General features: G+C 49.4%; 68 protein-coding genes across 68 annotated transcripts; 33 read left to right on the top strand and 35 right to left on the bottom strand.

Moving 5' to 3' along the window:
• Positions 1 to 8,855: 8,855 nt before the first annotated feature.
• On the bottom strand, positions 8,856 to 9,986 carry N7539_000793 (casein kinase II subunit beta; the record flags this gene model as incomplete). The annotated part of the gene is made up of 1 exon (XM_056930397.1): positions 8,856 to 9,986. The coding sequence occupies one exon, from the start codon at positions 9,984 to 9,986 to the stop codon at positions 8,856 to 8,858; it is 1,131 nt and encodes a 376-aa protein (XP_056794690.1).
• Positions 9,987 to 10,903: 917 nt separating this feature from the next.
• N7539_000792 (transcription factor domain-containing protein) lies at positions 10,904 to 13,692 on the bottom strand (the record flags this gene model as incomplete). Its single annotated transcript, XM_056930396.1, has 6 exons — positions 10,904 to 11,875; positions 11,940 to 12,191; positions 12,264 to 12,996; positions 13,057 to 13,102; positions 13,231 to 13,307; positions 13,532 to 13,692. 6 exons carry the CDS (start codon positions 13,690 to 13,692, stop codon positions 10,904 to 10,906), a joined length of 2,241 nt encoding a protein of 746 aa, XP_056794689.1.
• A 765-nt stretch (positions 13,693 to 14,457) lies between these two features.
• On the bottom strand, positions 14,458 to 16,145 carry N7539_000791 (flavin-containing monooxygenase; the record flags this gene model as incomplete). The annotated part of the gene is made up of 2 exons (XM_056930395.1): positions 14,458 to 15,853; positions 15,928 to 16,145. 2 exons carry the CDS (start codon positions 16,143 to 16,145, stop codon positions 14,458 to 14,460), a joined length of 1,614 nt encoding a protein of 537 aa, XP_056794688.1.
• Positions 16,146 to 17,363: 1,218 nt separating this feature from the next.
• On the top strand, positions 17,364 to 18,428 carry N7539_000790 (putative JmjC domain protein; the record flags this gene model as incomplete). The annotated part of the gene is made up of 1 exon (XM_056930394.1): positions 17,364 to 18,428. One exon carries the CDS (start codon positions 17,364 to 17,366, stop codon positions 18,426 to 18,428), a length of 1,065 nt encoding a protein of 354 aa, XP_056794687.1.
• A 596-nt stretch (positions 18,429 to 19,024) lies between these two features.
• Positions 19,025 to 19,729, top strand: N7539_000789 (uncharacterized protein; the record flags this gene model as incomplete). Its single annotated transcript, XM_056930393.1, has 1 exon — positions 19,025 to 19,729. One exon carries the CDS (start codon positions 19,025 to 19,027, stop codon positions 19,727 to 19,729), a length of 705 nt encoding a protein of 234 aa, XP_056794686.1.
• A 232-nt stretch (positions 19,730 to 19,961) lies between these two features.
• N7539_000788 (putative general amino acid permease (Agp2)) lies at positions 19,962 to 22,760 on the bottom strand (the record flags this gene model as incomplete). The annotated part of the gene is made up of 6 exons (XM_056930392.1): positions 19,962 to 20,001; positions 20,095 to 20,471; positions 20,597 to 21,332; positions 21,410 to 21,632; positions 21,734 to 21,879; positions 22,420 to 22,760. 6 exons carry the CDS (start codon positions 22,758 to 22,760, stop codon positions 19,962 to 19,964), a joined length of 1,863 nt encoding a protein of 620 aa, XP_056794685.1.
• A 230-nt stretch (positions 22,761 to 22,990) lies between these two features.
• N7539_000787 (uncharacterized protein) lies at positions 22,991 to 23,355 on the bottom strand (the record flags this gene model as incomplete). Its single annotated transcript, XM_056930391.1, has 2 exons — positions 22,991 to 23,179; positions 23,242 to 23,355. 2 exons carry the CDS (start codon positions 23,353 to 23,355, stop codon positions 22,991 to 22,993), a joined length of 303 nt encoding a protein of 100 aa, XP_056794684.1.
• Positions 23,356 to 24,709: 1,354 nt separating this feature from the next.
• N7539_000786 (uncharacterized protein) lies at positions 24,710 to 24,963 on the top strand (the record flags this gene model as incomplete). Its single annotated transcript, XM_056930390.1, has 2 exons — positions 24,710 to 24,782; positions 24,839 to 24,963. 2 exons carry the CDS (start codon positions 24,710 to 24,712, stop codon positions 24,961 to 24,963), a joined length of 198 nt encoding a protein of 65 aa, XP_056794683.1.
• Positions 24,964 to 27,296: 2,333 nt separating this feature from the next.
• N7539_000785 (putative C2H2 finger domain protein) lies at positions 27,297 to 28,700 on the bottom strand (the record flags this gene model as incomplete). Its single annotated transcript, XM_056930389.1, has 2 exons — positions 27,297 to 28,512; positions 28,579 to 28,700. 2 exons carry the CDS (start codon positions 28,698 to 28,700, stop codon positions 27,297 to 27,299), a joined length of 1,338 nt encoding a protein of 445 aa, XP_056794682.1.
• A 474-nt stretch (positions 28,701 to 29,174) lies between these two features.
• N7539_000784 (HECT domain protein) lies at positions 29,175 to 33,445 on the top strand (the record flags this gene model as incomplete). The annotated part of the gene is made up of 3 exons (XM_056930388.1): positions 29,175 to 29,509; positions 29,605 to 33,259; positions 33,323 to 33,445. The coding sequence occupies 3 exons, from the start codon at positions 29,175 to 29,177 to the stop codon at positions 33,443 to 33,445; spliced, it is 4,113 nt and encodes a 1,370-aa protein (XP_056794681.1).
• A 734-nt stretch (positions 33,446 to 34,179) lies between these two features.
• Positions 34,180 to 35,315, top strand: N7539_000783 (uncharacterized protein; the record flags this gene model as incomplete). The annotated part of the gene is made up of 4 exons (XM_056930387.1): positions 34,180 to 34,215; positions 34,370 to 34,708; positions 34,782 to 34,941; positions 35,026 to 35,315. 4 exons carry the CDS (start codon positions 34,180 to 34,182, stop codon positions 35,313 to 35,315), a joined length of 825 nt encoding a protein of 274 aa, XP_056794680.1.
• Positions 35,316 to 36,170: 855 nt separating this feature from the next.
• Positions 36,171 to 37,604, top strand: N7539_000782 (uncharacterized protein; the record flags this gene model as incomplete). The annotated part of the gene is made up of 3 exons (XM_056930386.1): positions 36,171 to 36,176; positions 36,751 to 36,804; positions 37,401 to 37,604. The coding sequence occupies 3 exons, from the start codon at positions 36,171 to 36,173 to the stop codon at positions 37,602 to 37,604; spliced, it is 264 nt and encodes an 87-aa protein (XP_056794679.1).
• A 1,934-nt stretch (positions 37,605 to 39,538) lies between these two features.
• On the top strand, positions 39,539 to 41,377 carry N7539_000781 (uncharacterized protein; the record flags this gene model as incomplete). The annotated part of the gene is made up of 1 exon (XM_056930385.1): positions 39,539 to 41,377. One exon carries the CDS (start codon positions 39,539 to 39,541, stop codon positions 41,375 to 41,377), a length of 1,839 nt encoding a protein of 612 aa, XP_056794678.1.
• A 1,432-nt stretch (positions 41,378 to 42,809) lies between these two features.
• N7539_000780 (uncharacterized protein) lies at positions 42,810 to 44,776 on the bottom strand (the record flags this gene model as incomplete). The annotated part of the gene is made up of 3 exons (XM_056930384.1): positions 42,810 to 44,157; positions 44,204 to 44,450; positions 44,521 to 44,776. The coding sequence occupies 3 exons, from the start codon at positions 44,774 to 44,776 to the stop codon at positions 42,810 to 42,812; spliced, it is 1,851 nt and encodes a 616-aa protein (XP_056794677.1).
• A 3,643-nt stretch (positions 44,777 to 48,419) lies between these two features.
• N7539_000779 (Zn(II)2Cys6 transcription factor domain-containing protein) lies at positions 48,420 to 50,226 on the top strand (the record flags this gene model as incomplete). The annotated part of the gene is made up of 2 exons (XM_056930383.1): positions 48,420 to 48,476; positions 48,634 to 50,226. 2 exons carry the CDS (start codon positions 48,420 to 48,422, stop codon positions 50,224 to 50,226), a joined length of 1,650 nt encoding a protein of 549 aa, XP_056794676.1.
• Positions 50,227 to 50,659: 433 nt separating this feature from the next.
• On the bottom strand, positions 50,660 to 52,349 carry N7539_000778 (hydroxyacid-oxoacid transhydrogenase; the record flags this gene model as incomplete). The annotated part of the gene is made up of 2 exons (XM_056930382.1): positions 50,660 to 51,666; positions 51,869 to 52,349. 2 exons carry the CDS (start codon positions 52,347 to 52,349, stop codon positions 50,660 to 50,662), a joined length of 1,488 nt encoding a protein of 495 aa, XP_056794675.1.
• Positions 52,350 to 53,326: 977 nt separating this feature from the next.
• N7539_000777 (Bys1 family protein) lies at positions 53,327 to 53,953 on the bottom strand (the record flags this gene model as incomplete). The annotated part of the gene is made up of 1 exon (XM_056930381.1): positions 53,327 to 53,953. The coding sequence occupies one exon, from the start codon at positions 53,951 to 53,953 to the stop codon at positions 53,327 to 53,329; it is 627 nt and encodes a 208-aa protein (XP_056794674.1).
• Positions 53,954 to 55,806: 1,853 nt separating this feature from the next.
• On the bottom strand, positions 55,807 to 56,790 carry N7539_000776 (DNA repair protein RAD10; the record flags this gene model as incomplete). Its single annotated transcript, XM_056930380.1, has 1 exon — positions 55,807 to 56,790. The coding sequence occupies one exon, from the start codon at positions 56,788 to 56,790 to the stop codon at positions 55,807 to 55,809; it is 984 nt and encodes a 327-aa protein (XP_056794673.1).
• A 245-nt stretch (positions 56,791 to 57,035) lies between these two features.
• N7539_000775 (mRNA-binding ribosome biosynthesis protein NOP4) lies at positions 57,036 to 59,132 on the top strand (the record flags this gene model as incomplete). The annotated part of the gene is made up of 1 exon (XM_056930379.1): positions 57,036 to 59,132. One exon carries the CDS (start codon positions 57,036 to 57,038, stop codon positions 59,130 to 59,132), a length of 2,097 nt encoding a protein of 698 aa, XP_056794672.1.
• Positions 59,133 to 59,412: 280 nt separating this feature from the next.
• Positions 59,413 to 60,012, bottom strand: N7539_000774 (putative progesterone binding protein; the record flags this gene model as incomplete). The annotated part of the gene is made up of 3 exons (XM_056930378.1): positions 59,413 to 59,591; positions 59,663 to 59,758; positions 59,922 to 60,012. 3 exons carry the CDS (start codon positions 60,010 to 60,012, stop codon positions 59,413 to 59,415), a joined length of 366 nt encoding a protein of 121 aa, XP_056794671.1.
• A 2,147-nt stretch (positions 60,013 to 62,159) lies between these two features.
• Positions 62,160 to 64,477, bottom strand: N7539_000773 (putative DUF21 and CBS domain protein (Mam3); the record flags this gene model as incomplete). Its single annotated transcript, XM_056930377.1, has 2 exons — positions 62,160 to 63,252; positions 63,333 to 64,477. The coding sequence occupies 2 exons, from the start codon at positions 64,475 to 64,477 to the stop codon at positions 62,160 to 62,162; spliced, it is 2,238 nt and encodes a 745-aa protein (XP_056794670.1).
• Positions 64,478 to 66,208: 1,731 nt separating this feature from the next.
• N7539_000772 (uncharacterized protein) lies at positions 66,209 to 68,538 on the bottom strand (the record flags this gene model as incomplete). Its single annotated transcript, XM_056930376.1, has 2 exons — positions 66,209 to 68,120; positions 68,429 to 68,538. The coding sequence occupies 2 exons, from the start codon at positions 68,536 to 68,538 to the stop codon at positions 66,209 to 66,211; spliced, it is 2,022 nt and encodes a 673-aa protein (XP_056794669.1).
• Positions 68,539 to 70,745: 2,207 nt separating this feature from the next.
• N7539_000771 (2-oxoisovalerate dehydrogenase subunit beta) lies at positions 70,746 to 72,039 on the bottom strand (the record flags this gene model as incomplete). Its single annotated transcript, XM_056930375.1, has 3 exons — positions 70,746 to 70,783; positions 70,842 to 71,407; positions 71,480 to 72,039. The coding sequence occupies 3 exons, from the start codon at positions 72,037 to 72,039 to the stop codon at positions 70,746 to 70,748; spliced, it is 1,164 nt and encodes a 387-aa protein (XP_056794668.1).
• A 1,057-nt stretch (positions 72,040 to 73,096) lies between these two features.
• N7539_000770 (argininosuccinate synthase) lies at positions 73,097 to 74,878 on the top strand (the record flags this gene model as incomplete). Its single annotated transcript, XM_056930374.1, has 8 exons — positions 73,097 to 73,111; positions 73,251 to 73,293; positions 73,355 to 73,396; positions 73,466 to 73,630; positions 73,691 to 73,743; positions 73,812 to 74,300; positions 74,355 to 74,434; positions 74,515 to 74,878. 8 exons carry the CDS (start codon positions 73,097 to 73,099, stop codon positions 74,876 to 74,878), a joined length of 1,251 nt encoding a protein of 416 aa, XP_056794667.1.
• Positions 74,879 to 75,279: 401 nt separating this feature from the next.
• Positions 75,280 to 76,883, bottom strand: N7539_000769 (putative salicylate hydroxylase; the record flags this gene model as incomplete). Its single annotated transcript, XM_056930373.1, has 6 exons — positions 75,280 to 75,317; positions 75,384 to 75,712; positions 75,783 to 76,521; positions 76,596 to 76,653; positions 76,723 to 76,812; positions 76,881 to 76,883. 6 exons carry the CDS (start codon positions 76,881 to 76,883, stop codon positions 75,280 to 75,282), a joined length of 1,257 nt encoding a protein of 418 aa, XP_056794666.1.
• Positions 76,884 to 80,507: 3,624 nt separating this feature from the next.
• On the bottom strand, positions 80,508 to 82,087 carry N7539_000768 (uncharacterized protein; the record flags this gene model as incomplete). The annotated part of the gene is made up of 2 exons (XM_056930372.1): positions 80,508 to 81,908; positions 82,028 to 82,087. The coding sequence occupies 2 exons, from the start codon at positions 82,085 to 82,087 to the stop codon at positions 80,508 to 80,510; spliced, it is 1,461 nt and encodes a 486-aa protein (XP_056794665.1).
• A 1,778-nt stretch (positions 82,088 to 83,865) lies between these two features.
• N7539_000767 (uncharacterized protein) lies at positions 83,866 to 84,378 on the bottom strand (the record flags this gene model as incomplete). The annotated part of the gene is made up of 1 exon (XM_056930371.1): positions 83,866 to 84,378. One exon carries the CDS (start codon positions 84,376 to 84,378, stop codon positions 83,866 to 83,868), a length of 513 nt encoding a protein of 170 aa, XP_056794664.1.
• Positions 84,379 to 86,602: 2,224 nt separating this feature from the next.
• N7539_000766 (glutamine amidotransferase subunit DUG2) lies at positions 86,603 to 90,014 on the top strand (the record flags this gene model as incomplete). Its single annotated transcript, XM_056930370.1, has 6 exons — positions 86,603 to 86,827; positions 86,906 to 87,031; positions 87,098 to 87,229; positions 87,300 to 87,845; positions 87,908 to 88,094; positions 88,168 to 90,014. The coding sequence occupies 6 exons, from the start codon at positions 86,603 to 86,605 to the stop codon at positions 90,012 to 90,014; spliced, it is 3,063 nt and encodes a 1,020-aa protein (XP_056794663.1).
• A 641-nt stretch (positions 90,015 to 90,655) lies between these two features.
• N7539_000765 (putative protein kinase Scy1) lies at positions 90,656 to 93,454 on the bottom strand (the record flags this gene model as incomplete). The annotated part of the gene is made up of 3 exons (XM_056930369.1): positions 90,656 to 91,950; positions 92,015 to 93,239; positions 93,299 to 93,454. The coding sequence occupies 3 exons, from the start codon at positions 93,452 to 93,454 to the stop codon at positions 90,656 to 90,658; spliced, it is 2,676 nt and encodes an 891-aa protein (XP_056794662.1).
• An 835-nt stretch (positions 93,455 to 94,289) lies between these two features.
• On the top strand, positions 94,290 to 95,728 carry N7539_000764 (branched-chain amino acid aminotransferase, cytosolic; the record flags this gene model as incomplete). Its single annotated transcript, XM_056930368.1, has 4 exons — positions 94,290 to 94,527; positions 94,599 to 94,896; positions 94,957 to 95,655; positions 95,716 to 95,728. 4 exons carry the CDS (start codon positions 94,290 to 94,292, stop codon positions 95,726 to 95,728), a joined length of 1,248 nt encoding a protein of 415 aa, XP_056794661.1.
• Positions 95,729 to 96,285: 557 nt separating this feature from the next.
• Positions 96,286 to 98,742, top strand: N7539_000763 (dipeptidyl-peptidase III; the record flags this gene model as incomplete). Its single annotated transcript, XM_056930367.1, has 3 exons — positions 96,286 to 96,569; positions 96,683 to 97,562; positions 97,627 to 98,742. 3 exons carry the CDS (start codon positions 96,286 to 96,288, stop codon positions 98,740 to 98,742), a joined length of 2,280 nt encoding a protein of 759 aa, XP_056794660.1.
• Positions 98,743 to 99,813: 1,071 nt separating this feature from the next.
• On the top strand, positions 99,814 to 101,490 carry N7539_000762 (putative general stress response protein Whi2; the record flags this gene model as incomplete). Its single annotated transcript, XM_056930366.1, has 6 exons — positions 99,814 to 100,268; positions 100,292 to 100,354; positions 100,523 to 100,658; positions 100,726 to 101,075; positions 101,136 to 101,400; positions 101,470 to 101,490. Coding segments are annotated over 6 exons (1,290 nt in total), but the record flags the coding sequence as incomplete, so codon positions are not given.
• A 1,033-nt stretch (positions 101,491 to 102,523) lies between these two features.
• Positions 102,524 to 104,472, top strand: N7539_000761 (putative RSC complex subunit Sfh1; the record flags this gene model as incomplete). The annotated part of the gene is made up of 4 exons (XM_056930365.1): positions 102,524 to 102,861; positions 102,956 to 104,128; positions 104,193 to 104,277; positions 104,368 to 104,472. The coding sequence occupies 4 exons, from the start codon at positions 102,524 to 102,526 to the stop codon at positions 104,470 to 104,472; spliced, it is 1,701 nt and encodes a 566-aa protein (XP_056794658.1).
• A 1,582-nt stretch (positions 104,473 to 106,054) lies between these two features.
• Positions 106,055 to 107,280, bottom strand: pex20 (the record flags this gene model as incomplete). Its single annotated transcript, XM_056930364.1, has 3 exons — positions 106,055 to 106,225; positions 106,304 to 107,098; positions 107,167 to 107,280. 3 exons carry the CDS (start codon positions 107,278 to 107,280, stop codon positions 106,055 to 106,057), a joined length of 1,080 nt encoding a protein of 359 aa, XP_056794657.1.
• Positions 107,281 to 107,695: 415 nt separating this feature from the next.
• Positions 107,696 to 109,025, top strand: sec13 (GTPase-activating protein SEC13; the record flags this gene model as incomplete). The annotated part of the gene is made up of 6 exons (XM_056930363.1): positions 107,696 to 107,698; positions 107,767 to 107,811; positions 107,922 to 108,037; positions 108,106 to 108,136; positions 108,220 to 108,629; positions 108,701 to 109,025. The coding sequence occupies 6 exons, from the start codon at positions 107,696 to 107,698 to the stop codon at positions 109,023 to 109,025; spliced, it is 930 nt and encodes a 309-aa protein (XP_056794656.1).
• Positions 109,026 to 109,735: 710 nt separating this feature from the next.
• On the bottom strand, positions 109,736 to 111,380 carry N7539_000758 (uncharacterized protein; the record flags this gene model as incomplete). Its single annotated transcript, XM_056930362.1, has 4 exons — positions 109,736 to 110,143; positions 110,246 to 110,740; positions 110,835 to 111,251; positions 111,315 to 111,380. The coding sequence occupies 4 exons, from the start codon at positions 111,378 to 111,380 to the stop codon at positions 109,736 to 109,738; spliced, it is 1,386 nt and encodes a 461-aa protein (XP_056794655.1).
• Positions 111,381 to 111,716: 336 nt separating this feature from the next.
• Positions 111,717 to 113,532, bottom strand: N7539_000757 (putative MFS myo-inositol transporter; the record flags this gene model as incomplete). The annotated part of the gene is made up of 3 exons (XM_056930361.1): positions 111,717 to 112,857; positions 112,971 to 113,235; positions 113,286 to 113,532. The coding sequence occupies 3 exons, from the start codon at positions 113,530 to 113,532 to the stop codon at positions 111,717 to 111,719; spliced, it is 1,653 nt and encodes a 550-aa protein (XP_056794654.1).
• Positions 113,533 to 114,103: 571 nt separating this feature from the next.
• N7539_000756 (putative AAA family ATPase GCN20) lies at positions 114,104 to 116,724 on the bottom strand (the record flags this gene model as incomplete). Its single annotated transcript, XM_056930360.1, has 7 exons — positions 114,104 to 114,924; positions 114,986 to 115,072; positions 115,141 to 115,314; positions 115,377 to 115,680; positions 115,739 to 115,819; positions 115,880 to 116,605; positions 116,662 to 116,724. The coding sequence occupies 7 exons, from the start codon at positions 116,722 to 116,724 to the stop codon at positions 114,104 to 114,106; spliced, it is 2,256 nt and encodes a 751-aa protein (XP_056794653.1).
• Positions 116,725 to 124,020: 7,296 nt separating this feature from the next.
• On the top strand, positions 124,021 to 127,379 carry N7539_000755 (uncharacterized protein; the record flags this gene model as incomplete). Its single annotated transcript, XM_056930359.1, has 2 exons — positions 124,021 to 125,232; positions 125,286 to 127,379. The coding sequence occupies 2 exons, from the start codon at positions 124,021 to 124,023 to the stop codon at positions 127,377 to 127,379; spliced, it is 3,306 nt and encodes a 1,101-aa protein (XP_056794652.1).
• Positions 127,380 to 129,413: 2,034 nt separating this feature from the next.
• On the bottom strand, positions 129,414 to 131,430 carry N7539_000754 (MFS transporter; the record flags this gene model as incomplete). Its single annotated transcript, XM_056930358.1, has 3 exons — positions 129,414 to 129,584; positions 129,687 to 129,765; positions 129,875 to 131,430. 3 exons carry the CDS (start codon positions 131,428 to 131,430, stop codon positions 129,414 to 129,416), a joined length of 1,806 nt encoding a protein of 601 aa, XP_056794651.1.
• Positions 131,431 to 137,260: 5,830 nt separating this feature from the next.
• N7539_000753 (uncharacterized protein) lies at positions 137,261 to 137,461 on the top strand (the record flags this gene model as incomplete). The annotated part of the gene is made up of 1 exon (XM_056930357.1): positions 137,261 to 137,461. The coding sequence occupies one exon, from the start codon at positions 137,261 to 137,263 to the stop codon at positions 137,459 to 137,461; it is 201 nt and encodes a 66-aa protein (XP_056794650.1).
• Positions 137,462 to 138,460: 999 nt separating this feature from the next.
• Positions 138,461 to 140,792, top strand: N7539_000752 (uncharacterized protein; the record flags this gene model as incomplete). The annotated part of the gene is made up of 3 exons (XM_056930356.1): positions 138,461 to 138,708; positions 138,837 to 140,471; positions 140,549 to 140,792. The coding sequence occupies 3 exons, from the start codon at positions 138,461 to 138,463 to the stop codon at positions 140,790 to 140,792; spliced, it is 2,127 nt and encodes a 708-aa protein (XP_056794649.1).
• A 4,894-nt stretch (positions 140,793 to 145,686) lies between these two features.
• Positions 145,687 to 146,961, top strand: N7539_000751 (uncharacterized protein; the record flags this gene model as incomplete). Its single annotated transcript, XM_056930355.1, has 1 exon — positions 145,687 to 146,961. The coding sequence occupies one exon, from the start codon at positions 145,687 to 145,689 to the stop codon at positions 146,959 to 146,961; it is 1,275 nt and encodes a 424-aa protein (XP_056794648.1).
• Positions 146,962 to 153,680: 6,719 nt separating this feature from the next.
• Positions 153,681 to 157,326, top strand: phoC (uncharacterized protein; the record flags this gene model as incomplete). Its single annotated transcript, XM_056930354.1, has 6 exons — positions 153,681 to 153,836; positions 153,979 to 154,107; positions 154,171 to 154,251; positions 154,325 to 156,773; positions 156,870 to 157,039; positions 157,111 to 157,326. The coding sequence occupies 6 exons, from the start codon at positions 153,681 to 153,683 to the stop codon at positions 157,324 to 157,326; spliced, it is 3,201 nt and encodes a 1,066-aa protein (XP_056794647.1).
• A 1,600-nt stretch (positions 157,327 to 158,926) lies between these two features.
• Positions 158,927 to 159,752, bottom strand: N7539_000749 (uncharacterized protein; the record flags this gene model as incomplete). The annotated part of the gene is made up of 2 exons (XM_056930353.1): positions 158,927 to 159,078; positions 159,149 to 159,752. 2 exons carry the CDS (start codon positions 159,750 to 159,752, stop codon positions 158,927 to 158,929), a joined length of 756 nt encoding a protein of 251 aa, XP_056794646.1.
• A 1,264-nt stretch (positions 159,753 to 161,016) lies between these two features.
• Positions 161,017 to 161,997, top strand: N7539_000748 (mitochondrial 54S ribosomal protein uL3m; the record flags this gene model as incomplete). The annotated part of the gene is made up of 1 exon (XM_056930352.1): positions 161,017 to 161,997. The coding sequence occupies one exon, from the start codon at positions 161,017 to 161,019 to the stop codon at positions 161,995 to 161,997; it is 981 nt and encodes a 326-aa protein (XP_056794645.1).
• A 533-nt stretch (positions 161,998 to 162,530) lies between these two features.
• On the bottom strand, positions 162,531 to 163,207 carry N7539_000747 (cytochrome c oxidase assembly factor 1 family protein; the record flags this gene model as incomplete). The annotated part of the gene is made up of 2 exons (XM_056930351.1): positions 162,531 to 162,620; positions 162,695 to 163,207. 2 exons carry the CDS (start codon positions 163,205 to 163,207, stop codon positions 162,531 to 162,533), a joined length of 603 nt encoding a protein of 200 aa, XP_056794644.1.
• Positions 163,208 to 163,678: 471 nt separating this feature from the next.
• N7539_000746 (uncharacterized protein) lies at positions 163,679 to 164,563 on the top strand (the record flags this gene model as incomplete). The annotated part of the gene is made up of 3 exons (XM_056930350.1): positions 163,679 to 163,819; positions 164,050 to 164,386; positions 164,469 to 164,563. The coding sequence occupies 3 exons, from the start codon at positions 163,679 to 163,681 to the stop codon at positions 164,561 to 164,563; spliced, it is 573 nt and encodes a 190-aa protein (XP_056794643.1).
• A 456-nt stretch (positions 164,564 to 165,019) lies between these two features.
• Positions 165,020 to 167,547, bottom strand: N7539_000745 (putative JmjC domain protein; the record flags this gene model as incomplete). Its single annotated transcript, XM_056930349.1, has 2 exons — positions 165,020 to 167,160; positions 167,283 to 167,547. 2 exons carry the CDS (start codon positions 167,545 to 167,547, stop codon positions 165,020 to 165,022), a joined length of 2,406 nt encoding a protein of 801 aa, XP_056794642.1.
• Positions 167,548 to 168,941: 1,394 nt separating this feature from the next.
• On the top strand, positions 168,942 to 170,240 carry N7539_000744 (putative para-hydroxybenzoate-polyprenyltransferase Coq2; the record flags this gene model as incomplete). The annotated part of the gene is made up of 1 exon (XM_056930348.1): positions 168,942 to 170,240. One exon carries the CDS (start codon positions 168,942 to 168,944, stop codon positions 170,238 to 170,240), a length of 1,299 nt encoding a protein of 432 aa, XP_056794641.1.
• A 572-nt stretch (positions 170,241 to 170,812) lies between these two features.
• Positions 170,813 to 171,612, top strand: N7539_000743 (monothiol glutaredoxin GRX5; the record flags this gene model as incomplete). The annotated part of the gene is made up of 3 exons (XM_056930347.1): positions 170,813 to 170,836; positions 171,054 to 171,354; positions 171,458 to 171,612. 3 exons carry the CDS (start codon positions 170,813 to 170,815, stop codon positions 171,610 to 171,612), a joined length of 480 nt encoding a protein of 159 aa, XP_056794640.1.
• Positions 171,613 to 172,713: 1,101 nt separating this feature from the next.
• N7539_000742 (ethanolamine-phosphate cytidylyltransferase) lies at positions 172,714 to 174,353 on the bottom strand (the record flags this gene model as incomplete). Its single annotated transcript, XM_056930346.1, has 4 exons — positions 172,714 to 173,034; positions 173,139 to 173,913; positions 174,010 to 174,127; positions 174,224 to 174,353. The coding sequence occupies 4 exons, from the start codon at positions 174,351 to 174,353 to the stop codon at positions 172,714 to 172,716; spliced, it is 1,344 nt and encodes a 447-aa protein (XP_056794639.1).
• Positions 174,354 to 175,018: 665 nt separating this feature from the next.
• N7539_000741 (uncharacterized protein) lies at positions 175,019 to 176,085 on the top strand (the record flags this gene model as incomplete). Its single annotated transcript, XM_056930345.1, has 2 exons — positions 175,019 to 175,221; positions 175,332 to 176,085. 2 exons carry the CDS (start codon positions 175,019 to 175,021, stop codon positions 176,083 to 176,085), a joined length of 957 nt encoding a protein of 318 aa, XP_056794638.1.
• Positions 176,086 to 176,731: 646 nt separating this feature from the next.
• On the bottom strand, positions 176,732 to 177,386 carry N7539_000740 (putative mitochondrial protein sorting (Msf1); the record flags this gene model as incomplete). The annotated part of the gene is made up of 2 exons (XM_056930344.1): positions 176,732 to 177,151; positions 177,234 to 177,386. The coding sequence occupies 2 exons, from the start codon at positions 177,384 to 177,386 to the stop codon at positions 176,732 to 176,734; spliced, it is 573 nt and encodes a 190-aa protein (XP_056794637.1).
• A 2,046-nt stretch (positions 177,387 to 179,432) lies between these two features.
• N7539_000739 (thioredoxin peroxidase DOT5) lies at positions 179,433 to 180,326 on the top strand (the record flags this gene model as incomplete). Its single annotated transcript, XM_056930343.1, has 2 exons — positions 179,433 to 179,730; positions 179,866 to 180,326. The coding sequence occupies 2 exons, from the start codon at positions 179,433 to 179,435 to the stop codon at positions 180,324 to 180,326; spliced, it is 759 nt and encodes a 252-aa protein (XP_056794636.1).
• A 710-nt stretch (positions 180,327 to 181,036) lies between these two features.
• Positions 181,037 to 182,003, top strand: N7539_000738 (uncharacterized protein; the record flags this gene model as incomplete). The annotated part of the gene is made up of 3 exons (XM_056930342.1): positions 181,037 to 181,194; positions 181,263 to 181,380; positions 181,491 to 182,003. 3 exons carry the CDS (start codon positions 181,037 to 181,039, stop codon positions 182,001 to 182,003), a joined length of 789 nt encoding a protein of 262 aa, XP_056794635.1.
• Positions 182,004 to 183,853: 1,850 nt separating this feature from the next.
• N7539_000737 (DUF1761 domain-containing protein) lies at positions 183,854 to 184,535 on the bottom strand (the record flags this gene model as incomplete). Its single annotated transcript, XM_056930341.1, has 3 exons — positions 183,854 to 183,988; positions 184,087 to 184,391; positions 184,520 to 184,535. The coding sequence occupies 3 exons, from the start codon at positions 184,533 to 184,535 to the stop codon at positions 183,854 to 183,856; spliced, it is 456 nt and encodes a 151-aa protein (XP_056794634.1).
• Positions 184,536 to 185,987: 1,452 nt separating this feature from the next.
• N7539_000736 (uncharacterized protein) lies at positions 185,988 to 186,973 on the top strand (the record flags this gene model as incomplete). Its single annotated transcript, XM_056930340.1, has 2 exons — positions 185,988 to 186,238; positions 186,433 to 186,973. 2 exons carry the CDS (start codon positions 185,988 to 185,990, stop codon positions 186,971 to 186,973), a joined length of 792 nt encoding a protein of 263 aa, XP_056794633.1.
• A 183-nt stretch (positions 186,974 to 187,156) lies between these two features.
• Positions 187,157 to 189,268, bottom strand: N7539_000735 (rRNA-processing protein MPP10; the record flags this gene model as incomplete). Its single annotated transcript, XM_056930339.1, has 1 exon — positions 187,157 to 189,268. The coding sequence occupies one exon, from the start codon at positions 189,266 to 189,268 to the stop codon at positions 187,157 to 187,159; it is 2,112 nt and encodes a 703-aa protein (XP_056794632.1).
• Positions 189,269 to 190,692: 1,424 nt separating this feature from the next.
• Positions 190,693 to 191,923, top strand: N7539_000734 (oxidoreductase, short-chain dehydrogenase/reductase family; the record flags this gene model as incomplete). Its single annotated transcript, XM_056930338.1, has 4 exons — positions 190,693 to 190,756; positions 190,881 to 191,319; positions 191,405 to 191,649; positions 191,736 to 191,923. 4 exons carry the CDS (start codon positions 190,693 to 190,695, stop codon positions 191,921 to 191,923), a joined length of 936 nt encoding a protein of 311 aa, XP_056794631.1.
• Positions 191,924 to 192,436: 513 nt separating this feature from the next.
• Positions 192,437 to 193,344, bottom strand: N7539_000733 (NuoB/complex I 20 kDa subunit family protein; the record flags this gene model as incomplete). The annotated part of the gene is made up of 4 exons (XM_056930337.1): positions 192,437 to 192,531; positions 192,596 to 192,951; positions 193,030 to 193,255; positions 193,302 to 193,344. 4 exons carry the CDS (start codon positions 193,342 to 193,344, stop codon positions 192,437 to 192,439), a joined length of 720 nt encoding a protein of 239 aa, XP_056794630.1.
• A 759-nt stretch (positions 193,345 to 194,103) lies between these two features.
• N7539_000732 (uncharacterized protein) lies at positions 194,104 to 194,760 on the top strand (the record flags this gene model as incomplete). Its single annotated transcript, XM_056930336.1, has 3 exons — positions 194,104 to 194,148; positions 194,204 to 194,497; positions 194,566 to 194,760. The coding sequence occupies 3 exons, from the start codon at positions 194,104 to 194,106 to the stop codon at positions 194,758 to 194,760; spliced, it is 534 nt and encodes a 177-aa protein (XP_056794629.1).
• A 258-nt stretch (positions 194,761 to 195,018) lies between these two features.
• N7539_000731 (ACP S-malonyltransferase) lies at positions 195,019 to 196,291 on the bottom strand (the record flags this gene model as incomplete). Its single annotated transcript, XM_056930335.1, has 2 exons — positions 195,019 to 196,067; positions 196,141 to 196,291. 2 exons carry the CDS (start codon positions 196,289 to 196,291, stop codon positions 195,019 to 195,021), a joined length of 1,200 nt encoding a protein of 399 aa, XP_056794628.1.
• Positions 196,292 to 197,217: 926 nt separating this feature from the next.
• On the top strand, positions 197,218 to 201,371 carry N7539_000730 (putative nuclear pore complex subunit Nup133; the record flags this gene model as incomplete). Its single annotated transcript, XM_056930334.1, has 4 exons — positions 197,218 to 197,520; positions 197,584 to 197,653; positions 197,725 to 201,018; positions 201,088 to 201,371. 4 exons carry the CDS (start codon positions 197,218 to 197,220, stop codon positions 201,369 to 201,371), a joined length of 3,951 nt encoding a protein of 1,316 aa, XP_056794627.1.
• A 1,054-nt stretch (positions 201,372 to 202,425) lies between these two features.
• N7539_000729 (uncharacterized protein) lies at positions 202,426 to 203,197 on the bottom strand (the record flags this gene model as incomplete). The annotated part of the gene is made up of 4 exons (XM_056930333.1): positions 202,426 to 202,657; positions 202,725 to 202,875; positions 202,941 to 203,122; positions 203,193 to 203,197. 4 exons carry the CDS (start codon positions 203,195 to 203,197, stop codon positions 202,426 to 202,428), a joined length of 570 nt encoding a protein of 189 aa, XP_056794626.1.
• A 1,285-nt stretch (positions 203,198 to 204,482) lies between these two features.
• On the bottom strand, positions 204,483 to 205,606 carry N7539_000728 (oxidoreductase2OG-Fe(II) oxygenase family; the record flags this gene model as incomplete). Its single annotated transcript, XM_056930332.1, has 2 exons — positions 204,483 to 205,242; positions 205,311 to 205,606. The coding sequence occupies 2 exons, from the start codon at positions 205,604 to 205,606 to the stop codon at positions 204,483 to 204,485; spliced, it is 1,056 nt and encodes a 351-aa protein (XP_056794625.1).
• Positions 205,607 to 224,034: 18,428 nt separating this feature from the next.
• N7539_000727 (uncharacterized protein) lies at positions 224,035 to 224,304 on the top strand (the record flags this gene model as incomplete). Its single annotated transcript, XM_056930331.1, has 2 exons — positions 224,035 to 224,076; positions 224,149 to 224,304. 2 exons carry the CDS (start codon positions 224,035 to 224,037, stop codon positions 224,302 to 224,304), a joined length of 198 nt encoding a protein of 65 aa, XP_056794624.1.
• Positions 224,305 to 228,994: 4,690 nt separating this feature from the next.
• Positions 228,995 to 229,470, bottom strand: N7539_000726 (uncharacterized protein; the record flags this gene model as incomplete). Its single annotated transcript, XM_056930330.1, has 2 exons — positions 228,995 to 229,357; positions 229,468 to 229,470. 2 exons carry the CDS (start codon positions 229,468 to 229,470, stop codon positions 228,995 to 228,997), a joined length of 366 nt encoding a protein of 121 aa, XP_056794623.1.
• Between the last annotated feature and the right edge of the window lie 1,113 nt (positions 229,471 to 230,583).

The raw sequence follows: 230,583 nt of genomic DNA, 5'->3' as shown, positions 1-230,583 counted from the left end.
AGTTCTTACCATCGGATAGGGTTATAGTAGAGCGTGGAATCCATTTATATACGCGACGATGTATAAAGAGCAAGAATGCTGAAAAGTCAATATACCTACAGTATCTACCTGTATCTTGGGCATTGCTCTGACGGGAATTCAAATCTGCTGTTCTATCTGTAGGTTACTACAATCTACACAGTCCTTGAGAAAAGAACTTGATCCTGGACTACCCACCTGCACTACCCTCGAGGGAGTTACTAGGTGGACTTTAAGATGGATGGTCTCAAGTCGAGCCCCATCTACTGGTTCAATTGCTATCGGAGACTAGGGCGACATACACCAGGTAGGTACAGCAAGGTACGAAAGTATTCGGATGAATGCTCGAATAAAGAGAGAAAGAAGAAAGTGGATTTCGAGAGCCGGGAGAAATCTAAGGCATTGAGATATGTCCAGCACGGTTACACTTGGAGTACAGTAGTACGACCGAAGTCATGTAGGAACTTCCTACCGAGCCTTACCACCATCCCAATCTCATTCCATTCTGATTCGGAAGAAGCTGTGAAAACGGCCCCCAGGGTGAATGGATGCATGTGTTGAACAAGATGGACCCTCTGCGACTCTACCGGACTGTCCCCAGTTCAGCATGTGGTTAGCGTGCATCCTTGGAAGCCGTGTTGCATGCATATCCAGCTATCATCGCGTCCTAGTCCCACTATTAGAAGCACCTCAGTATGGGTGCGGGTCGCACGTTGTCTAGCTCCAGTCCACGCTCTCCACTGCAGTCTACCTTAGTAGGTAACGCTAACCTACCCCAGTGTCGGGTAGGATCCATCCCGTTATTCGCTAATCCCCGAAAGCCGAAGCCAAGAGAACACCTGCCGATGGAAGATGAGCCACTCATCAATCGGTGCAGAAGCCAGAGGGCAGGGCAACGGGCGTAAATAGAAGAAGGGGGGAGAGGAGAAGGCACCAGTGGCACTGCAGTATTTGGGCACTCCCCGTGTTGCGGGATTGGTGAGTTGACTTTTCTTTTTTTTTTTCTATGACTCTTTACGATTTGAACATGGGAGATCGAAATACGTAGGTCGGTCCAGGGAGGTAGTGTTGACACCGAAAAAGGTTGTCGGAGAAATAGTAACGGACGAAGATGTGCTGTGGTGATGCTGCGCCTCTTTTTTTGGGGGGGGGGGGGGGGGGGGGGGCAAGAGCAAATGGGAGAATTTGGTGCAGGCTGCAGGGGACAAGACTGAGGATACGGGTGACTGGATAGGGTCGAGTGGATGCAGCATTTTCCATCTCATGCACCATGGGGAACGAGTGAAAGTCTAAATGTTTGAACTTGCTCAGTCTATGTGTTGGAGGGGAGGCACTGCATGCACCAGGCTTGACACGAGATGACTTTCAGTGGGTAGTAGGCAAGGTAGTAGGTGAGTAGGTACTAATGGCTAAATGAGTACAATCGAGTCCTGAGTCCTCAGTCCTGAAACTGACTCCTGACTCTGACTCCTGAGTACATGGAGGGGCCACACCTGACTAAGGTGTTGAACTCACCATGTGCTCAAGTTGGATTACTGCCACATCCACCCTCACCGTCACCACCATGATCCATGATAGTCCAAAGTCCAGCATCTCCCCACTACCCTCCTTCAGTCCCAGGACCCTGCCCTGATCTGTCCAATGTAGGCGAGCGGGAGAAGTTTCGAGCCCCCTCGTCTCCCTTGCCCCTCTCTTCCAAGTCCTCCTAACTGCATGCGTCGGGGCGAGAGACCTCAATCTGAATAAGGATAGTATTGCGACGGGACTATTTCCGTCTAACGTGGAGGGTACCCGCTTTTCCATCTGCACGGTTGCAAACTGCATGGTATCAAGTGAAGTTCCTTCGAATCCCATGTCCTCGTCCGTGAAGCCCGTGACGGATGGTGGCTTGCTTGCAGTTGACCATCGTCCTTTGAAGGGTTGACAATGGCTTGCCGAGGAGGAAATACTTTGCAGATGATTCAAGAGTGGATTCTGGACACAAGACACAAGACACTAGACTCTGGACTCTGGACTCTGCGGACTGAGAGAGAGAGAGAGGGTGGACAATCATGCAGCCTATCGTAATTTGGATCCACCACCACATCACTCTCTCCTCATGCAGACTCTGGTCGCAGCCCCCCAGGTGGAATCAGATTAACGGCCGACTCGTGATCGTGGCCGTGGATTGGATGAGGCTCCGTGGGGGCCGAACTCGAGTATCTGCTGCTGCTGCTGCTGCTGCTGCTCTCTTCTGATTCTCTCTGTCCTTCTGGTGGGTCTTGCGTTTTTACAACCCCCCGCACCGGACACAGAGCCGCCTGGAAAACGCCAATCCCAAGCCAGAAAACGATAAACATGGGAAATCATCGCTCGCTCTGCAAAAAATGGAAACCCCAAATCAGGCCATAAGACCAAAAACGACAATTAAAATGAAAATGAAAATGAAAATGGAAAAAAAAAAAGACGAAAAGGAAAGATAGAAATCCGGAACCCCAAATCTGAACCCCCCCACGCTCATAGACCCAAATGCCACGAGGCGTGACTCGCGGAAAACCAAAAGTGCCCAGACTGTTGGGTCCGGGATTGTGAAGAGTTGTTGGCGAACGGGTCGAGCCCGAGCACGGCTTTTCGTTGCCGCTCATTCACTACTGCTGCTACTCCTATTGACAGGCACTGAGGCACTAAGGCACTGAGGCACTGAGGCACTTAGGCACTAAGGCACTGAGGCAGTACTCTCCGCCCACGACCCACAATACTAATGGTGTGGAAGTGGCTTCCCCTCTTTGAGGATCGGCAACGATACGATGGACATGCACTTGAGGATGGGTGCGTCGTCTCGTCGGGGCATTGAGGATGGAGATGCACTTTGACAAGACTGAGAGACCACCAATTGACGGGCGACGCCTGATTGATCACGAAATCATATTTAGATGAATGACAGACCTTTCGACGTTGATTCTCGAGTACAACCGCGTCCAATGTCAACTGCCTCTCCACGTCAACCTTTCCGGGCATAAGAACCTAATTCATTTCTTCATCTCCTTATCCTTCCGACTTCACCTTTTACCCCCCCCCCCCCCCGTCCTACTCTTCTCGGGGAGTGCCCCCGAGAAAAAAAGTGCACCAATCAACCGAATCTTGCAACGAATGGTGGTCGCCCAATGAAGAAGGTGTAGCTGCTTCACCAGTCATTTGCTCAGTGCTCAGTGCTTACTGCTTAGTACCAACCCAGATGTTTACAAGCTAGCGCCCGTGGCCAGCGGCTAGGACTACTCCCTATTAGGACTCCGGTGCTCTTAGTCTTGCATACTTAGATTTGAAGTCCGTCTCAAATCATTGAATAGGATCGGGTCGGTCTGTAAGTCGTACATTTGCTCCTAACTTACTTGTTCGGTCTCAGGGACGTGTACGTAACTACGTTCAGCCTCAGTTCGTAGAATTTGTATCGTGGGATTTCAAGAAAGGCACGTCCATCGCGTGTGTGGCCTTGTTCTGTCTCTTCCTTTCTGCCTCTCTTTCTCTTTTTCTCCCTCTCTTTCGGAAACCCGACGCGATAGCTCCATAGAGGCTGAAAGGCTGGATGCTTCGAGAGTGGAGACGCAGAGGAAGAGAGAGGCATGTGAAAACGGGGTCCACGAGTCATGGCCCCGATTGATAAAATCATCAACCGCACTTTCTTACTGTACTGGAGGTGCACACTGTACATAACTACATACTACATAAAATGATTACTGATCGAAGCGGCTCCATGAACCTGTTTCCATTTCTTTTCGACCCTGAATCATGTTCACTCGGCACCGAAGCGCTCTTTTCCAGCACGGACAGCAGTACTACAAGTACAGTCCAGTTGTCTACAGTCGAGTTATCTTCTAGACCCCACATTGTGCAGTTTCCAAGCACCTACGCCTACCTCAGGTCGGCTGGTCAGGTTATCAGACGTCCATGAACGCGGCGTTTAAAGTTTCCGAGGATCCATCTCGCGCTGTGATTTTCTCGGTTCATTGATTTTCTTGACTCTCTCTCTCTCTTTCTGTACCTTTCGTGGCTTGGTCTTCCTGGTCGGCAAAGCGATCAAAGCAACCGTTGCCACACAATTCAGGCAGATTCAAGCCCACTTCGTGAGAACCTTGAGCAGCTCACCACTGCCACGAACAAATTAGCGAAAAAGTGAAACACTATGCAGTATGCGACTATGCACCACTATGCATTATTATCACGTCGTGTTGGTAGCCAACAGAATCCATAATCTGCCGCATGGGCACGTCGCACCGTTGAAAGTAGTCTAGTCTTCGTGTCGATGGCGACCATCAGACATACAGTACACGTCAATCACACCTAGACATTGTATTGAATCGTATGAGTCCGGTTACAAGGGAGTTGGGACGGGATACTCTAGTCGGTCTACAGTCTACACCGTACACAGGATGTGATTTGTTCCCATTAAGGTCTTTCTACTACCTATTCCTAATATACGACGGTGCACTGTCGCTCCGTTAAACCCATCTACTGAATGTTCAACCTCGACGTAACCGGAATCAACGAGAAACTAAGACTGGACTGGACTCGGCGACTCCCCGTCGGGCAACGGACGGAGAAACATGCACGAAACCCGATAGGAACCATGCCTGTTCTCGACTTAAGCGAGGAGGTCAGAGCTTTATTTTCCGTGCCGATTCCAAAGCCAAACACCACTTGCTGTTTACGATCTTGAATGAGAATTGAGTTTTTGAGGGGACGCATGTTTATTGCGAAATGGAAAGTGGAATAATAGCATCTCAAGTTCCTGGAGCCTGATAGAGGTAGACAAAAGCTGGAGGTATGTTCTTATCAAGCTTGTTTTCCATTTACGTTGGTTTCCCTTTGCTTCTCCGCCTAGAGGGGAAGTGAGCTTGAATATAGATTGAATTGATGGCGTGTTCTGCTCTTGAAGGCTCTTACTTTGGATGATCACTACTATAAGTGTAGATGAATGCTATGAAATACATCATTCCCATAATTATTGGACTGTGGTCAGTCTTTTCTACGCCCATTAGAACTGAAGTTCTTGCATGAGAACCGTTCTGTTCGATTAAGATTATGGCCAACACAGTCGCCTTGTCGACCGATCGCTCTGTGGTCTGAGATGGGTGGGAGGCACTGACTGGATACCTTGTGAGAAATCCATGACTCCCATACCATGAAAACATTCCTTATCTTCTGATCTCTGTTTTGCCTGGTGCTCGACAGGCTCATATCCGACCTGAGGTCGAGCGCACAGTCAACCGTGCAGCATTTCAAGTTGAGAATTCTTCTCAGTGGATTGACTCGTGTTTCAGAGCAGATACGCCCGCGATATACACTGCGTCTCTACAACCAGCATCGTCAAGCCGAGCCAATTCATTCGTTTTTCTTTGACTTACTTACATTGCAACGAATCAAGCCCGTAATTCGGGCTCTCAACTGAGATATACAACATCGAGGTCGGTATTACGCGCGTTCAGCCTTCCAGGCCAAACAGGCAGACTTCATCCACACTTGTCACTAACACAGTATCCATAGTCAACTTTGTCTGATGTTGACAACAGGCTCTCATGATCTCCACATGCACGTCGCTCCATGATGCATGTCGCACAATTGAAACATCGCCCTGCGAGTCCAGTCCTGCGGCACGCATGTGTATTCCCAGAGATGGAGCCTAGCTATCTCTATGGATATACCCGGCCTAAGCTGGAGGTCAAACACTGTAGGTCTCGTGATAGCGGACAAGTATGATTGAAGTGATACGTCCTGGACTCGGGGATTGGGGATCCCTATCTGAAACGAATGAGAATGGTGGTCGTTCACCACCTGCATTCCTTTTTCCATGATTGCTTTTCATATAACTGTCAACCGGGGGGAGAGACGACACTTCTACGCGTACATCGACTATGTGAACCTGGAGACCACGTGCTAGCCCAAAAAGTTAGAGCTGAGAGTTATGAATTCGAGCAGATGGATGGAGGTACAGCCGTAATCGCCGTACATTCAAAATTGACTTGTACATGTACAAAAAGCCACCTGCAGGAGACTGCAGCAGTGCATGATACAGATACAAACCCGAGCATTAGATCCATTCAACGCACTGGCCATGAGATGGAAGAAACCGGCATGTCGATCCCGAGGTCAATTATCTCCGACCAGACTTGCTTGCTTTCAGAAGCGAGCGGAAGTGAGCAGAAGCTGACGCCATCTCTTCTTTTCTATAGACGTAAGCGGGATATACAGATCTGCCTTGATGCTTGAAAAGTCATACCACACCGGATATCTTTCAGTAGATTTGTCAGGACCCCTATCGAAGGCAGGCGTCGAGCTATTGTTATATCCCTGGGTAGACTCGTTACTGCGTGGTAGGTACTCGCTCCTAGTTCGCACTAGCCTGTAGATCGATGAGATCTACCTTACGCCGCGACGTGCTTGGAGCATAGGTACCTACAGAGGTGCACCAAGTTCCAACTCATCCATTCCCGTTGGGCCATGTACGTCTTCCACCGGGAGTATGAAGCCGTCTCGGCGTCGCCGATGGTCTGGTCTTTCGGTAATGAACAGCACCAGAGCAAAGTATCAGCTGGGGACGAGTGCATAAATTTCACTGCAAGGAGACGGAGCCAGAATGGCTCCGCATCGTCAAGTCTTGAAGTTTCCCTTTTTGAAGTCCAGGTTGAAGTTGAGCCTCTCAGACCTCGACGTCGAAGATCCGACGAGAGCATGTGAGTGATCTTCAGCCTTCCCCCGGCATACTTTACGAATACGGCAGGGCTGAGATCGCAGGCAAATCCCTTCTGACGGTCAATGCGCACGTGAGCTGAGTTGTGTCCGAGCTCCGTTCTGTGGGATTTTTCACAAATGCTCGCGAGGTGAAGGTGATGTTGTTTTGTGATGAGGCTCCGACGACTCGTCGCCAGCTGGAGGCTGCACTAATTAATCACTTTGAGGTACGTCCTGGACTGGACCAAGTCTGGATCGTTCCATTCCAGCAGGGATGAAGTGGAACCGGGCGGAAACGCTTCGGAGACTCCGTGGCTGCAGCTAAATATCATTTCTGGTCTGTGTGAAGTATGGACTCGTGGATAAGTGACAGGGTGTCTTGAATGACGGGCAGGCCGACTTGACGTACGTACAAGACTTGCAGGTTCTAGTCGATGTTTAATTCCGACGAGGGGATGTCGCATTCGCCTTGAGATCGTCAGAATGATGCACGATTTGTAATCAGACTGAGGTTCAAGCTCCCTGCTGCGCTGGTAGACCTATGGACTATGGTATTCGGTATATGTGTTTCCGATTTTCAGATTCGACAGGTGAGCTATTGTTGCAACGGTGATAGCAGTGCAGGTGAGTTTCACCCCAACGTGCTTGATGCGCGAACATGACCGGTAGCTATTTCGAGGAGGAATGCATCGTCCACTGCCAGTGGGCGACTTATAGTGCGGTATCAGTAGTTATTGTTTCACTGGATTCTCGAAAATCGAGAACGCGCATCTACCTCCAGGCAATGACACTAAATAGATACAAATGAAAGCCCGGCACATTCTATCCTCTCTAGCCTTGATGTCCCTCCAATCTTCCATGAACACAGCGCCATATAAGAACGCATACACTTTTCATGGACGGTCTGGCATCTCGATCTGAGCATCCCACAACATGATACGGCCGTGCAGTCATCCAGTAACTTTGAAAAAAGGAAGGGTAAGAACCAAGAGAACCTTCTCACCGGGGGGGGTCGTCCTTTCAAAACTCTTCATATCATGTCTCGATCTGCCTTTCCTTTAGTCCCCCGTTGCTATCTCAACAACAGCCACGCAAGGGCTGTGATCGCCTCATCATGTCCCAATGAACCATCTGTTCGAAATCAGACAGTCACATCGAGTATCCTAGAGAAGCTCCAGTGAATCTGGGCTCCACGAGATCTATTGAAAATCGTCCCACGTCACCTGGGCAAAAAGCGCCTCTGCAGTAAGCGACCAAGTGCCCAGGACGACGAAGGCATATCATCTACACAGAAAAGTTGACTCCAGGTAGCCGAGGCCAACCTAGCAACTTCATCTACATCCGTCCGCGGCCAGATGGAAATTGTTTCGAAGACAGATCTTCGTCTGTGAGACAGACTTTAATCTTTGCAAATCAGCAAAAAGGAAAAGGGCCCGATTCCTCGCTATACAACCCTCACTCAGTGATGTGTCAGGATAGGCGAGCAAGGGAAATAGCAATGTAGAAGACGATATCTGTGGGCCTAGCGAAGCACATCACATCTAGGAACGGGAGGTTGAGCTCAGTGGGCCTCGTTTGAATTAGACCCAAGAGAAGCAAGGCTCGACGACCCGTGTTCATGCGATAGACTCGTCGACTCATCGTTATTTCTAGTTCTCTTGGTAAGGATTCAACAACGGACGAGGTTGTCTGCAGGATTTGTGTTGGGATTTCTCTATCGCGGCCCAGTCAGTGTGATTGACAAGTTGACAAGTGCGGATGATTCCTACCGCACGAAGGGAGTATGGATGGAGATATAAATGATCATTCCGAGCAAGGCGAAGAACACAGGAGAAGGGAGAGAAGGGAGAGGAAAACGGAGGTGAAAGAGGAAAGAATAATCTGTCATGATCGTTATCAAAACTCCAATTGCTTGTACCAACGAAGTGATTGTATCCATAAGAGAACAGACTGCAGAGCTAAACAACTGAAAAGACACACGAAAAGCTCCGAGCAGGAGAATCCACAACGGCACTCATCCAGCGGAGCACATGAAATAACTCCCACACATATCCCCAATTCGACAACTCTCATCGCATGCCAACCCAATGAATGCACTTCTTACCACGACCCGACGCCGATTTCTCCATAGCTTAGCCGATTTCCGCACTCTGCACACTCATCTGGTCCGAAGCTGCCGTCTGGGTGGGGGTTTGTCGTCGACGACGCATGGGTGCCTTTTTTCGATTCGCAATTGCCGCTTCTTGGGATTGTTCAGCATTCATCTCCATATCGCCATCATTGTCAGTCTCACGTTCGCGGGCCTCGTTTTCTCTCACTTCCTCCTCGCGCTCGGCGGCATTGAGCTCATAGTTGCGCGCCTCATCCACCTCGTAGATATCCCTGGGCTTCATTCGAAGCCACTTCATCCGCGGGCCGACCTTGGACACTTCGGATACCTTGAATCCGTAGATCTTGGGGTCGTAAATCTTCCCGCGTCCGAGGCCGGGGCAGAAATTGGAGGTGTGCATGCCGTTAATCTCGATCGGTTGATCTTCAGGCGTAGGGGGTTCGTTGGGCATTTGAGCGCTGGCGAGCGTAGATGGAGAGCGAGCGGCGGTGGAGCGCGACCCATCCAGACGGGAACCAACATTCAGATCGGGGAAAGTCATGAAGAAGAGACAACCAAATGTGGTACCGAAGAAGGCACCGTCGACGGAGTGGAAGCGACTGTTGGGCGGGGTGTAGATATCCATGCAGCCGGGGCAGAACAGCTTGACGGTTTCTTGCCCGGGGGTATCAGAACGACCCACTGGAAGGACCTTGCATCCGCCGCAGTTCACGCGTGGACACTCTCCAAAGTGCTGCATCTCGTACTTTTCCAGCATCTGCTGGATGCCGGGGCGCGAGGTGATGTACCGCTGGTGGATCAGCCCGTAGAGTAGCTCCGCGGAGCTCTCAATCACACTCAGATCGCTCGCCACCCGTGTATGCCGACGGTCACCCGCGCGCCGATAGCCTAGAGGCCGCTCGTCGCCCAATACTTCGTCCTCATCTTCTTCTTCCTCTTCCTCCTCCTCTTCCTCCTCGTCTTCATCCTCCTCCGGTTCGACGTCGAGGATCATCTCCAAGGCCTCCTTGTACATGGGGACTTGGGACTGCAGTCCAGTGAGATTGAAGTCATCCTCGATGAAATCTTCCGAGACCTCCGCAAAGAACTCATGGCCCATGAGCGAGCAAAATGAGGAGATCCATGACTCCGGCGCACCCTCCGACGACGACATATCGAACGAGGCGGACACGGACGTGGAAAGCGTAGATTCAGAAAGTTGACTCAAATCCAGCCTGTCCAGGCCGTCGGCCAACGCCGAACCAGTCTCTCTCGACACGATGCCGAGATTGTCAATAGACAATCGAAATTTTCCGACCGCGACGAATCGACCTCGTCACCCAGAGTTTGTAGGGCAAGAGGTTGGGAAGTCGAGAATGGGCGGTCGTCCAACGAATCAGGGTTCCCGTTACGTGCAGTCACAGCAGACAGGATGGTGCTCCGTCGACGAGTAAATGCTTGACAGCCGTACTGAGAGACTGATTGGCCTTGGTCTTCAATCCTCACGATGCAATGCTCGGTCGGTCGGCGGAGGAGGGGGCTGGTTGTTGAAAGTCGGTGTTTAGGTGGGGAAAGCTAAACGGTCATGGCAATTTGCGGGAGGGGTGAAGGTTGTGCGAACAGAGTCGAGAACGTACACGCGGATCTCGCAGTCTAGCCCCACAAGCCGCAGGTCAACTTGATTCTCAAACAATATGGTACGACTAATGGTTGATCGGGATCTGAGCCTGTCAACCTACAATATGTGAAGTAGAAAAAGTGTGTGCTTATGTGACAGCTAGGTATTTGTTTGATCACGGAGACAAAGTTGGTCGTGGGTGCGGTTTGGTGTCCAAGGGTCACGTGAAAAGAATGTCCACTCTCACATGCGGACAGTGAACGTGATCTTATCGTTTCTCTTCCAATACCACACAATTTGCGAGAGTCAGCATACGCAGCTATATCAAGTGCGACCATAATGTGTGACATCTCTTCTACCAAATCAGGCAAACCTGGATAATTCAGTGCAAGATCAACACGACATCGAGGAGCATGTCCCAGGACTTTGATCACAAGCGCAAATGGTGTATGGAGGACTGAGACGAGTAGGTCTCAGAACAAATCACGAATAATACGAGAAAATTCCTCTTCACCCCCCAGTATACCTGAAAGCCCCTCCCCAGTATTTCGCATGTCGCCGTCACCGCCATGGAAAACGCCCATGCTGTTTGTGCAGCCAGTTTGATCAGGCGCAAAGTGACCAAAGGCTCCGACCGCCTCAAAGATATTCGTCAGCTCATGTGAGATCTGGAGGCCATTTAGAGGGCTGCTTCCCAGCTCCTGCGTCCCGCTGATTTGCCCGTACATTGACAGGTCTTCGATAGGATGGCCAGCCAGTCCAGCCATGGCCACTGCGGCCGTCGAATGAGGATCGCTGCCATCGGGACCAAAGGGACGAGCAAAAACCCCCAATTTCTCTCCAATCTTGCGAAGTCCCTTGATGGTATTCCAGAGCCGCCTGGACACATACGACTTTGTGCTGAACCCGTTCACCAGATCCAAGGCCATGTAGAACTCATCGCGAACTTGCCGGTTGAAGTCGTTCGGGGCATGGCATACGGCGAGGAATAGAACTGCCAATGCGGCAACCAGAAAATAGTTGAAGGTGATTTGCTGCGTGCGATAAATGTCAGAAATTTGGTTGAGGCGAGTCAAGACTCGCACTGTATCCTTGGCCACATCAACCACCGTTTGCGCGTGACCACGATCTTCCATGATGCTTGCTGCGGAGTGGAGTACCGGTCGATAGATGAGAATCCGCAGCTGGTTCATACGCAGGTATAAAAGCACACGCAGGCGTCTCTTGCCTCGGCTTGCAGAGTCTCCATTCTTCGGGGACTCTGCAGGATAAAATTTCAGGTCATCAGGTACCTGTTTGTACCACTGCAAGACTTGATAGTCCAGGTAGCCGATGCCATCGCGCCTGACGTCTGTTGTTCCTTCAGACCCGAGACCCGAGTACCAGATTCTTGAGCCGATACGATTGTATGTGATCATACATTTCAGATACAGTAAAGACGAGTCCTGCGAATTGAATTTCCAAGTCAGCGCGTGTTCGTAATATTTCCCCAACGCCGAGTGCACGTACTGGTTCTGGCAGATTAGAATCAACATCCTCATCTTGAATAACAAAGGGTAAGCCTGTTCCCAGACTCCACCGACGATCCAGGCTATACACCGACCAAAATAACGTTACAACCTCGTTCCTTTGTGTCTCATTGGGAAATGATTTGGTCAACGCGTCTCGTCTATGAAGACCCATCTCTAGACACATCCGAGCAGCGAGCCCGATGAGTCGGTACGCCATGGCATCGTCGTCAGTGTGAAAATGATAGGTCGCCTAGAATTCAAACTGTCATCAACAGAAACGAGAACCCATGCGAGATTGCTGCCGCAGTAATCTTTTACTTACCACAAGAGCAAATAGCTGAATATATTTGATATCGTGAGGCTCCCATAGCTTGGACTCAACAACAGGCTTGACCGAAAGATACAGACGTTGACCGAGATCACTTTGGCCACCACCTTCTACGGTCAATGTAATTGCCAATATGAGTTTCAGAATGACCGTGCTGTCATCCTGTAGGCCGTCTGACCCCGGTAAGCCCCTTTGCGCAAAGCCTGTTCGCGTCGCAGCTTCCATGAAGGTGTACAAAAGGTTGGCCTGGGTAAGGACAGTTTTGATATCCACTATAGGGTACATCATGCCGATTTCTTCCTCGTAGACTTGACACAGTCTCACAGCCTCGTCTCGATGAATCGTCCAGATCGGATCTTTCGTCGGATGTACCGTAGTCACGAGCTGACCCATGTGCGGAGGCGGTGACTCCATTGGCGTTGCGTTGGCGGTCGTCATACCATCAGCGACGCCGTCATCGGCGGGGTTGATGCCCATGTTTTGTAGACTGTTCTTGGCCACGTCAAAGTTGAAAGCGGAACTGGTTGGGCCATGAAATCGTGGATGCTGAGATCTTGACTTTGAAAGGGCACTGGAGGGCAAAGGAGCGAAGACAGGCTGAGAAACGACATCGAAGACTGGAGACTCGAACGTGGACTTTTGACTTTTCAGTTCATTAATGTTTGATAGAAGGCCTTGGACCTGATCTTGCAGGGAATTTAGCTGGGCTGTGATTGACCGAAATTCCCTGGGAAGATCCAATTAGCTTCAACAATTGCACGCCCCAAAAGGAAACGGCCATTCTCACTCGGATTCTTTGAAATTGTTGTTGCAGCAATTGGGCGCATATCGGCCTGAGAAAAGTGTTAGCGCTGGTGTTCGGAATTGTCGCCGTCATATTGGGGCGGAGGGGCTAATTCCGCGGCTAAGGTGCGCTTCGTTGTGGTTGTGGGTGGATTAGGTTGACGGGACATTTACTTACATTCCAGGTTGAGATGCCCGCATCTCTGACATGGAACTTGTCCGTTACACTTGATCTTGCGTCGCTTGCACTCGTTACTAGAACATTATCCGACGTCGTCAGCTCTAATCAGATCGTCATTTTTGATCCCCACAAAGAAGATAACCACGTCGGGCGACCAAGGGAGTCCGTGGCATGTCTCAGCACATGCCAAACCCCATACGATCGCTAGATGCGCCATGACCATGAAGAGAAGCTCTCACAAAGTCAGGCGAATGGTCTCGCTCGTCGCCAAGGGACATGTAAATCAATGATATCGTACCATGCAATGGAAATGTAACGATTCCGCTTTGCGCGCGTGTGCGTTCCGTTGCTTTGTTCCGCCTTCCTCTTTGCCGTGTCAGCCGCCTGGAGAGGACTCTCTCGGTCTCCAGACCTTGATCTCGGCGTCGTTCTGTCGACCTGCGGTGATTCCGAGGCCATTGTAGCACATATAGCCACTTGCAGTCAGACGGCAGTGAGACGGACAGATAAGATGCCAGGTCAATCATGTGCGGAGAGATTCCTCGTGCGGGGGGTTTGCCGTTTCCCCAGATTTCAGCTGACTCATCTTCGTGACAGCTACCGTCAGCTCCGACCCGACCCTGGTCGGGTAGTGAAGGATTTCCTTCTCACAGGCGGAAAGGGACCTATGCGGCATTGTCTATTATTTGACGATGCTCGCGGCCTGTCGCCGCTGCGTTCTCTTTTTTATAGCCAGCAGGCCTCTACAAGACATGATTTGCGGAAGGTCTTGGTAGGTCACTTTCAATTCACAATGAAAGAGTCATCTTCAAACCAAAAATTATTATGCATGGACTTGGGATTGAGAGACTTAGATATCTGACGGCTAGATCATCAAAAGCTCAATCAAATGATCAAAATCACCTATTGAAGGATTCAGTGCTGGAAGATCTGGCGAGTCTGAGACAGAATCCACGTTGTCCCATTGACCAAAGCCGACACCAATTGACTGCGATTTTGAGGGTTTCTGCGCAACCAAGCCAGCGCAGCCACCAACCCAAACAAAGCAGACACTTGCATGGTCCGTCTCAGGGTTTGGATTACTCTGCCCTTGCGAGTTCTTTTCGCGACCCAGTCACTCCAGACGGGGAATGTGCATCGATACCAGTAGTGGACTTGCGACCATCTGTGGGGAGTAGGGTCAGTATCTCAGCCCAGTTGACACTTTAGTAGAGGGAGGTTGACTCACGGGTAGGTCGATGAGTTCCAGCCATCCGCGGTGATATACCAGCTAGAACAGACACCCCGGCGGAAGACAGTCTTCTGCAACTGATCCTGCACTTGCTTTGTCCAGGCCCTTTCGGCTTCTTCTTTCACCTCCCACGAGCTCACCTGGCCATCCAGAATCGGCTTGATCAGCCGCAGCGTGTAGTTGACAGCGTTCTCTGTGGCGAATATCACGCTCGTATGACCGGTGGCGGTGTTGGGTCCGAATATCATGAAAAAGTTGGGGCAATGGTCCATCGCAATTCCGAGATATGCTTGGGCGCCCCCTCGCTCGGTCCAGAGGTCTTGCATGTCCTTGTTGCCCTTTCCCACCACTTTGAGTGGGTGTAACCACTGGTTGGTTTCGAATCCATTGCCGAGGAGGATCACGTCCGCAGGGATCTCATGTTCCTCACCCTGGGCCTTTTTGCCAGGAGGATAGTCTTGACCAGGACCAATGGTCACACTCTTCGCGTGTACTCGCGTCAGTGGCTGGGTGGTCAAGGTGACTTTTGGCGAGTGCAAGCTGCGATACCAGGTGCCGTCGATAACACGACGCTTGCAGCCAAGGCTGTAGTTGGGTGTCAATATATCATGGTACGCTGTAGGTGCCACCTTCCGCATATGGTCCAAGAATTTCTTTTCTAATTCGGGCCTTCTTTTCCGTCCGTATGACCCATCTGTGAACATGGAGAAAAAACTCTCTTCGAATGCCAGGAACATAGACTGACGGAGCAGTTGCGGTAGACCAGGCACATAGGTGAGTAAAGAAGGCATCCACCGCTCCCAATATTCAAGAAGATGGGGGGGCAATAGGTCGGGTTGCACCCAAGGAGGCGTGCGCATGATCTGCGTGATAGAACGGACACTGGCCTCTGGTTTGGCCAATTCGGGAACGACCTGAGCGGCGCTGCAGCCCGAGCCCAGCATGATCACATCCTTGTCCTTGAGGTCCAGATCGCTCTTCCAGCGCGCCGTGTGTATAATTTCACCCTCAAAATCTTCCATGCCTGGAATATCCTTCGGCCACGTCTTGGGTTCGACCAGACCACCGACGCCGCTGACAACGATTTTAGCCCGAACAATCTCGTTCTTGACATAGACGCGGTGCGCGCCCTCTTTCAGTGCCAGTTGCTCTCGGTCATATGAAGAGAGATCGCCCGTTCCGGGCACCAGATGGGACAGCAATACCTCCCACTCTTCATCGTCTTCAATCCATCGAAGCTCGCGGACATCTGTGTGGAATTGAATCTTGTCCACAATTTGGTATTTCTCACACACATCCGCCAGGTACTGTGCAATTTCTGGGCCCGAAGGATGTAAAGTGGACCAATTCTTCTTGGTTGCAAATGAGAAAGAGTAGAACAGCGCCGGGCTAATGAACACATTTGCATCAGTTGAGCGTCGTTGACACACGCAGCAAAGTTACCATATCCTTGGAGAACATACATGTCGCAAGCAGCCCCAGGATACCGATTAATCCACCAGGTTCCACCGATTCCTGACTGGCGCTCAAAGATTCGAAACTGGTCCGTTCCGAGCTCCTCCTTGAGGCGACAGCCCATTGCGATTCCTGACTCTCCAGCACCCACAATGAGTACAGGGTAGTATGTGTGGGCATCCTTGCCATAGGCGTGACGTTTGTGGATACTGGTAACAGACGGCATTTTACAATATGGCCGAATGCATGAGTGAAAGGGTGGCGACGGGCTTATTTATGAGAAAGGTTCTGGGCGATCTGGGGGGAAACACAATAGTATGCGGGGGAAGTAAATATTTATGTTAGAGAGATGTTGCATGTAAAGTTGAGTTAGAAAAGAGATAAAAGAATCGCAATGTATCGGAGTGGATCACGACGAGGTATGAGACTCTCAGATAAAGCAGGGGGTCCAAACAAGAAGATGCGTTGCCAACGGATGGGAATTGTGCAGGACAAAGAATAGGTATACATGAGGATGTGCAGATGTGGAGAGTCCAGGATGTCAGTGTCATGTCGGGGCCATGTGACGGTGAGTTCCCATTTCCATTTGTTGTAAATGAGGGGAAAGTGTGACAACCTCGGTCCATGCAGATTCAGCTCTGCAACGTATTGGTCGTGGAGGACGCAGACTCGCGCCTGGACCATTCTACCGATCCAGACACAGAGAAATAAAACTTTATGCACAGTTCACGATGGCCGACAAGGCTACTAGTGAGCTATACGACATCTAAATGCGTATTACTACCGAGATCGTGTAGCTTTACGTAGAACCCATCGGTCTCCCCGAAGACAGATGCAGCGAGCACTGAGCTTTGACTAGACGCCCTGACCTATTCTACACCAATCCCGCGGTCCTTTCAGCCCGCCACAGTTTCGTGAATTTTGAGCATGTGCCTGCGTGATCGTCAAGCTTCGAGATCCACCACTTATGGCCTCGCTTAGAGGCTTGGAGTGAAGTAGTGGTTTGGTCAGGGAGAGGGATCCCCCTTAGCCTGCCGCCTAACGGCCTTGGCGAGACTTGACTAGTTGAACCATTTCAGCTGAAAATTCCTAGTCTGTGTTCCAGCTGCATCTGCAGGGTCAAGCCTCGTGAGAGTGAAGTGAGAGAGAGAGAGAGAGACTAGCGGGGGTTCATAGTGAGGCCGTGACGAACACGGTGAGATCCGGTCACATGATGTGTGACACGGACATGGACCATCATACGGAAGCCCCCGCCCACGCTTTTCCAGCGATTGCAGCTAATCAAAACAAACCAAGACTCGATTGTAATCTTATCGCGTGATTCAACCCCACCCTCACCCGTCCGGATAAACCCACTGACTTGCCCAACTAACCTCGTTGGTCTGACTTTGAAGGTCTGTCGGCCCGCAACGCTCGGTCGGGAAAGAGGATACTGGCCGTCTGCATGACGCTACAAACATGGACTTGCAGCAAGCTGGTCTCGACCAGCCTCTGCTATCGACCGGTTCCTGCCAAGCTGCGCACCGTCTCATACGTGCAAAAGGCATTCGTTTCGTCATCGCCGGTCCAGTCTTTTCGCCCTCTTGAAGCTCTCCCCACAATCGGCGTCGACACGTTCCGAGAACAGTACTTTCAGCCCGAACGACCAGCGGTGCTACCGCGATCACACTTCAAGTCCATCCCCGCCGTGACGAAGTGGTTCAAACACAATGACGTCTCGACGACTGAGAAACACCGATCCACCGCGCGATTGAATACCGAGTATCTCCTAAGATACGCTTCGCACGCACTTGTGCCTCTGGAGCTCACGCGGCCAGCGGAGGACCCTGGCCAAATAACCTCAAAGGGCAACGGTTCAGAAAACCAGCGACAACCCTCTGCGGAGACTATGAGCTTTGTACAGTTCGATGCGCCGCTGTCTCTCTTCCTCGAATGGATGCAATCGACAGAGACCAGGCACCACATGGAACGCATCTATCTTGCGCAGTGTCAACTCTACAACCTACCATCGCCCCTGCAGCGCGACCTTGAGGCCCCGGATCTCGTCCGAAAAGCCGGTCTGGACGATATTTACGACACAAACCTCTGGATGGGACGCCCGCCGACTTACACACCACTACATCGGGACCCGAATCCCAACCTGTTTGTCCAGCTAGCGGGGCAAAAGGTGGTCCGACTCATTGCGCCAGCGATGGGCCAAACCTTGTTCGATTCAATTCGAGCGCAGCTTGGCCAAAGTGGCGGGAAGCATGCGGCAGCGTTTCGTGGGGCGGAGATGATGCAGGGTCGGGAACGTGCGTTGCTGGAAGATGCGGTTTGGAGCGAGAGCGATACCGACGAGGGGATCTTCATTGCAGATGGGTATGCTTTCGAGGCGCATCTGGGAGCTGGAGACGGGCTCTTCATTCCGAAAGGCTGGTGGCACAGTATTAAGGGAGTTGGAGATGGGGTCACGGCATCGGTGAGTGTTTTGCTTCTTTCATTCTGCTGCGATCGGTCTCGATACTGATTCTTGAATCTCGACAGGTCAACTGGTGGTTCCGGTAGAGTTGAAAGAGCTCGCAAGTTGACTCGGCGCAAGGACGCCGAGCTGCACGGTAAAGAGGGAGTAGGGATCTACTCCAGCGGAATCGATCTCAGCATGCTAGCACTAGCACACCGTGACCATTGCCCCTATCATGATCATTCTCCCGTGTGAATGGAATAAAATTAGAGAAGAGACATGGTGACTACTCCAGCGGAAGAGAGAGGTGTTTACTTGCATACTAGCATACCACCACTACCTCTATCATCATCATCACTCTATCTAAAACCATCAATTCTCGTAAAGCAGTATAATAAGGCCACAAAATAGGAAGCACCGAATAGTTTACCCTGTATACTGTATAGTATAAACTAGAATATGCATACCCTCAATTGCGGCGATCTACATTCTCCTTCTACGACAGCACCGAGTGGGTTCCAGAACCATCTCAACTCCACCCACCCACACCAACTCCATCCTCCCCCGCCCGCAGCTCCTCCCCAGGAAAAGCCCACCATCCACAGCATACTAAACCACCTTCTGATTCCTTTCCTTCCTCGCCTTCCTGTCCGGAGTCCAGCATGCAACTCTCACGAACCGCTTATCGCGCCGCACTCTTCCCCCTCAGCGTGAACCCTCTATTGGCCCGTGCCTCCCTCCAACACGCCGCCTGCTGGTCTTTGAGCTCCAACCACGGCACATATCCCGCGCACCCATTCGCCTCGACGCTCTCCTCGTCCTCGTGCTCCTCGCGACTCTACGGCGTTCTCTTCCCGCAGTGCATTGCACGTCCTAACGCCAATCAACCCGTCTTCAAGCCGTCCTCTACACCCTCGAATTCAAATTCAACCGCAAAAGCCATGTCCACGTCCACATCGCCGGGCTCGCCGTCCGCAGCTTCAACTCAGCACTCCACGCAATCCACGTCTGCTGCGCAAACAGACACAAACGGGAATACTTCCAATCAAGAAAAAGATGGTCACGAGCCTGAACATGCGCACGACCACAAAGAACAACTGTACCTGCCCTCCACCGAAGACGCCTCCAGTCATTCGGGCAACATTCGTCTGGACGTGAGTTCCGAGAGCGGCGTCACGCTAGACCATCTCGGTCCCATGGTCGTTAATGTGGATGGGTCGTTGTCGCGCATCGGCAATTGGGCGCAGATGGCGGAGATTGAGCGGAGGAATACGTTGAGGATCATTGGGAAGAGAAATCGGGAGCGGTTGGCGAGGTTGAAGGCGGAGGGGGTGCAGGTTGGTGGTGTTGAGGAGCGGGAGGGTTAGGAGTTAGGGGGTGGGATGGATTGGATTGGATGGAAGGAGAATGGAGTCGGTGGCTCAAGCCATGCATTCGCATTGTATATCTATGGTCTTGTTTTTGGGGGGGGGGGGGGGGGGGTATTAAGAAAATCCTGCGACTTATGCCATATGTCGTCATGCTATGCCCGGTCGAGAAGTCTCATGAAGAAGAATAGACAAACAGAAGAAGAAAAAAAAAGTATCCCCAATCACTCACTCATTCAAAAAGCATATTGACATATTTATGAAGCGCGCTCCTAAATCGAACGTTAGTCAAGCTGAATCAAATTGCTCCGCAGTCCAAGTTCACGGCCTGCAATACGTCAAGTATGAAAGAAAACGGAACCTACTTTGGCGGAGCAGGAACATAAGTCCTCGTATACTCCTCAATCTCAGCCACACCAGAGGTCAAATCCACCTCCTCTGGTGAGAGGAACTTGGTGCGGTGGAAGAACTTCCATCCAAAGTACAAGATCGGGAAGACCCCGATCATGGTGTACGAGAAAAGAAAGGTCGGAATGGACCAATTGCCCGGCAAAAAGACGGTGTAGCCGCCGACAAAGGCCATGATGGTGGTGGCGGTGCATGCGATGTAGGCGAGGTAGGGCTGGAAGAGACTTCGGTAGGGGAGAGTTGATCGGGAGATACCCTGGGCATCGACGGCCTTTTTGAAGCGGATGTAGGTGAAGGTGCAGACGGAGAAATTGATGAGTTGGGATGCGGTGACCTATGAAATAGACGTTGTCAGAAACGACATTTGCTTTGGTGGGGTTTTGTTTCTTTTTGTTTCTCTTTTGTCTTTGGTTTGGATCCAATGGGATACGTGGTAGGTGTGTTGAAGACGGGACTTACCAGATTGACAAACCAGGACAAAACCACCGACGCCCCATTCGACACTTGAAGAAAGCTCAGGAGCGCAATCAACAAGACTACCGTGACACAGTAGATCGGCACGCCCTTTGTCGTGCACTTGGTCAGGAACCGCGGAGCCTTGCCCTCCAAGGCCAGGCCATAGAGACTGCGACTGGCGCAGTATACGTAACTATTCCCGGCGCTAAACGCCGCGGTGAGAACGACCGCATTGACGATATGCGGCAACACTGGAATGCGCAGTCGATCCATTGAGATGACATATGGCGACGCAGCCGCTCCAGGCTTACCGGTCTTGAAAGCGTCGGCCATCATCGGATCATCATAGGGCACGAGGATACCGACACAAAGAACGCCGAGCACAAAGAATGCCGTCAGTCGATAGAAGACACCGTTGAATGCCTTGGGAAGAACCACGCGGGGGTTGATGGTCTCGCCAGCAGCCATCGAAACATAGTCCGGGCCGGCAATGGTGAAACTGGCAGCGATGAGTGCAGACAAGAAGCCGAGGAATTTACCCGTGTCCCCCGTCTTGTAGTACTCATTGAAAGGGCCAGGGTCATTCCAGTAGCGGAAGCCGAAGCGATCCCCGAGAGGGTTTCCTCCAAGCATGACGATAAACGTGTAAAAGATGAGACCGATGCTCAGGAGGACCTTGCCCAGCGAGAGCCAGAATTCGGCTTCGCCGTACCATTTGACCGCGAAGACATTGACGAGTCTGACAAGTCAAGATTGGATGTGTGAGCTGAACAAGTTGGGGCATTATAGAGCTGGGTCGGAGAAAACAATACTCACGTGTAAAGTACGAGAACGATCACGTTCATTGCCGCTACTGGGATCACTGCCGTCCAATACTTCACAATGACACTGATGGCGACAATTTCAAAGGGCACCAGAGCGGCTTCGAAAATGAAAAAGTTGTATCCGGCTGCGACGCCAAGCGCCTCGTCGACATAGCGGCCGGCGAAGCGAATAAATGGCGAGGATATGGGTAAATAAGTGACCATCTCAGCAAGGCCTGGATATCATGGTCAGCGTGACATTCCGCTTGAACGTGTGGGCTTCATCGACAGCTTCTTCAAGGCGGTGATCTGCACCGCCACGGTCACTTCTCCTCACGGGCATTGACTTCGACATATCGCCATGGCGCTTGGGAACTTTCGGCATGGAGGGGGGCATCAAGTCGCATGTGGTTGAACTGAATAGAGCTCGGTATGGATTCCGGGGTGATCTTACAGACGGTGATCATCAGAATCACACAGCTCCTACAGTAAAGAAAAGTAAGGCAATGTTCTCTCTGGGTGCCAACGAAAGGAGAGTTGAGTGTTTTGCGGCTTCTGTTCGGGTTGAATCAGGCGTCGAGTGTGGTAGGCTTCAGTTGCATGGGCTTCGAAGTAGTTTGAATCGTCGCAAATGGGAGTGATACATCCGGTCTTTCGGCTTGCTTTGGGGGCAATCTGTTGCTCTTTGCCTACTCGGCCATTCTATGCAAGTTTTTTGTCGAGGACAAGCTAGATGTTTTTGTTTTTTTTTTCCCCTCTTTTCTTCTTTCTTTCTTTCTGTTTGGCCTGTTTTTGGTTGCTTTCTCTTCCTTTGCTCAACGCCGACAGTAGCATGTGCGGCTTTGTATCTTTTGCATATCGAATCATCGGATCAATTTGCTGGGCTCGATCTATTGTTCGAGCTCGGCCACCCATGCAAAGCTGTGCATGGCGATTGCATTCTCTGCGTTGACGAACCCGACCCAGACCCAGACGCAGCGCCATGAAACAGGGTAGAAAAAGCAACGCTCACGCAAGACTTACCAAATACCGAATCCCAGCAACAAGCTTGCCGGTCCACTGGTGCGAAGATTATTTCCAATCTGCACATACAGTGCCGTCCCAATCGTTCCTCCAATGCCAATCAACTGCAGATGGCGCGGTTTCAGTTTGCGTCGGGTATGGTCGTCGTTAGTCTTGATGGAGCCATCGTCAATTGACGCAACGGCATTGTCCGCGGCGCTCTTCTCGGCCATGGCATTCTTCAGCGCTGATGTCTCGGGCCGGGGCTGGCTTTCGGGATCCGGGCCGTCAGATGGTGACTCGGTGCGCTGAATCGCAGCGACGATGGGGGAGTGAGCGCCTAAACCTTTCTCCGGAGTCATGTTGACAGAGAGAACGCTGTGGTCTGTCCCTTTGAGCTGAGGATCAAGATACCGGGCGTCTCACAAAGCGCAGAGGACCACCAACCAGACACAAGGTTGACGATCAGAATGGTCAACTCAGAAAGAAGACAGAGAAACGAGAATAGTCCACGGGCAAAATCTCTCTTGACTAGGCGAACAGACTACGACAGAATCAGAGAAGAAAAAATTTCCAAAACTCAAGTCTCTCTCTATGCCCCCGCCCTCCATCTTGGCAGCTCCTCCTCCGGTGTCCCTTTGCTTGGCAGACCATCCACTTGCGGAGCAAAACGAAGCATCTCAGAGTCAAATCCAGGCGAGTCGATCGAAGTGTGCCGCTCTGGTTTGGCCCGGTGGAACGCTAATGTACCACCGTATCGCAGGGTCTCTGGTCCGATTGGCTGGAATGAGAGCTCCCACGTGAGATCGAGTTTCCTCTTTCGGCCCGATTTTGACTGCTTACGGAGGAATGTTCCACTGCCGCCACGGCGATGGATGCGGCTCGTGCCTCCAGGGTTTGGGGAGGAAATTCAACGTCGACATCTCCGGTCAACTTGATGCAGTCGTCGGAGATCATGTCATCAAATCAAGATTCCGAAGAGTGATCAGGGAAGCTTGACGTGCAGTCCATCGCACGGAGCGAACCAGTTGCCCGAGTTCGGTGGACTGTGGAGGAGGGTCCGACTCCCCATATTGCTGAATGCGGGTGGGTCACCACTCACCATCACAGAGCCGAGCGTGGGCGCGTTCCGCCTCCCACACTTTGTTCCACCGTGAGGCCAGCGGGGTCCTGGGGACTGCAGACTGGACACTGGAGAGTGAGACTGGGGCATCGCGAAAGCCTGGAGACAGCAACCGGCCATGAAACAGACGTGGTGAAGTTGGTTACATGAAGTATCATCGTGGAGTGTCGAAGCGAGCCAACAGGGTGCGTTGAAAGTCAATCACTTCACACGCCGCGCTCGTGTCGCGTCCTTGAGTTCTCGTGGCATGGCATGTGATCCTGCCGCTTCACCGCAGTCCATGGCGAAGATACCATGGACTAGATAGAACCTCTCCTCTGTAGCCATCTCACCCTCATCCCTCTCTTCCATCGTATGCGGCTGCACCTATATTCCTGGCCGCACCTCGTCGATTTCCTTCCCAGACACAGATCCCAACACATGAACACGCATCCTTGTAGTTTCCTCCTCGCCAGACCAGGACCCCCCCCCCCCCCCCCCCAAAAACAACGCTTCTATCAGGTGCTTGCTGGTGGAATACGACACTGATTTGCTTCACCCGCATCCAGGAATTGTGATCGTCCAACCTCTTAAACCTTCGGTTAAATGACCGGCGAAAGACGAGGTGTGACTCAAGGAAATATGATATATTCTCGCAAAAGGCATGGCATTGGATTTGGTTGAATGTCCTTCGCATACAATCTTAAAGAAAAAGCGGCTGGACAACCGCATTCCTAGAGCCGACTGAACAGAATGTCGAGAACTGCCTCCCCTGTTCAGCGACCATGACTGCGCCCCGAGTCGAACCACAAGCTATCCCAGAAATGATTCTTGTCGCGTTGCTCCCCATACAAGCTTTGTTCGTCTTTCTCATGTCACGAAGTGGGCCATTCCACTTTCAATCTCTTTCTTGTGTTCATTTTCAACAGAATTATCATACCGTTAAGCAGGCTACCTTCATGCCGTTCTCATGTGATACCCGTCCAGACAGTCCATTACTTGTGGTTCTGGAAGCAGAAGACGGTATTGAATGGACCAGTCTATAGATTGGCGTCCGTGGTCAGCACCGTGAATCATCTAGGCAGAAGGAGAAGAAACCCACACGTGGGAATAATTTACCTGGGTATTTTCAGCAGCACAGCAAATGCCCTGAGGCTGAGACGAGCTCGCAACGCAATTATCCGAGTCGGAAATCTCCTCTTTGACATGATGTTAGTCGTACTGATCACTGGCAGTCGCTTGCGATGGCTCGGACCACGTATCACTTACTACAACCAAGCCCGTAAGTGTACAGATACAGAGTAGGCAGAATTTCCCGGTCAGGAACTTCCTGTAAAGCGCAGCAGAACTGTCTGGAATCGCTTGGACAGAATCTTTTCTGCAAGGGATTTGCAGATGCCATGCTTGGCATTGTGCTTGCAGCGGTCAAGATCGAGACCAAAGTTGAGAAGTGCATGTTTTGAGGTGGCTTAGGTGACTTTGATCAGATGTTGTACTGACTATTGAGACGAAGCCTGGAAGATTTCATCTATCAGGACAGGAAATGGGGGGAGGGCACCGGCATTGGTTAAATAATGTGTCGGGGTCTAGACAACGAACATGGTGAAGTCATCGATCTTGGTCTTTCATCGACGAGAGCGGCCGAGATAATCGTAAAATGTACTGCAAGAAGAACTTCTGAACTAAATCTAAGACTGTCTAAGACTACTAGATGATGCAACTAGACCACAGCGGTGGCTCACGCCTCGTCGAAGTCGAAGTCTAGTGCGTTCGATAGCAACCAAACTTACTGAACCAAACACAAAAGAAAAGTCAGATGGGTAGTTCGACCAAATTCTCATGAAAGCTTAGATTATTCAATGGATGGCACCGGCGACACATCTACACATTGAACAGTGGAAGTTCGATCATGGCTCTGTGAGGGTGTGAGCCTGGATCGTTCGGGAGCCCGTTGGCTTGGTCTAGGGTTCGAGGTGAGACTATTGACCAGAAGCGGTTGTGGTTTCCTTGAGGATGAAATATCCATGGGTTCATCTGTCGAGTCCATGTGGCGTGAGCTTCCCTTCAGTTGCACCGATGATAGAGTTCCGGCCAAAGCCGTGTAGGCTCGATTAGGTTTGGACAAGCTTTGAGTTGGGTGTATGGGTAATTGTGTGAATCGTGTACTTTCGTGAAATCACTCGACTTCTAATCTTCTCAAGCGAGCGTAGAAGGCCAACTTGTGAATGATCTCAATGGGAAAAGGAGATTGATTTCGGTAATGGCTCAAACTAATCGGCAACAGTCCTTTTTCTTGCGTCTTGTTGGAAGTGTTCTGACCACAGTTCTACCCACATGCAAAACCATGGGTAACACTAACCGGACTATAGTTTCTCGAACTTCTTCTCCGCAGCCAAGTCCACGGGAGTGTGGGGTCGACCGGAAGTTCATTTCCACTGTATCTCCGGACTCTCTAACAGTCGCCAAGCAATTTGGACACTTGGGTACTTTCAAATGAATCAGACCCCTCTTCATATTGAATTTCCGACACAGAGCCGCGCAGCTCCCATTGCCTTGTCTTCCCATGGCTGTAGTCCTCGGACAGACCGACAGAGTAAGCCAAAGATTCCAGAGATGGGACGCAACGCAGAACCATCGATCGATAAATTGCAGCCACAGGGTATCACATCACCAACAAGATGATTGTTCGACCACACTCGCATCACACTAGCAACTGCCTAGGGAAGAACCTGATTTACTGCGGTATACTAGCAGGGCGTAATGAGTGCATTCAAAGGGCTGTACATCTCATCTTGGAATTCAACTGTGCCACGCCACCTTTCATTGATAGCATAAATTAAGACAGGGAGTCGATAGAAAAAGGAGAGCATAACCAACCAACCAGTGACCACGTCTCCGCTCTCTGAAGCTAACAAGCACCCGATAAACGCGAATGAAGAAAAAAGGACCGGGGCACGTCGTAAATTGCAACCAAGAGTGATCGCCGTTGCATTATGATCGAAACGGCCAAGACCGTTCGAAACGTCAACTGAACCATGATCTGGCCCGTTGAACCGAAACGTTCCATCTACGGATCAGCACCCAGTGCACGGTCTCTTTCCATCAAGGTGGATATCCAGTGGCTACCTTACATCTTCTTGGTTTTGCATCTCCCGATGGTGTTGCTGAGGCATGAAGTCTTTGCCTCGAGGTCGGTTTGGCCGTAAGGGCAAGTTCGCGGATACGGGCAGTGTGACCTCCTTGATGGGAAGCATGCTATTTGCTTACTGGAGGGCAGTGTTGATCGTAGCGATGGTGGGACGCGCTGAGTCCATGCTGTTCGTAGTAATCATAGCATGGATAAAGTGACGAATTTCCCGTACCTAATCCACACTGAGGTACTGCCCGGGGATGAAGCAGGCTGCTTCACTCGATATATAAGCCAAATGCCCTTTTCGTAAGAAAAAATATGATTTTCTGCCAGCGTGACCCCGAATTGTTCAGGTTCAAGAATGCGCCTCGACAATGCTAGAACTAAATGTATTCCAAGAAACAATAAGGGAAAAATCCCGATCGTGATATCCGTTGTAAAACCAAAAAAAACAAACGCCACACAAGAGACGGCCGAAAGAGAAGGTCGTAAAGGTCCTGGATCATCAAAGAACAGGCGCTGCAAAATAGGTGACGCACGATTGCCATGTCAGACTCAAGATGCACGCTTCGCACAGAAAAGTGTTTGACAAGACAATCCTGAGCCGGTCAGCAGTCGTACCCCAGCAGAGACCGCAGCAAGCGAAATAAAAACGCGCCGCCCCAATCACTGGAGAAGAGGGTCGCGGAAGTGCTTTTGGGAGTTATTGGCTCTTTGAATGCGAGCGAGGTACCGATTCTCGGCTCGCAAAGCCCGAGTGCGTTCACGGCGCTCGGCAGACCGGACTTTCTCTCTCGCGTGCTCGCCAACACCAATCATACCAGTGCCACCATTGGCACGTGTGATGAGAGCACGGTTTTGGTTCCGACCACGAGGCTTCTCATTCTCGTCAATCTCTCCGTTGGCAATAGCCAGTTGGTGTTCCAGGCGTTCCTCCGGAGTGGGGTATTTGTCCAGATTCTGACGGTAGTACTTGGCGAGGGAGCGGTGACCAACACTGCGACCGGAAGGAAGGTGTAGCTCGTACTCGTCCTGGTAGACGAGGGGTGCCTTGCGGCGTGTATCGATCTCGCCATCCTCATCCACAGAGGATGCGTCTGTCTCCCAGCCATCGTCGTCCCCATCAGATTTGACCTTCACGCCACCAGACTCAGCCATATCCTCATCTTCATCATCCTCTTCTCCATCAGAGTAAGTGCTGCGGAAATCGTAGTACTGTCCGATCTCGATCTGCTCCTCCTCGGCCTCGAAGGCGATCATGCAGTGACCCTTGTCTCGCATGTGTGTACGCGCTCCCTCGGCGTTGTTGCGGATTGCGTGACAGTAGAGACATTCGTGATTCTCGGTGATCTTGCGGTAGAGATAGTTGAGAAGTCCATCGAGGTCAACAAGATAATCTTGCTCAGGAACAAACATGCCGTGTGTCTTGTACATATGCTCGACATTGGACTTGACGTCAGCAGACTCATTCAAACAGAACAAGCAGCGGGCAACCGAGAATTCGGTCTTGTCGGTTCGCATCTCAACATCGCCGTCTTCCTCTTGAATGGTGGTGGACTGTAGTCCGCTTGTCACCTTTGCGACATCTGTTTCATTGGACTTGCTAACTGGCTCGCCCATGGAGAATGCAGAGCTCACAACAGACGCATCATCCCCATCCTTGCGAAGACGATGTTCACGTTGCTTGTGCTTTGAGCTCTTCACGTGGTTCTGGTAGGAATTTTCGCTGTAGAAGGTCTTCTGGCAAGGGTGGCAGGTCTTTTCAAATGACGCTTTGGCGGCGGCTTGGGTCGAGTTTGCCTTTGCGGCGAGGACTTTCTCGTTGAAGACTTCCAAAGCAACGGGCGGCAAAGATGCGATACGACGTTTCATGTTATACAAGCTGCAAAAGGTTGTCTTGTCAGTCAAACGCGCTTGATGCCCTGTCATACCGAATTTTGCCACTTACTGCCAGTCCTTCCGCATGTGGTCTCGCTGCGCATCGCTGCGATGGAAAGCAACGAGGCAAGTGTTGCAAGTGTAGGGTAGATTAGCAGCAGCACCGCTGCCCTGCTGCGTGGTGGTCGACATTGTGCTTGTTGCTTGGTGAGTGCGACTGTCAGAGCTTGTGTTGGTCGAAGGACGGAAAATTATCAATGTGGAGCGAAGTTTTTATCGTAGGCGGGGTACTAAGAAAAGCCCAGATGTAGGGCCTTGAGTAGGTCGCTTTTTCGCTTAACCCAAATTTCTTCTTCGCTGATCGAATTTATGGTAGGTGAACAAAAGAGCTAAGTCTAAAGCGTGAGCAGAATTGTCTGTCTTCTGACGCCAGACTTAAAGAAAAGGTTGAAGTCTGTCCAAAAGAATCTCGCTGATTCACAAGCAGCGCTTATCAACCACTTCACAGCCTGAGTCCTATCGGAGATGGCGCTATCCTAGATTGGGCGAAGCCTGTCCATATCGGGCGATGTGATGGCCACCATACCACGTGAGTCACAATGACTGACGACAGACAGACAGACAGATGGGTCCATTTTTGGGCGCCTTAGACTTCGGGTGTCTGCAATGACCTCCGCGGCATACCACCCGTGGGAGCTCAGTCCTCGTCGCTCTCCCCAGCGTCCAAGTTCACGAGCAAGACGATCGAATACCTCCATTGTTTCCCCGTCTGGATTATGCGCGGGTAGTCTCAAAATGACGAGGCTGCACGGAGCTTCGCTCGAGAACCCAAATCCTGCAGACCCTCGTGGGTGCGAGCAACTTCAGTACTGCCGATCGAAAGTCCCGCCAAACGCCCCGGACATCATTGCCCAAAACACAATCGAAGTCACAGATCCATCGCGCGTCCTTCCATGGTATCGCGACGAGCGCCGAAGAGACTTTAACTGGCTGGTTCGAAGGTCTGTATTGTACCTCTGGTGTTGTTCCATGTGATGAGCTATCTCGTATGCTTCCACCAGCACAGCCAGCTAACATTACATCTGCTACCCTCTAGTTACAAGCACCAGCTTCTTTGGGGATGTGGAAGTCCAACATGCCAGACTCCAACTTGCGCCAGTCGACGCCGAAGGACTGCGGACGGACCTTATCGCCGTTACACCGAACTCAGCGCGAGAACTCTAGCCTGCTATCTAGCTAGTCAGGACAATCCCGAAAGTGGGCTATGTCGCAACAACTCTCACTTTTTAACAGAGTCGAGATCAAATGGGCAGTTGCGTCAATTCCAGCAGCGGTCACGAACAACAAAATCTACGGAGAATGATCGGCGTAGCTGTCAAGGTCTTCGATTTCGCGACGAGGGGGATGGCTTAGACGCGAGGTCTACTCGCAACGTTGATGAGACTGCCGAGAGAAAGACTACACATACAGACCCAAGTGCTTTTGTTTTTGATAACCACGAGTCGGAAGCTGAACAACTTCACAAAGATCCAAAATCATTCACTCAGAATCTTTTCGACACGTTGTCTTTGCGGATGGTCGAATGGCTGCCTTTACGAAATGATACAGAAAGCATACCACCGAAAGAACAGCCGCCTTGCCGACGCAAGAGCCAGGACTCGCGTGTTTCGGACAACCCGCGTGGCAAACCGTCTGAGCAACCGCATCGGGCCTCCCGTAGCCCCAGCTCTCTGACAACCAAAGGTTCCACACCACGAACCCCGTCTTCTCGTTCATCTGTGACAAACCCCACGGCCGTAGAGTTGACCTTTCAAAATCAGCATGTCAGGCGACTGTCGATCCCTGACTCGGACCACCGAAGACAAACGTCCCGAAATGGATTGGATGAAAAGAAAAGACTCGAGTATAAAGGTCCGGTATTATCATTGAACGCGCAGATCGCATCGGAAGATTACCCGACCATAACTTCACCTCCACCTTTGAAGCACCGCCCACAAAAACACCGAGGCAGGACGAGCGAACCAGAGGAAGCAGTCCCTAAAGACCGGATCAAAGGCCAGAGACGCGTCTCGTGGGACAGTGAGAAACTGTTTGCAGAAACAGCTTGCAATGAAAACTCGAAAAGCAGACATCCGCCCCCATGTCCGTCAAATAGTGACATTAGTACGCCGACTCATCGCAGACCCAAGCACAGTTCTTTGCGACGCACGCGGACCGTGCCTCCGCTCGCCCAGACGCTCTCTCATCTTACACCGGAGATTATCGATGGTCTCAAAAGACTGATGATTTCCTCGGAAGAAGATGCCGAGGCCTGGCAGGAAGAGCTCGATCGTATGCAATTCACGGGGAACTTTGAAACCCCAGATTGGAGATGTGCGACACCTTCTCAACGACAAGCATTTCCGTTCCTTGCTCAGAGCACATTCTTCATCCTCGGCAATTCCACACAGACGCTTCAGTCTTTCGGACGAGACGGCGTCCACCCTGACCAGACATCCAATAAGATGAGTAAAAGCTTAGATGTTGCGAGACTGCGAGCAGCTCTGCAGCATCTTTTCTCGCTTTGTCCGTGGGACATTGCCCTACACAGCCTTTGGAATTTGACAGAGAAGCTGTTTGTTCCACCAGATGACGTGACGTACTCTGCTCGGCCCTCACGACGTTCTTCTCGCAGCTCCACCATGAGTTCTGCTCCTCCAATTGTCAGAAGGCTTTCAGAAACAGCCAATAATGATCACCTGTCTGATGCTGATGCCGCCTACATCGCGACGATCACCTTTTTCGTCTTGATCAGTACAGTCCCTAGTTTGGATAATAAGACATGGCGGGGCCTGTTGCGGATGAGGGCCTCAGGCAAGGTTGCGTCTGCCGCGGACCTCGAGAAGTTGGGGCCTGAGCTCGCTCGAAAAGCTATGGATGCCACAGACCAGCTAGAACACGATCTGGGTCTTCGTCTTATCCATAGACTTGTTCGTGCTCTTGTCGCTCGGCTAGCCTACAGCGAGATAACCAAGGCTCGCCAGATATACAGTCTGGACGCTCCAAAGCAAAGACGAGCCAACGTGCTTGACCGCATCATTGATCACCTTAGTGAACAGCAAGCCCATCACTTGTCCACTGGGGGCCAGCCCGAAAGCCCGAGCCCGATTGCTCTGATTGTCGAGTGGCTTCGCACACTCCTTCTTCGTGAGTGGGACGGCAATCCGGAGCTATCTCGAAGCAGTGCTGCGGGCGGCGCTGTCCAGATCCTTGCCTTGATGTACCAAGCGCGCAATCGGCTAGGATTGCTGTCGGAGGACTTTCACACTCCAATTCTTGCCGAGAGGCTGGATCCCCTGGAGTTACCGGTCTCTTGGTTAGACGATCAATCCAACAATCGCTCCATGCATCTTCTTTCTCACTCTTTCCTCTTTCCTCCTTCCACCGTTGTCACCTATTTCAGAGCCCTCAACTACTCGGTGATGTGCAAGTATGTTGAGTCGGCAACGGCAACCGGGCGGCATCTGACACAGACGGCTCTCCACAGCATCTCCATCTCCAATGAAGCGTCGCTGTTGGATCGCATGAAGGTTTCGACATGCACTTATCTCGTGTTGGTCATCCGCCGTGACAATGTACTCACGGATGCTTTGAACCAGCTGTGGCGGCGAGAGAAGCGAGAATTGATGCGTCCTTTGAAAGTGCAGATGGGCATGGATGAAGGCGAGGAAGGTCTCGATCACGGTGGCGTCCAACAGGAATTTTTCCGTGTGCTCATGGGTGAGGCCCTTGATCCGGCCTACGGCATGTTCACTGTCGACAGCCGCTCTCGATCGTCCTGGTTTCGACCTCGTTCGTGGGAGCCGTTGTACAAGTTTGAACTCTTGGGGCTGCTGATGTCCATTGCTGTGTACAATGCGATCACACTCCCCCTAAACTTTCCCTTGGCCTTTTACCGGAAGTTATTGGGGCTCAAAGTTAAGAGTGTCGACCATATCCGTGACGGCTGGCCTGAGCTCAGTCATGGTCTTGAAATGTTGCTCAACTGGGAAGACGGCGATGTAGCGGATGTGTTCGTCCGCACTTACGAATTCAGTTTCGAAAATGCTGGTCAATTGGAGACCATCGACATGCAGAAAGTGGGCCGTGATGGATCCTGGCCCATCTCACATTCGCAGCATGATAATGTGTCTACACGCAGCACCTCTTCAAGCGATGAGCCCCAAGTTGCGAAACCTGACTACGATGATCATCCATCGACCGATGACTTCAAGTGTGCCAACTTTAATCCCACCCTCCTTACTAGTCCTGCAAAGTCGGTTCATTCCTCGCAATCTCAGCCTTCACCTTCGCCAACTATTCCCGATGCGGAGGCTCCTCTCGTAACGAACCAGAATCGTGCTCAATTTGTGAAAGACTACATCTTCTGGCTTACCGACAAAACTATACGGCCGCAGTTTGAGGCATTTGCAAGGGGCTTCTTCACGTGCCTAGACCGCTCTACTTTATCAATCTTTACTCCCGAGGCTCTCAAGGCCGTGGTTGAAGGGATCCAAGAGATCGATCTCACCGAACTCGAGCACCACGCTCGCTATGAAGGCGGGTTCGGGCCAAATCACCGCGTCATTCGTGACTTCTGGAGCGTTGTCCACGGATATTCCGCTGTGAAGAAAGCGCAGCTCTTGGAGTTTGTCACGGCCAGCGACCGAGTTCCGGTCAACGGTATTTCAACCATCATGTTTGTGATTCAGAAAAACGGCGTTGGAGACCTGGTAAGTCCACTTGAACTATGAACACTCAATGAGGCCCTTGGTTTACTGACTCCGTATTACTAGCGTCTTCCGACGAGTCTGACATGCTTTGGTCGTTTACTGCTTCCCGAGTATAGCTCCAAGGAAGCGTTATCTCAAAAGCTGGATAAGGCACTGGAGAACACTCGAGGGTTTGGAGTTGCATAATTTGATAGTCTAGAGCATCGTGGCTACTCGGGGCAGGCCATCTGGCTCATATTTCTTCTATTCATCGAATAATCCCCCATCTTGATCGGTTGATAACCATCGTAAGCCGCAAGGCAATGGCCGACCCTTTTCGGTCACAAAATACTTGTCCTCAGCTGGTTGTTGTTTTTTTTTTTTTTTTTTCAGGAGAGCGGAAATTCAGTGCTGGGACTAAGAGACGACTGATGGGAGCATTCCCAGTTTCCGATGAGCCGAGTGGCGACTGTTCTAGAAACATGATATAAGTGGAGTAGAGCGTTTTTGATTTTTGACCAGGTCAATTCGACTAGATGGGGGGAAACATTGTCATCTGTATGGCGGAGGCCTCCCTTCCGACCCTCAGACCTTTCGCCGCCTACTCTGGTCTTCATTACAGTTGTAGAAAAATTTTCCAATCCTTACTGTTGCGATTGTCTTCCATGTCTTGTGAGAAGCTCGAAATACAGACCCTTTGTAAGTCTTCTCCTGTCAGGTCGACGCTAGATTCTCCATTCCTTCAAGAAGCCTACCCTCCGCCGAGCCTATCCGTGGTCCCCGCTGCCCCACGTTGTCCGATACGATAAGAGTCATTCATCGCTTGGTCGCTCAGTGAATGTTCACAGTTTTCAGGGTAACTTGCCGTTACTTACACAAAGCTCGCAGAGATATATAGATCCTGTGTCGCGTTGAACGTTTTGAAGTATTCGCTTGTAAATATGGCGCCCATCATTCACGCTGTTCGTCACGCTCAGGTATGATCGCAAACTCGACCCTCTTATCTCGACCCAATTTCTGGTCGATGCGCGAATGCTCGCGGCATTGGACATTCTCTTGAGGATTGGTCTTCAGCTAGCGGTCCTGTCTTTGCTTGCGCAATAAGACTGGTCTAACGTCCGTCGTCTCTAGGGCGTGCACAACCTTTGCACTGCGAACCACGTCATTCACGATCCCCTCCTTACGGACCTGGGCCATGAACAATGCGCGCAACTCGAGAAGGCTTTCCCCCGACACGCCCAAGTGGACTTGGTTACTGCATCGCCTTTGCGTCGAACGATCTATACTGCGCTCGAGAGTTTTCGCCCTGTTTTCGATGCACACCCGGATACGAAGCTGATTGCGATCCCGGACGCGCAAGAGACGTCAGATGTACCGTGCGATACTGGCAGCGATGCCGAGGTGTTGAAGAAAGAATTTGTCGGAAAGCCTGTGGACTTGGGTCTTTTGCATGATGGGTGGAATGTCAAGGTAAGAGGAAGGAGATATGCGACAGTGACTGGCTCTGGACAAGAAACGCTGAGACAAAACGCTCGTTACACAGGATGGCAGATATGCTCCCAGGACCCGGGCACTCAAAGACCGCGCACGTGCTACGCGCCGCTGGCTTAAGGCTCGGCCTGAGAAAGAGATTGTGCTGGTAACCCACGGTGGATTCCTGCATTACTTTACGGAGGATTGGGAGGACAGCAGCCAGTACCAAGGTCAGTGAAGAGACTGCAAATGACGATAATCTGATCTGTTTTGGTGTGTTTCCATGCCCATCTGACCCATTTCCGTCTCTCCAGGTACCGGCTGGAAGAACACCGAGTACCGCACCTACACTTTCACGGAAGAGGATCACGACCACGACTTGGAGGGTAACCCGATCGACGGCGACAATGCCACACTGACGGAGACAATCGAGTCTCGACAGCGACGTGGCAAGGCTGGTCCGACGCCTGATCGCGAGCAGCAGAAGAAACTTTACAAGGCCGGCACACAAGGCTGGGACGATCAAGGCCTGCAGATGAGCACGGCGGACAGAGATGCCGCCAAGGTTCCCGAGGGCAAGGAAGTCGACGGCGTGCGCGTGTAGAGTGCCTGTTGGGGTTGTACTTTTTGCTTCTTGTTTGGAAGAGAACGTTTCTCCAGTTGGATGTAAATAGACATTGGCATTGTTCATGGTGTTGTGATGACGTCAATGGTACGGAGTATGTATAGACTTGCCAGAATTGAATGTCGTGTTTCAAAGACCCTGTTGAATAGTATGGGCTCGAGTTCGAGTTCTATGACAAGGCTATTGTTCCGCTCGACTGTGGTGGAGTAGAGTTGAGTATAGTAGGTCTTTGTTGATCTTTCACCCGTTGTTGTCTATAATTATCATCCGACGAGTCTTTGTCGTTTGTCTCAGGCTGTATTCACCATCAGCCCTATGGTTCTTGCTCTCATTGCTAGAAGCACATTGACAAGCGGCAACAAGGAAAACCATGGCAGTGAAACAAGACTTGACTGAACGCCCGAGGTCAGTCACCACAATGAGGGACCAAGACAATGCACGTCACCCTTGAGTGATCTGAAACAGCACAATGCGTCCTCGGCCATGCAAGCCTTGTACTCAAAGAATGTTGAGCTCCGAGTCTGTCCGCCTTTGTACATTGACAGCGCTGCCTCGAGTCCAGCATAAAAGGACGCCGAGATCTCGAGAATGTAAAGTTTCCAGAGCATCAAGCCCAGCTATCGAACGCAGAGAAGTCCATTGATTCAATCCTGCCTTGCAGATGCATATGCATATGCAAGCTCAAAGTACGCTTTGCTGACGACTACGTTCCAACGGCCATCTCCTGCATGGACAGATTATCGTCGGGCCTTTCAACCCATTCTTTGGATGAACCGTCTTCCATACATATCATCCCCGGTCTTCGGCGTTTTATTTGCATCACAACACGCGATCATGATGGTAAGTCCTCATCTCCTCCCAATCTTGACTGACATTGTTCTGCAGCATACTGCTTCTGTCGAGCTCCCGGTACTCTACTTTTATTGGGTCGGCTCACAGTTAAGTTCTTCGCTCCCTCTCATCCATGCTGACATTGTACAGGAACGCCTGTTAGGAATTTCTAATGATCTTGATAGTAAGTCTTTTTGCCCCTCTTGCTAGTTTTGCTGACGATGCTCCAGATTATATTGTTTCTGTCTACCCTTTGCTCTTCTTTCGTCCTTTGAGAGGTAAGTCACCCACTCCTTCATATCTATGCTGACATTGTACAGGACCGCATTAGACAGATTGACATGAGAGAACGACCTCGATGCTGGTAAGTCCTTTGCCCCTTTCCACTTTTGCTGACATCTGTAGTACTAGCTATCACTTGATCTTCTTTCTTCCTTGGTCATCTCAAAGGTAAGTCCCCCGCTCCTTCACGTCTACGCTAACAGCATACAGGAATATCGTGAATCATAGCAACCAATGATTATAGTATGGTAAATACTTTGGCTGCATTCCATTTTTTTTTCTCGCTGACAACCCTCGATAGTCGACGGCAATTCAAACCCCGCGTGATCTGCTATCATCTTACACCGTCTCACAGGTAAGTCTTCCGTCCCGGCATCTCTACGCTGATAGTGTACAGAAATCTAGGTCCTATCATACCGATTGACATCCATTTTCTCTGGTAAGTCTTCTGTTCGCCCCTTTTAGTTTGTGCTGACGTTTTTTTGTAGTCTACAAGTTGGCCGAGCTCTTATTATAGCATGTCCGTGGACTATCCTACAGTTAAGTGCTCCGTTCCAAGCCCCCCCCCCCCCCCGGCCTACGCTGACAGGACATGGGAGATGCTCGCGTCCAATTCATATTGAAACAATCGTATACTTGATCAAGTAACGCTATCATGTTATTCATGACATGATGCAGAACCGAGACAGATGAGTCGCCTACCTCGCTCAATCTACGTTGATGCAATTTTTCCTACATTATCACTATTACAGGCCCTTTGCGCCCGATCGACCTGATTCTTCTTGTCTGCCTGACCGACTGTCAGATTGAGTGCTTCATACTCGACCTCTATGCATCTCTCGAGAGAGAGTGCTCTCCACCCAAATGGCTTGTGCTTAGTCTCTTCGATCTCTGTGCTGACCGGTGAGTTTTCTCTCCTATCCCTGTTGTGCTGACTTTTACTTCGATTAGATGTCAAAGGACGAGAGGCGCTGGTCTCGCTGTCATCCAACCCACATCTTAAATTTCATCCAAATGCCGTCGATGTACAGCACAAAGTGGATCTTTACACAGGCAAGTGCTCGCCCATACACTGTGACTGCTGATTTGGATCTACAGGAAACAGATCTCCGATCGCATGAATATGTCTACGATGCAGACCTGTGCAGGGTATGACTCCTCCACCTCACCCTGGCTCCTAATCACTTTCCCTAGGGGTTTCCCGCCCGGTGAGCTCTCCACGCTACCACATGAATGAGGCTTTCGATCTAGGCCAGAAGGCATTCTGCACGACTGCAGGGCTGCGACCAGGCAGAATCCGGTGCGTACATGTTCGATTGACACCGCGATCTCGCAAACCTGGCCCGCGAAGCCCTCGCTGAACGTTCTTTCCTTGAAATGACCATAGTCATTTGCTGAAAATCTTGATGCTTTCATCATAAAACTCTACCCAGGTAAGTTTTTGCGCCCCCGTGTGTGTGATTGAACATAGAATAGGGACCAAGACCTACCTACTCGAGCAACAACACCATTCAATTCTGGACTTGACGGGCAACCCTCACCCAGAACTTACGGGGTAATATGACATGTAAGTCTTTCCTTCGCCGGTGCGCAATTAGGCTGACAAGATCCACGCTCACGCAAGTATGACCGCAACCACGGGTAACAAGTCTACCTAGCGAACAAGCTATTATCACTACACGAATTAGTCCCCTCTACTCGAACATGGCTATGTGGGGTGAATAAAGTTCAGAATCCACATGAAGAGACTGACAGCAAGGTTCCGAGGGCTGTGTTTTTGGGACTCCATCCTCTGACAGTCCACATGGTAATAAAGTTATCGGAAAGAGTTATCTCCTTTGGCCTCTTCGGTTTTCCAATGCGACCTTCTCCATTCCCACCCTTCCAGAATCTTGTGGCTGCGATGCGAGTTTCTGTCACATACTTTCCGCGTTGGTCTGTTGTGAGTCTGACTATAGAGATATTCGACTTGATCCATGGTTCGCCGCTTCCGACCCATACAATCGACATGGCCCATAGCCAGGTTTACCCTTCTCTGCAATCTGAAAGAGCGAAGATTAACAATTAGCAGGTCATTGAGGGTGGCTTAGCAACTCACGCAAGCAATTTTTCAAATGATCTACCTGGTCCTTGTTGTTGGCCAGTGCCTGATGCGATATGTTACTTAGATTATGATAATGTGCAATGCAAATCCCTTTTCCTTGAGCCACCAGGATCCCCTTGTCTGAGTCCAGTTCCGGGGCTTAGCAGGGCAGGGTTCATTTGAAGAAGCTTCTGCCAGATTCAACGTCATCTTCAACGTACAAAGGCTGTGTTTTCAGTCAAATATTCGATGGTACGTGTCCCTGCTGCGCATCCGACGCCAACGCAGTAGGCAGCATGATTGTGCCACGGGTACCTGCGACATGCAGGGCAGAATACGTGAAAATAATGCGGTATAATAAGCGGAATCTAACGTGCATACGCATATCTGCATCAAGTGAAATGCACATGTAAAAAGTGTTTAATAGCTAATATGCGTCAATACTCCCTAGTGAAAGTGCTCCTTGACATGCAGTGCCACTGCCGCATCTCCACAGCTTGGAGGAGCATAGCCGTGATAGTGGAGACTTCCAGGCACATGTTCCCCGGAATCTGGATGCCTTCTCGAGCAACTTCAAGGTCAGACAGAACCAAGACTCCGACGATGAGAATATAGACCCTCGTATCCGGTGTGCATGCAAGGCAAGGTGCCCGAAAGAAAGATTTCTTTGATCGCAATGTCGGAGCTCATTGAGTTGGTTGACAAGTCTTAGACCATTGAATGGCAGAAAGAAGTCGCAAGCTGGAGACCATCTCCACAACTTGACTTACCTCCTATTTTTAGCTGCCGGTCGCGCATCTTGTGGCGCAGAACGCAGATTTGAGAACTTGGGGTTTGTCACGGGCTTGGCTTGGCTCTCTTGAGTCTTGACACGAAGGGCTCCGCTTTAATTCTGCGGGAGGTGCCTGGATCATGTGTTGATTTATTGCCTCGTCTGATGATATCGTGTCTCACTTCCTCCTTCTCCTCTCTCCCTCGGCAGTATCTTCGGTCCAGATGATTGATGATGATTGATGAGAATCTACCAAGTGAGTACTTGCATATCCGGCATCTCTTGATCTCGTGGCTCAAATCCCTCGTCCCCTTTCCTTCTGTCCTCCGGCCTCCCCTCGTTCTCCTCTTTGTCCCACGACGTCATTGCAACAGCTGCGCTCCGCTGAGCCCCGTTAGCAATGGATATCCCCATGTCGTGTGCTCTGGACTGACAGGTCTTGGGGGCCAACCTGTAGCGTTCTTCCTCAAGAGTAATGCGAAGAACACCCACCAGAGTCCCATCTACCACCGTCAAAATGGGAACGAGGCCGAACCTGCATACAACCTTCGGTACCTGGACCCGAGTCTCCCCACCTCCAAAAATCACTACGGCGTCGCCCTTTACGACCCCTATGTCTCGGACATTGTCTACGGCGAAGTCGCCGTAACTCCAGATTGGACTCAACCGACCCTGTCAGCCGACGTGATCCGGGCGAATGGCGGCGTGGTGCCTCCGCCCGAGCCCATCCTCCCGACCGAGTTCGTCATTCAATTATACAACCCAGACCAGCAGATCAAAGTCAAACACAAATCAAAATCATGGAACAAGCCCGCACGATGGGAATTCGAAATGCCGCAGCGAACGTTCAGGATGCCTTCTTCGTCCACGCTCGATCAGACCCAGAGCGACCCGGCGGCGGCGGATATTACTCCCAAGTTGCGGTTCAGCTGGCGCAAGGACGGCAAGCTCTCCAAGGACTTGTCCTGTTTGCTGCACGGCAAATCAACGACGATCCCGGATACGCGAACCAAGACCCGGGAGCCGGATATCACAGTCGCGTTGTTTCAGGGCCTTCGTGAGCTGACGCTCTATGAGCCCAACTTGTATCGCGTGGAAATGGAGGATTTCAAAGGTCTGGAGGTGGTGTTGCTCCTTGCGGCCGTGGCGATTCGGGACATCTTCTTTGGCCCTGCTAAAGAGGCTTTTCACATTGTACCGGGAGCTCCCTCGCCTCCTGTGGCCAGTGCGAGTAGACCCGCGACTGGAGGTGTTCCGGGTCAAACCATTACCGCAACCCAGATTTCATCCTCGACACCATCGTCATCATCAACAATATCATCTCCAAAGCCAATTGGTAGTTCTGCGGCGCACGCCACAGCGAAACAGTCTCCGCCCCGGCTTGGCAATCCTTCCTCATCCGGGCGTTCTCGCATCGACTCTCGGGCAGAGGTAGAAGAGCGGCGAACGCAAGAGCTTCTCGAAGCAGAAAAGCGCGCCGCAGAAGAGGCTCAGCGTCAACGACAAGCCGAGATCGACGCTGAGACTGAACGCCTCCAACAGTTGTACGGCCAAGAGGAACAGCAAGTGCGCGCCAGAATCCAGTCAATTGGCACTGCCGACGCCAGTGCTCACCCACCCGCCACAGCCCCATCGCCGCGCCCAAATCTACCAGCCCGTCAAACGAGACCGGCGAGGTCATCGCACAATCACTCCACTTCATACTCATATATCCCGCCTCAACAGCCACAGCGACTGCCTCCAAGCGCTTCATCCTTGTCCTTGGTGCCGAATGGCCCCTACATGCGCGCCTCTGCCGGCGGCGGTGGCCTTGACCCTCGAGCACAATCGACGATCAATCTTATGCCCCCTCGACCCCAGCCAACAAGACCTCAATCCACAGTGGGATTTCCTCAGTCTGTCAATGGAGTGATGGGGTCAAATGGAAGACCACAGCAGTCTCAGCAGTCCCAGCAGCCGCGGCCACATCTGACTCCGAAGAAAAGCAGCCTCTTTGGCTTTCTGCGACACAAGGAAGAAGGCGAAGCCAGACCGAGGAACAAGTTGGACAAAAAGCGGAGTTCGATGTTCTGATGCCTTTTACATCGGATGTGCATGTGCATGTTCATGTTCATGTTCATGACCATGATTCTCTCAATCCTCATGACAGTCTCAAGTGTTCTTTTCTGCGATACCCTTTGCGCACAGGTTTCATGTTCCATGCACAAGCTCTGATAGTGCGGTTTTCGAATGGAATGATTTTGCCCAGATCTACCACCATTTAGTTTTTCGTGTCGGTACTCGCTCAATAGCATCTTTCAAACTCATGGCGTCACATATCCAATCTTCTTCATCCCACGTGCAACATTCCAGACGTACAATGTAAACCGGAGTCTAGAACGATTCCTCATAAGGAGGTCAACTCCTGCCCGGAGACATTTGCAAGGAAAAGAGATACCGGGCAGACGAACGGATGGGCTGGACCTCTTCACCACACATCCACATTCAACATCCACAATAGAATCTGCCATCAACCACCTAGTCGATAATAAACAACAAACAAATCCACAACCTAGCATCAGTAACAGAACCGGTCACTCTGTAGATGACATCCCCGTACGCTCGGAGGAGCGAAAACCCGAGACCGTCTTTGATAGCCATATCGATCCCTATGCTAGTACATCATCGTCCAGTACCCAGACGAAGCAGGTCAAAAGAATACGTAGAAAGCAGACAGCAGCCAGTAAAGAGAGAACGCAGTACATATGGACTACATGGTACACGTAAGCATACCCTTCTCAAACGCGCTGGAATCGATGCTGGAAAAGCTCTCTGGCTCCAACGACGTATGTGTACTCTCCCAGTGGAAAGATAGAGAAAAGCAAAGGAAGGGCAAAAGAGAAGAAAAAGTCGCGTTACCCCGATCTGAACCCTCGACCTCAGGTTTGCGCCTTTTCTGCCAGGTACAAGACTCAAATGCTCGCTCCCATCACGTCGATGTTCCAAGACGTATCTCGGTGCTCGGCCGGAGACAAGATCACCATCAATTGGCCGTCAACAAATCGATGTAAGATCCTGAAATGAATGGTCAATGTGAATTAGATTCACAAATCAGTTTCTCAACATTTGTCGTTTTTTAATCGAGTGGCCAAAAATTTTCGCCGAAGCCCACCCACCCAGCTACTCGCAGGCATCGACCAGCTACCTCGTGTACCACAACATTGATGAGGTATGTTGGGTGGGTACACGTTATCGCAGGGGGTCGGGGTTTGGTTCAATGTAGGTACTATTGAACCACCCTGTACCTGGAGGCTAACAGGATCATCATGTTCTGCGTGGTAAGTTCTCACTGGGACTCTCAAGGTACGCTTCTCCCCAAAGAGTAAGGATGTAGTAACAATAACACTTTCATTTAATCATGGCACAACCATCATAATGAATCACTCACACAATACTCGTACATTGGATGCAAACCTTCCCGTCTGACAAAAAGCCTTCATCCCACAGAGTCACGCCTTGGCTCTCATCAGAATCGCAGTACATATGCATCCGGTAGCCCGTGCACCACGGTCAGCAGCTCTGCGACTCTTGCTGGCACCTCACGGTCCGTCTTCACAACCATCAACTTCATCTGCCCCAGAGGTGGAGGAGTATCGTCGTCGGAGTCAGTACTTTCATCTTGATCGGTGGGATCAAGCACATTGTCATCTTCATCAGAGTTATTAATTTCCATCTCCTGACGAAGATCGAGATCAGGGCACACCGAATACACAGTCGTCTCATTGGCTTTGATGTTCATGTCTGACAGGAAGTCCTCCACCATCTCAATCATGGCAGGTTCATCCTCGTACTCGCATATCAGAAGATTGCCATCGGGTACAATCTGCGTCTTAAACCGGTCGAGGCACACGATTGTTGGGCAACAATGACACGGAACCTGACGCTTGTCCATGTCAGGGGTAAATCCTTCTGTGCACTTGTCGCATGGTTCGACGATTCCATGGATGCGCGTTGATGCTGAGAGTGATGATCGTGCCACAAGAGTGACTGAATCAGTGTGCCAAGTCTGTCCGTCTGGCACACAGTTGAGAACCTCCCTGACCACGACACCACGCTCGCGTGCCACAATGTCTGCGTTCACAACGCTCACAGGTCGACCATGAGGCCCACTCCTTGGACCCAAGAGTCCCCTGATGAATCCCGCGAACAAAGGCTTCGTGTTGACTATCGTGCCCAGGCATCCTCGGTAACGGAGCTCAAAGGTAGTAGTGGCCATATTACGACCGACCGATCGAGGAAATCGCTGGGCATACCACATACCCATTTGCTCGGCCAATCTGACGAATGGCTCAATCATGTCATGTTCCTCGATTGAGCTCCGCGCAGCGTTGACGGTGTTTCGAGCCGGCATGCCTTTCACCAGGATATCAATAACTTCTTGACAGATCAACCAGGATGTGGTTTCCAAAGCTTCGGCGGTAATCGCACCGATATGTGGCGTTGCTACAACGTGCATATGAGCAATGAGCTTGGCGGAGGTGGAGTCAGCTCTGGGGGGTTCGCTGCCAAAGACATCCAAAGCGGCTCCAGCAAGATGGCCTGACTCAAGCGAGGCAAGCAAAGCACCTTCATCGATCGTTCCACCGCGGGATACATTCAGGATTCGAGAACCAGGCTTCATCTTCGCCAGCTCTCTAGCTCCAATGATCCCCTTTGTTGACTCGTTCAGAGGCGCATGGATTGTGAGGAAATCGACTTGCGGAAGTAACATCGTCAGGTCATCGAAGCGTTCGATCTCTTTCGCGGCGTGGGTTGCGATGTAGGGGTCGTAAGCAATCACCCGCATACCAAGACCTTTGGCCAACTGATCAACTCTGCAGCCCACTGCAAGAGAGTAAACGTCAGACTGAAGAAACCAACAGAAAGTACCATGGCACCACGAGTGACTTGCCTTTGCCAAAACCGACAATGCCTAGGACTTTGCCCCTAACTTGTACACCCTCAAAGCGACTCCGATGCCATCCACCAGACTTGACATGGTTATTGGCAACATGAATTTGTCTTGCCAAGGTCATCATCAGGGCAATAGTATGCTCCGCTGCCGCTGCCACGTTGCCTGCTGGTTCATTGATCACGAAGATGCCCAGCCGGGTTGCTTCCTGAACATCTAGAATCGAAAGTCTTTGGTCAGCAACATAAACAATTTGAGATCATTCTTTCTTGGCCAAAGAGCCTACCGATGTTGTCAACGCCAACACCGGCACGAGCAACCACCTTCAACTTGTGGCCAGCTCGCAGAAGTGCCCCGGTGACTTTGGTATCGGATCGAACAATGAGGGCATCAAAGTCCGGGACCAACCGCAACAGTTCGTGCTCCCCCAGTACTTGGGACGGGTGAACAGTGGTCATGAACCCGCCCAGGTACTCGACAGCAGATTCATGGATGTCTCCTAAGACGAGAACCTGTTGAGGCTTTCTCTGGGGAGAGGACATGATGGCAGCAGGGAAGGATAAAAGATTGAACACCAAGAAGTCTTGGTCCAACGAGGAGATAACGAGAGAATAAGGTGAGCTAACGGAGGAATGAGTGAAGGTTGAATAGGATGATGAATGAAAGAACGAGGAAGATGTGAGAATGATGAAGAGGAGAAAGATGTTTGGGAAAGGAAGCCTATTGTCGGGGCAGGCGCACTGAATGAGGCAGGGCCCCGATTCGCAGGCACCGATGTGAATGGATTACTTCTTGCCTATTCATGTCTTGGGGCCCGCATGGGTTCTGCGTGGATCCGCGAAATACCATCTTGAAGCACAATTGTGTCCATCGCAGGGCTATATTCGTTATGATTCTTCTGCGACGATACATCACGGAACGTCAATACGTGCCAGCCGTCATCCGTCTAGCATTGTTCTCAATCACCGCTGGACTGAAGGACAAACCCGCCGCCATGTATCGCAGCACGGCGATTGTGAATATCATTCACGAATACTCGACTAGGTGATTTTTCAAAAGTCTTAAGGACCACCATCAGGATCCATCAATTGATATCTTTCTTGGAGCTCCAGGCGTCTTGACGCCCAAAGGGTGATAAAAGGCTGAGCCCAGGCGCGGTGATTGTCTAGCTCTATAGAGTAATGAATGATATTCCGTGATTTTGCTCATTTCATTTCATGTATCAAACAACACGCAAAAATTTTGCCCCTCGCTTACATGAGCTGCGGAGGATTCTGGAAGGATAACCATTGTTACTTCATTCCTCATCTTCAAAGTTGAAAATGGAAGGTCCGCGGTGTCGGTGTAAAACACGGAAGGTCTGAATGTTTCCCATCCAACGTGTCTTGAGACAAACAATGGAATATTTTTCCTTTACATAATGATCACGTTCTTCCTGAACTCTAGTGAGACGAGTAGTGGGTTCTATAAAACAACAACAACGAACCTGTGCCCCGTCCAAGGCCCACACGGGCCTTTTGGTAGTAATGCTAATGCGTAGGGCCCTAAGATTACCTAGAGCCCAACGTGAAGCAACCCTGCTCTTACATATCTCATTTTCTGTCCGTTTGAGAAAAACCGGGAACGAGACTCACATAGTGATGCGAATGCTAGATTCCATTCACGAAGCGATATGAATGCATCAAAAATTGGTCATGATCAAATGGTTTGCTTGAAGCCAACAGAAGTCAGGGTCAATTACATGGAGATACTCATACAATTTTTTGAAATGCATCTGGAAAGAGCGATTCGAGCGTGAAAGAGAAAATGGCGCGATATTAAGCCCTTCAATAGTGTTCATGTTGCTCCTGCTTCTTACCATGAAAAGTCACGGGACCCGCCTTTGCCCTCACTCAAAATGCCATTTTTACTCCGTCGATGCACCTTTGATCTTGATGTCGATCTACGCTCCTTGTTCTTTCTTGCATCTGTTGTCTTACAGTTGGGATTCGTCCCATGTCGTGGACACATCTTTTCATCTCAAATTTTGTGTTCTTCTCATGTTCCCTCGACTCGTCTTAACCTTTGTTGCGTTAATATCTCTCGTACCTCGGACTCGCCTCTCGTCCTTTGTTTTCTCGACGCATCCTGCACCTTGGAGACGGTGCTCGCTCTTTGTCCCTTCATCCCATAGTAGCTTCACATGACACAATCATACACCTCTCGTCTGATCGTCAGATTTCATTTAACACCACCTTCCTGGCTTTGTTTTCTTATCTAACACAGGCCTTGTTTTTGAGATCTCAGGCTAGTGGGTAAAGCATGTCCCACTCCCACACACCACCACCAACTTAGCTTTGAATTTGCATGGCTTCTCCCTCTCAAGCTTTCTAGCCCACTGGAAGTGAAACAGGTGCTAATTCCAGTCTTTTTCCAAGTCGAAGGCCGATAGCGCAGCCGGGGGGTAGTTTCACATACTCTCAGAAGCTACGATGTTCAAACATTCTTTGACAAAGCCAGTTCAGGCAAACCGTGCCTAATCATTTTTGACGAGATGCAACTATTCACTTTTGATCTACACAAACCCTGTACCTCGGATACACGCAATACACATTTCCACGTTCTGCGAACGCAGCCTTTGCCGCATGGAAGCTGTCAAGCCTCTCTCAAGATCTCGAGGCATCCACGGATGCTACCCCATCAAGTCGAACCAGACCCGTCACTCTTCTTCGAGCATGTCGGGTTGAGACGATGGAACCACTCGCGCGTACCAAAGACGGCTAAGCACCTTCGATGTAGAGCAATAAAGGCGACCGTCGTCACGTCTGGAAACAATGCGTCGATCTATGGCAACGGCTCCCAAGTTCTGCGTCGAGTCTGCACTCTTGCGACACGAGTCTTACGTCTTACTCGGATCATCCGGGCCGTGCACACTGCACCGCACAGTCAACCGCGCATCGACCACATTTTTGCGGCAATCTAGAGCTTGGACTCATCGTTGCCCGGCCTTCCCCCTTCCCTTCAGCCTCTTCACTACTAAAAAGGGGCCTATGGAAATTTGATCTGGAGAGTCAAGTCAGTGTCAATATGTGGAGCCGTACCGTCCCAATATTTTTGACGGTTATAAACTTGACAGATGGTCGGAAACCCTATCTGTCAGGACGAGTGACCACATTGCGTCACTTTTGCTATTCAGGTTCAGCCACATGGCCTCCTACCATATCGAGTGCGCCCTCGGATGCCCTGTCGATCCTGGGGTAAGAGAGAAAGCTGGGGGGGTTCTGATGGCAAGGATCCTGTTTCCCGCACGAGTCTTCCCTTGTCCGTCGTGGAAATGGCAGAGGAGGCAGAGATTACCATACCTTCAACACGAATGAAAAAAGTCCAGTTTGTATCACAGCACTTCGCGCCCGAGTATGCATTACTAGCCTTGGGGGGAATCGACTTGGGTAGAACTCTTGTTAGCGCCGCGTTGCTTGGCACAAGTTTGGCCTCGTCTTCTTCTACGTGGGTCAAGTCTTGATCCTGTGCTTTTCACCTTTTTTTTCTCCTCCATCTTCACCTCTCCACTGTGCTTGTCTTTCCGTTCACTTTCTCCAAATCGTCAGGGCGGCACATCCCGGAACCCAAAAGAGATCAAAAGACACCCAGGAAAGGCCTTTCTTGGTGTCGTCTTATCGTGCCAAGCCACGAGCTGGATAGAATAAACTGGGGAAGTTTTCCCAAACGGGTCAAGACGAGATCCTTTAGTGGCCATCTAAACCTGCGCTTGCCCGGGTCCAATTCTCTTCCTTTCTTTTCTCTTTCTCTTCTGCCATTTCTCCAGGCCATTACACATTGTACCGACTTCTTACGGGTCCAGTGGGATTTCCCATGATCATACGGCTCCCTCGTCTCGCTCTTGGATGATCCACGTCTGCTTGTCGTCTTGTTCCTCTGCGCCCGAAGCTTGACTCGAGTCAGGCAGGGTCTGCAGGCCTTGTTTAATTTCAGATCTCCCACCCCCACAGCTTCCCGACAGGGTGGAGATCATAATTTGGACTCTCACCACGCGCAGGTTCATCCGGGACACCAATTTTGGATCCCCGCAGCTACGCCATTTAAAGCAAAGTACATCCCCGCCGGTGATGCTATCCGTCAACGGGCGATAAAGCACCCTTCCTACGCAAGAGTCATGTGCCATTGAAATTCTCGCCATTACCCACCATGGTCGGGGTCCCTCACAGTACTGGTTGTGCGCTATGTCGCGAGAGACATATCAAAGTAAGTCTCTACATATGCACGACTGCCTTGATTCCCAGATAGCACCTCTCTTCAGTTCCCATCCTCGTCTTACCTGTTGCACGCCGAGCATGTTATTGAGCGGGAGAAATATTCCTTGTCTTTGCGCCGGATAGGACTGAGCAAAAGTGTTTCACAGTGCGACGAAGCTGTGCCGGAATGCACGCAGTGTCAACGATATGGCCGCGCCTGCCCAGGATATCGCCGCGTCTTTCGTTTTCAAGATGAGGGGCCAAACCTCCAACGTCGCCATCGCTCCACTACGCGCGGTCGAGGCCGCGGTCGCGGAACCTCAAAGGGCCCTAGCACATCAGGTCCAAGCACTCCGACCTCGAGCAGCAAACCGACGTCGTCGGTTACGCCGCAGGGGGATACCAGCGCGTCAGAGCCGCTCTTGGGTGCCGCGGGGATTGTGCGCGCCAACGCCATTGCTCTCATGCGTCGTCACACGGCTGCAGTGACCCTAGACGAAAATGTAACGCCCTCGTTGGTACGCAAGACTTTTCGAGCGGCGCAGCCTCAGCTTTTCCTAGATTTCATCAGTGCATCATTTCCAACATTGTACTTTCACAATCGGTTCCGGGCAGGCAACGAGCTTGGCTTTGCCGAATTCATTGTCCTGAACTTTGGCCAAGATGCATATTTGGACACAGCGATTTGTTGTCTGAGTTCGGTCTATTTGGCCCATCTGACTCAAGACCCAGTCTTGATGCGAACGAGTCGACGCATGTATGGCCTCTCATTGAATGAGCTTATTCGCTCACTTTCTCGCAATGAGCATGCGCTATCGGATAACATGGTCTGCACAGCAATGATGCTCAGCGTTTACGAGATGTATGCTCGGACCAGTCCCGACGCTTGGGTGGTCCATTCGGACGCAGTGAGGAGGCTGATGGAAAGTCGCGGTCCAGCGCTGCATGATTCTGGATTCGGAAGATCATGCTGGATCGCATTTCGGGGCTTCCATATCGCGACCGCGGTGTATCAGGGGAAACCATGCTTTTTGGATCAACCTGAGTGGCAGGATTATACCATACGAAATATGACTGAGGACGCCAAGAAGCCAGGGGAATGGTCTGCATATGCAATCATCTCAGACAAAGTCTTTATTGAGATTGCTAAATGCCCGCGATATATCAGTGAGACTCGGGAGCTCGCCGCGGATTCGACGAGTATGGATCGAGATGCGGTGGAAGCGCTGTTGCAACGCATTCACGACACTGCTACCAAATTACGTGCCTTGACGGCAGAACTTCGTTTGTCCATTACTGCTCACGGCCAGCGACAACAGGGTATCGTTCGCCGCCCGAACACTTTCGTCGGGCCCGTGCCGGAGATCTTTCCGGAAACCGGCCCTTCACTCTTACTCCGCGGAGCGGAGAATGTGCTCACTACTCTTGGTCAGCTGCAAGATCGGCTGGAAGATTCACTCCGGATCTGTGTGATTGAAGAACTCTCGCCCGAATCCATCTGGGACACGCCGCCGAGTGATGGCAGTGCACGATCCCTGTCCCCCCCTTCCTCGACGACGAGTCGACCTAAGACTTTCACACTGCCGTTTCGAATTTCCTCAGAACTCGGCCGAGGCCCTTCACAAACTTCTGATCAGAATGACCCACGTGCGGTCATTTGGCTGGATCGCGTTGCTTCGTCGATGGGGATGCTGGGAACGAAGATTTTGGAGACGGGCTCGGTGTCGGAAGATGTTCAGGAAGAAGCGGAGGCTTCCTGATAGTCGTTATAATGTAATCCCAGCTATGATGATATGTGGCATGATTTGCATCGTTTTGAGTTGCCTGTCCCCACTTATACCAGCTTTGCTTCTTGCAGCGACTGCATCAGCAGGTCTGGGTGGTTTGCTCGTGTTCTCTACCTTGTTTACGTCCACACGGACGCAATGGCATCGCACCCGTTTGAAGATTTGACATTTACGCCAATAGGTATCCAGTCGATGTGACATTGAGTGTTCAATACGATTTTTCTTTTCTACCGTATGGAATATGCCCAAACTCCTCGAGGGTCACCTAAACAAGTACACTTGAGTTATGTCATGTTCTTGACGCCGAATCCGAAATACACAAAAAGTCCCGCCCGAGTGGTGTTCTTAAATTCCTTTTCTTTCTTTTGTTTCGAAGATGCCTCTCCATCTTCATACGCCCCGCTGCTTAATACTCCAGCGACTCTTCCAACAACTTCCGCAACTCTCCCCTCTCGGCCTCCAACTCTTCACTCAAGTTCGGCGCCAACATCAAGACTCGCTTCTGCGGAATCGTCCCCTCGACCAAACCCTCCACATCCGCCGCCTTGAAGCCCAAATCTTTCAAGCCTCTCGGCTGATCACCCAACTTGATCAAAAAGTTGGCAATCGCCTCACCCAGCACTTCGCCCGCACTCTCCCGCTTCACATTGCTTATGTCCACGCCGAACGCCTCCGCGGCCGCCAAATGACGGTCTGGATTCGACGCGGCCGTGAACCGGAACACCGCGGGCGCGGTCACCGCGACAGAGACACCGTGGGGGATAATCGGGTGGTCAACATCATAGCCCACATGCTTGTAGCCTGGGTTCTGGCTTGAGATGGGATAACTCATTCCGTGGCACAGATGCACGCCGGCGTTGCCGAAGCCCACGCCTGCCAAAGTGGCGGCGAGAAGCATGTTCGACTGCGCGTCATGGTCGTCCGGGTCGCGTACCGCGCGAGGCAGATACTGCACGGTGCTGCGGAGGGCCTGCAGGGAGAAGATGTCGGAGATGGGGTTTGCGCCTTGGTAGGCGGGTCTGTTGATGGGGTTGGTGGGCCGGGGCGTGCGCTCGTTATAGGGGATGGCGGTCCAGGACTCGAGGGCGTGGCAGAGCACGTCGAGGCCCGAGGAGGCGTGGACGGCCGAGGGCATGGTGCGCGTGTTGAGAGGGTCGCAGATGCCGAGGGTGGGCTTGAGGTTGCGGTGGGCGATGCCGGTTTTGGCCTTTTTCGAGACGAGATCGAAGATGGCGGTACCGGTGGTTTCGGAGCCCGTGCCTGCTGTTGTTGGGACGGCGACGAGGGGGAGAAGTCGCTTTGCGACGGGGAGACCTTTGCCGAGGGGGGCGTTGACAAAGTCGAGGAAGTCGGCTTCGGGGTAGACGGTGTATAGATTCATGAGTTTGGCCGTGTCGATGACGGAGCCACCACCTGGAGTGATTGTTAGCTCTATTCTGAGAGTTAAGAATCTTTCATTCTTTTCTTTTCTTGTTTTTCTTCTTTTTTTTTTGGGCTTGGGAGGGAGCCGGGCGTTGATATGTGCATATAGTCACAGCCCGTCCGGATATTGTATCATCGAACAAGAGTATATACGGCAAAGAAATCCACAACGACTCGGAGACGAAAAACATACCAACAGCAAGGAACGCATCCGGATTATACGGTTTCGCAAACGCAATCGCCTCCTTGACCGAGCTATCCTTGGGCTCCGTCCTCACCTTATCATAAATCGTGAACTCGATCCCCTCCCTCGTCAGCCCCTCCACAGCCTGCCTCATCGCATCCAACTTGGCCACGTTCGAGTCGGTGACGATGCACACGCGCTTGGCACCCATATTCTTAAAGTCCATGCCGACCTCCTTGGTCGAGCCGGGGCCGAACCGGATGCTGGACGCCGCCATCTCAAAGGCATATTCCTTTTCGCGGGAGGGGTCGGTGGGGGTGGCCAGGTGCCGCTTGACATGGTTCATGAGCGAGGGAGTCTTGTGGTTGTGGTGATGGTTGGGATTGGAGTGGCAGGGGCAGTTGGGGGGGTGGGTGTATTGGACTGTGGCCAGCAGGCTACGGGCTTTTGTGGCGGCTGTGCGAGCCACGCGGATTGCGGGCGCGGCCATGTTTTGGGGGGGGGGGATGATGCGGGGAATATGAGATGGGATAGGATGGAAGGGGATGGGTACTGCTGTGTAGGCAGTGGAAGGATGGGTAAGAAAAGGAAGAAGGAGAGGAAGAAGGGAAGCTGTTTAGGGTTGAGAATGGGCAGTAAGATGGAGAGACAGAGACAGAGAGAGAAGTGGGATGATGTCGGAGGAAGAAGGTTGGAGAAACTCGAGAGATGAAGAAATGCGGGGCCAAGAAGGGGTTGACCGTCACAGTGGACGCAATTGAAGAACTCGAAAAGAAAGTTCAATCGTCACAAGATCGGCTTTCTCGCCGAGTGTTGGTTTTATACTTTCTCCAGTGTCGTACCGGTAGTACTCATATACTAATTAACGTCGGGTTCGGACTTTCTTGTTTGAGTGGCGTACTGTGAAGGGGTCGAAAAGGAAGGCGTGTAACACGCCAGGACCTGATTCTCCATGGACTCCTACCCCACGGAATCCGTGGACGATCGAAGATTCCATCGACTCCAAATCTCAACGCAGTTGACATTGCGCCGCGGTTTTTCCCCCAAAAGTACGAAAAGTTGGGGGCGGAAGACGAAGCGGCATTTGCGGAGACGATTCGAGTCCCCGCACGTTCCTGTCTGAGCCGAGGTACTTTGGATCGAGTGACATCAGCTTCCTTGCAGACTCCAAATTGGAGCAGAACTAGTTGATTGGAGCAACAGTCATAGAAAACACAAATTCCCCGACAGGGAGGACTTTTCAAAAAAAAAGATAGAATAGACTTGAAAGGTGCTATTTTTCGTTTTGCAAGGGATTGCCATGCGATTCATATATTTCCAGTGGCGTTCAGTCCCACGTGATCAATATTCAAACAAAACAACGCTTCCCACCAGCTCACACTCATCCTTGTCAGTCCCCCGCCTGCCAGCATTGCAAACGTCAATGAGAGCCAAGCGAATATATCTGCACTCCACTCCAAGCAACTCTTAACACAACGTCAAGGTCAAGTCATCCGACGCATTCTGCACTCGAACCTGACTACCCGCCGGACGAACGCCATCGGCCCAGTAGATAGCCGGTTCCGCCGGAGTCAACTGAACAGGATGACCCTTGAACGCGTCCCCGAAGACATCCGAAAGATCGTACCAGACCTGCTGGCCGTTGATGTTGTAGGCAAAGATAGTCATAGGCGCGCTATTGTAAAGTCCATCCTCCTCGGTGCTGACCTTGAGGGCTACGCCGCCCGAACTGTGGTCCAATCGGTAGCTCTCGCTGTACTCGCTGCCTGGCGAGACTTCCGCGGGAGCGGGCGTCGTTGAACCGACGGACCAGACGTAGACGGGCGTGTCACAGTGGTTCTGTATGATGGCTTTGCCCACACCGGTGCTGCTGGCTGGGGACTGGGCCGCGGCGGGTGCTGTAGAGGGTGTGGCGGCTGCGGAGGAGGAAGAGGACGGTTTGGGGATGGCGGACGTTGAGAGCGTGGAGGGCGAAGCAGATGAGGAAGGGAATGCGCCGTAGGGCAAAGCATCTTGGACGTTGTGGCTGCCTGGAACGGCGAGGGCAACAGAGGCCAGAGACAACAGGGGAATTGTAAGGGTAGAGTAAAGCATCTTGGGAAGATGAGGTAGAATCGAGCAGTGCGGTATTCGGGTAGTCGATTCAACAGGTGCTATACAATCAAAGTTGTGTAGATCGCGGGAGATAGACAGATGATAACGTCGCATGAGGTCCAAGACACACGTTCAAGGCAGGGACCACGAGCTTTATGTTTGCGCGCTGGTCTTCCGAAGGAATGCCTGCCTTGCTCACAACACACGTTGGCCCTTAAAAGGGTAGCCAGACCAGTCCATGGCAGCCTGCAATTCCACCGCAGAGGTAACATCTCTGCCCGGGAGATCCGTAGAATGCAATTTCTCGGGCAATTTAGTCTTTGCGTCCACATTCGATGCCCTCCCTACCAAGAATAGATCTGGGTTGGTGGATGGTTGGGTAACCGGGTTGCTGTAGAACCCAAGTCTGAAACGACTCAAGGTAGCGGAGTAGCCAAGACACAATCAAGGGGCTCACGCACAAGATGGCGGGCAAGACGATCCCGTACAGAGTGTCGAGAGATGAGCAGTTCCACTTCACGCATCAAGATATCGTGATGAAGCATCTCCGCGAAGGTGTTGATCCGGAGACTTGTCGCACCCTATCTCTCGGTGTTAGGTGCATCTTTCGTCCAAGATGTCGCCAGGTGCAGCTGCCTCAAAGGAGACTGGGTGCATCGCTGACAAAAGCCATTGAGGTGAGAGACCTGCAAAGAGTGTGCAACGATTCGGCGGAGCATGGAATGTAGGTTGTCAGACTTGCAGATCACACTCGCAGCAGCTCGAACGGTTCTCGAATTCCTGCGCCTGGACCTCAACGGGCCAGGGAGATCATCAGGATTTCGGGAATGTAACCATGGCAAATCGACCCCCAGTGGGGAATTTCTCCGAAACTTCCAACCTGGACTTGCGGTCTTACCGATAGGTAGAGTGGTTGTCGGAACGCGCTACGGGCTGGATTCGGGTTTTGCTACTGCTGTGTAGCGGAATCCCCATGAACACCTTGGTATGCGGGGACTGCAAGGTAGAAATGTCCGTCTCCATTTAAAGTGAACTATTCAAACTAGACGGCAATAACTTGGATGTGCTTGAATTTTGACTGAAAAAAAAAAAAAAAAAAAAAAAAAAACAGAGTGACACTCGGCGGTTCGATTCGAATACTTTGTCTCTCGAAAAATTGTGAGATATTCTTGGAATCATGTGAGGCATATGGAAGACAGCCCAGTGTGTGCTTCGCCCATCTTATATTGTGCACAAGCGAGCTTGCACGACCAAATTGAAGGATCTTCCAACCCGTTCCTGGCAGACCGCCAGAAATAAGAGCTTGGAGCATGTCACTGAAAGCTGGAGTTGTCGGAAACAAGAAACGATTCCGTTATCAGACATAGCTCACGCGACCAAGGCAAGGTTTTTTGTCTCGTGCGGGTGGAACAACGACGACGTGTTTGAGAACAGCAAAGAGAAAATATGAATGACGCTCCTGAGATGCGGCAATCAAATCCAACCTTGTTCCTGCGAGAACATCGCTGCCGCGTGAAAGGATATTAGCAGTAGGCTCTGTAAAGCAACCAACGAGTTTGCATGTGATCGCCACAAAGTCTACCTGGAATATCCTTTTGAGACATTGCACCTAGAGTAAATTCTGCGCAAAGGCGATCCACGACTGTAAACTCGGGAAGTTATGAAGAAAGTCTTGCGCTTGAGGTTGCCAAGGAATGCGGATGCAGCGCCGGCTAGCCTCGAAAAATGCGGGAGGCCACAGCCGATGGACCCGAATCATCGAATGCTCTGCGCGTGCACGGTGGTCGCAACACGGATTGAGCACCAAATGGTGTTGGGGGTTCGAGAATTCCCATTTATCAGCCAGCAATATCTCAACCGCCAGATTCTCGAAGCTTTGCCAGTGCAGCTGCAATGCCATCATCGAGCTGCTCGGTTGGCCGAGACGAGTTTCTGGACTCTTCTTCCGCAGCAGCCATTCGTCGGCTCTCTTCCATCACGGATCGAAGCACTGCTTCATCTTCATCCTCGGCCATGGCCACCTGATCTTGCCGGACAGATCTCGGCTTCTGGGTCGTCGCTCGGGAGACTGGGGCAGACGCCTTCTTGGCAGTCTCAACCCTGAAGTCTTCACGCACTGCGTTGCACCACTGCTGAACTTTCTTTTCGCCCCAGCCAGGCACAGCGCTGATTTGCTCCGGCTGGGCGTTCACGGCGTTCTGCAGACTACCGAATGTAGAGATCAAACTCGCTGCATCTGACTTGTTGATACTTCGGGGCGTGGTCACGAACTCCACTAACGACTCTTTGTAAGATTGTGCTTGTTGGGTACGAATGGCAGTAGGCTGGGCGTGCTCGGAGGACTTGAAGAGTTCCAGATAGTGGGCTGCCTCGGGAGCAGACCAGCATAGCATCAGCGTGAGATTATTGATGATGGAGGTTTTGGACAACTCCCGGAGCGGGTCTTCATGGTTCGGAATATCGACCATCACGAGGACGATCCGGAGGTTGTACTTTCCCGCCAGAAGTTTGATTCGCGAGTATATATATTCTGGGTGAAGACGATGATACTTCAACGAGAGAAACAAGGCACAAGTGGTGGTTCCGACCACATAGTCGGCCGGAATATCGGCGAATTCCCATGGCAGAAGCTTGATGTGATTCAAGATAGGGTTGCCCTTTTGACGTGTCGACACTAGGATGGCCGACGGTCCTGAGCGGTTGGGAAGTGCTTGAGGCTTGGGCTGTTGCACTTTGGGTTGTCCTGCTGTCGGAATCCCAGGCTGTGAAGTTGTTGAGCCATCACTTGCACCTGCTCGAGCCTGCAGTAGGCTCTCATCTCTCGACCGGGCGTCCATGATGATGAACCTGCTTGATGGTAGTAGACCAGAGTTCCGATAAAGCTTGGCCGCTTATCGGATGCCGCAGCGCGGATCCAAGTCTCACCGCTCGGTCGGTGCAGCCTTTTCTGCCGCTAATTTTTTTGTTTCGTCCCCGTCGGCAGGACCGAATATACGCATTAACACAACTCGGTGTGATCGAGTTGCAAACACAAAAGCATCGTCTGTCTGAGAGAGCCTTTTCGCAGACTACGATCAGCAAAATGGAACCCTCACCGGCCAAAACCCCCCAGGCCTCGGCTGCCGCAAAGCCTAACAAGACCCTCTTCGTTCGATCAATTCCTACTTCAGTATCCACCGAGAGACTCACTGAATTCTTTTCCGACTCCTATGTTATCAAGCACGCTACAGTCGTTCTCAATCCCGAGACGAAGATTTCAAAGGGCTTTGGTTTCGTGACATTTGCCGACTTGGAGGATGCCCAAAGCGCTCTCGAGCAATTCAACAACACCGATCTTGACGGCAAGAGAATTCGAGTCGAGTATGCGCAGCCTCGTCACCGTGAGATTGATGAGAAGTTGGGCAAGAGTGTGCCCGCTGCCGCCGCCATTCAGAACAAACAGAACAGAGAAGATCAGAGGACACAAAACCAGCCACCCAGGTTAATCATTCGCAACCTTCCGTGGAGCATTGAGACACCCGAGCAGCTCTCGCGGCTATTCCTCAGCTTCGGCAAAGTCAAGCACGCAGTTCTGCCCAAGAAGGGCAACAAACTACAAGGATTCGGCTTTGTCGTTCTCCGAGGCAAGAAGAACGCCGAGAAAGCTCTTGAGTCCATCAACGGAAAAGAGATTGACGGTCGTCAATTAGCTGTTGATTGGGCTGTTGAGAAAGAGACATGGGAGAAGGCGAATGGAGGTGGGCAGGAAGAGAGTCAAGACAAGGAGGAAGATGTCGATATGGATGACAAGGACGCCTCTGGAGCGGACAAAGATGACGGTGCCGGTACCGACGAGGAGGATGAGGACGAGGACGAGGATATGGAGGATATGGAGGAGGATCTAGAGGAGGGAGCGGAGAACGACCTCGACGAGGAAGACGAGGAGGAGGAAGAGAAAGAAGACGACCGCACAGAATGCACCATTTTCCTTCGCAACCTGCCCTTCACCTGCAACGACGAGTCTCTCTACGAACACTTTACACAATTCGGGCCTCTTCGCTACGCCCGTATCGTGGTCGATCACGAGACCGAGCGCCCCCGCGGCACTGGATTCGTGTGCTTCTGGAAGGTCGATGATGCCGTTGCTTGCATTCGAGGCGCCCCCAAGACCAATGAATTTGTTGCCGGTGACAAGGAGCGGTCAAAGCCCGCTATGAAGCATTCAATTCTTCAGAACGAGGACGCCGACCCTAGTGGCAAATACACCATGGATGGTCGTGTTCTTCAAGTCGCCCGCGCAGTGAACAAGCGTGAAGCGACAAGACTTAATGACGAGGGTGTTTCTCGCCGTCTCGTACGTGACAAGGATAAGCGTCGTCTCTATCTCTTGTCTGAGGGCACAATTGCCTCGAATTCGCCCATGTACAAGAAACTCTCACCCTCTGAAGTCAAGATGCGTGAAGCTAGCTTCAAGCAGCGTGAGACTTTCATCAAGAAGAACCCAGCTCTGCACCTCAGTCTCACCCGTCTATCTGTCCGAAACATTCCTCGTCACATCACCTCAAAGGACCTCAAGCAACTCGCCCGTCAAGCCGTCGTGGGCTTTGCTACCGACGTAACGAACGGCGTTCGTGAGCCGCTTTCCAAAGAAGAAAAGTCTCGCTCGTCAGAGGAAATGGAGGAGATGGAACACATGCGAAAGACCAAGAAGCAGGGTATTGTCCGACAAGCCATGATTGTCTACGAGACTCGCGAGGGTACCAAGGTCCCCGAGAAGGGTGGTGGTGGTCGAAGCCGTGGATACGGTTTCATCGAGTACTTCACACATCGACACGCACTCATGGGTCTCCGCTGGCTCAATGGTCACGCCATCGATATTCCTGCCAACAACGATGAGGAGGACAAGGATCGCAAGAAGCGTTTGATCGTCGAGTTCGCCATCGAAAACGTACAGATCATCAAGCGCCGCAAGGACCTGGAGGAGAAGAAGCGTTTGGATAAGGAGAAGGCAGAGCAAGAGAAAGAGGCCGCCGCCAAGGAGGAGGCCGAAAACAAGGGGATGAAGAGGAAGCGCGGCGGCAAGGGCAAGGATGGTGAAGAGGAGCCAGAGGAAGATGACGATGAGAACAAGGTCGCCAAACGCAACCGTATCATTGCACAGAAGCGCATGAAGCGGAAAGCTCGACGAGGCAAGGCGTAGTGACTTCTTATATTCCCTCTTTGGTGCTTTTTGCTCGGCTTTTCTTCATCTTGCATGCTCAATCTTCACCCATATTTTTCTGTCTCTATATTTGGTCATGTATCTATCGAATGGGGCCGAGTTGACTTTTCGCGATACCACATCATGTTATGTTGGAAATACAAAAAAGCAATTGCAATTTGACAAACCAGTTTTGTCCGAGTGTCTGAACTCTTATAAATAATGGATTATAAGGTACGCCCTAATTGACAGGTGACATGAAACCCTCAACTCGTACACATCAAGTATTCTTCGCACCCTCCACCTTCCCAACAATATTATACCGCTTGCTAAAGAACGTATACCACTCATCCAGCGTCTTTTTCTCCTTCTCATCCAAATCATGCCACTCGGGCACGCATTCCTCCGGCTTCAACGACGAGCGAGCCAGCGCTCTTGACGCATCTTTGCCCGCAAACACTATAGCCCGCACGAATTTGCACCCCTTAGTTGTCATATTCGATGGAACCTCTTGGTATATTACCACGTACCTCGATATTGACCCGTGGCGCTGTAAGCCTGATTGCGAGAGACGTCGAACACGGTACCCTTGATCGCGACGAGAGTTGGACGGTTGGGATCAGAGCCTATATAGTGAACGTTCGATTATTAGCTTTCTGCCCGAGCTTCTGCGCAACTTCAAGGATCAAAGTCGCATCACGGGCCAAAGACCACGAGAAAATGGGCTGAGAGTGCCGAGATAGAGAATGGTTCGGAAAGACGAGGACGAGGGCGTTCATCAACTCATACCATCACACTTGGCCAATTCCTCTGTAGGAATAGGATCGTCCTTTGGCGGGTCCAGCTGCACGGGGACCTTGGGAGCGAAGCGTTCGGACATGTCGTTGTCGATACTGGTGCTTGAGCAAGGTGATGTCTTTCAGAGGGGGGAAATCGGAGACGACTTCTCTCTGCTGATGGGCTTTGGGCTTTTGCGACGGCGGCCGGGGGGCCGAGGGACGGACTGCGAGCGTGGGGTCGGCGGGGTACGGCAGTCGGGAGCGGTCACGCAGGGGAAGTAAGCAGCGTCGGAGACCGGAGTCGGTATCTATGCAAAGTTAAAGTGAGAGACATCTCGGCAATGCCAATTTGCCACTAGCTTAGTAGCTAGTGGACACTGAACATGATGCATTTATGCACATGGAGAGTCCGAGGGCGGCATCTGTTTCCATGCTCGGGCCGTCCCGACGGCTCGAAGCTGTGTCTTTCAGTCTTCGGGATTAAATTTCATGAGGTCTGGGTTCAACGGCCAAGGCCATTTGGTGAGTCCTCATGGGAAAAACGCTCTTCGCAAAAATCGCCGTTGTTATGTATCGAGTCCGGGTCGGATTGACGAATACAGAAGACTGATCATTTTTAAACTTATATTTGCCGACAGAGGGGTCTCGCCCATGACTGTCAACTCTCTCTGACTCTGGAGCCTCTCTGTCTTTCGCGCAGCGGGCCCCTTTACGAAGGTGACCTGTCTGTCAAGATCTCGCTAATTTAAAGAAGAGTCCGTGACTCAAATTCCCTACTATCACACCTCTACACGTACACACGTCGATCTGTCTGAGTATTACCCACTTCCTACGCCAAAGCATATGTTATAGTCTGGGCTCTCGGACTTGTATCGTCAAAGAACATGACAGGTGACACAGATCCACCATATTGAAGCTGACAGCAGCATATCACGTACACTCAGAACCGGATCAAATTGAGAAAATAATAAATGGGCTATGCACATTGCACGTTACTCAATCACCGAAAACCCATTGCGACAGTGAGAACAAGAACAGGCTGAAACAACAAAATTGGTGAGCAGAATACAGCGGCGGTCAATAGATATACAATGTAATGGAGCACAGTCGAGACATGAAGTTTTAGTAAAGAAACAAGCGTGGAAGAGAAAAAGGGCCAATACAAGGGGCACAAGGAAACATGCAATAGCGTTCAGAACAGCTGAGAGGGGAAGGAAGGCGATCGGTTTCGCAGCTGCTGTCTCATTGAAGGAAATTATGGTCTGGGCTGGTGACTGGCGTGTTTCGTGGAAATCAACCATCTGATCAGAAACGCGGAGAACACGTGGCCGTGTTCGTCGTTTCCAAAAATTCGATGCAATGCCATGATTGATTGTCTTTGTTGGTCAGTGGATGGGAGTGTGGTCGAAATAGGTGAAGGAAGAGCAACGCATTTGCGTTCCTGACAAAGTGATTTGAAGAAAGCAAAGGCAATGATGCTGTAATGATATAGGTAATTCGTGTTTCTTCAAGGTCACTAGGTCTGCTCAAAAATATCTCGTTTAGATGGCCCTGTGAGCCAGGAGTCATGACGGCCAGAACCAGGATCCCTGAATGGTGGAAGTTTTTAGATTCTGCGGCACATGGCTCTCGACTTTGCATCAAGCTTGACTATGCTTGGGGTGGGGAGGGGATGTCAAAATCTTACTTTGAAGTTTCGAAACGGGTTTGAAGCAAGCTTTGAATCTGAATGAAGTGTTCTGCAATCTCGGAAGGACACGGTGGCAGATCTGTCGGGGGAATTGTTCTGCTGCAATGCTTGTGCGGGTTTCCCTCAATTTTAAGGATGCTCTTCTTCAGTTGCGTTCTTCTTGTTTACGTAGGCCGAAGTGGTGCTTTGAATTTGAATTTGATTTTGATTTTGATTTGAGTCTCGGCCCAAGTTAGATAAAAGGTGGTTGATGCGAAAAGATTATCGAATTGGAGGCTTGCGAGTTGAATTGTGGGTTTGTGTGAATCTTTTTGGACGGAGTTTGTTTCGATTGAAATGGTCTGGGCGATGAGGCCCGCTTGTGCTCGTGGTTTACTGGAACATCATGGATACGTGCGATCCGTGCGAAGAATGGGAACCCCCCCCCCCCCCAAGAAATATTCATTTTGATGAACACGATCGTAAGTCAATGACAAGATGAAGCTCTGTGTGTCTGAGAACGCTCCATGTACTCAGGACTCGCGCAATGTGATTTTCAACGGGCTGCCGATGGAAGGTTCATTGCAGGAGAGGTTGATCTTCATTGGAGTTGTCGTCAGCAACAGATTTGTGGTTCTTGCCGCGCTTCTTCTTACGGCGACGCTTTTTGTGTTGACTATCGTGCGTGGAGGCTTGTGAATCTTCCGGGATCGATGTTTCTGTGGCTCTGTCCCTTTCGTGGGGACCAGAATCGCCAGAGCGCCTAACGGAACTTCCATTCTCACTCTCAGATGAACTGCTGCAATTGGCGTGAAGGACGACCTTGCGGATGCCATTCATGTCCACAATTTGTTCGGTGATGCTGCCACTGCGAGTCGGACCGCGGCGGATGGACACATATTCGTTTGGCTTTGAGTCTGTGGACTTCATGCTCATTGCAGCACTGCTGTTCTTGCTTGACGGTTTGCGGGGATTCGGTGGTCGGGCACCATCTTCATGTTCTTCCGAAACTGCTTCAGGAATGGAAACACCAGGCAGATCTTTGTATTGTTGAGCATTGGTGGCCTTGGTGACATGATCCTGAGCGGGAACGGTGCCGTAGCCTAGTTTCACGGCAAATGCGCCATCTTTGGCGTCCGCTCCGGGGGTTACGAGGCCTGCGCCAATGCCTCCTTGTGGACCATTCGACACAAGTAGAGGTTGCGATTCTGAGGGGTCAATTGTGGTTTCACCGTCGGTATATGCGGAGCGGGAAGGCGATGTGCCACTGCGTTTGATTTTGACGGAAGAATACCTTGTCTGTCGTGGTCGACTAGCTAGGTTCGATGGGCCAAGGTGCTTCAAGTGTTCACGGATCTCATCCGTGGCACCTCGATGTGTGACCCAGTTGTCGCTCGGATCTGTCGATTGATCCTGAGCTTGTCTGCGGAGATGGAATCGTGGCGGTGGGGCTTCTACCGAGCTTCGACGTTGGATGGATTCCGAGGTTGGCTTGTTTGGACCAGGGAAGGATTTGCTATCCCCATTGGTATAGTCGTCTTGTTGTGAGGTGGCCTTCATGGGCGGATCTTCTACAATTTTTCCTTTGGGCACTCGGCTCTTGGGTGCCGGTGCCATACGGCGAATGGCCTTGTGGACATCGATGAAAACGTCAGATTCATCAATAATCTCCCTGGAACACGACGTCAGTTGCCGTCACTCAACGCGGTTGATTCTCAATTGGTGGTCCTTGATTTCAAACGGTGAACTTACTCGCCAATCAATTCTTCAATGACATCCTCTAGGGTGACCACGCCCAATGCTCCGTGGTCTTCACCGGGGAATTCAGACACAAGCACCATGTGCGATTTGCCCTCTTGAAAAAAGTTCACAATGTCCAAACAACTGGTTTCAGGGCGGGTCTCGGGCAGAGTGGCCAGCGCGAAATCGCGCACACGTTTGCAGTCTTCGGGGTCGTATGTGATGAGCATTTTGACAAGTAGCATGCCCACGAAATCCATCGTGTTATCAGGCGCATGTATCGGAATGCGCGAGTAACCTTGAGACAGAATCAGATCCATCGTGCGCTCGTCGAGAACAGTGTCAGCAGACATGGTAAACACGTCCTCCATTGGCGTCATGATGGTTCCAACACATTTTTCTTTCAAATCGAGAACAGCGGAGATGATTGTGACCTCGTCGGAATTAAGTTGTTCTCCCGCTTCGCCCATTGTTTTGTGCAGTGTGACGAGGGTTTTCAAGCCGGCCTTCTTATAGATTGTTCCGTGGTCTTCTCCCAGCAATTTGTCGAGTAATTTAGCCACGGGCCAGGCCACCGGAGACATAATGTACATGAGCACCAAGACACACGGTGCCATCCACGCCCCGATCGGCAGGCCATACCTCACACAGATCGATTGGGGGACGATCTCGCCAAAAATGACAATCAGGGCTGTACTGCCCAACACGGCGGGCCATCCACCGCCGAGGGTCCGATCGAGCACGATCGGCAGGGTCTCGTTGGTGATCACGTTGCTGAGAAGGAGGGTCACAAGAACCCAGTGTTTGCCTCTCTTGAGAAGATTCAACACACTCGCTGCATTTTTCTTCTCTGAGCCCTCCCCAGACGTCTGGATCACTTGCAGGTATACTTCGTCTTGGCCCATGAGGGCAATTGTCAAGCCGGCGAATGCGCCGCCGCTAAGCACAAGGGCTGCTGATATGCTCAAATTGAGCCACAGACTGGGGTCGTCGGCACTTTTCGGGGGCTCTTCTTCGGAAGCCATTGCATGGAGATATGGCGATAGGACCGGGGCCGCCGTGGCAAGCGGGACGTGCGAAAACGCAAAAAACACGAATTTGAGCAGGGCCAGCACAATTGGCCGAGCCGCAAGCAGATTGATTGTTCGGGAAGCCATTTCTCAGATGGCAAGTCGCTCTTTTCTCCGTTTTTGATGTTGTCTTTTGGGTATGGGACCCGTTGCTTGATCTTGGATGCCACGAATCTTTGTCGCAGCGCTTGACTTTGTTGCAGGGCCGAGGGCGGAAGGCTCGGATGGTCGAATATAGGAGGTCACAAGCGGAGCATAACTAATAGAGAAAGCTGCGTGGTGACCAGCACACAGCTTGAAATGGGGGGGGGGGGGGGGGGGGAGAGGGAACGGGGCAGGGCAAGGGCAGGGCAGGGGCAGCGAGAGGGAAGGGGAAACCGTCAAAACCGTCAAAACCGTCAACAAGAAGATGCCAGAAGTCAAATGTCAACCGTGAGTGAGGAGGAAGGATGTAACTGAGAGTTGCGAGAGGGAAATCGCGCAGCTGCTGGTGACGAGAGGAAATATGCGTTAGACCCGAACCCGAAAGGGAAGTTGAAAGTGAGCGTTAAGCCGATGACGAATGAGCGCAGGGTCTAGTCCCCGTGCGGTCATTCCTTTGACACCTCAGAGATCGGGTGCTCGGCTGACTCATGCGGTGGGTCTCGTGCTCTGGGAATAGTAGCACGGTGGATCATCCATCTATGACGGATCTCGTCTTCAGCGGCCGGGAAAGGCAAATGGCTCGCTGGCAGCTGGGAACTCACAGCTCGTTCAGTTACCCCTCTCATCCTTGATCCTCCTCACATCTGCGGATCAATCTTTGGCCAAGGCCGGACTGTCTGACTCGGGTCTCTCGTCTCTCTCACCCTAGAACCTTCGTGAGAAGGTGCCCCGTTCCCGGGTGGGGACCACAGACCTAATCGAGGCCGGACAGTCGGCTCTATACCCTGTCTGCTCAAGTTGCCTAGTCGCAGCGACTTTGTTGGTGAGCTCATGCGACTTACTGGGCAACGACCGGTTGGCAGGATGAGGCTGAGCTCTCAATCGGCTTCAGGCACCTAGTCGCACCGACTTCATGTGGTGAGCACATGCGACATGCTTGGTTACCATCTACAGCCACGATGAGGCTTTGCTCTCTATCTGCGTAGATTACCTAGTCGCACTGACTTTTATGGTGAGCGCATGCGACATCCTGGATAATCATCGGTCGGCAGGACGAGGATCGACTCTTTTTTTTGCTCAAGTTGCCTAATCGCACCGACTTTGTTGGTGAGCTCATGCGATATACTGGGCAACTACTGGTAGGCAGGACGAGGCTTAGCTCTCGATCGGCTTCAGGCACCTAGTCGCACCGACTTCATGTGGTGAGCACATGCGACATGCTGGGTAGCCATCTATAGCCACGACGAGGCTTTGCTCTATGTCTACGTGGATTACCTAGTCACACTGACTTTGATGGTGAGCTCATGTGACATCCTGGGTAATCGTCAGTCGGCAAAAGCAAGAGAATTTGAGGATCTGCCCTCTGCCTGCTAGAGGTGCCTAGTCACACTGACTTATTTGGTGAGCACGTGTGACATGCTGGGCAAATCCCTCTTCAATGCAACGCGAGGCTTGATCGGGCCAAAGATTGGAGACACGCCGGAAGGTCACCGGAAGGTCGCCGAAGGGCCGCCAGAAGCGAAGGAGCGAGGCTTGCTGCGAAGCTCAGACGATGGTGGGAAGAGCGTCAGGTATCTCGTGTTGCGGGGAGATTTTGGCAACAACGGATCCATCAGCACCGTCTCGGGAGCGAGGAAAAGAGCGAGGTATCATGCCCAGTTCCATGTTACCTATTCACGAAGGCAACAATTGGCGAAGTGACTTCGCTTGCTCCACGATGACGATTCCCTCGTCGGTCTTTTGCAACCCACCAAGGAGCATGTCAGCCGAGATTTGAAGGTCCTCCAAAGAGTTCTTGAGGTACCCTTCAGGGCCAAGCAGGTTGACGAGTCGGAGGCTCATCGCAGGGTCGTTGTATGCCTGATCGATGTCCTCCAACGCCTTCAACGCCTCGTCGACCAGGTCGCGGAGGGTCGCTGCACTGAGTTCGAGCCCAATTACATGGGTCAATGTCGCGAGACTCTTCTGGTGCAGGGCCTGGTGCTCGTTGACTTGACCGGCGACTTGCTCCAACTGCTCTGTCTGCAGCTGGATCTGCTCCCGCAGAGACGAGACTTGCTCCTCCAACGAAGCGCCGTAAGCGGCCTCCTCTGCCGAGAGGACCATGACAGGCTCAGTCTGAACTTCTGCTTCAGACTGAGCGGAGCGGGCGACCAAGAGAGCCTGGGCCTGAGCGTTGGCCTCTTCGAGCTGCAGGACCTGGGCCTCAAGACTGGCACGAGTCCCGTCGATCAACTCTCGACTGCGGTAGTCGAGCGCCATCAACTCTTTCTGGTGCTCGGCCTGCTGTTCGGCAAGCTTCGCCTCGATGGCCGTCCCGGTTTCCTCGGTCTGGACGAGCTTGCTCTCGAAAGTCGTCGCAGGGGCCGCGGGAGTAAGAGCCACGCGAGAAAGAGTGACGGTCAGGGCGTTGACCTCAGGCATGGCCTCCAGCGCTCGGACTTGCTTGGTCAAGCGACCGATCTCGCCGTTCTGGCTCATGATCTTGCCCCGGAGCTGGCCTACGTCCGCACGATACAGACCGTTCAGGCGGTCGATCTCGCGCAAGGCGGCCGTGAGCGACACAGCAGGGTCGTCGGTGCTGCCACGGATCGGGGTGTCCTGATCCATGTCGACGGAGGAACCCCACTGGAGGCGGTTGATAGCAACCTCCTCATCCTTGCGGACGCGCTCAAGCTTTTGCTCGGCCTCCTCGTACCGCTCGGTTGCGCGCGCGAGCTGATCACGAAGTCCGACGATGGTCGTGTTGGCCATGGCGAGTTGGCCTTCGAGCTTGCTGTTTTGGCTCGTGACCAGACCAGCTCGCATTTCGGCCTCGGAAGCCCGCTGCTTGTCCGCGGAAGCATCGCGCTGGGCAGCCAGAATCGCATCATTGGCCAGGCGCTCCAGCTCGGTCCCGCGGCGAGTCCACTCTTCATTGGTGGCGGCGGCAACAGCTTGGTCGAAATTGGTGACCAGTGCTTGATAGGCCGCAGCCTGCTCGGCGGCCTGCTGGCTGGCCTGCTCGAATTGGCGGACAGCGTCGGCATGTCTCTGCTTCCACTCCTTGATCTGTCGGTGGAGTGGATCCGTGCTCTTCTTGAGAGTGGGACGGAAGAGATCGCGGCTGCGCTCGTCGATGAGTTGGCGCTCCTTTTCCAGAAGCTTCCATTCATCGTCCAGCTTGTTCACACGAGCGAGCTTGTCGTGCAGCTGGGCCTCCTTGTCGTCAAACCCTTTCTCCAGGAAGGCCAGGGTCTCCTCGCGTTCTCGAAGGGCGCGCTCAGCATCGCGGACTGCGGCCTCACGTTGCTCGACAGAGAGCAGGCGAGGGTTGGCAGGGGCAGAGGCGACAGCGGAGGCAGCGGCAGCAGGAGAGACAGCGGGAGCAGGGGAGACAGCGGCAGCAGAAGCAACGGAGGAGATAACGGCGGCGGCGGCGGGCGAGACAGCGGCAGCAGAGGTGGCAGGCGAAGCTGCAGGCGAGACCTTAGGCGAAGCTGCAGGCGAAGCAGCAGCAGAGGCAACAGGCGAAGCAGGGAAGGCTCCGGGAACCGCAGAAGCGGAAGACTTGACACCTGGCAGTGTCTTGTTGACGGTTTCATCGCTGTGTTTGAACGTCAGTCAAGGACTTTTTCAAAGTATGAGGTGAGATGAGGCAGGATGCAAGGTGAAGACGATGTGTGATCATGCTGAGAGGGAAGTGAGGTGGGGCACGGCAATATTGGAATCGCAAGGTATGACTGCATGGGAAAAATTCACAAGTGGAGGGAGAGCACATCAATAACTTACCTTTTCACAATGAAAAAGCGGACCAAGACGGAAAAGACGAGACGGCGGACAGGGGAAAGGAGACGGAAGAGGGGGGAGAAGGGACGGAGAAGGTGGTAGTCGCGGACGACGCCAGCCACGAACCCGCAAGAGGCTTGAATCATCGTGTAGATGATCATGATGACGGTCCAGAAGGGCATGACAAGGCGCCCCACGACACCAAAGCTATCATCCTCCTTGTTCAGGAAATCCATTGCGGATACCGAAAGGAAAGACGAGGACAGAAGGAGGAAGAGGGAAGATGAGGGGTAGGGAGGGGAGAGGGAATAGGTGAAAGGGTAGAGAAAGGGAAGGGAAAGGGAAAGGGAAGAGGAAGAATGAGGTTTTTCCTAAGCTGGCCACAAGAGTAGCCAACGAGGAAAGGCGAAGAAGAGGTTTGATCAACCTGGCTACAGAAGCAACCAGATGACCAGGGCGAAGGAAGGCGATGCTCGCAAGGTCAATATGGAAAACGTTGTTAACCAAGGAAGGGAAACTGTGTTAACCAAGATGTTGTTAACCAAGACGTTGAAAGGCGAGCGCACGAGGGAGAGAAAGAAGAAGAGGGGAGAGGTGGAAGAATAAAATTTTGGGGGTATTTATATTCCTCAGGTACTCTGCTTTTCGAGCTAGTGGATTGGCGAGCGCGAATGTTTGCTTTCACATGTCGTTGTTTTTGTTGTTGTTGTCGTGTTTATGGCAGAATTTAGGGATCGTGATTTCCTCGCGTGTCTATGTTGCCTAGCCCACCCGTACGCGATTTGTTTGCTACTTTGGGATCAAACAGGCAGAACCCTCCAGGCGCGAGCAGGGTGGAGGGCGATGGAGCTGGCAGAAAACCTCACCACGGCGTCTACACAGACATTGAGTATTCAGGTGGTGTACGGGGTCTTGTGGTATCCAAATGATCTTCGCACTCGAACCATTCTTTCCCTTTGCAGCTCCAAAACTGATATTTCATCTCCTAAACTCTCCCGCATCGCTTGTTTCTCCACCACAGTACCTTTACATCGACGTTATTTCTCGAAGAATGACACTCTACAGTCAGCAGTTATTCATATGATATCAACAGATATCAATTATCAATTAAGGTTGTCGGGCCGTTATGTGGAGACACGTCAATGCAGCTCCCGCATTGCCGCAACTGTGGCGTCGTAGCCGCGTCGAAATGGTCAATCGGGTTGAAGCTCCATGCCAAGACTGCAAGGACCCGCTCCACATGAAGCGCGACCGTGGGGAACAACAACATTGTTATTCTATCACAGGAACACACTCTTGTGGTCGCATTCGAATGATACAGTCCGATCAAGTTTACCTGATGAACAACAATACTTCTATTGGCATGTCGGACATGAGTACGTGACATTGGTCTGATGTCTGGTGTGCAAGGCGTAAGAATCAAGACCACGAGGGTCATGCACTTTGACCCAAGCGACCAAGCGACCGGTGTTGACTTGTTCACTACGGTCATGCCTAGATGTAGGACGGATTCTAGCGTTCGAAACTGAATGAAGGAGTTGGATAGTTGATCTCGATATTTCCGCTCAATGCGGTACAACATGCTGCGAATACAATTCACGAGTTTTCCACACGTCGGGCGCAATGTTGCTTGCCATTAAGGGCCAGCTTGGATTGTGGATTCGATGGATGCAAGAGAAATGGGCTGAGTGCTGAAAACAACTGCTTAACTTCAAATCGAGTCTACGAGACAGCTTCAGGAGATCTCATGGCGAAAATGCAGGGGGAGGTACACGGGATCAACCCGGGCTGATTTCCAGGCATCATGTGTGCTGCACTGCGGATATATATTTTTTCCTCGATCAACGGAATGTAATCCTGAGAAGTGAAACTGTCGCGAGTGGATGCGCCCGCCATTCCCACCGTCCATGGTCGGGTCGCCATCCATGTAATACATATCTATTCAATAGCCGCCAAGTGTCATAGGGATCAAGGTCATTGATGTCATTTTCTTCCACTTGTTGTTCAGATTCGAGTTGAGTGAATGAATTCTGCTAAAACTCGCATGAAAAAGCAAAGGCGAAGTCCATCTTCAATGTTTCGGACCGAATACTCGAGCGGTTATCCCAAGTCTTCATCAACACTATCTTAGGGCAGTTCAATGTTTTGTTTGTGGGCGATACAGGATTGGAAGTACTAGCTGTCGAGAACAACCCTTGGTGTTCAATTCAGGGGTTCAACCTCCCTCATCCGCCCCAAAGGAGTTCAACTCCCAATACCACATCATCCACTGTTGCATGAGTTTTCCGATGCCTATCGCCCAACTGTACGCTTCCAATCTGACGGGATGATCGCGTACTATTATTATTTTTTTTTACCAACTACTCTTGGACAGGTCACGTGCTGTGTCCCCTGAACGTGGGGTTTCGTTCTATTATGATATTGAAAAGTCCTCAGTGGAAGTCTAGTATTCCAGAGTCTGTTTCACCGCATCGTAAATTCCTTTTTGGAAGATTAGCTGATATTGCTGACCAGAGATCTTTGGGAGAGAATAACTTACTCGCCACGTCGGGGAGAATAAACTGCTCATAAGATAGACCGGTATGGGTGCTCCACCCGGCCACTCGTTTCACGGGGGCTTCCAAACGAAGGAATGCACCTTCTTGCAAAGTTGCAGCAACCTCGGCACCGACGCCGTAGTTGATCATACTTTCGTGAACAACGACGGCTCGTCCTGTCTTGCGAACACTATCAATGACGGTCTGTCGATCCCATGGATAGATGGTTCGCAGATCGATTAGTTCAATACTGACACCTTTCATTGTCTTTTCGATAGCCGAGATCGCCGATGAGCAGAGATAAAGCGGCTGACCGTAGGATATGATTGTCAAGTCTTTGCCCGGCTTGATCACTTCTGCTTTGCTGAGAGGTATTGTGTAGTACTCATTGGGCACGTGTTCCACAGCTGCGCGATAGAGAATCTTCGGCTCCATGAAAATGACTGGGTCGTTGTGGTTGAAAATGGAGGAGAGGAGAAGACCCTTAGCCTGGGCAGGAGATCGAGGCATCACGACTCGAACGCCGGGTACGTGTGCAAAAAGAGCCTCGGGGGATTGTGAGTGGTACCTGAACGTGATTGGCAATTAGCGCCGGATCGTAATGAGCTTTCCTTGGTCAGTACTAATACGCAAGACTCACAAAGCACCGTGCCCGACCGCGCCACAGGGCATCCGAATCACCAAACCTCCGACATTTATTCCAGTACCGCCTTCTCGGTACCGAAACTTTGCAGCTTCGTTGACGATCTGATCAAAGGCTGGATAGACGTAGTCGGCGAACTGAATCTCAGCCACTGGCTTCATGCCCTCGGCTGCGGCCCCAATAGCAAAGCCAGCAATTCCTTGTTCCGTCAATGGAGTATTGAAGACCCTTTCTGAGCCAAACTCTGTCTGCAGATCCATCGAGCATCGGAAAACACCACCAAAAGCCACATCTTCGCCAAACAGCATGACCTTGTCCGATTTCGTCAAAGCTGTCCTCAAGGCGGAGTTGATTGCCTGGAAGTAGTTCAACTTCTTGCTGGTCGCCCCGGCCGGGAACTCGGAGACATTAGACAAGGATGATGGTGTGTGATGTAAAATCGGCGTACTCTTGTAATCAATGGGCAAGTTGAGCTTCGCCCGCGGCGAGGGAGCACTCGAGTAGCATCGGTTGGTGACTCGCGGCACTAGCCTCCGCGTTGATCGAGGTAAGGACATTTCGAGAGATTGTGTAGATGGAAAAGCCAGCCTTTTACAGAGTCAGAACGGTTGAAAACCTCACCCTAGTCGATCCAAATCTCTTTAAGAGGAAGCTCTCATCAAGTCTCATCGCTTGTCCGGGGGAAATTGCGGGGATGCGCCGAGAATAACCGCGAATGCAAACATGCCAAACGCAACACCATTTGGGTGTAGCTCGGAGACAAGGCGGTGCGGCCGACCAGAGCCTGGCAGAATCGATCGCAGTTAGCTTGGAATGGACATTCCAATTAGTTACCAGGAGTAGGTAGTAAGGTACTAGTAGTGTATGCTACTACCAGACTACCAGTACCTTACCATCACAACGTATGAACAAATTGCTTAAGCTACAATCAGTAGCCTTGGTGTCAAATGTTCCCTGTCTTTGCTCTCGAGCTCACCTTGATTTATAGCTCGACTTGGGAAATCAACCTACAATCCTACATAGTGGATCCGAGTAACATCCCCCATCGGGGTCCTGAGTCACGAGAGAAAGATTGGCTGTAGTCGTACGGCTCCTGTAACATGAATCAAGAATCGAAGCCTCATGGTACTACCAAGAAGTACTGAATTACATGGTTATTCAAGACTCCTCAATCAAGCAGCCGGTCTCTCCACTTACCCAGCAGCCACTTCCCACTGCAGCTAAGAACTCTGAACTTCTTTTTAGCTCAACCGATCACAGTCAACCGAATTGCGACCGGGACAACTTTCCCGAAGGGTGGGTTCAGGCAGTTTGAGAATCGGATGGCTCCATCCAGTTAGATCGGCCACACGGACAGCACTAGGTCATTTTCTCGCACTTTCTCGCTCAAAAATGGAGCCGCTGTACATCATCTCCTTATCAGCAAGCTTATCGCCAGAGCCGGTGTCGGCGCCAAGAAATATGACTCCTCTATTATGGCCCGCACCCAAAAGTAGCCCTTGTCCCCCTCGGTGACTCAACAATTGAATCTGGAGAGTATTTTAACTTTCAATCGTCCCATTCACAACTTCTCCTCTTCATCTTTACATACCCTCACCTCACACATCACACAACATGTCTAAAGGAAAAGTATGGCGTCTCAATTGCTTCCCCCGCCCTTCTCTCCCTAATCACCTCACTGCCAATTGTCTGCAGACCGCTAGTTCTTCGTCCGTCAGCAACTGCGACGCCATCTTGTCAATTCAAGCTAACAGCGTTATTCGAATAGGTTTGCCTTGCCTACTCCGGTGGCCTTGACACCAGCTGCATCCGTACGGTCTTGCCAATTGACAGGAACACTGCTCGATAACACGCCGCTAATTCTGACAATAGTCAAGTACTTGATTGAGGATGGCTACGAAGTCGTCTGCTTCAGTATGTGCACCTCTTTTGCGAAAGACTCTCTCTATATGAGGGGGAACAACTCGCTAATGAAATTTACAGTGGCCGATGTCGGTCAGGAAGAAGACTTCGAGGCCGCGCGTGAGAAGGCTCTGAAGATCGGTGCCCTCAAGTGCGAGATCGTCGACATTCGTCGCGAATTCATTGAGGAGCTCTGTTTCCCCGCGATTGCCTGCAATGCTGTCTATGAGAACGTCTATCTGCTTGGTGTGTAATCCATTGACCGTGAATGTCCAATCCACGAGCAATGAACTAACGAAATGCAAGGCACATCTCTTGCACGCCCCGTCATTGCCCGTGCTCAGATCGAAGTTGCCCAGGTTCGTCCAGTCCACAATTCCCATCTCCCGAATCATCTGTGCTGACAATCTTGCTTTCCGATGTTCAGCGCGAAGGCTGCTTCGCCGTCTCCCACGGTTGCACTGGCAAGGGTAACGATCAGGTTCGCTTCGAACTTGCCTTCTACGCCCTTCAGCCCAACATCAAGGTCATTGCGCCCTGGCGTGACCCCGTCTTCTACGAGCGATTCCCCGGCCGCAACGACCTCCTCGCCTACGCTGCCGAGAAGGGCATCCCCGTCACATCAACCAAATCCAAGCCCTGGTCCATGGACGAGAATCTGGCTCACTGCTCTTACGAGGCCGGCATCCTCGAGGATCCTAACATCACTCCTCCGGCCGATATGTGGAAGCTGACCCAGGATCCTCTGACCGCTCCTGACCAGCCTGAGGACTTCACTCTCACCTTCGAGAAGGGTGTTCCTGTGAAGTTGGAGTACACTGAGAAGGGTCAGCAAAAGACCGTTACCGACTCTGTCGAGCTCTTCCTGACTGCCAACGCCATTGCCCGCCGCAACGGTGTTGGTCGTATCGATATTGTCAGTTGCGCTCGCGCCACCATTTATAATGCTCAGTCGCTAATATTCTACTAGGTCGAGAACCGCTTCATCGGTATCAAGTCCCGAGGTTGCTACGAGACCCCCGGTCTTACCTGCCTGCGCGCTGCTCACATGTGAGTTTACCAACTGAATCCAATTTCCACTTGTCCGACTGCTAGTTACTGACCTGCGTCTTTTCTATCTACTTCATCAGTGACCTCGAGGGCCTTGTGATGGATCGTGAGGTCCGCGCTCTCCGTGACTCCTTCGTCACCTTCAACTACTCCAAGCTCCTGTACAACGGCATGTACTTCTCTCCCGAGCGTGAGTTCCTCGAGGCGTCCATCACCGCTTCCCAGAAGAGCGTCAACGGTGTTGTCCGTTGCCGCGCCTACAAGGGCACCATGAGCGTGTTGGGCCGATACTCCGAGACCGAGAAGCTCTACGATATGACCGAGTCTTCCATGGATGAGATCGGTGACTTCTCCCCCGCTGAGACCACCGGGTTCATCAACGTCTCGGCTATCCGTCTGAAGAAGTACGGCCAGATGAAGGCCGCTGCCGGCGAGAGACTTTAAAGGTCTTCGCTTTGTTACTATAGAAGGAAGGTAGGCCACATGTTGAGCATCACTGGCTTGTCCGCTCCGTCACCAAAATACCCCCGTCTTTTGCTTCCCAGGAACGAACTTATCTTGCTATATTCCTTGGGTTGGAGGATCAATCATCTGAAATGAATGTATAATGAAAAATTCAAAAAGTTACAGCAGGATTTTGATACCATTATCTGTAGAAACCCGACACATACACATGATCATATCACAACGTGCAAGCCTGTCAAGTCGTACGTGATGAATCTCCAAAGTGAGCTCTGATGTCGTCATCATGAAAGTCCACGCCACGATGGGGGAAGGACATTGTAGTGAGTAGTTGATATCCGCCCTCGAGAATCCTCTGGTTCCTTAGGAGATACTCTTTCGTTTTACAATCTTGCGCTCTGTTTACTACCGCCGTTCAACTCTAGAAAGAAACAACATGATCGTGTTAAATCAGTCCAACGATTACTTGGAAAGCACCGCCACTTACCACACCAAGCCTCCAAAGCTGCCTTCTCGGCATCCCAACCCCACAATATCCTCTGCATCTCACGATCCGACCATCTGTCCGGACTCGCTCCTACTGCTGACAGTCGGAACTGCGCGTCGCGAGCGACCTGTTCAGGTCCGTCGGGCAAGTGCATAGTCACACGATTAGCGGAACCCGACTGCTGAACTCCATCTGCTCGGAGCTTCCGAGATGTTTCGTAGGCCGCAAGAGCCTGGGGGATCTCTCGTCGAGAGGAGATGGTCGACAGAAGTACGCCAAGAGCGGCCGCGTCTTCAACCGCCTGTGCTGCGCCCTGTGCTACATATGGTCTGGCTCTTGAGTTAGCTTGCATCACTCGAGCGTCGTCTCGACTCTTCTTTGTTGATTCGAGTCACGTACAGCATCGGGTGACACGCATCGCCTAACAAAGCCACCGAGCCTCGGATCCAGGTTTTGAGAGGACGATGCAGACACAATTTCCACTCGAGTACATCGTCCTCGTCGACTAGGCTGATCATTTTGTGAACGACAGGGTCCCAGCCGGCATAATTATCGATCATGGCTTGTTTCGAGCCCTTTGTTGTCCACGACTCCTCCATACCTTGTCGATCCGGATGAATGAGAACCACATTACACAGCTCGTGGTTCCGCACCGGATAGGCGATGATGTGTCGGCCTGGACCAACCCAGCGGGTGGCCTGTGGCTCAGCAATCAATTTCTTCAAATCTGCATCTTTCTCCATGAGACTGCGCGGTAGTGTTATTCGGTACGCGGCGTCGCCTGTGGCGATGGCTTTCAAGGCTGGGTCCTCCAGTACGTACTCGCGGACAACAGACTTGACACCATCTGCGCCGATGATGATATCGCCATGGATGACGTCCCCGTTTGTGAGCGTCACAAACCCGGGAGAAGGACTTACGCCCGTAACTCGCGAGTCGATTCGCAGTTCAAGGTTTGGAAGGGCTAAGGCCTTTTTGACGAGGCACTTGTGGAGGTCAGCGCGGTGGATTACCAATTGTTGACCGTGTATCTTGTTGACTGGTGTGGTCGCGAGGAGTTCTCCGTTCTTCCAGCGTCGAATATGGATGTGTTCTAGTGCTACGCTGTGGGAATGGATCAAGTCCGCAAGGCCCCAGCCTAGAACAGGTTAGATCACATCCACATGGTCTGTGATGTCGACATGTTGAAAGTCCTTTGGCGTTCAGACTCACGCTCAAACAATCGAAACATGTTCGGAGACACTTGAATCCCGGCTCCGACTTCGGCTAGCTTTGAATCAATGCACGTTAACAACGGCGGCCAGATTCGAGACCAACAAGCAGATATGGATTTGCTTACTTGAGCAGCTGCTTCAAGGATGATGACTTGGTGACCTCGAAGTCCCAGAGTCAATGCTGCGGCCATTCCACCGATACCTGTCCGCGAGAACTCCAGTCAGCCGGAATACAAGACATCGATAATGTCGTGGGCAGTCGATCCGTCCGGAGAAAACATACCAGCACTGTCTATGGTCAGCTCGCTGCCTCATATTCCTGATCGACAACGCCAGCAGAGAACATACCCGGCAATAACCACTCGGAGCGGCACGCTCGCCTGCTCTATATTTGCCATATCGTCGATTGGCACAACGAACCAACTAGTTTTGTTGATCTTAAAGTCTCTCAGACAATTACAATCGAACCGAAAAGAATGCAGATATGCTTCTGGGGTGACATGATCCACATAATATATCATATTCGAGGCTTCTGCCCCCACCTAAGCTTTATGCCTGGATTTCGACGGGCCTGCTGATCTGACCGATGTGATAACATTGACTCGGAGATTTTACCGAAATCGATCCCCATCATGACCAGTACTTCTCTTGGCTTAGAATCGACCCGTGTCCTCATGGAATCTTCGCTCATGGACACTGTGCGTCGGGTCCAACGTCCCATGCTAAAACATGCGGCCGTTACAGTGGGCTCCACCGTGTGGGTGAACATGGGACTCTAAACTCTACAGGAGATCTAGGTCTTTTGATCACTTTCCATTATTATCCACTTCTTCATGAACAACCAACTGCTCGGACAGGAACTAATCTAGTAGGGGATCACCACCGGTGCATTGATCCTTTGTCCCGTAGTTGAGCCGTCTCCAAATCGTCAGTTTTGACTTTGAAGACGGCAGAACAACGCTCAGAAGGAAAAGAATTGTACGATATCCATCTCGCTACGCTTATCTATTGCATCTCTGCTTCATTTCTTGCCTTCGTTAGGCCTCTGCCTCGCAGTCTCACGTCATCTTTCAGCCTATCTTCATGGATTTTACCTACTATAGCAGCCGTCGGCTGATCACCGAATGGGATCCACAACTGAGTCTCCATCCACGGTCTCCTTATCAGCCGCCCTCGGTCCGTCAGCAGGGCGACGATGTTTCGGCGGGCTCCAGATGAAACACATTGAACGAGAGACAGAGATGGCTCTCGATCCCCAATAGCATTGGCAGCAATGACTGCCTCCTCTCGAGAAATTTCCATCTCCGAGATATCACCTTTGAACACTCCGCCTGCGAGCAAAAAGGACCTTGTTCGATGAATATCCGGCCAAAGGGAGAGTTGTTCCTCGACCGTGTCCGTCCCGAAGGTCTGGCGGTTCATAGCGCCGCAGCTTGAGTCAGATAGCTGATTGAATCATTCAGTCACTGACAAGGAGGGACTGAAAATAAGGGTCTGTGTCGTGAGTCAGTCATCTTGAGTCAGCAGGAATGACCGTCACCTCGTCTGGTGCTGTCCAACGTCCAACTTGCTAGGCTGTCCATAGCTAGCCCCATGGCTTGATATGTATGTGATCGAATAGAAAGAGGTTGCTCGCCGGTTGCAGGTGGTAGATCCTGTGTACCGGTCTAGTAGTTGCATCACCATGTAGTGTGTACGATGTACCTGCTCTTCACCTTCTCCTCTCTTCAGCATTGAGCATCAAGATCAAGATCTCTTGAGCGATTTCACTCAAAGTCTCCACACAGAGCAATATACTCCCACACTGTGGTATAAAGCAGAACAGCAAACTGCCATTCATCAACATCCAAGCTACCTTCACACTGACTGTCATACTACCTACTTACCTACTAGTACTGAGCATTCACTGCTCCACTCCTAGTCATACTAACACAATAGTGCTGATCCTTCCACCTCCACCTCCATCCTGCACATGGATTTGGCATGCTTAGCAATCGTCACGGGTGGAGACCCCTGTTCGCAAGGATCAACGAGCGAGCCCCCCCCCCCCCCACCATACTCCTCACAGTGTGTATCTGCACGTCAAGCACCTCTTTTGTATTCCTTGGGACCCTACTGCCTCCAAAAGATCAAGCGTGAAGATAGCGCAGACTGTCATTCGAGAGTCTCAGATCCGTGTCCAGAATCTCCACTGGATCGAATTGTTTTTTGGCATCTATTCAGGTAAATTAATTAACCTCTTGGCACTGTCTCATATCTTCGAAAACGGAATTGACCCAAAGGGGAGGGGGAGAGATCAGAATCAGATAAGAGTAAGACACCAAACACCACACATCAAACACCCCGTTCCACAATTCTTCAATCCGTTCATTCGTTGATTTATCACTTTCCTCAATCCGTAATCCGGACCGCCATCATGTATGTCTCGAACATTCGATCCTTCAACATTAGTCTCAGATGGCGTGCCTTGGTCTCCCGTCCCTCTACCACAGTACGTGCTTTTTTCACCCCCGATCACAATTTCATATGGAGTCTCACTGATACCACGACGAAAGTGTTCACATACAGGCAGTTCTCCATCGCATCCGGCATCGTGTGCTAGGGACATCCATCCGAGTCCGAGGTCGTTTCGGGCCGTCCCAGGACTCTGGTCCCTTGGTTTCGCTGACGGGTGGAAACTCCAGAGTCAAGCCGCCCTGACACATAACTTGAAGCACACGTAGCTCGCAAAGGGACACGACTCGAGAGTGCGATCTAAGTGGTTGAATCGGATATGGTCCCCGTTTTTCACGGGACAGCCTGGTGCCCAGTGCCGGAGTGCCCACCTCAATACTGCACTGTAGAGTGTAGAGGGTAAACACTAGCTAAACCGTGTGGATGATTCAAGATACCCGGGTAGCTCACGCATCCACGGATTCCGAAAGCTTGTCCGGGCTGTTGTTGCGATCGGCTGTTGTAAGCCAGTTCGTCTGCGCATCTAGTGCTTACGGTTTGCGGAACATGGCTCACTGCTCACTGCTCACTACGATGCTTGCTCTCGATCTACGCTGTATCTTCTAGAGTGGGTGGCGGCTTGACGACGCTGAATACGGGTATAGAAAGTGGACGAGGGACGATATCTGGGGGCAGGCTTAGGCCCGGATCAAGTGCGGCGTATGGGGTCTGCATGGAATACCCTGGTTACAGTGTTGATTACTGATCAGCTCAGAGATTGGGTAAGAATAGTATTGTGGATTTGGAATCATTATATTTTGCGTGTGACAAAAAGCGAGACCGCCGTGCCAACGGGGCAAAAGAAGTGTAGAGGAAGGTCTCGCTAAATGATCTCGGAAATGATGAATTGTCATATGGTCGAATTGAAATACAAGAGGCGCCTTGGACATGCTTGAATCAAGAGAGACGAAAGGAAATTCGAAATTCGAAATTCGAAATTCGAAATTCGAAAAGAAGAAGAAGAAGAAGAAGAAGAAGAAGAAGAAATGAGGCAAATGGTGAGTCTTGGGGAAGTGCACGATGTCGGAAGAGGGGAAGAAGACTGCAATTTCAGGAGCACGCAAATAAAGAGATGATAAGAGAAAATGCTGAGATGATCATGTCCCTTGCCTTGGTCAAGAGCGGAAGGTTGTCGTAATTGAGAAACAACAAGGGATCGAATGCTTATGTGTCTGTGTCGTTTGGGGGACAGTCTCTTTCTCTCAGTCGGAGCAAACAGGATGTACAAAAGTGTACAGATGAATGATTGATGAATGCGTTGTAGGATTCTGTTTTTTTTTTTCTTTTTTTCAAATCTTCGTGATGCTTCTTCAGATAGATGGGTCATACTTCATTTTCTCATTTTTTTTTTCATAGAATGTTCGTGTCCATCACACGGATTAGTGATACGGTTGCTCTAGATTGAGGGTTGGAATGTTCATGCGGTGAACAAGAGTCGTAATCGGCTGGGACCCTTTTTCTTCTTCTTATCCGTAGGCCTGCTCTCCTTTTCAGAGACAGATACTCGTGTTGCGGCTTTGGAGGGTGCTTTGCTGGGAGCTCGGCTGGGCGCATGACTGGGGGCTCTCGTGGGCGCTCTGCTCGGCACCTTGCTGGGCGCTTTGCTCGCAGCCACCGTGGGAGCTTTTGATCGGGGGAAGAAGGCCGAAGGAGCCTTTGACGCAGGGGGTTCTTCGGGGGCACCGCCACGTCTCGACCGTCCACTTCTTGACTCGGCCGACGTGTGCGCACGAGAGGCACGCGATCGATGGGACCTTCTCGACGACGCCACCGATCCATCATCATCAAATTTGAATCGGGGATCGCGCATGGCTCGCGCCGTGGAGATGTCAATCCCAGACATGGCGGCTGCTCGCGGCGTGATGAATTCGCCATCGACCGAAGTACCCAGACTTTCGGCCTCGACGTCGGCCACGCCTCGTCGCCAGTTCTCCACGCGACTTCCAGCTTCCATGTTGAGCTCGACCATTTCGTCCATGCCGACTGGTTCTTCCTGGATCTCGATCGGTTCCGGGCCGGTAAGGCTTGGGAGAGCGCCGCCTTGGATCTTTTTCACGATCTTGTACCCACCGAACATGACAACGGTGACCCCGAGTCCCACACCCGCAGCGATGAGGAACTGAGGACTCGAAAGCAGGGCGAAGATGGTCGGTGCAGCCGTCTTCACTGCAGAGAGCGCAGCGGGCGCCATCTTACCGGCGAGATTGCTGATTTCCGCCAACGTCAGAGCCACGGCGGCCATGGCGTCCGGGTTCTTTTGAAGATGAGAGATGGTTGCGGTGGCACTGTGCTGAACGCAGTGAGCTTCTTCGAGAAGCCACTGCGCGCGAGTGACCAGTCCATCCAGCTGCTTTTGTTCGTCAAGGTTGGGGTTCGGTGGGGTATATCTCATCAAGGTCTTGGGGTGAACTTCACCATACGCCAGGTCCATGTCAATGTGAGCGTCGGATTTGGAGCGGGCCGGGATGGATTGGGCATCGCGCACCATGAGCTCGCCATGCGTGTGCCGGCGAGAGACTGCTGCCTCGCTGGGGCCGTATTGCGAAGGAGGTCTCGACCCCGCTGATGAGTGCAGGTCTTGTTCGATGCGCGAACCGGCGTATTGACGAACACTGCGACTGGTCTCATGGCGAGATCTGCTACGATGACTCCGTCGAGAGACAACCGAGGGTGCGGGCGCATCGTCGATCTGGTACCTTGCCATGGCCTCGAGCGCTTGCTGTTCAGCGAGTTTGGCATTGCGCTCGGAGTCAAATGCGGCTTTACGCTCTTTGTACGCGGCCTTGGCTTGACTGAAGACTCCAAAGAGTTGTTTGCTCTGGAAATTGGATGTTAGCAACACAGCACGTGGTGTTTTAGGTTGTAGCTCATGGCGACTCCTCTGGACCGAGCCTGACAAGAACGATCCTGGAAGACCAAAGAAAGATGCTGACATACGGTGCTCACCACCTTGCCGGACTTGTCAATCACGGCAATAGTCTGACCAAGGGGCGCCATGGCTGAAGAATAGGTCACAGGCGCCTGAATTCGAGACGGAAACACTCATGGGACGACCAGCGTACAACACGGCGAACAGGGGGTCACCAGGCAAATATTAATGCACGGTGCAGTCCAAATTGTGATGTATGTTCGAGGTTCCTGTCAGTAATGGTGTGAACCCCTCTCGCCGCCCAGAAAAATAGTTCAGTGGACTGATTCTGATATCAAGGTCTGCCTGCAGTAAACCTGAACGATGTTAGCTGAAAAGGCCCATGTCAGGGGCACAGCTGCAGCCACCATTTAAAAAGGTCACCTGTGTAAGTATGACTGGGGGGGGGGTGGTGGTATTTCTTACTCTCTCTCTTTCTCTCTCTCACACACACACACACACGACTCGCTTTACTTCCACCCCCGAAGGTCAATTGCAGGGAGAAGCCCAAGTGGCGGCAGCCAAGAGGGGGCAGAAGGATGGTCAGACTCTTTGAATGGCAGATGTCAGAAGCGAACAGTCGAATCAGCGCGCCGAGCCGACCGGGGGAAGAATATCGACAAAAGAAGATTGGAGGCTTTGATACGCTCGACTGGGCCGATTGATTATAAGGCGAGCGTTGTCCGACCCATCCAAGCGGGATCAGCGTGAATCGGAGGAGGCTGGGGTCGATGGCATCAACGTGCAGGCCCTGATGCAGCAAGCAGTTGGGCAGAACCCCGAACAAGCAACTTTTCACCGACAGGCAGGAGAATGGTGTCTGAGGAGGTATCGAGCCACAGGTCCCGTCAACCTTAGGTCGTGGATATGTCGGCAAGAAAGTGACTACGAGGTGTTCGCGCTTGTCACGATCAGGGTTGTCCCTGTCAGATTTGTCACGGCCAAGCGGGTGAGTGGTTGGGTTGATAGTGAAGCGACGGGGCGGCAGCAAATCATGCAGCGAGGCAGAAGCTCACATTCCACGTCCGATGAGCGTTGGGCGCGAGGGGCTGATCGAATCGGTCTCGTCGGTTGGAGAGCCGAGTGGTTTTTGACGATGATGCTGGGTTGAGAACCCAACCGGGAGTGGCTGTCGTGACTCGCTCCGCTATCTGTGAGACTGTGATCCCGGGGGAGTGTTGGATGTGCGAGTTGTGTGGGGGGAGGCAACACTCTGACTTGGTGCCAAGTGATGGATGGGATACGTGATGAGCAAGTGCTGTTGAGGAGATTGTACTCTAGTGGTAGTCAGTGTACTTGTACTTGCAGAGGACTAGTACACCAGTGAGAGTACTATAGTGAGTATAGTCTCGTAACAAAATAGTAGTCGGACAGTCTGTACTCTGTAGTACTACTGGCACTGTCACAAGATCGAGAGGATTGAAGTGGACATCCAGGGGACAGGCGGCAACTGGATGATGGGTTCGACCAAGATGTACCTTTCAAGTACCCCTATGCACTTGTGCAGAGTAGAAGCTGGAGGTCAACAGGTCAACAGGTGAACAGGTACCAAAGGCTGTCTAGACTGTGGACTGCTGGATCGACGACGCTTTGCTCATCCAACTTAAGCGCTGCGACTCGTGACTTGGGACTCGTCACCCTATCGGAGATATCACTCCAAGGACGGAAGCACAGTTACAACCTAAAAGACACCAGAAAAGAAAGGACTGGAATAGATGCAATGAGTCCACGACGACTACCGAAAGTATATCATTGCTATCAAAATCACCCATCTCTTGATCATTTCAATGATCAAGAGATGAAAAAAAAAACAAGCGCCACGAACGGGTTTGCCTGGAGCCATGATGGGGCCGGAACCACTTCCCCATCAAATCAATTCGGCATGGGTGGAGAGCCTGGTGAACACAGACCTGCTGCCATCGTGAATAGAGAGGGAGTCAAACGGGTCATAGAGGGTCTGCCGAGACTCGAGGAGGCATGGCCGCATAGTAAGTGCATCTCCGCTATCACCGCCTGGGGCACTTTCGCAGTCGAGCGAGTAGTGAACTTTGAGTTGAGCTCCGTCTTCTTCTCGATAGTAGTAGGATTCTTGTTGTTGTAAGTCAGTTGCGATAGTACTGTAAGTCTTCTTAGCCTGGAGCAGGTTCACCGGATCCCCGCTGAAGAAGCGGTGACCCACGGGTTCTGATTGGTAGTGGCCTGTCACCGCCACTATGACTCTCGCCGGGGACCTTGGCCAGGCCACGTGAAGAGGCACGGGCCACTCGAGTGACCGCCTTTCAACCCCCGCTGTTGTTGATACCAAAGGAGATCCCGGCAGAATATGTAGATGCTCAGCCTCACCAGCCACATTGTAGTGGCTGTGCAGATAGAGGTACATGGATGCGGTAGTCGGGTAGTGTGGTCCATTGGTCAGTGGTCACCGTCACATATTGACCTGGTGTTACGTTACTGCCAAGTGCTTGAACTGTCGAGGACTCGAGGTCGGTGCCGTACTCAGGACAGTGCAGTACATGATGCATCTCCAAGGCGATTCTCTCGCATTTCCGGGCCCGTTAGTGCTGTGAGCGAAAGTCATTGAACAACGAAAATGTAGACATGAGGCCAGACTCTAGAAACGTCACTATGTCCATAGTCGAATGAGTGTGACTGTGACGTGCCAGTACTGCGGATGTGCGGACAGCGGAAGTGCGACTGCGGAGTGGGTATGTCCCACAGAGTGTGTCATTGCCTTTCTCAGTCGTCGTGAGCAAGCCATCTCGATCATCTCATTACGCCAGCGAGACACTGCGTACACTTGGGCTCCGATCACACCGACGGCGGCTGTAGTGCCCATGCTGATGCAAGCCTCCGGAGGAGGATTAGCTTCCAGGGTATGCCTGATGATGGCATGCTCGGTAGAGATAAGGCTCTTCGCCAAAGTTCCGGATCTTGAGACTGACTCGTGGGTGCACATTCTCATGCTCAACAGAAATCCAGTGATCAAAAGCACAGCACGTAGCAGACCCGCGCTGAGTTGCTCAGGTACCTAGCAAGGTAAGTAGTAAATTGTAAGTCCCCTGATGAAGCCACCATGTCTACCTGTAGCACGGCGGTGAGAGGTTGAAGAAGCATTAGAAAATGGTGACTGTGACCTATTTCGACACCTGGATCAGGTGATGTAGTTCATACTCCGTTGTCAGTACTACCTACAGAGTACGGTACTAGATCACTTAGTACATTATACTATATCAGGGCACACCGACAGCCTGAGACAGGAGTACTACCGTGCTTCTACTAGTGTTTTCAAATTTTGTTAGTTGGGCAACTGTCATCATCAGGCACAGTCTCAAGTCCCAACATGATCACCTCCGACCCACTACTGTACTACTGTATCCTCTGCGAGGGACCAACGAGTATCGTGAATGGAAGTCCATCGTCAACAGAGAGATAGACTGTCAGGTCCATCACCGGGGATCAATTCATCTGGCCGGTCTTATCTGTGCCCTTACTACCTGTTCTATGGAATTGTGTTCTGTACTTTGTTTTAGGTTCAACTAAAAGAAGGGGTGTTTGATACGACGACCCATCCACCATATCGGTCGCACGCTCGGCCTCTCAGACCAAATCCTGCATCTCGACTGGAATTACTTCCTTTCTTTCTTCATCCTCTTCTCAATTTCTCCTAACGGACTGACATTGCTCGATTCAGGTCACACCGCGATGCACCTTCTGCCCGTGCTGTCCTACCACCCTCACTCATATCCCGCTCGACCCTTCCCTTGATCGAGGTGGCGAACTTCAAGATGAACCACAACGTCAACAACGACAACAACCAGTATAGTGCGCAGCCACCTGTAGCCCGGCTGTGCTGGGAGTCAAAGTGAGTCTAAGAGTGTGTGGCTGTGGCGCACGATCAATGTTTCTTCTTCCTTATCTTCGCTATACCTTGAGCATCGTCAACCGTGGCCGATCGGGTTCTTTGTCCAACACACTGGCGCATATGTGATCAGCGGTCCCAGAAAAGTCTCAATATCCAACGGCTCGGGCCTTGAACAAACGGTCTCTCGCACTGTCGCTGTGGCCCGGCAAGTTCTCGAAGGAAGCCTTCGAAGAAGAGCCCAAGAGTGCAACCAATCGATCGCCATGTGTCAAAGGGCCCGGTCTCGGCCACCACCACCATCGGTGTCTCTCATTTGCTCAGGATACCATACCATACGCAATTCGCACTGACAACGTCGTGGTTCAACACCTGTCCTCCAGACCCCTTCGATCCTTTTGCCGAGATAGGCTCCATATGCAAACCAGGGACGGTGAGTCAAATCGGCCAGCGATGGACCTCCCCTTGTTGGCTTCCGGGGGTGGACTCCGTTCCCGCACCGCCACTCCACACTTGGATGAATCATTTCGCTTTCTGCCGGTAGCTCATCCGCCGCATCTTTGCAATCTACAGCCCAAGCAGTTGAAGCTCGAGTCAAGATTGTGCAACTTGGCATCGATCAGACTGTTCTGATTGGCATTGAACCTTCATTACACTGCATTTGCCGCCTTTGACTCTTCTACATCCCTCTTTTTGTCATCAAGATTCACGGCTCGGGGTTCTTCTTTGGCTAACGGCTCCTCCAATGGACACAGTCGACTCCGGTAGTGCATCGGAGGTCGAGGACCAGTCGAAGACTTGGGGCTCGGACGCGCATATCCCAGCGGTTCAAGACACGCACACTTCGGCGCTGACGTATCCGCGAAGTGACTGTGGTATCGGTCACCGTGTGTTAGCCAGCCGGTCGGTACTGGCCCTCGTCATTGACGAGGAGTGTGTGTTTGCAGGTCTGCAGGGTGGTGACATTGTTGTAAGTGATTTGACGTGGATTGACCCAGTAGTTCACCCGCTTAGTCTACTTGATGCATCATCTCACTGTATTTCACAGGCCTGGTCATTGGACACGTATGAGCTGATCCTCTCGGTCCACGCACACGAAGAAAGTGTGCTCGGTCTGTATTTGTCCGAGGATGGCAACTATCTCTTCTCCAGCGGTGGAGATTCGGTCGTGAATGTGAGTTGCATTGATTCGACACGCTAATATTTCTAGAGAAATGTGCAGCATTAATTTTCCAATCAGGTATGGTCGACGAGGACCTTTGAGCGACTCTATTCAATCTACTCCCACCATGACGTGGGCGACATCTTTTCCGTAGTTTTTTCATCTAACAATGAGACGATCTACTGCGGTGCCCAGAACACCAGTATCCAGGTGCGCAATCCCCTTCCCCTCTTCAGAGAACGCATGTATAGATGTCCCAAGCTAATGACCTTTCGTACAGTGGTGCAACTTGTCAGAGGAAGGTTCACTGGATAAAACTCCAGCAGCCCATCCCTCAAAACGCACACACCGTTTCTTTGACTCCCGGGGGCCAGATGGCACTCGCGCACCACGCTCAACAGAAGGCGCTAGCGCGGTCTCGGAAGGAGGTCGCGTGCTCACCTTCAAAAGAGATCACCACAAGCTATTTGCTCACCATGGCTACATCTACGCAATGCTGCTAGTTAAGGGTCTGGTCGAGTCGGCCCCAACCGAGGAGGCATTGTTGACCGGTGCAGGAGATGGCGCGGTGAAGCTGTGGTGCCTGGGTCAGGAGCTGAACACTGCGCCGACCCAGATAGCGAAATTGCAAAATGGTGACTCGGTGCTCTCAATTGCGGTGGAGGGGTCCCTACTTTACTGTGGTCTGGCCGGTGGTGCTCTGAATATTTGGAATCTCGATTCGCAACAATTGGTCAAACGCATTGTCCAGCATACGGGTGATCTTTGGTCTGTGCACGTCATTCAGGGCGTTGCCATCTGTGGTGACTCTACCGGTACAGTCAAGGTATGCATGCATCTGTCAGCTTCCCTGCTTTCGCGAAGTCATCATCTCACACGTGGAAATAGAAATTCAACTCCCGCTTCGAAGAGGTGGGTGGTTGGACTGCCCATCAGGGTACGATGCTGGCCTCGGCAGTTGGACGCGTCAAAGACCGGCAAATTTATGCTACTGGTGGCAATGACAATAGCGTTGGTATCTGGGACTTGACAGAATTCTTCCTTTCCCAGGAAGAATTGCCCCCCATCAGCAATGGTATTTATACATCAGACATCCTCTCTCTTTTCCGCGGAGTGTGGCTTGATTTGCAAGGGCTAATGTCTTCAAGATGAAATGGTGAACACACTTGCCAAGTTTGTCTCCTTCAAGACCATCTCGGCCAGCCCCAAGTTCGCTGGGGAATGCAATCAGGGTGCTGCGTTCCTTCGTCGACACTGCAACTATCTTGGTGCGAAGACCAAATTGTTGACCACGGGCCAAGATACAAACCCCATTGTCTTTGCACGATTTTCTGCAACGTCGCCGCAGCCTACGGACAAGACCATCCTTTTCTACGGGCATTACGATATCGTCGGAGCAGATTTAAACCGCCCGAAGTGGAACTCAGATCCATATCAACTCACCTCAATCAACGGTTTCCTCTATGGTCGTGGCGTTTCCGACAATAAAGGACCTATCCTGGCCTCATTATATGCTGCAGCTGACCTGGCTCGTACCAAATCACTCCCGTGCAATGTTGTCTTCCTTATCGAAGGAGAAGAAGAGTCTGGTTCGCAGGGCTTCCACCAAACGGTGCACGAACACAAGGCCGAGATTGGACCTATAGACTACGTCTTGCTGGCCAACAGTTACTGGCTGGATGATTCAAATCCTTGCCTGACCTATGGACTGCGCGGCGTTGTCCACGCCAATCTCATCGTCACGAGCGACCATCCCGATCTCCATAGCGGTATCGACGGAAGTTCGCTCCTAGACGAACCTGTCAAGGACCTCTCGATGCTCGTGTCCACTCTCGTCGGACGCAAGGGCAAGATCAATCTGCCCGATTTTCACGACGCCGTTCGCCCCCTGTCCGAGGCCGAACGCAAGCGCTTCGAAGCCATTGCCGACGTCCTGCTCCCACAGCATCCCGAGATCTCCGATCGTCAAGCTCTCATCAAGTCGCTCATGTACCGCTGGCGGGAGCCCTCCCTGACCGTGCACTCAATGGAGGTCCCCGGCAACAAGAGCGGCACCACGACCATCGCTCGCCGAGCCAAGGCAAGCCTATCGATCCGTATCGTTCCAGATCAACAAGCCGACGAAGTCGCCGCCACCCTGACGGCCTTTGCTCAGGAGCAATTCGATCTCCTCGAATCTCAAAACGATCTGACCGTGGAAATCACCGGTAAGTCAGACGCCTGGCTTGGAGACCCCGACAACCAGATCTTTGCCACGCTCTCCGAGGCGATCAGCACCGCGTGGAGTCCAGACCATCTTCAGAAATCCAAACATCAATATCCTATCCCTCGTCTCGACTCCGGCCTCTCTGCGTCGACAGGCGCTACCGCCAATCCCGGCACAGACGCACACGCAAACACCGACACTACCGGCAACTCGGACTCCTCCAACTGCCCAATCCATCTCCCCCGTCAAAAGTCCTCCGATAGTCTCGCCTCCCACGTTGACCGCGTAATCCTCTCATCAACAACAACATCCGGCAAAGCCGCTGCCCGCAAACGCTCCTCGCAAAGCACAGCCCCCGTTCCAACATCCAACACCCTCGCCAAATCCGCATCCACACACTCAACCGAGTCCGCAAACCCACTACCCTTACCACCCCCGTCCCGAACCCTCTTCGAAGCACTCTCGTCGCAGGACACTCCCTCGACCCTGAACCCCAACCAAGGACCGCCATCAACCCCACTCCAACCCTCAACATCCATATCCCAATCCCAATCGACATCAAAATCACCACCAACATCAGTAACACCCCCTATTAAACCAATCTTCATCCGCGAAGGAGGCTCCATCCCCACCATCCGCTTCCTCGAAAAAGAATTCGGTGCGCCTGCAGCCAATCTGCCCTGCGGCCAGGCGAGTGATAACGCGCATTTGGACAATGAGCGAATGAGAGTGGAGAATTTGTTTAAGAGTCGTGAGATTTTCAGATACGTGTTTGGAAATTTGACGTGATTGGCACTGGCAATGGCACTGACACTTTGGAATTTTGATTCGCGATGTGCGGTTGTGGTTGTGTTTGGAAAGTGCACTTGCCAAGAGAGGGGAAGCAAAGAGAGACAGTTGATGATAGGATGAGAGGAGAGTAGGGCGCTTGCCCTTCTCTCTTCTTTTTCTTTTTCGGGTCTGTGAGAGGTGGATCTCGAGGGATTCGGGGGTAGGAATACGCTCGTTTCGTTTCGGCGACTTTATAAGAGGAAATCAGAGTTTATACTCTTTCTGTATGACGAGTCGAGAGACAAATCTACCTTACTAAGAGCAATTGAATCAAGAGTATAATTTACCTGATCTTATTCTCGGGCTTCACTCCGATCGCGCGGCCTTTCCAATGCAATTACAATCCCGATAAACTTCCAAAGCAAGCCTCAGCTACTGCTCGTCATGCGGTTAACCAAAGAATCATTTTACATCAACGCTATCGTGCAATTGAATAGTCAATACAATTCAAACCTCATGGACTTCCAAAACACAAAGATTATCATCAAATAAGCGGGGGTATAACCTAGCAACGTCATACATTTCCTGTCATCCAATTCATCCAATGCAGACACAAAACACGAGGAAGCGCTCATTGCCTTGGTACTGGGTTGTTCTCCCTACAAGAGACTCTCGTATTTGTCCAGACCTTGTTTTTGCGGGATCTGAGGTTGTTGGTGATGTTGGTGCTGCTGTAATTGCTGTTGTTGTTGGGATTGGCGGAAAAAGGGCGCAGGTTTTGATTCTTGGTGCATGTTTTGTGAGGGAGATCGAAGGGTGTTGGATGGTGAAGCCGTATTGTTGAAATTGTTGGGAGGAGGAGGAATGGAAAAGGCGGAGTAATTGGAAGCTTGCTGTGAAAGCGTTGTTGGCCGTGCTATGGAGGGTTGACTGGACGGTGCTTCTGACATGAATGCAGTATTGCCTCCTCGATGAGCTCCCTGGGGTTGCATGTTCCAAGTGTTGGTTGATGGTTGCATTGCTGGGAAGGATGATATCGGCGGCGAAGATTGTCTGCTCGGCTCCAAGGACGGAATTGCGCCAAGCTTTTGATCCGGGGTGATGGATCGGAACCCGAATTGGCTCTGTGATGCCAGATGATGGCGTGTTTGGCTACTTGTCGACCGGGAAAGACCTGGCAGCTCGGGGGTCTGGCTTGCTGAAGCGGCTTCTGAAACCATGCCGCCCCAGAGATCAACATCTTGGCTATTCGTGGCTCCTGAGCTCTTTCCAAGTACGAGACGCTCGAAATTGGTTCTGCCGTCGTCCATGTCTGGTGCTGTGAGATCGGGTGCAGATGATGCGGCATTGTTGGCTGCTGCTTGGAATCCACCGGAGCCACCTCCAGATGAAAGCTCCTGCAGCTTTCGCTTTTGCTCCTTTTCAATCTTGCCTGACAGGGATTTGATCACTGTCATGAACTCGTTGAATTGCTCCAAATTCAACAAGGGACCAAGACTGAAGCTCCACAGTACGGGCAAAACTTCGAGGGCGAGGAATTCGGTATCCGCGACTTTTCCAACTTGGCGGAAGACCTTCAAAGCCGCCATCATCACGGACGGTTCCTTTGTCTTGATGGCCTTGAGGGATGGGACAAGCTTCTCTTGGATCGTGTATTTGTCCAAGATGGAAGGTTTGGCGGATGGCTTTGTTTGAACGGTGCCGTTGAGATCGTCCTCTAGATCGTTGCTCTCTGTAGGCGCGGCTCCGCAAAGGATGCTGAAGGCTTCGAGGCCGCGGACTTTGATGGCAAGGCTGCTGGTGCGACTGAATGTGGTGGCGATCGGTGGGAAAACCTCATTCTTCACAGTGCTAAAGTCCAGAACTGGCAGCATGACATGGAGACATTTCAAGGAGGCATCGACCAAGGTGTGAGTGGGCGAATCCATGCCCAATCTAATCAGGGGAAGGATATCTGTTCGTCCATGTCAGCATGGCGGTCGATTCAAGATCTGATCAATCAGGGAATACAAACGAACCATCTTTAAATTCACTGCCCGAGCAATTCTCTGCAATCAGCTTCATATTTTCAAATATGACCATGAGTCCAGCATCTTTCTTGGAGTCCCGGTCTTGGCTCGCCGGTTTGGAAGAAGGTGTACCAAACACTTCTTTGAGGCGCGGAATGACCTTTTCTGGCAGTGCACGGCGCCCACTGGGAATTCTGGACAAGATTCCAAACACATTTTGCAGAATCAACGGTAGTAATTCACGGTCTTTGATCTCATCCAGTAAGGCCCCCAGCAACTTCTTTTCCAGGACAGACACTGGAAAATCCGGAAGCACGCGTTGAAGGCCCCGGAGGAATTGAGTCTTCTCGTTTGCGTTCTTGGTCGGCAAGGTTTCCAGGAAACGAATCGTAGAGACCAAGACATTGTCAAAGTATTGCGATTGCTGGAATTCCCGCGCATTCATGCGTTGTGCCGGTCTTCGAGTGATCAGTCGTGGCAAAACATGGGACAAAACATCACGAGGGATCGTTTGGGAGCAAAGAAAGTTGTTGTTCTGAGATGGAGTGGTGGATGGAGAGCTCAAGAGCTTCTTATACGTGGTCAGATTGCCATGCGTCTGCAAGGGAGACAGATGAGGCGAGTTATACAGCGCGACTATGATCAGGCCCAGCGAAAAAAGATCCGCGGCCGAAGATACATTGGAGTCGAATGCAAAATCTGGTGACGTATAATCCATGTTCAATTGCACCGATGCTGGTAGTCTAGGATCCTGATACAGAACTTCCGAAACGGCCAATGGAGGTAGCGTGGATCGGGTCTCTGAAGCATCCGGGGGACCAGCAAAGCCAAGACCGGAGATCTTCCAGTCGGATTTGGCGTTGACATAGATCGCATCCGGATTCAAATTTCCATGGACCAAGCCAGCTGATTCATGGAGGAATTCGAGACCCTTGGCCACTTGCAGCAGACCCTTTTGAATCTCCAATTCATCAATCTCGATTTCGCGCCGTCGCCTTGTGCCATCGGCATCCTGCACCACATAACGACTGCCACGTGCACTGGAGCCCGACGAGCCCTCTTGTTCGTTCTTGTCCAGCAAAAGTCCCGACAGGGAGGCGGTCAAGTGCTCCGTTGCAAACATGAGACCTCCATTGCGAGTCTCTTCCACGGGCTCCAGCACTTGCAGTATTGAGGGATGTCGCAAGCGAGCCAAATTGCTCGCTTCCCGTTTCAGCCGCTCAATGACATCTTCCTGCAGCTTCTTAGGATTCCCCCTGACCGGCCGAATCCCCCCGATCGAGGCTCCAGGACCTTGCGGTCGAATATGAATACTGAAGCTGGGGTGCCCGTCGACTTTTTCTTCGCGTCGTGGATTTTCCAAGGACCCGAGTAGATGGTCGGGTGCGGTGAGATCTGGTAGTTGGCGGAGATATTGGAGCTGAAGGACTTCAGCGCATTCGAGAACATGCTGGCTGTTTGCGACGCACGTAACGGCGGCCCCTCATCCAAACGATCGGGCTCAGGGGAAAGTCAATTCAGCACTTCACAGCTGATTGTTGTACCGGCGTGTGACAGATCGCATGACCAAATGGGCAGCAATGGACTTATTCTGGAGCGCCTGCAGACTGTCGTTGTCTTGCACGATGCTCTCTTTGTCGCGCGGGCGGATCTTGAAGGCCCCGAGTCAACAATCAATGGCGGCTCACGAATTCATCAATGCTCTCGAGCTCGGCAGCGATAACGAGCTATCGCGGGTGCGGGTGGAGTCACGTGTCGTCATCCCCCATGGTCGCTGTATCTAGTAATTTGATCTACTATCTACCTACCCTACAGCTATCAAACTAATAGACTCCAAACCGAATCCTGCAATTGACTCTTCTGCTCGTGCATCTCAACGGCCCAATGATTCAGCATGTATTCTCGCAATTTTAATCAAGACCCGTCCAAGACTCTCGTCTGCAGTCGGCATCAATGATAGCGGCTTGCGTCGGCTTAAAGACTACGTGCCCGCAGAATCGCGCCCTTCAGTTGATCCGAGATCGGATCAGTAGATGGAATCAGCACTGTTGATTGGGTTCCTCCCGCGCCCGCGCATCTGAGTCATGCTGTACTGTCAGCAACTTGCCCGGGCGGTGAAGCGCTTGTTGCTGCTGTTGCGCGCCGCGGAGTTGAGCCTGTCCTCCGCAGTTTGGTCTGGAAGTGCGGTGCGGAGTAGTTATCGCGCATTTAAATTCCGCTAGTGCGTCCCCAAAGTATTCTTCAGATAATCTGACGGTTGTATCTGACAATCTCTCCCGCAGCAATGAAGACCTTCCAACAACTGACTCGCCGGAAGGCCCTCGCTGGCCTCGCGACTCCCCGTTTGACATCACACAGTTTCGCGGTTCACCGGTCATGGCAAAGAAATTTCGGCGTCACGACTGCGGTCGCCTCGCAGCAGCTCGCTGATTTGGATGTCTCGAAATTATCTGTGACCAAGACCACGACGCCCAAGGAGTTGACCCCTAACAAGGACTTGGTGTTTGGCAAAACCTTCACTGGTACGGACTCTGTGTTTGTACGCCATTGTTTTATGGAAGGCCTATCAATGCTAATTTGGAATTATGTGAAGATCATATGCTCACCGTCGAATGGACCGCTACCGACGGCTGGCATTCGCCGCAGATCATTCCCTACCAGAACCTCAGCCTGGATCCCTCCACATGTGTCTTCCACTATGCATTTGAATGTTTCGAGGGAATGAAGGCATACAAGGATAAAAATGGCGGGATTCGACTCTTCCGTCCCAACAAGAACATGGAGCGCTTGAACAAGTCGTCAGCCCGCATTGCTCTTCCTACCTTCGATGGAGAGGCTTTGACACGTCTTATTGGAGAATTCGTCAAGTTGGACGAACGCTTCATTCCAGAGTGAGCATTGACCAGATCGCTCTTTTCGATGTATCGCAAGACTGATGACAAGGCAACCAGTGCTCGTGGCTACTCGCTTTACCTTCGACCCACCATGATTGGTACTCAGAAGACATTGGGTGTCGGACCTCCCGGGTCCGCCATGCTCTTTGTCATTGCCAGTCCCGTGGGGCCCTACTACCCTACCGGCTTCAAGGCCATCTCTCTGGAAGCCACCGACTACGCCGTCCGGGCCTGGCCCGGCGGTGTGGGCGACAAAAAGCTCGGTGCCAACTACGCTCCTTGCATCTTGCCCCAGCTTCAGGCCGCCTCGCGGGGCTTCCAGCAGAACTTGTGGCTTTTCGGTGAGGAGGAGTACGTGACCGAGGTCGGCACCATGAACCTCTTCCTGGCCATCAAGAACAAGGAAACCGGTCAGAAGGAGCTCATCACCGCTCCTTTGGACGGCACTATCCTGGAGGGTGTCACTCGTGACTCCGTCCTTGCTCTCGCCCGCGAGCGCCTCGCTCCTCAGGGCTGGGAGATCTCCGAGCGCAAGATCCGTATGGCCGATGTTGCACAGGCTGCTCAAGAGGGCCGCCTCATTGAGGTCTTCGGCGCCGGTACCGCAGCCATTGTCAGCCCGGTTCGCAACATCAGCTACCGCGGCCAGATGGTCGACTGCGGTCTGAAGCAGGATGAGGAGGCCGGTGAGATTGCCCTCCAGATGAAGAGCTGGATCGAGGCTATTCAGTACGGTGATGAGCAGCACGCTTGGAGGTAAGCTGACCGAAGACTGAAAATGGAAATACGTGAAACGAAGACTGACCCTCCTAACAGCATCAAAATCTAAACCCGCCTCTCTCGCGTCACCTGATCATACACATATAGAAAAGATCATAATCGACATTCTTGGATGACATACTGCATTGTGGACTTTTAAAATTCGGCTGTCATGCATCATGCCCGTGCAAAAGCGAGACCTTGTGCTCTGATCTCTGAATATCGAGATTCACTCACCCCTTCTCGAAATCATGCAATTACCTTGCAGAAATAATCCGTTGTTCCTTGTCTTGTAGTTGTGATCAGTCATCGATGCCTCATGCATCCATCCATAGTTACAGACATCTACAACAGTGGTATCCCAGGTCGACACGGATTAGTAGCAGCAAGTGCCGAGTACCATACAATTTTAACCCGCTTGGTACTTTTCTTATCTGGACCCTGTGGAGCAATGGCGCAGTTTGGCGCGTAGTGTCGGCTCAAAGGCGGAACTCTGTGTTCATCGATCATTGGCATTGCCGAGAGCTGTTCCACCCGATGTCATATGACATATGTAGTGTCCATGACCCATACTCCAATGCCTCCATAGAGATAGCTCCTGGAACAAAATCAATAACTCCAGTGTCCATGCAGTATTTGCGTGGCTTTACGCCGCGTTTGCTTCCCCGGAGCTCCGCCGTACCTCCGCTACCCCTCAGTTATCGCGTGACTTCCGCAGTACACCGACTGCCCAGACTTCGTTCTTCATTCTCCCACTCACACAGCTTGCGACAATCAGTCATGATGGATGCCAGCGTCAAGCAACACTATTTGGCTGACTCCCCGCCTAGCGTGGTGCGGCTGGAGATCAAGTCGCACTTTGATACTTTGAAAGATGAGAGTCTTCGCCGATATGCCCATTACATGAGCAGGTCAGTTACCTTGTGAATTACTACATAAGCGATGCGACGAGATGTTGCAACACATCGTATCATGTGTGTCTAACTCGTATGCTGGATGCTGACTAGCTTATGTATAAATCTAGAGCCGCCTTCGAAGGTACTCGTGTGACTTTGCGCCAGGTTTCACCCGAGTCAGAGCCCATCTACGATTTGATTCTTGCTCTCCATGCGGCTTGCAATGGAGACTGGAAGAGCCTGGCTCAAAAGACTCAGGTCAGCGATGAAGACCTCCGCTATTTCCTCGAATATGCCGCACAATTCTTAGGCAACTGTGGCAACTACAAGGGCTTTGGTGATTCCAAGTTCATCCCCCGGATTTCAGCATCAGCGCTCGAAGCTCTGTGCTCCAGCGCCTCAGAAACCAAGGAAGCTTTCAAAAAGGCCAACAGTACCGGTGGCGGCATCTACGAGACCAGCGAACAGTCCTTGATGCACCTAGGTTACCCAGCGGACGGGCACATGACCACTTACTACCCAGACTCGCCTACCATCACCAAGGACGAAATCACCGCTATTGGAGATTTGATGGAGAAGAAGGGACTTGCCTTGGAAAATACGAGAATTCGCAAGACCTCATCGGGCGATTTCGAGCTTTTGGTCGCTTCGGGAGTTGCCAACCCTCCTGCGAGGGATCGTGATCTCGGCGAAACGGATACTTTTGAGATGGATGGTGCTCTGAAGGGCAAGACACTCCGCTTGGTCTTTGGAGACTATCAAGAGCAAATGGCCAAGATTGCACACAGCATCAAGTTGGCCGAGAAGAATGCCGCAAACGAGAACCAGAAGAAGATGCTTGATGCCTATGCGCTCTCATTCGGTGCTGGCTCTATCGAAGCTTTCAAGGAGAGTCAGCGCGTTTGGGTTAAGGACCAAAAACCTGCTTTGGAGACAAATCTTGGATTTGTCGAGACCTACCGTGATCCCCATGGTGTTCGTGGAGAGTGGGAAGGTTTTGTTGCTCTGGTAAGAGGCTCTCTCCCTTTCATTCCGTTTTTGCGTCGACCTGACTTGCTAACTCACTGCGCAGGTGAATCTGGAGCGCACTCGCGCGTTTGGCGCTTTGGTGGACAGCGCTGAAAGCATGATCCCCAAGCTTCCCTGGGGTAAGGACTTTGAGAAAGACAAGTTCCTCAGCCCTGACTTTACCTCCTTGGAAGTGTTGAGCTTCGCTTGCTCAGGCTTGCCTGCTGGTATTAATCTGCCAAACTACGACGATATCCGCCAGAATCTGGGCTTCAAGAACGTCTCCCTCGGCAACGTTCTCAGCGCCAAGGCGCCCAATGAGCCTATTCCATTCATTGCCGAGAAGGACCAGGAAGTCTTCCGTCGCTGCCGTGATCCGGCGTTCGAAGTTCAGGTCGGTATCCATGAGCTTCTCGGACACGGTACCGGCAAACTGCTGCAAGAGACCGCGCCAGGCCAGTACAACTTTGACATCTCGAACCCGCCCGTCAGCCCGGTCACCGGTAAGCCTGTCTCGACCTGGTACAAGCCCGGTCAGACATGGAGCTCGGTGTTCGGCGCAATTGCCTCCTCCTATGAGGAATGTCGCGCCGAGTGCGTTGCCATGGTCTTGGGCTGCGACTTCGAGATTCTCAAAATCTTTGGCTTTGGCGACGGCAAGGAGGACATGGCCGGCGAGGCTGGCGATGTCCTCTACGCAGCTTATCTCCAGATGGCTCGCGCTGGTCTTGTTGCTCTCGAATTCTGGGACCCCAAGACCCAGAAGTGGGGACAGGCTCACATGCAGGCTCGCTACAGCATTCTGCGTACATTCCTCGATGCAGGCGACGACTTTGTGAAGCTGTCTTATACCAAGGAAGACTTGTCTGATCTAGAGATTCACCTCGATCGCTCCAAGATCCTGAGCCACGGTCGGCCTGCCGTTGCCAAGTACTTGCAGAAGCTGCACGTCTACAAGAGTACTGCTGATATTGAGGCCGGTAAGGGCATGTATGATCAGATCACTTCCGTCGATAAGTGGTGGGGTTCGCAGGTGCGGGAGGTTGTTCTTAAGAACAAGGTTCCTCGCAAGGTGTTTGTGCAGGCCAACACTGTTTTGGATGGAGACAAGGTCACTTTGAAGGAGTATGAGCCGACCTTGGAGGGCATGATCCAGTCTTTCGTGGATCGAAATGTGTAAATGAAAAAGTTACATTCCACATAGCCAGGATCCACTGTCATATGACATTCCATGAGCGCTTCCATTTGTATGTTACCAGGTTTGGAGGTTGGATTAGGAAGTACGAGACATAAAATGAGATGGCCGGTGTATCAATCCATGTCTGTACCAGCCCTATAGGTAGGTAGGGGCAGGGACCTAGATCGATCGTCGAGCCTCGTCTGTTAGCGTTGACAAATATATAATGTTCTCAAGTCTCGGACTTGAATATGTCAAAAACACTTCAACCTAATGAGATCTACGCAGGACGTAGATGAATGGATTCGCTTTGTCGTAGGTACAGGACTAGGATCATCATTGACCTACCTATATATACATGAAGATATGCTGCAACCACTTTTCAAAATTATTGCTCATGATATTTGCCGCTCAATGAACAAGTTCTTGAATTAGTCTACAGATTAGTGAAGAGCTTATATCACAAGCTTAAGTAGATCACCACCTGTGATATAGGTTCTTCACACTATTTTGTTCTGTGAAGAGTGCTAGGTAACTTCCAAAAGATCGAAGTATAGGTATACAAATGTTGAAGCGACTCTGCTAACCACAACAACAGATTTCAATCCACAAGGTTTGCTAGACTAAAGAGATGAGCTGTCATGATTTCCCTACTGATAAGAGGGCTCGATCTCGCCCCTACAACAAACTCTACTCGAGTGCCGGGCGGCGGTTGAAAGCATCGGAGACTCGACCGTGTGCCGTCAGATGTAGACTTACCGCCACAGCAACGGAGTGGTCACTGGTCAGTGGACTACTACGTTAGCGCCGAGCCCCCATCGTCACCTCCTCTTTTGATTCACCACCAATCTCCCATTTCGCCAGCTGTTTGTACCAATACTGAGACAGTCCATGCAATCTTGCTGTCTACATATATTATAAGCACATCAGTCGTCAAGAAAAGGCGATCTTCCAATAGATAAGTCTACTAGCACAGGTGCGCGGGCTCTCCATCCCGGTCATTGCGACTTCTCCTGATCGACATTGTAGCGGACCGCCCCCTCAAGCAACGCAATCCCCAGAACTTGTCCAGATCAGCCGCCTTGTTCGGGTATAAGCCTGATCTCTCGAGAACACAACGTGTCGGACAGTTCGCAATCCAGACAATCACCAACCACGGCGTGCCCGCCGTCCCCAACGAACTCCCTTGTGGAGGAAGAAAGCTACTTTACCCCCCCGCCGCGCTCGCCATCCCACGCCTCTGCCTCGAGCTCCGCCTGCAACAGTCCTCCGCCTTTCTCCTCACTCTTCGCCTCGGCCCATCCTGACCAACACGTATTCACCGAATCTTCAGCCTCCGCTTCAGCTCCAGAATTTGCGCCGACACAGCCCGTAGACGACTCGATCCAATCGGCCCCATCGTCGGCCGTCGTCGCAGACACCAAAGCGTCCTTCTCCGAACCAAAGGGGGACGGTCTTGGTAAGAATACCGACGACGGGGAACCGCCGCCACCATATACAGAGGGCTATAGTCCACTTGAATCATTCACGTACGTGATGGCTGCTGCGGGAGGCGCATCGAGCATTATTACCCAGGTCCAACAGACTGGCGGGCCACCAATCAACACCCTAGGAGGTATGTTTCCGCTTTTTAAACGGAGCGAAGCTTTGAGCTGTGAAATCTAACTTATCCCGCTTGACATTAGATATCGGCGGTGATGAGCACATCACATTGGACCTGCGGTGAGCATATCTATCACACTTGCACTTCCTTGAATGACGTGTTTCTGACTCTTTCATACAGTGGCACACGGTTCACATTGTCGCGTGATGAGCTACTGACTCTTCCGGAGTTTGTTTTGCTCTCTCTATTTCCAAACGGACTTCTCCCAGATGGACATATGAGCGGCTTCCACGAGGGCGATATTTACCCTGTTGATGTGAGTGATTGCACTGCCATAGTGAAACTCTTTGCTTGGATCATGATCACCTTCTAATAGTCTGTAGTATGACCCGACCTCGCTTCAGTTCATGCTAGACTTTTTCCGATCTGTCGCGCATTCCATTCCGTCAACCCAGCCCTCTGGATCGACCTCTCCTGACCTTGACGCCCCGGAGCTCATGCACAATCCAGCGCGGGAAATGCTCCAAGACCGTGCTGGAATTATCGTCCTCCGCGAAGATCTTGATTTCTATGTGATTCCACCTCGCGCGGACATTGGCCATGAAGAGATGCTGGAAGTTAAGCGCGCTGCTGGCCGCGCCTTACTCAAGCAGAATGGGATCTTCTCTGGCCTGCGGAAGAGCGAGGAAGTAGGCTCGACTGAGCAGCACCTGATTGAGATGCTGACGGCAGGGTGAGCTTCTACCACTGGGACTTTTCATTCATGATTCTCTAGTACTAATCATCTGGACAGTGGCTTTGACCGAGATGACGCTTGGGGACATCGGGCCCCTGAGCCCAACAAGGCAGTCATCTGCAGCCTGGCTCTCGCCAAACTTCGTACCGACATCCGTGGTGACATTGCAGGCAGTAATGCCGTGGGTATGGCCCAGAAGCTTCTTCTCTTCTGGCGCAAGCCTGCTCGTCGCTGCTGGTGGGAAGGCGTGGACCTGGATGACGTTGAAGGCGTGCACGGCCAGGTCAAAGTCTGGATCCGGAGAGTGTGGACATTGGAAATGGTGAGCTTTTCTAAACCTTCCTCCAGTCAATGCAAAAAGATTGAATGCTAATGATTTTTTCCCTCACAGAGTGTCATCGGTCTCCGATGAAATGTTTGTCTGTGCCTATCTGTGCCTTTTCTTTGTTTTAGTCTGATCTTGTTTTCTTTCATATCGCCTTACTGCATCTGTACCTATACCCAGATCCACCGTCTCATCGCCAAACATATTTACCACCTTAGTGACTCTCTCATTTTTGGAACCTTGATCTCTTCTCAAAAGTTCATTCTGTTCGTTACAAACACTCCTTGCCTACTTGTAATCTGGTAGTCCGAATGAATATCCTTGCGAAGTTATCAAGAATGTCCCTCTAGTGCTAGAGAGGTCCTCGTCTTTAGTTGGCTTTGCAGGAGACCCCGTCGAATGCTTAAGTGACATCCTGTGCGTACTACCTAACCGCCAGCTAGTACGTCTGAGGAGAAGTTGAATAGGTATTCCAATGAAGTCAAAGGGAAGAAGAGAGGGACGAAGCAACAGGGTAGAAGACAATAAACATATTAAGGAGCGTGGCCCATGTTCCTTTATCTCGGCTTCTTCAGTGGTTCAACCAATTTATGATTACAAGAGTCCAGAGAATATACATATACGACACTATTCAAAGGCAGCACTTGAATACCAGTCCAATCACCACCATACCCTCAATTATCCAGTCCAGTAGCCATTGGTAGACAGTCAATACATCTGAGTCTATTCAATAATGTTGGTTTCCCTCTTATCGGGTCTGCCTCAGGTTAGAAAGGAACCGCCTCACGTGATATTGGAATGGATCCAGGCCGCTCGATTGGGGCGAACGCGACTGGCGCAAAAGAATCGCAAATGAAATGGAAGCATTCACCGTGAACTACTTTCCAGGCAAGCTCAATTGGCCAAATTTCTCATTGTAACTCACTGAAAGAGTCGTCTGTTTTCTCTCACTTCTGGGTCGCTTTTTTTAAGCTCGCATATTGTTCTCAAAGCTTTGATTGCTAGGTTCGACCTCCTCGAGTGTTCCATCGGCCCTTGGCTCGGCTTTCAGAACACCAGAAACCCTGCGCTTTTGCATCGCCCGCGAAGGGGGCATGTGCTAGTCAACGGCTATCACGAAATGTCCCACCTCAGAGGTTACATCACATCGTATCCGCCACGCGTGCGCCAGTATGGAAACGCGTTATTGACGCCTGTCTACCCTGTACAGACGGGGCCGACACCAAGGACGACAAAACGCGGTACAACGGCGATCAATTACGCGGAGGATGGTTACGATGATGACGATTTTGATGACAGTGATAATCCTCGGCGGCCTACGGGGCTAAGAAGTCTTCGACGTGAAGAATCTGCGGGTGGCACCTCGGTCGCAGAAAGATTGGGCAAGGAAGCTCATGCGCCTGTGGAAGTGCAGGGTGTGTTTCGTGAATGGATGATTAAACGGATGCTCCGACCTGCGTATGGAATCTCCCTTTTCTGCGGAGTAGTGAACATCTCTCGCGGCCACGAATCTTCGAACTGCAAACAACTAACCTTTAATGACAATGTCTAGATGCGCGGAGCAATTACAGATTCAAGCGCAGCTTCCCTTGACCTTGGTACCCATTCGGATCGATGTCGAAGTCGCAGCACACCAACCCCTCGAGCCTTTTCCTTTCCCTCGTGGTGTGAATGAGCAGATCATCAGTCCGGCTCTTCCTGCATACCGGAGGCCAGAGCCGATGCCACCATTCCGAATCAAGGACACCTTCCTGTGGAATCTCCACGAGGCTCTGTCCACACCAGAAGAATTCGCCGTAGGCTTTGTGCGCGATCTTGATCTTCCCAACCCCCAAGCAACAACAATGACGATCAGCAACCAGATCCGTCAACAATTAGAAGAATATGCGGGTGTCGCATTGCATCCTCTCTTTCAGAGCAGTCATTCCATCCCTGTGCCGATTGCACCATCCAGACGCGAAGGGTCCCGCGACACTCCAATGACACCAGCTGCAAACGTCACCGACGCCAATGGGTCTCGCGCTGATGGAGCTACAGTGACCGCGACCAAAGAGGCTTTAGTGAACGACAGTCTCCTCAATCCGGATGATGCCTACCGCTGCTTGATCACTCTGAACATCAATCTGCAAAACAAGCTCTACACGGATAAGTTCGAATGGTCTTTGCTTCATCCGCCTGGCTTTGCCGAGCAGTTTGCTCAGGTCACTTGCGCCGATTTACATCTGGGTGGAGAGTGGGTGAGCGCCATCGCGCACGGAATCTACGAAGCAGTCCTGAAACTCAAGAAGGAAGTGTGCGAGAGTGGTGGCCTTGTCAATGGATATGGCAATGAAATCGACAACCAAGCTGCCAATGGAGTGGAGGCTGGTTGGCGATACGACCCGGAGACGCTGGGTGATCAGTGGGAACCACAAGTGGAGGCATTGTCCAAGGAGGAGATTGAGAGACGCGAAGGTGATCGCGAGCGAGAGATTCGCCGCGTACGTCGTGAAACGGCGCGATTCTCGTCTACCACAGGAATCACCCCCGAGGTTTCGCGACAGAACAGCGGTGGCTATTTCGATATCGACAGTGAGGCGCCTCTGGGCCGTGGTGAGAGGAATAAGCGCAAACGTCGCTTCCGTAGTCTCAGTCCCACGAGTAGAGGCACACCTGGCGGCCGGGGCACTCCGGAGACAGGATCTGGTGCTGGTTACGGCGGTGGAGGCGGCACGTTGACAGATTGGTATGTTTCTATCATCGAGCGTGAGAGATGAGGAACTTGTTATGCTAAATACCCTCACTCTCAGGGAACGACAAAGCTGGCGATGCAGAAACTGCATGGTATGGGGTACAGCTGTATGGGCAGTTCGGGATGGACCAGATGGGCCCCGTGTATGTCATATGTTCTTCTCGTGGCAGATTGCCAGTCACTCGCTGCTTTCTTCGAGGTTCCTCTCGCTGACATTTCGCTTCAATGCACAGACTCTCTGCCACAACTGTGGTTTCCTTTACGAACGGGACAAGACCACTCCAGCATGGTCAAGGGACCTTCATCGCCACGATGTTCCCGTTGGTCGTTTCACCTAGATACCCGGTACTACCTTTTTGCTGCAAAATCAGTCTACATAATCGTCTTCAGTCTCCGGCTCGGAGAAGAAATCTTGCTTGCTCACCAACACATACCGTGCTTGTTGTACATCCCCGCTAGTCATACGGGGTTCTTGTTCTACTTCTGGCAACTCCTCTGCATCCGCATGCTAGATCCCGCTTTTTTTTTCTCGTATCGATTCCTCTTTCCCCCTGTCCATTTCTTGCCGCCATTGCGGAACAGACCGCATGACCAGCTATGAGTCCAAAGTACTGGCTGAGAACTAGTACGCAGACTCAACCTCTTCTAACGCGCATGTGCTTTTCGACCTGCGTGAAGTCCACTCGCCCCAAGTGAATCATCCACGCTTTCAAGAAGTCAGGCCTCGAAACCCCCACAACTGGACAACAAAAGACATTAACTCGATCGATTGAAGCGTCTCAAGCCGACCTGATTTTCCCGCATTGTCTCTCTCGTCTCAATGACTTCTTTGTCCGTTCTCAACGAGGCCAACGGAATAAGGGAGACACTTGTGCACAAAACCCCCTCTTTCAAGGTGGGAAGTAGTCAAGGTTTCTTCTTCTTCATTATTCGTCATTCGTCCTTGGTTCGCAATCGCTCTGGAGCAAATGACATTGGTGGGTGTCAGGAAGGTCTCTGTTTGATTCTCCTTGTCGATTCACTCTACTGTGATCTTTATGGCCTCGACCTCCCCCTGTCGCTTAGAATAATGTTACTGTACGAATATGACGGTGTGTGTTGAATGGATGGCTTGATTTATGATTTCCTGTTGATTGTTTGACTCGAGCAGTGCTGTCTGAGACTCTGCGGCAGGTGGTCATTGGTGAACAGCAAGCCTGTAGATAAGGTACGCTGTAAAGTAATTTGCTTCCTGGTGCCGGCGAGAGAACAAGAATTGAAGAGACTAATATAGCTTGAACAACGTTTGTAATACTACTAGTCAGAATGTAGATCGTATGTGAATCGATCTCATATATTTGACGCAAAGTCAATGGCCTCCCCTGGGTGAATATTGTCAGGTCCGAGGTAGCAGCTCCCTTGGGGGTCCAGCTTTCCGGCGGAGCTCGGCTGGAAATTGAAATGAGAAAGAAGCCCACGATATGCGAGATAACGAGATCCACGGGCAATGCATTGGATTCGCTCATTGATCTACAAGTTCGCATAAGAAGTTCGATCACTCGAAAAGGGTATCCTGAAAAGACAACGCCGATACAAAGTTCGAAACCGAGGCATCAACTCTTTCGCTTATAAGCCAGGCCCTCTTTCACGACTAGACTCAAGGTCCGTGGTCTCCGCGAAAGCAAAAGATCGGACGGTGCCGGTCGACCAGTCCGTGGCTGTTGATCCAGCCCTCGTATAGTACATTGTGATCACCGTACGAGGACGGCGAGACTGGATTTGTGCCCAGGCGCGGGGACTCCTCTTCAGCAGCCGTCCAGTCATGAGGCACGCTCCCTGACGAAGAAAGTCCGGATGGTCAGACAAAAGGGGAGGAAATGAGTGTGTGTGAAAGAATTTATTGACTTCGTGACATAAAGGACTAGCCTGGAGAGTGCAGTACTAGCCTGAAGAGTGCAGTGTGGACGAAGAAGTCTTAGGTTCCTTACTGGCTCTGTCGGATTCGGTATTTCGCTCGGGAGACTGGCCTGGATAATATGGACCGCCAGGATGGAGAGATTGCGCCGTCTGTTTTGAGAATTCAATGTGCGAGTTAGCATAAATGTGAATCCACTACAGATTGAATCTGATGATACCGGTAGTTTCTGTCGCGCTTGACAGCTCCAAAACCGCTTACGGGTTGCTACTGACTTCGCGGAACTCGTCTCCTTCCACTTGCACTTCCCGATCACGGATTCTTCGCATCAAGGCTAGGAAATTGCTTTGTTGAAATTTCTGGTCTTTCTCGTGTCGTACGCTGTTGAGAAGATGCTCTGCTGTGCGAGCAAGGGCGTCCGCGTCGTTCTTTACGGTAGTAGAGTCGTCTTTGACTATCGTATCGGAGCCGATGGTGATTTTCTCTTGCTCTTTCATGATGGTCTCCTCGATCTGAAGAGGTTGGTCTTGAGAAATGGTCTCCATGGTTTGGGTGAGTTCCGGGGCTTGCAGCTCTTGCATATCGGCTCGCGCCTGCTCAAAAGCCGCTTCAAAGGCTGACTCGTCAAATTGTTCCGCTGGTACCGTGTTTGCTATGGGAGCTTGTTGGGAGTAGCTGTGATGCATGTTCATGGAATTGTTGTACATGGGCATATGATGCCCAAAGGAGGGCCGGAAGGGAGTGTTGATCGACTGCTCCGCTTGAACGTGCTGCGAGACAGCATGCTGTTGGTGCTGCTGGCTCAGGAAATCATTTTGCCACCCTGTTTGGGATGATGCGATCGGTGATGCCCTTTGCGCTTGGTGCGGTAGTGACTTCGAGATATGGAGGTTCTGGAAATCCGATGCCCAGTTGGGTGGCGACTGCACGGCCGCTGGATGCTGGGTAGGATGGGCAAAGTGTGCTGGATGTTGCAAATCCACCATTGGTGCTAAGCCACCATGGCTGTTTTCAAAGGCTGCGAACTCAGGGTCCAAAAGTCCATCCCGCGTGCCTTGTGATCGGAATCCCTGGTAGATGAATGTCAGTCAGGGATATTTGGTGACGGAGAGGAGAACGGGCACTGAATGATACGTACTTGATTCGCAGGCTGCCTTGAAATCAGTCGGTCTTGCTGCAGGGTGCGGTCAACAGACGCATGCTTCTGGAAGTTCTGCAGCGCATTGGACGGGCCGCATAGTGCATCTCCCATGCTTTCGGATTCGCGAGATGACTGAAATAACTGGGCGATGGTACAGAGAATGGTAAACGTAGACAGAAGAGCGACTTCTACAACGAATCTGACCCACAAGGCGTTCTGAGTAATGTGCTATGGAATTCGAAACGGGCAAAAGGAAAATCAAAAAGTGGACATGCCAACGCCGCCATATATGACTCTGAATCAGGACCTCCCGCGGGGACTCGTGGGGTTATCCGTTTACTCCGCAGAGACCGAGGCACGTCACGTGAGCTGGGTGTGATCAGTGGGAGTGAACGTGACTCTTGGTCACGCGCGATAAGATAAGCAAAGCGGCCAGGTTGTTTGGACTTTGGAGCCGCTCTGGTGAAGCTCCCCTCGACAGTAAAGCCCCGTTCAACAAAGCTATATTCCACCGACTCGGGACAAAATGGTGAGATCTCCACAGTCAATGAAGCTTGTAATCAACAGATGCTAACATTTCTCGTTAATGATATTTAGGCGGCCGCTCAGGTTATTACCAATTCGGGGCACGAAGACATGATTGTACGTACCGGGGGGGATTAATCCTCTGAGACATGTTCTCAATTGAAAGAACCAGATGCACGTGGCGACTTTTGAGCGCACTCGGGCTAACTCATCTTCACGAGGAGTAGCATGATGCCGGTCTGGACTATTACGGCCGACGATTGGCGACTTGTTCATCTGATAAGACGATCAAGATCTTTGAGATTGAGGGAGAATCACACCGCCTGGTCGAGACTCTAAAGGGGTACGTCGATGTGAATATGCGCGGTCATCATCATCCAGGAAAGCTGACATGATTTTCAAATTGTTTAGTCACGAAGGCGCCGTGTGGTGTGTCGCATGGGTAAGCTGAGACCTCTCGCGACGAACCGGCTCGGGCTATGCGCGCATAACAGCGATTAACCCCAATACTTCATTCGCATCTAGGCACATCCCAAGTTTGGCACAATTCTAGCTTCGTCTTCCTACGATGGCAAGGTCTTGATCTGGCGCGAACAACCACAAAATGCGACCTCTCCATCCTCCGGTAGCTCTTGGACCAAGGTCTTCGACTTCTCTCTCCACACTGCTTCAGTGAACATGGTATCCTGGGCACCTCACGAGAGCGGCTGTATCCTGGCTTGCGCATCATCCGATGGCCACGTCAGTGTGCTCGAGTTCCGTGATAATGCGTGGACACACCAGACTTTCCATGCTCATGGTATGGGTGTGAACTCGATCAGCTGGGCGCCCGCGGCCACAGCGGGGAGCTTGATCAGTTCCAACCCCGGTCCGGGCCAGCAGCGACGATTCGTGACCGGTGGAAGCGACAACCTCATCAAGATCTGGGACTACAAGTACGTTCTCCGCATGTCACAATGCGAGCAATCCGCTCTTCGCAGGGATGGTGCTAACCTTGCGTCTACAGCGCCGAGTCCAAGACTTACAACCTCACTCAAACTTTGGAGGGTCACTCAGACTGGGTTCGGGATGTGGCCTGGTCACCTAGCATTTTGTCCAAGTCATACATCGCTTCAGCTTCGCAGGACAAGACCGTCCGCATCTGGACCTCGGATACCTCCAATCCCGGCCAGTGGACTAGCCAAACGCTTGAATTCGACACTGTCCTGTGGCGGGCAAGCTGGAGTCTGAGCGGGAACATCCTAGCTGTCAGTGGCGGCGACAACAAAGTCAGTCTGTGGAAGGAGAACCTGAAGGGCGAATGGGAAAAGGTCAAGGATATTGAGGAGTGATCTGCTTTCTCTTTTTTCTTTGATTCTTGCATAATTGTGGACAAGATTTTCATGACTTTGCAATCCCGAGAACCCCCTTTAGAACTCATTCAACTAGTATGACTTGTTATAGAGTCAGAACGAACTGTTTAATGAACCTACTTGACAGGCTGTAGTAGAGACATCCTTGCTTTCCCCATGTGCATGGACCGAATCGTAGGCGAAGCATGAGAATCCGCATGGCTTCAAGGGCCATACGACAAATTGCCGAGCCTATCGTTCGGGGTGCGTTGCCTCTAAACTACTTGATATGACCTACACAAATTTTCAAAGGGCAAATTCTGACAGAAGTTCATGGATCACATAGTCGTCGTCACATGTGATCAATGTAGGGCAAGTCCCTCGGGAATTAGCCACTGATCTATACGATCAAACAAACGGAGACGCGTTGCACAGGATAGAAAAGGACCACCCGGATGAATCCAGGCAGAGCAGATTGTTTGAAATAGAGACAAGCAAATAGATGCCATGAAATTTCCTCTGTGGAGAGGCTATCAGTATCATATCAACGCCCAGAGATATGCTCGCTTGTATGCCCGTGACCCTGTTGCCTCATTATCCACGCGCCAGGCTCCCATCTCAGCTCAAGTATCAAACCCCCCAAAAAACGAAATCAAGAACTGAAGCAAGCGCGTCTTTACCATCCGCCACCCACAACACGATTGTGTTTGCTAATTCCAGAAGATAAATGGGCCTCGACCACCTCCGTCAGTCATCTTCAAATCCAACCATCGACCGATCATGATGCGCTCTCCCGGCAAAACCAAGCCTTCATATCCGTGAAACCACATATCATCATTGTCTACGGTGTTCGCGGCGTTGTTCTGAGCAGGGTCACTGGTTTCGGTTCCCTGCTCACAGATTGCAAAGCAGATACGCATCCATCCTGGGATACCGCCGTATTCACGAGCAATGGTCTCCGTGAAACCGAACACAGGGTTCTCCTCATCCTCTTCATTCAACTCGGCCTGGACGCCCTGGAAGTATTTACGGATGACGTTGACTCCGGTGTTGATGGGCATGACCCGGTTGCAAATTGCTGGCCAGAAGGAATCCTGACTCGCTTTGATGTTCAAGATCTGCGCAGAGAAGTGCGAAAATTCTGATTAACGAGCGTTCTTCTCGACAACTCTTCCCTTCCAAAAATAATAAAAAGCCAATTCTCTGTTGTGGTATCGTACCATGAGCTCGGCAAAGTTGACGTGATCGCCTCGAAGATCGGCGCAAGTCTCTCGCTCATGTCGTTCGAAATCTTCGCGAGTCGTGGGCATCGGATGAAGACATGCTAGTTGCAAAATAGGCCGGTCAGCTTGGATCTGTTGCTGAAGGAAAGATCTGTCGGGCTCCTTACAATAAAAGCCAAGCCAGGTGACGTTCAGCATCCAGTCTGGGTCAGGGGATGTTCTGCGTAGCTGGGGCCTGGCCGTCTCGGACAGGAGCGAAAAGGCACCATAAAACGCCTGCTCTACTCGGCTTAGCATGTGACGCTGCCAGAAGCTGCGAATATGCAGCAAGCGATACAAGTCCAGGTTCTTGTGGTCAATGAACGGTTTGGTCAAATCGTCTCCAAAAGAGTACACTACGGCAGTGTCGTACTCAAACCGCGTGCAACTGTTTTTGATTGCCAGTTTGCCTCTGTTGCTGCGGTTCAGAGTGAGGGCAAGGGAAGTCAGGCACTATACGAAGAAAAAGGTTCAAAGAGTGTAAGTATATTGTCACACCTATCAATATACGAAATCATGTGGGCCCAGGAAATCATCAGCGACTGACCAGCTGTACTACACAAAAGAGCTCCGTGGGGCTTTCCCTTCGAGGATATTCCAGGAATCTGCTCTTTGTCAAGGCTTTGCGGATCTGCTTGAGTGTCTTGAAGGGTTCATCGGCGTTCAGGGGGAGTGTCAAAGACTCGAGAATCATCCGCTGCATGACCACGAGCCACAGGGTCTGCCGCTCGCTCGATTGTTGCTTGAAATTGATGGCTTCGGATAGAATAGTCTCTCGGATGCGATATTCATCGCTCAGTTGCCTGTTGGTCAACCCATCTGGCAGATCATATTTCTCCTTGAATCGGTCTTTCCACACAGACGAGTCGGGACCAAGGACTCTGGCGTTGAGGTCCTTGCAGGCCAGACCGAGGTTGCTGATGTCTTTGTCTAAGGGGAGGCGGCTGGCGATGTCTTGCAATATCTGGAAATGAGGGGAGATCAGTGGCGACGCATTACTGACCTCGCAGCGGACGATCTTACTTACCTCATTCGGAAGGCTGAGCAGTGTTGGACGTGTGAATGGCATCATGGGCAACTGCGCATTGGCCATATCGCGATGCTGATGATGTTGCTCGTGATTGTTTGAGGCTAAGCGTCAAGACCCACGCGCCGAGCGCATGTACAGAAGGTAGCGCAAGGTCGCTCACCTGAGATGAAACATCATTAAAGATTTGTCGACGCCTCTACGTGCATGGCTATTTGAGTAGGTTCGATGCTGGCTGAAATCAATTTGGCGAACTTTGAGAAAATCAGAAAGTGAGCGCGGCTTGACGCGAAAGATACATTGCAAACACTTGTAGGAAGCAATCATTTCGAGGTATATTGGAAGCGCAGATCAATGAACCCGCCGTCACATTGCTTGCTTTAGCCCGTGACAAGAGCTTGATCAAACACGCTGTTCATGTCGAGTCTCTGCTTGCCTCCTCAAAGTTTTTTCGACACCCCATCCCTCAGATAATAGACCCCGGACTTCTTCTAGGCCGAGTCCGCTCATTTCTGGATAGATACCTCGAATGACAAGCCACCCCACAACACAGACGAGTGCATACACAGCAAATGTCCATGTTGGAGAGAGCCACTTCATCATAGGCAGGAAGGTGAGTCCCACGATAAAGTTGCAACCCCAGTTCGTTGCAGTCGCTATTCCTGACCCTATTGAACGCACGTTCAAAGGAAATAATTCTGACTGTTGCCATGGCACGTTTCCGATGCCAAAGGCATACGCGGCAGTGAAGATGGTCAAGCAGATGAGGATGATCACAGGGTAGGCTGAGCCTGTCTCCTGCCCAGGCACAGTAGACTGTGGTTCCAAGGATATGTTCAGCGAAGTGAATGCCAAAGCGCACAAGATCAATGCAATCACCATGACCGGCACAGAATAGAGAAGGATGCGTCGTCGACCGATCCTATCGATGAAAACGAATGCGACCAGCGTGAATACAAAGTTCGTTCCAGCTACGGTCAGTGAAGTCAAAGTTGGGGAAGAAAAGGACAATGCCGAGAAGATGATCCCTGAGAAATACATCAGGCTGTTGAAACCACAAAGCTGCTGAAGGGCTTGGAGCATCATGGCGATTGTCAAAGCGCGGCGATTCGCGCCCTCTCCGAACAAAGAGTGAGCTCGCTGGTAGACATCACCGAGCCAACGCGAGGAGCTCTGCTGGTTTTCATTTGGCTCGCTCTGCAGTTTCTCTGCGGCTATTTCGCCCTTGATGCTGTGCATGACCTGCTGAATGATTTGGTCACAGCTGGGGGAGTTGCGATAGATGCGCCTGAGAACATTGACTGCTTTGCGTTCAAGGCCCATTTTCATAAGCCAGCGCGGCGTCTCCGGAAGCAGGAGTATCGTTGCAAATTGGAGAATTGCAGGCGCCGCTCCTAGCCCCACGATCCAGCGCCAACCACCCGGCAATTGAGAGAATCCCCATCCAACAATATAGGCTACGACCTGTCCACCGGTGATGAGAAGAGCCAGAATCACAACCAGCCTTCCTCTGATATGCGAAGGCGCGACTTCCGAGATGTACCTATTCCAGCGGTCAATGGAGCTCAGCACGATGTCGACTTTCCCAGGTTTGGACGATGTCTGTGGTATGGAGACCAAATTGAACATGTCAGACGGGCATTTGAACAAACTTACAGTGGCGTAACTGCGCTGGCGCTACCAACAGCTAAGCCAACCACACTGCGACCCGCGATCATCCCCCATACTTGGCTGCTGGAAGCTTGCAATATCGCTCCCAAAGCAAAAAGCACATCGGCATAGAGGATGATGCGTCGTCTACCATACTTGTCTGCTAGAACGCCAGTGAATGGACATGCGATAAGAGCAAACAAGCTTGTGCAAGATGTGATCAAGCTCTCGTCCAGTGTTGTCAACGGACGACCTGAAAGATCTGACCCGACTGTGACAAGCGTGGACGATATAACCCCGGTGCTGCGCGATTGGATAAACGTAAGTCGCTACAAAAGTACTTGCGCATCAAGAAGTGATCAACTAACTCATAGCCAAAGAGTAACCCGCTGAGCCCAGCAGAGAAGGTCAAACTCCATATGAACCATCCGCCCAAGTATTGCAGTTCCGATGCGGCGTGCCCGTCATCGCTCGGGGCCGCCGCGGAATCACCCTGTCGAAATGCGTTGCTCTCCGCCAGAAGAGGCGCATCTGGCCCTGAGCTTTCATTCTCATCATGCAACGCCATGCTGGAGATTGCAAGTACAGATTCTCCATTTATTGGACCGCCGAATTCGAGACTGTGACTCTCGCAGACCCAGGAGATTGCGGGATCAACAGTAAATGACTGGGGTGGATCGGCTTCCGCAAATGGGTAGCTGATGGTGGAACCGCAGTGGACTGGTATCACGGGATCCACTTGATAACGGGACATTTGAGTCTATCATGCATGTCTCAAGTTCATGTCAACTGTGCAGCACGAGGACACTGCACGAGAGATACATCTCCATCGAATTCAACCTGCTGTGCGTTCGGTATCTATCGCTCAAAAGTGAAGATGCTCAGGCTTCGCTCCATGGTCTACTGTATCGCCGCTACACGCTAGTGACGCGAGACAATTACATGGGAAGAAGCATCTCTCCATTTGACTGGGGTCCGCGATGAAAACACGGAGCATGGGCGTTAATTTTGCTGTCTACGATTTGGAAAAATCAAAGGGACATAATATGGCTAGAACTCGGGTCATCGGAGCATTCTTAATAAAAAAGACTTATTTTATTCATCATTTACTGAGCTTTGACATAGACAGACCAGCCAGTTTAGTGCTTGGCAACGACGCCAGCTGCATCAGCCTGGGAACTGATCAACTTCTTATATGCCTTGACATCACCATCGAACTTGGTCACAGTGCCGTTATCACAAACCCACAAACTCTTGCAGACATTCTGAAGCATAGTGACATCGTGAGAGACCATCACCACACCACCCTCGAAGCGCTGCAGCGCCTCTGAGAGAGCATCCATACCCTCAATATCCAAGTGGTTGGAAGGCTCATCAAGCACGAGGATGTGAGGGTTGGTAAGGGACAAGCAAGCAAATGCGACACGGGACTTTTGACCACCAGACAAGAGCTCCATACGCTGGAGACCGGTCATACCGGTGATACCGAAGGCACCCAAGTGACGACGATATTCTTCGTCGCTCTTGCCGGGGTAAGTCTTGGCCATGAAGCTAACAGCGCTGGTGGTCAGATCAAGGGCATCCACGTGATGCTGCGCGAAGAATCCGATGCGCAGCCGCGAATGTGTTGAAATGAGACCCTTGGTGGGTGCGAGTTGATTCGTGAGTAGTTTCAACACTGTAGTCTTACCAGCACCGTTGGGTCCGACAATACCAATTCGAGAATCCAGTTGAACGTCGAGGTCGACGTCTCTGAGAAGAGGTTTATCGGGAGTGTAGCCGAATGAGACATCGGACATTTGGACGATGGGTGGTGAAAGCTTCTCCACTTCGGGGAACTGGAAGTGGACAACGTATTCGGCCTCTGGGGCTTCGAGAACTGGCATACGTTCGAGCTTCTTGATACGAGATTGAGCCTCGGAAGATTTGGCCGCATTGTAACGGAACTTGTCGATGAAGGCTGTACCGGGATTATATTAGAAGAGCGAGCTTGAGAATGCATTGACGGGTCGCAAACAAACCTTGAAGATGAGCACGTTCCGCCATTTGCTTCTCATATTCACGCTTGGCCATCTTTCTGCGCTCCTCCTTGGTGGCGTAGAATGATTCTGCAGGACGAAAATGATTCTGATTTAGTGTGGGTCATCTTGTGATGGAGTATCGAGGACCGGCTTACCAAAGTTAGCACCCTTGTAGTAGTCCAATCGTTCAGAGTGCTGGTGAATGATATCTGTGGCAACCTCGTTCAAGAATGCACGATCGTGAGAGACTACAAGGACCGTGCTGGGATATCCTTGCAGATAGTTTGCCAGGAAAGTGATGGACGGAACGTCCAACATGTTTGACGGTTCTGCGATCGAGTTAGCATCATGCACCTGATTATCATGTCGCACCTTGAGTTGAAATACGAACCGTCGAGAAGTAGCAAGTCAGGTTCGCAGAACAGCGCACGGGCCAAAGCAAGACGCATTCGCCAACCACCGGAGAATGTTCTCGTGGCATACTGCTGACGCTCGGGAGAGAAACCGAGACCCGCCAAAATAGAAGCAGCTCGAGACTCAGCCTTGTCAGACTCCATCTCAGAGAGCTTCGAGTGAATGTCCGACAAAGTGATATCCAGACCCTCTCTCTCCTGATCTAGTCGGGCTGCGTCTTGAGATGTGTCGGCCATTTGTGACCGCTCCTCTTCAATGGCACCCAGTTGCTTGGTGATTTTCTTCGACGAAGCTTCGTTAGCACAGACACAGCCTTCGGGGCGATCCAAGAGTCCTTACCTCTTGCTCTGCAAGCAGATGCTTGCGCCAGACGTCGGCATCCAGGACGGCCTGGATAGCTGGTGTGTCGTCGCCCATGATCTGTGAGAACCGTGATCAGTCCGTGAGTTTTTTTGTAGGCACCGGTTTCTGGAGCCTTACCTCTTGCTCGACGTGAAGAATCGAGATATGACTTGGAATGGCGACCTCACGGCGACTCAAAGCCCGCAGCAAAGTAGATTTACCAATACCGTTCTGACCGACAAGACCGTAGCGCCGTCCATAGGCAAGCGTCAGCTGGGCGTCTGTCAGGATACGCTGTCCGCTGATCGAAATATCGATGTTGTCCAACTTGATATCCTTGCTCTTGGATTGCGAGTCCGAGCCCAGCTGAAGCGGGTTGACCGCCATGAAGAACTCTTCGTAGGACATCGTCTCGTCCGGTTGATTGAGCAGCCGGGATGCCTCGTACTGAACGGTCTTCATCTGCTTCTTCTCCTGTTTGGCCCGAATCTTTCGTTCGGCCTTCTCAAGCTTCTTCTTATCCACACGCGATTCGACCTTCCGAGCATTGGCCGATTCCAAATCCACGGTTGTGCCGCTCAAACCCAGAGTGGACGACATGTTTCGCTGAGAGCCCACATTGATCGTCTGGTCCAGTCGCTTGGCCGTCATGGGCATTTGTCGTTTTTCAGAGTCGGCGCCATTAGCAGAGCTCAACGAGGAGATGAATTTCTCCACCAGGCTGCTGATCGCATCGCGGTTCTTAGTGGAAAAGTCTCCGGACGCAGAGACCAGCAGCTCCGTCACGGTCTCGGCAGCTTCTGAGAGGGGAGACTGGGTGTTCGCATCTTCGACGTAAAGGTTTGAGGCATGAGTGAGGTATCCCTGTGAAGAATATTAGCTGTTGTCATGGAAGCTCGCGACGGCATAAAATTACGCACCACCGAGTATTCGGTAATGACACGGTCCAGACCGGGGATCTTTGACTGGAGTTCAGCCTCCATCTTGAATGGGTGATCAACGTTTCCCTTCGGTCGTCGGACGATATCTTAGAGCTAGCGATCTGGTCTTCGATTCCAGAGGCCTGCAATGACGTTTTTTAGGTCCGGGGTATATCAGCTCCAAAACGTTACCCAGGAGGGGTGGTTTTTGATGATCTTATCGATAATGTCACATGATGGCGATAGATGTCCGCCCGCCGTCGCCACGGTCATGCCGCGCCACTGGGTTAAGCTGGACCTCGAATTCGGATCGTCACAATACATCGGTGTCGATTAGATTGCCATCATATTATCATCTACTTTCCAGACGTCTATATCGCGAGGAGTCTGCTCAATCCCAGAAAGGCTACCGATGAAGAAAATGGAGACTCGGTGAACAGGCATGCCCGAGGCATTCCTACATCCCGGAACTTATCTGCAGGACATTCCGTCAAACTTGGCTACAGGTTTTCGATCCCTGTTTGCAGGACTCGGAGTGTGAGTAATTCCTGCTAAAAAATAAGCTAGTAGGCTGCTGCGATTCAATGCGCAGAAAATTCTTATTTGGCCGTGCTTTTTCGTATATGTTGTGTCTCCTTGGAAGACAAGCAGTCTTCCGTGTACCTGCGCCGATAATACAGCGAAATATGCCTGGAAAAGTCACACAATTCTATGAGACCGACGTGTAGTCTGTTTACGCTGCGAGTTCAGTGGACTGAGTACGACATACTCGCAGCCTTCCGTCCATCTCTAGCCGAGGGGAATTTATCGAATAGTGACGTTGATCTCAGATGCCGCGCCGGGGCTGCGCTGGGATTTGGGACAATTTGTACTACAGGAGCGTAAGAGACAATGTTGTTCGAACAAGTGCAAATTTCCTGATGAATATTAAGAAGGCTGATGGAGATGGATCACAAGAGTTCAGAGTATACGGCGACTGGCCGGTGTCCAAGTTGGACAAATAATCGTCAGCGGCGCAATGCAGTACCTACTTAGCCCCGACGATGTATGAAATAAGGCACTTACTATTATGCGATGACTCCTTCACTGTTTCTAGTCCAGTCTTCTTGACTTGGGAGCTAAGGTTCAGGACCGGCCTGATTTACAAGAGCCATGGAAGTACAGCAAGAGATTCAGTTTGAGTAGAACATACGGGCTTGCTCGCATGGATGTCGCGCTTTCGGCGCCTTTCTTCCTTTTACGAGACTCAACTAAAAGGAGAATGCACCGAGAGTGCTGTTCCGTAGTCTGAGTGAGATGTATCTCACTTGGCTTGTGAGGCGCTGACACCCCAAACACCCTCAACAACAATCTACATTGGCCCTCATGTCTCCGGCCGGGTGTGAGGTATGAACCTGGTAACACCACATGCTAAATGTGTAGTGTGTAGTGTGTAGTTGTGGACAAATGTCCAGTAACAGTAACTATATCTTAGCACCCGCCCGCGGCCGGAGAAGCCACACGGACTTTCGCCAACTACTGAGCGTCACCTAACTTGGTCACTACGAAGCTACCTCGAGTAATTCTAAGCATAGAATCAGGCCGCGCCGATGAGTTATCACTAGCGACCTCGATAGAGTTGTCCCCCTTAAAGTGACCATGCAACAATAAATAGAGATCTTCATTGGCAACCTCAGAAGCCTTGTCCCTAGACTCATTTCGGTACTCAGGTTAGGTACATATCTGCCCGCCCACCTGACGGAGGCCTTGCATCAGTTGGGTGGTTTCAGACACCCCTTTCCACCCTTGGGACCATTACCCACGATGGCTGCTGGACCACGGCAACGCATATTACTGACCAGGGGGCTATGAGTATTACTATACTCCGTATAGTGATGCACTATGCAGAGCTGAGGGGCCGCTATAGACACGTACCGCCATTTCGAGTCTAGGAGGGACGGGAGCTCAGAGGCTCTCTTGGTGGTGCAGGTGGTTCTTCGAGTCAATGGAAGCGAGGGGAGCCATATTGACGTGGTTTGTGGCGTTTTGCGAAATGAGTTCATCAGCTGGAAACAGGTCCGTGGTCCTGGGATTGTTGCGTGCTAGCGTGGCCTTGCAGTACAGTAGTAATGGTAACTAGAATCTGCGGGAGGTGAGAGGTGCGGTTTAGTTTGGTTCGCGCTAATTGACTTTGGTGGAAGTTGGGTGTGGTTCTATAGATTGACCTCAAGAGATGAACCCTTGCTTGGACTATGCTAGGAAATGCCTGGGTGAGATTTGAAATTGCGGCGCAGGGGATGGGTGTGTTGTGGACGATGTATAGTACTGTAGATGATTGTGTTCAGTTGTCTACCTCGTTGTTCATCAGGGGGTTGCGGTCGAGACTCGGCTCTCTAGAGACTGATCATCAGGATGGGATCTTGGGAGATGGGACAGAGGCATCTCGATGATGAAAGTCTATGCGGATCAAGGGTTCAAGTGACGCAGTTACGGTCGCGCAGATAAGATAATCGGGTGCTTATAGCCTGTGGTTGGGTCCAGTACACAGTTACATGCAACATGCTGTGCATACCTATCTGCATGGTCCTACAAATAGGATGAATATTCAACCTACCGTCGCTAGACCCCTGCTAAATGCCAATGTGTTGTCACTGAGGCTTCAACTCCAGGGCGCAATAGTTTCCAATTATGGTTGCAGCAAGCTTGCAGCCCAATCAACAGACTGAACGGACTCTTCAATTACCGGGTGTGCTGGCAGATCGAGGTTCGGCGCCTAGGTATTCCCGGCTTGAGGTACAGTAAGGTACCTGGTCACTGCGGTGACTAATACTCGAGGGGCATCGTATAACTATTAAGCTTGTAGAGTATAGGATAGCTTGTAGAGCATAGGATAGCTTGTAGAGCATAGGATAGCTTGTAGAGCATAGCCTGCAAAGTCCAGCGTCAAGGTTTGTCAGGAGAGCTTCCAGTTCCCAATGGATCGAGTCGAATCGAGTTCATGCCGACGGGACACGATCACGAGATCGGTAAGTAGAACCGAGCTCTGCCGCATTCCCATGTGAGACCCACGCGGGAAAAATCGTCAATTCCGTTTGCCCAGAAGTGGAGAGGGATGACGATATATCTCAGCAGGGGCGGTTGGGAGCTTCCTGCAGTCTGCACTTGGAGATTCCAGGTCCCCGGCGGCAGAGCTTTCTCCGCTCAGTCCATGTTGATGGGCGGTGCTATGCTGCTAGCCGGCAACGACTGCTAATCGAGTACGATCTCAGATGTATTGTAGAGGGTAGAGTGGGTTTGCGATGATCAGCATCGGCCAAATTGGGGCTCTGATGGATATTGTGCAGTGTGCAGTGTGAACTTGTGAAGACTTTTCACCCTTTCTCCCAGCCTCGCTCGGGCAACGGGGCTACAAGTTCTAGAAGGTGTGGGTGATCCTTCAGGTTCTTCAGGACGTGGGTTTACTGTTCAGTGTCTTAGCAGTGGAGCTTGTCTAAATTCAAGTCCATGGACATTTGGAAACATTAAGTTGATCCAGCATCAACAATTGGTATGACATCGAGACTGTGGTTCACCGGTTCCGACCTTGAAATGAAGTACGGCAAACGTGAGGTTATCATCTCACGTACCATGGAACGTCTTACCGCCCGATAGCTGTGAGCTTCAGTATACCAGGCCCGGTTGAAATCAGGAACAGGTTCATTATTACACTGTGTCATCATGAGACCCGAAAATTGGATCGAGTGGATGTGATGATCCTTCTGGAAGCTCCGGATGTCGACAACTCAACACTGACCACATTGATCAGAGATTTCATCAAGCAGCAGCCAAGTCATGGTCAATCATGGTCATGGACCCGAAACCTCTGTTGTTGATGCGAATCTCGGTCGGACGTGGTACTGGACATTCGGTCTCGGGAGGAGTATGTACACTATGTACCTGACTGTATCTGATTGTATGGCCTCGAATTCATGTGAGGCCGCCGAGTCCACAGTCTTGCAGATCACTAGAATTAGCGGTGACGGTCGTCGCCATACTTACGTGGTGTCGTGACTGTAGACTCGTGACCACCGACTGCAGTCCAAAGTGTGAGGTTGAGAAACTCTGTTCTTGTGTTTTGTCGGCCCGTGGATTTCTCTGGGCGACAATGTTTCATATCAGCACAGACACATCCAGATGTTCATGTTCCGCAGGCTGCACTGCAACCTGCTCACCAGCCGAGTCTGACCCCACCGGTGACCAGACCGGACAGACAAACGTTTCTGGACGGGTGTTGACTCCAACGGAAGTCAGTCTCACTGCTTCCTGTCAGTGATCCGCTATCCGTCAAAACTCAGCAGTCAACCACGGTAGATCAAGATTTACGGACCCGGAACTTCTATCGGCCAGTCCATCTTTGATCCATGACTGGTCCAGCGCTCAACCAGTCAAGGTGCAGCATCGTCTTGTCATGCAGCTCATGCCGCGTGCCCGCATGGCCAACTGGCCAACAGGCTGCCAAATGGAGCGACTGGTCGACGACCGAAGCCAAGCAGGAAACCCCGACAGCGACCACTCCAGTCGACTCCCCCCCCCCCCCCCCCGTCCAGAGTCCAGAGTCCACCGTCCACGCCTTCACAAGTTCCCAGTCCACTTGCTTTCCGGTGGACATTTCCCACCTGTTTCAGCGACTCCGCAGTAGCAATGACTGCTCCATCAGAGAGGCTCGGGAGAGCTGCTGGTCCAATCACTAGGGGTCGCAGAACTGGACCTGAGATCGGCCATGAGAACCCATCATCACCCCCAAAGGGGGGTCCCTGCGATCGACTACGCTAAGCTGATCCGTCTTAGTCAAGGACTAGACCGACGGACTCTCGGAGGCTAACACTGAAAGAGAGAGAGAGAGAGGGTCAGCACAACAGCGTGAACAGATCAGTAGGACTAGGAATAGCCAGGTAGCAACGCAAGCAGGAGAGAGAGAGAGAGAGAGAGAGAGAGAGACGCGGCCCAAATCAGTTAACCGACAAGATAGCGCGATCTCAGCCAGCCGAGACAACGATGTGTGGGGAATTTCTGGGTCGCATGGGTCCTTGAACCTGCTCTTGCTGGATCTCCCATCTCCGTCGTGGAGACTCGTGCGGCTTTTTATCCCATTTTCCTTGAACTGCTCATGCTTCGGGCTCGGTCATCCTACGAACCTCCTACAGGGTCCATGTGTGGTAGATTCTGGTCATGGCACTGACCTCAACCAGCAAGAGGGATCCGTGGCAAATTTCCAGTCTCTTGGGTTTCTTTTCTTCGGACTTGTCCGTTCACAGAGGAGAGAGAGCGGGGATCCATAACCATTTCGAGTAGCTGGACAATGGGGAAGTATACCATGTCATGAAGCACAGGATCCGATACAGTAGAACTAGACACTAGACACGATGAACCATCTGTCTGTTCTGCACTGTACAATTGTACTTGCACTACAGTCAGACCCTTAGGTACCTACTATTGAAGTAGGAGAGTACTAGTACTCTAGTACTCTAGTACTCTAGTAGTCAGGAGGTAGTCACACTGCCGCAGGACATCCTGGTCTCCGCGCTGAATGTCCACCTGGGCAAAGACGGCAGTGACATCCCGCTTGTCGTCGACTGGAGCATCTGGGTCGCCATGATCGCATAGCTGGATGCAAATGTCATGATTATGCTATACACTCAGATCCCACCGCAATTGACTCTACTCACCCGACTCTCCTCTAATTTTTGTGTTTCCCCCCCTCTCTCTTATCTCATTCCCCTATCCTCATTCGGATCAGGTGTCAACTAGAATTACCATCTCGACCAAAGCCAAGATTGGTCGGTTGATAGAACAACACGAGCACCTGCGGGGGTTGCTTTGGCTCAGAAGCTGCAAATGCAAGCTGCATGCTGCAAGGGATGAAACGGGGGGGCAGTGGGCGAAGGGTGTCACCGGTACCTGTAGATTGCAGTGATCATTTTCAATCGTGGCGTGAGGTTGGTCAGATTAATTGTCCGGCAGGGATTGTGCATCTGTGCCTGTTGAGTGTTTACTCATTGATGTTTATGGACTCGGTTGAGATTCTGAATATACAGACGTGGGCCAGAGGATAGCAGCGATCACGACTTACGGAAGGGGAGAACGTGATGCAGCGGGGAAATTGATCACGTTCCATCATCTCAGGTATGAGGTCGGGACTCGGAGTATACACGATTCTGATAGTACCCTTTCCAATGGTCTCTACAACAACATACAAGAAACCTTCATGATTGAAAAAATTGCGGCGGATATCAAGGAGCACAGACTGCTGATAGGAGCTCGATCTATTGATTGACAATTTGACACCGTCACCTCCATTGCCGGCGTCACCTTCTAGACTCACCTTTTAGAATTGCCCGGTGTTCCCCCCTACCGTCAACGAATGCCCTTCGGTGATGATTATCACCTCCTTCCGACACCCTTCACCCTCTCTTCTACCCATCTTTCCATCTTTCGCCAACGACCACAGGTATCCTTGCGGCTCATTTCAAGCCATTGCGGGGAATCATCTCTCTTGTCATTGAGAGTGGCCGAGTATTGATTTTCCTCCTCGCATTCAAGCCCCTCTCGAGTCCTCCTCTGCGCTGCTCCTCCCGAAAAGACTCCAGATCCAGCCCCAAGTTTAATCAATTTAGCGTTGCAGAGTCCCCGACTCGCCCTGTTATTGTTGTCTCCAAGATCTCCACTTCTGTGCCACTTCTCTCCCCCCCCCCCCCCCCCCCTCTCTTGCCTCTTAGGCGCTTTCTCGCCTCTCCAAATCGTCATCGATTCTCTCCCTTCCATCGGCCCTGGGAGGAATCCAAACCGATCAAGGAATCACCGGCGGAAAAAGGGTTTTATCACTCTTTGACCCTCATTCTTGGCCGAATTCTATTTCGGAGCAGGTTGACACCTCGACTGCGGACCTCTACAGATTCCGGGCAAGCGGCTACCACACAACAAAGATCTAAGCAAGCAACCTTGAAAAAACCAAAAAAAAAAACCCAAAAACAAGACAAAGAATAGCCAAGCGATCTCGGTGGAAGCTCACTGTCTCGGTATTATCTGGGTGGCAGAGAGCTTCTCCGATTGCAGACAAAGCTGTTGTGCTGCTCTTGATCTTCAACCCCAGTCGGCAATCCATCGCTTGTCTCCTCTAAATCTTCCCGTTTCACTCCCTCCGACCTTCATTTCGTTCGTTCTCCAAGGCGCACCCCCTCCGTTACGGTGCACTCCGACCGAGTCTCAGCCGCAGCTTTCAGCCGCAGCCGAAGCAGACTCGTGCTCTTTCCAAATGGGATGTCCTTCACTATCAACTTCAACCCTGCGGAGCTGAGTTGGAGGGTGCTTGCGACGCTCCAAAGCATCCTCTAGGTCCACGGAATGGACCACATATCCACGGTAGGTGTTCCTGATGGCGACCCAGACTTTGAAGCTGGCTCCCACACCCCCACACCTTCCACTCAAATGGCACAAGTCACAAGTCGGAGGAAAGCTGGCTGTCGGACCAAACTGACAATGAGAAACCAGCTCTGTGCCCTTAGCACAGTAGGAATCGCTCCTTCCGGCCTCGCGCTCGGTCGCGTCGAACGAACCAAGTCGGGCCTCTTTCGCCGCAAAACATTCTCTTACAATCACGCTGCCCTTCCTTCAGAATCTTTACCCACGTCCACCCCGACCCGGCCGAAGACCTCACGATCCAACCGTCCGGTGACCGCCGCCTCCGACTGGTCGCATTTCGCAGCGCAAGTGTCGGAGAAGCTGGATGGCTTCCCGCCAGATGGATTGCCAGGCCCAGACCTGCCCAGGGCGTCCATGTCCTTCAGCGCCGCCAGGCGACGTCGGCGCGGGCAAACCATGAGCAATCCACCTTTACGAATCCCCGAAGAAACCTCTGCCGAATCATCACTGACCCGAGAATCTCACCATCGCCGGCCCTCGTCGAGTTGGCTGCGACGCCTGTCGCTGGCGTCCTTTCAAACGGAAACGCCGTCCACCACAAGTCCCGTCACCCCCTCCTTCAATGGGTCGGCCAGTCCAATCCTCCCACGTCCTTCCAGTTCACGCCGAATGCCCAATAAGCTTGTCAAGCGCTCGTCCTCGCAACATTCTAATGCTAATCCCCTCTTTGTGAATACCCCGGTGTCACCGGCGTCAGCCCTTCGCAGGCCAGCCACAAGCCATCAACGATCCGAGTCTCAGCGGCTGCAGTCGCCTCTCGCAGTCGACTTTGCGTCTCGATTCCCTCAGAGTTCACTCGTCGACGACCTGGAAGCCGAGGACTTTGACGTACACCAGCAATCCGACTGGAAGCCTTACTTGGTGCCACGGACGGAGGAAGTGTCTGACAAGACGGCGCGCAGATTATCCACGGCAGCCAGTCCACGGTCCGCAGGTGTGCGGCGGATCGCTTTTGATACTGATGCGCTTCCAGCTTTGGTACTGGCTTCCACGCTCACGTCGGAATCGTCGCCGCCTCCACAGGAGTATCAATCAGTAATGCCGGCTCCAGTGTTTCGAAATCCATTTGGCGCTGAATTGACCACTGTGATCAGTCACGCAGAGGATAATATCACCCCCCTCCTTCTTCTGCCGGTCCCTTGCATGCCTCAATTCCCGCGACTTGTCGGGTCAATACATCGCCGCAGACATCCCCTCCGGATAGCAAAGAAGCGGCGCGCAAGCCCCCGCCCCTGGTGAAAGAAGCGGATTCGAGAAGGGTCATTGTGAACACGGTCACAGCGTCCGGGACACCCATTCCTGGCCGGTCTCGGGCTGGTTCCTTGAAAAGGGTCAAGGGGAGAACGTTTTCGATCCCTCGAACGGAGATGCTGAAGCTGCGAAGTATGGTGCCCAGCCCGCCACAGGCACCGTCACGCCGTAATATCACCGATCCCTCTGTCTTTCGCCGCCCATATCCACTGTCGCCCCCACCGCTGGCCGTGCCTGTGTTTGGTCGTGATCCGTTGATGGCCCAGCGTTCCGTCTCGTACGATTACAACGTTGGCATGCGCACGCAACGTTCTCTCACGTCGGATGCAGTCGCTGTGTCGGCGTGGCAGCATTCGACGCGTCCAGATAGCTACACTTACAGTTCCCTTCGTCGCCTGGAGAATCGGCATTCCATCGCCGCGTCAGTGCCTTCGTCAACCGTCATCGGATCAGACGATACGCGTATCTTCACTTCCAGTGATGAATGCGAGACCGATACCATGACGGATTATTGGGATTCGATCCAGACCCGGGGCACAGGTCGCGGAGGACTCAAAGGGCTCCATATCGAGTCGTTGTTTGACAAGGAAGGAGCGCGGCTCACGAACGAGGAAGTCGCGACTCTCGAGGATCTTCTGCCAAATGGCTCGTTTGCCTCTCGGTTGTACCCAGATACCCCTCTCTTCCCCAACTCGCTTGTTCCTGCCGTGGCTCAGGTGCATCTCAATGATGACTCTTGGGTGTCCGATGCCGGAACGGAGAATGCAAGCATGATCGGGGCCCTTCCTGGTGAGCCCAATGGACCTCCCCTACTGTCTCGTCGATACGGTAGTCGGGGGTTATCCGGGCACAATCCCTCTCAATTCATGCTTTCCGAACCAGACCCTGGATCCCCCGTGGCCGAGTCATTCACGAGTCAAAAAATGAATATCTTTGACTGGTCTGAGCAAGGTCGCCTCGACCGTGATTCAGCTGACACGGAAGCGCGCCCGCGGACTATGCAGGGTAAGCAAAGTGCCGTCAACCGGGGCAGTCGTGCAGCCTGTCGAAAGGTCCCCTCTTCGATCCATCTTCGCAGCCAGAGCGTGCCGGTGGCCCGGGAGCTACCCGTAAGTGAATCTCGGCAGCCTTCTGGCAAGTTCGGCACATGGGGCTTAGGGTCCAAGGGTGTCAGTGAGGACTGGGACAGCGACTTTGAGTTTGAAGACGGTGAAGAGCCCACGGCGAGTAACGACTCCCAGAGCACCGAGCCCGAGACATCCACCCAGGGCATGATGGTGCCCAAGGCCATTCTGGAGCGCCAGGCCAGTCTGCGTGGTCAGTTTGGTCAAGTGCAAGAACTCACATTGCTTGTGGAGGAGTTGAAGCGACTCCGTCATCAAGCGAGCGGTCTGAATATTCTGTCGGGCTCGTCGAGTGAATTGTGGCAGGAGGCAGAGGGCATTGTCAACCTCGCGACGATAGACGACGAGGACGAACAACATTCCCCACCTGGATCGCCCTCTTCACTGACATTCAGTTTCGATGATTCTGAGTATGACGGTAATCGCACCCATTCCAAACGAACGAGTGACAATTCCTGGCCAGAAGACCATGATCAACCGGGCACTCGGGCGCAAACCACCCCATCCAAGCAGCGCCACGACAGTCATCCAGATGATTCCTGGCAACTTGGTGCTCCCTATGGCGCTCAAGCCGACGAATCGACACCATCATATCTTGTTAAAAATTCCCCACGATCCAAGTCTGTTCTTGACATTCTCTCAGCCACCCGCCAAAGTAACGACGATTCTTTGGCGCCGTCCCCGCGCACGCAAAAACTTCCTTTTGATACCCAATCTCTTCGCGACCTTGTAATTCGGGCCGGAGTTGTCACACGCGCTTTGAAAGATGTTATTCGCAAAGCCGAAGGTGTCGACTCGAGTCCACCAACCGACTTCCCGGCCGACCCTCCCTTTAGAAGAATATTCGATCAACCTTCTCATGATGACCTCGCCGATTTCGAACTTGCCTTGGCGGAGATGCAATGAACAAACACAAAGCGCGTTTTCGATTCATGTCCAAAGAAAAAACCAGTTGTACCTTTGAACGGTCTACGAACGATCATCTCCCACTTTGTCGACCACTCCGACATTCTCCATTTCATCACGACCCGCCCATACGATGTTTCCATAATAAACTCCACATCAAATAGGACTCTGCTTCATTGAATCTCCTTCTCCATCCGTGTCAACCTCATCATCGAGAATCCGCCGTTCTCGCATCGCTTTCGAACTCGCATCCATTGGGGGATAGCAAACAACCTCTTTTTTTGGGGGGGGTTTTTTACTTGCCCCCGCATTCCGGTGTGGAAAACAAAAAGCTCCCTGCATTTGTCTTCGTGCGGTTCTTGTTCGTGTACAATTTTTTTTTTCTTTCGCCCCATGCTCTCCCTGTTTTTCTCCGTCGCCATTTTGTCCACATGGATTTGTACGAGCACAATCTGGGAGGTTCACGTCTTTTTGTTTATCTTATCATTTCTATTTTCACCTCTTCACCTTATCCGTCTTATCTCTTGATCCCTTCCTCTTCCATTCGCTCCTTTCAACTTTCTTTTTCTTTCCTTTTCTTATTATTCCCCCCTACGCTCTTACACTGCATATATTTGCGCTTATCCATATCCAATAATGGCGCCTGTAATAGTTTGTGGAAGATCACGGAGAAACCAACCAGTGGAGAAGGGCATCAGAGGTTGAGCTGTTTAAATCTCGAGAAACTCCTGTCGAGTTGACAGCTGGCCCAAGGGATCTCTCTCCAGACGAAGAGCAATGAGTCTCAATATGATGCATACTCAGTGGAACTGGGGCCGAAACCAGTGCCCCTTGACCGAAATGAACAACTTCTCAAGTAAGGGTGGCTGTAGCTACGAGGAAAGAAACAGATAGCAGGAGTAGGTATCGTACCTTAGAATCTACAGTGTAGCCCTACACTCGTAAACAATCGAGATGGAGACGGCATGCTTCCATGAATGTGCTCCCCCGTTCCATCCCGTTACGTCCCTCCGCCGCCTGGATGACCCTAAACGGGCCAAGGTATGCGTCATTGTGTATTCCTACCACATGAACCACCCCCGACGTACGCACTTAGAATCCCAGCTCTTTGACCAAAGCAGATATATACCCTGTGATCCTATGGCTAGAGCTCGAGGAACCTGGTCTTTGTAAGAGTACATATCCGATTTCGAAACCGATATGTCAGAAGTAGACATTAGATATAGTGCCTAGTACCTAGTACCTTACCTACTACCTACTACTAGTAGAACCAAGTACATGTAGTTCAGGGCATAGTTCAAGCCCAAGGACTACGGCCGGTATAATTCAACGTTCCCGGTTGTAGCTGCTTTTCCGTACGTGCGTACTAGGTAGGGTGTAGGTACTAGATAGGGAAATAATGTAAATACATAGGGTACGGAGAAGCATTGATCAGAGTAGCTAGGTAGGTGTCTATATTGCTTTCAAGTGAGCATGCTTGATTGGTTTTGGATGGTCTTGTCTGGCAATCAATGGATGGATGGATGATTTCTTACGAATTGGAGATCTGATAGATGGAGGTGTTGATGGCGTGCTTAGAGGTATGAGCGGTGGTAATTGGTTCGCTTGCGAAAGGGGTCCGTATTGAATAGGCGGTTCGGATGGGGTATCTCGATGGGAATACATGTACAACACTTGAGGTGATATGTCTGCAATCATGAAAGGAGAAACATGATGATGATGATAATTGGAAAATGGGGAATAAGAAAGTTAATAAGCAAGAAGTCGACAAATGTGAAGCCAAGCGAGATGATAGTTCAGGGGTATAGCGATGAAGGCGGGGAAAGGATATATAGTAACAAGAGTCGTGAATCATGAGTGTCCCTTTCTTCTTCGGTCTGTGGGGGGGTCGTCTTCTTCTTCTTCTTCTTCTTCTTCTTCTTCTTCTTCTTCTTCTTCTTCTTTTTCTTCTTCTTCTTCTTCTTCTTCTTTCCCCCTCTCTCTCTCTCTTTTTTTCAGTAACGAATCCTTGTGTCAGTCGGCGAATACTCTGTTTCAAGCATCACATTTCGTGGTCTCGGTATCTAGGGCCAAATGCACAGTGGCAAATTTGCTCTTGGAGCGGATCTTGTTCCCGTAGATGTAGATGATGATTGGAAGGGGAATCATGAGTACGGCGATGCAGCCTAGTAGAGTGCTTGCCCAGTTGACGCCGAGGGATTTGAACTATGACAGCAAAGGGAGAAGGTCAGCGTGAGGTTCCTCACAAACTGGAGAGGTGGAGGAGACCAGCGGCCGAGAGTCGGCGCCAGAGGGTTTGAGACATACCATTGCAGGGGCGAAAAGAGGAAATCCTGCACCGGCGGAGGAGCGGAGAATACTGTTTGCTGCGAGGGCTGAAGCGGCACTATCAGGAGGCGAAGCATTGGTTAGTGGGTGACTGACTCGAAGCCATGAATGTCTCCTTGAGAGAGAACCTAAATCAAACCCTATATAAGAAAGCGGGTGCTACTCACAAGGATGTATAAGCGTCGATGATATAGTTGAAGGCACCCAGGAAGATGCAGAAAAGACCAAATCCGATCAACAAGCCAGACGCCGTGGGAATAGCCCAGTGGATCTGCGCCTTCCAGCCAGACCAACCGAACCAGAACAGTCCCGCCGCAAAGGCGACACTGCCAACAATGGCCGGGGGCATGCGCCATTCCGGAATGGGAACTCCATGATTCGCGTCAAGCTTGCGGTTGTACGATGGCTGCGTGAGGATGATGTAGAGACCTCCGCAGATTTCGCCAACCACCAGCCCCCAGTAGGGGAGGCCAGCCACGCCGGGGGCAAAGCCATGCACGTTTTGGAAGACGATCGGATACGCAGTGAGGAAGAGGTAGAGAAGACCATAGAGGAAAGCCATGTAGATGCTCAGGAAGAGGACGATGGGTTCGAGGAAAAGCAGCTTGATGGGGCGAAGAAGGTTCTTCTGGACAAGCTCGCGGTAGTCGACCTCAATTTCTTCCTGTTTGGCATGAATCCCCCAGTTTGAGGTGCGACGACGCAGCTCGGCAGCCTTGTGCACGAGGATGATGGGTGGATAGGTCTCGTGGAGCAGGACGAGATCGATCACGAGGGCTGAAGCCCCCATGATTCCGGTGAGGTACTCAGTCCATCGCCATCCGAGACCCTGGACAATGAATCCGCCGACGGTGGATGCGATCAGAGGACCGGTGAAGACGGTCATGGCAAAGACGACGATGGCGAGACCGCGGACACGGTTGTTGTACATGTCGGCGAGGACGGCGGCGACCACGGCCAGCGGGCATGCACCGAAGAACCCACCAAAGAAGCGGCACAACATGATGGTCTGCACATTCTCGGCCGTGGCGACGGCGAACTGGAAAATGGTGAACCCGAACATGGACAGCAATAGCGGTGGTCGACGACCTTTTAATTCCGAAAAGGGCGCCCAGAAGATCGGACCCATGGCGAAACCGAGGACATAGAGTGAGAGACCTAGCGTGCTGACCTCGCTGGAGATGTGGAATTGATGAGATACGGTGCTGATGGCGGCCGAGTAGATACTGCTCGTGAAGGTCGAGTTGAGCGTAGTCCATGAGAGAATGCACGCGGTGAGAAGTTTCTTTTTGGTCGGCCAGTTCTGCGGGTGCAAGGGATCTTCCAGACCGGCGAATTCAACGACATATTCCTCCTTGTCCGGGAGAGGCGGAGGATAGGGCTTGCCAGCGCCGAAATCAGGGAGAGGACCGGCCTCTTCCCTGGTTCTTCTGCTGCTTGCACCGACAGTGGCATTGTGTTGACTTCTCTGGGTGGCGATCCGTTCTAGAGCCTCGGGATTGAGTTCGGCGCCAATGACCCGGTGAGAATGGGACGTTGGGACCTGCGAGAGATATTCAAACTCATCTCTTGATGAAAGATATGATGCTGATGAGACTGCTGTCGTGGATACGGAATTGGAGCGTTCATGAGCGTTGTGGGAGGGAGATGAAGGGGAGGTAGTGGCGGTGGTGGTGGTGATGTTAGGGCTAAAGCCTTTTTCGGTTTCCCATTTGGAGTCCATACTGGCTATGCGCCAACTGATCTCGACTATCGAGACGCCTGCGACTTGACCTCGACGTTTCTGCAGAAAGAGGACAGAAGGATTGTGTGCTTCTACCGTTCAGTAGAAGTGGGCATCCCTCGTCGTTTATAATGAATATGCTTGTTCTTTTGTTTTGTTTTTTTTTTCCGCATTTCCATTTTCCACCCTACTGAATATGATTTAGGCCTTGGAATCTTGTCGCGTTTCCACTCCTATCTTTTTTTTTTTCTTTCAACGTGGGCCATCTTCGGTTTGGCGTGGGTGTCAGGCTGAGCTATCAGTCCGAGCGGCCCTATATGGAGACCAACTTGATATCTTTTGTCACACGATGGATCTAGAGCCTCGGATTGCGTCGGTCGAACAGCGTGGGCCCTCTTTCCTCGTGCCAAAGTGGTCCAGTCCGAGTGGTGCTGGTGGGCTCGTCGCGGGATCCGCTGCCACGAGAAGACCCTTTATCCGTGGGCCATCCGCCACCCACGACGGATTGTCATGGATCCATCATCCATCGTGGGCACTGGATACTGTGCTCCATGATATTGACTGAGCGGATGGACGTGCCAAACATGGACATACAGAATGCAGGGACAGAGAGAAAAGAAAGATAGGCATGTGAAGTGCTGCTCAACTTACGAAAGAGGAGACTGTCATGAGGCGCATCTTCTTTTCCTTGAGATGCCGACTCCAGGGACTTTGCTCCGGGCCTCTCTCTCTCATGCGTTGCCGATTCTCTCGGTCGGCTAGCCGAGAATCATCCGTTGAACCACGCCCTCTTATCGTGGACGCTGGTTTCTGCATGCCGTGGCTGGCCGAGCTGGATGTCGGAAGAGTCCAGGCAACGGAGCTTTGATATCGCACGTGGACCCACTTGCCAGGAACTCGAAATTTTCGTGGGTTGGGCCACCCTGGGAAAATGGCCGAAAGAAGCACCATGAAGACGGGTATCCTCGGCGTGGCCGTTGCTGGAGCTCGGTTATTAGAGGTGCTTGCGTCATGCCCGGCAAAGCATTAGCGGAGTCCCTCTTGGCCATGGGTAATTGATCCCGTCACTAGCTAAAAGTTCGTTTACCATGGCAAACCGCAACTATGGTTATTGCTTGATGAGAAGCTGGCCGATTCCATGTTCCCGGCTCGGCGGCTGTCAGCGCGCAATGACGCAGTAGATGGATGATCTGCCGTCTTGACGGTGGGATCCATGAAGCTTGCGCCTGGCTGGTTCAAGACGAGTCTAGAAGCTGGAGACGCTCAGACAAGATGATGATGGCCCACGTATGAAGTTCCACAGACGGCCCGAGGTTGGCGTCAAAGGTTGAGCTGACTAGTGACTGGATTCTTCAGCAATATCACATGGCACGTCGACGACACGAGACGTGAGCGACGTGACTTGCATGTGAGGATCGTTGGATTAAAGCCGTCTGCCTACTTCCTGGCCCCCGAACAACAACTTACACGCGATCACGCCACAACATCGCCTTTGGCATGTGCCGCACTATCAGCATATCTCTGTGTTGCTGATTCCAAGCGGGAATGAAATCAGGTACTAATTAAAGGGAATCCGATCCTGAACCAAAGATTCTAGTAGTCGAGCGTTTCCCGTGTACCTCGAATCACTGCAGGTGGGTTCCAATGCGCGCCATAGTTGAGTGGGGGAGACCAAGACGACAATATAAATTGGAGACAGAAGACACTAGATTGGTACATGTAGGTATGTTGCAATCAGGTCTGGACAGATATGTTGATCTCTGTACCTACAAGCTTCATTGTCGTAATGCCTACATCTGCGTCAGTTAGCTTATCGTGACTGGACACGAAGTACACTTCAAGCAGGGTGAGCACGCATCACACCAGGAGCATCAAGTACACATCCATCTCTGACTCGGCAAGTCACATACGGCGCTTAAATAAGCGCCGTGGTTGATCACATGATGGCCACAGTGTGAGTGATGTACAAGTGATTGGACGGGCGTGGGTGGGTATGAGCGTCGAGAAGACATGCTGTAGCTCATGTCACGAGGTTTGCTTTAAGTTATTCCATGTGCACTCATGGTCAGTGCGATTGGCACTCGGATTCGTCGAGACTGTCTTTTGTCATCATCCGTAAAGCGTTAAAACCACAACTGATATCCCGTTCAAGAATCGGGTAACTGTTCGTATGGCATAGGATACTGCCGTCTCACCGCAGTCCATAGCCTAGACAGAATCTCTCCTAGCTAGTCAATCTCACACTCATCCTTCTCTCATTTTGTCATACTGCACCTATTGTGGCCACTCCTAACAGTAACCTCTGCAGTGCTACTGTACATTGTTCATCCATTGAACGGGGGCTAAAATGATTCGTCGGGGGGCCATAACCCCAGTCTCTACAGACTGTGGGCTTGTGGAGTACTCGCTCCCATCAATCAATCCAGTCAGTCCCATCTTGTCTCATCCGAGCCGCCACGATGATTACCATTCGCCCAGTCTTATATGCCATACTTCTTGGCGTTTCTATCTAATAGCGAGGATATACGCGTATGTCGTAAAAGTCCTACAATCTATATAGCAGATCCCTAGTATCACATCCATGTACGACTCGTGTGATTCTTTTCCAGACAGCCTGACTGCGCAACCCCGATTACATCTCACCGTATATCTTCCACCCGACCCGGTACTAGGCTCAACTCAGGCATCCCAGACACACGACTGAAGATTGACCTGAAATTGTGCCTGTTCGACGGACGCACATAAGCACCGCGGACAATCATTTCTCGTCAGAAACCCTACCAGTGTACTTCGGTATGCCTAATCCTAGCTGATCTTCTCCGAACCAAGACCTGGAAGTGTCTCCTCGGTTTAATGCTGAGCTGCGCTGCTGATACTCTGATACCGCAATTCAATTTCTTTCTTCACTCCGGTGCCCTGCCAAGCCCTCCGTTTGAACACGGCGCCGGAGGACGGAACGGAACGGTGGTTGAATCTCGGCTTCTCCTGATATTCCACCGGAATGAAGGGGTGAGGTGGGGACGGGAACATAGAACGTGCTCTCGTCTTGCTCTTGCTTCTTAATAAGTCACTCTGGATCGGGCAGCATACTATGCGCGAGGCTCTTTAGGTACGGTAGGTACCTAAGATGGTTGCACCTGCGGGCAACGGTCGACGATTTGCATTGCAGGACCCAGGGCCGAGGTCATTTTTTCGTGGTTGCTACCTCGTTGTATTCATGTAGTGAAATCTCACCAGGTGCTAGCCTGCTAGGTGTGATTAAGAGAGATCTGTTTACGTCTGGGGTTTTATTGTCATAGCTCAGGTGATATGTTACTCACAATAAGGGGTCGGGTACGACTGTGAATATTTAGTGAACGCTCGAGGACCTGACTCGCGTCGGGTACAATGAACGATTCTCTCCCCAAGGAACGCCCGATTGAGCGGTCAATCTTCACGGAGGGGATAGATACTGCGCTACTGCTACAGTGCTGTGCTCAGGTGCTAGGTATTTGCAGTAGAACCCAGGAGGACTGAATCGTCAGCCCCCATTGAGGTGAAGAATCAAATTCATGCGATCGTGCTGTCTGCTGATCGAGCTTGACCAGATACGCAGTCCACCCCGTTCTCAGGAAGGTGGGAGGGGCGAGGGGCGAGGGGCGACAATCTTGGCCCGTTGAGGTCCGAGTTCTCCTCGCTCAGTCTGGGCCCGAGGATACTGAGCCGATTGAAGCTGTTGCAACTTGCTGCAAAATGGTGAAATTGTGATTGCACGTTATGTCGGAGAGGTTTCTTGGCTTGCTTCTTATCAGGATCAGACACGGCAGGCTGTTGTCTATTGTTTCTCCCGCCCTTTAATTCATCATTTGCAAGTGCGTGATCGTGGGGTTGCCTGGATAAATGGGACCGCGTCAATGGTGCTTGTCTAGTATCCGGTGTAATAACTGATTGCATATCGTATATGAGTCTATGCTCTCTGGCGCTGATACGTTTGCCACGATGCTCACTCATCATGGACCTCATTCTTGATTCGACCACGATGCCAACTTGCCAAGCACTGAATAGTGAATACTGAAGCTGTCCTCGAAATCAGGATCACCTTCAAGACTTGGATGATTGGATGAAGATTTCAATGCCCTGCACGGCCGTACCATATACTGCAGGCCCAGGATGGAGGCTCCCTGCCCTGCTGCAGGTCATGCTGTCCTCAACCAGACTGTAATCTGTAAACGGTACCATCATCCGCGTACCGTAAACTTGGCCAAGCGTAATGTCCCGTTGAACTCCTGTACCGAGTCCAACCAGCAGCGGCCGTGGTCATCTCCGGTTCAGGGGCAGCCCCTCTCTCATTGGCCGATCCACAGAGCGGGTTCCTGACGCTAAAACTACAAAAAGTGGGGGGTCCTGTGGTCCCAGTCCCCACCGCAAATCCCAAAGGGCAAAGTCTCGAGTCAGTAGTTGCCCGTGAAATTGGGCAGGACCTGCAGGACCTGCAGGCGACTGCAGCTTGTGCGAGGGTTGCCCAGCACGGAGACAAGAGGGACCCGCCCCCTCCCAGTTTTGTTTCTGTCTGAACAGGTTCCCACCTTGCGTGGTGCAGTTGTCGTGGGCTCGAGAGGGAGGGGGAGAGTCCTGGGTCAGACATGACCATCCAAAGGTCATTGTTGTCAAACAGTCCCGGACCGGTCCATCCAGACTAGGCGGAACGGTTGTCTAAGAGATGTCCGGGTTGTCAGGGTGAGGGTATTTCTTCGATGGCGCAAGGGAAAGGGAAAGCTGGATGGGTGTGCGATGTGCGATGTGCTGAGGTATTGAGGTGCTAGCAGAGTCGGTTGGCTAATGTGCTAGATTGGGACTGTTCTCAGGGGTCGGAAGGCGTGGAAGGAGGAAGGTGGAGAATCCATTGAACAGCGATAAATCATTTTCGGCAGATAGCCAGAGCCAGAGCTGAGAGGGCCGTAGACATTTGACAGTCGGACAAAAAACTGTCATACACAGTTAGACAATAGACAGTAGATAGTAGACAGTAGACAGTAGACAGTAGACAGTAGACAGTAGACAGTAGACAGTAGACAGTAGACAGTAGACAGTAGACAGTAGACAGTAGACAGTAGACAGTAGACAGTAGACAGTAGACAGTAGACAGTAGACAGTAGACAGTAGACAGTAGACAGTAGACAGTAGACAGTAGACAGTAGACAGTAGACAGTAGACAGTAGACAGTAGACAGTAGACAGTAGACAGTAGACACTAATTCAACTAAACCGTGTTCGAGAAGGGAGAAATGATCTTTGGACTCTTGGAGTTGCTAACTTGCTGGACTACAAGGACCCGACACCTGTTATCGTGTAACGGGTACCGAGCCGGGGTCTGGGTTCTGGAGCAAATGGCCCGGGAAGCTCCTTTCGAGTACGATACCTGACAAGCTTACAGGACTTTTCTTCTGAAACAATCGAATTCGTCAATGAGAAGGCAGTTCCAGTCCAACTCTGATGAAGTCAATCCAATCTAGTTTATCGGTCATCCACCCGAACTCAGCAATTCGATAACAGAGCACCTGCGGTATTCGGTAATAATAAGTTCATAACAATGGAAGAATGGATAATACAGTACAATCATACGATGTAATCTCCGGTTTGAACTGTATTTCCGGTGGCTCAAATTGTCAACGTAGCCAAGCTTGAAGCTACCCAAGATAATCTTTTTCCAGACAGGAATGTCATTCGGACTCGAGCTTTGGCTCGGCCAAATTGAAGCTTTCGAGAATGGAACCCAAGCTGAGTGGGATCTCATGTTATCTATGACGAAAAGATGCACTCCCAGAGTCCAGACTTCCTGATTACCATTCCTCATGCCAGTGGTCATTGAAAACAAGTCAGTCAGTCACCTGGAACCGGGTCGAACTTTGGACCCATCCTATCTGAAGAGTGTCCAGACTGTCGACTCCAGACTCCAGCATCCCGTTGCACTCCTTTGGCAGCAAGTCGTGGCCGTGGCGCACCTCCCCAAACTGGAGCGAAACCACAACGGCCCACTACACGAGTACCACTGACCAATGATACGTACATGACCGCTTCATTAATCGCTGAGACTGAGAGTCGGAGATCCCATTTTTCGATACGACAAGGTAATCTAAATGGGGGACGCTAGCGAGAGGAGAACGAGGTGAAGGAAACTCAAGAACTTCCCAGTCCCCACAGTCCCCACTCCAGCAACTTCGGCGGTCTGGTCTGGCCCCCGCCGAAGGCCTTCTAGGTACACCCGTTGGGTCTGCATGCGCCAAATACCGTGAAATATACCGATTCTTTGTGTTACTGTTAGTCTGTTACTGACTTACACACTCTATGATACTACGACGATACTAACTTACCAGACTGCTGTGCCACTGACAGATTGAGGAGTTCCCCATTTGGCTTAACCCCTGCTCCTCTTGTCGGCTCTCACTCTCTCCTCTTTCTTCCTCTTCACCTCACCCATCGCGTGTCTCCCGGGGCTCTCTTTCTCTCTTACTCTTCCTGTCCTTTCCGTCGGTCGTTCGTCTTTCCTTCACCCTCGACACTCCTTTTGAAGTCAATCTTGACCACTGGCCAACCTATACACAACGCCCAATCCCCCTATACACGCTCTTTTGTGATTGGGTTGCTGGCCGCCGCATTCCTTACCATACTTCAACATCCACCCCACAGATCATATACTTGACCCTCAAGATCGCTCCACGCGTGAGTCGTTCAGTGTTTCCGTGGCCGTCGAATGTCTTCAGACCTCAAATGATTTGCGATTCAACATAATCCAATCGGCCTCTCGCCCCCTTTTTTTGTCGAAACTGCGTTCCAGCCGACTGGTTCGCTGTGAATTGAAACGCATGTTGAGCTTTCTGATTCGATCTCGCCGCTATTGAACTTCTGGAATCAAGAAGAACTTATATCGGACGACAATTTGTTCTCATCGACCCCCCGGTTATTTTTTTTTTTTTTTTGGGTGGCTTTTGATCTGGGGCTCCTCCGATTGCCCTCTCTATCTGCCCCGACCGCACGGCGGGCTTCTCTGAATCATGCATCACCATGATCCCGAGCTCATCATGAGGCATACCATCGTACAAAGGGAGGTGATCCCTCCTCTTCGACTTCCCCTGCTGGTGCCCTCCGCCACGACGCTACCGGGTACCGGCTTGCCCTCCCTAGTGGTCAGAGCACAAGATTCGGCAACCACAACGGACGCAAAGAAATGTGGAGGTGGTACATGCGAGACAGCTACGAGTAATATGACAACAACCGTTCTGCCTATCGTGCTGGGTGCTGGGTGAGTTTTTCTTCCATCATCACTTGCACTTTCGAGAAGACAGATCGGAAGGGTGAAAGGGGGTGAGGGGGGAGAGAAATGAGTGACAATACCGAGTGAAAAACGCTCCCATTCTGACGTCTCATTAGTGTACCGGTTATTTGTGCGATCGTGGTCCTGGTTTTCTTGCATCGACGACACACGAAGAAGCTGCTGCATGAGGATGCCATGGATAAGCACAAGTCTCTGGACTTTGGCATGGACGACGTAACTCCGAAGAAACCTCGCAAACTACCCAATGGACTGGAGGCCGAGATGTCGCAGCCGAGTCACTCCAAGGGTCTGTCACTCGATGTCGGCCCATATTTGATGCCTCCAGTGCTGAATGGCTCCCGGGACTCATTGCACTCCCTGGCCCGGTCCATCGACGATGACAAGTATCGTCCCGCGGTCTTCGGTGCCCAAGACAATGGCTCAGTGCGTTCGTTCCCCCGTAACCGAGGGGACGACGCGTCAAGTCTGGCTCCCTCCACCCGGCAGGCCTATGCCGGCAATGAAGACCCCAACTCGGGTCTGCTGCGAAATGCTCAGAGCATGTCCCGTACATCCCCGCCTCGCTACGACAGCCCCCCGGCAGATCAATTACCCCAACGTCCTCCTGCTGCGCACCATCCCAATCAGTCCGGTCCCCCTAGTCGTGTGACAAGCCCAACGTCGGATGCTGGCGAGGCCCATGATCTTGCGGTCTCTCCTCAAGAACCTGCATTCCCTCGTCAAAATAACATCAACCCCATGGCCGAACTGCACTTTGAGGTCGAGCCCCCTATTATCCAGCACACGCAGGCCACTCCCCAGGAAGAACACCCTGGCTACCCGCTTTCTGACCATGGGGAACCTGGCCCGCACGGCCAGGCCGTGACAACCATGCCCACGCCTCGGATTTCGTTCCCCGCTAGTGACATCACTGTCAGCGACTACGGTGATGACCGGAAACCTGACCTGACCATCAACGTTCACGCCGCTGAGGACCATCGCCCTCACCTGGCTGATGGACAATCGCCTCACCTGGATCAAAGTCCCTTGGATTCTCACCAAGAGGCGCAGAGGAAGCTCGACGTGGAGTTTGACCAGAACAACCGCCCCGATACCCGCCGGTTGACTCTCGGTGTGCGACCTCTGCCCCCAGAGGACCCTGCTGACAACCCCGAGCAGCGTGCCAACCGAATCCGCTCCTTCTACAAGGAGTATTTCGATGACAGTAAGCGGGAAACCACCTACTATCAAGACTTTGGCCCCGAATTCTACGAGGATGGTGGGTATATTTATGACCCTTCGACGGGTGATTACTACGACTCCACGGCCCCTCCAGCTTTACCCTATGCGGAGCCCGTCACTCGTCGTGCCATGACACCACCCCCTCGTGCACCCCCCCGATTCCAAGGCCAGGCTCGTCACATGGCCACGAACTCCGCCGGTCATAACAACTATGGAGGTCCAGGACCCCGGGCCTTCTCGTCGGCATCTGGCCGTATCCCCGGCGCCCGTGGTGCTGCTCAGAGGCCCCCTCCTGCTCCGGCGCCCCTTCAGATGCTGCCTACGCCACACATGTTGAAGGATGACTCCATCTTCATGGCGGCAGACTTTGCTCCCGCATACGGAGTCCGTGACCGCCGCGATGGCCGTCCGGAGACCCCCACTGGTGGCACGATGCCTTATAGTCCTAACATCCGTGCGCATACGCCGCTTGCTTCTGCATTCGATGATCTTTCCGTAATGCCCAGCCCGTACGTTTTTTCTTCCCCTTCCTTTCGCGCATGACCTTCGCTGGAAAATCGTTTGAACTAACACCGTATCTTGATAGTCACGCTTTGCGCAAGTCTGGCACATTTACTAGTCTGGACTTTGCCCCACCGCCTCGTTTCAAAAACAGCGACGGCGGCAGTGATGCTGGTAGCATTCGCAGCAACCGCACGGGCATCTCCAATCATCACATGAACAACATCCGCAATGGCAATTACCGTGTCAGCCGATTGCCGACTGATATGGTTGGTACGCGTGATGACATGATAACCAGCCTGCGGCCGACCATGGATTTGACTAGATAAAAGAGGGACGGCGAAGCCTTTAAAAGAGCAAATCTATCCGGTCACATCTATATCTCATTTCCCTCCACTATCCACTTCTCACTTCCTCCTTCTAATGACTTCGTGCTGCTTTACGTGGTCTTTCGGATCATACATCGTGATGTCCTAGCGTTGTATCATGGCAAATCTCTCAGTGGCTGTTTGACCATTCCCGGGAGGCGGGGGTTCTGCATCGCATCTTGATTCGAGGATCTTGAATGATCTCTTCTTTGACAGTTGATGCGCCCCCCGTTTTTCTCTTCATATCTGTGATTATAGCACTCGTTCTTCTATTTCATATTTCCCCCCTCGTTCACCTCTTGGCCTCCACCACTTTTTGTATCTTTTGGGGACATATCTTTGGGATTTTTAATATCCCTCGGCGTACATAGACAATGGTTAGGGTTTGATTCTGCCCGCTCGTCCAAGATTTTTTTACTTTCTTTTTTTTTTTTCTCATGGAATTCAGATTCTGCTGACTAATGTCTCTTGTCTCGATAAGTACCATCTTCGCTCGCAGCTTCACCGTAGCTTCTTAAGACGTGCCCCCTGCCAGTAGATGTATGATATCAATCATATCGACACTGTCAACCCAACATGCAGTATGAAATCCTGACAGCAGATGTAGGGAAAGTATACCACTTGTAAGCGTAGACGACCCACGCTGAGCAAGACACCCAGCCACTGCGTTGAAGCGGGCAGCCCTCTACATGTACCTAGTACCTAGTACCTAGTAGACGACGAACTGCGTCCGCGGCACCACGAGCCGGTACCTACCAATCTAATCTAGCTCTCCATTTGACTCTGAACTACAGTATTTCCGTTCGGAACGAAATCGAATCGAACTTCTCACTTGATCTAATGCGAGCCCTAATGCGAGCTCGTACCCCTCTTGGAGAACGCAAGATTTACCCGCGAACCTTCTGATGTTGCATGGCGCTTTCTCCAATTCGAGTAGAATCCTTTGCGAGAATATTCCTGTGTACTCCTAGTACATGCTTCTAGTACATGCTCCTATCCCTGCTACCTCGTAGCTAATGGGTAGCCAAAGCTGTAGCTGCAGGTGGAGGTGGAGGTGGAGAGGTCAGAGGAGGCCGTTGATTGATCGCCTATGCATGTGGAACTTATATCTCGCTATATTCCATTGATATGATTGGCATTTTCTTTTGCGGAGTTTATACACTATAGATGTCGGTCAGTGTTTGGATCACGGTTGAGTGTCCGGTGTCGTGGCCTCGGGAGTCGAGATGGAGGTTTCAGTTCTCCACGCTGGTTCGATGTGATCGGATGTGATGGGATTGGTGGAGTGATGTACACTATTGACTTGACTATTGTACAGCAGGTGAGCAACCTTCTTGGCTGGAGGTATACCTTATGAAAGTAAATGCTAAATGAACGAAGACTACTAATGTTGGGTTAGTATTTTGGAAGTACCTTATGTCACTACGGTATGGTGAGTAGTAGGAGGCTAGGAGGTAAGTCTCCTCCTACCTTGAGCTCAACGATTTATCGTCTTGTCTCGTCCACATCGGCAAAAAGTGATACCTGAGAGATAAGGCATCATGGAGGCAGACATCCGATGCGCGGAGACTTCAAGGTCGGGTGACTTGTTTAGCGGATGTACGTTAGGGCGTGTTTATATTCTGTAGGCTGTGCTTGTAGTTCTCGGAGTCTGTAGTATGTAGTCTGTAGACTTTTGAGTCTTCTGTAGTCTGTAGTCTCTACTCTTTCGGATCACGGAGATGAGATGAGATGGGGACCGGCGAGGATCCACAGTTCGCCACAAATCTGAATCAATGACATCGTTGATGACGGGTAGAGATCGTGATCATGGAGAGACTTTTTTTCTTGTAGTGCTGTGGCGCTTCACTTGTTGATGTTGAGGATGGAATTGAATGGGAACAATTCGAGTCGTAGGAGACTAAAGCACGAAGAAATGAAACTGTCGATTGCCGACCGTTGACCGGATGATGGATGTACATTGTGTGATAGGAATGGACGGCTAAATTGATCAACCTTTTTTGTTTCTTATTTTTTTCTCCCCGATTCCTATGGTTAGATGCGTACAAACCTTCGATCCAGATTCGATCAATCTCCGATGACTGGCAGAAGATCTGAGTTTTTCCCTCCTCAACTGCACCACTCACTCTGACTGCAATATGATTACAGTACTACTACTGCATCTGGCTGGTCCCGTCCTGTGCGACTGCGAGGACCCACGGATAACGCTCAGGCGTGCCGAAAAGACGCACGCTCAAAGTGTAGGACCAGTTCGTCACGACTGACGGTCCGGATCAATTTCGATTAGTCCCACGGGGCGCACTCGCCCCAGTGTCAGTGGCAACTGAACACGAAGTGCATCATGGAGCGGGCGTAGGCGCAGTAGCAGCGGCTGAGAATTGGATTGTTCTTTGCAGGTTTGCAGTGGGGAACTTGGGGAAGCAGCTCTGATGGATACGACATTGACGAGAATGGCATTATGCGCATCTGCGCATGTGCGCATACGGAAGCATAAGCACAAGTACAAACACAAGGATACGCGCATAAGCGCAGCTCGTCGTGTCACGCTAGTTTCGAATTGGAAAATTGACCTTGAAGGAACATTTAAATCAAGGGCATTCGTAGGGTACGACGGTACTCCAGTCATCGAGTTCGTACAACAGTAGCATTGTTGTAGGTAGCATGACGGTGGAGTATGTACCGTCGCACCGCATGGGACCTTTTCATCGAGATACTTCTGGCTTGGATAACTCTCTCGCGAGTCTTTGGCCTATGTCCTGCACTGGCCTCTGCAGTCTGCAGTCTGCACTCGGGCCCGCGAGGGCCATATCCGGTCATCATCCACTCTGACCTGGCAGTGTGACTTGGTCAACAATGGCTCAAAGATCTGGAGATCCATGGTCTTGCCGCGGTCCCTGTTGGTCCATTGGGACGCGAGACTCGTGAAAGTTTGTAATTCCACAGGACAGGAACTGTGGTCCCCTGCCTGGGTGAAGATTCTTTTCTGCGCGGCCTGCAGTCCATGAGGAGTCAATACTCAAGTCAATACTCAAGTCAATACTCAATAGTGAATAGAGTAGTAGTACAGTTCTTCATTCCTAGTCCTAATGGAACGCCTCTACATGTCATGGTCAAGGGGCAATCGCAACACAAATAATTGGACCACCATCAGCAAAACATAGATGCGATAGCAGTGACTTATCAATTCTTTCCATAGTTCCAGTAAGGTCCATTGATGTTTTCTGTTTTGATCATCCCGTCCCGGTCGGAAAGGTCTGCAAGGGTTGACCGAGGCCGTCGCATGGTTTGATGGGCCGTGATTTTTCCAGGGATAAAAGTTAGTTCGCTGCAAACTGCGAGGGTTTGATGAGGGTTTTGGCTGAGGGGTTGTTTGTTTTGATAGCTTCATGGAGCAGTGATTGTAGTGGACGAGCTATGCATTTATACTTCTTGACTGCACTTGTCTCTTGTGGAGTGAATGTTGATATACTGTAGACATGAGATCGTGAGATCGTGAGATAGAAGAGTACGACAGCTTGGTACCCTGTTGTTTCTAGTACTATCTATGTACCTACTACCTAGTCCTATAGTCCTACTAACCTAGTAGATTACAGGATTGACTGCCTTGACTGAGTAGGATGGTAATAACTCTATTTTCTACTAGATCGACACATCATATGCTCCTACAGCAGTCAACGAGATGGTGAATAAAGGGTTTAGGTGTCATGTCGGGATGACTGTGACAGTGAACAGGGAATCTGAGTTTGAAGGCCATTGAGGAGACAATCACGACAGTCACAAGGCTGAAAGAATGCAGAATGCAGCACCGAACTCAGACGAGGCTGGGCTTCCAGGTTGGATGCTCGCGGCAACTATTCATCCCGGCGATCGACGGCTTGGGATCGAATTGCTTGCGTTGGGTTGTGAAAACGGATTACCTGCCACGCTACGGTGTTTCAGATTTACCATACATTACCTCAGTCGATCCGCTCAGACTTCACGTCAGTCATGGACAAGAGAAGTGAAAGGATCCGGGACATTCTTGTGCGCCGAGGGGCCCAAAACAAGCTACATACCAACTGGTGTATGGTATGACCGAATACTGTACCCGTCATGCGTCTGCCAAGTCAACTCTTGTACCCTCCCGGCTCCACCAATGCCGTTCCCACCTGGACTTTCTCCTCTTCGACTCGAACTCGACTCGACTCTCGTTGCTACGCTCGCTCTCTCTCTCTCTCTCTCCATCTTCTCCCATGGCTCCCGACTAGATTCGGCGACTGGAAGAGCAAACCACCCTGTTCCGGTCCTTGGATCTCTTCTCGCCTCTTCGCCGACCACCTTATACACTCGTCCGACACAATCCTCCATCGACAAGTTGGTTGTTTCTTCTCTTTTACTTACTCTCTCAAATCAACCTACCGTTTCACAGCCCACTATCGACCCCTGAGGCTCACAACCAACGTCTCCATATTCAACTTCTGGGCTGTGAGGATTCTTTCGTTCTCTCGCTTCTGCTTAGTCTTACGCGTCTGGGCTCGCCGTATCGCTCATTCTTGACCCGTGTGGTGATTTTCTCCAATTCTCTACATCGTCTCTCTATTGTCTGCCTCTCTGGTGTTCTCGGTCTCATTGGAGCGACTTTTGCTACTTTGCACGTCCCCAACCGCACCCGTCTTTAGTACTTGCCGGCACAGCACAGCAAAGCCCACCCGCATTTTAGCCACTCTCTGTCTCCAACGTGCGGCTAAATCCATTGGAGGAAACGAGCGCGGTTCTTCGAAAGATCGTTTGAATCTTCCTTTTCAACTTCGATTCTATCTGTCTGGCACAAACCATTCCACTCGTCACCGTGGCCAACTCAACAATCCCCATCATCATGTCGTCTCCCGGTGGCTCCGCCCAGGCCGAGACGACGCTCAAGGCGGAATCTTCATCCACAGTCCCCGTCCCAAATGGTCAACAGACGACCACAGCGAACGCGGCGCCCGGGACAACGACAACGGCTGCCGCTCCGCCCGCACCCAGCTCGTCAACCACAACCAGTGCCGCCCCGGCGCCAACGACTAGATCAACCACCTCTACGACCTCCTCGTCCTCGACCTCCACAACCTCCTCCACATCCAGCTCCACCATCTCGACGAGCACAACGACAGTCGCTCCTCAAACAACGACAGCGGCCCCTCCCTCATCCACATCAACAACCCATCAAGTTGCTCCAACCAACCCAACGACTGATGCAGCGCCCTCTACTACCTCCACTGCCGGGGACCCGAGCAATTCACAAACGATCGTGGTGGTGACGAGGACGCAGACTGACTCTCTGACGAGCAGCACGGGAACCGCTACCACCTCTGCGGCCAGCTCCACGGAGACTGGAGCCGCACTGGCCGCCTCAAACAGTGGAAGCAGCAAGGGCTTAACCTCAGGCGGCACAATTGCGGTCGCAGTTGTGGTCCCTGTTGTTTCTGTGGCATTGCTCGTTCTCGCGGCGCTCTGGTTCTGGCGTAAGCGTAAGGCGAAGAAGGCCGCCGAGGAGGAACGCCGGAAGGAGGTCGAGGAGTACGGCTTCAACCCCAACAACCCTGACAATGACCCCCACATGCCTGGTGTTTTGGCTGCCGGCACCGTAGCTCCCAAGGATGACGTGACGTCTGGGTACCGTGGCTGGGGAACGACATCTGCAGGACGCAAGGCCTCTACGAACCTGTCCAGTGGCGTTGGCGGGTTGGCCATGTCCGAGACTGGCGGCGGTTACCAACACGTCGCAACCCCGAGCGAAGGCACGATGCAATACTCCGATGGCACTCGCCCTGAATCGGGCGAGATTGAACCCATTGGTGTTTTGGGAGCGGCGCCCGTTGCGGCCAACAACCGCACAAGTGACATTCACCGCGGCCCTTCGAATGCCTCGTCCGCATATTCGGCTGCCAACCGGTCCGACGCATCTGAAGAGAGTCACATGTCAGCGGGTCACCCCTCGGGTGGTTATTATGGAGATAACCCCTACTACGGGGATATGAGCAATCATGGTGCCTACGGAGCCGAGGACTATCAGCCCGTGATCCGCGACGTCCAGGCTCGTCGTAACACGCGAATTGAGAATCCTGGAGTTTATCCTCGTGGAAACGCCGGCATTGCTCAGAATTTCTAGATTGCTTTTTTGGTTCAAATTTTGCGGTCGGACGTCCCACGACTAGCAGCATTTCATTTTGTTCGTCTACAGAACCTGATGGCATTCGCTGTGGTTTTTTGCCTTTTTTTGTTATCAATATTCTTTCACCTTTCTTCGACTGCCTACTGCACAAAAAAGCTTGGCATTTTTTTTTCTTCTTGTCTGTGATTTCTTCGACAAGTTTTGCGATTGTCTGACCTGTCCTTAGCACATTTGATCCTACATACCCTCATTCTGGTTTCCTCTCATTCTCTCATGAATCCTTGCCCACGCCACTCTCTTATCGGGAAGGGAAAGAATTATTTGTCTCCCAGCTCTGATTTCCCCCCATTTTCGTCTCGCTGGAGGTCAAATCCGTCATCTTCTGTTCTCTGCCTCTGCCCCCTGTGTCATGTTGTCACTGGGTCTCAGACGCGCGACGAGTCTTCTTGTGTTTCTTCCATTCTCCCTGTCACTTATCATTACCAATTATTTCCTTTATTGAAGACGGGGGAGGTGATTGGATGTTGCAGCAGACTGTCTTTATCGTTGCGTCGGCCTTTTTTTGAACGGTCTGAAAGATTGATTTCACTTTGAATATATTGAAGCAATTGAATATGCTGACCCATTTGACACTGTTTGGTACTTTACTATCTTTACTTCGGTCTTACCTTCGACCTGATCCATCGTAAGAGTAGTTCCACCCCCCCCCCCCAACCTCACAAGCGTTCGTAGCTTGCCGACGTTTCAAACATTTTGAGTATCAGGCTGGAGGCCCGTTGATCCTATTCTCGAAAGACAGTTTCTCGAGATTCCCTGTGGCTAATGGCTGAACAGTCCAATCCAACAATGGAAACAGCCAAGCCTACTAGCCTAGCGTCGCATGGTCTGATCAATTTCGTGAAATTGACGCTTGTTCTTCGCATTCTCAAGCGGAGTCCTAAATTCGATCTAAGTGACTATGTCTGATTGAGTGAGTATTGGCCTGATGTGCGTCTGCATAGATTGCATTCTGTACTATTTCCTGAGACTCACGGGATTAGGTCTTACTCGAAGCGGATGAGTTGTAGCCAACTATATCTTCGGAAGTGGAGGAGTTGATTCGAGAAAGGGCTATGTCTTGGATTCTATGTTCTAGAGCTAGGGCTGCTGCATGGGGTGAGGGGAATCGAATTACTACGTTTGACGCGAGAAGCTGAAGAGCCATAGTACCTACTGTATGTGGGATTGACCTCAGAATGGGCTTGATTTACCCTGCAGTCCAGTCCCTCGGAATAGGATTTGTTCGTTCTCGTTATCTTCAAGATCTGCAGTTTTCTGAAGAATAAGTATAGAGAAGCGTCTTTCGCTCTGATAGCCTAATGGAGACTTGTATCCCGCTTTGTGACGCTTTCCGCAATAAATGGCTCTCTTTCTCCCAGTTACAAGCGTCGTAGGTAGTTTCACGTGTCAGCATGTGCACCTATTCCCTTCTGTAGATGGAGTGAAGCACATTGCCACCGGCGCATGACACCACGCCGGATACTCGATGGGAGAGGGATAGCGATGAACACACACGCTTATGTGCACGAGCCAGTGTTCGAAATCTTCTGATCATCGAGCTGAGATCGAGATCATCCGTACTTTTGCCCATGCCTGGCCCTGTGCAATGTTCCAGTTCCTGTTTATGCTGGCGCACGAGCCCTTCACGTCGCGGGAGGCGTTGGTTGATCCGCCTCGTAGTCCGATTGCCCTTTTTCGGCACAGGGCTAACTTTATCTGCTCCATCGGTCGATATTGATCAATGCGCGGCTGAGTTTATCTGTGGTCTAGGCGAGTGGAGGCTTTGTGCGAATGAGGAACTAGCTAGTAAGCTAGTAGCCTGGTAGTAGTGCTGTAGGTAGTGGTTCATTGCCAGGCACTTTCTGTTCTGCAGGATGCGGCTGATCTACGCGGGCCGGTTACAGTAGATTTAGATCGACCCTGTGAGAGACTGCTGTGGAGGAATGCGCTGAGCAAACACTAGTGTACATGCGGTGAATAGTGTGGCCTGGAGTCTGTCATTTTGAGGGCCTTTGCCACATACACAGCCAGTGGATTGCGGGAGCAATCAACCTCCAAGGGAGAAGCCCCTCTAGTCTCTTTTTACAAGCAGAATAGGCCACTCCGAAGTCTTCGACTTCTCCGTCATCCTGTCATCAATCGGATGCCGTAACACCGTACATACGCACGCACACAAATTTTCTTCTATCAAGACAGGAAAAATCCCAGATCATCTACAATGTACATCCATCCACCTTCCTGAGGTGAGCCCCTCCTCATCCTGTCCCCTAGTATCCTTGAACCTACGATTTACCTGATACATCAAGTAAACACCTTCCAAGACTCGACTAAGCTCAATTTGAGAATGTCTCGGCCTGTTGCGGGTGCAGGGGGGGGGGGTTTAGATAGGAGTGGAGGGGGGTGAATTTGGGCGGAATGGGGCTGGACTTGCCTATTGAAGATTTGAGGTGGTTTGTTGTTGGTATGTGTCCGGGGTGTCCGGTGTAGTATTGTAGAGTGTAGTGACATTCTAGCTCGTTTTTATAGGCGAGTGTAGACTCTGTGAGTGTGGAATGGTGCTTGTCTGGTATTCATGGTGGAGGGTCGATGTGGGATGGCTTGTGAAGCGGGCTAACTGAGCTGGATGTAGCCATTAACTACTGGATTCGTACGGCGGTAGCGGTCTATCCTCGCTTACGGCGGGTTATCTAATGTTTATTCTCATATGGATGTAGGTGGGTGGAATGAGCAAGGAAGGTAGGCGATGTGGGATAAAGACTCGATTAAGGTGGGTGAAGATAAGACGAGTCGAATAATGTTGTCTATAGGCGGATTCTGGGAGACGATCACTAGGAGTAGGGTGTATGTTGATGGGATAATGGTGCAGTGGCGTAGACGGCTTGAAGATTGGCAGAAGGCTTTGCTTTTCTATCGACGTCATGGAAGCTTGTCTCGTATTGTGCTTCCAATAGATGTTAGATGTTTGATGGAAAATCAGTCAAGAGCTGGTAGCTAGATCTATGGTACTCTACTCGTCTACTGGGGTGGATGAAAGTTTCCAGATCACAAACTGCACGATTTGATCATCTGTAGCTTTAAAGCACTCTCATTCTCGGAATACACTATACCGCATAGTAATACACTATGCAGTATGCACAGTACAGAGTCAGGCACAGGAACACGAGCAGAGGGCTCTCACAATATGAGTGATATAGTGGAGATATCTGATAAAAAAAGCACGGAGCGGTATGCGGCCCCTAGATTGATCATTGATGATGAATCCCCGTTTTTCCCTGCGCCGTTGACATTTGGACTCGCGTGTAGCCATGTACTGTTTGGTGACCAGACAGCTGGTATTCGGCAAGAGCCTGGTACCAGACTTAATACTGCTGTGCTTAGTGTGCTATACATCTGCTGATAGTCAATAATCACTGCTTGTAGGGCTGTCAATATAGCCAAATTTAACTTTCCATCTCCCCACCTCGCGTAGTACGCGAGGAAGTCTCAAGCACGAAAATGGCAAATCTGGCGAGAATAAGCGATGCTCAGTAACGCGAGTCAGCACGTAGCGCAGATTTGTATCAGTGTATAACTGTATACTGTATAGTCTACCTTATACTGAGGTAGAGTCATGCTACATGACGATCTTGTGGATGTGAGGCGGGGATGGGAAACACCCTATCTAATTTGATGATATTGCTGACAACGTGACAGAAGCAAAGCACCTGGTAGAAGTACCGAACGGATCACGAACGCCGTCGAGGATCGAGCGTAGGGTTGGAAGGCCGAGACAGGGTGATGAAAATCTACGTAATACGTAGTGTACTAGTGAATGGTGACTCGTGACTCGTGAGTGAACACTCTCTGGGGCTGGGATTAATTCAAGATTCAGGTAGCCCTTGCCAAGATGCGGCAAATGACTCGAGGACTGGTCGAGTCGGTCAGAGACTAGAACGCATCGGGAAAAAAGTCGGATCTTGGTCTTCGGAGATATGCTCACAGTAAATACCGAATCATGAGATTGGGGAAAAGGGCCGGGGAAGTGTCCCTTTTGCGAGTAAGGTCCGTTGGTGGCTCAAGGGAAATACTCCAGTAGGGCATCAGCCAGTGACACCCACGAGTTACTAGTAGTTGCCTGTACACTTTGCACTGAGTGATTGAGAAGTAGCTTGCCAGGTTTCAATCGTCTTCTTTCTTATGCCTCCAAACTATTGCAGAATGCAGAGAGCATCTTCCACAATTTATGGAACAGAATGTGGTCAGACTACTTACCGAGTCGGTGGACGACGATTGAAGCATGAAAAAATTGGACAAAGTACAAATCTGAATGCGTGCATGATTGAAGGGGGGGGGGGGGGGGGGGTCCTGTTGAGCTAACCTGACCCACGCACGTCGTAGCTCATAGTTCAAAGTCATGCTATTTAGCTGCGTTCACCGATCCGACTCCGTGGTGTTTTTCGGTAGACAGTCAGCCTCAACCCACTCGAAATCCATCATCGTCATAGAGAATGTGCAAGATGCCTCGCTTCGTTTCTGCCAAAAACGGACTAAGTAGGATCGGCATATTACTACATTTACCGTTAATGCCGCGGAGATGGCCGCGGCTACAGGTTGAGCCAGACTCTTATGTCTGTACTCTGTAGTGGTGCACTACTTGAGGAGAACTTTGCGGTTCAAAGTATTTTCCTCAAGTTCGGCGACGACGCCTTAGATTGTGCATATTCACAAGTAGTTTCTTTTGTAAAGATCGGCTGTTTGTCATGGGAAACTGGGTGTATAAAATGTCCGGAACAGCGAGAAGCAATAACCATACCATGCGAAACGCTACACTGTCGGAAATAAATGTACAGATTTATCCGGTGACTTACCCGTCCGAGCAGGTCTCTCTGCTAGTCTGCTGTGCTGTACTTTGGTGCCCTCGGTAATCTTTCTACAGATCAATTATTCCATCTCACGAAATCACCTAAGCCTATTTCCGACTAGCTTGGGACATTCGACCGTTAGCTTCTCTATTTGTTTTTTTCTTGTAGAAATTTGTTTGATTTCCCCTTTTGGGGGGATGCCACTTGCCTATGATCGATTGTCTAATTGATTGTTCGTGTACGATATTCATGCTCTGTCCAGAAAGGTGTACATCAACTGGGCAGTCATTCATTGTCATGTCATCTCCATTGTAACTGTACCAGTTCGAGCAACAATGCCCTGGTGTTCTTCCTGCCTCGTGCTTGACCACCTGACTTTCCTCGTGGAGGCGCTAGTTCATCCGTCGTCCGTCATACTCCTCAGTAATGAGTAATGAGTAATGCACATTGCACACCCCTCCGCTGACAGCCTCGGATCTTTTGAGATCTCGACTGTCTCCATCATTTTGACTCTCTCTCCTTCCCTTTTCTCCTCTGCAAGCTGGACCTCTCGACCAGAACGTGGGCGGATCGCCCGCAGTGATTGGCGCTCCCGCAGTACCGCCGCTGCTCCACTCTGATAACCTCGACGACTCAACTTGCTTCTGCGGCTGGCTTGAAGTTGAACGTGCGGTTCACTCGCGCTGCTGTATGGACTCATGGACTGTATAGTTCTTCTCCGGCGCCCCTCCTCATCTGAAATCTGAACCCCTCAGAACCCAGTCGTCGAGTGACTCTGCGGCATGCGAACACGCTGTGCCACGCTGACTGGATTGCGCTTTCTGTACAGGTGGATTTCGGGCCACCTCGAGTGCCTGGCGTCTGTCGAATCTTTGGTACTGGAACCCTCAAAATCATCCAACTGTCCACGGCCCAAGACTGGTTTTGACCAGACATACCAATACCATTGCCTGCCTTCTTACAGTACTTTCTTCTACCAGTGCGGTCATTCTCTACAACGAGTCTTTACGCGGTGAGACGCTCAACCATTGCTGTCGCCGTAGCTCTTCCTCTTGAGATCAAAGGTCAAACGGACCGCTCCACTTATAGTTGATCCCAAAAAGTACCCTTTCTGTGAACCCATATTGGCACTCTTCCGCCGCTGAGATCACCGACCATTCAATCGTTCGTCCGTGCAGACGCGCAAGTCTAGTCCTCGTAAAACTGCACAGCCAAGTGATCGCAACAATCAAGGAGACGGACAACTACTACTGTCCTGTCCTGGCCCACTCTTATTATCCTCATCCACCAATTCTCCACTTGGGACAATCCCAGGGCCCGACTCCCGACGCATCGCCGCGGATCCACTATCGTCGTCCTGCGCTGTTGCTGTCGTCCTTGCGGGCCAGTCCCTCTGCCACCCCTCTCCCTCCGGCCTGCTTCAAAGGGCTTCCTGCCACAGACCCTCTCCTCTCGAGCTTCTCCCTCTGTCTCCCTCCCTCTCTCTCTCCCTCTCCCTCTCTCTTGTCCTGTGATCTCAAAAGCCTGATCTACACCGGAATTCACCTGAGATCCCCGTCGCGCTTTCACGTTCCATCCGTGGTCCGTTATCAGACTTGCTCGCTCGACCCGCCGCCGAATTAAAGTTTCCTCGACCGCATTCCCCTCCTCTCCCCAATCCGGCACTTGCAACACTTTCGGTACGCAGAAAAGTTGACACAGAAGGCCACCTGGCGGTTGTGACACCTGCCATCATACACAACCCTCGAGTGCGCGTCTCTCTGATCCCGAGCGTGAGAGCCGTGCGCCTGTGAAGATGTAAGACTTGGTATCTCCCTGGCGCATCATGCCCACTCCATGTTCATGTTCGGTTTGGAAAGGGTCCAGTCACTGACTTTATTTGTTCGCCCTTTTCTTTCGCACCACAGGAAGTTTGGTAAACAAATCCAGCGTCGACAGCTTGATCTACCGGAATATGCGGCCAGTTTCGTCAACTACAAGGCGCTGAAAAAGGTGCGATGTGCTTCTCGGCGAGACCAATGGGACCGGACACAGCAGAGGGAGGGAGAGGGAGAGAGAGCATGATGACCCGACGCTGGCCGGACGCAAATTTTGCTTCGGAGGAACTCAATGCTGATCGGACTTGCTCTTCTAGCTTATCAAACAACTCAGCGCCACACCCACCATCCCCGCACAGCGAACGGCCGAAGAGATTGCCCAAGATGGCACGCTTGATCCGCAGGCGGCCCTTCGCGCCAACAAGGAAGTCTTCTTCTTCCGTTTGGTAAGTCACGGCGCAACATGATATGTGGAGGTCTGGAACTGGAGGTCTGTCTACATCCTCGAGTGGCTGCTGACAGGGATTCTCCCCCGACAGGAACGCGAAATCGAAAAAGTCAATGCTTTCTACCTTCAGAAAGAATCAGAGGTGAGCCTGGACACTGATCTTCTTCACAAAGCAAGTGGCTCCGGCAGACATGCTGACCCAATTGTTTTGCTAGTTCTCCCTACGGTTGAAAACCCTCGTCGACAAGAAGCGTGTCATCCAATCGCGAACCGTCTCCAACTCCAAAGCCTCTTCAAATTTCGTTGCGCTGTTTGAAGGCTTCCTACAGTTTGACGGCGACTTGAACAAGTTGCAGCAATTCGTCGAGATCAACGAGACGGCCATGTCCAAGATTCTCAAGAAATGGGACAAAACCTCAAAATCACGCATGAAGGAGCTCTACCTGCATCGAGCGGTGGAGGTGCAGCCATGCTTCAACCGGGAAGTGCTTCGAGATCTGTCCGATCGAGCCACAACGGCCCGCCTGGAGCTGGAGGCTTGGGCGGAAGGGGAGAATCTACAGTTTGATACGTCCAGGCCGGTTGAGCGATCCATGGGCCCCGCTGGCACCGACGAAGAGGAATTGGATTTGCAAGTCTTGCAATCGGCGTCCTTGGGGAACCTGCAAACGCTTCGAGAGTGGGTGGCCAAGCTATCCTCGCACCCCGATGCTCGCGAACGGGCGACGAGGACCTTCTTGAACGCGATCAATAGCTCGGCAGACGAAGTGCTCGGCCTGCTTCTGGAAAGCGGACTGGTCGATATTCAGGCCGAGGATGACATCAATGAGCGGAATTGTCTCCATGAAGCTGCGATTTCCGGCCGGGACTACGTCTTCAAGGCCGGACTGGCCGCAGGAGTGGATTTCTCCTTGTCTGACGTGTATGGTCGAATTCCCCTCCATTACGCGTGTATGCACGGTCGTGTGGATATGGTGCGGGAGCTGCTGGCGGCCGGCCCGCTGACGGTGGACGTGATGGATCACGATAATTTCACCCCGTTGATTCACAGCATCGTCAAGGGTCAATTGGCCTGCGCCGAGCAAGTCTTGCAGAGTAATGCTCGCATCGATCCCGCCTCAGAGTCAGACCACATCCCGCTGAACTTGGCCTGTCAGCATGGCTCACTCGCCATTGTGAGAATGTTGTTGGAACGAAATGCTCGCCTGCTGCCCGACGCTGAGGGTCTTTACCCACAACATATGGTGGCTCGTGCCTCCCAGTCCCCCGATCTGCTACTCCTGTTGAAGCAGCATGGTGCTGATCTCGACCAAAAAGACAAGTTGTACCAGTGGACCCCGCTGTTCCACGCCGCAAGTGAAGGCTGTGTCCCCTGTTTGCGAACGCTTCTCGAGGCCGGTGTCAACTCACAGGTGGTGGATGAGAAGGGCTTGTCGGCCATGTACTATGCTGCATGGGAGGGCCATTTGGAGTGCATGTTGCTGCTCTGGGCGCAGCCGTCGCAACAGATCCCTACTCGACCTATGGATCTTCTGAACGGAGTCACCTTCCAAGAGGCTGGACTCATGGAGGATTCGGGCATGACGCGCCGGACCAGCTCTGCTGAGATGGACATTGCCGATGGCATTCCCGACTTGGAACTACCTCCGCCCATCATCCCTCTTCGAAGATACGGTCACAATTTCCTGGACAAGAAGGTCTTTGTGCAACTCCTCTTCGATCAGGGCAACGTGGGCTCTATTGCCTTTGACCAGGCTGGACGTCACCCTGCCGCTCGTTTGACGATCTCCTCCAAAATCTCTGATTTGATTCCTCGCACAATTGTCCTTCCGATTCAGGATGACTCCCGGACGATATCCTTCCATGTGGACAACTTGGACACTTTCGCCGTGGACTTTGAAATCTTCCCAACCTTTGGTTCCAAGGTCATTGCCAAGAGCGTGGCGTTGCCGGTGATATTTGCAGCCGAGAAATCCAGCACCGGATCATCTTGTCTACCTCTCTTTGACCCGCGTCTTCGTTCGATTGGTCAACTACGATTCAACTTCCAAGTCATCAAGCCGTACCACGGTGATCCTTTGGAAATCACTCACTTTGCGACGTATTGGAAGGCAACCAGCGCAATTGATTCTGAACACAGCGGCCTTGTCACTGGTTCAAGTTTGTCGGGAGATTATGTACAGCTCTTTGTACAACTCACTCGAGACCGCGTCCCTGTTCTCTATCCCCAATTCATGATCAATCACCACGGAATCGAGATACCCGTATGCCAATTGTCGTACGCCCAGTTCCAGACAATCGGTGCCGAGCGAGGCATCAACCGTGTGGAGGTTCTCCGATTTTTAGCCACGCAGGAAGTCCACGACATGTCGCAAACGCATCGCCTTCTTGCGACGTCCTTTATGTCTCTGCGAGAGGTTCTACAACAACTCCCGATTGACCTGAACGTCAACCTCTCGATTCTCTATCCCTCCAGCGTCGAGGAAAAGGCCTTGGCGATGACTTCGTTGACTGATGTCAACAGCTTTGCCGATGCCATTCTCACCGATGTATTCGATCATGCTCGTGTTGCGAGGGAGAGGAGTCCTGACTTTATGCGATCGGTGGTGTTCACCTCTTACAACGCGAATATCTGCACAGCTTTGAATTGGAAGCAGCCCAACTGTGAGTTTCCCGCCCCCCCATGTCAACTACAATTTCTCGACGCTAGAACTCGATTGGCTAATTTGTGTGATATTTTTTTTTCTCTACGTTCACAAGATCCTGTCTTGCTTTGTAACGATCTTGGTCAGATTCGGGATCTTGCCGCGAATGTTGACGCCATGCCTCATGTGAAGAGTAGTGGTCGAGCTTCCATGTCCATCAAGGAATCAGCCCGTATTGCGCAAAGTAATAACTTTATGGGCTTGATTTGCCGATCCAGTCTCTTGGTATGTGACAGTTGCCTACCCTGACGATAAACTCATAATGTCTGTGATGCTGACATGCCTTTTCTTCCTAGAATGTTGTCCCGGCTCTGGTGGAGACCATCAAGGAACTCGGTCTGGTTCTGGTGGCCGATACATCCGACGAGACGGGACAACCTGATCGCAGTGACGCTCTTGCCTCTGCCAACGCCATGGGTGTCGCGGAATGGGCGTATCGCATGCCCGATGGAGTGAACGGTGTTATGAAAGCCAACGGCGTGCTACGATTCAACGATATGATCGACATGTAATGAGGAGTTCTGGGCCCAGGGTCTGTTCTTTTTTTTTTTTTTGACTGGTGCTGATGCCGATGCCACCGAGCTTGCTTTTTTCTTTCCTAATCTCTCTCTTCTAAACCCCCTCCTCAAGTTCTGTCCAGTGTATTCCTCTGAGAAGGTTTCTGCTATGCACTACATCTTCCTTTTCTGATTCATCTTCTGTACGGTCGAGCTCGCCGGCCATTATTACTACACCTTTAAACCCCGTCGGCCAAAATCGAGACGAATGTTACGTACGTATGTGTGGAATGCCTTGCCTGTGGCAATCAAAATCATGCTGGACGGCTGGAGTCACACTGGTTTCATACCCGAGTTTTACTTTCTAGATTCCTCCGCATCATGTGTCTTTGATCTACTCCATTGGAATCTTTCCAGCATCAGAGGTAAATTTTACCAAAGACCCCTTTAAATGTCCCTTACTTTCTCTCATGAGATAGTAGTGACCGTGTACATCCATTCGAATATCAAAAACTTCAACCGAATCCTCTCTTCCTTCGAACTCCTTTTGTCCTCTACGAGAGATAGAATCCAAACTCGCATCACCGAAAAATCCTGTTTAAAAGGATAAACCCAGAAGTAAGACCTACGCTTCCGTGCCGAGGGCCCTTTGTAAGACCTTCTCCCGGTTTCTTTTCCTCTCTCCATTTTGCATGGCGGGGTACGTTGAATTTGCGGTTTTGCGCTCTGTCTCGGTGTAAAGTGGATGCTCCGGGAATAGTCCTTGGCTGCGGGTTGTACGCTTATGGGGTTTGTAGTTGTGTACACTGTCCGGTGCTTGTCGTGCCGTTGAAATTCGGGGAAAGTCTATAGTCCATGCTCTATGCTCCATATCAAGGTATCAGACACGGGACGGCACCTTTGCTTAGTGAGAGGACCAAAGATGGGGGAGTCAAGTATGCATGTGTTGTTAGTGATGCAGGAGGTCAATATTATTAGGAATGTTGATATTAGCGCTGATTGGAAGGGATAGGACGGTTGGTAGGGAGCTGCGCCCGTCTATGTCTAGTTGCTGGAATCCGATTCGAAGAAAGTGTGCTCGGGTTGGGTGGAAGGAAGATCATGGACCGAGCGATAGCTGAACAAGACGCCGAGTAGTATACAGGACAGAAGGGGGAAGATCGGGCTTAAGAAGGAGAAATACATGGGGGAGGAGAGTGTCAAGTTCAACGCTTTCTGCGGTTGTCGTTCGATGGACACGGATGAGGAATCATGGAGGGAGGAATGACCAGGTATTTAGGGTTCCAGTAGCTGCATGAGATGGTCCTCTGGTCTTTCTCACCGAGCTCCAGGGAAGGGAAAATTGTTATATTCGAGAAATCAAGATGAAGACGTGTCTCAGATGGGACCGGGGGCTAGGACGATTCGAAAGCCGCAATGATCGTTCAAGGAAAGAAAAGGCCGAATGGAGCAGTATGCGGTATAGAGCGAGAATGTCTTCCGAGGTCTTTTGACGTAGAACATGGCCAGAATATCGGGTCACCGAACGCTTTTTCGCTCCTTTTCAGATAACATGTCCAGCCTCAAACCTCGACAGTCGAAAGGCCGCTAGCCTAGATGAGTTGGAAACAACTGTCTAGGTGCTCTTAGGCTTGCGCTTACCGATATCCCAGCCCCACCGGCGCAGGACCTTGACAATCTTGGGCGTCGCGGCCGCGGTCAAGGGAACTCGAATGAAGATCAAGCTCTTGTGAACGGCATATGCCAGAGCTAATTGAGTCCAGATGCCTGTTCAAAGGAGAAGAAAGGCGCGTTAGCAAGACAAGGGATTTGAGAGCATGGAGAAAGGATAACGTACTAGCTTTATTCTGGCTCTCACTCTCTTCACCACCCTCCTCATCTCTCTTCCCATCATGGGCCTCGCCCTTACGCGACTGCGACCAAGTCGACGGCCACATAGAATGCACGGCATTTTTGACCGAGGACACAATCACATGTTCCCAATGTCCTATGCGATCGACACCAAGTAATTGCACCGCGACAAAACACACGGGAAAGTCCAGCGCCGAGAGACCCAGGTATACACCCAGCGCGGCCCAGCCGTATTCACGGGATAATGTGCGCAGACGTTGAGAGAGGCCCTGGGGTGCTTGTTTTTGCGCTTGCGATTGCGCCTGCGAGGAAGAGGGGCCGGGGGTGGATGATTTGGTCGAGTTGAAGCGCCGTTGGGCGCGGCAGAATCTGGAGGTAGAGGATGCGAGAGATGATGAGGATGATGAGGATGTGGCAGATCTATCATTGAGAACGGTCTTGGGTTTCCTAGCTTGACTTGATCGAGATTGCAGGGTGAGGAATCGTCGGCTTGGTAGTTGTCGTTGTTGCGATCGGAGGAGCCGAGGGAAGAGAAGCTCCGTTGGTTGCGCGAGCCAGCGTGAGAGCAGGGCAGGAGATGCACGACTCATGATGATGCCCACTGAAGTATAGTCTTCTCTCTGTGGAAGGTGTGAAAGTTTGCAATTGACCGTAGAGAAGAAAAGAAACCCGTGAGACGGAGGAAGAAGAAAGCGGATACAAAGCACAGAGTGGGTAGGCTTGAACTCGTGACTTTGGGACGGAGGTGGGTATTTTCGTTCGTATCACGATCTCACCATTTCACTCAAATGATTCCAGTGTCGCAAGCGGGTGAACTTATGTAGTAACAAGTGACAACAGTCAGATGGCAGGTTCTTCGTACAGAAGTCTGTCTGAGAGGGGTCTTGTTTGAAGGACGTCCCGTCAGAAACCGTGTCGGAATTAAGAGTTCGCTGTTGATCGGGTCTGGATGTTTCTTTTGCGTTCCGTTTTTTTTCGGACTTATCGGAGCCAGTTCGGGCGCCGCAGTTCCGGACCGGGCGATAACAGCAGGCGTACGAGGGTAAGGTACTTTACTTGATGAATCATGCTTGATGAAGTACATAGGTGTATAAAGGGATATTCTTGACTCAATTGGACGCATGATGAACCTGGGGCGGGTATTTTGGATATATTGTAACAACTCTTTTGTATGTCCGTGGTCAGTATGTTCCTCAGTCAAGAGCTCCCTAGTTAACTTGAATGATCTACAACTGTCTGAGTGACACGGAGCTTCGATCACCTACCATTTTAGTCCCATATGATATGGATTTCCTGTTGGCGACTATCACTTCTCAACGAGGATTTGTTGACATGGTTCCCAGACAGATTTTTTTGGTTAGCGATGCAGGTGGGCACAGTAACTTGAGTTTGGTGTCTACATATTCGATTGATCGACCATTCGTCCTGATTCAAATGCTTGAAAGTTGGATCCTTCTCCACACAACAGCAGACATACATCAGGAGGAAGTGACCATATATAGGCTCCGAGAAACATGAAACCCCCCCCCCCCCTAAAATGGTTGATGCATTCGCTTTTTCAGGTCAATTCATTCTCGGATCGAACTGATCTCGAATGAGTAGCAGACTTCATGTATGTACCATGTCGTAACTATGTAGCATGTATGATTGTACATCGCGTCGTGGATCTGCAGGCGGTCGATGCTTACCTCAGCCAACCACGGCCCCGGCTGAGGTGAGGTCCCCGAAAACTTCACGAACCAACATCGGCCATTCTCCGGCGTGTCGGACCTCTCACCCAAGTTCTTTCTCTCTCTGTTGCCTCCGCATATACCAACGGCAAGAGAGTGAGCGACACACCTCACCCTCAACGCCATGGCTCCTCGTCTCTCTGGGAAGCTCGCCCAGCTATCCCAATCATTGGGTCTTTGGGAGATCCCATTGACCATCCCTCAAATCTCCATCCGCAACTTCGGTATCCGATCGCTCAACCCGCCCAAGCCCAGCCGCTTCAACAATCACCCCGGTCTGCCCGTGCTGGAGTCCACCTCCACGGCAGCGCTCCGTCGCAAGGCCTTCTCGCTCCCGCTCCGAACGGGCGCCATCGGAATCAAAAAGGGCATGACCGCCATCTTCGACACCGAGACCGGCAAACGCATCCCCTGCACCGTCCTCCAACTCGATCGAGTCGAGGTGGTCTCCCATAAGACTCGCGAGAAACATGGGTACTACGCCGTGCAAGTTGGCGCTGGCTGGAAACACCCGCGTAACATGCCTAATTCCCTGCTGGGCCACTTCTCGGCTCAGGGCCTATCGCCCAAACGGCACGTGTTCGAGTTCCGGGTCAAGGATGAGTCGGGTCTACTCCCTGTCGGCGAGAGCATTCCGGCCTCGTGGTTCCAAGAGGGTCAGTATGTGGATGCGCGGTCCAACACCAAGGGTAAGGGCTTTGCGGGTGTGATGAAGCGCCATGGATTCCACGGTCAGGATCGCAGTCACGGTGTGAGTTTGACGCATCGTTCAATGGGTTCGGCGGGTCCCAGTCAGGGTGGTGGTTCGCGTGTGTATCCCGGCAAGAAGATGGCGGGAAACATGGGAAATACGCAAAACACGGTTCAGAACTTGAAGATTCTCAAGGTGGATGCTGAGTCGGGCATCGTGGTTGTGAGTGGTGAGTATATGACAGCATTCTTGACATCTCAATCCTCAAATTGCCATTTACTGATTGTTGATCCTCCGACAGGTGCCGTGAGTGGTCCCAAGGGCTGCGTTGTGCGCATTCAGGACGCCATCAAGAAGCCCTGGCCCGAGGTGGCCTCGACCCCCGCTGCCACTGCCACTGCCACTGCGGCTTGATCGGTGATCAGACGCAGGAGATGCGAAGTGCTCGTTTTCGAAAAATTCAGTGTCTTTGGGGGGAAGTGGACGAGAGATGAAGACGCTTGTATTACTACCACTGCTACATTATATTTCTTCCAGCAGGATCACTACACCATTTTTTTTTCTTGAGCGGCGTTTGTATATGATATGATACATTCCAATGATATCCATTCTTTTCCTTTCCTCGGTTCTTCTTCTTCTTCTTGCGGGCTTGTTTCCCTCTCCACCTTGGATATCTTTTGTAACACTTCGGACCACGATCAACACTTGGCGGTCACTCTCACGAATCCAACTGGAACCGGAAAAAGAAGCTTGAGAACGAGAGCAGTTTCAGTTTGCTCAACGATCAAGATATTCCTTGCCAAAAAAACGCCATATCCCATGCGCAAGTGTCTAATTGTACAATTGATCCACATTCCTCCAGTTCCGTTCTCTGCTACTCGTTCCCCTAAATCTCCTTCCATCTCATACTCGAAACGTTCATTGTCTCTCACACCATCGGCGCTTCTCTACTCCTTACGGAATGGATCCGTATCACTGTCAAGCAATTGCACCACCGTTCCATCCTCGGTCTCCAGGCTCCATTCTTCCGTTCGGAACTGGATTCAGAAAGAAGAAAAAAAATGTCAGTCTCCATGAAAATATAAAGAGAAGGGGAAGGGCTCAAACTCACATAACTCATCCGATCTGGCCTCACACTCTTAAACCGCATCTTCCCCTGACCCTTCGTCCCCTTGACCCAAAACGAAATATCAATCCGTCCGTGCAACTGATTCATCTCCCCACTAATCCAAGGAATCTGCTGCGCGAAATAAATCTCATCGCCCAGAATCTCTCGCGCCTGCGGTGACGTGCGCAGCGCATACAGCGTACTGCTCACCACGCTCGACGTGGATTTTTGATAGTTGAAGATTCCGAGCATGGCCGCGCCGACGGTGACCACGAAGATGGGGATGGTCTTGAGCCAGCCCCGGTTACTTTGGATCTCGGGCAGTTCGCGGTCGGCGCGGCGTTCGAGGATGGGGCCGGTGTTGGGGCCGGGCGCAGGAATCAGGGTGCGTCGGGGTTGTTTGGGGAGTGTTGTGCGTGATGTGGTGACTGTGCTTGTGTTGGAGCATGTTTGATGATTGCGGAGGAGCGAGTTGATGGATTGAGGTCGTTTGGAGAGAGAGGTTCGGAGGAGCATTGTGGAAGAGTTGGTAGGGCTGATGGTCCCTCTACTCTGAGTGTGGGTTACGAAAGGTCCAGGAAAGAGAATTCCAATGTCGATAGGACTTGCGGATTCGGAATTGAATCACTTCGTCTGTCCACAGGTGGGTTGATAACGTCCGACTCGAGCAGTCGCGATGCGCGGAGGAGCTTTAGTGGGCAGAAATGGGAACAAAAGAGGCAAACGGAACAAACATCGGCCAGTTCGGCTTCCCTTTTTTTCTGGCGGGGTCACTTGATCAAGTAACTGGTGAATTATTGGAACAACTGTTGACGGTCATTCGTCTTGTGCTTTTCCTTTATTGTTTCTTACTCTCTTAACAGCAAGCTAGAACTTCTCTTACTTCTTGTGCTTCAAGCACTGCTATTATTTGGCTTGACCTATATTGTTATTGGGTATCGTTTCCTAGTTTCGGTCGAAGTAAGACAGTGCACTGGAACCCGAACTATGGCGGCTGTACGCCTTCGCAACGCATTTCGATATCCAGATGATCTGGATGACGATCAGGACCATCTCGACGAACAACAACAAGAACAACTCATCGAGCAGTTGCAGCGTCAAAATGATACCCGAAACGCTCAATATCATGTAAGTTCATGTATAGCATAGGATTCTGAAGCAGAATACGACTGATTATTTACACCGATTCGATCTTGTCTCTTTTATTTGTTTACTGTCTTCTTACTATATCTCCTACTCTTATCACTCCCCCTTGACTTCTCTCGATTATATTCATACAATATGTCATCTTTCTATACGATGGTCTCCATTTGCTATCATCTCCATCCTATAACCAAACTAACTCTTGACTCAAACAGCTAATATTCACAACGATCCCCCTCCTCGCCACCCTCCCCTTCCTCTTCACTCTCTTCTCATCCTCATCCATGGCCCTCCTCTCCATCCTCAGCATCCTCTCCCTCCTAACATCCGCATACACAATGCGTCTGGCCCCCCTACGCCCAGACCACAAGGGCAAAAGAGCGGTGACTGCCTCCACGCAGCGCAGAGATCGAATCCACGCGGCGCTTGTCCCGGGGAATGCGCTCCTCGTGCTCGTATTGGGGGGTTCGGGGTGGGCGATGAGGGGTGCTGGAACTGGAGCTGGAGCTGGAGCCGGTATGGGGATAGGGATGTTGTTTTTTATCCCGGGGGGTGAGTTTGAAGGAATCATTCTGGGATGCAATATTTTGTACGAGATCGCGATTTACTAATATTGTTTTTCTTTTCGAGATAGTGTTGTTGGGTGTCGTGTTGATTGCGCAACGGACGATGCTCTCCGTGGATATTTCGACGTTGAAGCAGTTGCAGTATGGGTATAAAGGTGCTTAGGGGAGTTGCTTTTGTGGCTGAGATGTGCGAGTTGAATCCCTGAGATGTTTCAATAGTACTAACTTACATCAAGTCTGTAATTTTATGCTCCGTCGTTCGTTGGTTCCATATCCGGCGGGACATGGAAATGGCTGTCCTGAATACATTGACGTTGAAGATATTTAGAGAACGTGGAAGACGTGAAAGAATGTATAAGAAGAGTCGATTATCCATTATTCATTATCTTCGTGAATTGCCCATCGATGGGTATGGGTGAGGAGCCGAACAGGAATCGAGTAGGCAATGTAATTGGAAGTGTCTGTGAACAAGGTCCCTTCAGTCGGGAAGCCAGTCGACATCATAGTCCTTAAGCAGGAATTGGCGACAACCTGTTTCCTGTTGTTCGCCTCTGTTCTTCTCCGTGCATCCCGACAGCAGTCGAAACTCAACCCCCCCCCCCCCCCCCCCCCCCAACTCTCACCCAAACCCAATGGCATTTGCAGCTTGTTCAAAAAAGTCTTCGCCGAACCCGCTTAGGTCCATCCATGATCCATCAAGCTCCAGCGCCGGATCGATGGGAATAGCCCCCGGTGGCCGAGGTTGCGCATCCAAGGCCCCATCCCCTGTGTGAGGCGGATGAGGTTCTGTGCCATTGCCTTGTTCTCTCTGTGCAGGCAATGGCATGTCTCCAGCATCCTGAATGTCATGAACGGACCCCGTTTGTAACGCTTCCAAATCCGAGCGAATCTCCTGCTCTACAAGGGATGCGTCCGATCGCTGTGTCTCGTCATGTTGTAAACGTTCCAATCTTTCGGCATTATCATCTCCAAAGGTCTTCAGCAGGGCCAGATTGGACAGGCGCATATTGACCAGGGACTCAATACTGCGAGGGTCCGCAATCTTCTGCGTATCATGGCCCATGAGAATATTAAAAGGTTTGTAAGGCGTCATGGTCTCGTCGTGGCGGCAGGCGGCACAATTGCATATGCCGCGACATCTGGGGCACAGCCAGTGGGGACGCTGCATCGCGTCAAGTGGAAGCATGTCAAAAGATCGGAAAAGACTGCTATAGCAGTAATGTAACTTGCACTTTTCGCACGATGCCAGTTTCCACACTTCCTCTTGGGATCGGCACATGTGGCATCGGGCTTTACCGGGCGCGGGCTTATTGCCGTTGGATTTGCGTTTCTTGCGAGCGCGAGCTTCACTATTGTCCCCCTCCTCTTCATCACTGTGGGTGGCGACTCGAGTGACGGCGGGTGGATTCTTATGATCGACCCATGGTCGAGCGCGAAGTTGCTCTTGGCATATCTCCGCGAGAGACTTGCGTCCAAGTTCAGACCGAGCCACCAGTAAGGTCGGAGGTTTTCTTTGCTTCGCATTTGAACCGGACGTCCATTCGACAATCTGCCGCCGCCAGGTCTCGTATCGACCGGTTAGTTGTTCCCAAGGGAATTGCTCGACCCATTTCAATTTGGAAACGCATTGACAACTTCGACCGAGGACATAGCAGTCCATGCAAATGTCATACGTCTCGTTGCCCTCTCCGACGCACCATGGGCATGTCAAGAATCGATTGAAGATATTGCATCGGCAGTAGGAGCATGTGATGTTGCTCTCGAACTTTTCAAAGTCAATCTCCTTGGCCGGTGGTGCGTTTTTCGAAAAGCCTTCGGACAGGAGAATGTCAGAGTAGAGGTAAAACAGGCGGCGAAAATCCTCCCGCAGCATCTGTATTTCGGGGTGTGAGGAATTGGCGGGAGCCTTGCATAGCAGTTCCGAATACCGCTCCAGGGTGTAATACACAATCGCTTTGTTCTTGTATTGTTCGTCACGGCAGATCATACGCGCATGGCTCAGCGCCTCGTCAAACGCAGCCTCGAGCGTGTCCACTGTGGTTCGGTTCCAGGCAACTTTCATCGTCCTCGTACCGCGATTCCACACCTGATGGGCAGCCAGCGGAGGCACCAGAATGAGATCCCCCGGTTTTTGTTCGACCACATATGTCTTGAAGGGTGCATTTCTCCAGGCTTGCAGGGATGCAAAATGGTTTTCCAGGTCGAGATCATGACCGAGCATCGACAGCCAGTACTCGGACACGATGTGACGATCCTTGGTCTCAGTCATGAGCCAGATGGACGAGCCCGGTCGCGTGGGCTGGCCGTTTTCCACCGACCCGTCCGTCGCCTCCACCATCAAATTCTGACCAAGACTGGCACACATTTCCTGGTGCGCTGGAGTATACGTGCCCTCATGGCCGATATAGCACATGAGATTCTGGGCCCGCATCGCCTCCGGGAGACTGCTCATCAGATCTCCGGCTCGAGCCACGGTCTGTCCATCGGGAGTCTTGGGCATGTCGGGAGTTGAGGAGGCTGGTGAATTTTGTCCCGTGAGAGGATCGTGGTTGAGGTAGAAGAAGGTGGAGGGAAGTAACTGCTCCAAGGACTGATGCCATTCTTTCGGGCAATCGATATCTTTTAGGTATAATCGTTGGATGTTGGATCGATTGAAGGTTTTGTCGTTGATGCGGTCGGTGAGCTTGTTCATATTCCTGAGATAGTGGCCCAGCGAGAGGGGAAGATTGCTACCCTTTCCCAGATCCCGGGCATCGTAAGCTGTTGATTGAGGAAAAGAGAGATGTGTGAGCTTTGTCATCCTGCCTGCAACTTGGGCGATGGCACTCGGGCAATATCCTGGATCTCGATACGGGATTGAGGGAACGAAAGAAGTCACTCACTTTGATTGCCATAGGTTTGCATCAGCCATTTCTCCGAAAAGACCTTCTTGTCGAGTAGTTTATCAAAGCCCGTGACCACGAGCGGCCGACCCAGCTGGACCACCCAGGTGCGAATGTAAAGGTCCAGGGATTCTCGGGGGAATCGGTTGAGATAATCACAGGGGATGGATTGAGCGAATTCAAAGTGAGGGATCGTTTCCACCTCCTTTTGCATGTCCACGTCTGGTGGGAATGGCTCAAAGGCGACCTGCGCACGCGGAATCATGTCGACTACAGCGACGCAGGTGGTGTGTGTGTGTGTGTGTGTGTGTGTGTGTAGAGACGGCCAGGTTCAGTGAGTGATGGGAGGTGGACAGAATCGTCGGTCAAGGGATTCGCGGCGCTGTGGTACTCGGACTAGGGAGTGACATGTCCAAAGATCTGTCGTGGTGACGCTAAGGGACACGCATGCTGATTCCTTCGTTGCGCAGTTGATTGATTTTTGGAGACAATGCGGGGAGAAGTTGATTCACCTGCTACGCCGCGCCGAGGGGAAACGGTCGGCTGAACGAGAAATCACTCCGTGATCAAAACGCAAGGAGTGGAGATCAATATGAATACTCGCTTAAGGAGGAAGAAGAAAATCGCTCGAGGTGTAGTATGGCTGAGAAATGAAGGTCGAGGACTTCTTGCAGATGCACCTGGAGGATTTCCAGCGGGGCGGAAGAGTCGCGTCGCGCGGAACCAGTACGGAGACCGCTTCGAATGGCGACTGGAGAAATGAACTCAGGGAAGTTTAGGAGTTGATGACTGACGAAGAGTCTTCATTTGCGACACATACATTATTTCACACCTGATATGAATTCAGAACAAGCAATGACTGACCTCCGTCAGCAATGTTGCCTTCGAGACAAAGAAAAGAGCTCGGCCTTTGATTTTTTTTTTTTTTTTTCCCAACAGCAAACGGCCAAAAGTACCACGGCATTCTGGTTCGCGCTGATAAGGTGAGCCTGCTATTCCCGGAGACTTTCCAGTTTCACTTTCCAGCTTCACTTTCCAGCTGCCACTACTAATGACACACGTGACACCGGTCATCTGTAGACGACGTCCTGGTTGGACACGGATATGACTCGGTTGGGGAGTCCTTACTCGGTTGCAGGTCAATCTTCCTCTGGAGTGTTCAATTGATTGATGTTATTGCTTCGATGCATCCCTGGTATACTAAGTAGTACTTAGTAAGTACTTATGTCGTGGGTGACGGTGGGTAGACTTGCCCCGAAATTGTCCCTGATGAGAGTCCTTCCGCCCCAGAACGGTTTAGACTGCGGATCGGATTTTTGGCCGACGGTTGGAATCCACTTGGAACTTTGGAAGACTCTCTGTGAAGTCGCGGATCGAAGTTCATGTCCGTCCCACCGACAGTCCTGCATACAGAATCAGGTCGATGTGATTCTTTTTCCGTGACCTGACAGCCTCGTTCGCAGTGAGACCGATCCATTGTCCCTCTGCTGGATCTCTTACACCGTGCCTACCGCAGTCTGTCGACGTTCCACAACTGTCTCGTCTGGTCTGGCCGCGCAAGCATGCATCAATAGCGACTCGTCGATTCTCACCCTCTTTCCCTTCCAGCCGATCCCACCATTACCGCTCTCGCACTTTTCGCCCTTTTATACAGCGAAGATGATGCTCTCCAGATCGAGTGCTCGAGTGCCCTGTCGAGCATCAAGACTTCAACCTAGTCCATGTGTCCGCGTGTCCGTCGGCAGTCGATTCCACACGCACTTGGTCACCTCTCGATTCGGTCGATCAACAAGACAAGCCACCGCCGCGACCACCCAGCAAAGTTGGGTTTGCAATGCCTCTTCCCTTGACCGTGTGCAAACGGCGTCGAGGGTTCCAACATTTACATCCACGAGACACGAGCGGTATTCCACGTCCACGGTGCCGGCACCTGCCGACGCGACCGGCCAGAACCCCATCAATCCTGCGACACACTATATCCCCCCGCAGACCGGCCTGATCGCCTCGCTACCCAAGTCGTGGATCCCATATGCCGAATTGATCCGCCTGGATAAACCGACAGGCACCTACTATCTTTTCTTCCCAACCCTTTTCTCCACTCTGCTGGCGGCTCCAATGGCAGCGGAGGCCATCACCCCGCTACAAGTACTGGGCACATCGGGTCTGTTCTTTGCTGGAGCTCTCATCATGCGCGGTGCAGGATGCGCCATCAATGATCTCTGGGATCGAAATCTCGATCCTCATGTTGAGCGCACCAAGTTTCGACCCATCGCACGGCGGGCGCTGTCCCCGCGAAACGCAGTCCTCTTCACAGGGACTCAATTACTCGCCGGCCTGGGTATTCTGTTGCAATTCCCTTCGCAATGTCTCTGGTACGGGATCCCCAGTCTGCCGTTGGTGGTCGCTTATCCGCTCGCAAAGCGTGTGACCCATTACCCTCAGGCCGTGTTGGGTCTGGCCTTTTCCTGGGGTGCGATCATGGGGTTTCCAGCGCTGGGAGTGGATTTGCTTGCGAACCAGGATGCGTTGATGGCGGCGAGTGCTCTGTACACGAGTTGCATTGCGTGGACAATTTTATATGACATGATCTATGCCCACATGGACATCAAGGATGATGTTGCCGCAGGGATCAAGTCCATTGCGCTGCGCCACGAGCATAATACCAAGGCGGTTTTGACCGGGTTGGCAACGGCTCAAGTTGGTCTACTGGCTGCGGCGGGTGTGGCCGCGGGTTGTGGTCCGGTATTCTTCGTGGGGAGCTGTGGAAGTGCGGTTGCCACGTTGGGACTGATGATTTGGAAAGTTCAGCTGAAGAGCGTTCCTAATTGTTGGTGGTGGTTTAAAAATGGATGCCTCTTGACTGGCGGGGGCATTAGTCTAGGATTGATGGGTGAGTATCTGGCGCAATACTATGGATTGTATGAGAAGGAGGAGCACTCGGATAAAGTGGTTGTATGATAAAGAAGGGGTCCTCGAGACACCGTTGACTGTACAATATGTATCAAATATATATATATATACATATATATATATACCTGCCTGTTTCTCCGTCATGAAGCTTTGCCTCCTCCCATACGCCATGATCTATTTACGCATTCGAAGGAGCTAGGTCTTGAAGCCCACTGTCTTCATTAACAGTCCACTTGATTTCTTTTTCTACTTCACCTCTAGATTACGACAGATGGTAATATTGACATCATAGTTGCCAATCCAGTATTATATTCATTGCAACCTAGTCCTACAAGCTATAGTAATGAAGTATGCAATATGTCGTATGTGTCTCTGGAGAGTGTAGTCTGTAGTCTGTTGTTTGTAACTTTGAACAACACGGCCACGCCTCAGCAAAGTGGACCCCTCGACGTAATGATCAACCAAGGAGAGCTCCCCATTACTCAGATGCAGTACCATTGTGTAATCAAATTCCGCATCTCCGCGGTCTTGACCCTCTCCGCCAAAAGCTCCTCCGCAACATCGGCAGAGAACTTCTCGTTGTCAAAGTCGCTGCGCCTTCACACTCATACACCGCAGCCATGTTCTCCCGCACAGTATTCTCGGTACGTGATTGCCTGAGTCTTGATAAGACTATTCAGTTCCAGTCCAAGACGCAGTCACAGTCACAGTCACAATTCAATCATCGACCCTGCCTCATCATTCTGTTCCCTCTCATATCCATCGCCTCGACTCGCCTCAACTCAACTCGACATGATCCGAGCTATTGGCAGCCCTCTTAAAAAAAATCACCTACTAACTTTTCAATTTCTTTCTCACCAGGCTCTCCGCCCCATCTCGCGACCTTCCTCGCTGACCACTCCCCTCCGCACCTCCCTTGCCCCTCGCGCCCCAGCATTCACCATCCCCTCCGCTCTGCACGCCCGTCTCTTGTCCTCCGAGACCCGCGCCGCCATCGACAAGGCGGTCGCTTCGGCGCCCGTCGTGCTCTTCATGAAGGGAACCCCCGAGACGCCGCAGTGTGGCTTCTCCCGCGCGAGTATTCAGATCCTCGGCCTGCAGGGCGTGGACCCCAGCAAGTTTGTGGCGTTCAATGTGTTGGAGGATGCGGAGTTGAGACAGGGTGAGTGACTGTCCTTTGGGTCTCTAAGATGTTGGACTCTTTCTTTGTTCCTCTTGTTTCGGTGACTGATGTCGGATTTCTTATTTCTTGCGTGGGGTTGCAGGTGTCAAGGAGTACTCCGATTGGCCTACTATTCCTCAGCTATATGTTGACAAGGAGTTTGTGGGTGGGTGTGACATTCTCATGAGCATGCACCAGAATGGCGAATTGGCCAAGATGCTGGAGAGCAAGGGTGTTCTTGTTGCTGCGGATCAATAGATTCAGGACCGAGGGATGATGTTCGGAGACCGCGACATGAAGAAATGGTGGTCCGAGAAGGTCGGAAGACTGACTGGCTGGACGGAAATGGAGAAAGGAGAGAGTCATGCTCATTTTGGGCTTCTGCTCTTATGATATCCATTCTTTGAGAGTTCTCCGTCGCGGAAAGAATGACGTGATATGAGGACTTGGAGAACGGTCTGAGTCGTGTAATATATTGATAGTTTATGGATCTCCCTACGTGGACAAATGCTGCTCTTCTCTCTACAGTGGGAAGATGGTGGACATTGTATCAAAGTACATTCTTGCACGCTCTCGTTCATCTTGGCGCAAATATACACCATGGGACCGGAGTTGGCGCTAACCCTTTGTCGGCGACATCTAATTCCTGGATTCCGCGGTGCTTTCGTACTCGGGGCTAAACACTGTGATATAACGGTGTTTGCGCATCCCCCGATTCGGATGCCTGCAGTATTCCCCTTGGAAAAGATGGTCTATCTTATAGAAGTGTCACCATCAAGCGAAAATAGCGTCCACGGCTAGATTAGCTTTTTGCTCGCATTTCTCGCACTTTCGTAAGTCTCGTAACTCACGTAACTCACATAACGGTAAATCTGGTGAATCTAAGTAGCAATTTGATATTGAGGTATCTATAAAAGTCTGAGCGAGAGACTAACCACCGATATTTCTACATTTGCTCCGATGAGTATGTGAGTCGGCATAAGCTGCGCTACTGCGGTACTAATCGAGGCGCTGCTTTGGTCGAATCATCGCACTGCCTAGTATCTTTGTATCAACCGTATTCAAAAAAGATGTAGAAGACGGAATGGAACCTGTACGAAACTCGAAGGCCATTGTAGGTAGTACACTTTGGAAGTTTCGTTCCTTAGTAGTCCTCTTTCGCATCATAGTACGTACTTGTAGTACTGTTCAGAGCAATGGCATATTGAATGCCTATGTACCTTTTTTCATCTCCATCAGTATGTGACAAATAGCAAGGCCTTTCCAGATTTATGTACACTTTGGTCCCTGCAACCTTTCCAATGTTGTTTTTTATGTTTCAGGCAGACCGCCTAAACCTTCCCAAGCTGAAAAATCCGTTCAAGAAGACGCCGCCTGCTCTTGCGCTTTGACCAAATCTTCCGCAATCGCTTTCTCCAATTTGGCGCGCTGGCGGGCTTCGTACGCTTCACGACTCTTCAGGATGCGACCCACGATTTCACCGGCATTCACATGCTGGAAGGCGTGGTCGCCAACTTCTTGGAAGATGCCCATCTTCTTGGGATCTACGTATGGATCATAGGTCAGTGGGATGAAGGTCGTGGGTCCGTGGTAGACGATGTCGGGCGTGCCGAGAGGCATGGCCTCGAGATAGGGTTGACTGGGGGTAAAGGGGGCCGAGAAGATGACTGCATTGATGTACTAGAACAAGAACCAAATCCGGGAGGGCGGATCCTAGTGGTTAGCGAGGATTCCCATTTCGTCCAATATGTTGCGTGTTCGCCGGAACTGGATGTTGTACTCACGCGACATTGAAGAACACAAAGACCGCGCTCAAAGATATTCATAATGGGGTAATTGAGCCCCTTCCAGTGGTTAATCACACCGTCATCGTGAATACCGGCGACAATGTATGCCGGGGAATAATCTTCGCCTGTTTCTTGGACTCGCTTCTCTCGCTGCGCAGACTCGAACCAGCCTCGTCGACGACCTTCGGCCTCTTCTGTTTCCATGACCTTACGGAGGAATTCAATATGTCCCGAAGAGAAGAGATCAAAGCCACCGTCCACGTAGACGATGCGTTGTCCAGGCTTAGGTCCCTTACCCTCGACCAACGGCGCGAAGATTCCCGACTCGGCCACTTCATTCTCAATCTTGGCTTGTCCGGAGCCCTCCCACGTCCATACCTGGGGTCCTGGTTGTAAGCCCGTCTCATCGGTCGCGTAATCACGGATGCGCTGAAGAAGATCGTTGGCAAAGGCCTTTCGCTCGTCCGGGTTTCCTGACCCTTCCTCCCCCGTCAGAGTCTTCTTGACTGATTTGACAAAGTGGTTCTTGGTGCAAAGCAGCATGCGGCCGACGAGATCGGTGGTTGAAATGCCCGGTGTGCGCTTAACGACCTTGAACCGGCCGGCGGCCTTGACGAATCGGTAACAGTCATTTCCGTCGCTGTCGGAGGTGATGTCGTCGCCGTGTACAACGTACTTACACCCGTAGTGCGATACCCAAGGCAAGTAAGTCACGTAGGGGGCATGTGGAACGCTCAAGGTGGCCCAGCGACAGGCGTCAACGGCGGCGACACTGGAAGAGAATGACGAGGTGTAAGAGAATGTATAATTCAGACGATTGAGAGAAAGACCCTTCACGTGCCGCAATCAAAGGCAGAACGTGACCTACCGTTCGTCTAGTGACATGACTGTAGGACCTTTATTTTCGAGAATCGCCTCATCCGAGTGAATGCCCACCACGAGGGCCTTGCCCAAGCGGCGCGCTTGTAGCATTGCCCCTGCGTGACCTGCGTAGCGAAAATAAGCCCGAATTGTTAGTCATGTCTCCTTCTCTTTCATATTCATGGTGATTGTTGCCAGAAATGGCGCTGGTATCTGCTCACCGTGGTGACTAAAATCAAAACATCCATCAACCCAGATGCGATCCTCGGAGACGGGCATATCTTCTTGAGGGTCCACCGGCCATTGACCGGGCGAGGGGATCTGTTCGTCGAGTGGTTTGGTAGAATCCATGATTGCTGATCCAGCCGGAGGGGTATCAAGCTCGAATGAAAAACCGAGACACAAAGGGCAGAAAAGAACAAGAACGCATGCAGCAGAATTAAAGGAGAGATCTGGAGGAGGGGGAGCTAGTTGTCGAACATGTGAGACTGGCCTTATGGAAATTATGGAACTCCGCCGACCAAATCAGGAGGGGGTGGGGCAGTCATTCAGGGACCACTGCAGTCTCGAAGCCTTGGCTCCGATCGCCCATCACATGTGGATTATGTACTCCTCTCAACCCGTGACTTGTGACACTTTTGAATGTTTGACGGACTCGGGTGGGAAAGTAGTGAATTACTCTCAACTTTTCTCAATTGTCAAGTCTCCTTCCCTCACTCCGCCTCGCGCATTGAATGATACATCGGCAATTCTTCGTCCTCCACCTCCGATCGCCACCTTCATCCAGAAGACACGGACCTTCCCCTCTCGACTCCATTTAACCCCTGACCCGCTTCTTTGAGATCGCAATGCGCTAAGACCGGCAAGAGACACCAGCTCGGGCAGTGCCAATCAACTGCAAACAATCACCACAACAGTAGTGCAAGGATAATTGCAAGCTGAAAGCGGACCAAAAAAAAATACGAGGAGAATAACACCATACCATTTCATTCACTGCCTCCACTCAACAATCCATGATGATGTCGTCATCATTCGGACCAGGCCTCGCGCGACGAGATACCAATAAATCAACCACTGGATATGAACCAACACTCGGGAGTATACCTCCCGTGTCCGGCGGTGGAGGTCCCTTTGGACCTCAGAGTGCCAGCGCCATCTACCAGCAGATTCATGACATGTCAGCCAAGCGGATATCGACGTTGAATTATTTGCGAAAAGCGTGAGTCGCGGCCCAACAGACAAACCCGAAGGAGGTTGGTCACGAGAGAGACTGGGAAAAAAACTGTTTCACTGACAGCATCGTCCATCACGGCTCTCAAACTTTCACAGTCTCGAAGGCCGCGTCTACTGGTACAACACCGTCCATTTCTCCCGAGCCGACATCAACCGCCTCCCCTACTTTGAGCCTCGAAAGCTCGCCCGTCGAGCCGTCAACTACCTCCTACTCGGCATCTCCCTCCCACTCATCCTCGACGTCAACACCAGTCCCCTCGAATACCTGAAAGCGCTCAATGCGCTCCTCATGGAATTCGAAGCCTTCCAACAGATCCACCCCCCAGACGGGACGTCCTCCTCCAGTCTTGCGCGCGCCCGGATCCCACAGATGTTCAAGCGAGCCACACACGCTGGGACCAAGACCCGGCGCGCAAGTTCAGCCACCGAGATTGGATTGCCCATGCAAACCAGCGACCCGAGTGATTTGAAGAGCGCGGCGGCCAATTCCACGTCGAGTGCGGCGGCGTCGGTGATCTCATTCGCTCTCACCGAGTCGTCGGATCTGTTGCCGGGGGAAGAATACACGTACTTGTTGACGCCCTCGTTGCCGTTTGAGCCGGATTTCTTCGAGACGTTTGCGACGCTGTGTGATGTCTTGATTGATTGCTATGGTCGGATTACGGCGCTAGTGCCGAACCCGTCGGTGTGTACGGTCACCTTGGGGGAGACTTTTTCCAAGGCGGATGCCAGATTGCGGAAGATTATGGTGGCCGGAGCGGTGCGGGAGTTTGAGGATGCCAGCCGGAATGGGGTCAAGAATGAATTGGCGGGGGTGAGTCGGGTGGTGCTGGGGGGACTATTGGGGTGAGATTACGTGGTTGGGTAATTGGGTACGTGATGTGTATGCAAACTATTCACGTGTCAGTACTCAGTGCTATGGGTACTGTGGTGGGTGCTTGATGACCTTGACGGATATACCCTTTAAGAGTTTAGACAATGTACGAGAGATGATGAGGTCAAACTGGACATATTTCTTTTCACACCAGTAAGCAAAGGTCTCCGAGGATCTAGGTGTCGTGCAAAGAGTAATAAGTCTATGTAACGCTGCCAGTCATGGCGGATATCAATGGTCTCTAGCAAAAAGACAGGAAACAAACACAGCTCGAAAAAGGCAAAGGGCAATAATGGAGGACGAGGTACTTTTGATTCGAATCGTTGTCGCGTCATGATACCTCGAGCGGTATTTTACTCAAGGTCCAGTGCTGAAAGAACAAAACTCCAAGAGCGCCCAATGCTTGGTGAAAGCAGAGAAAAAAAAAAGAAAAAAAGGGAATCACAGAATAGAGAAGTGGGAAAGCATCAACAGAGAAAACGGAGTGGGGGATACGCCAAAGAATGCAGTCGCTGAAGAGGGGACGATGTGTAGAAAGAGGGACTTTTGATCCCTTCTGCATGCGAGATTACGTGCTCGTCACGTAGAAAGGCTAGGAGATGAGTGTCTTGATGCAGTTCAATCATGACTGCGTGCGTTGGCTTTCCAACTCCCGCTGCTCGCCAAAGACACGACGGCTCATCTCCAGGACGGTCTCGAAGCCCTCACGACCACGCTTGGCGTTCTCGCGGAAGCGCTCCACGCTTGCGTCCTCCACCTTGTTCTTGATCTTTTGCCAGCCACCACAGAGCGCCGTGATCTTGGCCTCTTGGGTAAACTCTGTGGTGGTGTTGGGGGCGGAGGGGGACGGCTGATAGGTGACGGTCTCGCGGACGTTGAGAACATTCGACCAGGTCAAGTTCGTGGAGCACATGGTCACCTTCTTGGCCTGTGGGTCGACGTAGGAGACCTCGTAGACGTGAGAGACGGCATCGCCGCCGAAGAGAGATGAGACCCAAGATGGGACCGACTGATTGCATGTGATCAGACGTTCGGTGCGAAGCTGGAAGATGATAGAGACATGTCAGCTAGGTTTGCGCTTTGTAGGGTAAAGCGATGGGCATAGGCCATGGGGTGTCACTTACGATTCCAGTCTGAGGGTCGATCGTGCGAGACAGAGTGTCGACGCCGACGACGTGGGTAGCCTTGTCATTCCATGGGCAGTACTTTCTCCAGTTGGCAGTGGAGACCTCATCCCAGGAGTACTCAAAGTTGCATGTAGATGAGAAGACCTTCATGATGTGTGGGTTGAAGGGGTGAAGATTGGAGATTGTGGTCGCGTGTGTGGATGTGCGCGTCAATCAGAGGATATTGAGGTGAGAAACTTCCGTTTTGGTGATCGGACTGAAGGATGTAGGTCAAAGCGAGTGATGGAGGAGTGAAAGATGGGAGCTTGGCGTGTGAGGCTAAAGAAGGACTCTGGTGGCAAAGCTCTAGAATCACCGAGATGATCAAGCGTTGTGTAGATGAGTCAGGTATCGTGGAGGATGAGAAAAAAGATGGAGAAGGGTGGAGAGAGTGGCGATCGAGAGCGGCCAGAGGGGGATCCAGACGGTGCAGAGGGAGAATTTTCTCGTTTTCGCGGTTCGCTCAGGGCAAGCCGAGAATTCCCGCGCTTCAAGGGGAACCGCCCTATGAGAGATCTCCATGCCTGAGGCCGATATTGCCGGTTTCCAGATTCGAGATCGGACAGCGCCTGCAGAAGGGTCACATGACTCGCCATCACCACTTAGTCAGCCAACATGTGGGTTTTGATCTACGCGGGCAAATGTCATCATGCGTCTAATAGGTTCCTCGGAGATGAGCAATGGGGTGAAAATGATTCGCGTAGACCATTTACGGATTCAATCTCCATTCTCACTGTACATCATACATCGACATCGCCAAAAATGATCTTCATTGGGCAAGTGCATAACAAAGTGCATGTTCAATTGGCACAGTAAGTGAGCTGTGACATACAGATACTCTGATGTACATCTCGTAAATACCAGGTGAAATTTGGCTCTTTGTAGTAGAGGACCATCCCGAGTCAGACGGTCCATAACAATATTAGTCAGGCTATGATACTGCCGTCCACGTGATATTAGGTCAGCCTTGCTTACTGCTGCTGCTGTTGCCAACCGAGCTCGTGCATGCAACTCGTAAAGAGATGTGCTAACTTCCAAGAGACCCTGCTCAGCATGTAGAGAACGACAGAAGTTCATCAGATATTGAACTTTTACTTCCTACACTCCTATCCTTCGCAACTGAAATGGTACTAATTCGATCCAACCGATCTTCCTGTCAATCTGCCCAGTAATACTCAGGTTCACAGCTTTACGTTTCAAACGAGACTGAAGATAGCGATCACAGCCCGCATACGAACATATATCCATGTCTTATATCATAATCTCGCTTGTCCAAGGATCGTGTCGATGTGTGTGAGACTGTGAGTGGAATTAAGCAAGCTCTAGTGACACGCTGTTGGGGTCGTCCACCGACGGAATCGGTGGAGTTGCCTGGGCAGCTCCAGACTTTGGCGGTTGATCCGTGAACCACAGTCCAGTTCCACACTCCACGAGTCCACACTACTACACTGGCACGTAGTCGTAGTACTACTACCTGAATCGATAAACGTATCCTTTTGTGAACTACTGATAGTTGTACACTCCTCCATAACGTGGGCGAATCGTCAGGGAATGTAAAATTGTACAACAGTGTATTACCATGGACAGAGAGCGCACTAGAGTAGTAGCAGACACGGAACAGTGGACACTGGACAATTTCATCCTTCACATAGAATGTGTTGGTAACGGGCTGCACCGGCGACTGAAAGTACCTTTTTTCCCTGAATGTACATACCGCGTCAGGTCATCCTGCCTCCACGCTCATTTCCCAATTGGGTCATTCCCATTTGGGTCAAGCTATCATCCATTTCAGTGCTCCCCCTCCCTCTCGTGCTCGCTCTGTTGTTTTTTCCCTTCTCAAGCCACACATGCCTGCTCTCCCCAATTGGCCCCAGTCCCCTTTCTGTTCGGGCTCTGTTGTTGTGTTGTAACCCTGAACCCTGTGCCATTGCCCTACTTTTTCCCTTTGCTGTAATTTCCCTCAACCTCGACCCTCCATCTCTCTTCCTCTCTCCCTCTCTCCCTCTCTCCCTCTCTCCCTCTCTCCCTCTCTCCCTCTCTCCCTCTCTCCCTCTCTCCCTCTCTCCCTCTCTCCCTCCCTCTCGCGCTCCCACATTCCTCCGTTCCCACCAACCTCACATCCGGTCCATCTCCCGACTCTCTCACCAATCCCTCATCATGGTTGAACTCCGTAAGCGCAAAGCGCCCGCGCCACCTCCTGTGGTGGAAAAGAAGAGCAGACCAGCACCCAAAGCCAAAGCTGCCGCGGCCGCAGCCGCAGCCGCAAAGCCGGCGGAGACCACGAAGGAGAAGCCCAAATCTAAAGTGCCCGAGGCGGGCGACGCCATTGATCTTGACAGCTTCGGGGGCGAAGTTGAAACCCACGATGGTACCAAGACTACCTTGAAGAAGCTGGTCGAAGAGAGCAAAGCGGGTGTGGTCCTCTTTACCTACCCCAAGGCCTCGACCCCCGGCTGTATGTGTTTCTATCTTCCTTGTCCATCCTCACCGTGGCGCAATGTGCGCGCTTGGTCGCATACCCACTTGCGACAATATGGAAATCGCACAGTCGCGCGCACATCCTCTTATCCAGTCTAATTCTTGTGAATAGGTACCAAGCAAGCTTGCTCATTCCGCGACAATTACTCGCATTTGAGCTCAACGGGACTGACTATCTACGGTCTCTCGGCCGATTCCACCAAGGCTAATACCACTTTTAAGACTAAGCAAAATTTGCCTTATTCGCTGCTTTGCGACCCCAGTGCGACTTTGATCGGAGCCACTGGACTCAAGAAGTCGCCCAAGGGTACTGTGCGTGGTGTCTTTGCGGTGGACAAGAAGGGCAAGGTCTTGCTCCGCGAAGCCGGCGGCCCAGATGCGACTGTGGATGCGGTGCAGAAGCTGGTCGCAGAGGGATCACAAGGAGCAGAGAAATCCGAAAAGACCGAGGAGGCGGATGCGGATGCGGAGGAAGGGAGGTCTGAGGAGAAGCGGGAGAATGGAGCGGAGGAAGATGTGAAGAAGGACGATACGAAGGAAGAGGAAGAAGGTGAAAAGACCGAGGAAAAGTGATCGCGCGTGGAGCGAATGTTTGCGCAAGAGCGGGCAATGGACGATGAAACCGAGGCCTACCTATTTTAATTTTCGTCTAGACTCTTTCGGGCTCTCTCACCTATTGTCGCAGACTTGGACCCAGCTGATCAAGCAATTGAGACACACTAATATAGGCCGATTGTCACAGCGAGATCCCACTCCCACTCGAGAACTGTAGGCCTTGCAATGAGATCACAGCCCTGGGCTAGTACACGACTCCAGTGATAGTACCTTAGTATTACTTAGGTACGTAAATAGAACCGATTAGAAGATCGCGTATACCAGACATCAATTGTGTCAAGATTATTTGGACAAAAAAGCCGAGCCTCCAGATAAGTGATTACATCCGATCAAAGGAAGCGTCCGGTCAGGATCTGGTCTTAAGCGTGTAACAATCTGTAAGGTGCGCTTGTAACGCAGTTCTTCAGGAACAGAAGGCAGCCGGGATTGTATCCTGTACTCTCCCGGCAAAACATATGGCGTTGACATGATCGCGATCTGATTTTGACCCCACATTAGATGATATGCTCCTTTGGCTGGGATTACTCTCACCGTGCAGAGTAGCCCTGTCCAACGGGAGTTCCTGGTCTTAGATCTAGCAAAAATGCTGTGTGCCTGGGTGCCATAGTCATACATACTACAGTACACACTACAGTACACACTACAGTACACACTACAGTACACCGCACATGCGAAAAACGTACCGACATCATGCAGGCCTCTTGACTCTCTCCGCCGCTCAATCACGTGACCTTTGCACCTCCGTGGACCCGACGTACCGCACCGATGACCCTCCAGCTCGCCGCAAGCGCTTTGAACGATTCCTCAGCATTGTCTCTTTGCAGAGGTAAGTCTACGACGCTCTATCTTTGCTCCTTGGAAGGCTGCATATCCTTTGTATGTCAGTGCTTCGAGACTTTCCAAGGCGCATGACTCATCATATCCCGTTTCGCATAGTTCAGAGTCTTCAGTCATGGCTCGCGATGTCGTCAAGGCCGCTCAGTCGGCGTCTCATGTTATGAAGGTCTCTCAGGTGCGTGACCAGATTGCGGCCCCCGAAAATCTTCAATCCTGGGGGAAAACAAAAAGGCCGGCGGATGGGGAACAGTGTCCATCGTGCTAAACTTAAGACCCGCTACACAGAAATACACCGTCCGCTCCACCGGCGTCTGGGAACGGATTCGTCGCCTGCTCGCTATTGAACCTGATCGATCCAGCGGCATCCCCTTGAACTCTCAATTCCGTCTTCCATCGCCCGGCTCTCTTCCTCCTCTGGCCTACGAGGACCCCGTCACCACCCCGGCGGGCGATATCGCTGACAACCCCTACTGGAAGCGTGACATGCGCCGGAGCTACCCCAAGCTGAGCACCGTGAGCCAGGCCGATGCAGTCAGCTTGCTGACTGTGGGCAGCCAGGCTGCGCCCAAGGACGAGGTGTTGCAGATTGGCGAGGCTGGCGCCAAGCAATTGGTGGAGGTGCAGCAGGAGGGTCAGGAGCGTGGTTTGGCTGCTCTGTTCGAGAAGGATCAGAAGAGCATTCAGGGTGTCTTGGGGGCCAACGGTTTGCCTCCTACCCCGGCCAACATCAATACAGTCTCGCAGGCTGCTCGATCCAAGTATGAGATTGACTCGGAACATGGTTACCCTGAGGTGTAAGTCTTGCCTTGTACTTTTCTGTCCTTGTTTCCTTTGACATTTGGGAAAACCTGGACAAGAAGTCTACACTGCCTCTAAGCTGCGGGGGGTTTTTTTTACGGTTGGCCCATAAGCTGATTCTCATATCTGTGAACAGGTACCCTTGCCGTACATTTGTTTGATTAGACAATCCTCTTGGGATTTTTTTGTGGTACGCCGTGTCTAGACTACGGAGGGGTTTACCTGCAACTGGGGGCGTAGTAGCCTTTTCTTCTTTGAAATTGAATTGATTCTGTTCCCGTTTACCCGATGTGATAGCTCCAGGCTTGTCCTTGTCGCGCAGCGTCCTTTTTGCGAGTTTGAAGACTCTTAAAGGTTCCGTGGGTGGTCAAGTAATCCTGCCAAGTGGGACAACTAAGAACCATATTGGATCCATCAATATGTAGCGGGTCGTGAGCTATAACTCGCTACAGTCTTTCCATGCCTGTCCAACTTTCCCGTACTTAGCAAATGCTGCCCGTCTGCTACATGAAATGATGCAGCGCTCCGCCACCTGCGTGAAAAGATCATAGTAAACTGCTCTTGTATCGACGCTGTACATGCGAGACCGATTCAATGTTCCAACTGAAGATATACTCGAGTGCATATCCATACTTGACGTCATACGACGCTCCTGTACAAACAGTCTAAGTGTTTCTCGTTCCACTTCTTCCGTAGGGAATCCTGCTCGTGTCCTCGCCTGATGGCACAACCCTTTTTTTGTCTTTTGTCCTTTGTCTTGAGTACCTGCATCTTCGCCGTAAATCTGAGCCGGAGGGCTAAGCAAGTTGAGTTGAGCAGGCTGGTCCCGTCGGGGTCTTACAAATTTTACGAGGTAGCGAATTCGAGGCGGTTGAAAGTACCACCTTTTCAAATGTAGTGTCCAAGGGCTTGAGGTATGGACTCGTGAGATACTTCAGTGAATGGGCTTTTGCAATGAGAGAATAACCATTGCTCTACCAGTTTCGACGTCCGATCCTGCAGGCAGTGGAATCAAGTAGGTGAAAATTCAAGGTTGCAACTTGCAAGTCGTCGGGATTCCACGGATATACATATATGCTTTCTATATGGCAATGGTGAAAGAAGAGCCACGAGTCTCATGACGACTTGAGAGCATGAAATGTCTGCGCTAGGATTTTGCCGATGTTCCAAAGGTCTGAAACATTTACTTCGGTGGGCTGAGTCAGGACTGGTGGCTGTGCATGAGGCTGAGCTGGTCAGATATGTATTCGTAAACCAAGAGCCTACCGTATTTCGACCTAAAGGCGGGAATGCCGTTGGAATTCGTGTTGGCTCACGGGATGTTGCTCTATCATGAACATACTTCCACTTGTCTAAAGCTTGTAAGGTGTGCCTTTGCCAAAATGACCGAGACCAAGGCACTGCATAGGGTCCCCGATCGTCATTGCTTGCAGATATAATAATGAGTTCGAGTCCGACATGCTACGAAGCCGCATTGGGTCGACGAATCAACTACGAGCGATTGACTGACGCTGGCTAAATGCTATCGCCCGATACCTTCGCAGTTCGATGGCCAGCACAACGTCGTCCGAAAATTGTTTTTCAAAGCGTCTCTGTCGTTCCGGAAACGTTCTCGCTAATGTCCGCCCTACGATCCCCGGATACGTCTGCCGGATACCCAGTCATTACCGGAGTGAATATGAACCCAAGGTGAATGTAAGCGTTTGCATTGGCATTAGCTGATTAAGAATAAAGAAAATAAGCTGGAACTAGATGTACAGGGATCGCCTCCATCTTGTATGTCGTTAAACATGATTTCTCCGTGGCGACTTTCAGTATGGCTCATCGACTAGCACGGGACGAACGGATATTTAATCGAAGGGGTTAACGCGAGTGCCCCACCAGGTGAGGAACAAGCTGAGGCCGACGGTCTCGAACACACGGGAGACAGCGCTGACGGCCACGGTGTCCAGGGGACGCTTCTCCAGGAAGAGCTGGCTGACAACCTATACGTGGAAAGCGAAACGTTAGTGGATGTGATCAGTCGAAATCGGCTTTTGAATATTTGCGAGCGACTCGAAGATATCCCAAGGAAGATACTTACACCGGGGGCAGAGCTGGCAAAGAAGATCAATGAACCGAGGTAGGCAGCACCCTTATAGCTGAGAGTACCAGTAGCGTTGATGAGAGCGGCGACACCGTAGGTCTGGACGGCACTGCCGGCGAGGGAGCTACCCCAGGCAGCGGCGGCACCGGCAGCCTCCTTGGACTTGAGGAACTCCTCCTTGGAGTTGGAGGCCTGAGCCCGGTGGTAGGTGTCACCGAACAGAGGGGCGAGGATGCCAAGGGAGGCAGTGTGGGTGAAGAAGGTACCCATCGCAATAGCGGAGGGCTTGACGGGAGGAAGGTCTGGAGCGTAGATGACGATGTTAGTGAATTGAACGCCTTTCTCCATCGCCTGTTCTCCCGGTGGCATTTCTCTTCACTCTTTCCTGCCATTTGCACGAGCGTGGACACGATGACTTAGAGATACATACAATGAAGGGTAGTCATGATGGCGGTTGGAGGTGGGTGAGTTTTCGGAAGGTTCGAAGGGTGTGAAAAAGGCCTGAGGGGATGGAATAGAGAAAGTTGGAAGAATCGACTGACGGGAGCAACGAGCTTTAAAGGGAGCTTTTGAAAGCTGGCCAGTGAGCAGGTGACCCAGGCAAAGGTCGCAGAGAGCTGGGAATGCGGTGACGTCGTCATGATTCAGTCTAGATTGGGCGACTTCATGCGGAGGAGCGCCATGACGTCAGGTTACAGTGGTCGCAGCGGGCAACTGTTCGGTTGAAACCTCCTCCTCCTCCCTCCTTGAATAAACAGTTGCACACCTACAGCCCTACTCTTTCCTTTGGCTCCAGTTCCCACTATAGGTCGGCCAATATTTCTCCTTTCCTTCGACGATCCCCCCCCCTCTCCCAAACTTCCTTGTTCTGGGACAAGGTGGCTTCGGACCAGGACAGTTTCCCGAATTGATTGAAGATTCGTCATGCAGTTACGGCACGACAAGGAACACTTGGAAACTTCGATGAGAACTGGGTTCCGCTAAGTCCACAACGTGGATATGGCGTTTCAAATTGTGGTTCCCAGGTGCAAGGATATCCTCACTTGAGAGAATGATGCGCTAGTTCTCACAACTCCCCCCGCTCAACCTGTGGCTCCTCCATGCGTGTGCTTCTAGCCGTTCGAACCCGGTGTCAGTCCCCCGGAGTTGGCGCCAACCATGTGGAGAAGGTCGAGATGGTTCCGATCGGCTGGGCTCAACGCACGGGCACGACCTTCTTCCGTCTTTGGTCGGAGTGAGAACTTTGAGATTGCCAGTGCTACTGCTGATATATTCGTCCAGCCTTCTTTCTCACGGGGGCTAGAGACGCTAGCTCATGTACTACCGGTACCACCGGTGCTACCGAATAGTACGACTGCACCATGAGGTTGACTTACGGATTGTACTCGTCTCCGCTTCACCTGCTACTTGCGATTTCGGTCCAACAGGCGCACAATTGAGATAGGTGGGTCGGCAACGGGGAACAGCGCGACGGTCGGACACAGTTTCTGCTGTGAAAGTCTCGCTCGTATCCTGGTTCGTGGTCTGCGGTCGAGCCTGAAGAGTCTCTTCACCTGCAAATCGTCCACCTGGATCCCTTCCGCTTCCAGTTACGGTAGTTCCAATTTGGGTATATATTTATGCATGTGTACAAATGTACACCACTGTTGAGCACGTGACTGGCCTGTGGCGCCCTTCCAAGCTGGAAAAGGACAAGAAGATCTAGAACATCATGTGATGCATGTCCGATAAGCTCAACGCAGACCCGCCGAGAAGCTTATCGCCGCACCAAATAATTTTCCAGTCTTTTTTCCCCTTAGATTTGTTATTATTCATTTTAAAAATCCTCACGAGAACCAGATCTTCCCAACTTTTCTGATCATTCCACGCGCCGATACCGTCTCCGCCACCGATACGATATGACGAGTCGCTCACCATCCCCCGACACAGTGCTCAATGCGCCCTTGTTGGTGACGGACTCGTTGGCACCCCCGCGGGATATCAAGGCTGCGGGGACGACGAGTACAACTTTCGATGGACTGCTCAAAGAGCCTCTCCTGCTAAAGGAGGATCTCAAAAATGGCTGTGGTGGTCAATTTTGGCCTGCGGGCATGGTGTTGTCCAAATATATGCTCTCCACGCATGCAAAAGATTTGGCAGGGAAATCAATGTAAGTCATTGTCCTACTCCCCCTCTCTTTCCGGGACTGTCCCCTGGACGGTTGGGGGGGGGGGGGGGGGGGCGGAAACTGCACCGGCAGTCATGGCGAGACAACGCTAGATAAAGCGGAAAGAAAAAGGACCTGAAGTAGAAGTTGTCTTGGTCTGTGGCGAGGTGCGCGAAATACTAAACAAATTGGCGCAGAGTGGAGTTAGGAGCTGGAGGTGGACTTGTCGGATTGGCAGTTGCCCGCGGATGCGAGATCGGTCTCCCTCTTCACATCACGGATCAAGTTCCCATGTTCGACCTAATGAAAGACAACATCGCTTTGAATCATCTGGACTCGGCCGTTGTGGCATCGGTGCTGGACTGGGGAGAGCCCATCCCCGGTCATATTCCGTCCAAACCCGACGTGATCCTCGCGGCCGACTGCGTCTATTTCGAACCCGCTTTTCCTCTCCTCATCACCACGCTGCAGGATTTGTTGGGTCCGAACTCGGTCTGTTACTTTTGTTACAAGAGACGGCGTAGAGCGGATCTGCGGTTCATGAAGATGGCAAAGAAGGCCTTTGACGTGCAGGAGGTGCGCGATGATCCCAATGCGGCCGAGTACAGTCGAGAGTCGCTATACATGTACACGATCCGCATGAAGCCCACCAAGCAACCGGCTACGACGACAAGGGATCATATCTCAACCATGAAGGAGTCGACGATATCATTGGCAGAGGTGGAAAACCAGGATTGAATCGAGTAGAATATCATCATCATCATCATGAGTCACGATGCGATTGGGCATTTTCAAAGAGCGCAAAGCACGAAAAGATTTCAAGTCAAGGACAAAGAACGCCTTTCTTTTTGTAAATTGACATATGCATAAACCCTAGGTTTGTGAGAGAGAAAAAAAAGTATAAATATTGAAACAAGCACACTAAAGCTTGAGGGTATCTCCACTGTTCTTTTGAGCCGCGCTCACCTTGGCGCCGCTCATGTCTGTGACCTGGCCCTCCTTGTTGATGACCTTGACACCGCCCTTTTTCAGGTCCGACACAATTTGCTGCTTCTCGGCCTTCTTGCCGGAGGGCTTGATCGTCAGCGGCTCCTTCTTCTGGCTCTTCTTTTGCCTCCTCTTGCGGGCCTTCTCTTCACGGGTCATCTCATCCTTGGAAATGACCGCACCGGTCTTGAGAACAACCTCGCCGGCAGTACGTCCGTCATCTCCGGGCTTGTAGATCTCCTGTGGAGCCAGACCCGAGGCTCCAGCGACGGCACCACCAGCCGTTGGCCGGGCGTCCTCCATCATAATGGTGGGAGCGTCCGTGACCACGTTGATGCTGACCTGGGGAGTCTGAGGCTTGTAGTTCAGGTTGCACAGGAGGTCAAGCTTGGAACTAATCTCCTTCCACAGATCGGTGACCTCGGCATGTTCACGCATCAACTTCTGGTTCTTTGGATCGACGTAATTGGCGTCGGTCGCTCGCAGGTGGTCCGCTTCGTACATCTCTGCGAGACTTTGCTGGGCTTTGGTGTCCTCGAGCTCGAAGCGTCCACGCCGGGTGGACTGAAGGTCGGCTGCGCCTGGTCGTCGGCGGATGACCTCGTCGAACTCCTTGGCCAAGATGCGGCGCTTGACGAGCTCTTCGATGTCCTCGGTGGTTTCATTCGTCACGACGGGGACGGGCTTGCCCACGCGCTCAAAGTCGAGATCCTCTTCGATGAGGGAGTTGACGGGACGCTCGACGGCCCGAGCCTCACCGGCAACCATCCACTCTTTCTTAGCCACATTGGCCGCTTCCAGACGGCGGATCTCATCTGCGATACGCGCACGTTGTTTCTCGTGCGTTGAGCGTGGACCTTGGGACTCTTCGGCACCCGCCATATCTTCGTCTTCCTCCTCCGCCTCGGAGTCTTCGTCGAAGAGGTCACGACGAACATCAGCCATGGCACGCTCCATGTCATTCTCGATCATCTCCGCAGAGGGCTGTGTCTTTGGTAGCGCGCGGCTCTTCTTCTTCGAGGCCTTGCGAGGAGGTGGAGCAAAGAAGTCGGCGTATTTGATGTCGTTGGCATTCTCAATGCCACCCATACCCGCGTCCTCTCCTTCAAAGGCTCCCTCCTCGTCTGAATCCGAGTCCGCATTGAGGTCGGCATTTCCGAAAGTAGGACCGTCATCCTCGCTATCATCGTCCATCTCTTCGTCCTCCGCTGAACCGCGTGGCTTCTTCGAAGATGAGTTTGGAACAGTGCCCATGCTGCCGCTCGCCAAAGGATTGGCGTGCCAGTCAATGTCCTCCTCGTCGCTATCCTCCTCATCGTTGCCTGCGCCTCGAGCATCTAGCCTCTCGAAATGCTCTGTTTGTTTGTTGAAGTCGTCAATGGAGAAGAATCCATCGTTCAGGCCGAAGGGATCCTCGACGTATGTGCCTCCATCTTCCTCCTCGCCTGATGCGTCATCTTCGTTCATGCCATCCTCCTCCTCCATTATATCCTCCTCATCCGATGACTCTTCCTTTGAGTCTGCCGATGGTCCCTCCATGTCCTCTTCCTGCATCTCAACGTCGCCGGTTTCCGAGAAATCGTCAGACAAACTTTCGCCTTCGTCGCTCTCGGAAGCTGACATTTCGGGGTCGGAGCCGCTCAAGCCCTCGGGATCATCATCTTCGTCGGAGGAGTTCTCCTCATCCTCCTGATCGAGCAACGTGATATCCCGCTCCACCTCACGACCCGCAGACTCTAGAATGCGAATGGCCTGCTCCCATATTTGAGTCGAGTTGAAGCCGTCCACATACAGATTCTTCAATTGTAATGGCGGAACATCGTCAAAGCCAGTCTCTGTGCGCTTGCGCTTCTTGTTTGCTTGGCGACGGAGCGTTTGGCAATCCACGACAGAGGCTGCCAGCGGATCGAGAATTTGCTTTGCGGAGTCCGCGATTTGAGTGTGCAATTGATCGGTGGGACGAAGAAACTCCCATGGTTTTGACAGTACACTCGGGAATGTCTGCCCGGATGTCGTTCCGTTTGTCGAAGGTTGAGCTTTCCCCATGACGATTTGGGTACGCCGAAATTGAAGATGGACGATTTTATTGAAGCCTCGTCGGACTAACCGCGGAGAGTCGCAGACGGGAAGAAAAATTATTGCGTGCACGGGCCATTCTGGAAGGGTCCCCCGATAAGCCCAAGCGATAAGATAAGCGCAGATGTCCTGGCCATGAGTATAATCACCTGGAGTCGACTGTCAACAATCCAGGGAGGCCTGGCTGGAGTGTGGACTGCTAGGACTACTTGTGCATCTTTACTGCACAATTCCTGGTCATGGCCTGATGGAAGCAATAAATCTCAACTTTAGCTCTTGCGATCAAACCACCCATCTTAGACTCCAAATGTCTGGACTCCTGGACTCCATGTGACAAGAAAGCAGAGTTCTTTACAGAATCTTTCCCCGTCAAAGCACAGCAGTGACTGTCGTTACCTACAACAATGTTTACGCTTTAAGCAACAACTTTGGCCATTTTGAATGAAGAGTAAGCATCTCAACAGTACCGAATGAGCAGGGCTACCATGCTATAGCCGTGCTGACTGCATCAGGTACTGTAGTAGTGCCAGTTAAGGGAGCTTGAAGGTGATAATATCTTCAAAATCTCAAGTGGATAATCGTCAATCAATAAAGTGTCGGAATATTTTTTTCTTCATAGCATCGTATTCGCTGTATTGGTGCTGACTGCTGACTGTTGACGGGGCATCGTTCCGGGGCGTTCTAGCATAACTCTCTGTATTGCACACTCCACGGATATCATCATTTTGCTGGTACTATAAGCTCATATGGGTTTACACCAATGATGAGCCGTCCAGTGACCATAATTCCAGAGCTCAAACAATGTGTTCTAATCAACCTCAGGGAGAATTTTTGGTACGCGACATGACGGAAAGATACCATCATGACTGCGAATCGCCACAAGCTGAGTAGTAAGCTCGCCTCGAGACGTCGATTGTTTTCACTCGGAATGAGCGACCGCGCCAGAGATTTTGACTGCTCTCTGATGTCAAGTCTGGAACTACCCAGGTCTCGTCATTGCCAGTCTGTATAGTTCGCCCGCTGACAGAGCCAGCGCCAAGGTGCGACTTGTTCGAGTCTTCGAGGGGCAATCAATCTTCTGCAACCTCGTCACGAGGCGAGTCCATGGAGACAATCTCTAACATTTTGATGGATAATACCAGAATTGCCGGACCATGTGTGTCTTGTCATTGGCTGTTCTCCGTTTTCTGTGTTTTCTGTCATCATGACGGACTGTCGAATCCCTCCGATCTATATAGATCCCGAAAGTGACACCGTTTTCAACGGCTCGAGATTCGACTTGTCCTGCATCTCAAAACATATGCGAGCTTTGCAGCCTTAACAAACTTCTATATATAACTGTTACGTCTTTCCAGACTTTCCAGGTCTATTCACTTGCTCACCATTCAGCGACAATGTCTCCCATCTCTCAATATGTCGAAAGGCCCGCAACCGGTGCCAAATCCCAGTTCGAGCCAGGTAAGCTGGGGAACAAACGATCACTTCACACCTGAAGCATTGGAAAAATACTATCCTGTCTCTGAACTTCACGAGAAGTCCGATCTATAGCCATCATTATAACCATCATTATAACCATTGCCAGGCCACAAGATTCCCATCCAGCACATGGACAAGCCCGGCCTTGAGTCCGAGATGGCTGATCCCAAGCCCGTCTACGACCAAATTCCAACCGAAGACGGTGGCTATCAGCCATACAAGCCCGCGGGCAAACTGAAGGGCAAAAGAGCAATCATCACCGGGGGCGATTCTGGTATCGGCCGCGCAACGGCTATCCTGTATGCCATGGAGGGCGCATCTAGCATGATTGTCTACTTACCTGAAGAAGAGACCGATGCTCAAGAGACCAAACGGCTTGTGGAAAAGCATGGAACCAAGTGTCATTGTCTGGCGATTGATCTGCGAAAGCGAGAGAATTGCAAAAAGGTCATTGATACTGCCGTGCAGACCATGGGAGGGATTGACATCTTAATCAATAATGCGGCTTTCCAGAATATGCTGAGTGATATCAGCGAATTGAGCGAGTGAGTGGCTTTATTATCTCTTAACAACGAAGGCCTTGCGACCTTTCAAGAGAAAAAAAAAGGGCGACTGACAAAAACATGCCAGGGAACAATGGGAACGAACCTTCGATACCAACATCCACTCTTTCTTCTACTTGTCCAAGTACGCCTTACCGCACATGAAACGAGGTTCCACCATCATCAATTGCTCCTCGGTCAATCCGTACATTGGCCGCGGTGACTTGCTTGATTACACATCTACTAAGGGAGCCATCGTTGCGTTTACGCGCGCTCTATCGAATCAGCAGCTCAAGAATGGAATTCGTGTCAATTGCGTCTGTCCCGGCCCGAGTACGTATCGAAGACTTCTTCCCTTTGACTTGACTCTGCAAGTTGTGCAATGAGAACGGAGCCAACTGACGCAACTCTCTACCTAGTTTGGACCCCTCTGATCCCATCGACGATGCAGACTTCGGCAATGGACCAATTCCATGCTGTTCCCATTGGACGGCCGGGGCAGCCAAGTGAAGTGGCAACATGTTTTGTCTTCCTGGCTAGTCAGGACAGCAGTTATATTGCTGGCCAGTGTCTTCACCCCAACGGAGGTGTGATGGTGAATGGTTAAAAGTGAAAGTATGACGGAAATTGACTCAACTAGGGGCCATGTGCTCAGAAAAGAGTCGATTGCCAACCAGATCCATACCTTTCTCGAGTCAGGTACTGTGAAAACTTGAGATGGAGCTCGGCCAGTAAACGTTGGTCGAAAGAGATCGCATGAATTAAAAATGATGGTTAGAGGAAGTCACATTTTCTAGTAACCCAATTGAAAAGAGTAGTTCTCAGCAGACGCGCGCCAAATTACCGTAGAACCGAGACCTTCAGTAAAAACTAGTTATTCCCGAGGCAACCTTTTACTCCGTACAAACCCTCAAACTAGGTGGAAACGGATAATGGTAAGGAAATTCAGTCACAGCAGGAGCTGAGCGTGGATGATGTACAATTTCGAACCAAGAAAAAAGAAACATGAATCGACTTGGCGATGGCTGAGAATAGATTGAACCCCACTATTTTGGGTGGGGGAGGGGATAAACATGAGATGTAAGAAGAGAACGAAAGAGGTAAAGCAGCCCGAGGCTTTTTAACGACGGTACCACATGCGAGTGATCTTGGTGTGACGCATCTTCTTCTGCAACTGGAAGATACCGTACATCAGAGCCTCGGCGGTAGGGGGGCCTATGATCAGTTAGTACCTGCTGAACCACAAGCTGTCAGCAGGGCAGAGCCTTGTAGCACTTACATCCAGGAACATAAACATCAACGGGAACAATACGATCACAGCCACGGACAACCGAGTAACTGTAGTGATAGTAGCCACCTCCATTGGCGCAGCTGCCCATGCTGATAACCCACCGGGGGTCGGGCATCTGATCGTAGACCTGACGGAGAGCAGGCGCCATCTTGTTTGTCAGAGTACCGGCGACGATCATCACGTCGGACTGACGGGGAGAGGCACGGAAAATGATTCCAAGACGATCCTGATCGTAGCGGGGGGTGGACAAGTGCATCATCTCGACGGCACAGCAGGCGAGGCCGAAGGTCATCGGCCAGAGAGAGCTCTGACGAGCCCAGTTGGTAACTTGATCGAGTGTAGTCCTGCATGATATGTCATCAGCACCGAATCCTCCAGCAGATCACGTATCACGGTGGCAATAAACGCCCGAGTTAACATACAAGACATATTGCATCGCGCCCTCTTTCTTCTCTTGGCTGGGCAGAGGCACTTCTGTTCGGACCTTGCCAGAGGCGGTAAGTGACTGTCCGCTAGTGGACTGGCGCTCCAGGGCATTTGCAGACTTCTGCGAAGAGGTAGTCAAGGCGGCAATGGGGCTGGCACGAGGAATGCATGCTGCGATTCGAGGGCGCACTGTTCGAGTTGTGTTAGAGAGCTGGCCACGGTCTTCGGAAGCATTGCGTCTAACAAGTTGAGGGATTTTTTTTCATACCACACAAGGCGCCAGAGACGGCAGGTCTCGCAATAGGCAACATGATGACTGCTGGAGGAGCAAAGTGAAGGTTCCCAGGTGCGATTTGGACGGAGTGGCGGACTTGGGGGATTATCGCGGAGGACTTTGGCAGATGCGGTGATCTCACGTGACTCGTGTCACCGGCTTTGGCGGGTGACTGATTGGCGGATCTGAACACACGCGGGGATCCACTTGACAGCAACTGGTCAGTCGATATATGGATTGGTAGAACAGTCCCTTGATCAAAGATGGAGAGCTGGATAATGAGCCTGTGATTGCAATTTGAGTAGAAGAGAGAGGAATATTACTTCTAAGCCGATAGCTGAAGACATGTAGCTGACCAAGAGAAAACCGATCTGAAACTCATATTTAAATGCCCAGCCCAGGCTTCATTGCGTGCATCCTCGGCCCGCATTGAATCTAATCATCTCAACCTCTCCACGGAATCTCCGTCATCGGGCGGTCAGGCAGCCCACCACATCAGACACAGTCTGTCCTCATCGGAGACATTGAGGTCTTGCTCAGGTACGGTTCAGTTAGTCTTGGCTGTATCTTCAGGTCGTCATTGTTTGCTCTGCTCTGGCAAGGCCTCTCTAAACGACGGTCATACCCCTGTTCAGCATAGGAACGCCGAGAAATCCACGGCGCAAAGGCCCACCTTGATTTGAGAACGCGGCCTGTCCAACTAGATAAACGTGCGCTCAAAGTGTCCATCACTTACCGCTCTGCAGCAGTATCGGCATCTCGAATTCTTGTGAAGCGCACATCATCCTCGTTGACCATGGCGGGCCCTCGGATAGCCTGCATTGGAGTGATTGGAAAGACGGTATGGAGATCCATCATGACCAGTGGACTGCCATTACTGACATGAATATCTACAGGACAACCCCCTTCACATCTCTCTCTTCCCACCGTATACGGACTCGACGATTGAGTTCTCCTTCATGCTCAACTCTTGTCTTGACATTATTGAAATTCGTCGCAAACAGACCTCCATCGATCAGGATCTTGGACTGCTGCATGCAATCGATGAACGTCTAGCCGCCTATGGTTGGCTCACGACAACGGGTGTGAAGTTTTTAATTATCGTAGATCATTTTGGACGGGAGGCTATGGCTACAGGAAAGACCACAGGACCTGCAGTCAGTGGTCTGAGGGACTCTGACCTGAAACCGGTGGGACATCTCCCTCTCTCTCTTTCGTGGTGTGGCAGTGCACTTGGCTAATCACTGATACATGATAGGCTTTCCGAGCATTGCAAAGCGCATACATCCAGCTGCTTCAGAATCCTTTTTATACACCAGACGAACATGCACCAGCATCGGGGACGACAGCAGGCGCTGCGACTGCAACTGCATGTCAACCTATCTCCAATCCCAAGTTCATCGCAGATGTCCAACGCATTGGCCAGACGTGGACCCCGGGCGCTGCTATGTAAATCAATGATGGAACCCAGAACAATTCAAAGGGATTTGAAGCACCAGACTTGTGCATTCGTCACTTTCACCATGTATCAACAGCGATGACCGATCGCTATCTCCTCACAGCTGCAACATACATATATTGGGCAAAATAAGATACACGTATTGATACACACGACGGATCGGACCCCTCGCTCAGTCACATTGTGTTGGGACGTGGCTCGTAGGTAAGAGGATCGTGGAATGAGTCAGCGCAGCTTGCTGGTGAGAAGAGCTCACTCTTCCGAGCCGGCTTCAGATTCAGTCTTCAGCAACCCTTCCATCATCTCCTCGATTTCCCGGGGATTACAGACTGCCCACACTCCGCCACCTTTCACATCCACTCTCCCGACCTCCTTGCCGACCAGGTTTCGGCCGACTTTCCCAGGCCCGATCCCAATCCAACGTCGAACGCCCCGCTCTTGATGAAGGTAGCGGACACTATCCCACCAGCGAATTGTAGCAGTACACTGCCTGGACAGCAGCTGGACCAGGTCTTCTTTGGACTGGAATGGTTGCGCAGAGACATTGGAGACGCATGGCATCAGAGCAGGAAATGTGACGGGAATCGTTTCCAAGGTGTCTCTCATGTACTCCGTAGCCGGAGACATCACGGGGCTATGAAATGGACTCTCGCTATTTAGCCGTACCGCACGGGGGTCGTGGCCTCCGAACTGACGAAGCTGGACCAGCAGAGCCTTGATCTTGGGGATACTGCCACTCAAGACGATCTGATTTGGTGAATTAATGTTAGCCACCATGACGTGCGATATTGGTGGAATCGAGCGACTGGTGTCTTCTAAACGGGACGTCGCCAGTCCCAGGAATTCTTGAACGGTTCTCAACAGATCCTCGATCCGGTCAGGCTCACAGATGAGAGCGACCATCCCAAAGCTCTCGCCACAGCGCTCTACCATTTGTTGAGTACATCGAGCCATGACCTCGGCTCGATGACGGACCAGTCTGATCGCATCAGCATATTGCAGGTAGCCTGCGGCTACCAAGGCGGTAAACTCGCCTAGACTATGTCCGAGAGTCACATCAACGCGAGACCTGGTGTCGAACCCAAATTCCTCTTCCAAAATTCGCAGTATGAGAACAGACACGGCCATGATAGCTGGTTGCGCGTTCTCCGTTCGGTTTAGCTCGGAGTTGGGTCCTTTCAAGATGGTGTGGGAAAGCTTGAAGCCAAGAATGGCATCCATCTCATCAAGCATCTGCGTTGTCTTGTGAGGAAAGTGGTCCATCCACGGACTCGCCATACCCACTCGTTGAACACCATGTCCTGGAAGGATACATGTCGTTACTTGGAATAATTCGACACGAAGTAAGCAGCAGGTAGACCCAATTGAACTTACCGGGAAAGAACAGGGCTGTGTTCAGTGCGTTCAGATGTTTTTTCCGCGTGAGAACTCTCGAAGCCAGAGGCCGCGGCAGCTGCAGTGCCATGCATATCGCTTGGCGTCGGCCATTTGAAAGGGGTCGGCCCAGTGTTGTCGCACGAAGCATTGTCCTTGAATTCCTCTGCAGAAAAGGCACCTCTGGCCTGCGTTAGAGTCTATTCCAAGTAGCGTGCGCGCATTTTACGAATTCTTGTTGCTGTGAGAGGCACCACTCCATTGAAAAGGAACAACCGGTCGTGAAACGTTCAGAGACGTGTAGAGCTGTCGTCGGTATAGCTGGGCCGAGTGGGCGGCGGGCGGGAGAGCGGGGCAATCACGTAAGGCTCCGCAATTCGGCGATATCGCCAGTCTCCCATTGAGGACTACCCAAAGTCAAGTATTCTTAGCTTTCCTATCTCCTTGCTAGGGCAATGAACATCGATGCCAGAAAATAAAAGCATTCGAAGAATTCATTTCGCGCATTCAGAACGTATCTATCACAGAAGATACCTGGAAACTTCGCTCAGAAGCGAGATGTTTCTTGTTCTGAGTTTCTTGAAGCACTACCCGGATAAAAAGCTCATAGCACAATAAAGCATTGGCGGTTGGCCCAGTCTATATTTCTGAGCGACATGATTGATTCACTCTCCCGCATCAAATTGATGCCGATGACAATGATCTAACTTCGGCTTGACGGTAGCCACCGCAGTTCGCTCCGCGAGTAATCATGCCCTGTAAACCATGAATGGAACTGATATACTCCAATATCACGTGACACATGCCGCGTTGGTCGCGTTCTTCAGTTCGGCCGCCTCACCGCCCAGGGTTGCACTCTGCGGCAGGACAGGCATTATTGTTCGCTGTTGTTTGCTGGACGCTTACAACACCATCGCTCATTATTAGCGTCTTGCACCGCTCATTGTTTCACGGCCAGTCTCATCCTAAGAGACACATCATCGGCCACACCACTATTTGGATCTGATCGGTACAGAAGACTTCATCTCTCGATTTTGTTCAACCCATTCTGCACCATCACCGATCAACAGAGGAAAAATGTTCGTCCCCAAAACAGCAGCCTCATCGCGCAACACGCGCAGGCGCCAGAGAAGCTCCGAGGACTCTGCCAAAGCGCCCAAAGCCAAGCGACAGCGCTCAGTATTGCGCCAATCGGGAGATACTCAAGTCGCAAGCTTGAACCACGCATCACGCGAGCTAGCGGAGCCTTCAATTTTAGCTCCGTCCTCCGATCTTGACATGATTACGAACCCGGTTGGTATCGAATCGCAGCTACCTTTCCGAGGCGCGAAACCAGCTGAAGAGCCCCTTCTCAATGAGGAGGGGGGCACGGTGCTGCTGGTATGTCTCTCATGAAGCCTTCCATGAGAAGTCGAGCCTAAGTCTCTAACTCCATGAGCATAGTCCAGCACCGATTACTATACCGTTGAACAGCTACCGGCTCTGCCAGATCAAATTCGGGGATCACTCTCAGGTGGGTCATCATTCGCACGTGTTCCGTGCTCTGTCTGCTGGCTGCGCCGATCGCTCATTCACCATTCACAGAGCCTATCAAGTGTTTCTTCTCGCCTACACATCGCTACGCGCTTGCCCTGACACCTACACACGCAATTATCTGGCCATATTCTGTGGCAAGCTCAACACCATCAACATCGGAAACTTTCACTGTTTCAATCCCAGAATCATGTCGAGATGTACATGGTGCCGTTCCGCTTGGCGCCCTGATCACAACTACCCCAGGAGGTCATCCCGGGCTACTTGTTGTCATACCGTCCACCGGAAAGATGATTTACTGGGAAACCGTCTCAAGTGCAGCCTCGTTAGGGCTCTCAAGGCAGAAGCAGAATGGAGTGCAAGGATCTACACCCGGTCTTTTCTCCGGCGAATATGCCACTGAGATTATGAGCTGTGAGCCGTCTGGGATCATCGTTGTTTTCTCTTCCGGTCGAGTCGCACACGTCACACTGAGAGATCCTCAAGGGAAGCCTTCTGTACTGGTCCACTTCTTGAGCACATCCGGCGGCGGTGCAGCAGCAGGATTCTTTGGTGGACTGAAGAGCGTCCTCAGTGGCGGTTATTGGAGAAAAGAGGTAACTGCAGTTCGCGCAGGCGCCTCACGCCAGAGAGGACAGCGAGATGTGCTAGTCGCGACTTCTACAGGCGAGGTCGAAATTTGGGACACCCATTGGAATCATGGCAATGCGCTGAAGAAGAAATTTGATCTCAAGGGACCGGTTACAGCTGCGATTCCTCAAGATTATGTGGCAATGCCAGGAGACACAGAATTGAAGGTCCTTGACTTTGCACTCTCCGAGCAACAGCTTGCTGACGAATCTGATGAATCCTGGCGACTTTATGTTGTCATCAGTACCCCTGAGCTCTTGGACGCCAAAAAATTATTGATCGCACAAGTCCACCTCTCAAACACCAACATTCGTGTGCTCTCAACACATGCCATCGACATTTCGACTTTGCCGCCTGCACACGGAAACCTGAAGCCAATGTTGCGTGTTTCGAAGGGAGAGAGTACTGCCTTTCTCCTGCTCGGACAATCTCTTATCATTCTTTCCTTAACGAGCACCGAGGAGTCGCCTAGCTCTCAACTTCTCTTGGAATCCCATCAAATCCCTCTGCCATTCCAGGATGTCGTTCATTTCCGCACAGGGAAAGAATATGAAATTCTGGGGCACGGCTTGGAGAACCTGACAGATGATGAAAGCTCTGCAGCTTGTATCATGATGGTTCGGAATTTCGGTGCTGTGCGAGTAAATGTTGTGCCCCGATTCCCGTCAGCGCTGGAAGCGGATGAGGGTCAAGTCACCGCGAAGCACAAGATAGAACAAGCTATTTTCTTCGGTACCATGGCAAAGAATCCATTGAATTTGCTTGACAACAGCGGTCTCAACTTCTCTGCTTCTGAGATCGAGCAAGCAGCATTGGATATTTGCAGGGAGCTTCTTCATTCAGAGACTCGTTTTATCCCGACTTCTGCCATTTCAATTGATCAGAATCTCAGACTGCGAGCCAAGGCACTCGGGGATCTCGCTGCTCTGCTGTTGCGAAAGGGAAATCCGTTGAGTCGTGCTGCGCGCTGGGAACTTCTTTGGGGAGCAGAGAAACTTGCCGCGCAGCGAGCCATGTGGAAGCTCGAGGAGTCACGCAAAGGCAAAAGTGATGAGGGATTCCTCAGTCATGTCATCGATTCATTGAATGACAAATTCAAGACGCTCCCTAGCAGTGCACACATAGAAGCAGACGGACTGCGCCTCTGGTTCCTGAAAGATACCTATCGTATGGAGCACGTCATCCCAGGAATCAAGAATGCCATCAAACCTCGAAAAGGAACGTCCTCCAAGCAAGCGCGGAAGCTCTCCGAACAAATATTGCAGGCTAGTGAATTGTTCTTGGCGATCATCGAGACAGCTTATCGCTATCGAGACGAGCACGTGTCATTGTATGGGTTGGGGAGCGACTTTGTTGAGGATGGTGTCCTTGCCGACGGGTACGAGACCCTGCCGGAATTCTGGACGTCGCGATCAATGGGATACGCTGAAGCTGGACATCTCCTTGATTGGGAGTTAGACAGCTGCCGAGCTTGGATTCGCCAAAAGACTTCAAGTCCGGACGCACCCGATGGTCAAGTCTTGAAGAAAATTGCCGAGAATAGCGCGCGCCACTTGCGGGCCCTGGGTCAGATGCACCGTGAGCGGACACGCTGGCTAAATGCCCAGGAGGATTCGAAAGCGACAGACGAAAGTGTGGCGATTGAACAAAGTCACGTTAAGGAACGGAAATGGCAACTTTTCAAGCTTGCGGGCATCGGTCACCTGCAGGATGCTTTGAGTCTTGCTGAGCGCTTCCGTGACATGGGCGCTTTGGTTGAGCTCATCATTGAATTGCAGGATCAGGTGAAGGGACAATCGGGCTCAGAATCATTACTCGAGTCTCCAGCTGTCGCCACCACCGAAGCAGATGTTGCGCATCGAATTTCGCAATATTTCGACAAGTTCGGGGAGCCTTGGGCGGATGCATACTTCTCGCGACAGATCTCAATGGGTCATCCGGGTGCTCTTCTTTCCATGCGCAAATATCAGCCTTCCGTCACCCGATTTCTACGAAAGTCACCTGCGTACTCCAAATTAAGTTGGATCAACGATGTGACTGGCGAGCAAGATTACGAGACTGCTGCAGTCTGCTTGGAAAGCTTGACACTCAACGGCGACGAGGAGTTGTGGAGTCACCGGGTCCAATTGTCTATAGCCAAGCTAAGCAAACTTGCCACTGCGGAGAAGAAGGGCCCGCAAGCTGCCACTGCTTCCGTCAAGGAGGATATCAAACGGTTGGATGATGCCAATGAGATTGACGAGACTCAGGACTCGCTCCACACATACATCAAATCCTTCTGTGAGGATGCGATCGATCGGAGAGCCGCGGCAGACCTTGCTCTGGGCTACTTCGGCAGCCATCTTGAGACCGACCGCCCCGCTCTTTACAAAGTTATGGACGATGCCCTGCTTACGCTGTTTGACCGACGCGTCCTTGGACCAGACCGACTGATCGATCTTTTGACACTGTTGGGCCCACTGCACCAGGAAGAAGAAATGGAAATCGATCTGGGGGGCCGAGAATTTTTCCTCGCGCTTCGGACCCTCGACCAAAGCCGCTATGCGCAGCGTGATCCATCCTATGTGTCAGCTGTGCGTAAACTTATCTGGCGACGTTGTATGTTGAAGGATGATTGGGAAGTAAGGGGTAAAGCTGCCGAAGGCTTGAATGGGTCGTCAGACGATTTCGCCTGTGATACTGCTCTTTCTCAGACCCTTGTCAGGTGCTTGGATGGTAAGTCCCTCGATTCATGTGTATGTGCTGATTTTGCTTCTGACGCTGACACTTGAATTTCATCAAAAGCGAACGCCACAGGCGGACCCAGTCCTCGGCCACTTGTTACTCCCCTCGCTCCCCTTGAGGCATTAATGGCAGATACAGAATCTGACATTCTCGTATCGCGGTTCCGTCCTGAGCAGCAGGCCCGGGTGGCCGCTGACTTGAAACGGGAAGACGAGCTTTGTCGCCGATACATTGAGCACGGCAAGCTTGATTTCTGGTTCCAGCATCTCTTGGATGTCGTCAAGACCAAGGTCGTATCGGACAAAACTAAGCCTGGTGAGACTGTGGATGCAGAGACAGTTTAGTCCGTCGTCGGATACCAAGGACAAGGCTCAAGTAACTGGGCGTTGCGCTCGCGAGGACCCAACCAATTTTTCGCATTTTGGTAAGGTGAACAACCATCATATGTATTTTACAACAGGGATATTTACAACAGGGATTAGGCAGCGGCTACTTGCATTATGAAGCTTTATCTCAAGACTATGAAATCAAATTCATTGGGAATTTTTTAATGAACCATGCTGAGAGTTCTCACACACACGCAAGAAATACATCTGAATCCGAGTCCCACTTACGCTTGGCCTACCACCGACCTGCGGCGGCTGAAAAGTGCACCCCGGGGAACGTGCGAAATTCTTCAAAGATTTGTGGTAGGCCGGATTTCAAGAGAGTCCAATATTTCCAAGCTCATTGGGAAACTCTTTGGAATGATGGTAAGAAAAGGATAATCAGAACTCTGATGTGAAAAGACCATCCCAAAAGACCGTTTCCAAAGACGATCCCCAAAGCCCCTCAACATCACTTAGAGTCCTCTAAAGCTGGACTCACATGCCCCTGGAGACTGCAGCTATATTAAAAGAACGAACTCTACCTGCAGTACCTAGGCCTCTAAGCCTGCTATCTGATTGTATCAGGTACGATAGGACCCGGGTGCACTTGTTGGCCGCCATAAGCGACCCCGGATAGGCAATTTCCAAGTCATGCAGCAGGACTGAGTTTTCTGATGTTGTGAGTGTCCTCACACCGTGTTGTAGAGAGACGCGAGCATCTCTCAGTTCTTATAGCTCCGGCCGTAAAGCAACAAGAGTAGTTGTCGCCTGCTTTATCAACAAAGGCGAGTGTAGGTAAGTAACGAGGTCTAGTTTTTCTACGCTTTACTCAGAATAGATAGATGAGAGCCCATCCCTGTTCTTGTTTGATTAAACATGAGTGATTTGATCAAAATCGAAACACACTCGATACTCAGAGCCAAGTGCACGAAATGGCGACCCGAAGAACGCCTGAGAAATACAGTGGGGTCAGGATCAACGACGAAGGGCACCATCCATGGATGCGCGGATCAAAGTATTCGAGACGGAACTAGTTCTCGCTTTCGGCGCTACTGCTTGTGCTCTCGACTTTAGTCACGGCATTCTCATCTGCGACGCGAACATCGCCTGGTCCGTGAAGCTTCTCCTCAAAGACAGGCTCGGGCTCGATGGTCTCGAATTTGGTACGGAAATCCGCTAGCCCTTGAATGCTGCTGTTGCTGCGACGACGGGCATTGTTCATAGTGTATCCGTAATCGTGGACCTCTTCTCCGGAACGACCCCTACATCAAGCAATCGTCGGGCGATGTTAACAGCGTTCCACCAACGAGGAGAGTCGACCAATCTCACCAGTTGCCTTTGCCACCGCCATCTTTCTTGGTCTTACGAGGGTCTGCGTCGGTAGGGCCAGATTTGGCGAAGTAACGTGGAAGATTTTCACGTGCAGGCATCTCACCCTCAGCGGGGTACTCGCGGTCAGTCACCTTGTGAGAGCGTGTCACTAAGATGATCAATCATGTCAGTATCTTCGGTGTCATTGGGAGATAGTCATGGCTTATGACTTACTGATGATACTCAGAGACAGTTGAAGAATTTTTGGGGATGGAAGGTAGAGAGGGAATTTCTGGAAGGCGACGGCGGAGATTGAGGATGAAGATTGAATAGCATAACAGGACAGGAGTTTGATGATTCTGAATTGTTCGATGGGGTCCTCTCTTGCGCGTGACTCGTGACTCGTGACCTCATACCTTCCTCAGTCGAAATGCGGGGGTTGCCGTTTAGTAGGCTGGATCTCCGCTTTGCAGGATTGTGACTAACCTCATTGGTACGGCGGCACAGGCACAGTACTTTTTTTTGCTTGAGAAATGCCTGATACTGACTGTACTCAGAAGTACTCCACTTCCAAACGTGCAGGCTACAATTGGTCAATTGGAATACCCGGCACTAGGGTGGCCCCGCCGAGTAACCTTATTCCGTCGATTCAGAACATGTTCCGCTCGAATAGACAAAACATATAGGTTATGTATGGTCCATATCGCACACTGGTACCTATTGTATATGTATTTATTTCTCAACCTGCTAGATATGTTCCCATTTTTTCATGATGAAATGATTGCCGTGCACCGTAATGTATGTATCTACTTCAGGCACAATAAATAGCATAAGTGATCGCTTATGTGATACATGGTCGAGCACTCAGGTTACTGTAGAAGAGCGATCTGAACAATAGCGCATATTCATGGCCACGTGTAGAATTGACTGGCTTAGTATGCTCAATCCAAATCATATGATAGTATTTAATCAAGCAGCTCCCCTTTGGATCACGCCTTCCATCAATTTCGCTATCTTTATCCGTTCGAAGCTCGATATCATCTTCATTGCCTCTCTTAATACTCCCTTTTCTTTGTTTTCAGAATGGGATCGATCTCGGGAATCGAACACTTTGGCATATCAAGCCAGAGGTGATACTTGCTTCAGTAAAGTCACTACAGGATAGGTTCGACCATGTTCATTCGATTCGGCTTCGATCTACGAGGGTCTAAAGCAAGCTATGACGGGGTCTTTGAATTTAATCTTACCAGTTCAAGTTGGCAAAAGAAGAAATAGCAAAGTCGATAAGAGAAAACCTTTCAATCTGGCTCATCCATCCCAGTCATGTTCTTCGATATTTTGCTGGCGAACTTGCATCAAAAATACCCCTGTCATGATGAATTACGTTCCAAAGGTCTTCAGTGGTTGTCTCTCCGCATGTTCGTAACGTCAAAACCCCGCTGACTTGAAGAGAACATCGGTTTTCTCTCCAATAGTCCCTTTGTTGATGTCATTTTCTTTTCGGCCAAGGGATCGAGGTTGTTGACTACAAAACGTACCTAGAAATCTACGTACGTTCTGAGAGTCCCATATTGCCAATTATATTAGCCATAATCTGCAACCTAATCAATGGCTCATAGCTAGCGGAATAATTCTATTTGGACTTTATGATTGCTTCCTATAGCAAGGTAGAATTTAACAAATGGCTAAGATACATGGTCTGGCACAAAAAAAAAAAAAGGTGAATTGACTCGGCATGTTGTTGAAAGTTGCCAGTCGTTCAAACCCCAAGTAATCTCAGACAGGGCGTCGCAGTATTCCTCCTCTGGATTGAGGCTTTAGCTCGCCTGATATCACCTGTCTAGACCTCCATGCTGCCCACTCTTTGACTGATCTTGTCTCATCTCGTTCCCCATACTGGAGCGAAGGTACGATTCCTCCCACCAATCTGGACATAGAAGCGCTTTGGCATGGCCTGACGAGATACGCGACACTTTGGCGGACGGCATGGGCCTGTTCACCCGGTGGTTTGATGACCCGGTGCAAGGAGCTGCGAAGAACTCCACCTGTCCACTCCACTGTTGTATCGCCAATATTGACGATGGCACAGTTGGGTTGTGGACGAATGTATCGCCAGTTTGCGGGCAAGTTTTCCTTGTTGGCGGGCAAGACTTGGAGGCCACCAACGACATTGAAGAGGAGAGTAATCGTCCCGATGTCTGTGTGGCCTCCCAATGCAATTAAGTTCTCCTTCGTCACTGTTTGCGTCTGGGTTCGTAAAAGCCGTACGGATGTATCTGATTGATCATGCAAAGAATTGAGAGAGCTAAGTTGGTCAGGTTCAAGACCTAGCTGCTCCTCCAGGCGGTGTTGAATTATCGTGACAACTGAATGGCAGAGATGAATGAATTCTTTGATATTCTCCCGGTGACGTTGGATAGGGTCCGGATTTCTTCGCGGAGGACTATTGCCGACCATATCATCCTGATTGATATTGTACATCTCGATTAAATCCAACTTTCCATCGTCAGTTTTTAATTTCCCAGTGGATTTGTAGCTGAGACAATACAAGCAAGTCAGCCGGATTAGATAGCCAAGATGGGGCTATAAGTGTCGAGCACCTACCCAGTAAGATCGTGCGGTGGCTGATAGGCAAAGGTTTCTAAAATCTCGGAGCCCAGCGCAAAGACTTCACCGGCCAGCTCAAACATCTGCTCTGCATTCTGAAGCAGGATTTCGCCCTCATGGGACTCACTGAGGTCCAAAATGAAGAATCCATCAACCTGGCATGCTTCATACATTTCTTTTGTGGTTTCGGAGTCGCCATTTTGGAGATTCAGTAGAGAGATGCTAGGAATACTTAACTTCGGCACGTCTTCGGGGAACGGCGGGGCTTGATCGAAACATTTTTCAGTCGGCATGTCAACTCCATGGATTACTCGAATTTGATGATTGCGAATTTTTCGGGTGTTGGGTGGGATTATAGGGTGAAATGAAGACAGGCTGCTTGACAGCACAGACCCTCAATTTCCCTCAATATCAGGCGCCCCAGTGACGCCATATGGCTTGCGGTAACATCTAACGTGATTTTTCCTCATGCATCACAGGGGACATTCGACAACTGTGAGTGCCGATCTTCTGGACAAGTTCATTGTTTGCTTTGAGCTACTAGTGGAACACACGCCTGCATTGTACATGTGGCCGCGACCTGCTGTGACGCTGCGGCACCAATAGGCCGGGTAATGAGTCCGCTTACCCTGGGCTGGAGGCCTGATACTAAATAAATTAGTCTGCAGAAAAATCACTCATTTGTTGGATGACGTGAGGCAAAAAAGATGGATTCTTCTAAGAGAGGGCTACCTGGAGGTCTTCTGAGAGCTAAACCCGAGAGGGATCACGTGTGTATCAACGTGTATATGGTCTTGACGCTTATTCCGCGATAGTGCCGCCAGCCAAAAAATGCCGTCGCCCTCGTTGGTAGTATCGTAGTGTTTGTATGGCATGTGATACCGCCGACTCACCGCAGTCCATAGCCTAGATAGAATCTCTCCCCAGTAGCAATCTCACTCCTCATCCCTCCCACACATCAATACTGCTGCCCCTACAGTAGCTGCATCCCATCACATAGTATAAAGAATCTACAAGTAAGGTCAATCAAAATATATGTAAGTAAAGCGTAGTTTACTAAAGGACAGGTTTTAATATCTAAATATTTCCATACGTTAACTGGTTATGACTAGGGTAATCCGTAAGCGGCTAGTCAAGACTCAAGACTCGAGCGCGTGTTTTAAGGTAAGTACTCTGGCAACGCAGCTGGACTTGATCGTCAGGGAAGAGACTATGTAAAGAAATATAGATTATTATAATTAGAGAAGACCTCGATTCAGTAATAGAACCCCTCTAGATAGTATTACTATATCTTAAAGGAGTATATAATAGCGAAGAGCTCCTAATCTCTAGTAGTATAGTGAGTTTCGGTATCAGAGAACTTATAAGACTAAAATATGACTAGATACTAGATTCCCTTATTATTAGGCTATAATAGGATCCTAGCTATACCCTACTAGAAGATATCTATCTTAAATCGGATTTACTAGTTAGGAATCTAGGATCGAAATATCGGAGAACTAGTATCGTCTTAAAGATTTAGATAAGCTAGTAGAAGGCGATTATCTAATAGGATTTTAATTAGAAGGTCTCTGGTTATTAGCTATTTATTATCCCTTTTATAATATCGGTAAGAGTTTTACGATACTAGAGTAGTCATTAAGGACTTAGGTGTTACGGACTTAGATTTCTTCTGCGGAGGACTTAGGTAATGTTATACGCCAGTTTAAGAAAAAGTTTAGAAGGATTTATAAACTATTTATTCAACTCGACTACGTGGTATCGAGAATCTTAAGAGCTAGAGAGGAGAAAGAAGAAGAAGAAGAAGAAGAAGAAGAAGAAGAAGAAGAAGAAGAAGAAGAAGAAGAAGAAGAAGAAGAAGAAGAAGAAGCTATAGTAATATCCTAAGTTTTAAGATAGTATATATAGTACTACGTAGTACTACGTAGTACTACGTAGTACTACGTAGTTACCGGTATCTCCCTTCTAATACTAATTTCTTCTGCAGAGGAAATCTAAGTAAGATCCAGAGGATAGATGAGATATAGTTCTTCTAAGTATAGCTATAGGTATAACTATTATAGTAAGGTTATAGCTTATCTAGCTCTAGTTATCGCGAAAGGGAAGGGCTAGGGTATATAAGGTAGCTATAGGCCCGGGATTATATCCTCCCCTACTAGATTCGACCGCGCCCTCGTAGTCGGGAATCTCTCGTAAAGAGACGCGCTACGAAATTCTTCGTACTTACGCTCCTCTATCGAAAGAGCTATATCCGAGTTAGAACTCCTATAATTCTTATAATTTCTAACCCGAATCTCCACTAATCGGCGCTATATTTATAAGAATAGTAGAACTTAGATAAAGGGAATTAACTAGCGAAGCTAATTATTATAAAAATTAGATAATAGTATTAGCCTATATAAAAAAAGGATAGGATTAGACTCTTATAGCTTTATAGGGCCTTCTAATATTTACTAAATCTAGCTATTTATATCTATATAAAAGGAATCTTCCTTAATATAGTAACTTCTATAATAAGATAAGTCTCTTACTTAAATACTTATTCTTAGCCTTAGCTTCTCTTTCTTCCTATAATTTATAATATACTTTTCTTCTTAGTATTCGAAATCTTTCTCTAACTTACTTAATATAGATAAGTCTTTTACTATTTATATCTATTTAATACTAATAGTAACCTTTCTTTAGTATTAATATATACTTCGGTAACTTATAGTATATCTTCTCATAGTATATCTATACTAACTTAGCCTCTTAAGTAGAGCTAGCTCTAATCTAGTATTCCGGCTAATAATACTCTAAGTAGTACTACTTCTATCGACTCTAATATCTCTATATATCTATCTAACTTCAAGGAGACTACTTATAGTCTTTATAGTAGTAATAATAGTAGTAGTAATAATAGAGGTAATAGTAATAATAGTAATAATAATAATAGTAGTAATAGGAATAATAATAACAGTAAAGATAAGGATAAGACTACTAAGAAGTCTAAAGGAGATATAAATAATAATAAGATTACTCTATCTAAGATATATAGGTCTCTCTTACTTCTATATAGTATTAAGATACTATCTAGTAAATCCTATCTCTTTTATAGTAAGAAGAAGGATCTATTTAAGTCCTACTATATCCTAATCTTTAATAGAAAGCCTTAGTTTAGTAGATCCTATATAAATTATATCTAGAATAGGAGTAGAGCTAAGTATTTATTCTATAGAAGAGATAAGACTCTTTCTACTTAGATTAATATACTCCTAAAAAAGAAGAATCTAAACTATCTAGTAGTCTAGGTAGCTAAAACTATAACTAAGCCTTAGTATAAGGATATAGATAGCTAGTATTTATATATAGAAGAGCCTTCTGAGCGTATAAAGATAGCCGATAGCTTAAGTAAGACTTCGAAAAAGTCTATTTTATAGTCTTTTAAGAATACTTGGTTTAGCTTATCTCTTAATAATAAGAAGTTATATATTACTAATAGCGACTTCTTCTATACTAAGAAAGCTTATACTATTCTAAAGAATATTATTACCTATATATAAAGTAACTATAATATCCTTATATAGATACTTAAGACTAGGGATAATTTCGATAAGGATAATAATAATTATAGTAGTAAAAAGGTAGATAAGAGTAAGAAAGATTTATTAGAAGAATTTATATAAAGATATTAGTATATATATTTCTTTATAGTTACTAGAACTATTTTATAGAAATTATAATAGCTATTAGGCCTTTAAATAGAGTCTTTTCCTAAGTATTAGTATTCCTAGACTTACTTTTATAGACCGGATAGCTTTATATATCGCTATTTCTCTATTATATTTCTTTACTATCTATTTCTAGATCTATACTATCTAATTTAGAGGAATATAGCTTTTCCTAGTCTTAAATAGGTTTATATACTTTTTTTTATATCTATTTAAGTCTCTTTTAATAGTAGTTAAGTATAATATAGGTAATATATTATCTCTTATAAGCTCTTATCTCTATACTTATTTCCTCTTCTATTAGTTTCTAGTAAGTAATATCCTTATAGAACTTATTCTATTCCTTATATATAAATAAGGATAATTCTAAGTAAGATAGGGGATTCTTATCCTTTTTAAGGATATATAGGATCTCTTTAGGCTATTATAGATATAGGCCTTTTATATATAAGATACTCTATACTATCTAGGATATCTATAGCTATTTAGGATCCTAGACTTTTAACTCGATTAATTAAGATCTATTAATTAAGTAGTAGAGTATATAACTACTTAGCTCTACTAGTATATATATACTAAGTAGATACTAGCTAAGTATCTTAAATAGACTAAACTACTTACTTTCGTACTTCTATAGTAATTTATTATATACTAAAACCTAAGTTTCTTCTTTAAAGCCTATCTTTATAATCTTACTATTATAGATCCGGTTAGTCTTAATTACTTATATAAGAAGGAGCTTATTAGCTTTTAACCTTATATTACCTAGATCCTATAGCTTACTAAGATAGTCTCTATCTATTAAGATATTCTACTTAGGATTATAATCTAGTAATTATAGATATATACTATATACTAAGAAGAATAGACTAAGACTAGTAACTATATATCCTTATATTCTTATAGCTAATACTACTTAGACTAGATATAAGTCCTAAGCTTTCGTAGACTTATCTATAAGATATTTCGTTAATATATATCTAATTAAACTATTTAGGTTCTTAACTTTCCTATTTATTCGCGGATAATAAGAGATTATAGTTTAATATCTAGTCTTTAGAAGCTTTAGATAGTAGTTAACTACTCCCGAAAGTATATTCTAACTATTATCTAATAATAATTCTAAGAAAGTACTATAGTTTATAAAGATTTATTTATATAAGAACTAATCTAAGACTTCTTTTATTACTTCTAGTACTACTTATATAACTAGCTAGCTAGGTATATAATTAATTATAGTAATAATCTACTAATTCCTATTAGATATAGTAGATAAGATACTAATTAGATCGATACCCTAATATTAGAATAGCTAGATACTATATATTACTATATATTATAGCAATTCTCTCTCTAGACTCTTTCTTAAGTCTTATAAAACCTAATAATTAGGATATATATATACTACTTTCTTAATATCCTTTTATATCTATAGCTACTATATTCTTAGCTAGATAACTCTATTTAATCCTAGCTAATCTAAGTAGCTATACTATATATATATCTAGTTAAGAAGATTAGTATAAAAGATAGGCTCTAGATATAGAGCTACTAGACTATCTTTATATATAAATATAAATAGTATAGAGGGGAATACTTAAGGCAGTCTAATCTTACTAGATAGGTTAAGTTATAGAGGAACTAAACTATAACTACTAGTATATATATCTAGAAATCTCCTAGCGCGACTATATAATACCTATCCGTAGGATATTAAGAGGCACAGACGAAGATTAAAAAGAGTATATTATTATAATAGAAAAGAGACCCGACTATAAAGACTATACTAAACTCCTATAAAGCCGTTTAATCCGATAGTTACTTATTCTTCTCCTTCTCGGTTATCCTCCTTCTCTATTATTAAGTTAATTAAATCTCTCTTATTATATCTAAATAGCCTCTCCTAACCGTAAGGCTACTATTAGTAAATAGCCTCTCCCGACTATAAGGCTACTATTAGGTATATATATCTTAATAGACTATCTACTCTAAGTATATATAACCGGATTCTCTACTATATACTATCCCTCCTAGAAATTTACTATTCCTTAGTTAATTTTCTATATCCTTCGAGGATTTTACTAGCTTTTCTAAGAGTCTTATATAGGCTTATTAGTCTATATAAACTATAGCGTTACTAATAGTCCCTTCTCCTTCCGTAGAAAATAGGAATATATACTAAACTACGCCTATTCTTCTTATACTATTATCTAGAAATACCGAAGATAGGCCTATCTTATTTAACTATATTACTCTTAAATTAATCGGTGGATATATTACTAGTCCCGACTAAATAGAATATCTAGCTTATTAATAATAGTAGATAAGTCCTATCTTTTATAACCGATAAGAGTATAAGGAGACTCCCTTTATTAAAGTACCCTATTAGATAATCTATAGTCTAGTAATTATTAGGTAACCTATAACCTACGATCTAGGTCTAGCTACGTAATAGTTAGGAGTAAGGCCCTTCCGTAGCTTCTAGGAAGCTAGGCTACCGGGCCCCTCTACCTAGCCTCGGACCCTCCTATTATCCTATATATTCTAACCTAAAGGATTATAACCTCTATAGTAGCTCTATCCTATCTCTTCGGGTAGCTAACTAATTAATCGATTAATAGAAGAGGGAGCTAAGAGTAATCCCCTCGAGAGTATAGAGAGGAAGGACTATAAGATAGATACTAGAGAAAGGACCGATAGGGATCCCTAAGAATTAGTCTTTATACTAATCTAACTACTATAAGCTATCTCTTTCCTAATAATTAAGTCTAGCTATCTTACTAAAGTAGCTATCTTAATAGTTCTAATTCTTCTCTCTATTATTACTATAAGAGATAGCGCCGCGAATCTATAGTTATACCGACGAATCCTAGAAACTATAAATCTAGGAAGTATTTAACTCGGAACCTAAGAATATCGAAGATCTCTTACTAGTCTCTCTAATCCTAACTATAAGGATCTTAAATACCCCCTAAGGAACTTAGACTCCTCTTATTAGTTAGGAAGCTTAAGGCCCTCTATCCCTTAATACCTATCTCGCTATAATCTAGGAAACTATTAATAAGCTAGAATAGCTAGCTAATCTATATTAATAGCTAGCTATCCTCTAAGTATTATTAAGGGATAAAGGACTTAAGAAATCCTTTTCTAACTAGCGCTATATATCTTCTAATTATCTTAATATAGATATAGTTAGGAAAAAGGAAATTAAACTTACGAATATCCTACTATTTATAAAAGAGTTTAATCTCTAGAAGTATTAGGAGTAGCTACTCGATCTCTATTAGTAATTCGAGGGAGTCCTAAGGAAATACTATATAGAGAAGTATAAGATTATTAGGATCCTAATTTATATAGATACTATCTATTATTAGTAATAATACTAATATTATAAAGAGAAGAGAGCTACTTATCCTTAGCTAATTAAGAAAGATTCGGAATATTTTAAGTAATAGACTCTTATATTTATAAAAAACGCTACTAGCCTAGAATCTAGGATTATAGCTTAGCTTAAAAAGATATATTAATATTATAATAAGAATCCGAGAGAGTTCTATATATAATTAGATATTCTAGAGTAATACTTCCTATAAGCTCTTAAGAAGAAGTAATCCCTTTTATACTTTATAAAGCTATAATATAATCCATAGTATATTATTTATTTATACTAGATTTATCACAGGCTAGTATCCGATATAGGTTATGTATATCACGAGATCTTAGTATATTAACGCGGAGAACGCGCGGAATAAACTTCCCCTTCTTAAGCTTTTTATAAATAGTATATTAGCCTAGTTAGATTAAATTAAGTCTTACTTTAGTCCTTTATATATAAAAAGCTTCCTTCTATACCTAGAAGTATTATTAGTTATTAGAAAAGCCCTAGAAAAGCGATCTAGGTACTTATTAGAAATATCCCTAAATCCCTAGCGATTTAGTAATAAATATATATCGGAACGGAATCCTTATATATAAAACTCTTAGTGTATAAGATATACTAGAAAGCCCTAGAAGACCTTAATTCCTAGGTATATTAGAATATTAGATAAAAAGCGACCGAAGTATTACTAGTACGCTATATAATCCCCTAGCGCTATATAGTAGTAGGAATCGACGAGTCCTCCTAGATAGATATAAATACTATTATAGTAGATAGTATAGATCTAGGCTATATAGAATAAAGAAAGGAAGCGGTATTACTAATAAGATACTACTTAAGAGGAGCGGATATATTATCTCGAAGTAATACTAAAGTAGTAGGCTTTACTAGCTATAATAATAACTATAATAAATAAAGAGTAGATAATACTAGCGCGATTAGCCGCCGAATTAGCGCCGATTCTCCTATAAATAGAGATAATTTACCGACCGAAGCTATATCTACTAGACCTAAAACTATTCGGTAGAAGTACGAGTAACTAGCTAATCTAGTAAATCTCGATTAAGAATAAGCTTAGTATAGATAGCGAAGCTATTAGTTCTCTCTAGGATTAATTTATCTATATATTCTCTAGACTAGAGAAGCTAGTATAGAAGAATACTAGAATATTTATAAAACTCCGCTAAAATACTAGCGAACTATAGGTCTTACTTAACTTTCTTAAGAGTATTTATAGTAATCTAAATATTAAGATATATATAGTAAGATAACTCTACTAGATTCGATAACTAGAGGATATAAGCTTCTCTAGATTTCTTCTCTAACTAGAGAGAGAATTCGCTAATATAAATACTCTTAATTAGTATAATAAAATAAAGCGATAGATCCTCCTTAGCGCTCTTAATAAGACTATAACGAATTTATTAATAAATTAGGATATCCCCGCTACTTTTTCGGGCCTAATTTCCCGACTCTATAAGATTAGCTCGGATATAGATATCCTTAATATTAATAAGAAGAAATAAATATATCGTCTACGATTAACTAGATAGAATAGCGACGAAATAGATTAGGTACTAACTATATTAGTAAACTATACTAAACTATATATAAAATACCGCTGACCTAAAAGTAGAATACTAAAGTAAGCTTAATAGATTAGCTAGGATAAGATAGATTAGCGATAGACCGAAGGAAAATACTTATAATATAGGAGATCTAGATATCTTATCGCGAGATATAGATTACTACTAGTATAATAGCTAAATAGTATATATATCGCTATTTCCTTAAGTAAGAAGAAAAAGGGGTATATAGTTAAAGTAAAGAAGTCGAAGCCTATAAGTAACCTAGATTTAACGACTTCCGATAACGAGAGTATAATTACTAAGGATAATTCGGAAAAAGAGTAGCTCCTATTCTAAGCCGTGAGTAGGAGCGAAAGAGGGTCGAAAAGCTACTAAAATATAAGATACTACTATTTATAGTCGATACTAGAGTAAATAGAATCTAATTTATATAAGCTCTCGTCGATAGTAGTTACTACTATTATATAATAGTAAATAAGTCCTTAGTCTAGTTACTCGATCTCCTACGTATTAAGATATAGCTATAAATCCTCGACAGAGTTATACTAAATTAGTATAGAATTACTTACGCTATCTACTTCGATCTTAATATCTATAGCTATTAATAGGGCTATATATTCGCCTATATTATCGGACTATAGAGTAATAGTATAATACTTAGAGATCTATAGTTATATAATATAAATAGATAATATTTAGTAAAGAAAGAATACCTAGATATTTTTATAAAGTCTAGGAAGCGGATAAGATATTAGAATTATATAGATTATACTATTAGATCTATTAGGATAAAGATACTATATATTACCTAAGTAGAGATACTATCTATCCGGTAACTTATATAGAGTATATCGGATATAAATCGCTTATAAATTAGTAAGGTTTTACTAGATAATATCGAGAGAGTACTCTATCCTAAAAAGTATATCGACCTAAAGAATAAGCTACTAAAATACTACTAGTAATAAATAGTAGCTTTTAGCTAGTAGCTTACTAATTAGCTACTACTATACTAGCTAGAGATTAATTATAAGATCCCTTTAAAATATAACCGAGATAGTATCGAAGAGCTACTACTATATAGTCCTCTTTATAGTATAAATAAGGAAGAACTTCTTTATCTACAAAAAATATTAATAGATCTACTTAGGAAGAACTTTATATATATAAGCTAATTACTTATAGTAGTACTAATCTTACTAGTTAGAAAGCTAGATAGAGATATATAATTCTATATTAATTACTAAGGATTAAATAAGCGAATAGTAAAGGATTACTATCCTCTATTACTAATTTAAGAGATATTATAGAATATAGGCTAAGTCTATTAGTTTATAAAGCTTAATATTATTATAGTCTTCTATAAGATTTATATTTATCCTAGCGAAGAATAGAAGATAGTATTTCGGATATAATATAGGCTCTATAAGTAGAATATAACCCTCTTTAGACTAACTAGTATACCGGTAATATTCTAGAGGTATATTAATTAGATACTATAAGAGTATCTTAATAACTTTATCTTAGTATATATTAATAATATAATAATCTATACTAATAGAATACTCGCGGATTACCGCCGAAAAGTCGGCGATATACTATAGAAGCTAATAGATACTAGTCTATAATATAATATTATAAAGTTAAAGTTCGAATAGGACTTAGTAAAATATCTTAGCTTTATCGTCGAAGCTAGAAAAAGGATCTACGTTAATCTAAAGAAGGTAGAGGCTATTAGAATATAGGAGAGACCGAAGTTAATATAAGATATATAAAGCTTTATCGGGTTCGCGAACTTCTACCGGCTATTTATACCTCGATTCGCCGATCTTTTAGTACTATTAATATAGCTTATAAAGAAAGATACTATCTTCGAATAGGATAATAACTATTAACTAGTCTTTATAGAACTAAAGAAACTCTTTATAAATATACTAATCCTTACTTACTTCGAGGAAGATTATTAGATAATTATAGAAACTAATACTTCTAGCTAGATTACTAGGATAGTTCTATTATAATATAGATCTAATAGATAACTATAGTTATACGCTTATCTATCCTAGAAGCTATCCTTAGTAGAAGTAAACTACGAAATCTATAATAAAGAGCTTCTAGCGATTATATAGGTCCTATATAAATAGAGACCGGAACTAAAGATAGTATCCTAATTTACTATCGTAATAGACTATAAGAATCTTTACTACTTTAGTAAAGTATAATATCTTAATAAATAGTAAATATACTAGATAGATCTCCTAATAGAATTCGATTTTAATCTCCGCTATTATCTAGGTAAACTTATAGTAAGACTAGATATATTATTATAATAGAGCTAAGATATACTATAGAATATTACCGACGAAAGACTATCGAACTACTTCCGAGTCCTACTTAAAAGGATTAAGATTAAAATAGAATAACTAGATTCTTAACTAGTAGATAACTAATCTATCGGAGAGATCGATTTTAAAAGAAATATCCTTCTCTTCGAAGAAGAAGAGCTTTAGGTAGAATAAAAAAGGATAAAGATATCTAATCTAATCTACTAATAAATCTCCTATATCTTACTAATAGAAGAATACTAAATTACTACCGAAATAAATATTAAGATAAGTCTATTAGAGTACTATTTAGATAAGTAGGGGATACTCTATTTTAGATAATAGATTTAGATTCTAGAGAGCGAGGTTCTATATATAGGAATTATATAGAAAGTTTATAATTTATATATTATAATATATCCTAGGCGAGACGCTATCTATTCGATACTATCTTAATAGTTCTTCTAGCTAGGAGTAGCGAAGGATATATAATACTTTCTATAAAATTATATAATCTATAGATAGAGCTTAGTATAGCGAGATATAAAGTATAGACTATTAAAGCTACTACTAATTCTATAGCGAATCTAGGCTAAGATATTAGTAGACTTTATTACTAGGCTACTATCCTCTAGCCCTATAGGAGTAATAAATTATATAGTTATAACTAATCGGTTAATAAAGAGCGTAGTTCTAATTAGAATAAAGAATATAAGAGTAGAAGATATAGCGGAGGTATTCCTTATATACTTCTATATATATTATAGGATACTACTAATAATTATAAGTAACCGCGGCTCCTAATTTATAAGTTCTTTCTAGGAAAGGGTATATAAAAGACTATCGATTTAATACTAATTATCTACTACTTTTTATCTCTAGACCGATAGTATAATAGAGTATACTAATTAGGAGATCGAATAAATCCTATATATATTTATAATATATATATAGGATAATTAGAAGGATCTACTACTAATAGTTACTATAATAATTAATAATCGTAATACTATTTTAACCGGAATCTTACTATTCTTCTTTATCTATAGCTATTATATTAACCCGATTAGTATTAACGAAGTAGGATAACTAGAAGACACCCTAATACTTCTACGAAAGATAGATAAAATATTCGCGAATTACCTATAAGAAGCTACCGATTAGGCCTAGGCCGCTATAGCTTCTATATAGGCCCTTTAAGAAGAATAAGCGAACCGGTGCTAATAGGCCGTATCTATCTATAAGAAGGATAACTAGATTTAGCTAAATCTTCGGAATATATATACTTAATAACTATTAAAGAAGTTAGATTAGCTATATACTTAATACCGAGTAGTTAATATTCTATTACTATTTATAGTCTAACTAGATATACCTACCGGTATATATCTAGTATTCTATATTAAGTTAGTTTATCTAGTAGCGATAGACCTATTCCTATCTTAGCTAGTAGACGATCTATAGCTACCGTCTTTACTAGTTAATAGAGAGGAGGAATATAAGGTTAAATAGATCTTAGCTATCCGACGGAGGAAGATTAGGCGAGGATATTATAACGAAGTACTAGTAAAATAGAGAGGATAGGCAGAGTAGATATAGGAAGTACTAGATTTAGTATAGGATTATAGCGCCTTAGATACCTTTAAGGAGTAGTATAGTACTATTTCGGACGTGATTCGCTAGTAAATCGGTACCGAAGCTTATATCGTTATATCCCTAACAAGACTAAGACTAGGAGGGGGATATTATTATAGGCTAGTACCCGATATAGGTTATATATATTATAAGACCTTAGTATATTAACGCGGAGAACGCGCGGAATAAACTTCTCCTCCTTAAGCTTTTTATAAATAGTATATTAGCCTAGTTAGATTAAATTAAGTCTTACTTTAGCCCTTTATATATATTACTCTTTCTATCTATTTTCTAGAGAATCCTTATCTCTAACTATCTACTTATAGAATCTCTTACCTAGATAACTACTTTCTATCCTTCTTTATTTAATAGTAGAGTAGTATTAATATACTATTTTTCCTAGATTTATATTAGTCTTATATTTCCGACGGATTTATATAGTCTAGTAGGATTATATATCTAATATTTAAAGTATATATATATAAATTTTACAGTTTTATTATATATTCCTAGCTAGTAGTATCGCGTAGCTAGTAGATTATATATAGCTTCGTATCCTTTATAACCTAACTCCGTATATAATCTCTTTAGTACCTCCTTTCGAAGTCTAATATTATCTAGAACCCTTTATATAATTAGATCTCTACTATACTCTTTATAAAAGAGATACCGATCTTAGACTATAAATTTTAAGGCCTTTTTCTTAAAGATACTAAATTCGCTATAAGATATTTCTAGAGACCTATTATTAAAAACTTTATAATTTATTAAGATTCGGCGGAGTAGGATCTATCTAAAATTTCGATATTAGTCCTAATTTCTTCTATAGAAGAAATATCTTAAAAAGCTAGAATTTTAATAGAAGCTATTATCTCTATAGGAGAAATAATAATATAGAGATAGGAAATTTCTACTATAATAAACTTATTAATATCTCTTTCTATTTCTTATTCTTTAATATCTTTAGATATAGTAGATTTTCGAGATAGGCTATTAGCGGTATTATTTCTTATACTAGAGATATACTTTATATCGAAATCGAATAGCTAAATCTAAGTTAGCTAATATATTACTAAAGTACTAGATAAGTCTAAAGCTAGTTAGTTTAACTATACTACTAGTATATTAGTATCGGTTTCTAGTATAAAACGAATCCTATATAGCTAGTACTATAGCTTCTTAAATATCTTTAATACTCCGTAATATTCTAATTTTCCTATATTATAGATCTACTTAGCTTTAGACTATACTCTAGACTTATACTACGTAACTTATTATACTCCATCTCTCTTCTATATTAAAATAGCTTCCTATCTAATCTTAGATATATCTACTATAATAATTAGATCTAATGGATCCTAGCTATAGTTAACTAGTATAACTATTAGAAAACTATATAGTATCTTCTTAATTTTATTAAAGATAATCTATTTAGCTTCCTCCTACTTAAATATCGAATCCTTCTATAGGATCGTATATAATAGCGTTATTATATACTAAAAATCTCTTACTAGGATCCAAAAGTAGACCGTAAGTCTAATAAAAGAGTATACCTTATCGCGATTTATCGGAATAGGCTAGTTAGTAAGCTTAGAAATCTTCCGCTTATCCGGTCTATACCTATTTATATTATATATCTAACTAATAATTTCTAGTCCTAATATCGCTAGCTACGATTTTTCTATAGATACTCTAGCTCCTACGAGTTCTAAAAGATATAGGATCTTATCTAGATTTTATATATATTCTAGGATAAATTTACGGATTCCTAGTCTTATAAACTTATCCCTATACCGAGATTTAGGACCTTTAACTAGTATATTATCTATAAATAGTTTTTTAATATATAAAACTTTAGCGAGAATCTATAAGACTACTCTTTAGAATTAGAATACTAAATTCGAAGCTTCCTATAGTAAAATAGTCTATCTCAGTAGACTAATTAGTATCTAGATTATAGTTATATTTCGGTCGCGACTATCTAAGATTATCTAATTATATGTAGAAAATAGATTAATAGCCGAAGATATCGCTATTCCTATAAATTCTTTAATAAACTTATCTATATCTAGTAGTATATTTATATTATATATTATTACTTTATTAATATATATTATAGTATTAACTAGTCTATACTTTTTATTCTTCTTATATACTAAGACTAAGGATTTTAGTAGGGACTATTATAATCCTAGAGGTATAGCCGTATCGAAATACGGATATAGGATCATCTGACTATATATACCGTTATATAACGGACCATTCTATCGAATGGTTTAGCATAGACCTTTTGGTCTAATAGTAATACCATATAAGTAACGGCACAGGTGATTCCATTAAACTATTTGATAACTGAGCTCGTGAGGTTACGGGTTCGAATCGCGGTGCGTACGCTTTCCGAATTCCTCTTATCTTATCGTGCCGCTTAATCGATAAGATAAGATACTCTGTATACTCGGTAAGGAACGTATTACTAAGCTAATACCGCTTAATTCGGCTTAGTAAGGCGTAGCTTTAGAGGTTATATATAGTTATACGCTAGCGGAACCCTCCGGGAACCTACTCTGAAGCTAGGCCGTACTAATAAGACCTAGGTAGGTTAACTAATTAGCCGACTAAAAATTAGGTAATCACGAGGACGTGATTTAGACTTAGTAGGGGAGGATATAATCCTAGAGGTATAGCTATATCGAAATACGGATACGGGATTATCTAACTATATATACCGTTATATAACGAACCATTCTATCGAATAGTTTAGTATAGACCTTTTGGTCTAATAGTAATACTATATAAGTAACGGCACGGGTGATTCTACTATTATAATATTTAAGAACTTCCTTTTAAAGTCTTTCTTATAGTATCTCTTTAACTATCTCTTTTAGGGTAAGTAGAATATAAAATCTAGGATATTACTATATCTTATATAGAATTATCTTAATATATTAAGATAGTATTATCTCCGGAAAAATTAGAGATATATATAACTAATCCTATATAAAATATCCTTTCTTTTTAAATAATATTTTATATAGTAACTTCCTCTTTTTGTAGTAAGAGATTCTTACTAATTAATATCTTTTCTTCTCTCTCTAGCGTTAAGTAAGCACCTCTTATAATTATAGAGATCCGTAGAATTAGTAGATTATCAAACTCTATCCGGATATTAGAAGTATAATACTTAGTAAAATATCTCTTTTCGTAGATTTCTTTCTAATTTATATATTCTATAGATACCGAGCTATTATTTTTCGTCTTATTAACTAGTTTAATTTTATCTATAACTCTTTTAAATAGAGTATAAATAGATATACTCCTTATAGAGGAACTAAACCTTAAGTTTATAGCTAAAAGATATCTTAGTCGTAGAAAACTCTTTAGAATATCCTATAGCTACTAGCAAGGAATTTTATAATAATAGCTAAACCGATACTTATCTATAGTTAGAGATATTTTTATAGATTTATTATTTTCGAATATTTTTAGTAATTTTAGCGGATATTTTAAAAACGTAGTTAAAATATATAGTAAGTTATAGGGAAATTTCGGTATTTTAATCTTAGAAATATTACTAATTATATCTCCTAATATCCTAAAAAATTTATCTTTATATCTATAGACTCTATAAAATCTTTAGGCTAAAGCTAATATTCCTAAACTAAGGTCTTCTCGCTTAGAGAGTAGGCCTTAAATATTAATTTTCGCGCTCGATCTTCTAAAAAGATAACTATTTTAATAGATCTATTAGCTTTCTCTATAGTAGAGACTATTATATCGCGTAGCTAGATCTATCCTAGAAGTAGCTCGGCTATATAATCCTTTATAATTATATAGTAAGAATATATAGTAATATTACTAATCGAGATAGATAAATCCTCTATTACTCTATAAAATAGATATATTTAGCTATTAATAGGTACTATATAGAGCTTTAGATCTTTTCGGATACTAAGATCTAGTATTTAAGCTATTTCTAAGAAAATAAGATTAACTAAAGATCTCTAATTAATTATAGCTTCTAATTTATAGTCTTATATATATATCTTCGTACGTAAAAGTCCTCTAGTATACTCCTTAGCTATACCTAAATTTCGCGGCGCTATAACTCTTACCGATCTTCTTAGATCTTATACTTACGCGTTTACTTTATCTACTTTTATAGTCTACTAAGTACTAGCGAGGTATATAGCTATAGCAGAATTCGTAGTAGTTACTAGTAAATTTATAGTAGTTACTAGTACTAAAGATTTAAAAGAATTCGTAAAGTTCCTAACTTAACTATATAATTATAGTAATATAAATGTTAGATCTCCTATAGTAATTATAGGTAGTATAGGAATAGCTAGTAATTTTCTAGTAATTTCTTCCTTATATTAAGTAGTAGTATCTATAGAAGGTTTAGGATATTTCTAGATTATTACCGAATTTCTAGGACTAGGCTAGCGGATAGGTATCGAAGATCTTATATCTTAACTATTCTTCTAGTTCTAACTATCTTAGCTACGGATTTCTTCTATAGAAGAAATTTAGGAAGAGATTATTCCTATATCTACTATTTATAACTCCTAGGTAGTATAGCTATATAAACCTATATATAGAAGGAAGAAGGTAAAGTAACTATATCCTATATAATAAGGAAACTAAGACGAAGAGGAAAAAGGAAAGGAAGAAATAAGAAAGACAAAGTACTACCTTAAATACTTATCGTAGGCGGACTATAGGAAAATAGTAGAATCCTCCTAGAAAGTCCTAGATAGAAGATTCCTCTATAGAAGTGAATAGAAATATAAATAATCCTTAGACTCTAGTATATATATACGCGTAAGACTCTAACTATTAATAATATATAGATATCTATCTAATCTTATAAATATAATATTAGTTATATAATCTCCTTCTCGATACTCTAAGTCTATCTCTATTAACTAGCTAACCGATCTACTAGTTAATATAGTTTATAGTAACTAACTAGTTAACTCCTCTAACTAACTCCGCTCTCTAAGTTCGCTCTCGAACTAGTTAACTAACTCGCTAGTTAACTCTTAACTTTTATCTATATATTATATTATCTCCTATTTAGACTCGTAACTATCCTTAGGTATAGTAATATTATAGTATATTATTATCTATATACGCTAGCGGCTTCTTATTAAGAGCTTTATACTATAACTAATAGTTAAGATTTACTTATTACGCGGTGCCTACTAGTCACTATGAGTAGAGCTGCCCTAGGGTTATACTTACCTAGTTCTACTACGGATTCCTAGAGTATCTCGTAACCGTACCGTTACTATGCTAAGCCTTATACAGACTTAGGTCCTATTAAGTATCTTATAGAATATACTAGTAGTACGCGCTAAGTAAGTTAGTTACTTAGTATAGGATACTAAGTAAGCTCCCCTACTTATAGGTTGAGTTGTCTTGAAGGTAAACTATGAAGTGTAAGGTACTACTAGTAGTAACTAAGTAATAATATGAGATTAATCGCGAAGAACTAAATATATAATAGTAAATAAGTATCCTTATATATCTAGTCCTTCCTATCGTGCGATAAGACTAGGACTTATCGGTTACTAGGATCCGATCCTATTAGTTAATAAGTCCTCTCCTTGTAGTCCTATTGTGGGATAGGATTAGTTACGTGACGAGTTAGTCCTTCGTATCGGTACGGAGGTCCTTCGTAACGTTACGGAGTCTCTCGTAACGTTACTCCTACTGACTGATCTAAGTTAGTTAGTTATTAGTAACCCCTCCCCCGTATTAGCGTGTTGCGCCTAAGAGTCTCGTAATATCATCCCCTCCTTTCGTAGGTCTTTGTCCTTAAAGATCGTTTAAATAGTGTATTCCCTCCGTCGAGTGTGCTTTATGAGATTCCCTTTCCCCTTATCCCCTTTTCCTACACTAACCATGTCTTCTAAGGCGTCTGTTCGTAAGAACGCCTTGACTCGTTGTATCGAGGACGAGGGTTTCTAGTCTGTGGTTCCTTGCGACTGCTGCGTTCGCCTTTAATGGGTGTGTATTCGTGCCGACTGCTCTGATCGTTGTAGCGATTGCGTTCGAGCCGGTGGTGGTGCGAAGTGCGCCATGTCGAACCCGTCGTTTACCGATGCTGAATGGCGGCGGTTGGTGAAGTCCTAAAATTCTTTGGAGGAAGAGGAGGAGGCTATCCTATAATAGTAATAGTTGATCTTAGTAAAGTTAGCTCGCCTCCGGAAACAAAAACGGTTGTTGCAAAAGCGTGCTGGTGATTTCATTACTCGGGATTATAAGGAGGTTGCTGAGCTCGAAGAGCTTGAGCGTCGCGAAGCTAAAGAGAGCGAGCGTCTTGAAAAAGAGCGTACTACATCTAAGTAAAAAGAGTGTGTAGTAGAGAGTACTCGGGCTACGGGCGAGGTTCCTTAATCTGCTGCCTTAGGTAATAGCCCTATCCTTATAGCGACGTTAGAGAATCCTACTCTGACTTAGTTACTAAATAATCCGTTGTTCGACTAGGCCGGCCTCGAAACTTCCTTATTCGGTGGCGCCGTAGAGAGTTCTCCCTCTCCTGCTAGTGGAACCGTCGAACTAGCTAGTGGTAGCCTATTAGGTTCTCGATAGGTTCCTATATATTTTCCGAGGTATTATACCCCTTCTATTTCACGAGGTAGTAAGGCTATCCGCTAATTTTTTCCGTTACTAGGATTATCTTAACCTTATATTCGTTTTCCGTTTCTTCTTCGATTTCGATATTAGTAGCGATTTCGGCGTTCTTAGGTACTTTCTCTAATAATAAGATATAAAATATTATATAGATACGTTATATACTATTTGGTAGTTTTAAGCGATAATTAACTAGTCCTAATTTTTCTTCGATTTCGAATAGTCTAAGTTTAAGATAATTGAGTTTTACGCTAGGTCGTCTAGTACGAATATTACGTCGTAAAAGGTAAACTTTCTCCCCCTTTTTAAAGTCTAGCGCCTCCTAGCGCGATTAGTCGTAGTAGTACTTTATATATAAGTTAAGAAACTCGATATCCCTTAATAGCTAAAGATATAGCTATTTTATCCTATTAGCTAGCAGTCTGGATAATTCTGCTACTAAGTATTCGCTAATCGGTTCTCCGACGATTATAGGGTTAAGCCTATAATTCGTAAAGAATAGCGTTTCCTTAGTTATCGTGTATATTACGTTATTATACGCGAACTATACGATTAGTAATAGTCCTATCTAGTTATCTTACTAGAAATTTATATAGTATTATAGATACTATTCTAGAGTCTAGTTAACTCGTTCTATTTATCTATTAGTCTATAGGTAGTAGGCTATAAAGAGTCTATACTTAATACCTATTAGATCCGCGAATAACTACTATATATTAGATATAAATAGCTTATCTCTGTCCGAGGTAATCTTACTCGGTATTCTATGGTTTGTAAATATATATCTAAGTAATAGGTTTACTATAGCTCTAGTATTAATTTTCTCTGTTATAGGGATTATATATACGTATTTAGTAAGTCGGTCCACGACTACTATAATTATATCGTTACCTTCTAAGATTAGTAGTTTAGTGATAAAATCTATAGTAATCTATTCCTATAGGCGAATAGGTATTTCTGATATTCTTATCTCTCTGTATAGTATATATCGTGCTAGCTTATTTTGTTAGTACGAGTCGTATTATCGAATATAGTTTTTAACTTTTCTATATATACTCGGAATATAGTAATTTCGTGATATTTTTTCTATTATTTTTTTAATTCCGAAATATCCTTATATCGGTTTATCGTAGTATAATTTAATAATTTCGTTCTGAAGGCTCCTAGGAATATATACTAACCTATAGACTAGGACTAAGCTAGTATTATTCTAGGTTATATATCCTTTCTATAGCCCGCTTTATAGGATTCGCTAAATTACTTTATCTCCTATTATAGCTTCTTTAATTCGTTCGAGCTATCCGTTATCTTATAGCTCGCTAGTTACCGCAAGAATTTAGTAGTTATAGACGATATCTCCTTCGCTATTTATTATAAGGATAGTAGGCGCTACTTCCTTAGTTCCGATTTCGTAATCCGGTCGTCGACTAAGTACGTCCGTAACTACGTTTTCTGTGTCCTTATAGTAGATAATCTTAAAATCGTATTACGCTAGGGTCTCTACCTATCTAGCTTATCGTCGAGTGAGTTTCTTTATTATAGTAAAGTAAGTAAGATTATAGTAATCCGTTCTAACGGTTATAGTATATTTTACTCCTTCTAGGTAGGCTCGCTAGACTTAGAATACCGATACTATAGCTAGTAGTTCCTTATCGTGAATATTATAGTTAAGCTCTACTAGGATTATTTTTCGAGACTAGAAGACGATAGGTCTAAGCTTACCGTCTTCCCCTAGTTATATAAGCTATACTCCGAGTATAAAGTCCGATACGTCGGTTTCTATAATAATTAGTACGTTATAATTAAAGATTACGATAATCGATTTCCCTAACTATTATCGATATAGGTTCTTAAGTCCTTAGAACACTTATTCCGCCTCGTTATCCTATTTAAACGGTACTCCCTTTTTAGTAAATCGGTAGAGTCCTAATATATACTTCGAATATTAAGGTATAAGTTTACGGTAGTAGTTAGCTAGTCCGAGGAAGCTCTAGACGTCCTTAATATATATCGGGGTCGGCTAGTCGAGGATAGCTTTGACCTTATTATCCTCTATACCTAATCCGTCCGGGCTAATAGTATATCCTAGGAAGCTTATTTCCTAGACGTAGAACTTATATTTCTTAAGTTTAAGAGTAATCTTAGCCTCTTTTAGCTTCTATAGTACTTTCTTATTATACTTAACGTATTCGGCCTTAGTTTTGGAGAATATAAGGATATTATCGAGATACACGATAACGAAGATATCGAGGTATTCTTCTAGAACGGTAAAGATAAAGCGTTAAAACGATACCGGTATATTCGTGAGTCTAAACGGTATAACTAAGTACTCGAAGTATCCGTACTTTATTCTAAAGGCCGTTTTCTATTTATCTCCTTTCTTAATCCGGAGTCGATTATACGCGTTAGTAATATCGTATTTAGTAAAGAACTTTGTATCTTAAATAATATCTTAGATTTCGTTAATTAACGGTAACGGGTGTCGATCCTTAATAGTAATAGAGTTAAGGTATCGATAGTCTACGTATAGCCTTAGACTCTTATCCTTTTTCGGTATAAAAATAATTAGGTATCCTACCGGTAATATCGATTTTCTGATATTTCCTTTCTTTAGGTTTTCTTCGATATATTCTTTTAGTATCTCGGATTCTAGTCGCGAGAGCTAGTAAATTAGCTTAAAGGTTAGTTTCTCCCCTTCCTTAATCTTAATCTTATAGTCGAACGGGCTATATTCTAGTAGCTTACCATCCGGTAGTAGCGTAAATATATCCTAGAATTCGGCGTATTCCTTAGGGATCGTATATTCTTCCTCTAGTATATCTATTATATAGAGGGTTTTCTTATTATAGTCGATAAGGACGTAGTCCCTTAGTTCGTCGTCGGTTATATCCGCTTACTATTCTATAGTAGCGATAACGCTAATATCGACTATATCTCTCCTATTATTAGGCCTACCTCCTAGCCGAAAACTCCTCTTAAGTTCGCCTTCGTAAGGGTTTCTATAAGTACCTACTTCCCCGGAGCTAGGTCTCTTTAGCGTATTAAGTTCGCTCTTTCCGGTCTATTTCTCGCTCGTCTATCGACACGAGTATCTATCGAAGACTATATTTCCCGCTTACTAGTTAATATTTATATTATACTTACGTAGCTATAGTACTCCCAGTACCATATTATATTCTCCGAGGTTCGTGATGTTAAAATTAATAACCTCGAAGTAGTCTCCGATAACTATTAGTAAGGGTCCGCTCTCGTATATGATTCCTGGTCCGAGGCTCTCTCTGTTAAGGCCTATAATCGGTTATAGTCGTGGCTTCTCTACGTCTTTAATCGAGTAGCGTATTCGATAACGTAGGCTTATGAAATTCCCTACTACTCCTAAGTCGATTATTACTAAGGTTAGTCGAAGTATAATATTAGCAGTGACTCTTAAGTATCGTCCCTACGCTATCGCTACGAGGTGTTATCTTTCTGTGTTTATCCTCTGGTTTCCGTACTAGAGTCCCGCGTACTCCGGTTTCTAATTAGGTTTCTTTTCCTAGCATAGCGGCTTTGGCTCTAGGCCGTAGTTAAGCTTTCCTTAGTAGTGGATTATATAGTCATTATCGTAATATCCGGCTATGGCTCTAAGGCCATGTTCGGGGTGTCGTATATATCCCTAGCATAAGCATCGTGTGTTTTTACACGGATACTACTCACTGTCCTGTCGTCGTTATACTTGGTATATCTCGTTGGCTAAGTAGTACTTCTAGGGGTTCTCTTAAGGCTGTTTAGGTTCGGCCGTTCCCGGGAGCGTAGGTAGAGTTTCTAGGATCTCCGGTGTTCCTAGGATTTCAACTAGTGTTTCCAGGATCGCTTCGCCCGCGTTCTAGGAACCGTCCGATAGTTCCTGGGAGTCGATGGTGTTCTAGGGACCGTACTGGGTCTATCCTTGACTCTCGATGTTTTCCCAATCAATCTCTGGGAATTCTTCCATCGCGTGCTCTGCGCTGTTTAGGCCGCGGTATTCGATATCGTTTACGACGGTACCGACGCTATTTCCCTTCGTGGCTTGTTGTATGGCTTTCGCTCGGCCCTCGTAGGCCGACTGAATCTCGTCTTAGCTCAGGGTCCATCCTTCCTGGGTGGCCCTTAGATGCTGGGGCCGAACCTCGTTGCCTTAGGTTGCCCGTAACTGCTGTGGCCTTGCGTTGTCGTGCCGGCTCTTGCACTCACGCGCCCGGTGTCCTGGCTTGCCGCAATTGAAGCACAGGTTGTTGTCCTTTCTTCTTTTCTGTTCTTCTGCGGGGAGTCTCGCTGCATCGAGCTCCATAGGTCGTGGTCCGTAGGGGTCGCTGTACGACTCCCTCGGTTGGTGTCGTTACTGCCCTCGCCTGCCCTCGTAGCGGCGGTATTGGTGTGGTGCCGGTCATCGGCTACCTCCCTGTCGGAGTTCTCGTCGTTGGAGCTTCCTTTTATAGAGTCGGTTGTCGAACTTGACCGCGAGCTCAATTATCTTGTGGAGCTCGTCTGGTCTGTCGACCCTTATAAGCTCGTCCTTCACATCTTCCTTGAGGCCACGCTCAAAGAGCCAGATGTAGGTGTCGTCGTCGAAGTCGAGGTGCGAGATGATTTGCTGGAATTCGGCGGCGTATACGCTAGCCGATCCAGTTTGTCGCAGTCGATTAAGTCGTCGTTCCGCGGTTCTCGCGGCATCGATATCCCCAAAGGTCTGTTCAAGTTTCTTTTTGAAGACCGTATAGGATACGAAGATTTCCTTGGTGACGTCTCCCTAATCCTTCTGGGGTTTCTCGTTGAATTCTCTGATGTACGGTTCAAACCATTCGAATGCTTGTCCGCGAAGATAGGTAGAAGCGTAGATGACTTTGTCGGCTTCCTCACCATAGTTAATGATGCGGAGTTGTATGTCCATCTGAGTCAAGAAGGCGCGAAGCTTAGTTCGCTCTCCTTGATAGAACTTAGGTTTGGGTGGTTTGACGGTGGTAACTCGCTGGCTCTGTGCTTGCACGAGTTGTTCCTGTAACTGGGAGATCATCTCCATAAGTTGCGCGTTGGTGGGTGGAGCAGGGTTCGACCTGCTCGAAACGTTGCTTGCGGTACTGTCGTTAGGTGCTATGATGACTATGCTTCACGGTTCAAAGACAGGGCGATTAATGTGTTACGCGGTGCCTGCTGGTTACTGTGAGTAGAGCTGCCCTAGGGTTATACTTGCCTAGTTCTACTGCGGATTCCCAGAGTATCTCGTAACCGTACCGTTGCTATGCTAAGCCTTATACGGACTCGGGTCCTATTGAGTATCTTACAGAACGTGCTAGTAGTACGCGCTAAGTAAGTCAGTCACTTAGTATAGGAAACTAAGTAAGCTCCCCTGCAACAAGTTAATAGTCAACTGGCTAGTCGGTTGACCAGTTCGTGAACAGACTTAGAGTATGGAGTTGGTTGGATGAGTCAACTGGTCAGTCACCGTGAACTAGTGAGTTCACTGACCAGTTGGTCAGCCGACTAGCGAGTTAGTATTAACTAGTGGGTTGGTTGGCTAGTTGATGGATATGGACTTAGGGAGTTGAGGAGGAGATTATATAATCGATGTTTACGTTTATAAGATCAGATATTTACCTACGCGTTATTAATAGAAGCCTTATATATATATATACGCTAGAGCCTAAGGATTATTTACCTTTCGGTTTACTTCTGTAGAGGAACCTTCTATCTAGGACTTTCTATAAGGATTCTGCCGCCTTACTATAGCCCCGCCTACGATAGATATTTAAGGTAGTACTTTATCTTCCTTATTTCTTCCTTTCCTTTTTCCCCTTTATCTTAGTTTTCTTCGTTATATAAGATATAGTTACTTTATCTTCCTTCTTCTATATATAGATTATCGTAGCTATACTATCTAGGAGTTATATAAAAACTAAGATCTTTAATATTCTTTTTATCTTTATACGATAGACTAGCGCTTACTATAAGTTATTAAGTCTTTATATATTACCTTTC

Source organism: Penicillium diatomitis, assembly GCF_028827545.1.
Source record: "Penicillium diatomitis strain IBT 30728 chromosome Unknown utg000001l_segment0_segment0, whole genome shotgun sequence".
In the NCBI taxonomy this organism is placed as follows: Eukaryota; Fungi; Ascomycota; class Eurotiomycetes; order Eurotiales; family Aspergillaceae; genus Penicillium; species Penicillium diatomitis.
This window is presented reverse-complemented; position numbering and strand designations above follow the sequence as displayed.